The sequence below is a fragment of the Hemiscyllium ocellatum genome, chromosome 34 (assembly GCF_020745735.1).
Source record: "Hemiscyllium ocellatum isolate sHemOce1 chromosome 34, sHemOce1.pat.X.cur, whole genome shotgun sequence".
NCBI lineage: Eukaryota > Metazoa > Chordata > Chondrichthyes > Orectolobiformes > Hemiscylliidae > Hemiscyllium > Hemiscyllium ocellatum.
Window position 1 is genome coordinate 14,238,787 of NC_083434.1, and position 288,358 is coordinate 14,527,144.

The following is a 288,358-nucleotide window of genomic DNA, read 5'->3' on the forward strand; positions in this document are numbered from 1 at the left end:
ATGGTGGCACGGTGGTTAGCACTGTTGCCTCACAGTGCCAGAGGTCTGGGTTCAATTCCTGCCTCAGGTGACTGACTGTGTGGAGTTTGCACATTCTCCTTGTGTCTGCGTGGGTTTCCTCTGGGTGCTCTGGTTTCCTCCCACAGTCCAAAAATGCGCAGGTTAGGTGGATTGGCCGTGCTAAATTGCCTGTAGTGTTAGGTGAAGGGGTAAAAATGTTGGGCAATGGGTTTGGGTGGATTGCGCTTTGGTGGGTCAGTGCGGACTTGTTGGGCCGAAGGGCCTGTTTCCACACTAAGTATTCTAATCTAACTCACTTGCTCAGCCTTGATCAAGAGTAGAACAAATGGCACTGGGTGAGCAATACATTATGTGTAAATAGGAGGAAGAGAGTGAGCTAGAATTGGCTTTGAGCAGTGATCTTTGGATAACAGAGGACAGCCACTGCCATGCAAACCTTGTCCTGCTGTCCTGAGCTGCCTTTCTTTGCTTTCTTAGGCTTTCCTCTACCAACATCTGCTGGCCAGGTGACACCAGTAGCCTCACATCTCTCTCAGGACCCTTACTAAATTCAAGTCTCTCAGTATCAGTGACAGTAACGATTGATGTCAGTGGTTGAGCAGCTCACTAGACATAGCTATTGCTTAAAAGGGCTGACAATTGCAACCATTAGTACATCCCTGTGTGCTAATGCCAACTGCACCCAGGCACATCACCAACCATTCTGCTTAGCCCTTACCTCCTGATTGAAAATGTAAAGCTATTGCTCCAACACCTCTTATTGTAATGAGCTCAGTAATCAACTAATTAGGAATGTGCAATTTTCCAGCTCATCCTGCCACCCTCCTTTTGAAAAAAAACTTGCTGCATTTAAGAGGCATCAGGATCCACTAACACCACCCAAGAATGCAGTTTCAATGCATGTCTGTCGCAGACCTCGCTGTCATTGGTGGTTGAAAATCCAGCTCAGCAGATTTGTTTTCGGGTTAAATGAAAGAAACAGCAGGTTTGTTTTAGTGTTCTAGTCAACAGCAAGAGCACACTTGTGTCACGTTAAAGTGAATAGAAACAGTAGGTTTGTTGATTTGCTTTATTTTTATATACATTCTCAACATTCCCTACCACCGGAAAGAACCAATCTCAATCTGATATTTTAAATGTCTCAAATGAATCATCTCTTCCATTATCACAGCAATAAAAGCCATGTTGTATTGCTTGTCCTCATAATTTAACCTGATCCCCCTCTGGTATCTCTGGTATCATTTTGCAATTTCCTGATTTGAGGCATCTTTGATAACTGCGTCCCGAGTAGAATAGTTTCATTTGGAATCTGGTGTCAGGCATGTGAATGACATGGGTTGCCTAGTGGAGTTAGTCTTGAATAATTAGTGCCTTGCTGCTGGGCATATTGGTTTGAGAGAAGCAGTTGCTATTGGTTTGCCTTTCTTGCCACTGGATTCGGAGGATTTTATCAAGATACCACTGATGGAATTTCTCCAGTGTTTAAAGGAGCTTGCCATAGCTAGTTCAAACCTCTAAAGTAGTTAGGAGCAAGCAGATCACTGCTGTATACCAAACCATGACCTTAGCTTTGAGTGTGAGATCCAGATCCTCAAGTGCTCTTTTTCCTCAATCAGCATATTGAGAATAATCCCGGTGTTTGTTTCAAAGAAACACTTTCTCATATGTGTCAGAGAAGGAGTCAACAAAGGTCTGGAACTATTTCTAAGTACGTGAACATACCCAAAGAACAAGATATTATAATTACACATTGTTGTATAGCAAAGCATATAAATTGACATAAAGGGGCTCTTGTGGCACAGTAGTGTTCCTACTTCTGAGTCAGGAGGCCAGTTCAAGTCCTACTAGCTCCAGATATGTATTACAACATCTCTGAACAAGTTGATTTAAATATAAATATGTGTGTAGATTGATATAAACACAAAATCTTTCAGGGAGGTTAGCAACTAGTTTGTGTCCTGATAGATCAACTGCCATACTGATAGATTTCAGCTATCTGAAATTACAATTTACCAGCAGGAAGCATTGATAAATTGCTTGCTTTTTTTTATTTAGGATTTGGTTAATAGAAATTATAGCCCATGATAATTTGGATTGCGAAGCTTAAACAACACAGAATAACTGTTTAAATAACTTATTTGCTGAATTATACTATTTGAATTCTGTGAGAGTCGAGTTTTGAAAACCATTTAAAACCATTTGGAAATCACAGGGAACAGGTGTAGGTCTTCGAGCCTGCTGCACCATTCAGTGTGACCATGACCTATCTGAATTAATTATCTTTAATTAATACCTTTGTCCCATATTCCTGATGACATAAATCTATCAAATTCAGCTTTGAACCTTGCAATTGATCGAGATTCAATTGCCATTTGCAGAGAAGAGTTCTGACCTTCTACCATGCTTTGTGAAGTGAAATAAAGACAAATTGACATGAATATTGATTCACACTTTTTTATCTGCCACATTCAGCACCCAAGGAAATCATTTAGTGTTCTGAAAATCTTGGACACTGCTGAGTTAGGATCACACCAATTATTCTCTTCAGACTTTACAAGAACTAAATGCAAAGGATACTAATATGTAGTTAAAGGTCACAGCTCCCATCTATACTCAAAACTTGCCTGTAGCTAGCAATCCAGCTGTGGAATGCCACAGAACTAGATTCTTCAATTTTGGATTGCAAAGTCCCTTAACCAATACCTAATTTGTTTTAATTTGTAGAAATGGCATCATGAAGTCAACTTCTTCTCAAAGAGACTACAAGCCCCTTTGTCTTTTGATGGGAATTGTTGTACTTGGGCATGCTGGAGGATTAGAGATTGTCGTGTTACCCTGACCCTCATGAGTTAGCAATGCTCCCCTTCACAAAATTAAAGCATATTGGATTCAATATATTGAACATCATTGGTTTACGTGGACCTTTGTTGGACATAAGGGAGAGCTTAAAGTTGAAGATGAACATTGCAATTACAAAGACACTTGCACAGTGCTGCCACTGTCGCTGATAGAGTCACAGAGACGTACAGCATGGAAACAGGCCCTTCAGTCCAACTTATCCATGCTGACCAGATATCCTAACCTAATCTAGTCCCATTTGCCAGCACTTGGCCCATATCCCTCTAAACCCTGCCAATTCATATCCCCATCCAGATGCCTTTTAAATGCTGTAATTGAATCAGCCTCCACCACTTCTTCTCGCAGCTCATTTCATACGTGCATCACCTTCTGTGTGAAAAAGTTGCCCCATACGTCTCTTTTATATCAGCCAAGAAATCTCTATAGTTTGGATACGCATTAGACTGAAACTTACCAAATTACCATCTCACCTGATTTTCCCAAATTTCTCATCATAGTCCACATGGATCAAAGGCTGTGAACATTCTGTGCTCTGAGGTTCTCACAAATTGCTATTATGTCTCTTCTAAACCCTTGAAATTGAAATCTCTCATTTGACTCTGACTCACAAAACAATAAAACTTATTTAGGAGAATCAACTATAATGACAGAGTTGAGGAGTAAAGGACCAAGGACCTCCATTTTGAATAGTGTATCCCAGGACCCCTTATGAAGTATTAAAGTGCACTTTTAATAATCAGTGCAATGGCTTCTTTGTTATCATTGATACTGTAGAATTGGACCTGCAATAGAAATGAGGCAATTCCTACAATGTCATTTACTGAACGTAACTCTAATTTCACAAAGCCTTATGCCAACAACACATATGTATATCGATCACGATTACAGATATAATGGATTATAAAATTCAGAATTTTAATAATGGATGAAAAAGTCTGAAATGCAATATTAGACAAGAATATATAACATAAGTTTAGAAAGTTAATCAGGAATTTTGCTTGATACTTTACAGGAAATGAACCAGCTTATTGACCTTGTATGGGATAATACCTGGCTGAACCAAATTTGATAGGTTAGATGATCTTTTTCCTTTCCATAATTTTTAAACTTCGTTATCTTCAATCCTTTTTCACACTTTAGACACATTTATAGATGTGGTAAGGTGCAGAAGGAGACTATTTGGCTCATTGTGTCTACATTGGTTCTCTAACCATTCAACTTACAGACCAACTACTGCCTTTTCACCATAATCCTGCACAGTGTTTCTATTTAACTAATTATCCAATGCCTTTAAAATCGAATCTATCTGCATCATACTGCTAACTATTCATTACCCTAACTACTGTGTGAAAAAAGGTTTATCGTCAACTCAAAATTCCTTTTTTAACAAAACACTTTAAAACTGCTCTCTTTGGTCCTCTTACCCATTTAAAATTGGGAACAGAATCTCCCTATGCACTCTGGTCAGATCCCTCTGGATTTTTAAAACTTCCTTCAAACCTCCTCCTTGCTTTCTGCTCTCCAAGGAAAAGAATTCCAACTTTTTAAATCTTTCCTCATAACTGAAATTTCTCATGCCTGGCACAATTCTCGCAAACCTCCTCCGTCTTCTCCCAAATGTGTTCACATCCTCATTAGATGGATTGGCCATGCTAAATTGTTTGTCGTGTTCAGGGATGCACAGGCTAGGTGGATTAGTCATGGTACATGTGGGGTGATGGGGAAAAGGTAGGGGGGCTAGGTTTGTGTCGGATGTTCTCTGGAGGGTTAGTGCAGGCTTGAAAGACTGAATGGCCTCTTTCCACACTGTAATGATTTTATTCTATGATCCTGCCAATAATATGGAATTCAGAACTTTACACAATATCCCTGTTAGCGTCTAGCCAATGTCTTATACAAGTTCCCACTTTTCTTGAAGGTGATCACTCAGGGGATACCTATCCATTGGAGGAAAGCCCTACACTCTCATGTTGGAAGACTTCGGGAAATCACAGCTGAGTCCATTTGGTTTACATCTGACATCCAGCCTTGCTATCAATTTAGCAGTTCTTAAGGCATTGCAACCAAGAGGAATAATCCTGGATGTCCTTTCTGGACACATTTTCTGGATACTGGATACATTTGAGGTATCTCAATGAGTTAACTTCCACTAGATTAGAAATGAAACTTAAGATCTTTATGATTGGTGGGGTTCAATGTTACAATATTGTGTACTCAACACTGGAAAATCAGAAATCCTGTTGCTTTCTTATAGTTGGATGGAGAAGTATAGTCACCTATTAGACTAGGTGGTATCTTTATCGTTTCATTCAGTTGGTTTTTGCCTCTGGCTTAGAAAGTTGTGGATTAAAACCTTACCCAGAGTCTAAGCATATGCTTCCTATTCTAGAAGCATCTGTGCAGTTCTTTTGGTTTTTATTTTGCTTCCTCTTCTGTTTTGGAGATAAAAGGGCACTGCATTTATGCATTTTTTTCATTTAGATCATTCAGATGAAATGATAAAGCAAAATCCCATCTGCCCATTTCTGTGGTGTGTAGTACAGTTGGCATGTTAACAATCTCATGATAAAATGTTCTGTATAAAAAACAGCAGGGAGTTCACCTGGTGTCCTAACCTCCACAGCCAAGCCATAAAGTAAGTTCATTTATGTCATTGCCATTTGGAGGATATTCTTGTGTGCAAGATGCGATGTGTATTGATTTCTATTACAACATTTCTTCAAAGTAATTCAGACCACACAAAAACAATTTCAGAATGTGATAGGATAAATACAAGTGTACTTTCTCCAGATCCATGAATAATTATTAGAGAGAGAGAGAGAGACCAATCAACAATTGCTGAATGCAAAGGAATGTGTTATTTTACTTTTTAATCATACCTAATCTCAAACTTCTGTACAACATTCTCCAGGAGAGTAGAAATTATCCACTGAGGGTGAAAATGAAGTTAATGACAATGCTCTGATATCATTATGAAATGTAATGTTATGGATCCAATTTCTTTGTGATCTTACAAATACCAATGAAGTTGACATACAATTACAGCAGTTGTAGAGCCACAAAATATGTTTTCTTTTAAATCACATTATGTGGGATTATTTCAAACAATAGTAAAATTGTAATAGAAATGAAACTTTGAAAGGGTCACATATCTTCATTAAAAACCTGATAACAATGTATTGTATAAAATAATATGTTTTTCAAACCATAAGATTCAATAACATTGGTGTTATTTCAGTTTATATTCTTAAACCGTGCCCCCCCCCCAAATTTTGCATGATGGCTTTATCTATTAAAGATACTATGTTAGGATTTGACTAATGAAATAACCCACAGATATTGTATTGTAACACTCAAACATAATCTTAAAGGCAGCTTCAATAACTGGTAAATATGTAAGAAACAGATGAAATTGCTTTGCCTATCAAGGATTAAGATTCAGGCTACTCATATGACTTACATGTAAATATACTTGCTGTTGTGCTGTTTTTCTGCACATTATATAATTGGTCTCAGCATTCCTGCTATGCAGGAAGGTTTCCAGTGGTTTTGCTTCCCAGTGTCTAGCTTGGAACCTGGCAGTTTGATGGATTAGGTTTTATGTGTCTGGTGATATTCAAAGTTTAAAATCATATGTCATGTATGGCCAATTGGTAATGTATCTCAGTGTTCTAGTGTCTATAGAATCCCTGTGTGCGTTGCCATCAGAAATCAAGATTGGGGGTGATGCTCAAAGACAGTGGAAGAATGCAAAGTCAGCAGAGATAGGGATGCACAGTCATGTATATGTTTGGGTTGGGGTGGGGATGGGCTGCTGAATGCAATCATAGGCTAAATTATACATCATTCTGGTTAGCAATTGTTCACTGTGAAGCAAGGACAAATGACAGTTTTGAATACTATAGCATTTTATAGATGTTAGAAGGGTCTCAAATAGCTTCATATACAATGAATTGCATTGAAACACAGTTACCATGGTTGTGGAGGCAAACACAAGCTGCCACTTTATGAAAACACAATCCAATAAGTATCAATGAAACAACTCACTATTGTTTTTCGTTCAGTACAAAGACGAGTAACTGATTCAGCCCAACCAATATGCACTGCTGTTGTGTTAGCAAAGGTAACTCCATATTCTTTAATATACTTATTTTCCAAGCTAGCAGTGGGTGAATATTGGCAGAAGAACTGAGTAAGCCCTTCTTTGAAAAGCTCCAAATGAATCTTCCATATCCACTAGAACCACAAGATAATCAGAGAGAGCAACTTTAACGTCTATTCATAGGACATTGTTTCCAGCAGTCGTTTCTTGTGAAGCCAAGGTGACGTTGACTCTTGAACAAAATCTTGTGTTCCAGACATAATAATGCTCTCAAAAAGCCTGTTGTACTTCAATAAGTACATTGCCTGTACTGAATTAAACACACAGAGCAAACTCACATTGCATTGGATTAAAATCAAAGGGCATTTTTGTACAAGTTTCCACTGAAACAGGAACTACTTATGGTATGAGCATGAACATGGACATCCATATATTTTAATATGGACATCTGGAAGCAATATTAATGCCAATTCCATGTTTATTTAATTGCTTGCACTTATGTTTATGTCCAATGTGGTATTTGCACAGTTACACTCTGGTTTTATGGGTACTTACACTCTTGTTTGCATATTTGTATTCAGTTTATATGCTTAATTACACTTGTGTTTCAACCTGTGTTTATACGGTCTCATTATTCTACTTATTCTGATTATTGATGCTTGGGTTATGTTGATTATTTATATTTTTGTTTGCTGTTTGTACTGCTGTGTGGAGAATCATTTATTCCTGTGTTCACTTGATTTATATCCATGCTTCTATCATCATTTATGCTCATCTTTCAAGCTTGTCAGGTATTGCCAACAGCACCAGAGATTTACAGTGCTGTTGCTTCACAGTTACCGTTGCTTCAGAGGATTGCTCTTGGTGTATTGTTCTGATTACAAATAGCAGTGGCAGTGGGAATCTCACGGTCAATTACTTTGTACAAGAAGCACATGTCATTATTAGTGAAGTACTAAAAAAAATTGATTTTATCAATCATGGCTCATGAGTGACTTCATGATGCTGTTGTAAATAACTGTTTATTTATGGACTCTGCTACCTTGACGACAGTTACTTGGAGAGGTAGTTGACCTTTGACAATTGTTATGAGTATAGTTCCAATCCATGATTAAATAACTGAATAAGAATCCCCTGAGACATGAATTTGCAAAATCAGTAAACCACTTGAGAACTGATTTTATTAAGTAAACAATTGTAACATCTTTGTTGCCAGATAACCTACTTCGGTCTTTTCTGTTACCAACTCAAGTGTATCCCAATTCATTTCTATTGCTTCAATCAAATAATGGGAACACTCCCTGCTGTAGCCACAGAATCTATCCCCTCCTGGATACTGTCTGAGTCTGATCCAGAACATTTGCAATCTTGGCACACTATCTGAACTGGTCTTCTCCACCACTAGCAAATATTTAGTTCCAAAAGCATCACATTGCTTTTATGTGCCTCTGCTGCAGATCATTTGCTGCTAGAAGTTTCATCTAGGTAAGTGTCACGACTGGATTTAACTATTTCTATTCTGGATTAGTGGTGCTGGAAGAGCACAGCAGTCCAGGCAGCATCCAAGGAGCAGCAAAATCATGTTTCGGGCAAAAGCCCTTCATCAGGAATTTCTATGTTCCCTTATCTGGCTGCCCACCACTCCCCTCAAAACAATATGCTGCTACTCATGCCTCAACTTGTTCCAAATCCCATTCACACACTGTCACCTCGGCATTTTGGCTCCCAATTCTGCAGTATAATAGTTTTAAAATTCTCATGTTTAGTTCCTGGTGATACCTCTCCCATATTCTGTAAATGCCATGTTCAGATTTTCATTTCTTGACTCCGTGCTTTCAGCTGCCTGGACCTAAATGCTGGAGTTTTCTACTCATACCACTCCCCACACCATCTTAAGGATGCTCCTTAAAACTTATCAAACTCCAGTCCATCCCTCTGACTGTTAACTGAAAGTTTTGGTCACCAGCCCTAGTGCCTGTCTGCTTCAGTTTCAAATGTTGAGTTCTTTTCATTCACTCATTGGATGTGAGCATCAGTCACAAGGCAGCCTTTGTTGGTCATCCCTAACTGAGGGGTAGTCCTCGACGAGCAGCTGAAATCCATATGGTTTAAATATATCCACAGGGCTGTTATAGGGAGTTCCAGGATTTTGACCCATTGAGACTGAAGGAAGAGCAATATTGTTCCAAATCATAATGATATGCGACTTGGAGAGGTACTTGTAAATGCTGGTAAATCCATGCACCTGCTGCATTGGTTCTTCTAGGTGGTAGAGGATTCAGGTCTTACAGATGATCCCTAAGGAGGCTTGGTGAGTTGTTGCATTGCATCTTGTAGGCAGTACACATTGCTTTGTCATAATCTGTGAACATATCTGATTCTGACATTGTGATGGAGGGAAGGTGATTGACAAAGCAATTGGAGATCGTTCTACCTGGAATACAACCCTGAGAAACTTCTGTAGTGATGTTCTATGGTTCCTGATGAAGGGCTTTTGCCTGAAACATTGATTTTCCTGCTCCTCGGATGCTGCCTGACCTGCTGTGCTTTTCCAGCACCACTCTCATCTCTGACCTCAAACAACCAGAGCCAGCTTCCTTTGTGCTAGCTATGACTCCAAACTGCAGAAAGTTTCTCCCTGATTTTCATTGACTCCAGTTTTGCTAGAGCTCCTTTGATGTAACTTTTAGTCAAATACTGCCTTGTTGTTAAGGACAGTTACTCTCACTTCCCCTTTTAAGTTCAACTCTTTTGTTCATGTTTAGACCAAAGCTGTAATGAAGTCTTGAACTGAGTGGTTCTGGCAGAACCCAAATTGAGCATCACTGACCACATTATTGCTGTCTGAAAGCACTGTTGATAACTTCTTTCATCATTTTACTGATGATTGAGAGGAAACTGATGGGGTAGAAATTGACTGGATTGGATTGGTTCTGCTTTTCGTGGGAAGACATACCTGGGCAATTTTCCACATTGCCAAGTAAATGCCAGTGTTGTAACTGTATTGGAAGACGTTGGAGATGTTTTCAGTGCTCTGGTCCATGTTTTTTTGTAGACCACAGCCTTTGTAATATACCGTGCCTTCAATTGTATCTTGATGTGATGTGGAGTGAATGAATTGGCTGAAGATTGGCATTTGTGATGCTAGGAACCTTAGCTGAGGTAGAAAAGAATCATCCAATGAACACTTTCGGCTGAAGATTCTTGCATATGCTTCAGCCGTATCTTTTCCACTGATACCATGGGCGATATTAAGGATGGGAATATTTGTGGAGCACTCTCCCCCAATAAGTTGTTTAATCACCCGCCACAACTCAGTACTAGATGTGATAGCACTGAGGAGCTTAGATCTGATTGGGGGGTTGTGTGGATCATTAGTCCGGTCTATTAGTTGCTGTTTTGACAAGTAGACTTGTTGCTTCAGCAGGTTGACATCTTGTGAATTCTACGTTACCTGCGTCTCAAACTAACCTTAATTACACTCCTGTGAAATATACAAAATCCTGTGGGTGTCCTGTATCCTTCAAGCGTTTTACTTAGGGATCAAAGTAAGTAAATGTTATCAAAGGTGCGATATAAATGCAATTTGTTCTTAACGTCGGACTGATTTACTGACACAAAAGATTGACATTGCTGTTTGTATCTGTCCACTGCATGACCCAACGGTACCGAAAGGAAAGTTGTTAACAAACTTGGGTTTACCTGCTGTGACTGTGAAAGCATCATATATTCGTAGTCTTGGCTCTATCAGTCCAGAATGAAATGTTTACTAAACCTTCACCATCCTTATCGCCTGTTATATTCACTTAAAACAAAACCTGTTAGCACTCTGTTCGCGTGATGATGCTGTAAATCCTAAAAAGAAACGAGCGACTGTTCAATCGGGTTCTGGGTTTAATTTCAATGGAATCCTGTCTATTTAAGGGAATTTTCTTTGAGGCTGCTATTGAGTAGCCGAAAAGTACACGCTGATGTGCCCTGGGTTCGAGTGCCCAGCCTGCTTTCTCTCTGACGAGATACCGTAATCTGCTCATCTCTTCAGATCTGCTTGATTGGCAGTGCAGATGTACCCTAGCTGGGACTCCTTGTTCATGCCTCACTGATAGAGATTGGTGTTGAGATGTCCCCTTTGCTGTCGTTCGAAAACCCATCAGTTTCCCCCCCCGCCTTTTCTCTGTGAAATGCCTCGCTGCAATCTCGTCCCCGCCCCCCGCCTCCAATCCAAACCAGGTAACAGGCATCTCATCCAAGCTTCTTCCTTTGAGGAATGCCTTTCTTCCGCCGGTGATGTCCCAGCGACAGAACGCTCACCCCCAATCAGGCCAGCGTTCATACCCAGCCCAAGGGTGTGCTCAGACCGTCGCCCCATAAGTCAGGGCAAAAAAAACCGATTTGTTGTCAAGGCTTCCACATTTTTTTGTCAAAAGCAAGGCATAAAAAATACCCAAGGCCCGCCTAAAAGCAGCAGCCCAACCCCTCACTCAACAAGTACCAACGAGCTACTGATTTGTGGATTTGAGCTGGGGTGTATACATGTATTTGCAGATGTTTGTGTGTTCGTGTGTTGAATTGTATTTGGTCTGTGTATGTGTATGGGGGGGTGGTGGTGCTCTGTGCTTTGAGGGTTCATTTATTGTCGGATGTCACTGGCTCGTCCATCCCTCATTTCCCAGAAGGCAAGTAAGAGTCAGCCACATTGTTGTGGGTAGGCCAGACCAGGTGAGAACAGCAGATTTCCTTCTCTAAAGGACATTAGCGAACCAAGTCGATCTCTCCTACAATTGGCAATGATTACCCGGCTGCCGTTAGACTCGCGTTTTATTGCCACCATGAAGGGATTCAAATCCACATCCCCAGAAAGTAACCCCAGTGTTGGATTACAAATTTAGTGGGAGGAAAGTGAGGACTGCAGAGGTCCAGAGTCCAGAGAGTGGTGCTGGAAAAGTACAGCAGGTCAGGCAGCATCCGAGGGGCAGGAGAATTTCGGGCGTAAGTCCTTCATCAGGAATTTCAGCACCACACTCTGGACCTCTTACAAATGTAGTGGCCTTGTCACTATGCCACCCGCTCCCTGAATGTTGGATGGCGTTTTCGGTCTGGGTGTATGTGCTGGGTCTGTGTTCGTGTAGAGGTCTCTGTGTATCTGATGTTTGATTAGACTGGATTCCCTACAGTGTGGAAACAGGCCCTTCGGCCCAACCAGTCCACACCGACCCTCCGAGAAACCTACCGAGACCCATTTCCCTCCAACTAATGCACCTAACACGATGGGCAATTTAGCATGTGTTGTGTTGTGATCGCTCTTGTGTGCGTGTGTACATGTTTGGGACTGCATTTGTGTTGGGGTTTGTGAGCTTTGGGAGTGTGTTGGGTTTGTAATTGTGTTGGGGGGGGTGAATGTATGTTGGAATCTGCCATTGTGTTGGGGTGTTCGGTTGTTGGGGGGTGTATGCTTGGATCGGGGTGTTGTTCACGTTTTGCCGGTCTCTTGGTGTGGGGAGGACTCTCGGATGCTGAAAAGTTGGAGCTGACAGTGCTTGTGTGAGGAAAGAGTGCGTGAGCGCGTCAGCACCAAAGTTAAACACAAAAGCCTTTTACGCAGGGGCGAGAGGAGTTTCCTTTGTTCTAGACAGAGAAGCTTGGAAGAGATCAGAGAGAATTAACCCTCAGACACGCAGCACTTCGGAGATTATCGATGGGCTGGCAGTATTGGGATGCAGGTAATGGCCATTCCCTGTGCCTTTAGGGTAAGTTTTTATTCCTTCGAAAGAGACAGCTGTCCGTGACAGTGTAAAGAAAAGATGATTTTACAAACCGCGCTAGACAGCGCGAAAGTTGATGGAATGGCCTCTTAAATCTCGTGGTTGCAATCCGTTTATTGTCACAATTAAATTTTATTTGTCCTGGTTGCAGGCGAGTCGCAACAAAGCATTTTGTTTAATAAAAAAAGCGTAAATATTAGGCGCATTGGATTTTCAAATATTTACAGCGGGCAAGCAACAGGTAGGAGTTGAGTGGCGAATTGCAGCCTCCTTTGTAGCGGCTGATACTGAACTCGGAAAAGGCCTGTCTTTGTTCTCAGTTTGGATTCATCACCCTCAACAAACTCTCCACTCGCCTGAGAATAGAACGACGGCTCTCAATAATTCCATACTCTGACTCCATCGAACATGGCTGGGCATTACAATCCTCTCCCAGCAAAGATCAAGGTGTTAAAGGGGTTTTTTTTTGGGGGGGGAGGAGGTGCGGAGGTGGGTTCATGTTATGAAATCAATAAGAAATTGCCTTTTTCTTTCGCTGCTGATCATCGCTGGGCGCTGCAGGAAGGAGTTATTGACAGTTTCGTTTCTTTTTAGGTTGAAAATATCGTTTGCGCGGGGCAGGGTAAACTGCAAAGTGGGGGGGGGGGGGGGGGAAGAGAGAGAAGAAAAAACCTGGCAATCTAAGTCAAATCGAACTTGTAAAAACAACTATTTGATCGCGACCACTTGGGATCTACAGTGTGTTTTACAGTAGTTACCAGACACCGTGTATCACGGAGTAAATGAAATATCACACCATTCCCGGGCTCCTTGTCCCTTTTGCTGGGTTCCCAATTATCCCATCGCCAGGTCTGCTGCTTTTGGAGGAAAATACACGATTGCGCAGGTTTGGAACTCAGGGCTGCGAAAGTTGCATCGTTTTCCTTGGAGCAACAGTTAATCTGCCAGGTTGGCAACCAGGAAAAATCCATCTCTCAATACAGCTTCTCGATTCCAGATGTTTTTTTTAAAAAAAGATGAAGAGATTTTATCTAGAATAGCATTCCATTCTATTCCACATTCTCGGCGGACCTCAAGTGACGGTAAGCAAATGTACAGTATAATAGTTATCGTTCAGATCCAAGCATCTCTTTTGGATCATTGTTAAACATTTGAAGTGTAGAAATCGCCCAGCATAAATCTAGACATGGCAAGTTCTTTGTTTCAGGTTATAGGGGGAACTATCCCTTCCTGAACTCACATCTCTATCAGTCTTTGTCTATCCCTCCCTTGCTCTTTCTCTTTGTCCCCCGTGTGTGGCTCTTTATTTTTGGACGAAGACCCATCCGAATAGTTTTGCTCTTTGTATGAGAAGAATACTTCGTCTTTCACTTCGAGTACAAATGAAATTTTGAACTTGCCCAAAATCTGCCTGACGCAACAGAAAAGGTATTGCATGACTTTGAGTAGCAATTTTGAATTAACAAAATACTTTAAAGGTGCTTTCCAATGCGGTTAAATCACTCGAGACAGTACAAGTGTTCTGTTGTCATTTTTCTCAGACTATCCCGAGATACTTAACCTTGCTGTTAATTACATGACACATGAGAAATATATCCAAATTGTATGTTAGATTTTGGATTTGGTTGACATCGCCGGAATTAAAACAATAGACCATGGTCCCTGTACTGACTCGAGACAGATACCTCAGAATTTCACAATATATTCTTAACGAGTAGGTAACAAGTGAGAGTTAATTGGATTTGGGGAAAGTCATCTATCATTCATTTCCTGTCTAAAATTTGAACCTTCTTTACTTTCATCGATTCTAAACAGTGAGTTCAGCCACTCCCTATTCTTTTGTTGCCCAAGGACTCCTCGAGAGAGGACCATTGTTTGGTACTGCATGTCTCCAGTTAATAATTCATAGATTTTTTTCTGTAGTCAGTTTAATTTAAGCAGTTTAAACTAATATTTCTTTTCAGCTACCCTTTCACATTGCTACCCTGAATTATTTTTTATAGAATAAATTTCTTAAAACTGACGCCACCACAAAAAGTTCAATAAAAAAAACATGTTGTAAAATGCATAATGTATTTAAAAAAGCACTACATTTGTTAAGGTAATGGATTCAATTTTTGTATTATTACTGAAGAGGCGTAAAACGAAGATTTATTTGGAGAATATATTTAGGCTGTTCCAAGTAAAACAAAACCAATTACACAATTTCACGGACCATCCTGTTCAATTACTCATCTCAAACTATACTTCAATTGATTTACTTTGCTGTCTTTTTTACAGTCACATTTTGGCTTGACTGCAGGATACTTTTACTTTTTACAGGGCTTTTTCCACCCCTTTGCAAAAAAAGTTCTGATATTTGAATATTCTACATAGAGAAATAGTTTGGATTGAAACAGGGTCCAGATCTGATTCCTTCAACACGTTAACAATAGTTAAAACCATGTATTAAATAGTAAATGTGATTACATTGAACCTGGTAAATAGAAGTAAAGTGATTTTTTAAAAAATGTGAGACAAAGTGAGTTAGGATGCCATCCTATGCTCTACAAGGACTTTTAGGTAGAAGTTACATTTATCTTTAGATATCTTGGTGCAGTGATTTCAAAACAGAGATCATGTATAAATACATGTTTCTTACATTTTTTCCCTTTTTTTCTTTTATATTTGTTTATTCTTTGTTTGTTATCTGTGTCCTTTCCCATCTTATGTTGCTTTCAATCATAAATCAATGTACTGTTCTCAATCTACTGATGGAAGCTTTAGTTGCTAACTACAATAACGTCATGTAGTACAATATTGAGGCTTGGAGTGGGTGAGGGATGTAAATGGAATGAGTGTCTTGGAGAATGCTGGTGTGCATGGAAGCCAACATGTATGACGTACAAATTCTCACACAAAAGAGCCAACAATTATTAATTTAAGGTTGTGCTAAGATTAATAAAGATATGAACTATTCCTGAAGGGGCTCCATCTCATTGGCCAAGTAACAGTATTTTCTCAAAACCAAACCAAGTAGTTGAGTAATTCTCTGAATATAATGCTTAGCCTTGATAAAACTTTCCCAATTCTTTGCAGCAACTATCATAAAATGAATTGAAATTGAACAGAAGTTGTAAGTTGCTCTTCTGTTGAAATCATGACCAATATTGAATTATATACACAGCATTCTTTTGACTCATCCCAATTCATTCACTGGGAACAGACCCTCCATGCTCTGTTTACAATATCTAGCTGTTTCTTGTCCATTTCCAGAGAACACACTGTATTTATGTAATTAGCTTCAGTAACAAACATTTGAACTGAGCTTTGGCTTTCTCGCACTCCTGAAGTCTCGGTACCTAAAATCTTATCGCTTTCTAATTACATTTGTACTTTCTCGATTTATTTTGGTTACCCACTAGTGACTGTGATGCTTGGTCAATACAAAGTTAGCAATGAAATATTTTTTAGGGGATTTGGGATATTTATTTCATTGAGCCTGTTCCACTTTGAGGCAGATTAAAATGAAGTCAAAATGTTGCAGGAATTATACAATTTTTCACCTGTTAACCACGTATTTTCTCTTTCAAAGGAAGAGTTCACCAGAATATACCAAGATGGAGAATTAATGTGGATTATTACAACTTCTAAGAGCCAAATATCAATGGATTTATGTTCTCTACCTGTACAGTTGTAGACTCGCAAGCTGATGGAGGAGTTTGGAGATATTATTATGAAGGGTTCATCATTTAAATCTTGGGAACAACAGTTAATTCATGTGAGGACAAACAAAGGATATAAGCTAAATTGATCTCTATGGAATTTAATTTTACAAATTGGATTGCTTGTGAAGATGATGGCATTTGGATAATTCTACTATCAAGATTCAGAATGAATTCCAGGTATGTTAATGCATTGCTTCATATATTGCAATGTCTGCAAAGGACAATCTATCTTCTTTTATGGCTTCTCCTTTGTAAAGATTTTCTCTGTTTGAGATGAACCATGGTGAAGTAAACAATCTAGCCAGAATTCAGAGGCAGAATGAAACTACACAGGTAAATAATAACGAGACCCCAGTTCTGCTCAGTGAATGATAATAATACAATGTATGTAGTTTGTGGACTTTCAAAAGGCATTTCATGAAGTGTCACAGAACAAGCTTGTGAACAAAATAAGAGCTCATGTAGTGAAAGGGACAGCAGCAGCATGTATATAAAAAAAATTGACTGACAGGGAACAGAATTATGAAAAACAGTTTGCATTTGGTCCAGTGGAAGGTTTGCCATTGGGTTTCTGAAGAAGTGATGTTGGGATCCCTGCATTTCTTGATAAATTTGTTATCTTGACATGTGTATACAGGGCACAATTTTAAAATTTGCAGATTATATTAAACTAACAAACATTATGAATAGTGTTCAACTTCAAAAAGCCATGGGTTGGTGGAATGAGTAGACAAGTGGCAAATGAAATTTGATGCAAGGAAGTGTGTAGTGATTTATTTTGGTAGGAAGAACGAGGAGAGACAACATAAAATAATGAGTAGAATTTTAAAAGATGTATAGGTGCAGATGGATCTGGGGGTGTATGAGCATACATTTATGAAACTGAGAAGCAATTAATAAAGCTCCTGGGATCTAGGGATTTGTGCACAGAGTATAGAGTACAAAAAGTAAAGAATTTCTGAGAACCCTGTACAAAACATCAATTCAACCTCAACTGGAGAGTGGGGACCTTTGGGGACAAAACCTGAGGAAGAATTTGAGGGGATTAGAGAGGATGCAGAAAAGATTCATGTGAATCATTCCAGGGATAAGAAACTTTATTATGGTGGTTTGCTTGGAGAAACTGGAACTTCTCGCCATAGAGAAAGTTAAAAGGAAATTTGCTAGAAGTATTCTATCAATCATCTGGTGTGTGAATAGAATGGATGGGGAGAAGCAGTTTCCATTGGTGCAAAACTTGAGAACCAGCATGCAACAATATAAAGTGATGAACAACAGAAACAGCACGAGCATGAGCAAAATAATTTTAAAGTAGCAAGTTGTTAGGATATGGATTGCAGTGCCTGAGAGTGTGCTGCAGGTAGATTCAGCAGAGGTATGTCTAAAAAAAAACTATTGTATAATTATCTGAAAGCAAAGATTTTGTTGGACTATGGTAAATAGGCACGAGAGTGATACTAAGTGGTTTATTCTTGCAGCAAGCCAGGATGAACTTGACAGACTCAATGGTTTTGTTTTTCTATGCTGTAATGATTCTATGACTTATGATTCAGTATGCTGAGGCTTTCTGAAATGTTTGTCCGAAACTGATATGTGCATTTTATGGGCATGTTGGTAAAGTGTGGTGGTTATTATGTACTAATTAAAGAACTGTTAGCTTGGTAGTTTACACCTGATAATAGCATGAGAAGCTGTGTTTAAATAAACTTGCCCTTCCTTTGCTTCATGAAGTTTTGCATTTGACACCATTTATGTTAGATATTTGCTGGTCTTTGCATGTTCTGTGACTGTCATAGCAAACCTTATGCAGGAGATATATATTCTCCTATATATTGGATGAATCAGCAATGAGCTGTGCACCATTTGACAGTGTATCCTCGGCAAGTGGAAGTAGATGTACTTGCCTCAAGATAAAGCAAGTTGTATGATCGGTGGTAAGATTGGTTGCTATTGCAACATCATGCAATTGCAACATTTCTGAAGTCCTAAAACTAAATTACTTTCATTGATAGCATATTTATTCTCTTTGTTACTTTGCAAAAAAGAAATCACTTTCTTTTTGTTAAATGACCAAGGATCTTTTCTCAAGTTTAGAAGCCCTGACAGAATGGATCTGTTTATGGAAGCAAAATATTAATGACCTCAACCATCTGCTGCAACAACTCCCAAAAGATCAAACTTCAAACATACATTGTATCTGCCTCTAACAATGTTTTAGGTACATATATCACACCTCCCATTGTTAAGCATTGAAGGTATATCAGTGAATGAATATTTTTTCCTAAAACTAAATCGAACTCATAAGACATGAAAAGCAAGAAAGATGAAAAATTTAAGGCTGCTGAGAAAGGGGAGGCTTTTGGACCCAAACGGAATTGCTTAATTCACTGTTAGTTACTGTATTACATCCTGGGGCCATGAATCTATCTAGTTAATTATGTTATGCATGTATATCTGTGACATTTGATTGGTAAATATCATAAAGAAGTGAGATGTATTTCACAATAGGTTGCTAATGATACGAGATTTTGAGAAAGCAAGATGGTAACTGAAAGCATTTTTATAAGAAATTGTGTTATTTTGGTAGCTTGCTACTTTATTGGTTACAATATGCTTGTATGTTAGTAAATATTTTACCTGCATGGTAATATTACAGGAAAACATACTTTTCAGATACAGCAGTTGTACTTCGTTGCTTATTTAAGATTCATACTTGAGCCAATCAAGAAAATAATATATGGTGGATTTTACATAAATTGAAGTAATAGTGATGTGGGCTGTATCCAGAACTTTGTTAAATAGATTTACTTGATATGTTTGCATGAGATTCGTTGTAGTCGAGAGTGTGGTGCTGGAAAAGCCAGCAGGTCAGGCAACATCTGAGGAGCAGGAGAATTGACATTTCAGACATAAATTCCTCATCAGGATTCATACTTGAGCCCTCCTGATGAAGGGCTTATTCCTGAAACGTCAATTCTCCTGCTCCTCGGATGCTGCCTGACCTGTAATGCTTTTCCAGCACCACACTCTCGATTTTAATCTCCAGCATCTGCAGTCCTCCCTTTCTCTTATGAGATACATTGTAACCTCATTACAGTTTCACCAAAAATCTGTTATAATTTTTTGATATATAATCTGAATACAGTATTCAAATAACTTGACCTGAAAAATGTAACAATATATTTTTCTGCTTAGGCTTTCAAATTTGCTCCTTGAGTTTTTCAGTTACGTAACTTCAATTTTTAAAAATACATGATTTTCAGCTAAAGTATACATGTGCATTTACACACACACTAGTTCAGTGCATTTACTAGTACTGAAAACCACCAAGCAGGAATCCCACAGGAATTTAATTGACTCATAAAAAAGTATTTATGCCACTGTTCCCTTATTTCTTTTCAGTTGATGTATAGGTAGAAAGAAGGTTGCACAGTCATCATGAAGAAGTTAAACACTGCTGAATCTATTTGTGTTAGAGGAGATGGGAAAACAGGCAGAACTTTGAGCTTATGACATCAGCCACAAACGATGTGATTGTGATATGTTTCTGTTAAATCGATAGCAGCCAATCAGAGACAATAGGAAGAGGTTTTCACAATGACAGTGTTTCTTTCAAAAATAGTAAATTAAGATGTTTCTTGCAGTTATGTTCACCCCAAGTTCTTTCAGCAACAATTTATTTTGCCCAAATCTTGTTTTCTCCATTTCTGATTACTAATCGTGATTTTAAGATTATTCACTGCACCCATAATGAACTTACTGTAAAAAGCAATGCAACAGTTAAAACTGATTATGTGGATTATATATTATGAAATAAAATGAATAGCTTATAATTTTCATGTGCCATTCTTGAATTTTACATGATGTAACAAAGCTGATCTTTTGTGGAACACCAATCAGGATTTTGCTTTTGCCTCAATACTGAAATGGCTGATAAGAAAGCCACAAATGGCTGGAATTCACTCCCCACATCTCTGTGTCTTTCTATCTCACTGTCCTCTTCCTTAAAACCTGACTTTTTGGTCAAGTTTTGATCATCTGACTTAATATGTTATTTTTTATTCATTCAGATGATGTGGGAGATTCTGGCTGGGCCAGCACTGACTGCCCATCTTTAACTGCCTGTGGGAATGTGGTTATAAACTGCCATGTTGAATTATTGCAGTCCATTTTGAGTTGGTAAACCTACATTGCTGTTAGCGAGGGAGTTCCAGTACTTGCACCCAGTAACAGTCAATGGATAGCCAAGTCAAAATGGTGTGCATTCAGCATTCCTTATCTGTTTGGTGTCATATTTTGTTTTGGAATGCTTGTGTGAAGTACATTGGAGAATTTAATTCTGTTGAAAGCTCTTTATATAAATATATTGCTGTGATAATTTTAAAAAATGATAAAGAGGAGAAAGCTGGGCTTATTTGAAATCTCAGTAAGCTTTGAAATAACTAGCTAGAACGTGGGTCAGATTTGATTCTTCTCTGTGTGAGGCAAATTGATCTCAGCTAGAATAGTGGCAGAAAGTTAGGAATATTTCTGCTGACTTCTATCCCTGGAATAGGAAAGGGAAAATCAATCAATGCTCCCACTCCTGATTGCTTTTCAGTGAACCCCCTGATTAAAGTGATGTATGTGGATGTCAAATGGGGATATAGTTGTAGTTTTGGTCTTGTGGTTGAACAATCTGCTGACTAGATTGAATACAGATAATAATGACTATGATGGAAATTATACGACTGTCCTGGCTCCTCATCTATAAATAAAATGATAAGTCTAACATTTGTTTGGGAAGAAAGTGTGCATTAATATATTTTTTTAAGATGGCATTTATTCTACAAAAAAAACTTCTTGATTTTCATGCACCGTCCCCAGAAAAATAAAGCTTCTCAACATGAAATATGAATGGCGGAAGACAAAAAGTTTTTTTCTATAAAAATATCCTTAGTGTTAATTTATGAAGAATAGTAGAACATTTGGTATTTCATTGCTCAGGTTACAAAAACACAATTATGTGGTGCCCATTACCATCAATTTCTTGGTTGTATAGGCAGCAAGAAGGTTGCACATTTAAAAAAAACGTTCTGAATTGAAATATTTGGGTATTAAACAGTTCTTAATCAAAATCAGGTCAAACATTGTGTTGAAAAATGTGGTGCTGGAAAAACACAGCAGGCCAGGCAGCATCCGAAGAGCAGGAGAATCGACGTTTCGGGCATAAGCCCTTCTTCAGGAAAACATTGTGTTTATAGATTACAGAAACTCGTAAAAGTAATGGGGTATTTTGTTTCTTATTCAATTTTCCCACTTCAGGCAAGCATTAGTAAAAGATATATATTTTAGGACCAAAAACATGTAACAAAAGTATGAGTGATGAATCTTCCAGTAAAAGCTGAGTGATGTCCCTGTCACTCCATGCCCACCTTAATTTCAAAACTGAGGTCTATTGTTATCGCCAGTCACCTGTAATAAAAGTCTCAATAACTGGCTGCATTCCTGCTATTAGAATGTGGTGATTGAGTCCAACTTGACAATGGACTAACTTGAATGATGAAGGACATTGTTGAGATATATGAGGGTGGCTCCTGTAAAAGTAATTTCTTCATGTCTTCTGCAATAGGTTATCTATGCCCATCTGTACAGTGTGGCAGTAGGCTGCTTTTTGTAGTTTTCTTTAAACAGCGTTTTATGCCGAATAATCTGAAATCATCAATATACCTTGGCCTAAAACTTTAAACTGTGAAAAATTGAAAGTTGGATCAGCTACCCATCACATGCCACTTCAATTTTTTATTTCTGCAGAAGTCAGTAGATCTCTGGAGAGATATACAGTCAGCAACTGATCCATTATTATTCAATGTCAAAATAAATCACTGCAAGTTTTATCTGCATTAAAAACTAGAGCTAGAGAGATGCTGATGAAATGCATTACCTTGTCCCCTGGTAACCTTTGGAACAAGTTTCCCATGCCACATTTCTCTCTTCTTCTTCTGGATTCATTCACTCCTTGCGAGGATGCAGACTTATACATCACTTTGTCTCTTCGTCCTTTTCCAAATGGACTCTAATCATTTGTGTCACATTGAAGTGAGCTTTTCAATGTATTCAAGGTAAACCTGTTGACTGCATCCTCAATTTAAGCCCACACATGCGCATTTCACACAGGAATCACCAGATAGTGATTAGAACACAAACCTTGGCCATAGTTCTTCATTTCCCACCAAGGGCACTGAACTCAATTTGACACCAAGTTTGTAAAGATCCATTCATTTGGGACTGAGCTGATTTCAGATTTGGATGCTGGGCTCATCTACACAACTGGTTAAGCCCATTGAACCATTAGGTGAGTTGAACTTTAGTGAAATAATTTTAGTTAATTGTTAACTGGAAGCAAAGTCGATTGCTCTAAATTATATTCACCCAGGATGTATTCCTATGCAGTGCAGGAATTGAAAGACTACTTGACATTTTCTCCTGCTCCATCATGCAGGAGTTAAGCAATTTATCTTTGTGCTCAAAATCTGTAAAACACATGAAGACGTTGTATCCTGCTCAGTGTTAAAAATGGGCTGAATAAAACTTGTCAGGATGTGAGTAGTGGATGATTTGGATTGGGTAGCATTGTTAGAAGCAGATGCTGAACTGGAACTCATCAGATATTAAACCTGCATCAATTTTGGTTTAGTGTGCTAAATGTGTTCAGAGCAATTAAATTTGTCACCATTTCTACATTTTTATATTTTGTTCAAATGACTGCAAGCTATTTCCTTTCCAAGATTAGCTTCAGAATACAGGCTTTTGAATTACACTCAATTACTTATTTAGTATGAATACTTAACCAGGGCAAAATCCTTGGGCTTTTGAAGCATATGTTGAAAGAGTCTCTGCAGTTACCATATAGAAATTAAACTGAACAGAGACCAAGAAGAGGATGGGGTATAATAGAGACATCAAACATGGTGGGCTGCTATAAATGTTAACATCTTGAACAATTTAGTGCAGATTCATTGGCTGAATTATTGTACAACGGTTAACGTAAAAGTACTTCAGTGGTGTAAAGCATATATTGAAACAGTACCTGTTTTATTATTTAGTATGAAGGATTTGTGATTATGCTATGATAGCATGATTTTCCCTGTGGAAAGCAATTTTTTGGATTGCCCAATCCTTAAGGTCATGAGGTGCGGAGATAACTTCACCCCCAATACCCTCCCCTGCTCTACTGCACAGTCTGCAAAACATTCAACAACCAGTGCTGTTATGGCATTTGACTATTGCGTTGGATGTGCTTCAAGATGATCCTTTATATCAGAATTCTTCATCTCTGCTCTGAAGCAGAGTTGGAAAATCAATCCAAGGCCATGTTTGAGCTATCTGAGAACATGTCTGATATCGGACAGTGCACTAATGATGACAGCAGTATGTTATAGTGGTGTAGAATGAAAGTGTTACTGAAATATGTGCAACTGATAGAATGCTATATGAAGTGCTGTGCTTCATTATATGATTCTGACAATACAATATTTAAGCATAAGTTAACAAAGTGGGAGTTAGTGCAGTAGAAAGTAAGTCTAAAGAGATAATGAAAAGTAAGCAGATGGTAGATGAGTTGAACAGTTATTTTACATTGGCCTTCACTACAGTGCAGTGATCTCCAAGCTTTTCAACCACAAGGTCACTTTATGTGTAACCCATGATCTACCTTGAAAATGAATAGTATAAAGTTTACTTTTAGTGGTGTATAAATATAAAACCAAGTACATATAGTTATTCATTTTGTCTTCTCAAGTCTCAATGTGAAACCTGTGACTGCACATTATCAGCCAGTGTTTTGAAGTAGGGTTTAGTTTCAGTTGCTAGTCGGTGAGGTGGGCAGGAAACATGGACTTGGACTTACCTTCGTTTAAGAGAATGCTATCTCAAAGATGTGTGGAATCAAAGTAAGCTTTCACTTTAAAAGCACAGGATAATAGGAGCTGGAATTTTTCTCTGTTTACAAGTCTCCAAAAATCTTTTTGTCTTGATCTGGACTTTTCTGCGGTGAGTAGTCTGTCTTCCGGTGTCTGTCCACCATCTACAAGGCAGTATGTGGAATAGTTTCCACTGTACAGGATGAGTGCAGCCCGAGTCCATCTGGGATATAGCAGCCTGTTTGATTGAAACCCTATCCATCACTTTCAGTGTCCAGTCTTAGTGTTTGGAACTATGAAATCCCAATGTGTATATTTCCAGTGAAGATAAATTTGTGGAGATAGCAGTAGAGAACATCAAGAAGATTTGTTTGTCTGCTTTATTTCAGGAGAATTTGAGCATTGGATGATGTCCATTAAGACATCTTAGGAAATTCTTAATGTAGGTGTGGATTCAAACTGAGTAAATAAGTCTTCTATATTCTTTAATTTTCAATATACTCTGTGGGAATTTAGAATAGTGGGAATGTCAGTTAGGGCAGTTGAATGTTCCTCCTGCAGAATGTGGGAGGTAAGGGTCACAACTAGTGTCGCTGCTGACTGCATCTGTGGGAAGTGCACCCAACTCCAGCTCCTTGAAAACCACATTAGGAACTGGAGCTGGAGCTGAATGAACTTCGGATCATTCAGGAGGCGGAGGGGGTTAGAGAGAGGAGTTACAAGGAGGTAGTCACACCTCAGATTCAAGAAAAAGGTAGATAGATTACAGTCAGGGGACAGAAAGGGAACCAAAAGACAGTGCAGGGATTCCCCATTCAGCTCAATAGCAAGTACACCATTTGGGATACTGTTGTAGGGGACGACTTACCAGGGATAAGCCATGGTGGAAGCCAGAGTCTATCCCTGTTGCTCAGTAAGGAAGGGGAGAGAGGAGCAAAACATTTGTCACTGGGGACTCCACAGGACAGGAGACAGATGGAAGATTCTGTGGGAATGAGAGAGACTCACGATTGATGTGTTGCCTCCCAGGTGCCAGGGTCCGTGATGTCACGGATCATGTTTTCAAGATCCTTGAGGGGGAGGGGTAGCAGCCTCGAGTCGTGGTCCGCATAGGCATCAATGACATAAGTAGGAAAAGGATGTAAGGCAGAAATTCAGGGTGGAAGCTTGGAGCTTAAACAAACAGAGTTGTTATCTCAGGTTTGTTGCCAGTACCACGTGCTAGTGAGGTGAGGAATAGGGAGAGAGAGGAATTGAACATGTGGCTACAAGGATGGTGCAGAATGGAGGGTTTTGGATACCTGGATAATTCGGGCTCATTCTGGGGTAGGACATCTATAAACAGGATAGTCTATACCTAAACCAGAGGGGTACCAATATCCTGGTGGGGAGAGGGGGGAGAGATTTGCTAATGCTCTTCAGGAGAGTTTAAACTAATTCATCAGGGGAATGGAAATCTAAATTGTAGTTCCAGTGTACAGGAGGTTGAGAGTAGTGAGGTCAGAAATATGGTTTCAAGATCACCAGACTGCACCGGCAAGCAGGAAAATGGTTTGAAGTATGTCTACTTCAATGTCAGGAGCATCCAGAATAAGGTGGGTGAACCTACAGCTGGGACATTGATGTTGGAGCCATTTTGGAGACATGGATAGAGCAGGGACAGGAATGGGTGTTGCAGGTTCTGGGATTTAGATGTTTCAGTAAGAACAGAGAAGATAGTAAAAGAGGGGGAGGTGTGGCATTGTTAGTCAAGGACAGCACTATGTTGGCAGAAAGGACATTTGAGGACATATCTACTGAGATAGTATGGGTTGAGGTTAGAAACAGGAAAGGAGAGGTCAACCTGTTGGGAGTTTTCTATTGGCCTCTGAATAGTTCCAGAGATGTAGAGGAAAGGATAGCAAAGATGATTCTGGATAGGAGTTGTAATGGGGGACTTTAACTTTCCAAATATTGACTGGAAATACTTTAGTGTGAGTACTTTAGATGGGTCAGTTTTTGTCCAATGTGTGCAGGAGGGTTTCCTGACTAAGTATGTAAACAGGTCCACAAGAGGTGAAGCCACATTAGATTTGGTACTGGGTAATGAACCCGGCCAACTGTTAGATGGTAGGTGAGAATTTTGGTGATAGTGACGGTAATTCGTTTATGTTTACTTTAGTGTTGGAAAACGATAGGTATAAACAGGAGGGCAAGAGTTATAACTGGGGAAAAGACAATTACGATGATATTAGACAAGACTTAGGATATATAGGATGGGGAAAGAAACTGCAGGGGATGGGCACAATTGAAATGTGGAACTTATTCAAGAAATAGCAATGGCATGTCCTTGATAAGTATGTACCTGTCAAGCACAGAGGAAGTGGTCAAGTGAGGGAGCCATGGTTTACTAAGCAAGTTGAATCTCTTGTTAAGAGGAAGAAGAAGACTTATGTTAGGATGAAGTGTGAAGGCTCAGTTAGGGTGCTTAAGAGTTACAAGCTAGCCAGGAAAGACCTAAACAGATAACTAAGAAGAGCTAGGAGAGGTCATGAGAAGTCATTGGCAGATAGAATCAAGGAAAACCCTAAAACTTTCTATATGTTTATCAGGAATACAATAATGACTAGAGTAAGGTTAGGGCTGATCAAGGACAGTATTGGGAAGTTGTGCGTGGAGTCTGAGGAGATAGGAGAAGCACTAATTGAATATTTTTCATCAGTATTCACAGGTTGATAGGGTTGTTAAGAAGGCACACAGCTTTTATTGGTAGAGGGTCTGAGTTTCGGAGCCACAAGGTCATGTTGCAGCTGTACAAAGCTCTGGTGCGGCCACACTTGGAGTATTGCATACAGTTCCGGTCACTGCATTATAGGAAGGATGTGGAAGCCTTGGAAATGATTCAGAGGCAATTTACCAGACTGTTGTCTGATATGGAGGAAAGGTCTGATGAAGAAAGGCTGAGGGACTTGAGGCTGTTTTCATTAGAGCGAAGAAGGTTGTGATGACTTAATTGAGACATATAAGATAATCAGTGGGTTAGATAGGGTGAAAAGTGAGTGCCTGTTTCCTCGGATGATGATGGCAAGCACCTGGGGACATAGCTTTAAATTGAAGGGTGATAGATATAGGACAGATGTCAGAGGTGGTTTCTTTACTCGGAGAGTAGTAGGGGCATGGAACTGCCTGCAACTGTAGTAGATTCACCAACGTCCAGGGCATTTAAATGGGCAGTGGATAAACATATGGATGAAAATGGAATAATGTTGGTGAGATGGGGTTCAGATTGGTTCCACAGGTCAGCACAACATTGAGGGCCGAAGGGCCTGTACTGTGCTGCAATGTTCTATCTGATGAAATTTGGGAGCAAATCCACAAAATGAAGGAATGGATTTAAGACCAGCATAATAATTTGTTCCAACACTTATAATCCCTGAAATTGCCTGTTGAATTCCTCTGCTAACTTCCTTAAAAGTGCACGTAAATTTTTTAGATTGATCCTTTCTTCTTTGATCTTGATTTTGATTTTTTTTCTCTAGTGTTTTCCCCAGACTAGGGAAATATTGCAGCATTTTATATTTTTAATTGGGAGGACTACAGACTCAGCTGCATTTTGAATGCATTCCGCACACTGATCATATATTCCAAGGATCTGTCCTTTCCCCACAGTTCAACTCATTCAGTTTTAAGGTTATGTCTGTAAGGAATGTGATGAAGAGCAACCGCGCATTTCTGACAGTTAACTGTGCATTTCATTCCTTCATTCCAGAATAAAAAAAAGACAATTTCAGGTATCAGGATTAAAAAAAAACTTTGAAATATCTTCACTCAATTTAATCACCTCACATCAGCATAGAGAATTAGTTCACCATAATTTGGAGATGCTGGTGTTGGATTGGGGTGTACACAGTTAAAAATCACACAACACCAGGTTAAAGACCAACAGGTTTAATTGGAAGCACACTAGCTTTCGGAGCGACGCTCCTTCATACATTTTTCAATGTATAATTTCAGTTACATCACACTGCAAATTTTTGCTATAAATTCTGTGTTACGATCGAGCCCTCCACAATGACCTGATGAAGGAGCGTCGCTCCAAAAGCTAGTGTGCTTCCAATTAAACCTGTTGGTCGATAACCTGGTGTTGTGTGATTGTTCACCGTAGGCAGCATCAAGTTCATCCATTAAGGATTCAAACAAACAGCGCTGAAATGCTCTTGCTTGAATTGAGATTTTAATCTTAACATCAGCTGTCATCATATGAGAAATATCCCTAACTTTACTCACTAATGTTTTATTGTGGATTATACAAGGGCAATTGACAAATGAGAGGAAATGGTGATTATTTTTGCAAAATGTAACAAAGCCCCCATTTACATCCAGCATGGCTGGTGCACCATCAGTTGTGATGGAAACCAATCTCCATTTACAGTTACTCACCCTCCACCCGAATCATTATCTACTCCTTTGTCTGTCCAACTGTTCTCTCTCTTTGGGCTCTTTATCCCCCACCTATTGTTTCCTCCTTACCCCCTCCCCCACCCTATCGTCTCCATTTAAACGGACATTTTCCTAGCTACCATCAGTTCTGAGGAATGTCACTGGAATCCAAAATGCAAACTCTGATTTCTCTTCACAGAAACTGCTGGACCTGCTGAACTTTTCCAGCAACTTCTGTTTTCATTTAAGATTTATAAGGGACTGAAGGGGCAACCTTTTCAGGCAGAGGCTAGTGCTTGTATGGAATGAGCTGGCAGAGAAAGTGGTGGAGGCTGGTACAGTTACAACATTTTAAAGGCATCTGGATGGGTACATGAATAGGAAGGATTTAGAGGGATATGGACCAAGTGCTGGTAAATGGGACTAGATTAATTTAAGATATCTGGTTGACCTGGACGATTTGGACCAAAGATTGTTTTTCCTGTGCTGTTGATCTCTATGACTCTAACTTATCCAATTTGTTATAATTCTGAAAAGAAATATTATGTGCTGTGCATAAAGGCATTTGGTAAGGTGCCACATCATATTTTATTGTGGAAAATAGGAGTTGGTGGTGCAGTCGGTAGCACATTGGCACAGGTGGTAGCTTGCTAACTAACAGGAAACAGAGAGTAGCCATAAAGAGGCAATTTCTTGGTTGTCAAGATGTAATGAGAGATCTGTCATAGGGCTCAGCACTGAGGCCTCAACATTGTATCATTTACATAAGCATCTTAGATGAAAGTATGCTCACCAAATTTGTATATGACACTAATATCGATAAGATAATATATCATGAAGAGGATATAAAGAACCTACAAAGTGATAGACAAGTTAACCGAATAGCGAAGATATGATAAATGGTATATAATCTTGGAAGATGTGAAATAGTTTAATTTGGCAGGGAGAATAGAAAAAGAAGCAATATTTACATTGTGGGATTGCAGAGGGATCTGGGTATCCTGGTGCATGAATCATGAAAAGGTTAGTGTGCAGGGAAAACAAGAAATTATGAAAGCTGGTAAAATGTTAGTTTTATTGCAATGTGAATTACAAAAGTAGGGAGGCTATGCTTCAGTGAAATAGGTCAGAAATCACATGACACCAGATTATAGTCCAACAGCTTTATTTGAAATCACAAGCTTTCAGAGCAGAGCCCCTTCATCAGGCTCTGAAAGCTTGCGATTTCAAATAAACCTGACTTTGTCCACCCCAGTCCAACACCAGTACTTCCACATCAGTGAAGCAGGGCCTAAATAGAGGTGAGACCACACCTGGAGTACTGTACTGTTTACAGTAATTTTTTTCTTATTTAAGGAAAGATGTAAATACATTGGAAGCACTTTAGGGCAGACTTGTAGTCTAATACCTGGAATGGGTAGGTTGTCTTAAGAAGTGTGGTCAGGTTAGAATTATTTTTGATGCAGTTTAGTTGAAGAAGTGATCGCATAACTGAAAATATAAGATTCTGCAGGATCATGGCAGGGTGAATGTGGAAAAGATGTTTCCCTTTGTACGATAATCTAGAACTATGGGTTGTTGTTAATAATGGGTCATACATTGTGTGCAGTTCTGATCACTCTTCTATAGGAATGATATTATTAAATTGGAGAGGGTCGGAAAAGACCTACACGGATGTTACTGAGACTTGAGGATTTGAGTTATAAGGAGAGGCTGGATAAGTGGGACATTTTGCTGGCGTGTATGAGGTTGAGGGGTGACCTGATGGAGGTGTATAAAATCGTGAGAGATATAGGTGAGGTAAATTTCAAAGGTCTTTTTCCTAGAGTAGGAGAGTACAAAACTAGAGGACATGTTTTTAAGGTTGAGGAGAATGATTTAAAGAAGACCAGACAGTGGATGGTTCGTATGTGGAAAGAACAGCTAGAGGAATTAGTAGATGCAGGTACAGTAACAACGTTTAAAAGCCATTTGGACAGGTAGATGAATAGGAAGGTTTTAGAGGTCAAGAGTGCAGTGATCAGAATATGTATGTGAATGGATTTGCAACAGGTCTTCAAGAGATAGCTTGATGTGTTCTTGCATATGGATCAACATCTCTGTCCATTTCATTGTGGAGTGCTAGGGCGATTTATTTAAGTACACAGTCCTTTGCGCATGTATGTAATCATTACAGGGGTCAACTTGATTTGGCAAGTATAGGGACTTTGCTTAGAGAGAACCTTGATATAGAGCCATCTAGAATTGTAGACATTTGTTGGATGACTGAAGCTACAGGCTGTACTTGTGAGCATTGTGAGCATTGCATGAATCATATACTTACGCAGTGTAGGGAGAAGATATCTGTAATGGTAGAATTTTCCGTGTGAAAGGTGTTATGAAGCAGAGATTGACCCCCTCTGAGAACTGACACCAAAACGCCCCATAATCTCTAAAAAGGGTGTGAAAAGTAGTGCAACCTACGTTTCAGCAACTTCTCACAGTTAAATAAAATAAATCCCTGACACTCACTTTAAAATCAACAGGTAAAAATTTATCTAACTCCAGCAGTGAACAAATTAACTAAACTATTGATAAACTGAATAAATCTCTTCTAACTGCTAACTATTCCCAAAAAAGCATGATTCTAATGGTACTCCCTTCCAATAAGGACAAGTCTCACTCATGAGGATGTGTCAATATTCTTTACAATAGGATTGGCCCTATGTTGTGAAAACCATCAGACTTAAATTTAATAGGTTTTGGTATCAAAGCACCTAGCTCAAGTTGATCAGCTAAATTCAAAAGCCCATCGTCTTAGTTAAAAAAAAATCTGCTGCTTGGTCTGCTAACTCTCCAGTTTTTTGATACAAATGTAACAATTCAGCTGCTCTCTGTGTACTTGCAAACTTTTAAGCTGCTGCTCGCAGACATCTATTTTAAAGCTCTAAACACAGAAAAATCACATTATCTTTTAAAGGGCCCACACAATGCACCCCCCCTCCCAACAGTTTGCAAGCACCAAATTCTGACTCCCTGCCTCCAAATCTGCAAGTGCTCTACTCAACTTCACAGCAAATACGTGCTGTGTAAGATGCAAATCCTGGCCACAGACAATCTTGACCATGTCATTGGTAAATAGAGATTGATCACAGACATCTCTGTGAACTAGAAGTAATTACAGGTGACCTTAAAGTATCAACTGCAGGCCACAATTCGCAAAGGTAATTCAAGTTCTCATTAGTTGCACAATGATTTGGAGCTGATTACCTCTCACCTTCATCTGTAAGCATTTAACAACCTGATCTTAAATGCAATGCTGCCTTTCTTGGGTGATGACTTGGGAACACAAGGTTTCAATAATCCTACCATGTGTACAATCTCTTACTGTATTCACATGACATACTTGTTCCAAATATATTGGATTCAGGTCCTTATTTCAAAGATCCCTCCAGAGGCATTCCATGGCCCTCCATATCGGAATCTCCATCTCCCACTGTATTGAGGACGATGTTAAACTGTCATTTGTGTGTGATGCAAATACAGACTGCTCACATTACTAAGGACCTGTTCTGTTTCTCATACTTCCCACACAGCTTCATTGGAACCATGAGCAATGGATCCAGTCACAACAGAGACCATTTATGCTGTGGGAGATGTATATTGAAATCATAGAGAGACTGTGGAAGAACAAATATGCCAGCAAGCCTAGGAACAATAAGAGCCCCCAGCAGCTGCTTAACAGTCTTCACAAGAAGAAGTCACAGCCAAAGGCCCCCTGAGGATGTACAGTTTTTCATCTTCAATACCATTTCCTCCTGATGATTGGGGCTCTGACTGAGCATGTCCTGGGATTCTGTCGCAAAACTGCATTGTCTCGTGCAGTGGGGCTCACAAACTGAAGGGTGAGTGGCCATCCTATCTCAGTGGACATCAAAGTGACAGCTGTGCCATATTTTTATTCAACTCCTGCTCCCAAGGAGCTACTGGGATGTCGGTGAGATCTTTCAATCCATAACACACAAATGTATCAATGCTGTTACTGATACAATTTGTGACAGATCACATCACTTCACCTTGTTTGCTCATGACAAGATCAGTGACGCAACCTCGGCAGCATGTTTGCCAACATAATAGGTTTCCCCCAGGTACAGGCATGGCAGACTGTACACACAGTATAGGCGAAAGTGACTACTGCAGATGCTGGAGATTAGAGTCAAGAGTGTGGTGCTGGAAGAGCACAGCAGGTCAGGCAGCATCCGAGGAGCAGGAAAATCGATGTTTCAGGCTAAAGCCCACAGCATGTTGAGGGCACCATATCACAACTAAATCAATTCCATAAATGGAGAACACATCTTTTCAATCTATGTAGGAGCCACCTTTTGATCATTGGTACCACATTTTAAATGTCTATGCCAAATACCCTGGAAGCTGCCACGATGCCTTTACCCTTCATAACTTTGAGGTTCCTACTTTTTTCAAGGGCCAATACCATTGCATGGACGGTTACTAGGAAATATAGGCTACCTTCTGCAACTTTGGTTGATGCCTCCATTACACAGCCCCCTGAACATAGCTGAGTACTGATATAATACAGTCTACTCTTTTGCCACAGTCAGTGTGGAGCACATGGTAGTCCTGTTGAAGATGAGGTTTCAATGCTTGTGGTCTAATAACAGCTGACATTATCAACAGTTTGATGCTCCCACATTGGACAAAAACAAGATGTTATGCTCTACTGGTTTGAGGGAAAGAGCAACATTCCTTCAGACAGAACTCTAACATGGAATGGATTTAAGGGCAGGTAGACTGTGGCTTCATTCCTGCAACTGTGGTTGCAATGATAGTCAATCAGACAGGTGATGATGGAAAGAGACAACACATTAACTAGTAAAGTGGGGGATGGGACCCAGGGAGATAGTGAGGAAAGAAATCAAACTGAGGGGTACAGCACAAAAGTGAGTCAAACAGTCAGGACAGGCAGGGACAAGGACTAATAAATTAAACTGCATTTATTTCAATGCGAGAGGCCTAACAGGGAAGGCAGATGAACTCAGGGCATGGTTAGGAACATGGGACAGGGAAGGCAGATGAACTCAGGGCATGGTTAGGAACATGGGACTGGGATATCATAGCAATTACAGAAACATGGCTCAGGGATGGCCAGGACTGGCAGCTTAATGTTCCAGGATACAAATGCTACAGGAAGGATAGAAAGGGAGGCAAGAGAGGAGGGGGAGTGGCATTTTTGATAAGGTATAGCATTATAACTGTGCTGAGGGAGGATATTCCCAGAAATACATCCAGGGAAGTTATTTGGGTGGAACTGAGAAATAAGAAAGGGATGATCATCTTATTGGGATTGTATTATGGTCAGAGGGAAATTGAGAAACAAACTTGTCAGGAGATCTCAGCTATCTGTAAGAATAATAGGGTAGTTATGGAAGGAGATTTTAACTTTCCAAACATTGACTGGGACTGCCATAGTGTTAAAGGTTTAGATGGAGAGGAATTTCTTAAGTGCGTACAAGACAATTTTCTGATTCAGTATGTGGATGTACCTACTAGAGAAGGCACAAAACTTGACCTACTCTTGGGAAATAAGGCAGGGCAGGTGACTGAGGTGTCTGTGGGGGAGCACTTTGGAGCCAACGACCATAATTCTATTCGTTTTAAAATCGTGATGGAAAAGGATAGACCAAAGTTGAAGTTCTAAATTGGAGAAAGGCTAATTTTGATGGTATTAGGCAAGAACTTTCGAAAGCTGATTGGAGGCAGATGTTTGCAGGTAAAGGGACGGCTGGAAAATGGGAAGCCTTCAGAAATGAGATAGCAAGATTCCAGAAAAAGTATATTCCTGTCAGGGTGAAAGGGAAGGCTTGTAGGTATAGGGAATGCTGGATGACTAAAGAAATTGAGGGTTTGGTTAAGAAAAAGAAGGAAGCATATGTCAGGTATAGACAGGATAGATGAGTGAATCCTTAGTATAAAGAAAGTAGAAGAAAAGTTATGAGGGAAATCAGGAGGGCAAAACGGGGACATGGGATAGCTTTGGCAAATAGAATTAAGGAGAATCCAAAGGGGTTTTACAAATATATTAGGGACAAAAGGGTAACTAGGGAGAGAATAGGGCCCCTCAAAGATCAATAAGGCGGCCTTTGTGTGGAGCTACAGAAAATAGGGGAGATACTAAATGAATATTTTGCATCAGTATTTACTGTGGAAAAGGATATGGAAGATATAGACTGGAGGGAAATAGATGGTGACATCTTGCAAAATGTCCAGATTACAGAGGAGGAAGTGCTGGCTGTCTTGAAACGGTTAAAAGTGGATAAATCCCCAAGACCTGATCAGGTGTACCCGAGAACTCTGTGGGAAGTTAGAGAAGTGATTGTTGGGCCCCTTGCTGAGATACTGATATCATCAATAGTCACAGGTGAGGTGCCAGAAGACTGGAGGTTGGCTAACGTGGTGCCACTGTTTCAAAAGGGTGGTGGTGAGCAAGCTGTTGGAGGGAATCCTGAGGGACAGGATGTACATGTATTTGGAAAGGCAAGGACTGATTCAGGATAGTCAACATGACTTTGTGCGTGGGAAATCATGTCTCACAAACTTGATTGAGTTTTTTGAAGAAGTAACACTGAAGATTGATAAGGGCAGAGCAGTAGGTGTGATCTATATGGACTTCAGTAAGATGTTCGACAAGGTTCCCCATGGGAGACTGATTAGCAAGGTTATATCTCATGGAATACAGAGAGAGCTAGCCATTTGGATACAGAACAGGAACAAAAGGTAGAAGACAGAGGGTGGTGGTGGAGGGTTGTTTTTCAGACTGGAGGCCTGTGACCAGTGGAGTGTCACAAGAATTGGTGCTGGGCCCTCTACTTTTTGTCATTTATATAAATGATTTGGATATGAGCATAAGAGGTGCAGTTAGTAAGTTTGCTGATGACACCAAAATTGGAGGTGTTATGGACAGCGAAGAGGGTTACCTCAGATTATAACAGGATCTGGACCACATGAGCCAATGGGCTGAGAAGTGGCAGAAGGAGATTAATTCAGATAAATGGGAGGTGCTGCATTTTGTGAAAGCAAATCTAAGCAGGACTTATACACTTAATGGTAAGGTCCTAGGGAGTGTTGCTGAACAAAGAGATCTTGGAGTGCAGGTTCATAGCTCCTTGAAAGTAGAGTCGCAGGTAGATAGGATAGTGAAGAAGGCCTTTGGTATGCTTTCCTTTATTGGTCAGATTATTGAGTACAGGAGTTGGGAGGTCATGTTGCGACTGTACAGGACATTGGTTAGGCCACTGTTGGAATATTGCGTGCAATTCTGGTCTCCTTCCTATCGGAAAGATGTTATGAAACTTGAAAGGGTTCAGAAAAGATTTGCAAGGATGTTGGAGGATCTGAGCTACAGGGAGAGGCTAAACAGGCTGTAGCTGTTTTCTCTGGAGCGTTGGAGGCTGAGGGGTGACTTTATAGAGGTTTACAAAATTATGAAGGGCATGGATAGGATAAATAGGCAAAGTCTTTTCCCTGGGGTCGGGGAGTCCAGAACTAGAGGGCACAGGTTTAGGGATGAGAGGGGAAACATATAAAAGAGACCTAAGGGGCAACTTTTTCACGCAGAGGGGTGTATGTGTATGGAATGAGCTGCCAGACGATGTGGTAGAGGCTGGTACAATTGCAACATTTAAGAGGCATTTGGATGGGTATATGAATAGGAAGGGTTTGGAGGGATATGGGCCGGGTGCTGACAGGTGGGACTAGATTGGGTTGGGATATCTGGTCGGCATGGTCGGGTTGGACTGAAGGATCTGTTTCCGTGCTGTACATCTCTAGGACTCTATGACTCTATTTATGATTGTGAGATTCTGGTTCCAATCACGTCTCAGCTGTGCTGTCTATTTGCCCTCAGAAGCTTTTTTTTCTCATTTCCCTTTCACTTTCTGTCCAGGGAAGGACTGTTTCTGCTTGCCAGTGTTTGACCTGATATATAGCTAGGCTTTAATGTGGCACTGGTTGTAGGAATCTCAGGTAGTCCTGGCAGCGGCAGGACTGGTAACCACATGTTAGCACAAGAATGGTGCTGTAGGGACGTGATGCATATGAAATGTAGTGAGCTGTGAAGATTGCACCAGTAAAGCCATCGACAGAAAGCGTGACTGAAACTCCATGCAACCATTATTTTGGAAAAATTCTAACCATAGCATCAGAGAATTGCTTTGTTTGTTTTAAATGTTGAAGTATTTATAAACTGTCAGAACAAAGGCAGACTGATAATTGCCTTTCAGTTTATGCCATAATTCACTTACTTGCCCAGGTTTTGACCTCTTTGCTGTTCAAAATGGGGTGGGCAGGGCACAGCTTCTGGGTACAAGTTGTTCTCCCATAATATGCATTTTGTGAACGCAATTTGGCTGTAACCCAATTGGTGAATTGGGGAACAATATTTTTAAATCTCCTGTTGGCTGTCACACCATTCCATTCCCGGTTACCTTCAGCCCACTCTCGGGGTTTACTTTGGGTCAACAAAAGCGGTTGGATGGCGGGACAATTTTTTTTTCTGACCTTATTGTTGATGTTTTCGAGGACGTTTTAAGAAATTATTGCAGGAGAAAAGATTTGGATTTCAAGATTCTCCTCATTCTGAACAATGCACCAAGCCATCCTGCCACCATTGGTGAGCTTTCTGAAAACATCAAAGTGCTATTTCTACCTCCGAGCACAAACTCTCTCATTTCAACCCATGGACCAGAGCCAATGGCAGCTTTTAAAACTTATTATTTAAGCTGTACATTCAAGAAGCTGACTCCAGCTACTGAGGGAGATAATGAGGACAGTGTTCTTCAATTTTGGAAGAGCTTTAACATTAAGAATGTTATTGACATCATTGTGGAGGCCTGGGGTGATGTTAGGAAGGACTGCTTGCATAGAGTTTGGCAGAAGCTGCTCCCAGATTTTCTTCATGATTTTAAAGGCATTGAACCATCAGAGGAGCTTCCAGCGATCAGACAACATTGTGTCACTCTTACCAAGCTGTTTGGATTTGAAGAAGTGGGAGAACGATCTACAACAACTTGCTGCTGTGAGGGAAGTTGAAGCTTGAGATGAAGATGAAGAACTCCAGGATGCAGCCCTTTGAGAACTCTCCACTTCTCTTTTGTCTTCAATCCTGAGGGAAGTTGAGAAACTGTTAGAAGGCAATGGAGACCTTGGAGTGCAAGTTCATAGCTCCTTGAAAGTGGAGTTGCAGGTAGATAGGATAGTGAAGAAGGTGTTGATATGCTTTCCTTTATTGGTCAGAGTATTGAGTACAGGAGTTGGGAGGTTATGTTGCGACTGTACAGGACATTGGTTAGATCACTGTTGGAATATTGCATGCAATTCTGGTCTCCATCCTATCAGAAAGATGTTATGAAACTTGAAAGGGTTCAGGAAAGATTTACAAAGATGTTGCCAGGGTTGGAGGATTTGAGCTATAGGGAGAGGCTGAACATGCTGGGGCTGTTTTCCCTGGAGGGTCAGAGGTTGAGGGGTGACCTTATAGAGTATTACAAAATTATGAGGGACATGGATAGGATAAATAGACAAAGTCTTTTCCCTGGGGTGGGGGAGTCCAGAACTAGTGGGAATTGGTTTAGGGTGAGAGGGGAAAGATATAAAAGAGACCTAAGGGACAACGTTTTCACATAGAGGGTGGTACGTGTATGGAATAAGTTGTCAGAGGAAGTGGTGAGGCTGGTACAACTGCAACACTTAAGAGGCATTTGGATGGGTATATGAATAGGAAGGGTTTGGAGGTATATGGGCTGGGCGCTGGCAGGTGGGACGAGATTGGGTTGGGATATCTGGTTGACATGGATGGGTTGGACCAAAGGGTCTGTTTCCATGCTGTACATCTCTATGACTCTATGACTACAATGCAGAATGCAGCAGGATAGCAGTTCATGGCATAAAGTTGGATCTGATACCCTATGAACAGCTTCTTCATGAAAGAAAAAGATGGCAAAGCAGCAAAAACTAGATGTCCTTTTTTAGTCCAACTCCCAAGAAACAGTCTGAGAACAATGAGCCACAGCCACTCACTTCTGGGCTAAATATTTGCTTTCATCATAACCCTGTACTCAGAACTATACCTGAGAGTAATGATGATTCTGATGATGACCCTCAGTCCCTGTCTTAATACAATACTGTAACTCATCAAACTCAGAAACCCCTTAAAGTAATAGATTTAATGTGTTATTTCATTAAAATATATGATTTTAACATTCACTTTGATTGTGCTATTGTTTGTGTTAGGCTAACTATTGTTTTTGTTTTGATTTTTACTGATATTCTTGGTGGTCTGCTCCTAACACTGTTTTTCCCATAGGCCCCATTACTTCTGGTGCGTGATTTTGTACAACACGAGGTCACTCGGGAATGCAATTGTTGTGTTATAAGAGAACAGACTGAAATAGAAGTGGAGGGGGATCCTTTCCTCTGCTCAGAGTATCACAGATATCAGCAACTGAGATGCAAAAATGCTTTATTTGAGACGACGTTTGAGGCTCAGGTTGAAGTTTTGGATGTAGGTTTGCTTGCTTGAAGGTTCATTTCCACACACTTCATTTCCCTACTAGGTAACATCTTCAGTGGGCCTCAGGTGAAGCACTGCTGAAAATTCCTGCTTTCTATTCATTTACTTTAATTTATTTATTTAAATAAAAACGTACAAAGGAAACAACCAATGAAATGCAATTAAACATATTGATCAGAAAGGAAAGAAAATAATATGGGCAATAATTGGTCACTTCTGTGATCAGCAGAAGTAAAATGAATTGAGACAACGTCTTATTATTGGAATAAATGTGAACTCATTCAGATTTACAGATATCTGTTACACATGCAGAGGTAATGGTAGAAAAGAAGACTATAAAAATAAGTTAGCAATGAAGTGAATCACTATTCAGAATGATAAATGTTTGTATAAAATAACCATCAGACAAAGAGCAATACACTGTTTCTCTGAATCCATGTCATTATGATTGCACGTTCTGCTAATATAGATCATCTTCTACGCTGAGATTCAATAATAGACTAAACATTAAATATAGTAATTGTGTCTGAGTGAATGTCATCAGTTATTCCGCTCAGTGATCACAGGATTTGCAGGAGACTAAAGCTGTCTCTGCTGGTAGCAGCAACACTTTTTTATATTCTTGCACTATTGAATATGTCAAAAATCAGCAAGCTAGAAATTTAAAACTGTATGCCAGTGAGTTATTAGAATACAGCACAGTTGGAGATGCCAGCAATTTTTAACTTTAATCCTTGTCATCAATGCACCTTCAAAGCTGATAATGGTTGGTATGAAAGTGTAATGAATACATTTTCTTGTATTTTAAAGAAACTATGTGAAATTAAATTTGATGTGGAATTTATCGCTGCTGTGAAATGCCTGCACAGCTTGCTTTCATTCAAGATTTTCTGAGCCTCAACTGTAGATAACTGCTACTTGCAGGTCACATAAATCATTCTCGCAGAGAGAAAAAAAATTGCACCTGTGTTCAAGAGTGCAATACACTGTTGGTTTTCAGGTAATTTATAAAATAGGAATCATTCTAGCTAGGAATCATGCCTCCCTCAAATACTCCAGAATCTGTGGTGTCACACATTCCTAGCAGCTTCTTATCTTCTGTTAAATATGGACAGTGTTGTTTGGATAATGCTGCAAATGACTTTTAGTTTATAATAGCTTAGAACAGTACTATGGTTAACAGCACAATTAAAACATTCAGAATTACACTGCAATTAAAAAAGTATGAAAATCATTGCCCGTTACAAACAGAGCTTATTACACATTATATTGTGTAAACCTTGCCTAGAAAGGAGTGCTTTGGATTATTTAGGTGGCTTTATGTACTTATTGATGCACACGGGTATGGTGTGACATCAGTATTGAAAAAGGATAGAGGCTTATCCACTTTTAATTATTTACAGAACAACTCTGGAACAAGTGTCCAATCTTGGGTTGATACAATGAAGCACAACACCTCATGTTAGAATAATTAACCCAACAATTCATGTTGAAATATTGCACTGAAATACAAGCGTTCATGTTATAACACTACTGGAATATAACACCACATAGTGTAATAATGTACTGAAATACAATTCATGTTGGAGCTTGACACCTCATACTGGAATAATGTTCTAGAACACAGCATCTAGTACTAGAATGGTGTTCTGGAACAAAGCATCTCATACTGGAATAATGTATTGAACACAACACCTTGATGTTGGATTACTGTATTGAAACTCAACACTCCATACTGAAATTCTGTATTGTACTGGAACACAATGCCTCACACTGGAATAATATATTGAAACCCAGTATATCACAACAATATACTGGAACACAACATCTTATATTGGAACACTGTAGTGGAACACAACATTTCATACTGAAAAACTGTATTAGAACGCAGTTTCTCATAATGAAATACAGTATTGGAACAATCACAGAATATAATACTGTACTAGAACAGAACCCTCATGTTGTAATACTGTACTGGAACTCAACACACCATACTGGAATATTGCACTAGGATACAATACCCTATACTGGAATAATGTTCTGAAACCTGGCATATCATAGTGGAATACTGTACTGGAACACAACACCTCATAATGGAGTATTGAATTGGAACACAACACCTCATACTAGAATAATATGCTGGAATACACCTCATATTGGAACACTGCACTGGAGCACAGCATTTCATACTGGAGTGGTTGCTGGAACACACCTCATTTTAGAATAATGTTCTGGAAATGGCATCTCATATTGGAGTGGTACTAGAAGACAACATCTCATGCTGGAATAGTACTCTGGATTGGGACAGCACATACAAGCTGGACAAACCATATTTGCAATGATGTTGTGCAGGAGATGTTCATAATGTTGAGGACCCAATGAAAGACCCAAATGCGAGGTCTTGCACTTTGGCAAAATGAATAAAAGCATAGACTACTTTCTAAACGGTGAGAAAATTTGTAAAGCCAAAGTACAAAGGGATCTGGGAGTGCTAGTCGAGGATTCTCTAAAGGTAAACATGCAGGTTGAGTCCGTGATTAAGAAAACGAATGCAATGTTGTCACTTATCTCAAGAGGGTTGGATTATAAAAGCACCGTTGTGCTATTGAGACTTTATAAAGCTCTGGTTAGGCCCCATTTGGAGTACTGTGTCCAGTTTTGGTCCCCACACCTCAGGAAGGACATACTGGCACTGGAACGTGTCCAGCGGAGATTCACACGATGATCCTTGGAATGGTTGGTCTAACATATGAGGAACGGCTGAGGATCCTGGGATTGTATTCATTGGAGTTTAGAAGATTAAGGGGAGACTTAATAGAAACTTACAAGATAATACATGGCTTGGAAAGTGTGGACGCTAGGAAACTTTTTCCGTTAGGCGAGGAGACTAGGATCCGTGGACACAGCCTTAAAATTAGAGGAGGTCGATTCAGAACAGAAATGCGGATACATTTCTTCAGCCAGAGAGTGGTGGGCCTGTGGAATTCATTGCCGCAGAGTGCAGTGGAGGCCGGGATGCTAAATGCCTTCAAGGCAGAGATTGATAGATTCTTGACGTCACGAGGAATTAAGGGCTACGGGGAGAATGTGGGTAAGTGGAGTTGAAATGCCCATCAGCCATGATTGAATGGCAGAGTGGACTCGATGGGCCGAATGGCCTTACTTCCACTCCTATGTCTTATGGTCTTATGGTCTTCTGGAACTGATAATTTTGAGTCTAGTATTCTGAAATGAACAATTATAACTTCCAGTAAAAGGTTTTCTAAATAAAAGTGATCATAATATGATAAAGGTTTGGCGCTCTGTGAGTAATGGTAAAAATGTTGGTGGGCATGGAGAAAAGAACTATAGTGATACAAAAGACCAGGCTGGGAAGACTGGAAGAAAAAGAAAGGAACACTCATCTTTTCACGGTGAGTGTCACCACCACAAGGCACAATTACAGTAACAAAGTCAAGAACAACCAACTTAATATCAGAAATATCATAAAGCAGATTTAAGGGAATAAAAAGGTGTTTTAAAAGCTTTAGAAGACAGAGGAAGATAGAAAATTCCTAAGACAGTGAAAAGGTGATGCACAATTTAGACCATGGATTCAGCTTGAAAGTTTGTGAATGCGGTAACAACAATGTATTTCAAAATTTAAGCAAAGGGACATACATTGTGTGTTAGGCAATGGAATGTAGGAGAGCATTCAGCAGGCCTATGAAGAAACTGGAAACCTCCATCTTGGCTGCAGAAAGTAGGAAAACCTGCATTTTATCCAGAGAATGTGGAATCCACCATTTTGATTACAACAAAAGGAAGAAATTCCAAAACTTTGGTTTAGTAGTCTCCCATTAGCAGCGTAGTGCAAGGACCAGTAATTGGATTTCAGATATTGACAGTCTATATCAGTGATTTAGATAAGGAGACTGAGTATAGGTTTACTAACAAAACTTAGGTGAGAACGAAAATGACAAGGAGGATGTAAAGAGGCTATTGGGGGAAAAAACAGATTAAATGAGAGGGTAACAAATGGCAATGGAATACAACATGGTGAAGTGTGAAATTATCAGCTTTTGGTTGGAAGAATAATAAAATATAAATAATAGAATAAGCAGAATATGTTTGTGAATGGTAATAGACTGTGAAATGTTTGCATTCAGAGGGATCTGAGTCTGGATATTGTTACATATGTATTGCGGAAATGTAACAGGTAGGCACAGCAAAAATTTGGGAAAGCAAATGTTAGGTTTAGGTTTTGTTGCAAAGTGAATGGTATACAAAAGTAAGGATGAGGAAGCATCCAAGGAGCAGGAGAATCGACAATTCATCACGAAGAGCCTATATCCAAAACATCAATTCTCCTGCTCGTCTGATACTGCCTGTTGTGCTTATCCAGCACCACATTCTTGACTCTGATCTCTAGCATCTGCAGTCCTCACTTTCTCCTACAAAAGTAAGGATGCCTTAATGTGATTTGCAGGAAATTAGAAAAGCCTGCAGAGTGAGCACTTTTGATAATACCCAAGAAAACATACACTTGCTATATAAGGAATTCCCGAGACTGGTTGCTAGGTTGATGGTATTATGTGGAGTGACTGAATAGATTAGGTCTAAATTCCTTACAGACAATAAGGACTACAGATGCTGGAAGTCACAGACAATAGATGTGAAGTTGGAAACGCACAGCAGGTAAGGCAGCATCCAAGGAGCAAAAAAGCTAATATTTTGGGCTGAAACCTTCCGACAGGACTGGGGAGGAGGAGGGGAGCTTGCAAGTAAATAGAAGGAAGGAATGGGGCTGGGGGGGCAGGGTAGATGGGATGGTGATAGGTGAATGTAGTTAGGAAGCTATTGTACTTGGTCAGTGGCAAGGGTGGAGCTAATAGGTGAGTAGGAAGTTGGACAGGTTAGGTCAGGTCAGGAAGGAGGAGGCAGGGTGGGGCTAAACTTGGGATATGGCTAGGGGAGGAGGGACTTTGAAGCTGGTGAAGTTTATGTTAAGTTCATTGGGATGTAAGCTCCCCAGGTGAAATATCAGGTTTTGTTCCTTCAGTTTCCATTTGGCCTCTGACCATGGAGGAGGCCAAGGATGAACTTGTCATCAGGGGAGTGAGAGGAGGAATTAAAATGGATGGCAACCAGAAGGTCAAGTTGGTTATTGGGTGCAGAATGCAGATGCTCTGGGAACTGGTTCCCAAGACTGTGTTTGGTCTCCCCAGTGTAGAGGACACCACATCAAGAGCAACAGATACAATTGATCAGGTTGCATGAAGTGCAGGCGAATGTCTGTCAGATTGGAGGGAGTATTTGGGACCTTGGACAGAGGTGAAAGGGGTGGTGCAGGGGCAGGTGTTACACCTCCTGCAGTTATAGGGAAAGGTACCGGGTGTGATGGAGAAGTTGGCGGGGAGTGTAGAGTTGATGAAGGAGTTGCGGATGAGACGTTGAGACCAGTTCAAGGAGCATCTGTATTCTGCACGCACTAACCAACCTGACCTTCTTGTTGCCATTTCCCCCACACACCCTCCCCCCCACCACCACCCCCCAGCTACATGTCCATCCTTGGCCTCCTCCACTGTCAGACTGAAGCCAAACAGAAACTAGAGGAACATCACCTGATATTTCACCTGGGCAGCTTACAGCCCAATTGCCTCAATATTGACTTCACCAGCTTCAAACTCCCTCCTCTCCTAGCCTTATCCCATGTCTAGCCCTATCCCTCGTCCTCGCCTCCTTGACCTGCCCATCTTTTTATTCACCTATCTACTCCATTCTTCTCACTGATCAATCACAATAACCCCATACCTGCTACCACCTACCTTTCTCACAAGTTCCAATCCTACCCCTTTATCTACTTCCAGGCTGCCCTCCCCCACCCCAGGCCTAATGAAGACTTTTGGCCCGAAATGTTGACTTCCCTGCTTTTCAGATGCTGTCTGACCTGCTGTGCTCTTCCAGCTTCACGTGCATTGACTCTAAATTCCTTGGAGTTTGAAAGGTTGAGAAAGGGTCTCATTGAATCACATACAACACGCTTAAGGGGCTTCACACAGTGAACGCTGAGAAAATATTTTTTTGACTGGAAATCCAGAACACAGGTCACTGTCAGATTTTGGTCAATTGGAATACAGTCGATGAGCAATTTCTTCTTTGAAAGAGGTGTGAATGCTTGGAATTCTCTAACTGAGTAATTTGCCAATGCTCAAATATTGAAACTGAAAGAACTGTGGATGCGATAAATCAGAAACAAAAGCAGACATTGCTGGAAAAGCTCAGCAAGTCTGGCAGCATCTGTGAAGTGAAATCAGAATTAACATTTTTGGGTCCGGTGACCCTTGGAGTCTTTCCAGTTCTGAGGAAGGGTCACCGGACCTGAAACGTTAACTCTGATTTCTCTTCACAGATATTGCCAGACCTGCTGATCTTCTCAAATATTGAGTATATTTAAATTAAAGGTCAGCAGACTTTGAGCCTCTAAGCAAATTAAGGGATATGAGGATGATGTGTGATTGTGGAGCTTAGGTGGAAAATCAGCCATGATTTTGTTGAATGATGGAACAGATTGGAAGGCCTAATTTTGCTTTAATTCCTCTATGTTCATACATTAAATTGGAATCTTTTATTGAAGTGCTGGAGTTGCCTTGAAATGATTCACACTGTGGCAAACACACGGTAACATGGGGCAGATTTGAAACCTACACAAAGACTTTTGGGTGCCTTCATCACTGCATTGCTATGAAGAATGCAAGGAATATTTCTGGGCCATTACGAATATTGAAATGTGATGCCACCTTTTTGTGTATGAGAATGCACAAGACACTTTGTTGTAATTTTCTTTATAGAGTGACTGTGGTGAAATCTTTCCTCCAAAGTGAACATTTCACTTTGTTCTATTATTGGCAACAATAAAGTTCAATGAAGAAATAATTCGACGCTAGTCCATGGCTTGCTGTGCTCTTAAAGCGTGTTTAATTTTGGATAATTATTCTAAACCAGCAACACTTACACTATTTACCTTATTGTCCTTGTAGTGAGACATGAACCCACAATCTTGTTACTAAGATGCAAAGATGCGATTTCTGAGCCACACTTAACAGCTGGGCTGTAGCAGAGACAGAGGAAGGAGGATTGGTCAGACAGAGACAGGGATGGGGGTGAAGAGACAGGCAGGTCGTTGCACTTGGATCTGTAATCTAGTGGTGACTTGGATACTGAGTGTGTGCTACATTGTCAGAGATGTTGCCTTTCAGATTAGATAGCTACATTTTTAAATAGATGTGAAAGCACTTGGCATTAATTAAAAAAAAGACAGATGTTATCTTACTGACCAACTGAATATCGCTAAAACAAAGGAGTTAGTTAGCTTAGCTGGCTGGATGGCTATGCTGTGATGTAGAGTAACACCAAAGGTATGGCTTCAATTCCCACTCTGGCTGAGATTTCTATGAAGGACTCTTCTTAACTTCTCCACTCACTTGAGGCATGACAACCCTCAGGTTAAACCACTTCTAGTCATCACTCTGTGGGGGAGGGGCGCAGGGAGTAGCCCTCCCACCTGGTAAGACTATGGCAGTTTTACCTTCTACCTAAAACAGATTGAGTATAATATTTATTTGCGTGAATGGGAAATGATGAATTGCAGTTAATTTGCACACCTCTAAATATCCATTTTCATGAAGTTACTCCTTCCACATAGCTTTGTGTGGTGTACGTACACCCCAATACCTGCAGCAGTTCATGAAATCAGATTACCACCATCTTCTTCAGGGCAATTGGAGATGTGCAATAAATGCTGGCCAAACCAGCAACACTCACATAATGAATGAGCAGGAAAGTATCAGTGGAAGAAAAACATTGGTTGTAAAATTAAATTGGCTGATGGTTCACAATCAGTCATTTTGTGCTACTGATTTCCACTCAATTTAAGTAATTTATCTCTTTTTCTGCTTGTGGGACCATGCAATGTGCAAATCAACTGTTGTATTTCTCCACAACAATGCAAAAGGAAATCACTGAACAGTGAAACCATTTAGGACCTTCTGAATTAATATATTATTCAAATACAACTTCTTTCAGGTCTCGCTTTAGTTGATTCTGGAGCAACATTCTGAGAGATCATCTTTTAGTTCTTTAGTTCTGATCTTCCACGTGGTATTGTCTCAGAAAAACATTATGATACCTTTGCTTGCTAAGAATTTAATACGCACGGAATAAAGGGTAGGAAAACCGAAGAAAACATCTATTATTAAATTTTCTTTTATTTATTTTGACACTTTAATTTAACATGACACACAGATTAAAATATCTCTTCTGCTAAACTAGAACTGAGACTGATCAATATTGTCAGATTCCTGCTTCATAAGCATTTGATGTGAAAGTTAAACATGTGCATGATTTTGCTTAAGCCAGCACCTACTCCAAGTATGCCATGGGGTTCTGCCAAATTTATGCTGATACTGGCACTTTTGTACAGCAATCAGGTACTTTTTTTGTATCTCTGTATCATGTACATGTACTGAATATAAACCAAATGCGTTTGCTAAGCTTTAGGAACATTTCACAATGTTGCAAAGAGCTGCATTTTTCTCTGCAATTATATAGATTTTTTTTACAGTATCGAATCAAGTCATTTGGTTCAACATGTTGCTGCCAATATTTATGGTCCCCATTAGCCTAGCTTACTTTGTCTCAATCTATCAATACATCTGTTGGGAAAGGAAATGGTCCCGAAAGGATTACTGTTGGAGGTAGTAAGCTCAACCCAATCCAATGATGTCAGAAAGGCTTGGCTGGGGATAAGGCAGACCATCTTAGACTCTTGTGCAGTGAGGACCTAAATCAACAGGTCTCTTCATAATCTCAGTAACAATGTCAGTCTTACTAACGTATCATGCAATAACGACATCTTGTTTAAGACAAGAGCCTCTACCCGTTAAGAATCTCTAGAGATTGTGCCTCTACTACTGGAAAATAAAAAGGTCTTGGACTCAGTCAAGGAAGGAGAAAAGTGGAATGATGTAGCATCCTTCTACAGTCAAGTAGAACATGCTGATCAACGATGAACACCATTGCTTCATACCTGAAGTACAATGATGAAAATATCCATTGCACCCACTAGAAGAAATTTCTGTAAGTTTGCAGCTTCAAAGACTTTACCACTATAAGAATTCCACAGACAGTACACAGCTGCAAGCTCTTGAATAACAAGCAGCTTATGGAAATAGCACCAAAAACTGCTTTCGAAGTTAAAATCTTTACTTCAGATCTTGTTAGAAGCTCAGAAAGACAGTGTGCGCTTGAAAGAACTTAAAGATTAGTCTCTTCTGCCAGTTAGAAATTCCATTTGGAATCGAGGGCTTGTAGGAACATTCCCCATTTATGATTCAAAAAAGAGTGCAAGTGTATCTGAGGTTTGCCTGTTGAAAAAGGGGTGAAATGTAAAAGAATGGAGCACAAACTAGGTTGAGACCGATAGAAGTTAAAAGAGGACTTACAGCTCACTGTGACTGTTCCTGCCATGGTGAGATGGACACTGCAAGGCACGGCTACAAAAAAGACAATAGAAGTACTTTAAATGAAAGTTGCAGCACTTGGAACATTGCAAAGCAGAGTTAAGATGACAAAAGGGGCAATTTAAAAGTGAAAGCAGAGGAAGTCAAACAGAAGACAGTTGCAACACTTTGAGGCTTTAATAAGAATAGGAAATCCGTAATAGAAAAGTACAGCACAGAACAAGCCCTTAGGCCCACGATGTTGTGCTGAGACTTAATCCTAATGTAAAATATAGTAACTTAACCTACGCACACCTCAACTCACTGCTATCCATGTGCATGTCCAGCAGTTGCTTAAATGTCCCCAATAACTTCACTTCCACCACCACCGCTGGCAATGCATTCCATGCATTCACAACTCTCTGCATAAAGAACCTACCTCTGACATCTCCTTTACACCTTCCTCCTAATATCTTAAAGCTATGACCCCTTGTACCAGTCAATCCTGCCTTGGGGAAAAAGTCTCTGGCTATTGACTATATCTATTCCTCTCATTATTTTGTTCACTCGGATCAGGTCACCTCTCTTCCCCCTTCTCTTCAGAGAGAAAAGTCTGAGCTTATTCAATCTTTCTTCATAAGGCAAGCCCTCCAGTCTAGGCAGCATCCTGGTAAACCTCCTTTGCAACTTCTCCAAAGCCTCTGTATCTTTCCTGTAGTAGGGTGACCAGAACTGGACACAATATTCCAAGTGTGGTCTCACCAGGGACTTGTAGAACTGCAGCAAAACCTCGCGGCTTTTAAACTCGATCCCCCTGTTAATGAAAGTCAAAACACCATATGTTGTCTTAACAACCCTATCCACTTGGGTGGCACCTTTGAGGGACCTATGTACTTGCACACCCAGATCCCTCTGTGCCTTCACACTTCCAAGAATCCTGTCTTTAATCCTATATTCAGTATTTGAGTTCGACCTTCCAAAATGCATCACTTTGTATTTATCCAGGTTGAACTCCATCTGCCATTTCTCAGCTCAGCTCTGCATCCTGTCTATGTCATGCTGCAGCCTGCAGTGGCCCTCTATGCTATCGACAACCTTTGTGTCATCTGCTAACCCACCTCTCAACCTCCTCATCCAAAAACTACAAAGAGCAGAGGCCCAAGAACAGAGCCCTGCGGGACCCCACTCAAAACTGTCTTCCAGGCAGAATACTTTCCATCTACGACCACTCTCTGCCTTCTGTCAGCCAGCCAATTCTGAATCCAGATAGCCAAATCTCCCTGTATCCCATACTTCCTGATTTTATGAATGAGCCTACCATGGGGAACCCTATCAAATGCCTTGCTAAAGTCCACATACACCACATCCACTACTCGACTGTCATTGACCTGTCTTGACACCTCCTCAAAGAACTCAATAAAATTTGTGAGGTATGACCTGCCCCTCACAAAGCCATGCTGACTGCCTTTAATCATACTATGCTTTGTCAAATTGTCATAAATCATATCCCTCAGAATTCTTTCCAAAACTTTGCTGACCACATACATAAGACTGGCTGGCCTGTAATTGCCAGGGATTTCCCTATTACCCTTCTTGAAAGATGGAACAACATTCGCCTCCTTCCAATCCTCCTTTCTTGCTTCCCAGAGAAGCCTAGGATAAATCTGGTCTGGCCCTGGGGACTTATCAATCTTAATGTTTTCCAAAATTTCTAGCTCATCATCTTTATCAATCTTGATCTGGTCAAGGCTGTATCCCAGCTCCTCTAAGTTTTCATTTACAACAAGTTCCCTTTCCTCGGTGAAAACCAAAGCAAAAAACTCATTTGGGGCTTCCCCAATCTGTTCAGATTGCATGTGCAAGTTGCCTATGTTATCCCTGATCGGCCCTACCTTCTCCCTGATCATTCTCTTATTTCTCAGGTATGAGTAAAATGCCTTTGAGTTCTCCCTAACCCTTCCTGCCAAGCCTTTTTCATGCCCCTTCCTGGCTCTCCTCAGTCCATTTTGAGCTCCTTTCTGGCAAGCCTGTAATCCTCTAAAGCTGTGCTAGATTCTTGCTTCCTCCACCTTACGTAAGCTGCCTTCTTCCTTTTGACAAGACGTTCCTCTGTTCTCGTCATCCAAGGTTCCTTAATCTTACCCTTTTTTTACCTGTCTCAGAGGAACAAATTTGTGCATCACTCATAACAACTGCTCCTTAAACAGTCTCCACATGTCTGCTGTGCTCTTTCTGTGGAACAATTGCTCCCAGTCTGTACTTCCCAACTCCTGTCTGATGGGATCATAATTTCCTTTTCCCCAATTAAATAGCTTCCCTCGATAACTGTTTCTTTCCCTCTTCAAGGCTATGCTACATGTGAGGCAGTTGTGATCACTGTCACCAAAGTGCTCTCCCACCACGAGATCTGACACCTGTCCTGGCTCGTTGCCAAGCACCAAATCCAAAATGGCCTCTCCCCTCGTCGGCCTGTCTACATACTGAGTAAGGAAATCCTCCTGAACACACCTGACAAAAACGGCTCCATCCAAACCATCTGCACTGAGGAGGTTCCAATCAATATTGGGAAAGATGAAATCACCCATAACAACAACCCTGCTACATTTGCATTTTTCCAGAATCTGCCCACCTTCCTCTCGGAAAGATGTGAAACTTGAAAGGGTTCAGAAAAGATTTACAAGGATGTTGCCAGGGTTGGAGGATTTGAGCTATAGGGAGAGGCTGAACAGGATGGGGCTGTTTTCCCTGGAGTGTCAGAGGCTGAGGGGTGACCTTCTAGAGGTTTACAAAATTATGAGGGGCATGGATAGGATAAATAGACAAAGTCTTTTCCCTGGGTTGGGGGAGTCCAGAACTAGAAGGCATAGGTTTAGGGTGAGAGAAAAATATAAAAGATACCTAAGAGGTAATGTTTTCACTCCCAGAGGGTGGTATGTGTATGGAATGAGCTGTCAGAGGAAGTTGTGGAGGCTGGTACAATTGCAACGTTTAAGAGGCATTTGGATGGGTGTATGAATAGGAAGGGTTTGGAGGGATATGGGCCGGGTGCTGGCAGGTGGGACTAGATTGAGTTGGGATATCTGGTCGGCATGGACGGGTTGGACCGAAGGGTCTGTTACCATGCTGTACATCTCTATGACTCTATGACTCAATGAGATCTTCAATCTCTCTACTGCTATGAGGTGGTCTGTAGAAAACCTCCAATGCGGTGGCTGTTCCCTTGCTGTTCCTAACTTCCATCCATACTGACTCAGTAGACAAACCATCCTCAACAACCTACGTTTCTGTAGCCATGATGCACTCTCTGATTAGCAATGCTACACTCCCTCCTTTTTTCCACCCTCCCTGTTCTTTTTAAACATTCTGAACCCTGGAACATCAAGCAACCATCCCTGCCCCAGTGAAACCCACGTCTCCATTATGGCCACAACATCATAGCCCCAAGTACTGATCCACGCTCTAAGTTTGTCACTCTTATTTCGGACACTCCTTGCATTAAAGCAGACACACTTTAACAAATCCCTTTCTTTCATCGCGTGAGAAACCTTCCTGATAGATTCAGTATATCCTATCACTATCCTGTCTGCAACTGACTCTCCCCCCGCCCCAGACATATTGCTCCGATTCCCACCCCCTGCTAAACTAGTTTAAACTCTCCCAAATCACACGAGCAAATCTCCCATCCAGGACTATTGAGTCCCCTACCACTAGCACTTTTCTATTTTCATCCCCTCCCCTTCTGAGCCACAGTGTCAGGCTCAGTGCCAGAGACCTGACAACTATGGCTTTCCCCGGTAGGCTGTCCCCACCAGCAGTATCCAAAACGGTATACTTATTGCTGAGGGGAACGGCTACAGGGGATCCCTGCTCTGACCGTCGGTTCTTTTTCCTCCCCCTGACAGTAACCCAGCGGTCCTTATCCTGTGTCTGAGGAGTGACCACCTCCCTGTAATCCTCTCAATTTCCCTCTCAGCCTCCCAGATGATCCATAGTTCGTCCTCATCCAGCTCTAGTTCCCTAACTCAGTTTTTGAGGAGCTGGAGTTGGGTGCACTTTCCACAGATGTAGTCATAGAGTCATAGAGTCAGAGATGTACAGCATGGAAACAGACCCTTCGGTCCAACCTGTCCATGCCGACCAGATATCCCAACCCAATCTCGTCCCACCTGCCAGCGCCCGGCCCATATCCCTCCAAACCCTTCCTATTCATATACCCATCCAAATGCCCTTTAAATGTTGCAATTGTACAGCCTCACCACTTCCTCTGACAGCTTATTCCATACACGTACCACCCTCTGTGTGAAAACGTTGCCCCTTGGATCTCTTTTATATCTTTCCCCTCTCACCCTAAACCTATGCCTTCTAGTTCTGGACTCCACCACCTCAGGGAAAAGACTTTGCCTATTTATCCTATTCTTGCCCCTCATAATTTTGTAAACCTCTATAAGGTCACCCCTCAACCTCTGACACTCCAGGTAAAACAGCCTCAGCCTGTTCAGCCTCTCCCAATTGCTCAAATCCTCCAACCCTGGCAACATCTTTGTAAATCTTTCCTGAACCCTTTCAAGTTTCATAACATCTTTCCGATAGGAAGGAGACCAGAATTGTGTGCAATATTCCAACAGTACCCTAACCAATGTCCTGTACAGCTGCAACATGACGTCCCAACTCCTGTACTCAATAAACTGACCAATAAAGGAAAGCATACCAAATGCCTTCTTCACTATCCTATCTACCGGCGACTCCAGTTTCAAGGAGCTATGAACCTGCACTCCAAGATCTCTTTGTTCAGCAACACTCCATAGGACCTTACCATTAAGTGTATAAGTCCTGCTAAGAACTTCACATTTATCTAAATTAAACTCCATCTGCCACTTCTCAGCCCAATGGCACATCTGGTCAAGATCCTGTTGTAATCTGAGGAAATCGTCTTCGCTCTCTACTACACCTCCAATTTTGGTGTCATCTGCAAACTTACTAACTGTACCTCTTATGCTCACATCCAAATCATTTATGTAAATGACAAAAAGTAGAGGGCCCAGCACCAATTCTTGTGGCATTCCACTGGTCACAAGCCTCCAGTCTGAAAAACAACCCTCCACCACCCTCTGTCTTCTACCTTTGAGCCAGTTTTGTATCCAAATGGCTAGTTCTCCCTGTATTCCATGAGATCTAACCTTGCTAATCAGTCTCCCATGGGGAACCTTGTTGAATGCCTTACTGAAGTCCATATAGATCACATCTACTGCTCTGCCCTCATCAATCTTCTTTGTTACTTCTTCAAAAAACTCAATCAAGTTTGTGAGACATGATTTCCCACACACAAAGCCATGTTGACTATCCGTAATCAGTCCTTGCCTTTCCAAATACATGTACATTCTGTCCCTCAGGATTCCCTCCAATGACTTGCCCACCACTGAGTTCACGCTCACTGGTCTATAGTTCCCTGGCTTGTCTTTACCGCCCTTCTTAAACAGTGGCACCGCATTTGCCAACCTCCAGTCTTCCGTCACCTCACCTGTGACTATCGATGATACAAATATCTCAGCAAGAGGCCCAGAAATTACTTCTCTAGCTTCCCACAGAGTTCTCAGGTACACCTGATCAGGTCCTGGGGATTTATCCACTTTTAACCATTTCAAGACATCCAGCATTTCCTCATCTGTAACCTGGACATTTGCAAGATGTCACCATCTATTTCCCTACAGTCTATATCTTCCATATCCTTTTCCACAGTAAATACTGATGCAAAATATTCACATAGTATCTCCCCATTTTCTGTGGCTCCACACAAAGGCCGCCTTGTTGATCTTTGAGGGGCCCTATTCTCTCCCTGGTTACCCTTTTGTCCTTAATATATTTGTAAAATCCCTTTGGATTCTCCTTAATTCTATTTGCCAAAGCTATCTCGTGTCCCCTTTTTGCCCTTCTGATTTCCCTCTTAAGTATACTCCTACTTCCTTTATACTCTTCTAAGGATTCACTCGATCTATCCTGTCTATACCTTACATATGCTTCCTTCTTTTTCTTAACCAAACCCTCAATTTCTTTAGTCATCCAGCATTCCCTATACCTACCTACCAGCCTTCCCTTTCACCCTGACAGGAATATACAGTCTCTGAACTCTCATTATCTCATTTCTGAAGACTACCCATTTTCCAGCCGTCCCTTTACCTGTGAACATCTGCCTCCAATCAGCTTTCGAAAGTTCTTGCCATTACCGTCAAAATTGGCCCTTCTCCAATTTAGAACTTCAACTTTTAGATCTGGTCTATCCTTTTCCATCACGATTTTAAAATGAATAGAATTATGGTCGCTGGCCCCAAAGTGCTCCCCCACTGACACCTCAGTCACCTGCTCTGCCTTTTAGTTGACAGAGAATCTGAAATGTCTCTCCCCCTGTCACATTCTGCAGGAAGAACATGCAACTGCCCTGACATCCATATCCCGCTAATCTGAAAGCCTGCACAGAACCAAATAAAGGAAGAGAAGAAAAAAAGAGAAACCTGAAAATTTACCTAGTTTACTGACTCTTAGTAAAGTTAGAGGAGGTGGGTGGGAAGGAGGTCCTATGGAGTAGGGTCTTGGGTTTAGATTTCACCCACTTAAACTCCCCAGAAGTCCTTCGCTCCTCCCTCACACCTCTCGGCAAATGGAGACCCCAATGCCTGAACTAAGGTTTTTAAACCATTAGACTCACCTTCCCAGAAGTCCTTCGCTCCTCCCTCACACCTCTTGGCAAAATCTGTGATATACTCAGGTCTGGTGTAAAGAACTGAAGGCTGCAGGAACAGGCTTTATTTGGGGAAGTTGCGGGAAGGAATATGCACTGTGTATTAGATGGTATAAAGCAGAATTTCATCTGTCTTCCTGCAGGAAGCCTCAATTTTGCCTGCTGACAGTGAGAAACCTCCATTTTGCTCACACTCTTAAAAAATACAGTTATCCAGAATTACTATTTAGTAAAACTAAGAGCATTAAAGGAACGAAAAATAATCCAACATTGTTGTACTGTGCAGTTCAACAAACAAAATAAAACAACATTGTCAATTGCAGTAGTAATAATCCTCAAGGTATAGAGATTACAGCAGCACTGAGATTCTGAAGAATTTAAAAGGTTTAGAGTAAGACCACTAAATATCCTCATTAGGAAGAGAGAGCAGGAGGTATAATTTCAACTGCAAAATTCCATATCAAAGATGGACCAAATGATACATACCATTAGACATCTTTGAGAAAACAAGTTAAAGTACAGGATAACTAAGCTTAAATCACAAGGTGAACAAGTAAATATATTGTATTCTATTTAATAGGATGTTTAGTTGATGGACATTATAGCTCATCAAGATGAGAGAGAAAGTACAGATGCTTTTGATGAAGTTCTACAAGATTTTGAAAATACCTTTAATCCAATAACAAATACAATTTTTGAAAGAGCAAGATTTAACATAAGTTCATTTGCAAGGAAGTATATAGATAATTTAATTAATGATCTCCACAGATTAGTGGAAAATTGTGACTTTGGATCTTTGAAAGCAGCATTCATAAAACACAAAATTGTTGCCAAGGGGGCTGAGAAATAAATGGGAAAGGGTGAGGCTGGGGAGGATGGTAGAGGTAAGAGGTCAGAGCGGAGGATGGAGCAAATAGGTGGGGAGGAAGATGGACAGTTCAAGAGAGTGGTGCGAGTTGGAGAGTTGGATCTGGGATAAGGTGGGGCGAGGGAGATGAGGAAACTGGTGAAATTGACATTTGTTCCTGTGTGGTTTGAGGGTTCCAAGGCGGAAGATGAGGTGTTCTTCCTCCAGGTGTCGGGTGGTTGCGGTTTGGCAGTGGAGGAGGCCAGGACTTACATGTCCTTGGTGGAGTGAGAGGGGGAGTTAAAATATTCAGCCACAGGACAGTCGGTTTTCTTACTGCGTGCATTCTGGAGATGTTCTCTGAAACATTCCACAATTTGACATCCTGTCTCCCCAATGTAGAGGAGACCACATTGAGAGCATCTGACACAGTAGATGAGCTGTTTAGAGGTGTAAGAAAATCTCTGTTGGATGTGGAAGGATCCTTAGGGGCCTTGGATGGAGGTGAGAGGGGAGGTCTGGGCGCAAGTTTTACACCTCTTGCAGTGGCAAGGGAAGGTGTTGGGAGTGGAGGGAAGGTTGGTGGGGGCTGTGGACCTAATGATGTAAGTGTGGAGGTAGTGGTCTCTGTGGAATGCTGAAAGGGGTGGGAAATGAAATATATCTGTGATGGTGGGGTCTGACTGTAGGTGGTGGAAATGGCAGAGGATGATGCATTGATTCTAGGGATTGGTGGGGAAGGTGAGGTCCGGGGCATTCTATCCTTGTTGCAGTTGGGTTCAAGGGTGGAGGTGCGGGAATTGGAGGAGATGCGCTGGAGGGTATTGTTGATCACGTGGGAGAGGAAATTGTGGTCCTTAAAGTAGGAGGCCATCTGGGATGTTTTGGAATGGAATTGCTCCTCCTGGGAGTAGATGCAGCTAAGGCAAAGGAATTGGGAGTAAGGGGTAGCGATTTTGCAGGAGAGGGGTGAGGGCTGCAGTGTAGCCCAGTAGCTATAGGAGTCTGTGGTTATGAAGTAGATGTCTGCGTTGAGTCGGTTGCTGGAAATGGATATGGAGAGGTCCAGGAAGGGGAGGGAGGTATCTGAGATGATCCAGGTGAACTTAAGGTCAGGGTGGAATGTGTTTGTAATGTTGCTGAAATGTTCAATCTCCTCGTGGGAGCACGAGGTGGGGCTCATACACACATCAATGTAGTGGAGGAAAAGGCAGGGAATGGTGCCAGTGTGCCAATGGAAGATGGACTGTTCCACCTACATTTCCACCATCTACAGTCGGACCCCACCACCAGAGATGCACTTCCCTCTCCACCTCTTTCAGCAGAGACCATTCACTTTGCAACTCCCCTGTTAGGTCCACACCCCCCACCAACTCACCCTCCACTCCCTGCACCTTATCTTGCCACTGCAAGAGGTGTAAAACCAAACACCACACCTCCCTCCTCACCTCCATCCAAGGCCCCAAATGATCCTTCCATATGTGGCAGAGATTTTCCTGCACCTCCAAACACCTCACCTACTGTGTCCGTTGATCTCGATGAGATCTCCTCTACACTGGGGAGAAAGGACGCCAACTTGTGAAACGTTTCAGAGAACATCTTGGGATGCATGCACTAAACAATCCCACTGCCCTGTGGCCACACAATTCAACTCCCCCTCCCACTCCACGAAGGACATACAAGTCCTGGGCCTCCTCCACTGCCAAATCCTAGCCACCAGACACCTGGAGGTAGAACACCTCATCTTCTGCCTTGGGACCCTCCAACCACACATGATCAATGTCGATTTCACCAGTTCCTCACTTCCCCCCCCCCCCACCTTATCCCAGATCCAACCCTCCAACTCAGCACCACCCTCTTGAACTGTCCTACCTGTTCATCTTCCTCCCCACCTATTAGCTCCACCCTCCACTCCGACCTATCGTCTCCACCTTCATCTACCTATCGTCTACCTAGCTACCATCACCCCCAGCCCCAACCTTTCCCATTTATCTCTCAGTCCCATGGCTGTTTCGGGCATAAGCCCCCACGTTCCTGATGAAGAGCTTATGCCTGAAACATCAATTCTCCTGCTCCTCGGATGCTGCCTGACCTGCAGTGCTTTTCCAATGCACCACACTTTGACCATACTTGCCTTAATTGCACATTCCTTTGAATATAGGAGTTGGGAAGTCATGCTGAGGCTGTACAGGACATTGGCGAGGTCTATTCTGGAATATTCTTCCGTTCTGGTCGCCCAGTCATAGGGAAGATATTATTAAGCTGGAGAAGTTCAGAAGAGATTTATTAGAATGTTGCTGTGAATTGAAGGTTTGTGTTAGAAGGAGAGGCTGGATAGGTTGGGACTTTTATCAATGGAGCGGACAAGGTTGAGAGGTAACTTCATAGAATTTTATAAAAACATGTGGGGTAGAAATGGGGTTAATGATAATTGTCTTTTCCCTTGGATGGGGGATTTCAACAGTGAGAGGCACATTTTGAAGGTGAGAGGAGAAAGATTTAATAAAGACACGAGGAGCAATTTTTTTTACACAAAGGGTTATTCATATGTGGAATGAACTTCCTGAGGAAGTGGTGAATGTGGGTATGTGGGTATAATTGCAATGTTTAAAGGGCATTTGGTTAAGTACATGAGTAGAAAAGATTTGGGAGGATATGGGCCAGGAGCAGACAGGTAGGACTAGTTTAGTTTGGGGTTATGTTCGACATGGACTCATTGGACTGAAGGGTCTGTTTCTAAGCTGTATGACTCTATGATATTGATGTGATTTGGAAGCCTTGGGTAAATTCACTGTCACCGATCCTTCTTATTGGTATTGATACCAACTGGGGGAGGATGTCCACATGAAGGCTTTGACAGAAGCTAGGTTCAATCTGGTTGAACAGTAAATAGGTTTATTATGTATTACTTTATAAGCATCTACATTACATTTGAGATATATGATAGGCTCTTGTGAGGCATCAGACTCACCTTAAAACTACACATTACTGCCAACTACATTTATGTAACAACAGTTAAGAAAGACACTGAAAAACACATGTCAAAATGCATTAACACCCCTTAGGCTCTGCTCATCAGGATATAAAGGACTTCCTGGGTGGAGCTAACTTATGATGTTAGTCAGCACTAAAAATATTAACTGACTTGTACAATACACAACAGGCTGGTTGCAGAAATGATAGTGGGTTGTAGGGCTGCAAGACATTACTGAGATGGGAAAGACTTGGCAATGGACATCGGCAGGTTTTACATGGTTTGACTTAGTCTTGCTAATGTGAGCCAAGCAGGCTGTGGCTCCAGAAATGACTGTGGAGTTATGAGAAATGGTTTCAGTCAGGCTATTGCACTTTGTTTACTCTTTACAGCAGATCAGTTTCTGTGCTTAGTTGTTATCTTCTGTGCATTCCACAATGTCATCCTTCAAATAAACCAACTAAAATTTATTTACAGTGTGGACAGTTTGGTTTAAAGATATGCTGGCAGTGCATGATGTCAGTACTTTCCCAGAACTGCAGACAGTGCACTCTTAGAAATGCTTCAGCTTGGCAAAGATCTTTCCATTAACTTCAGTGTGTACTGAACACACAAATTTGCTCTCACTTTGGAAATACCAGAGTGATAAATGTAAAGTTTCCTGACTGCTTTTCTTTGAGAAACAGTGCTGATCATATTATTTTACTGCAGATTTTCCTAGAAGCAGTCTGTCTGTTGCCCAACATCGTTTTCCTTACACAGCTGAAATTGTTTAATTACTCGGACGCAATGACCTTCATCTTTCTTGGCAGCAATAGAAAAAATGTATAAATTTTGACCTTTCTTGTTTGGAAAAAAAGCTAACAGATCTCCCATGGTGCTGCAGAGAGAGTCAGCAACAACAGCAACTTGGATTTCTGAATGCAATAAAATATCCCAAAGTGTTTCACAGGAACATTATTGAGCAAACGTTGAAACTGAATTACATAAGATGGTGAGTAAAAGCTTAGGGAAAAAGGCAGGTCTAACAAAGGAGAGAGGCAGAGCAGTTGAGAAAGGAAATTCTAGCAAGTTTAATAGGTAAGAGCATGGCAGAGAATGAAGGAAGACTGATGAGTTAAACTTCATTTATTTTGATGCAAGAGGCCTTCCAGGTAAGGTAGGTGAACTCAAGGCATGTATGGGAATGTGGGACTGGGATATTACAGCTATTCCAGAAACATGACTGAAGGAAGGACAGGACTGGGGTACAGCTGTGATAGGAAAGATGAAAGGCAAGACATGAGAGATGGTGGGGTTGGCATTTTTTTAGATTAGATCCCCTACAGAATGGAAACAGGCTCTTGGGCCAACAAGTCCACACCACCCCTCCAAAGAGTGACCCATCTCCCTACCCTATATTTACCTCTGACTAATGCACCTAACACTATGAGCAATTTAGCTTGGCCAATTCACTTAACTGCACTTCTTTGGATTGTGGGAAGAAACCAGAGCACCCAAAGAAAACCCACGCAGACACAGGAAAAATGTGCAAACTCCACACAGACAGTTGCCCGAGGCGGGAATGGAACCCAGTTGCCTGTGAGGCAGCAGTGCAAACCACTGGGCTACCGTGCCTCCGTGACAAGAGAAAACATCACAGTAGTACTTAGAGATGTTATTTCTGGGGAACTGTCCAGCTAAGTGGGTGGAACGGAGAAATAAGCAGGGTGATCACTTTGATGGAGTGTACTATAGCCCCCCTCAGTAACTGGTGGGAAATTGAGGACCAAATATGTAGGGAGATCCCTGATAGCTGTAAGAATAATAGGGGATTTTAAGTTTCCGAACATAGAGTGGGACTGCCATAATGTTCAAGATTTGGATGGGGAAGAATTTGTTAAGTGTGTTCAAGAAACCTTTCTTGTATTCAAGAAGTGGCTAGATAAAGCACTTGGAGCAAATGGGATCAAAGGTTATGAGGAAAAAGCAGGATTAGGCTATTGAGTTGGATGATCATCCATGATCATGATGAATGGCGGAGCAGGTTTGAAGGGCCGAATGGCCTCCTCCTACTCCTATCTTCTACGTTTCTGTGTTGCAATCAGTATGTAGCTAGCCCTACTAGTGATAGGAGAAAGTGAGGACTACAGATGCTGGAGATTAGAGTTGAAAAATGTGGCACTTGAAAAGCACAGAAGATCAGGCAGCATCTGAGGAGCAGGAGAATTGATATTTTGGGCATAAGCCCTTCATTCCTGATGAAGGATTCGGATGCTGCCTGATCTGCTGTGTTTTTCCATCTCCACACTTTTCGGCCATACTAGAGACGGGGCAAAACTTAACCCCCTCTTGGGAAATAATGCAGGGTATGTGACTGAGGTGTTAATAGGGAAGCATTTTGGGACCAGTGATCATAATTCTATTAGTTTTAAAATAGTTATCGAAAAAGATAGACCTGGTCCACAAGTTAAAGTTCTAATTTGGGGCAAGGCCAATTTTTATGGTATTAGACAGGAACTTTCAAAAGTTGATTTGGGAAGGCTGTTTGCAGGTAAAGGGATGTCCAGCAAGTGGGAGACTTTCAAAAGTGAGATGACAAGAGTTCAGGGATAGCATGTTCCTGTTTGCATGAAGGGCAAGGCTGGGAAAACTAGATGACTAGAAAAATTGAGACTCTGTCAAGAAAAAGAAGGAGGTATGTGTCAGATATAGACAGTTGGGATCAAGTGAATCCCTTGAGGAGTATAAGGGTTCTGGGAGTACACTTAAGAGGTGAATCAGGACGGCAAAATGCAGACATGAGATAGCTTTGAAGATAAGATTAAGCAGAATCCAAAGAGATTCTACGTGTACATTAAGGGCAAAAGAGTAACAGGGGAGAGAACAGGATCCCTTAAAGATCAATGATGCTGTCTATGTGTGGGACCACAGGAGATGGATAAGATCCTAAACTAAGTATTTCGTGTCAGTATTTACTGTGGAGAAGGACATGGAAGCTAGGGAACTCAGGGAAATAAGTAGTGATATCTTGAAAAGAGTCCACATTACAGAAGAGGAGGTACTGGAGAACCTAAAATGCCCAGGACCTAATCAAATGTATCCCAGGACATTGTGGGAAGCTAGGGAAGATAGATATTTGTATCATCAACAGCCATGGGTGAGGTGCCAGAAGACTAGAGGGTGGCTAATGTGGTGCCATTAGTTAAGAAAGGCTGCGAGGAAAAGCCAAGGAACCATAGACCAATCAGCAGTGTTCAAGGTTTGTGCGAAGATTTGTAGCTCGGGTGCTCGTTGTTGTGGTTCTGTTCGCCGAGCTGGAAGTTTTTGTTGCAAACATTTCGTCCTCTGGCGAGGCGACATCATCAGTGCTTTGGAGCCTCCTGCGAAGCGCTTCTTTGCTGTTTCTTCCGGTATTTATAGTGGTCTGTCCTTGCCGCTTCCGGGTGTCAGTTTCAGCTGTCCGCTGTAGTGGTTGGTATATTGGGTCCAGGTCGATGTGTTTGTTGATGGAGTTTGTGGATGAATGCCATGCCTCTAGGAATTCCCTGGCTGTTCTCTGTCTGGCTTGCCCTATGATAGTAGTGTTTTCCCAGTCAAATTCATGTTGCTTGTTGTCTGCGTGTGTGGCTACTAGGGATAGCTGGTCGTGTCGTTTTGTGGCTAGTTGATGTTCATGTATGCGGATTGTTAGCTGTCTTCCTGTTTGTCCTATATAGTGTTTTGTGCAGTCCTTGCATGGTATTTTGTAAACTACATTAGTTTTGCTCATGTTGGGTATCGGGTCCTTTGTTCTAGTGAGTTCTTGTCTGAGCGTGGCTGTTGGTTTGTGTGCTGTTATGAGTCCTAAGGGTCGCAGTAGTCTGGCTGTCAGTTCTGAAACGCTCCTGATGTATGATAGTGTGGCTAGTCCTTTTGGTTGTGGCATGTCCTCGTTCCATGGTCTGTCTCTTAGGCATCTGTTGATAAAGTTGCGTGGGTATCCGTTTTTGGCGAATACCTTGTATAGGTGTTCCTCTTCCTCTTTTTGCAGTTCTGGTGTACTGCAGTGTGTTGTGGCCCTTTTGAATAGTGTCCTGATGCAGCTTCGTTTGTGTGTGTTGAGGTGGTTACTTTCATAGTTTAGGACTTGGTCTGTGTGTGTTGTTTTCCTGTGTACCCTTGTGGTGAATTCTCCGTTGGGTGTTCTCTGTACTATCACGTCTAGGAATGGGAGTTGGCTATCCTTTTCTTCTTCTCTCGTGAATTGGATTCCTGTGAGTGTGGCGTTGATGATCCGGTGTGTATTTTCTATTTCCGTGTTTTTGATTATTACAAACGTGTCATCGACATATCTGACCCAGAGTTTGGGTTGAATTTGTGGCAGGGCTGTTTGTTCTAACCTTTGCATAACTGCCTCTGCTATGAGTCCCGAGATTGGATGAGCAGTGTTGTTGGAGGAGAATCAGAGAGACAGGATCGATATCCATTTAGAACGGCAAGGACTGATTAAGGAGAATCAGCATGGCTTGGTGGGTGGGAAATTGTGTCTCACAAAATTGATTGAGTTTTTTGAAAAGGTGACCAAGAAGATAGATGAAGGCAGAGTGAAGAACATTGTCCATATGGACTTTAGCAAGGCCTTCAACAAAGTTCCACATGGTGGATTGGTTAGTAAGGTTAGATCACATGGATCCAGGGAAAGCTAGCCAATTGGAGACAAAACTTGTTTGATGATAGGAGACAGGAGGTGGTGGTGGAGGATTGTTGTTTGGACTGGAGACCCTGTAACCAGTAGTGCGTCACATAGATTGGTTCTGGGTCCACTGTTGTTCATCATGTATATAAAAGATTGGATGAGAATATAGGAGACATGGTTTGTAAGTGCATAGTGGACAGTGAAGAAAGTTGTCAGAGTACAAGGGTATCCTGTTCAACTTGGCCAGTAGTCTGAGGAATGGCAGATCAAGTTAAATTTAGATGAATGCATTTTGGTAAGTCAAACCAGGGGTTGCACTTACACAGTTAATGGTAGGGCTCTGGGGAGTGTTGTTGAACAGAGAGATTTAGAGTACAGGTACATGGTTCCTTGAAAGTGGCATCACAGGTAGACAGGGTGGTGAAGAAGGCATTTGACATGCTTGTCTTTAATGTTCACATCATTGAGAACAGGAGTTGAGATTCCATATTACAGCTGTGCAAGACACTGGTCAGGCCACATATGGAGTACTGCATACAATTCCAGATGCTCTGCTATAGGAAAGATGTTACTAATCTTGAAAAGATTCTAAAAAAGATTTCAAGGGTGTTATTGAGACTGGAGAGTTTGAGTTATAAGGAGAGGTTGGATAGGCTGGGACTTGCTTCCTGTATTGTCGGAGGTGGAGAGGTGACATTTTAGAAGTTGATAAAATCATGTGGGGTGAGATAATTGATTAGTCAAGGTCTTTTCCCAGTTTAGGAGTCCAAAACTCGAGGCAATAGGATTAAAGAGAGAGAGGAAAGATTTAAAAAGGGACCTTTAAAAGAACAACTTTCTCACATTGAGGGTGGTGCATATACAGAATGACCTGCTGGAGGAAATGGTAGACCCAAGTACACTTACAACATTTAAAAGACATTTGGTCAGGTACTTTGGCAGGAAAGGTTTAGAGAGTTATGGGCCAAATACAGGCGAATGGGACTAGTTCAGCTTAGAAAACTTGGTCCGCATGAACGAGAGTTGGAATGAAGGGTCTGTTTCTGTGCTGTATGACTCTATGAGCTGACAATCACTGAAGGAATTATGGAAATTGAAGCTGTGCAAGAGGCCAGAACTGGAAGAGTTCAGTGCCCATAGCAAGCTATTTTTGGAAGTTGGGTGGAGCATGTAAAATAAGAGTGGTTGTGAGCCACTGCCCTCTTACTTTCTCCCAAGTTTATCCCCTTAATATAGTAGACAGGTAAGGTGCCAGTAACTTGTTCACCCTTAGACATACTGAGGCTCTCAATAATCTTTTACAGTGACAATAAAGATTATTATTCATCTCTACTAGCCTATCAGACTGGATGGTGTAAAGCAGACAAGAGTGGCCTGTCCATTTTCTCTTGCTATTTGTTAAAATGTGATAAGAAAGGAAGGGTGCACCCTATGGGAATGGTGAATTTGTGTTAACTGGGTCATCCCTCTTAAGATCATATCCCCCCACCCTTCAAGATTCCTATCTGATCTCTAAAGCCTGTCCTTTGCCTCCCTCCTCGGGTACTGATCTCAAATGCTGAAGAATAATCATATTTAAATCAGTTTATTCACTCACTTTCCTCGCCACAGATGCCTCCAGACCTGCTTAGAATTTTTGACATTTTCTGGTTTTATTAAACATTTTAATGTTTTCTAAGAAATTCCAATGTTGATGCTTTAATAAAGTTTATCCAGTGTTGGTCCCAGCTGTAAAATATCAGAGAAAGGGGCTTCATTTCAACTTGTGGAAAGATTTATTCTGATAATTGTGCCATCTCTTATGATGATTTAGTGATTAGTGCAATACCACTGCAGTGTAACAGAATTTCCTTGAGATTGTGCTGTCAGAGCAGTAACAAACACATTAACAAATGTGTGTGTGAAATGTGACTGTAGGTGTCAATGCTGGATTCACCTTTTTAAAAATAGTCCAAGAAATGTTATACAAATACATTAATGTGTTTATTACTAATATCACTTATTTCCATGGCAAATATTGCACCATTAGTATTAACAACCTCACAGATTACATCTACACATACAACCCTTACCTTGTAAACAAACCAAGAAAGAGGTGATAGCACTCAATGTTTGCATTTCTCACTCACATAGATAACACCATTTGGCTACCCTGTCCAATTCTGGTGGTGGCAGTTTCCACATCCGGAATTTGATTCCTGAAGCTTAGCTGAGAACGAAGGAGGAACAGTGTGGTTTAATGTGTTGGAAGAAGATTAGCATGAGTTTTATTGAGCATTTTCACAAAAATGACATTTTCTGTGGGACCACAATGACTGATTTACTATGCAGCACATACCATTTGTGATTGATCTTTTGTTTGCATGATACGCACTGCAGATTGTGGTTTATAAGATGACCCAATGTATAAGGTGACCCAATTTTTCAGCAACAAAAATCATGTTTTTGCATATACTCAGTGTAAATGTTGCACCACCCACCTATTTCAGCCATGACATGCTATATTCGCATTAATAGTTAATTCCACAATTCATAATTTACTTACCGTATAGCTTGATGCAAAGGATCAAGTAGGTGACAGAGCCCATAGAGACCAGACCCCGTGTGGCAAATAATGAAGAGAAATTAGTCTGCCAACAAAACAATTGAAGTATAAAGCTGTCAAGTAATGGGTTCATTCTATTACTGCAAGAATTGCAACTGAGCATGTGTGAGAGGAGCTATGGATAGTGATGTCAGATCATATGCTACCGAATCTGTGTCAGTGAGGCTGCAGCTAAATGACCTCTCTTATCATGTCCTGTAAATAGTTACATTAATAAAGCTTGTTAAAGTTTACTCAGATCAGTGTAGATCTCACATTTCTGCAGAAACTGGTTTTAAATTAGATTAGATTAGATTACTTACAGTGTGGAAACAGGCCCTTCAGCCCAACAAGTTCACACTGACCCGCTGAAGCGCAACCCACCCATACCCCTACGTTTACCTCTTACCTAACACTACGGGCAATTTAGCATGGCCAATTCACCTGGCCCGCACATCTTTGGACTGTGGGAGGAAACCGGAGCACCCAGAGGAAACCCATGCAGACATGGGGAGAACGTGCATACTCCACACAGTCAGTCGCCTGAGGCGAGAACTGAACCCGGGTCTCTGGTGCTGTGAGACAGCAGTGCTAACCACTGTGCCACCGTGCCGCCCACAAATTAAAAGTTATAAGATTGGTAAAGCGGCAAATATCTGTACAGCAGCAAGAGAATGTGGTGTTAGTAAAAAGCTAGTACTGAAGAAGAATATACAGGTGAGACCATTGTTGCCTCTGTTCATTTACTGACCAATGTTTCAGGTCTTTGACCTGTCATCAGGACAGGAAAGAGATGTTGGTTTGGAGGAAGTCAGAAGTCACATGACACCAGGTTACAGTCCAACAGATTTCTTTGAAATCACAAGCTTTTGGAGCACTGCTGCTTTCTCAGGTGAAGTCTTCATTAGGTGAAGGAGCAGCGCTCTGAAAGCTTGTGATTTCAAAGAAATCTGTTTCTATAAATGGTGTCATGTGACTTCTGACCTTGTCCACAGTTCAACACCAGCACCTCCACATTATGGCTTGAAGTAGGTGGAGAATATATTGACCAGAGAATGTAATAACTGAGGTTTGAGGCTGCATTGTTTCCTTTTTTAAATACTCTCCTTCACTGGTCATAACAAGATTTAAATTTTTGCATGTTGATAGTAATATGAGCAACTAAATAAATCTCAGACTGTGTCGTACTCACCATTAAGAAAAAAAGTCAGCTAGGTTTCTTTAGTCAGCATGAAATAACTTTTTATTATAGAAAAAAACTTCAATCAATTTGCTGTAACCTTTGTGAAAAAACTGATTATGTCACAAGTCACCTGGGTAGCACAGTGGAAATAAAGTCCCCCTATTTCTGGGGTCATTACAAATGTTAAAGTTTTTCAATCAAAGAACACAAAATTTCACAATTTATCTGTCGGGCAGACAAAAGTTTAAAGAAACAGAGACCAGGTTACCACACTTAACAAGAAGTTTTTGTTTTACAATTACTGTAAATGGATTCTGACCACAGGTAAACAACTTTGAACTATTAACATACAAATCTAGTTAAAACTCTAACCTGCTTCCTAAAGCTCTCTGGCACACAATAAAGTTGGTGTTACGGATGAACGGGGAAAAGATGGGAAGCAGTTCAATAGCCCCAGTCCACAAGATTTGCTGAGGTATTCCTTTTTGCTTGCCAAGATTTTCTGTTTATCAATCTCACTTCACCAGGATCTTTTCACTCATTTGCTGGAAGTATTGGTACTTTAAATATCTTAGTTATTGGTGAAAGGCCACAGCTTACAGTAACTTGTGATGGAAAAAAAACTGGCTTTCTTTGGTCTTTAGATATTTTACTGGCAAGAATGATACACCATTTGCCTTTGTCTGCAGGCTGATGGCTTCTACCAGAGTCATTCACACCTACAAGTTTTTCAGCTACCCAGGCGCCAATTAGATAGTTGTTGTTATGCTGATATACTTTGTTATTCAGAGCTGAAAATGTGTTGCTGGTTAAAGCACAGAAGTTCAGGCAGCATCCAAGGACAGGAAATTCGACGTTTCGGGCAAAAGTCCTTCATCCTGATGAAGGGCTTTTGCCTGAAACGTCGAATTTCCTGTTCCTTGGATGCTGCCTGACCTGCTGCGCTTTAACCAGCAACACATTTTCAGCTCTGATCTCCAGCATCTGCAGACCTCACTTTTTACTCGTATACTTTGTTATTCACAATAGATCATAATTCTACAAGCTGCTCAGCAAACGGTTTCCGGCCAACTGTCACTTTGTACACACCCTATAGTGCTAGCCCATCTGACTAAGTCAGCGGTGTAAATATGACTTACAATGAGTTTCAGTAACCTGTTTTTTAAAAGTGCATCAATTCATCATACAATCCTTGGTTTTAAAACAGTCCTTTTTCCATTTCAGTCCACAATCAAAAATACAGAAAATGGCAAGTTATCATCTTTACAATTATCCTGTGCACACAATTCTTAGGAGAAATAGAAATGAAAATTCTGCACAGTATTTAAACTATTTTAGCCAAATAATAGTTAAACTCATGAAAAATAGAATAGTCATGGATTATCTCAAATGGTATTCTGTTCCTCAAGTTATTCTGCATGAACACAAGCTGCTGGTACTCAGGTATCTTTCTGGGACAATTATTGTTTCCTGAACTCCTTTGGTTTAGATAGTGATATAGTTTCTGAGAAATCTCTCTTCATGAACTCTCCATGTGTGGTAAAGATGACTTTTAGTGGGTCCTTCACTCACATGCTTTGCTAAGAGAGTAGTGGAATGTGGGAGGTCAAATTATCTCTCTGACAGTGTTCAAAAAATATAATTTTCTTATCAAAGGCTCAAACTGGGCCATGTGATCTCCATCTGAAAGCTCTCCAGACTAAATGATTCTGTCTGAGTCCCTTGTAGGTGCAATATTGTTGCTGCTGTTTTGCCTTGGCAAGTGTCCTTTGTTTAATAGTTCAAGGCTTATTTATTTGGATTCACATCAAGTTTTTAAAAAATAATACTGGATCACATCTCTCCAATGCAAGGATACAAGTTATAAAAGGTAAGCGAGAGGACAGATTTCATAAATTTTGGTCATATTTACAAGATTTAAGAGGTGAACTAATTAAAGTATTTAAATGTAATTAATAGTATTCTCAAGTGTAGAATCATTTCTTCTGGTGAAGGAAGCAAGAACAAGTCTGCATAATCTTAAAATTAGAACCAGGTTAATCAAGAGGGAATTCAGGAAATACTGTTTCCCACAAATGATCACGGAAATTCCAAATTTTCTTTCCTGGAGGCAGTGGACACTGAGACAATTTTTGCCAATGGTTGGAAGCAAAGTATAGATGCATAGATCAGTCACGACTTAATTAAATGATGGTTATGAGCAATATAAGTTAGCCCTGTTCTTAATACTTCACACAGAATGCCCTGCAACAAAATAAAACAACAAACTATGGCTGCTGAAGATCTGAAACAAAAACTGAAGAAGCCATTTCTCCAGTAATTTCTGTTTTTACTCCAAGCATATGCATTTTAGTTTAGTTGTAAAATGCGATTTTAGTCTAATGAAAGAGTTTGCACAAAAGGGAATGATTGTGCATAATTTTTTAAGGTCAGAAGTCACACAACACCAGGTTATAACCCAACAGGTTTCTGCTCCTTCGTCAGGCGAAGTCTGACTTCACTTGATGAACCTTTACATCAGGACTATAATTTTTCAAACAATGCCTCACAGAGGGTCTGGTAGTCCTGAACAGATTTGAATTACGTTGTTGGGCTACAAAAAGATTGTAATCATGAAAAGGAGTACATGGCTTTCACCCTTCTCCTAATATTATAAAAGACTCAAGTTCATTCCTTTCACTCAGTTAGTGAGCTCCTCTCACATATACTCTGTCTAGTGAGTAGTCTTCAGACCTAAAAGGAATTATTCTCCCGTGTAGCCCTTTTGCATCAAAGATGAGCGCTACTCATATATTTACTGTACTATTTTCTGTGGTTACATCAAAACTTGCCTTTAGTCATGAGTTGCAACACTCACAAATTATTCATGATGACTTGGAATGTTTCACTTGCTAGCCAAGTGTATAGATTTCTGTATGTAGTCACCTGTTTGGAATGTAGAAGGACCCAATATTATGCATCACACATGTTTACAATTGATAAAAAAAATCAATGGCTAAGTCAAAAAGAGGGGAGGGCCATGAATGTGCTATCATTTATGTGACATTCACACCAAAAGGTAAAACTACTCCCACACATTTTAAAAGCAACTTCTAGATTATTTTGTTTATGGAGCTGGAACTCTGTTCCCTGACTTGCAAGTTAAAGCAGTTCTATTGATATCAAGGATTTCTGCTGGAAAATGCATGTGGTCACACTCATGAGAAAAGGCAAGTTAGACCTTGTTGAAGATCTTGTAGGTGCTCACAGTTAAGTCTCACACATGAGGAGTCATCAATTGGGTGAAGGATCAGGGAGTATCCAATACTTGTGTAAGCCATACCACAGCATAACTCATTGTCTTCAGGAGTAGGTAGAGAAGAGCATCTCTCAATATTCCCCAGTATTACTAAAATTTTTTAAAAATTCAAGCAAATCTTCAAAAAAAGGAAATCTTTAACGTGAGAACATTTGAGTATGTTAATGTGCAATATTATTGCTTCAAAGAAGATTGATTTTGAAACAACGCTTAAGATGATATTTGCTCTCACAGATTGAAAATCAATTATTAACAGGGCCTTTGTTTCTTGGGAACTTTATGAGTCAAATGCTGTTCTCATGTGTTTCTCTTTACCTTATTTATTGAATAAGACCATAAGACCGTAAGACATAGGAGTGGAAGTAAGGCCATTCGGCCCATCGAGTCCACTCCGCCATTCAATCATGGCTGAAGGGCATTTCAACTCCACTTACCAGCATTCTCCCCGTAGCCCTTAATTCCTCGAGACAACAAGAATCTATCAATCTCGGCCTTGAAGACATTTAGCGTCCCGGCCTCCACTGCACTCTGTGGCAATGAATTCCACAGGCCCACCACTCTCTGGCTGAAGAAATGTCTCCGCATTTCTGTTCTGAATTGACCCCCTCTAATTCTGTGGCGATATTGTGGCGATATTGTACTAGAAATTGATGCAGTGTGAAAGATAGTCCAGGACATTCTTATAGCAACTTCCTTTCCACTGTAAGCTTGTCTGAAATGTGGTCTATACACAAAATTATCAATGTAGCTTTGCAAGCACTTTGGATTTCTGACTGGGAATTGACTGAAATGTTATTTCTGTTATCTACTGATTAAAAATATTTTCAGGCAAAATTCCTATTCTGTTTAGACCATTGGCACAAAGTTTGGAATTTGGGACAAATTCCACACCAATTGGTCAATATTGGCTGGGCAATCCCCTGTAAAAGAGTTGAAAAATCCAACTGTTGGAAAAAGGCTTTTAGATCGATATTGGCATTCTGGAAAATTCATGCTATTAAATCTAGTTTCTGTAAGCCAAGACAGCCTTGCATATCCAGATTTTGCAATTCTGCCACAAAAGTCTAGGAAAACAGATTATAATTGTGTGAACAGTTGATTGTGAATGCCAAACTCCAGCTCAGACTTAAATAAAGAGTTGTATAAAATGGTCTGTGAGAGTTTAGTTCAGTTTCACAAAATTCTGGAATGGGTAATAATAACTTCAACAAAATGTTATGTTTATATTTTCAATAAAAGTTTTTATTTAAGAAGTATTTTCTTTGGCTTTAAGTGTAAATCAAATATGATAGTGAGACGTCAAGGTTTTCCAGCTATGTTAGTGATGCAAGTGTATTGCACCACAGGCCTAGATGTGTACATTCTCACCTGTCCATACTATTATTCAGCAGGAAGATCACCTTGTACATTCTGATGTGGAGATGCCGGTGTTGGACTGGGGTGGACAAAGTTAAAAACCACGCAACACCAAGTTACTGTCCAACAGGTTTATTTGCAAGTGCAAGCTAACGACCTGACAAAAGAGCAGCACTCTGAAAGCTTGTACTTTCAATTAAACCTGTTGGACTCTAACCTGGTGTTGTGTGATTTTTAACTTTGTATATTCCAGACATTTTTATTTCCATTTACTTCTCAGGAAATCAAGAAATATACAAAATGGGTTGCTAATTTGCTAACTTCCTTTTTCGAGGAGAAAGTGAGGACTGCAGATGCTGGAGATCAGAGCTGAAAATGTGTTGCTGGAAAAGCGCAGCAGGTCAGGCAGTATCCAAAGAGCAGGAGAATCCTGCTCTTTGGATGCTGCCTGACCTGCTGCGCTTTTCCAGCAACACATTTTCAGCTAACTTCCTTTTTCCACAACCTCAGACCAAAGTTATACGATTTTCAGCATCCACAGTATTTTGCTTTTGAATCAAAATCCCCACCTTTTTGCCACTTGTTGTTATCAGGCATTTTCCATGACTGGCTATCTACTGTGAGTGCGCTAAAGGAGGGAGTTCTTTGGTGAATTTCAGAAGAATGGGCTTTGGTTAGCATTTAAATGGGGGAAGACGGAGTCTGCTTATTGAGATCACCGTCTTCAAAGAAACAACAAATTGAACAATGCTTCCTTTTTCACGTCTGGATCACAGTAGGTAGTCGCCTCACATTTCCATGTGGCAGCAAAACTCTAATAGCAATCTGTTTGAAGTAGTTAATGGCTGCTATTAGGTAAGTGGCAAGCATCCACTTTACAAGTTTACTGTATTGTATTTGCAATGTGATAAAATTAATTAGCGTTGGGAAATCAGATGCTGAGGGTACGTTTTCTGAGTGTGTTTTTGTATTGGGGTAAGAGCCTGTAGTCATCTTTTATAACCAGTTCTAATGCGCTTTTGCAATTTATACTAGTTGTCCGAGTCAAACAGAAACTCACAGACTTGTGTTGCCGTTCTGTTTTGAGATTTCATTCTTACTTAGGGCTCTGTTAAAATGTTCGAAATCAACATGTTTTGTGCATTTAAATTTAAATGGACCTACATTTCTTCCCATCTTAGAAAATTAGAAAGTTAACCATTCAGCTTGCTGTACCATGCAATTAGATCCTGGCTGGTCTCATCTGTTGCCTTGCTTCCATATCCTTTACTGAATAAACATTCATCAACCTCAAATGTTGAATGTTTCAACTGATCTCAACAGCTTTTTAAAAGACCGAGTGTAGTATTTGCCATAATTCCTGAAGAGCCTAGCTTTAATTGTAAGGTTGTTCTCCCTTGTGCTTGATTCATTCTCATGGGAAACATCGATGTTTTTAATCAATCTTTAACACAAACCTGGAGTAGCTGAGACTTTGAGTACAGAGTTTCTAGTGCTGAGGTAGGGAAATTATTGCATGACACAAGTGTTCCTCTGTGTACCAATACACTGTCAAATCTGTTAATCATCTTAGGTATCTGAATTATATGTACTAAACATCTTCTTTAATTCTATACTCAAGAGGATACTGACCTCATGTCTATTTGTTCTCTATGATGTTAAAGATCTAAATATCCAGAGACCTGCCACTTATGTAGAGTATAGTGTTGACTTGTTTTATGAGCTCTTTCCAAAGAAAGTTATGACTGCTATAGCATAAAAAATGAGCCATTCTCCACTTTGCACAACAGTATGTACCCCACTTAAAACATTCACACCATCATTAGAATTGTCCATCTTCTGGTAGTTTCCAGGAATTAAAAATTGCAATTTTAGTTTTCTTTGAATATTTTTGTTCCATGCAGAAAATACTTGGAGATAGTGAAAAACTGTTTTGATTGATAGTCAGGATTCAACCAAACAATTAACAAACAACATGTTCCTTTGCTAATCAGTGTAGGAAGATGGATGACCACAAGAGTGCATGTGTCAGGTAACTGTTGGCAGGAATGGGAGGATAAGATGAGAGGTCATTTGATGAAACCTCATGTGTACATTGAACCACAGATCCAGCATCTGCAGTTCTCACTTTCTCCTACATTGAACCACAGTGGACAATACTATCCATCATGTAAAAAAAAATCAAGTGGAATAGTAATCTTGACACTTCCTTAACAAATTGGCACATCTACATTCCCTGCTTGTCTGCTTTCTTTTTATTTCTCAGGCAGCAGCTGCAAATCCTACCACAAGATTGTTTTGTGTGGATCTGGGTATGGTGATGGTGGGCGGGAATTGTTGGGGCCAGGTGGCATTCGTGAAGGAAGTGGACCTTTAAAGTAAACTGCAGTAACCCTTTGACACTTGGCTTCATTGAAGTAAGAAATAAAACAGCATTGTTAGCAAGGTCACACATTGAGTGGCAATAAAGGCAGCTGTTCATCACTATGAGCTCCATCTCATCTGGAATATATTTCTGGAATTTGCTTTTCAAATATTATAAATACTATGGAAGGTCCAATCTAACCTTCCTTCAGGATTTGTGAAAGCTTGGAATGCATTTAATCATTTACAAGTTAAGCAAAATTCTAGCCTCCAAGTTTAAAGACCAATAGACATAGATACTGTAGACCTCAGTGTATAAATCAACCTTTGAAGCCTTCAAAAATCATTGCAAGTATGAAGGTTGACTTATCTACTTCATATAAAACATGAACTGTGGTTGTTGATGTGATTGTCCCCTTTTTGAAATGTGTCAAGATTAGAGAGGTGCTGGAAAAGCACAGCAGGTCAGGCAGTCTCTGAGGAGCAGGCAAATCGACGTTTCTGTCAAAAGCCCTTCGTCAGCCTGATGAAGGGCTTTTGCCCGAAATGTTGATTTTCCTGCTCCTTGGATGCTGCCTGACCTGCTGCGCTTTTCCAGCACCTCTCTAATCTTGGCTCTAATCTCCAGCATCTGCAATACCCACTTCTGCCCTTTTTGAAATGTGACAATGTAAGCAATGCATCACTGTTTATTGGATAAATTAATAACACAATATAACTTTTAATGAATGTGTTTTCAGCCCCACAAATGCATCCTGGATACCTGTTACAGAACGTTAATCAGATTCATTGAGTTACCTTGGCTGTTGTAATGATCTCACGGTATATTAGATATGCACTTCTAGTTTCAGAATCCTCCCTGCACAAAACACCATGTTCCTCTTCATTCATTGAATTTGATATTTCACTTTTTCTGAATTATCTGATGACAGTTTGAATGCTCATTGCATCTCGCAATTTAATGATGGAACCATGTAAAATATCAAGTGGAGCAACATGTAGAATTCCATTCTTTGTCAACATTTCTTGTCTGTCAGCCATCCAACTATTCCATTTGGTGCAAACTTGCTCCTTCAATTATTTGTCAAAGAATGTATCCAAAGGTTGGGATCTGGACTTTAGATCCCTTGGTGTTATGATTAATATGGGTGTTGTTTCTTCACAGGCACTTTTTACTTAATTGGTTATTTGGGATTTCCCCAATCCAATATTATTTATGGCATTATTTATGTAGATCATCAGAATGCCTATTCCATACTCATTGATCAATAACTTCACCCTCATCCATCTAACCACTGCCATGGACAAGGAACTTCATTTCTGGCATTTGGACATAATTTTGATTTTCTTAATTGTCCATAGAAGCTCGTATTACTGTTTATGATGTGCTGTGCTTTTCATAAGAACTGTTTTTGAACGTTTCCACTCAAAAGTTGGTTGCTGGATACATTGAAATTCATGTAAAAAGTGAGGTCTGCAGATGCTGGAGATCAGAGCTGAAAATGTGTTGCTGGTTAAAGCACAGCAGGTCAGGCAGCATCCAAGGAACAGGAAGTTCGACGTTTCGGGCCAGAGCTGCCTGACCTGCTGTGCTTTAACCAGCAACACATTTTTAGCTACATTGAAATTCATAGCCACTTCCCTGATTTGCTGATGTGGTGTAATTGGTGCTTGCATTTTTGATGATGTTTGATGATGAATGGCTGGCAGCTGGTAATTTTGATATCAAAGTCTTTTGATAGTCTCTGAGTGATCCAAGGTTTCTGTAGCAACATTAAACATTTTCATTTCTTTATATGGCTACACCAAATAATTGTTGGTCTGAACTGTTTTGCGGACTTATGTTTGCATTGTATTTCAATGATGATGTAACCATTCTGATGATTTTTGAATTACCATTGTGATACATGAGTTCAAGATCTGGCTGTTCCAAGTTCTCATGATAAATTTGGTCTTGGCTATCTTCTTCAGATGGATTAATCTTTCTTCAATTCTTGTACCAGTTTTTAACTGAACTAATTCCTGTTGCTGAGAAACAGGAAACCGAATTCAGGATATTAGCTCCCACTAACAGTACACGCAGTTTATCCAGTTGCGTATCTCATCATCGTGTGATCCACAAACTGATTTTCCACAAGCCCAATTGCCCTCAATATTCTCCCCACTTGTCAACCTTCTTGCTCCCCTGGCTAACCTTCTCTCTTCCATCACCATTCTCCCTACTTCTTGTATATTTTATATTGCAGAGATATGCAGAAGTTACCATTGACCAGAAAACTAATTGGACTAGCCATCGACAAAGAAATGTTGGAGGTTGGGAATTCTGTGGCAAGAAACTTGCTTCCTGTTCGCACAAGGCATGTAAATCACAAGTCAGGAGTGAAATGGAATACTCCACAGTTGCCTGGATTAGGGCAGCTACCATTCAAAAAACTTGACAGCATCCAGTCCAAAGCACCACACTTGATTCATACCATCCACATACATCAACATTCATTCCCTTCACTACTGAGACACAACATTAGCAATGTGTAACACGTAAAAGATGCACCGCAGCAAGTCGCTAAGGCTTCTCTGACAGCACAATTCAAACTATGATTCTACCACCTAGAATTACAAGGGCAGTGGATGCATGGGAACATAATTAGCTGCAATCCCCCCCAAACCAAAACACTAATCATACTTGAAAGTATATAATCATTCCATCACTTTTATATGATCAAACTTCTAGAACTCTCAACAGCCCAGTCAATTTCCCCACACCTGAAAAAAACTCTGCAGCAGTTCAAGACAGCAGCTCACCACTATCTTCTCAAGAACAATTAGAGATGAAAAATAAACACTGACCCAGACAATAGTGCTCACATCCCATGAACAAATTTTAAAATAGACACACCAATTTGTATTTGTATAGCAGGCATTAACTCATGTTTCTTCCAGCTCATTATTCCAGTTCTTTACATCCAGCAACTTGTATAATTTGTTTACTTTGGGCTGAAACCACACCCAAAGCGTAACCAATCAACCTCAAGGAACATCAAACTAAATAGACTTGTATGATCAAGGTTATATGGATTTATGCAAGTAAAAGCAAAAACATGATTTTTGGGGTTGGATAAATGGAGTTGTCTTCTACACCAGTTCAACTCATACTCCACAATCTCTGGTACTTTCTAGATCCATACTTTTAGTAATTTATTTATGTGGATGCCTCAATCTCATGGCTTCTCCTGAACTTCTAATTCCTCACCACAAATAATTGAAGACTGACTACTTTGTTCACTCTCCTCGATTTCAGAAGTGGGATTGTGGTTCAGGACTATCGGGGGAGCAGGATGGAAGGGTACGATGTGAGGACACTGGTGAAGGAAATGTGGAGAGGAGTGAGTGGAATGCAGAGTTTGGCAGGGAGGAGGGAGAGAGGCAAAGGGAGATATCAGGGAATGACTGAAGTGAGGATGTCAGCAAGGGAAGTGTCAGTGTTACAAGGTGGGGGGGGCGGGGGGGGGCAGGGAAGCAGTGAGATCCCTCAATAAAACTAACTTTTAAAAGCTAAAAATAATCTGAGGTTTTCAATTGTGTGGTAGTCACCAGTTCTTAAGACACTATTGAGCTGAGAAAGTGCCTGCAGTGGAAGATTCTCTAATATTACCCATGTTCTAATTGGAGTTAGTGTCTGATGCATGTAACTGTCTGTGGTGTCAGAGGTTGTGATACAGCATGTGTGTGTACAGGCACTGCTGCTCCTCAGACTGTATAAATAAACACAACCTCTTCATTAACACCAAATTCACACCTGCACACACACAACATGCGTGCTGACGGAAAAATAAACACACTGCAGTTAGGCGATAGAGTGGGGTAATATGAAAAAAATAAACAGGAGTCTCAAGACAGTTTATTCACTCTGATACCTGGTTCTGAGGGAGCTGGATCAGTGTCAAGGACTGTCCACGTATAAAAAAAAATCACTCACTGCTGCACAGATATTTGATGAGTTAGGAATGCTATGAATTTTAGCTTGGAACAAGGTTAATGCTTAATATGTTTTGGGGGAAGTTTCATTTCCCTTTGTCTTTCTCCATGAGGTGTCTCCTATGTGTGGGCATGTCTTACAGTCCTGTGTATCCCTTGTGTCCAGTTAGAAGGCAAGTAAAACATACATCTGCGTAGTGGAACATTGAGGCTGATTACTATTTTGAGTACAGCCTGTTGTGGCTGAGAAGGATATGTGGATTTATGCAAGTATAAACAAAAATATGATTTTTGGTCTTGGATAAATGGGGTTGTCTTCTACATGAGGTTGACGCATGCTCCACAATCTCTGGTACTTGCTATATCCATACTTTTAGTAATTTATTTATCTCGATGCTTTAGTCTCATGGCTTCTCCTGAGCTTCTAATTCCTCACCATTAATAAAATATTCTGGTTCTCCTGTTCAGATCTTCTTGCCGACATTGAATCTGTGGACCTACTGAAGTCTAAACCCTGCATGAATGGAAAAATGGTTCACTTTAAGCTTTTGTAAATAATGTAGAACAGAGGGATAACACATTAACTGACTGTTAAACCTTTACCCCACTTTCATTGACTTTACTGGAAATTTTGTGATTAATCATAAATTTATACCATCTTGTTACAAAGTTACCAACAAATGGGTTCAATCTTTTACTATTAGAACCAGCCTACTTCATCATAATATTGAAGAACTCATTTAGACTAACAGTGTGGTGCTACTGCTCAGTAATGCATCTTTCAGATCACATGTTATTGGAACATAGGAACAACAGAAGGCCATTCAGCCCGTCAAGCCTTTTCGATCATCCGGTTATACTAAGTTTGTTCTGAGTTTAACTCCATATACAGGCCTTTGGCCCATATTGCTTAGTGCATTGCTTAATCAAAAAGAATCTATCTCAGATTTAAATGACTAACTGTTCCAGCATCCATTGCCGTTTATGAAAGAGAATTCCCATCACCTACTACCCTTTGTATGTCAAGGTGTTTCCTCATTCTTGAATGGTCTGGTCCTGATTCCCCTAGTTCTTAAACCCCGAATGATTCAAAATAGTTTATATTTCTTTACCCTGTGATTTCCTGATAAAACATTGAAGACATCGATTGATCACCCCTTAATCTTTTAAATTCTAGAAAAAAACAGGTCTAGATTGGATAATATTTTTTTCATAACCTAACTCCTGAAGAACACATATCATTCTTGTAAACCTATGTTGTAACTTCTCCAAGGTCAATATATCCTTCCTCAGGTGTGGTGCCTAGATCTGTTCACAGTACTCCAAGCAGGGTTTCGTATAACTATGTGTTCAATTGAGTCAGTCTAGCTTCTTTTATGGATATAGAAAATTCCATGGGACTATTTTGAAAAAGAATAGGGAGTTGTATCAGCCAATAGCACTCCCTCAACCAAAATTAGGTAATCTGGTCATTAAGATGTAATCATAAAACTAGGTAATCTGGTCATTATGATGTGCTGCTGTAGGCATTTGCTATGTGCAAACTGGCTGCCTTATTTCCTGTATTGGAACAATGATTACTTAATTGGTGTAAAGTGCTTTGGCCATCCAGGGCTTGTGAAATAGATTATATAAAATGCAAGTGCTTCTTTAATCCAGGCTGATTAAAAATGCAAATTGTTCAGGGCACTCAGAACCCAACCATGATTAGATAAAGTTCTTTTCCTGTTGATTGCTAATTGTAACCCTTTTTACTTGTTTGCTTTGTGAATGGTCAATTGAATCCTGGGCTCAATAAAATTACAAATTACAAAGTCCTCAGCATTGATGTAAGTGCTTACTGATAACTTCCACTTAGCTATCAGTCTGCGGGTAGGCACTTGAAGACATTTTTCCACCTGATAGCTGGACTTTAATGGAGTTACGAATTAAATCTATTAATGACCCATTTGTTTCCTGAGATCAAAAGGATGAGCTGTTCTCAGTGCAGATTTTCTTCAAACTCTTTGCACCATTAAGCCTCCCTCTTCAATGAGTTGTTTTATTGTTCATCATCAGCCACAAGTGGATGGGCAGGACTGCAGAGTTTAAATCTAGAAGTATAATCACTTAGCCCTGTCTAATACTTGCTGCTATGCCGTTTGGCATACATGTAGTCCTGTGTTGTAAAATCACCAGGTTGACACCTCATTTTTAGCTTGAGTACAGTGCTGCTTCCAGCATGCTCTCCTGCACTCCTGAATTGAACCAGGGTTGGTCCTCTGGCTTAATGAAAATGAAAGATGGTGGAATAAGCTGGTTCACCTGGTTGCAGATTGTGTTTTGTACAACTCTGCGGCTGGTGGCTCACATTGTCTCAAGAATGCCCAGTTTTGAGTTGCTAAAATCAATCTCATTTAGCATGGTAGTAATGCCACACAGCACATTCCTTAATGTAAAGATAGAACTTCATCTCCACAAGGCTTACGATCACTCTTACTGATACTGTCATGAACAGATGCATCTGTACCAAGCAGATTGATGAATTAAGGTCAAGTGTATTTTCATTCTTGTTGGCTCTCTCATCACCTGTTCTATACAAAGTCCAGCAGCTATGACTTGGCAAACTCGGTCAGTAATGGTGTGTCCAAACCACTCTTGATGGCAGACTTTGAAGCCTCCCATCCTTTCTTAACCCTTGCCATCCTCAGTGCTCCAAGTCATTTTCAACATAGAGCATACTATTTCATCAGCAGCGTGTGTGTGTGTTGAATGTGATAATCAGCATGAGATATCCTACCCCATGTTTGACCTGATGCCATTAGACTGCATGGGGTCCAGAATCAATGTTGAGGATGCCCAAGACTCCCGACTGTATACCATTGCGTCTCCACCGCTGCTATCTTTGTCCTGTTGATGGTATATGACATTCTCAGAGATGGCAATGATGTTGTTTGTGACATTGTGTGCAAGATATGATTCTGTGAGTATGTCCATGTCAGGTAATTTTTTTTTAACTGGTCTGTGAGAAAGTTGACCTAATATTGGCACTGGTCTGCAGGTGTTAGTAAGGTGAATTTTGGAGGGTTGAGAGGACATATTTGTTCTTTGTTATTTCTGATGTCTTAGTCAATACCAGATGGTCTGTCAGGTTTCATTCCTTTGAGTCATTATCAATTCTTTTATCGTTTTAGCATTTGGAGAGATGGTTTTGCTTATACTTTGTGTATTACAATGGAAAATGTACAAGCTGATACACTTTTACTACTTAGTTTTTGCTGATAATAAATCTGACCTGTCTTGCAGGTTATAACCTAAATTTTGATAAGTTAGATCTTATTCATCCTTAAATGAAGTCTGGGGATAACAAGAAATGTCCTAACACATCCAGGAAGCTAGTATGGAACTGGAATGACCTGTCAAAATCTGATACTGCAGCTTTGATCAAAAAGCAGGAAGAAAGCATTGTCTGGAAAACCTTTTACACCAGAACAAAAAGTGCTGGAGGAACTCAGCAGGTCTGGCAGCATCTGTGGAGAGCAAAACAGGTTTTGGATCCAGAACTGAAGGAGCTCGGAAATGTGGTACTTATGCTGATGGCTGTGTGGAGGTGATTGGAATAAATGGAAATGGTGACCAGAGAGAGAAAAAAAATGAGAAGCAGTCAGGATATTTTGCCCTTTAGCAGGAGGATAATCACTGGTCAGTGTCTGCAGTGATGGAGAGCCTGGCTGTTATGTATATTACTGTGCTATTGTCTTGTGTATTCCTGATTTTCATCAATCTTCCCTTGGCAACCAGCCTTCCAACTGTCTAGGTTCTATAATTTGGAATTCTTTTCCATTGAAGGAGCATGTTAAAATCTTTGCCCAAACTTTTAGCCTTGTCCTTATATGACTTCTGTCAAATTTTGTTTAAAACTCCAGTGAAGCACCTTGAGACATTTTTACTATTCATAGAATCCCTACAGTGTGGAAACAGGCTGTTTGGCCCAACAAGTTCATACCGGCCCTCTGAAGAGTATCCCACCCAGACCCATTCCCCTACCCTATTATTTTATATTTCCCCTGATCAATGCACCTAACCTACACATGCCTGAACACTATGGGCAGGTTCACATGGCCAATTCAAACAACCTGCACATCCTTGGACTCTGGAAGGAAACTCGCACAGACTCAGACAGAATGTGCAAACTCCACATAGACAGTCGCCCAAGGACTGGAATCAAACCCAGTTCCCTGGTGCTCTGAAGTAGCAGTGCTAGTCACTGAGCCACCATGCCACCAGCTATGTTGAAGGCATTATAGAAATGCAAGCTGTGGTTTTTGTAAGATCATGGTTTTGATCACAGTGTATAATAAGAGTCCTGGACTATGCATAGGTAAAACTTAAAAATAGGACAATAATGTCTCCATAATCCGCACCCCCCCCCCCCCCCAACCACCACCACCACCATCACCACCACCACATCCCCACCAGGGAACAATTCAGTTCACAATGAGAGAATCAAAAACATAAAATTAAGAGGATGTAAAATATTTGATGTTAACATCAGACAATCAGTTACTTTCCAATGAACAACATCCAGCTAGTGCACTGGAGAAGGGTTAAGGACAATTTCCTTCACCGGAGCCCATGCCTGTAGGGGTGTAGGGTTATGGATGGCATTTTCCAAAGCAATGACACATAGACCACGCTGATTGACAGACTGCCAGCCAATGATTATTGTTGTTCTGAAAATCCCATCTCATTCACTAGCACCATTTAAGAAAGGAAATCTGCCTTCGCTTTCCTGGTCTGTCCTACATGAGCCATCAGATCCACAGCAATATGGTTGACTGCTCACTGAAATGATCAAATGGACCACTCACTAAAAAGTCTCAAATGGATGGGTGGTAGAAGGAGTTTATCTTTGCTCTAGTCGAAATGAGAAAGGTTGGAAATGCTCTGCATATCTGGCAGCAACTACATATAAAGAAAGAGATCAGCGACCCATCATCAGAACTAGTGCAGATTGTGGACTCGAAACAACAACTCTGTTTTTCTCTTCATTGATGAGATTCCTGCTGAGTTTTTCTAGCATTTTCTGTTCAGATTTCCAGGACCTGCAGTACTTTGCTCCATGCTAGGCATTATTAAGTGTGGTTACTTTCAATTTTTATCACCTAATGCAAAATGTTATTTTTCTGTTAAAACTCACTTGTATGGATTGAAATAACAAATTATTGCAGGTGTATTGGGGTTAATTTACTGGAAGGTTTTGCCACTTTTAAATTTTGAAGTGAAAACATGGGACATGTGCCAGGAGAAGGTCATTGTTGGTTCAGGTTATTCTCAATTGAATGTAGAGTTGGTGATTGCAGTGTCTGTGAGGTTCAAGTCTTTTTGCTCTCTGGATATTGCATAAAACCTGTATTAGAGCTGCTTGCATTATATGAATGTCCAGTTTTTGTGTAATGCTCTGACAAAGCTGTGGTTGTAAGTGTATTGAAACTGGAGCTTTTGCTGGGATTTAAGAATTGAAACATTGCATACAAAGTCCAAAAGTTTTGCTGCACCTGTGTGAAATGTTCAATCCCACTGTGATCCTGAACATTGAAGGATATGACGGGGAAGGCTGGTGGGTGATAATGTTGTGGGGTTAATTTCTCTGGAAAGAAGAGAAGCATAAGTGGCCTATACTCTTTCTGCTTGGTGTTGCAGCTGGGCATTCAGATGTTGCTAACTGGCTCAATCCCCATCTCTTACAATGGTCTCGCTTATTCCGAGCAACTGTCTCTATCGGGGCAATGGTCATATTGGTTTCCTGTTACTAGAGGCATTCTTTATGAAAGTCTTGTTTCCAACCATATTATTCACCCCACTACTTCTGGCAGCTCAATCATCTATTTGCAAGTCATTAAAGTGCGACCACCTTTCAATAATTCTCACAGCCTAACCATTGCTATTCAGCATGGCACACATCCCGAGATCTCCTACACATCTCCTATATTTTCAATCCTAAACCAGAGGTAAAACTGACTTGACTGTGGCATATTCCAGCCCTATTCAGCTCTCCTCTGGAGCATTTGCTCTTGCCTGGCAGGCAAGTTGTATTGACACTATTGCCTGCATATGAGGCACAGAGCAAACATCTAAATTTATATACATTACAGACAACAGCCCATTAAGAGGGACCATGTGAGCATTTGATTCCTGGAATTGCTTTTGGAAAATAAGAAGATGGACGCTTCTTTATACTTATTCAAATTGATTTTAATCCATAATGGGTAGATCATCTTTTCTGGCAGTGGAGATGTCAGTGTCATTATCAGGCCTAGACCTCATTTAACTAATGTTGGTCATCTGCTCTCCTCAAACTGGAGTTCTGATGCAGTTTGATGGATTAAAGCTCAGCTGGCAGTCAGGCTTTCTGGCAGTGACTCATGACCATGGAGTGGAGAGCCTGCTTTGGAAGCAACCCAGATTATTTTAGTGGAGCCTGGCGGAATTTTTGTATATACTTTAATTATTTATGGAATCATGGAACAGAGAAGATTATTTGATACATCATACTTTGTAAGCACTTTGATTAAATGCAATGGTTTAGAGAGTTAACTTATAAAGACAAGATGTATAAAATTGCCCTGTATTCTCTTGATAGAAGAGATTGCAGGGTGATCTAATGGAAGTGTTTACATTGTTTGAAAGGATTTCATCCATAGAAAAGGAACCTTTTGGTGAGGAATTACAAGTGATAACGAAGTAATATAGGAGGGAAATTGTGAAACATGTTGTCACATATGGTGGAGACAGTTGGAGTTTTCAAAATTGGGATCAACAGTTTGTTTTTGGATCAAGGTATTGCGATATATGATACTAAGGTATCAATGGCTTTGAGGTAGCAAACAGCCCTGAGCGAATAGAGTCGCAGAACAGCTCAAGGGTTGAGTGGGCTTCTCCTGTTTCCAAAGCATCTACTAAAACTTTCAAACTTGTCCATTCTTGAAGAACAGCTTTTTTTATCAGTGGTTAAGATCAAGTTTATTAATTAGCATAGAAGTAGTGTGGAAATTCACTTTTGAACCATTAAGAGACACTTTTCAACTATATTGACAATATAGTGACAATGAATATGTGACAATAAGTAAATAAATCAGATCAGATACATGTGACAATAAATAAATCAGATAAATTGCAGATGATGCTTTATCTTGCTTTAGCTAATCCTGTGTGTTTGCGAGATAGAAAATTTGTGCAGCTTGCTCACTGAACGCTGAGTTAGATATCATACTGGATTCCAGTGCCCTCCTCTGTGTTGTCACCACTACCTGATTCTATGTAATTAGTATGGTTGCAAAATAAAATCCTAAATTGCTTGTTTCTCACTGGCCCAGACTATTCTTTCCATAGCTGGGATATGTGATTGGTCCAAATACAAAATTAATCCCTGCTGTGCAGTGCCCTGAGCTGCAGGCTTAACATTTTAAATCTATAATTCTGTATATATTTAGAGATTAGTTTAGAGTGGCTTTTGAGTTTATCTAGATTAACTATCAATGCTTCTTCCTGGAATGCAGATTTTTCTATACATTGGGAGAGTTGAACATTTCTTTTTGGAGAAGTATATATGCAGAACAATTTAATTCAGGAAAATTGCAATACTTTTCCATTCTGGACGACTGGACTCAGAATTTCTTTGGAATTGCTCCTGCTCCACCATTGGAATTGCTACAAAGTTACAAGGGCTGAGCAGGAACAGCTCCAAAGACATTTCCAGGCAAAGTGTCAGCAATAAATCCTCTCCACGTCAGCCATAGCAAGGCAGCATGTGGAACAAAGCTCCCTCTATTTTCATCCAATAACTATTCTTAATCTCCTAACTTAAACTTTTAACCCACAGTGCACCAATGTGAGCTTTCTATTCCCCCTACTCTTCACCTTTGTGTCAATTTGCTTATTTGTGGGAAGATTGTTTTGCTGTGATGTGATTGTCCATCCACCAGCTAGTTGACATGTTGGAAAACCTTTGGCAGGAGGTTGCAGCCAGGAATCCTTGGCAATCGTCCCTTCTAACTGTGATGGCAGGTCAGGCATCAAATGGGGGCAATTGTGGGTCTGACGTGAGGCAATAGCAGCGTGGGCTGCAGGAACATAAGTTGAGGAGGCCTTCACTCAAGTGTGTCTGCAAATGGCTGCTCCTCTCCAGCCTACAAACTCCACGGACATGTACCAGTCAGGTTAAGGTAATATTCCTGTTAGAGCATTTAAACCTCACTTCCTGCTCACTGGAGAGAGGTTGCTATTTGGCCCCAGGGTCAACAAGTTCAACTTTTACCCTTTTTGTGCTGAATAAAACACATGCAAAACCAAAGTTTTAAAGGAAAAGTTGTCATTCATTTTTATTCTACTGACACCTCCGATTTCGTCTGGAAATATTCAGGAGGAGACGTGCCTTTCTTTTGGATATATCTACACCTGCCATGGTGCAAACATTGAAAAAAAAGTTCAAGCTAAGTCTGTACTCATTCCAATATAAAAGAATGAGAGACAGCCTTTTTGAAACATATAAGGTACACAGTGGACGTTACAGGGTAGACGTGGAATCTTGGTTTCCTTTGTGGGAAGTATAAACAATGACTGTAGATGCTGGAAACCAGATTCTGGATCAGTGGTGCTGGAAGAGCACAGCAGTTCAGGCAGCATCCAAGCAGCAGCGAAATCGACGTTTCGGGCAAAAGCCCTTCATCCTTTGTGAGAGGGTCAAGCACCAGAGAGCACAATCTTAGAATAAGAGCTTACATGTTTAAGACAGAATTCTTCTCAGTACAATTAATCTTTAAAATTCTTAACTGCAGAAACCTGTTGAGACTGAATTGTTACACATATTCAATACTGAGATAGATTTTTTTTAACAGCAAGGGAATTGACAGTTAAGGGAAAAGGCAGGAAAGTGGAGTTGACAATTAACAGACCAGCCATGAGTCATTGAATGGCAGAGCATACTCAATGGACTGAATGGTCTGCTCCTGTATTTTAATGTCTTACTATGGTCTTGTCAAACACTGGACAGTTCCTGTAGACTGTAATCTAAGTTGAGTTCACATGGTTTAAAGAGAAAGGTTTGCTGATGTACCATAATTTAGGATGTATAGATAATGGTGAGAATATATCGTCTCATCATTTCGTGGTGTACTTTTGGAATTCTTCCCTTATTTTCACCTTCAAACCTCTACCTCCATTGGAACCTTTCTTGCAGTCCTTTCTTTTGCCATTACTTCTGTCAACTTTGCTCTATACTAATCCTTGTCTTCTCCCTGCTGTGCTAAAAAAGATCCATTAAGCTTCAGCCTTCCTGAACTCAATAGATGTGAAGCTGAAAGAGCACAGCAGGTCAGACAGCATCTGAGGAGCAGAAAAGTCAATGTTTCAGGCCAAAATCTTTTGTCAGGACTGGGGAGAGGAGCCTAGATGTAAATGGAGAGAGGTGGGGCTGTGGAAGGGTAGGTGGGATGGTGGATAGGTGGACCCAGGTATGCGGTTTATGTGATTGGTCAGTGGGAGGGATGGAGCAGATAGGTGAGTAGGAAGGTGGACAGGTTAGATCAGGTCAGGAAGGCGAGGAGAAGGGGGTGGGCTGGATGTGGAATAAGGCTGGATGTAGAGGAATGTTGAAGCTGGTGAAGTCAATATTGAGGCCATTGGGATGTAAACCCCCCCAGGCAAACTATGAGGTGTTGTTCCTCCAGTTTCCATTTGGCCTCACTCTGACAGTGGAGGAGGCCAAGGATGGACATGTCGCTAGGGGGGTGGAGGGAGAATTAAAATGGATGGCAACAGGAAGGTTGGGTTGGTTGATATATGCAGAGTTCAGATGCTCTGAAAACAGGCTCCTGAGTCTGTGTTTTGTCTCCTCAATATTGAGGCGACCACATCGGGAGCAACAGATCCAACAGATCAGGTTGGATGAAGTGCAGGTGAATATCTGTTGGATCTGGAAGGGTTTATTTAGGGCCTTGGATGGAGGTGAGATGGGAGGTGTAGGGGCAGGTGTTGCATCTCCTGCGGTGTGGTGGAGAAGTTGGTGGGGAGTGTAGAGTTGATAAGGGAAACACGGAATAAACTGTCCCTGCAGAAAGTGGGCAGGGTGGGGAAGGAAATATCCTTTTGGTGCTGGGTCTGATTGTAGGTGGCGGAAATGTCAGAGGACAATGCATTGGATTTGGAGGTTGCTGGGGTGATGCATGAGGGATAATGGGGACTCTATTGTATTGTTTTAGGGGGGAAGGGGGATTGGGGCAGCAGTGCAGGAGATAGAGGAGATGTGGTTGAGGGCATCCTTAATTATCAGGGAGGGGAAACTATGGTCCCTAAAGTAGGAGCATATCTGGGATGTCCTGGAGTGGAATGCCTCATCCTGGGAGCAGATGTGGTGGAGACAGAGGAATTGGGAATATGAGATTGCAGTTTTGCAGAAGGGTGGGTGAGAGGAGGTGTAGCCGAGATAGCTGCGGAAATCGGTGGATTTGAAATAGAAATTAGTGGTGAGTCGGCTTCTAGAGCTTACTCCTAATGTGGTCTCCTCTATATTGGGGAGACCAAACGCAGACACGGGAATCAGTTCATGGAGCATCTGCTCTCTGCATGTATCAACTAACCCAACCTTCCAGTTGCCATCCACTTTAATTCCCCCTCCCACTTCCCTGGCAACATGTCCATCCTTGAAATCCTCTGCTGTCAAAGTGAAGCCAAATGTAAACTGGAGGGACAACACCTGATAGTTTGCCTGGGGAGCCTGCAGCCTAATGGCCTCAATATTGACTTCGCCAGCTTCAAATTCCCACCATCCCCAATCTTATCCCATGTCCCACCCTCCCCCCTCCTCACCTCCCTCCCCTGACCTTACCTGTTCAGGTTCCTACTCACTTATCCACGCCATCCATCTCACTGCCCAATGTTTCCACCTATCCACCATCCCACAAACCCTTCCCTACTTGGCCCCACCTCTCTCCCTCTATTTACTTCATGGCTCATCTCCCAAGTCCCAGTCTGGATGAAGGGTTTTGGCTCGAAACGTTAACTCTCCTGTTTCTCACATGCTGTATTTTTCTAGCTTCACATCTATTGATTCTGGTGTTCAGCATTTGCAGTTCTTACTGTCTCCAAGCCTTCTTGACGTCATGCTTTCCCATGACTTTATACTGACATTTTTCATCTTCGCCTCAACTTTATATCTAGCAGCTTTAGGCTTTTCAAACCTAACTTATGGTCATTATGTTTCTACTTCATGGTTCGTATAACTGTCTGTATATTTTTTTAAAACCTGGTGTTACCCTGCACCAAAAATCTGCGTAAGCTGCTGTTGGTTTTGGAAAAAGAAATTGAACAAAAGGTATTGCCTGTTGTTGAAACTTCTAGCTTCAATAAAAATACTGTGACCTGTGACAACAATGACTCAATTTCAAACACCTGGAACTGTTAACTCTTTCTGAGGACAACAGTCAACTCAAGCTCCAAAGAAAGAGTGAGAACTTTGAGAGAACTGTATTTGAGACTTTCTATTTATTCATGTACAATCAAAGAACAATAGAATAAAATGAAACAACTTGTTGATTTTGTTTTCTAGAAATTCTAAAAGGAAAATATCCAGCAAGTTTTCTGGCCTTGGCAGGTGTGTCTGGCAGAAAAGGAAAAGCTTGTTGCAATGTTGGTTTTCTTTCAACTTAAACAAAGATTTCAATGTATAATTTTCTTCCTTAAACAACTGTCTATTCCATTCTTCTTCATGTCCCTATCATGTCTCCTTTAGTTGACACATTTGGATCAACTTAAGAGTGATTAGAAAAAGGAACTCCTTCTTTTATACTGCACCCATCATGTAAGACTAAAGAGTTCACTCATTTACAAATGTAATGTGATGGGGTAAATTAGCATAAGAAAGCTTTGTGTTGAACTAGGAGGAATAAATACACACAACGGTTGACTCTGTTTCTTGTTACCTGTTTCATTGTAGACAGTACACTCATAATGTATGTTTGTATATTTGATTTTTTTTTGTTGATACAGTGTGGAACTTGTATATTGTATTCAAATTGTCCAGAGTATACATGGATTCTCGGTGTCAAAAATATGAAAATGATCTGGAATAGTTGTGGGAACAAGCCCGATGATTGGCCTTCACTCAACATGCTCTAACAAGTCTATTACAGAAGTCCATTGCAGTTTCAGTGAATTGCTTCAGTCTCTTTATATCCTTAATTTCTGGTGTGGGATGCTACAGAGAGTTCGGGTTGATTCTTCTCATTAATGTATTGGGAGACATTATGACAAGTACAGCCTGAGGCAACTCTAACAAGAACTGCTGGAAAACAACATTGACATTGGCTGTACAACTTACTTACTGGCAGTGGCCAGGGATTTGTTAGGGCTTGTTTGATGTTTTCCAAGGTGAAATACTGTAGGCAGATGATTTGTTGGTAAATTAGTTCTTTTAATAGGCCTTGAAATGTAATTCTTGTTTGGCCACTGCATTCATTACATGCACAACAAAACTAGATGACTGGGATGTTGCAGGGCTTAGAGGGTTTGAGCTATAGCGAGGCTGAATAGGCTGTAGCTTTTTCCGCTGGAGCCTCAGTGGCTGAGGGGTGACCTTATAGAAGTTTGTAATCATGGAGGCAAGGATCGGGTGAATAGCCAAGGTCATTTCCCCAGGATAGGGGAATCCAAAACGAGAGGACATAGGTTTAAGATGAGAGGGGAAAGATTTAAAAGGGGCCTGAGAGATAACTTTTGCACGTAGAGAGTGGTGCATGTATGGAATGAGCTGCCAGAGAAAGTATGGAAATGGGTACAATTACAGCATTTAAAAGGTAACTGGATGGCATCACGAATAGGAAGGGTTTAGAGGGACACAGGCAAAATTCTAGCAAATGGGATTAGATCAGCTTTGGATATCTGGTTGGTGAGGACGAGTTGGACCAAAGGGTCTGTTTTCATGGTGTATGACTCTTAGTCTACGACTGACACTGGAAGATGAGTTGGTTACATTGCTACCTTTCAGTCACTTTTCAGCAGAACCAAAGTAACCAACCTTTTCTATTATACTCAAACACTCAGTATTAATACTGGAGGATCATGTAAAACTTGTCAAATCTTGGTTTAGCAAGGAAATTGCTAGTAGCTGTATTTGCATTTGTATGCACTAATGCATTGAAAGAGTATGTTCAATGCTTGGTTGTATGGGAATGTGAGTACTGAACTTCATGAATGCATAACCAGACAAAATAAAGTACTAGCATAGCTAAGAGTGGCAGTACATCTATATACAAATGTTAATGTCCTTCTTGAAGTCAGGTCCACAAGTATTCAACCAAAGCTCCTTCAAAATTAACTTCAGTGGACTGGACATGGTGCCAGGATGGCCAAAACTCATCTCCCTCACCAAGTTTGTTTGCTCACCTCTCAAATGGCTTGTCTTTGAGAGCAAGACAAAGAAAATATTTCAAGGGTACTCTGAAGTTTGCTTTGAAGCTGGGCATTATGGAAATTACTGACTGAAAGGAGCTTTCTACCAGTTATTCAAAATGGTGACAACTTGTCCATCACATCAATGAAGAGGCAGAGGCAGCAGCAAGAAGGAAAGAGAATGAAACAAGCCATGCACTTGGGAATCCCACTACTTCATGGGAATTCCTGTTACATGTTTGCGAAGATTTGCAGATCAAGAATTGACTTCTTCTGTCTCATGACTTATAGCCTTAATTAAAGGGACAGATGACAACAATGACAATCTCCACTTTATCGCTTCGATCTATGGGACACCCAAATAATTCTTTATTTTCTCATCCTAGCCATTGCTCAGAGGGCCCTGTTTAATTGGGGGTAGGGTGGGGGTGGGACTTCTTATTGGATGAAAAGAAGCTCTGAGTTGGCTGTTTCAAGCATATCACAGCATTAACTGATTAATGAGTGACTCTTCAGACTCTTCAGAGTCCAAGGTATTAATGTCAAAACAAATTGTACAGCATTGTACAGTTTATCCAAATATGTATATTGACTGAATGTTGAAATACTATGCATTTATATTCCCATTTAATGACATCCAACTCGACTTGCTACCGAAGAAGGCTAGCAAATAAAATTTGACAGATGGCGCATAAGGAGATTTTAGGACAAGTGACCAAAACCCTGGTTAAGTAGGAATGTTTTAGAAAGTAACTTAAAGGAAGTAAGGTAGGAAAGATTGTCGAGGTAATGGTGGCCTGTGCAATTTCAGATCCTAGGACCTAAGCAACTAAAGGTAAAAAAAACCCGACTATGACCATAGTTAGATGATTGCATCAAAGGGGCAGAATCCTATGGGACACTGACGATGAGGTGTTGGAGGGAAATCTTGGAGTAGCGTGTGTGAAGTCTAACAAAGTCGTTCTTGACAATGGGAATAACAAGTCACATTTTCCAATAGAATTCAGGGCATTGGGATGAGATTTTAATGGAGAGCATCACAATTCCTGTTAATAGCTATTGTTGCTTGTTAGCACTCTCATGAACATTGAATCTCAACTCATTAACGTGCAGTTTCCTACTCTACCATTTGCCAGATAGAAACCAGATGCTATTGTCAGGGAAGGGTGGGTACCACAGGGAGTGGAGTATATTATTTCCCCCTCCAACTCTATTTTGATTTCATCCCTGCCCTCCATTTCAGTGTTTGATCGTGCATCATTGCCCTTTGAGAAGGGCACTGTTTGTCACTGGCTACTTGAGTGTTTCCTTCCTGGTGGTGAAGTATAAATAAAGATTTACACACTTGTTGTTTTTCATTGTGTCTGACACCTGCACACACACACACACACACACGACATGGGTGTGGGGTAAAAATAAGCACTACTGCTGTCAGACAGTAGTGTGGGGAAGGAACAGAAAAAAAACTGAGCTATCAGAGGTTAAAAAGGAAAAAAAAGGCAAAAAAAAATCTGATGCTGAGTTTCGCTGACATGAAAGTCAGAGCAGGTGCCAGCTCCAGCTCACCTCTTGTTCTTTTGGATCCCCAGCACCAACGTCTCAGGCATATTCCTTAGATATCAACTGCATGCACCCCATATCTACAGGCAATCAAAACATCCCAGCCTCTCCATACCAAAATGACACATCTTCAGTTTACTTATAGTGTGCTTCTACACTTTAATTTGCACTTTGGAGCACACTGGAAGATCTCATTGCCATGATGCTGCAAAGACACTTTGCATACTTGGACAAGCACTTGGCTCACAGATTGGACCAGGCTTCTTGCTTGCGGTCTTAGCACTCACTCATCTTACGCATACTGGGAGGTTCACTGTCACTCTGCTTTGCTTTGCTCTGCCCTACCTTTCAGCAGTGACACAAAGCCAGGGAGCTTGCATAATCTCAGCAGTCACCAGCCCAGGGGGTGAACATGTTGCTGTACATCAGCATCAGTGTTACACATGCACCATCTGCTAGCAGCAGGCACACAGCATGTGCCTTAAGCAAATAGCTGAGCCTTGAAGTCATAGGGGAGCATCAAGGTAGACACCCTTCAGTCAAGGCTTGCTAGCACAGGAAGTATTGGGCAGCCTCCAATTACAGTCCAAGGTTTTGGGCACAGTCAGACAGCAGCTTGGGGCAACAGGATCAGGATCCTTTTCTCAAAGAGGATGAGAAGCTGAACCTCAGGCACCCCATCACTGACCTTGACTCTTTCTGCTTAATTAGAGGCTGGTTTCCTCCGACTGGGGAAAAGGGAGAGATGAGCGAGATAAAAATGGGCGACACAGCTATTACTGCTGGGACAGGTGAGTAAAGATGGTAAGTATCTTGAGTGTGTGAGCAGGAGGTGCAGAGACCATGCAGGAGTATAATTTGGGGGATGGGGAGAATGCAGTTGAATGGATGAGAGCGAGTGAGGGAAGATGTTGCAGGCAATAGTGAGAATGGTAGAGCATGACCCTTGGTGAGATGTTGACCTAATAAGAGATATCAGAGAGAAGATGGTGGCACTTACCCTGGCAGAGCAAACAAAACTTCTTTTCATTCATTCAAGGAATGAGGGCATAATTGGCTAGGCCAGCATTTATTGCTATCCCAGAGGGTAATTAAGAGTCAACCGCATTGCTATGGGTCTGGAGATAAGGCTGGCAGTTTTCTCTCTAAGGGGCATTAGTCAACCAGATGGGATTTTCCTACAATCAACAGTGGAGTCATGGCCATTTGACTCTTAATTCCAGATCTTTATTGAACTCAAATTCCACCATCTGCTGTGTTGGGAATTGAATCCAGGTCTCTAGTACATTACCTGGGTCTCTGGATTGATAGTCCTGAGATAATACCACTAGGCCAATGCCTCCCTAATTAATGGGTCTTCCTTCAGATGGCTGAGTCAACTTTGACCTGGGTGGCCACCACAGACTAGGCTGGTAGGGTCTCTGTCAATGGCCTCCACTGCCTTAAATGGAGTGGATGTTCTCACCTCTGCAACTCCCTAGCCACCAGGACCTTCAAGTCCTTGATCACAAAGCCAAGTGCCAATTTCCCTTTGCTGCCAAGTATGGGGCAAATGTCATGAAAAGTGTAAGGTGGCTCCGGACTGCTAATGCTTCATTAAAAGATGACTTCAGTGCCAATGTGTTGCAGGATTTTGGGGCAGTAGCCAACTTTTCTTGCTGTTGGCGTGTGGTGAATTTAAGCTAACATCTGATGAGAGGGACACTATAAGAGCAGGATTGGGGTATGTTGTGATTCTGTTCGCCGAGCTGGGAATTTGTGTTGCAAATGTTTTGTCCCCTGTCTAGGTGACATCCTCAGTGTTTGGGAGCCTCCTGTGAAGTGCTTCAGTGATGTTTCCTCCGGCATTTATAGTGGTTTGTCTCTGCCGCTTCCAGTTGTCAGTTCCAGCTATCCTTAGCAGCCACACACGCAGATGACAAGCAACATGAATTCGACTGGGACAACACTACTATTATAGGGCAAGCCAAACAGAGAACAGCCAGGGAATTCCTAGAGGCATGGCACTCATCCACAGATTCTATCAACAAACACATCGACCTGGACCCAATATACCGGCCACACCAGCGGACAGCTGGAACTGACAACTGGAAGTGGCAGAGGCAAATCACTATAAATGCCGGAGGAAACATCACAGAAGCGCTTCACAGGAGGCTCCCAAGCACTGAGGATGTCACATAGACAGGGGACGAAACGTTTGCAACACAAATTCCCAGCTCGGCGAACAGAACCACAACAACGAGCACCCGAGCTACAAATCTTCTCCCAAACTTTGATGGATTGGGTATCGTAGTGTGACAAAAGCTTCTAGGCATCATGGAGAGAAACCATTCATGAAACTCGATGAAACTGTCACTTTGCCAGAATATCCTTTGGCTCAGCTCAGGATTTCTGTACCCACAAATAAAAGGGTAGACATTAAAAAGTAATAGGTATAGACTTGTGGTTTAACTTGTTCACCTCTGAAGAATAGATTGGAGAATCTAATACTTTCTAAAGCTTGATAAAGGAAAATTGATTGGACATAAAAGTCAGCTTTTCAAAATGATAGAGGCAAACATGCAAGGAGGAAATTGCTCTGTTTGAAACCAGAGCATTAAATTTGAATCACTTTAGAAGTATCTTTTCCATCCATCATGAGTTCAATGACTCATTCTACAATATGTTCAGAAAGGAATTGCCTTAATGGCAATATTAATGATGAACACACATCAAGCTCATTAATTCTGTATCAATCCTAATCATGCCAAGTTTTCTTCGCTTCGGAGTAACACGTAAGCAGCCACTTTGGCCTGTAATGTTTCTAATGCTATTTTTTCTCTTTTTAAAAATTATTACTCACTAAACAGAGGCACAAAAGCTCCGAGTGACTGGAATAAAAATCAGTCTTTAGGTTAATTTGTTCGCAACAGCAGCCTGTTAACAAGTTTAATCTACATAATCACTTTTCATTGTGTATGAAAGAAATTTCATTATAATAAATTGGTCACATCCAAACAATTGTGCAAAATTGCACTTTTGGCCCATTACATACTGTAAGTAATTCTCCGCGATTCTGTCACAGTCATTGTGGTATCAGGGATGGCTCAGTGTATGCACTGCTGCCTCTGTGCCAGAGCATTGTGGCTCCAAATCATACTCCGGAGACTTGTGGATAAAGTTTAGGCTGACTATCTAGAATATTACTGTTGAACTGCAAGAGCAGTTGTCTTTTGGATGAGTTATTAAGCTGAAACTTCTCTTGCCACCTCAGATGGATTTAGAAGATCTGAAACTTCTTGATCACTAGTGGAAATTGCAATTGACAGGAAAAAATGAAACTTTTAAAAAATTAATGTCTATTCCAATGCCAAATGAACATCAAAATGTCAAGCGTTGGTGGCTGATCATTTAAGTATTGATTTTATGAGCACAATATATTTCGCACAAGTTTTCGCCAATTTCCATATGGGACAGCAGGGGCAGATTCAAATCAGGAATAATTCTGACCATGCCACAAAGCTGTCCCCAGCTGCTGATCTCTGGATGCTATAGTGACTGGATAAGGAGTGGTCAGCTAACTGTCTCCCAAATGGTAGGTTGGTAATTTGAATACTGTAAATATCCCCCTAAAATCTGAGTTTCTAAACTAAAATGTAGTCAAAAGGCGCGTGGCTGACATTAATACAAGTAAATTTTGAAGAGGTTGGTATCCATTCTCTTCTCAATCCCAACATCTCTTATCACAGAGTAGGAATGTGTCCTGATGAAGGACATAAGCCTGAAACGTTGATTCTTCTGCTCCTCGGATGCTGCCTGATTGGCTGTGCTTTTTGAGCACCACACTCTTCGACTCTGATCTCCAGCATCTGCAGTCCGCACTTTCTCATGGAAACTCTATGTGTCAACCCCACTTGCTAAATTAGCACAAAAGGAGCCAATTTTTGTTTTAAATTGAACTTTTAGATACCGATAGATAATAACCTCCATGGGCACATATATTAAATGTTATACATTAAATTCATTGAAAGTGTCAATATTTATCAAAAACCAAAGCCATTTTTTTCTGTTGTTCATTCACAGATGTGAGTGCCACTGGCATTCATTGCCTGTCGCAGAACACCCAGAGAGCAATTAGGAATCAACCACATTGCTGTAGGTTTAGAGACACATGTAAGCTAGACTGGGTATTGTCAGCAGTTTCCTTCCCTAACTGATATTAGTGAACCAGGTGGGTTTTTCCAACTATGGAACTCTTAAATCCAGACTTTTATTGAAGTCAAAATCCATCAGACGCCATGGTGGGAGTCCAACCCCACAGCACTACCTGGGTCTTAAGATTAATAGTTTAGCAATAATACCACCCGGCCATTGCCTCCCTGTTAGAGATAATATGTACACATTTCCACAATTTCACTCAGTTTTCTCAAAATACAGAAAATAGTACAACTTGGTAGCAGGGGATGCACTAAATGAGTATTAAACTCTAAATAAATCACCCTACCCCTCACCTTCAGAATCAAGATACATTCTGATCGCGTTCTTGAATGTCATCATATGGCTTATCAACATCAACTTCATCAGCAATCACATTGTTACTGTCTATTATCATTCCACAAGTAATCATCTTCCATGTCATCAAGTGCATGGATACCTCTGACTTCTTCCAAGATTTCATCACCATCTCTGTTCTGATTTTATCCCAAGCTTCTAGAATCCATTTACACAGTGTTGTTGATCAGAGCCTGCCTGCTGCCTCCTGTCTTGAATTAATTCTTTTTTTCTCTCATCGTCAAGTCATTTAACTTTTTTTCGAGTTACTCCTGAAGAGCTTGTTTATAAGAATCATCCAATGGTTGATAAAGCTGGTTAGAGCACTGGAATTCATTGCAATGTCACTGTATTATGATCTATATCATCAACATAAATTTGAAAAATGTCCCAGATGAAGAGGCTTTTTATTACCTTTGCGTAAACCTCATGGTTAGAAACTTCAAACTTTTCTCAACCATGGTTTGAAGCTACAGCCATCCATCTATCCTTGGAAATGTGATAGAGCTTTTTCTTATGAATTGTATAATTGGCTTAAGCTTTGTCCTGTTGGATATACACCACAGTACAACAGGGAATTTGTTCTTTTCATGGCCAATTGCCTTCATTGATACTATTTTCTGTCCAACTTTGCTCACTACATTACTGGCTGGCAAGTCAAAAACATGGGAATTTCTCTTTTATGTTCCCGGTGCCAACCTGCGTCATTCCTTTTTCATTGTTTGATTATAAATTCTGAAATGTGATGAGCCTGTCATTAGGTTATAATGAGATGTTGCTGAAAATGTGTTGCTGGAAAAGCGCAGCAGGTCAGGCAGCATCCAAGGAACAGGAGAATCGACGTTTCAAGCATGAGCCCTTCTTCAGTCTCCTGAAGAAGGGCTTATGCCCGAAACGTCGATTCTCCTGTTCCTTTGATGCTGCCTGATCTGCTGCGCTTTTCCAGCAACACATTTTTAAGCTCTGTTTCTCAGCGATCAGCTTTACTACTTAATTAAAGTAATACACAAAAACAAAATAATGTGAGTTTAACATTAAACTGGAGCATGACTTGGTCTAATTATTCCAATCTTATCCCACTTCACCTGAATGTTATGCTTGATCTTCATTTCCTCATTTACAGTGATGTGAGTAATTGACTGATTAAAGATGAAATGAGTCTAGTCGACATTTTGTAAATTATACACACTTTATATCACTTTCTACTGATGCTTGCTCTGTCGTATTGAATCTGTTTACTATATATTTTTATCTCTCAACCCTCTCTCACAATCTCCACGCTTCAGAATGGTCAATATTTACCATGTGCCAGAACTCACCTTCTGGCCTGACCCTGAATCCTTGCTGATTCTCAATACTCGTCTCCCGCTCTGACCGTGTACACCTCCCCTGCTTGTGAAATCTGACCAGCACAACTGGCTGATCCCTCATACACTGCAGGATTGCACTTCCATCCAAAGAATACAGATGCCAAAATAGAAACAAAGGGATACAATAGTACATACGGAGAAGTGTGGCATAAAGCAGAGTGGCATAAAACATGGCATAACACAACATAAGTAAGCTACTAGTGGAGGGAAATAGATCTGCCAAAGAGAGAGGCTACTGTTTGGGAATCTGGCATGGGAGGGGAATTCTGGCAATTGAGATTGGAGTGGGGGAAGCATTTCAAAATGGAAGTTGGGCAAAGTGTGGCATTTGGAAATTGCACTGATAGGTTTGTGGGATTCTGATCTGAGAGTTTAATCAAATTTGATATCGCTGCTTTGAATCTGACATTTTATTTTAGCACTCAGAAATTATACTTTGCTTTGATTCCAATCCATTCTTTTTGTCTGAGGTCTCATTAGAAAATTCATTTAAAAAAACTCATTAAAAATCCATAAACATGTACAATATTTTAGTAATTGTTCTGTACACGTTCAGAAACAAGCTAGAAAATGTGACTTTTCTTCAAGAGAATGCTAATCAGATTTTTATCTTCGGGATTATGGTAGATCAAGGAAGTGCTGTATGAATAGTTTGGAAATTGAAAGGGCGTGATGTCTGTAGGACAACACGGTCCTGTGGCATTCTGTGAAATTGGATGCAATTTCCAAAGAAGTGCTCACAATTCATGTTGTCAACACTTAAAGATAACTCAACTTTGAGTTTCTTTTTTTAAAAAACTCGTTAAGGGCATCTACGGCTGTATTTAAGAGCACAAAGCCAAATCCAAATGAGGGGGTCCACTCTACAAATCCACATCCTCCTTGCGTAAGATGCTGTAATCCCCAACCTCCATGTCATGGAGCTTCATAAATACCATTTCCTGCCTTAATCACAGGGCCTTTCTGGTTTTAATCATTCTTTGTGTGAACAAACTGTCTTTTGAAACCAGTCCTGAATCTGCGTTTAATTCTGAAGAATAGTCATTGGACCTGAAACATTAACTCCGATTTGTCTCCACAAATGCTCCTAGACCTGTTGAGTTTATCCAGCAATTTCTGTTTGTGGTTCTGATTTCCAGCATCTGAAGTTCTTTCAGTTTTCTGCCTTCTCCTGGTTTGCATTCTGCTCGGATTTTGCCCCATCCGTGTCTGGTAGTTGATTTATAAATTTTTAAAAGATACCGTAAGTACCCTCTTCTGAAACATTTATTGCATTCATTGTCAAAGTTCCTAATTAAAGTGACAGGACTACAATCCAAACATTATGTGGATTCAAGACTATAGTTCTGAACCTTTTCCTTCCTTCCAGCTTGCAAGGACAGTGACCACAAACTACTCATTGCAATTAAACTAAAAATTGTACTTGCAGCAGGAAGGATGGGACTCTTCTTGTTCTGTGCTACCTTTCCTCCATTCCTTGCCTCTTTCTCCCCACCCTCTTTTGTGTCCCTTCTCTTTGTCTTATCAGCTCCTTTTGAGGTGTATTTTGTCCCATTGTGCGCGCAAACGTTATAGGAACTACGCAAATACATTGGAAAGCATGCAGAAGGACTTTACTAGAATGGTTCCAAGTGTGAGGATAGACTGATGAAGTCAGGACTGTTTTTCCTGGAGACAATAAGGCTGAGAGGTGATCTGATTGAGGTTTTCAAAACCACAAGTGGGTTGAACAGAATAGCTAAGGTGAAACTGTTTCTACTTGTAAAAGAAACAAAAACAAGAGGGTACAAGTTTAAAGTGATGTGCAAACAATGCAAGGGTGATGTGTGAAAAAAACATTTTCACAGAGCAGCTAGTTAGATTACAGAATGCACTGCCTGGAAGTGTGGTGGAGGCAGGTTTAATTGGACGGTTATTTGAATAGTAATGGTGTTCAGCGGTATGGGGAAATAGCAGAAGTTCGGCACTAGATAATAGAGCTGGTGCAGACATAATGGGCCCAATGGTCTCCTTTTGCACTGTTGCAATTCAATAATTCTTGTATCCTTTCCTTCCCGTACTCCCCTCCACTTTGTTTTCATTCTCTCCTTCCCCATTTTATCTCCCATCCCAACTGCAGCTGCTCCTCTTCCACCACCCTCTTCTTTCTCCTGTTAGATCCTTCCCTCCCATTTCTTCCTGTCTTCTCTCCTCCTTTTACTTCCTCTCTTTTCTCTTTCTTCCCATCTTTCCTCTCTTTCCCTCACTGCCTCTTCCTTTCTCTTCCATTCCTCTTTCTTTTCCCCTTCTTGTTCACTTTCTGTTCTTACTCTTCTTTTCCATTCTTCCACATCTTCTTCCTCCTTTTGTTTCTTCCTCCTCTTGCTATTCCTGGCTAATAGTTGGCATTCTACTTTGCAGCTGAAATCTAGCCCAGGAAACTGCACTGAAATGCCAAACCCAGGATGATTGAACTGCGCTTCCTTCCCTTTGTCATTGTGCTGTGGACTTTCTAATGTTAGAAGCTTGTGAAATGCCAGTTGCACAAATGTCCAGACAATCCAGTGTTAATGCAGTGACGATATAATTCTGTCTTCTCCTTCCAAACCTGCCCCTCTGTCTTTTCCATAGCATGATATGTGGTTTGCAAATAGTGCTGAAGATGGTTGGGCAGAAATTTTGGATTCAGAGACATGCAATGTGGTTAGTCTGTGTGGGCTGCAAACTTACATTTAAAAAAAAGGAAGGGAGGAAGAAATCATCATCTTTGACATTGAGTCATTTATTGATTGCTTTCCAAGAGCTGTTCATTAACCTTGTGAAGCCCAATAATTAAAAACCTTTGTGTTTTTCTTAAATAAAGTTAGGCAGCATTTGAGAAAGTACATCAAGTAATTCTTAGTTCTGAGGTACAGCATGTGCAGATCTTTAGTCCCTGCCAAGAATGTTTGGTGTATGTGAAATGTCTAAGTATGTCAGTCAGGCCCCAAATTCACATTTGCTTTTAGGAAAGAATTTCAGTGCCTTATCATCGTATAAAAATGGGATTTTCACTGCATCTACTGCTTCATTTAAAGCAGAGTTATTCAACAACCTTTGAGCCAAAGCTCAAAGTGCAGGCTTTGCCTAGAATCCCTAGAGTGTGGAAACAGGCCATTCAGCCCAACAAGTCCCACTGACTCTCCAAACGGCATTCCACCCAGACTCACCCCCTTTCCCTATCCTTGTTAATCTGAATTTTCCATGGCTAATCCACCTAACCTGCTCAGTTTTGGATTCTGGGAGGAAACCGGGTAACTCTGAGGGAACCCATGCAGACATGGGAGAATGTGCAAACTCCACACTGACAGTGGTCCGAGGCTGAAAATGAACCTGGGTCCCCGGTGCTGTGAGGCAGCAGTACTAACCACTGAGCCACCACGCCACTTTCTCAAGTTGCTGTCTGCTGTATCATAGAGTGAGGGGCACAAGTCTGAGCCTGTACAACTCCATAGACACTACACCCTTGATTTTTCATGGATGTAGGAATGACTGCAGGCATAAGAAAACACTTTTAAGGTGCTATGCTCAACTTCAGTGGCTAAAGGAAAGTCAGGATAATCCTGCTTAATAATAAAATTCTATTGTCGTGTGTTTCTGAAGAACAAAAATGTTCCCTGATATTTCTAACCATCTAATTAATTCATCCAGCTCAGCATCAATTTAAAAGCAAAAATTACCAACTCCAGCTTTCCCCCACATCTTTAATTCTGATAGCATGAACATCTTTTGGGGCCTCTCATTCTTGCATCAATGCATTTCATTAATACCTAAGCTCCCCATCTCATCTTTCAGAATGACCTCATGCACGTGTTAGCAGAGATTTAGGCCAATGTCAGTGTTTATTCTTCACTTGGTCCTCCCAAGCTTTGTCAAGACCTGTTCCATTCCCAATTCTGGAATGTTGCTTAGGACAAAGGAATGCAAAACCAATAAAGAGCAGAAATTAGGATGAATGTGAGCAAATTCTTGAGGTAAGAGGTGGTTATACATACTGAGCGATTATGATGAAAATGCGTGGACATTTCAGAAAATGCTGGATGCTTCAATAAGGAGGATTGAATGAATGAATTAAGATAGTCTGAACATCCTCCTTCCATCATCAATTCTTTTGTGATTTAGAATCCTGTTTCTCTTTCATGAATTTATTTATTGTCACGTGCATCTTGTTACTAAATGCAGTGAAATGTTTTGTACAGTGTCATCAGTCTTCGGCAGTATTTTAAAACACAGAAAAAATGAAATGTAGAGTGAAAAGGCAGAAAAGTGAAGCACTAAAGAAATTGTCCAACCTTAAAGTTCTCCTTGTTAAGTGCTCTTTTGTGGGCCATGGGCCTAATGGCCAACTACGAGTCGCCTTCGCCATGTCACCATCACTGGAACAAACGTCTACCCTCTTCAGCACCATCATGCCTCTACCGACACCCTCACCACTATCAATCCTCTCTGGACCTCGCCAATGCAGATGCCACCATTGTTGCACTGGTCCAACTTGACACTGCTACCGCCATGAATCTGCTTCAGCCCACCTCGCTGAAGAAACCATTGACAATGCTGCCGGGTCTTGTACTGGGCCCAAACTTGCCTCTGTCATAGCAGGCACGGGTTGCCTCTAGGGCCAGTTCAAGGATGCAGAAGTTGCTGGGAACCCAAACTCGCTTCTAACACCGTCATACGAGTCTGTCCTGCTGGGCCCACTCTTCGCTCCTGATGTTATCACTGTGATCGAGCTCTTCCAAGAGGGAAGTAAACTAAAACAGAAGAGAAATAAAAACAAGAGAAGAGAGATAAAAGAAAAGAAATAAAAAGGAAAACAGACAAAGTGGATGAGCTAAGATTAGAGTGGTGCTGGAAAAGCACAGCAGGTCAGACAGCATCCGAGGAGCAGGAAAATCGACGTTTCGGGCAAAAGCTCTTCACCAGAAATGAGGCAGGGATCCTCCGGGATGGAGAGATAATAGGAAGGGGGTGGGGCTGGGGAGAAGGTAGCCAAGAGTACAATAGTGGATGGAGGTGGGGATGGAGGTGATAGGTCGGAGAGGAGGGTGGAGCGGATAGGTGGGAAGGAAGATTGGCAGGTAGGACGGGTCATGAGGATGGTGCTGAGCTGGCAGGCCCCAGGCTCGGACGGTTGACTCCACCAACATCTCACCAGAAGTTTCATTGATTAATCTCCTTGAGCCATGATGTCTCAGATGCTGTCCTTGCTAGCATGCCATTCATTCACCAGCTCTATCTGATCCAAAACCTTGCAGTAAAGTCACTCCTTTACAAAGTTTCATGCAGATCACCCCAGTCCTTGCCAAGCATTACTAGCTCTCTGTGCTTGGCAGTTGGTGTTGACATCTCACTTTTTATTCTTGCCTCGGCCAAGTGATCTCTTCCAGCCAGGTGTGACAATCCGTGCTCTTTTCAAATCTGTTTGCTTCTCTTCCCTAGAACACTCTACACGCATGGAACATCATTTCTTGGGCACCTGAAGCACACTGGTTGTTTTATTTAACTTGCTGGGTATGGTTGAGGAGCAGGCACCCTGTCTAATGTATCTCCCACTGCCCCACCCCTCCCTGCCCCCACTTGCCTGGCAACAAAGATTGAGACCAATTGCTATGGATTTCCTGTTGCTGTAATTAACTCAGTAACCCTGAAAAGCTCAGGCATGTTCCCGGTTGGCCCACCTGGTAAAATAATGAGTATTGTCATTCACATCAACAACCTTCTCTCATGTGATGCTTTTTTACATTGTAAAACACTGTAAAATTACTTTATGGGAAGGTCAAAGTGAACCCCAGAAGGGAAACCACAACAAGTGAGCAACAGCTTGGTTAAAGAGATGGTTTTTCAGAAGCATCTAAAACCGACAGAGAAATGGAGAGCTGCAGGGAGGCAATTCTAGAAGGAAATTGGTGATGGATGAGGCTAGGATGAGAAGAATATAGAACTGAGATATTGGGAGCATCACATCCATTTATAAAAAAAAGATTTCACTGAATTAAGATTTGCTAAGTAGTTGGGTTTTATAGTCAAGATAGTGTCAAGTTCCACTGGTCCTCCCCAACGCTGTGTTAAGGTAGCTGACAAATGGTTATCTCCATAGTAGAGCAAGCTTCAGAAGCAAACCCAACTCTACCACTGGGCTGAATGGCCTGTAAACAACTGCTGATCAACTCAATCATGAATTTAGTGAGACACTGGTGCTGATATCCATGGAATGAAAGAATAAGTGTCTTCACGGGCCTGCTGCATTGGCACTCCATGCACCGCTGTCAACATTCACTCCCTCCACCACCGAGTACAGTGACAACAGTGTGTACCATCTACAAAAGACACAACAGCTACTCACTAGCTCTCCTTCACCAGCATCTTTCCAACCTGTGACCTTACCATATAGAAGGCCAAAAGCAGCAGCTGCATGCGACACTATCACCCTCCAAGTCACACACTTGGAAATATATTGCTGTTCCTTCAGTGTAACTGGGTCACAATCCTGGAACTCTCTTTCTAACAGTATTATGAATAGATCTTCATCAGTTCAAGTTTGCGTGTCCAAGAGGATGGTTCACTACCACCTTTTCAAGAGAAAATAGTGATGGGCAAGAAATTCTGGTCCTGTTAGTGATACTCTCACCCTGTGAAATAATTAAAAAATAGAGGGAAGGAAATAAATATAATCAGTGTCAGTTCCCAAACTTCAGCCACTCTTTTTAAAACATTAAGAAGCAATGTTTTAAAGCACTGGGCACAGGTCTTGATTTCCACTTTGGAGTGTTATTGGCTGGGCAGGACTTCCATCTGGCTGTCTGGCTGTATCATTAGACATCCCATTTTCCTGGATTGCTGTCAGCTAGGCAGTCAAGCAGCATGTGGGCACAAAGAATGACTCATGGTCCTAAGGAAAGGAGGATTGGGTAATGTGACATTCGAGAAACCACTCCAGCACCTGAAGGCTCCTGTCTCTGCATTCAAAGGTCAAAAGGTCCCCACAGGATGTGAATGGCTGTAATTTTGGTTGAGTGTGCCCAATACGAAAGTCTCCATTGTTGAATACTGTTTGGAGGGAAGGTCATTTTGCTCCCATGACCTGCCCTCCTATCAGATTGCACTAAGGCCATAACTGATAGTACTCTGGGGTTCTAGTGGGGTCAGAAGGAAGGAAGACAGGTCAGTACTAGACGTCAGTTAGTACTTGTATGTAATCAGCAAGGAAAGGGCAGCTACCTGGAGATTGGGGTATGAGAGTTAAGGTTATCCTTTGTGTTGGTCTGTTGTAATGCTTGTTAAAGCACTGCAGTCATTTGCCATTCCTTCTGTGGAAAGCTGCCTAGGACCATCTCCTATTCTTACCGCTTGCCATTGGTATATGTTGGAAAGACTTACAGATTGATACTCAGTGTGTTTGGCTGCATTACATGCATACCTTCCTTTGCCATCAGGTCCTCAATTGAGATTGAAACCAGAGCTTCTGGCTTCCAGATAGGGATGCTACAAAGGCCCTGCTTGACCTCCCAAAGCACTTTAAGAAACAGTTCAAAGGACACACAAAGGGTAACGAGGTGGAGAGATGTACAGAGGGAATCCCAGCGCATTGGGCGAAACAGCTGAAAGTATGGCTGCCAATGGTGGAGCAATGGCCAGGGGCCAGAATTGGAGAGCCACAGAGCTTTCAGAATTACTGAATTGGATGATTGAATGAGATTTGGTGTGAGTTAATTAGGTTAAAGGTGCTATATACATGCAAGTTGTCATAGTTGAATAGTGCCTTGGGATTATTGGCATCTGCCTTTGAGGGCTTGAGAGGCATGATAGATTTGAAAACAAGAATGAACATTTTGAGAACTAGCTCCAAAATAGGCAAAATAGTGGTTGAATTATACAGCAGAATATGCAAGACATAGGAGTCAGGATACAGTGATATGGAATATAGCAGAGCTTTGGATGACCTTAAGTTTATAGAAGGTGCAAAGTGGGAGGTCAGTAACAAAAGTATTGAAATAATGGAGTCGGAACATATCAATTATTACAACCACAAATTGCATAAAAGTTGCCATCTGAAGCTGCAGGAACTGAACCACTTTTAAATCCCTTTCTACTTTTCTTTTGTGGTGGAGTTCCCCAGGGAAAGGAGTGGGAAGTGCGGCCTCCACTGTCTTCTGGATAAAAAAAAACAGCTGGCTATTTAGCTGAATTCTAAAACTGCAGCGAATATTTCCAACCCACTGGTTAAAATCCAGGATATCAGTGCTGTGCAGCTGCATTTAAACATCTTTGTGAGGCTATTTTGTATGGTTCTCGCGTGACCTCGTGTTGTGATAGTTCTTTCTCTTCAGCTACCATCTTCCGTTCTTCAATCAGTTTTTTGACTCTGTCATTGTACTGAAACAGCTCTTATTGAAGTCACAATTGACTATCAGTATGTGAAGGTGACAAATGTAAATTATTTTTCCTTAACCTCCTTGACTTATCTGTAACTTGTGACACCACTGATCAGAGCTGAAAATGTGTTGCTGGTTAAAGCACAGCAGGTCAGGCAGCATCCAAGGAACAGGAAATTCGACATTTCGGGCCAGAGCCCTTCATCAGGAATGAGGAGAGTATGCCAGGCAGGCTAAGATAAAAGGTAGGGAGGACTTGGGAGAGGGGCAATGGAGATGTGATAGGTGGAAGGAGGTCAAGGTGAGGGTGATAGGTAGGTGGAAGAAGGTCACTGCCTGTATCAATCAATAATACAGTTTGTGTTGGCTGAAAGCTGAAATCAGTTTCTCCCAGTCCTCACTTTCTCCTGAAAGCTAAAATCATTCAGTTTGGCATGGCTCACAAAGTTGGCATGCATTGAAATCAGTGGGGGTGCGGGATAATCAAACACATTATTAGATTACTTACAGTGTGGAAACTGGCCCTTCGGCCCAACAAGTCCACACCGACCCGCAGAAGCGCAACCCACCCATACCCCTACATTGACCCCTACCTAACACTACGGGCAATTTAGCATGGCCAATTCACCTGACCCGCACATCTTTGGACTGTGGGAGGAAACTGGAGCACCCGGAGGAAACCCACACAGACACGGGGAGAACGTGCAAACTCCACACAGTCAGTCGCCTGAGTCGGGAATTGAACCCAGGTCTCAGGCGCTGTGAGACAGCAGTGCTAACCACTGTGCCATCGTGCCACCCACAAATCCCTGCATCCATTTTTCTGGGCTCTTCAATCTAGCTGACACTGTCTCCTCATATAATCCATCTCTCTTTTGCTGTCTTTCTCATGATTCTGCCTCATTATTGGTTGTCCTCTTCTCTGTCTTATTTCTGAGTACATTTCTTCCCTCTGTCTACTGTTTTCTCTTTTCGTCTCTCATTCGATATGGATGCTCTCTGCCATTCATTCTCTGTCTTATTTTTCTGTCTGTCTCTCTCTCTCTCTCTATCATCTGATCTTTAGTCATTCTCTGGCTTCTCACTCTTGAATTTTGCGGGTATGTTATTGCCCCACTGTCCCCCTGCTTCCCTTGCCAATATGGAGACAATGATGGGAAATGGAAATACAACAAGGTGGTACTGAAGGAGAATAGAGGCACACCCAAAGATTTAGGAGGATTTCTATACAAAGTTTTAATCATACTTACACAATCAGTAATCAATGTTTGGCTCTAGTGGAGCATATGAAACTCTGACATTGTTTTTCAGGGTAGGTTTTTAAAGTTTTCCCTCTGGGAGTCCATGGAATGAACCTGTACATGTTGTCAGATGCAGGATGTGGTTAAGGAAATAAGGTGTAGGAATTGGCCATTCAGCCCATTGAGTCTGCCATGCCATTCAATAGGATCACAGCTGAACAAACAATTCAATGCCTTTTATCCATCTCATGTGCAATCCTTGTATGTCTTTGGTAATCAGATGCTCCCATGAAAACGTGCTGCTACATATTGTTATGCAAATCCCGGCAAAACAAAATCTCAAGGATATACAAAAATCTTTTTCCTGTAGACTGGGTATTGAATCATACTCCAGAAGGTGACCTATACATACTGAAGAGAAATTTTTGAAGTGCTCTGAACTAACTATAATTACAAAGTCATGGGAGAGTGCTGCAAAGTGCCACGTATCCTGCTTGTACCTCGTAAAAGCTTGATTAAAATTATTGTGGAACTTGTTTTTCTAGACTCACTCCAAAACAACCCGCATTTAACCTCAGTGTAGAACAAGATAACAAATTGAGTACACTACACTGCCACTTACAGTTGAATAGGCTAATTGTTGAGGAAAGATAATTATCCTGACCTTGTGTTGTCTCTGAGCAGTACATACATTGCATATGGGCTGTGAATTTAACGCTGTCTTCCAGGGCGTGTGTGTGTTTTTAACTATGAGAAACAAAAGAGAGAAAGAAAAGTAAATTTACATACATTGTACCTTTCTTAATCTCAGAATGTCCCAAAGCATTTTACAGCCAGTGAGGTAGTTTTGAATTACAATCACTGTTTTATTAAGAAACATGGAGATTGATTTGTGGTAAGTAAAGTCAAACAACCAGCAGTGAGTAGAGAATCAATTTCATTCTAAGTATTGTTGGTTGATAGATACGTTGGTCAGGATGCTGGGGCTAACTGACCTACTCTTTCTTGAAGTAAGTGTCGTTGGAGCTTCTGTGACCCCTGATGTGACAAGCAGAGTCTTAAATACAGTCTAAGAACATTTCCATTCATATATGTTTTATGATCATTGGACATCTCAAAGTACTTTATTGACAATGAAATACTTTTTGAAGCATAGTTAATGTTGTAATGTAGGAGTTGTAGCATCCAAATTGCATACAACAAACTCACACAAACAGCTATGTGAGAATGACCAGATAAGTTGTTATTGTGACATTGATTCAGGGGTAATTATTGGCCAAGACCTTAGGGATATCTCTCATCCTTTTCTTCAAAATAGTGCTGCATAATCTTTTACATGAACTCAGGCAAGTAGATGAGGCTTCATTTTAATGTGTCACCTTGATAAGAGCATCTTTGACAGTGTAGTACTCTCAAAACTGCACCACGATGTCAACCTTGATTTTTCACTGAAACCCTGGAATGAGACTTGAATTCAGCACCTCAAGAGTCAGATTACAAAGTACTATTAACTGAAATATGATTGACATCGATCTACAGTAATAAATGAAATCTGGGTTTTTCCATTTATGAGTTAAAGAGAAGGGTTGATTTCATTATGAGTAGGATACTAGCAATGAGGAAGCCTGCAAGGTCAAATACCTGTTATGCATGTAAGTGGTCACCAGTCACATCATTTCCTGAGACAGTAATGTCCTGCACTGACTGAAGTTGCTGGCAGCCTCTGTGAGCAGCAGCATCACTTCCAAGGATGAGGTCAAGGTTGGGATTGCAGGTATCACAGCAACACTGGAGAGAGAGTTAAAAATCCCACAACACCAGGTTATAGTCCAACAGATTTATTTGGAAGTACAAGCTTTCAGATCACTGCTGCTCCTTTGTCAGGTAACGAATGAGGCAGGATCATAGGACACAGAATTTATAGTAAAAGCTCAAAGTGTCATACAACTGATGTGATGTATTGAACAAACTTAGATTGCTGTAAAGTCTTTAATTACTTAGAATGGGGATACAGATTTTGATTGATTATTACATAAATCCCAGAACTTCTTTCAAGTCACAGTCCTGAGCCAATTTAATGTTTTATCAATATAAAAAAAGGTTACATCTCAGCTCAGAGAATGCCTTAAATGTGTGAGGTTAGAGTCTGTCTGTATCCCATCGTTGAGTCTGACTGGTTCTATTTCCAAAGTAGGAAGTGACAAGTTGCCACACGGACTGACTGCCTTAAGATTATGTGCTTTTTGAACAAAATGGAATGTATCTGCAATTACAAATCTGCAAATGCAAATTCACCCCAGAGACGTGTGTGTGTGTGTGTGTGTGTGTGTGTGTGTGTGTGTGTGTGTGTGTGTGTGTGTAGGGGTTGGTGGAGAGAGAGAATGTGCATTGGGATGAGAGTGTGTGTGTGCATGTGTGTGTTTGTGAGCGTGTGTTCACAAGTGTGACAGAGTATATATCTGTGAGAGGGTGTGCATGTGAGTCTGTGTGTGTGTGAAAGAGAGTGTGTATGTAACAGGGTCTGTGTGAGTGTGATTGTGTATATGTGTGTATGTGTGCATGAGTGAGAGTGTATAGTTTGGTGGGGTGACCTGTAGGGTGACATGAACCCAAGATCCTGGCTGTGGCAATCCCCATGGGTACCAAACTTGGCTATCTGCCTCTGCTCAGAGACTCTGCATTGTTGTGTCTGCTAAAGTCTGCCTGTGAGGATGTTCACCCGAAGATCTGAGGCTGAATGTCCTTGACTGCTGAAGTGTTTCCCGACTGGGAGGGAACATCCCTGTCTGGTGATTGCTGCAGGGTGTCCATTCATCCGTTGTCATAATGTCTGCTTGGTCGCGCCAATGTACCATGTCTTAGGACATCCTTGACTGTAGTATATGAGATAGACAATGTTGGCCAAGTCACATGAGTACCTGTTGGGCAGATGGTTGGTCATGTCCCCACATGTAATGGTGGTATCCATGTCGACACTCTGACATGTCTTGCAGTGGTTACCATGATGGGGTTGTATGGTATTGTGGTTTGCCAGTTGTTTAAAGGAGAGAACTGAAAGGAAGATCTTAGTGAGATGCTTATCTTCATCAATAATGTGTTGCAGGTTGCAAAGAACACGGCATGGTTTCTCTGCTCCCGGGAAGTACTGGACAACGAAGGGTATCTATTGGTTGTATCCCATGTCTGTTTCCTGAGGAGGTCATTATGGTTTCTCACTGTCAGAACTGGCAATCGATGAGTTGAGCATCATATCTTATGAGAGCATCTTTCAGCACCTCCAGGTGTTCGTCGCGTTCCTCCTCATCTGAACAGATCCTGTGTATGCGTAAGGCTTGGTTTCTGTTCAGGCGAGGAGACTAGGACCCGTGGACACAGCCTTAGAATTAGTGGGGGTCAATTCAGAACAGAAATGCAGAGACATTTCTTCAGCCGGAGAGTGGTGGGCCTGTGGAATTCATTGCCGCAGAGTGCAGTGGAGGTCGGGACGCTAAATGTCTTCAAGGCAGAGATTGATAAATTCTTGATGTCACAAGGAATTAAGGGCTACGGGAAGAATGCTGGTAAGTGGAGTTGATATGCCCATCAGCCATGATTAAATGGCAGAGTGGACTCGATGGGCCGAATGGCATTACTTCCACTCCTATATCTTTTGCTCTTATGACCAGATCAGGGAAGACTGAGAACCTACCAACCTCAATAGGCAGGCAGTTTTATTAATTGACCACTTAAGGGCCTTAATTGGTAGTGGGACAGGAAGGTTGAACATGGACCTTCCCAGACAGAAGTGAATGTCTGATGTGGTGGGTATATCCTCATGGCTAACCTGCCTACTTATTTGCCCTTCCTAACTCCTTCTCCACCACTTCTTGAGGTGATAGAGTTATGGCCGTAAGAGATAGCACCTCTCAGTACTGCACTTGACAGTTCGTCTCACTATTGTGTTAAAGTGTTTGGAACTGAGCTTGAACCCAGCTTCTATGTCAAGAGGCTCAAACACTGCCAGCTGAGTCATGGCTGACACCTACCCAGTATCATGAATAAAGTTGAAAGCTGCTGCAAAGTTCTACAGAAAATAAGAGAACAGCTTTTGTATCATGACATTTTAGCTGAATGCAATTGGCAAAACGGTGTTTCATTGCACTTTTAGTTTTAAAATTTGATATCGGGTGCTGGTGGCTGAATCAGGTTCTTCTAACATCAATCACTTTTCATGCACATGTGCCCTGAAATCTGATATGTTCAGGGTTAATTAAAACAGACTTCCTCCAATACTGAAGGCTTTTGGCAGGTGACCCACTGTGTCTATTATTTGCTGAGGGAACCGGCTCCTTGCACAATTCGCTCCTTGGGTGGGCCATGGTTAAGAAGATGTTTTTCAAAGAAGAGGGTGGAGGGAAGAAAATAGCGTGTGTGATTGTTCTGAGTGAAGGTGAAGTCTTCATGCAGGTATGCAGGGTTTTATGAATGAAGCTGTGGTAATGAGGCACACCAAATCCCACGGAAATTAACGTTTAGGATATGTTTATGCACGTTTTGCCAAAAATTAGTGCTTTGATGGCTTTATGCTGTGGGATGTTTCTTTTTGATTTGCAAGCCTCAGTTTCCTGTCTTTATATGCACATGTGCATGAAAAAATCTATGTAATAGTTCTACTGCTTGCAGGAATATTTATTTTATTAATAGAAAACATTAGTGGTAGATGTTCAGGCTAGGGCTTGCAGGTGAGTAGAATGGGGGAGGAATCTAAAAGGGATCATTCTACATTAAGATGGTGGGTGGCATGGAGAGATCTCACCGAGGGTGGCACGGAATGCACTTATGGGTGGATAGGAAATGAAAACTTCAGCAAGAAATGGTTGGTGTTCACAGTCAATTATATTTGCCCAGACACCAAAATCATTAATTATTATTATTCAGACCCTGTTATTATTTTTGTAACATCCTCTGGCTTTTAAGTGAGTGTTTGGGAAAAGCTTTAGTCTTACACACAAGTTGCCATTCTCAGAATCGAATTATTCCAGAAAATATTTTAAACATAAAATACTGATCGATTGTTATCACAAAATTGCAAAATTGCTTTGGTACAGAAGGAGGCCATTTGGCCCGTCGTCTTGCACCAGCTCACTGAATACTTTACCTTAGTGTCATCCTCCTGCCCTTTCCTAGAATCCTGCACCTTATTTTCTTTTAAATAAATTTCTAATGCCCTCTTCAATGTTGAACCAATTGAACCAGACTCCACTACACATCAATGCATTCCAAACCCTAACTGCTTCATGTGCAAAAAAGTTTTAGCACATCTGACATTGACTTCTTTTGCAAAACATTAAAACTATGACCCCTGGTTCTGAATCCACTTATGAGTGGGAACAGTTTCCCCCTATCTACTCTGACCAGACTCATCATGATTTTGAAATCCTTTTCCTCAGTTGTCTTCTCTCCAAGGAAACCTGTTCCAACTCCTCAATCTTTCCTCATAACTGAAGCTTCTCATCCCTGGAACCATTCTTGTAAGTAGTTTCTGCACTTTCTCTTATGCATCCACATCCTTTCCAAATGCAGTCCCCAGAACTGTACACAATACTCTAGTTAACGTTTCACCACTATCTGTTCTAGTTTCAAATAACCTCCTGGTGTTGTCCTCTGTGCTCCTATTAGTGAAATCTAGAGTTTTAGTAACAGCTCACTCTACCTGTCCTGCCACCTGTAATTACTTATGAATATAGGACTCCCTTTGGTTCTACAAATGTTTATAATAATACCCTTTAGTTATACATCTCTGCACATTCTTGGCATCAAACTGTATCACTTCATAATCTCTGTATTGCATATCACTCGCCACTTAACTGCCCAGTCCACTAACCTGTCAATGTCCTGATAAATTTCTATGTTGTACTCCTCACCGTTTACAATTCTCCCAACTTTTGCATCATCCGCAAATATTGAAATCGTCCCCTGTACCTCATTAATTTGGAAGCTTTTGGAGCGCTGCTTCTATGTCAGGTAGTTAGTGGGGCAGGACCATAAGACACAGAAATTATAGTAAAAGATCAAAGCATTGAACAAGACTTCTTTGCCACACAGGACCTCCAACCAGCACTATACACCAGATATATTGACAACATTTTCTTCCTCTGGACACATAGAGAGGAGTCACTGAAACAAATACACAGTGATATCAACATGTTTCATCTGACCATCAAATTTATCATGGATTACTCTTTAGAATCAGTCTCATTTGTGGAATCACGCATCTCCATCAAGGACAAATACCTCAGTCTCTCACTCTACTGCAAGCTCACAGATACCCTCACGATGCTGCACTTCTCTATCTTCCACCCTGAACATATTAAAACAGCCATCCCCTACGGATAAGTCTTAACATACTCAGCATCTGTTTGGATGAGGTGAAATGCAATGGGCACTTGAAGGTGCTGAAAGACGCCCTCATAAGAATGGGATACGATGCTCAATTAATTGATCACTATTTCTGACATGCCACAGCGAGAAACAGGAGACAGACACAGAATACAAATGATAGGATACCCTTCATTGTCCAATACTTCCTGGGAGCGGCAAAACTATGCCATGTTCTTCGCAGACTGCAACACATTATCGATGAGGAGGAACACCTCACCAAGATCTTCACTGCACCTCCACTTCTCACCTTTAAACAACTGCCAAACCTTAAATAGACCATTGCGAACAACAAACTGCCCAGCCTTCAGGACAACAAAGATCACAACACCGTACAACCCTGTCATGGCAGTGACATGGATACACCATTACATGTGGGGACACCATCCACCATGTGCGTGGCACATGCTCATGTGACTTGGCCAACATTGTCTATCTCATATACTGCATGCAAAGATGCCCTGAGGCATGGTACATTGGCAAAATCAAGCAGATGCTACGATAACGGATAAATGGACACTGTGCAACAATCGCCAGACAGGGATGTTCCCTCCCAGTAGAGGAACCCTTCAGTGGTCAAGGACATTCAGCCTCAGATCTTTGGGTGACTGTCCTTCAAGGCGAACTTCAGGACATGCAACAACGCAGAGTCTTCGAGCAGAGGCTGACAGCCATGTTTGGTACCCATGAGGATGGCCTCAACTGGGATCTTGGATTCATGTTACACTACAGGTGACCCCACTATACTATGCACACACCTACACACAGAGTCTTACAGCCAATCACACTCACACAGACCCTCTCTCATGCACATGCTCTCTCTCAGATACGCACATACACACACACACTCACATTCATGCACACTCCTTCTCACAGGCATATACTCCGTCAAACTCGTGCATACACACACACAGTCACACACACACACAGTCACGCACACACACTCTCTCCCTCTCTCACATGCATGCATACACGCACGTGCACAAACAGAAGTCTATGGGGTGAATTTGCATTTGCAGATTTGTATTTGCAGATACATTCTATGTTGTTCAAAAAGCACACAATCTATAGGCAATCAGTCCATGTGACAACTTATCGATGCCTACTTTGGAAATAAAATGAGTTGGACACAACGTTGGGATGCAGACAGATGCTAACCTTACATCTTTAATACATTGTCTGAGCTGAGGTATCAACTTGTTTTTATAAAACCATAAGTTATCTTGGGAGTGTGACTTGAAAGAAGTTCTGGGATTTACATATTAACGAATCGAAACCCGCATCCCCATTCTAAGTAATTAAAGACTTGATAGCAATCTAGGTTTGTTCAACATCTTGCATCCGTTTTGTGACTCTTTGATCTTTTACCATAAATTCTGTATCTCATGATCCTGCCCCGCTCCTTACCTGACACAGGAGCAGCCACGCATGGAGAGCTTGTACTTCCAAATAAACCTGTCGGACTATAACCTGGTGTTGTGTGATTTTTTAACTTTGTCCACCCCAGTCTAATACCGACACCTCCACACATAATATATAACAGGAAAATGGGGAAACTCCATGACTAACCTTCCTCCAACCTGAAAATTCTTCAATTTTATTCACCTTGAGCTTGATTTAAACAATATTATAAATAATATACAAAAAAAGCCATGTGCAAAATATGTGTAAAATTATACAATTCTACAACCTAATGGGTTGAATTTTCGTGATTACCATGCAATTTTCAACATTGGCCTCAATTCCAGGTTGAGAGTCTAGATGTGGTTGTGGCAGCATGCTGATCTTTCTTCCCAGATGCTGTCAGCAGCCTTTCAGGTTGAGGATGGTGTTCTGACCCAGAAAGCAGGAGGTCTGATAGAAGGGTGTGCCCTGCTGTGATGGATTAAGCTAGCTCTGGGAGAGATGGACACTACTGAGACAGTCTGTCAGCCACAGCTTGTGATGACTCTCTGGCCTGCTACCTGGAGGCTGCCTCTTGGTAACCACTGGGTTTCTGTCTCAGCGGGGAATCCTTTCTGTTCTCAGCAAGATCCAAGCACTGTCCCCACGTCGATCTGAAGGGGGCAATTAATCGAGCCTCATTAACTATACAGCTATATCTGTCTGCTGGGCAGAGTCTGCCTGTAGCAAAGTCACTTGGAAGTGGAAACATGTTGAAAATGTGTTGCTGGAAAAGTGCAGCAGGTCAGGCAGCATCCAAGGAATAGCAAATTTGACGTTTCGGGCATAAGCCCTTCATCAAGAAACGTGTTGGAAAGTTGACTCCCTCGTCCCACATCCAAGCCCATCTTTGTGAAACCAGGAAAATTTAGCCCATTAATATGTCAGCAGGTTCTTTTGGGAAAGAAAGATAGAAGACAGAAATTACCTTGATATAACATACATATAACAGCTGTTAAGACCTCAGGCAGTCCAAATGCCAATGAAGTAACTTGGAATGTCGCAGTGAATTCACCCCCAAAGCAACATCCCACAAACAGAAATGTGACCAAGAACTGACAATGTCTCAGCAATGTTGGTAAATATTAACCATTAAACCTGGGGCACTCTTTTGCAAAGACCTCTGAGTCTACCAGTCAAACTCTGTGACTGATTTGAACACCTAATGTAGGCTGACAATTCAATGTAACACTGACTGACTGCCACACAAGCAATGGTGTCATTATGCATATGAAACGATATTCATTCCACAACATCTCATTGGTCATCCTTATAGAAAGCTAACCTTCTCAGGTTACCTGCTCATTTTATTCCTCATTTGACCACAGCATTGCTACATTGTGACCCATTGTCAGTGCTCACAACTCTTAACCCAGTTTTGTCGAGGAACCTGCAGGAAATACATCAGAGCAATTGATTTTTTAAAAATACACAAGTAGATGCATAACATTCAAGGCTATGGGCCTAGTGTGGGTAAGTGGGACTAATGTAGGTAGCAGTATATTTTTGGTGGTATAGAATCGATGGGCCAAAGGGCCTTTTCTGTACAGAATGTTCTGTATTACAAAGCCACCACACAAATGCAGGTTGCAAAGGTCAGACTGAAAAGGTATAACCTATTTGACAATGTAAGGCTATTGAGTTCTGGTTAACAGCCTATGTAAGCCAGTCTTGCTAAGGGTATGAACAGGAGTGCAGCAAGCTGAACCAATGAACAATGAGAACATTGTCTCAAAAGACAGCTCATTGGAGAAGGGGAACCATAGGAACTGAGGGGGTGCAGTAACAGTTCAATAAAAGAAGTGAAAAAGTGTAAGAAGACCACTGGGCTAGTGTGAAGAAAAACAAAGCACGTTCTGGGAATTTATTTTTAGGAGGTTAGAATTGGGGCTGATGTGCTGCAGTGCCAGTGTCCTTGCCTCTGAGCCAAAGGCTTGGGTTCAAGTCCCATCAGTTCGAAAGATGTGTTGTAAACTAACAGATTAAAAATTTTGAGAAGGATAGAATTCAAAAGCAGGGAAGTCATAGCTAACTTGTCTAAATGACTGTTAGAACATACAGTGCACAGTACTAGTCTCCATATTATTAAACCTATATAGAGGAAAGATGTTTCCCCTTTCTGGAAGTGGTAAGAGAGGTGGTGAAAAGGGGAAATATTTGGATAAGTTGTCCCTGGAGAGATACTTGAAATAACCTCACGGAGATTGGTATCCTGTCACCAAGTCACTGTTTATTTAGAGGTGGAAAGTCCTTGACACCTGTCCAGCTCCCTTGGAGCCAGCTCTCCAGAGTGTCAGACATTCTGACACCCCTGTTCTTTTCTGTCAGCTATGGCTCCCTGATTGGACTAGGTTAACAGTCGCAATCAGGGAACTCATATTCTATGAGGTCCATCTGGCTGACCTCATTTCAATCTCTATAATACTCAACCCTTTCTAACAGCCTCATCCATTAAGAAAGGATCACTGCATTATCCATCACCAATTATGAACCTTCAGTTATCATCAAAGGTCACTGAAGGGCCTCAACTTGCCACTTCACTGATTGCCTGCCTTTCTTTGGAGAAGAAAGGTGGCTGGTATCCTGACTGGAAAACCAGGATGATTTGCCTGCCGGGTTGGAGGTGCGCCACTATTTACCCCAATCAGAGGGTACAGTTAGAGGGCAAGGAGGAGACCTCTGAAACCCACAGCCACGTCTTTCACTCTGACTGACTGTATAACATGTTGGTTAGGCCACTGGGAGAGTATTATGTGCAGCTGTGGAATCCACATGACAGGAGGGATGTAATCACACTGGAGAGGTTGCAGAGGGGATTTGTGTAAAATTATGATGGTAGACAGGGAGAAAACGTTCCCCCCTGATGTAGCGATCAATGGCCAGAAGGCATGGATTGAAATTAAGGATCAGGAGGTTTAAAGGAGATGTGAGAAAAAACATTTACCTACAGGGAGGTGTGTATCGGGAACCCACTGCTTGGAAAGGTGATAGAAGCAGAAACCTTCATAACATATTAGAAGGTGTGACATTTGTGATGCCAAGCCATGCGAGCATATAGGCCAAATGCTGGAAAACGAGATTAGAATATTTAGATTGTTGTTTGGACGTGTACAGATATGGTAGGCTGAAAAGACTTTTTCTGTGCTGAAGATGTCTATGACCCAGTTGAACTTCGGCTCACAAGAAGAAAATAAAATTGCTTATCTTCTTGCTATTGGATCCTCTGAGGACCTTTCAGATTGGTCAACCATTTCTGGTAACCTAGAGAGCAGTGCTGAAGCCTGTGATAGGCTAAATAATTAACCAGGCAAAAGTGAGGACTGCAGATGCTGGAAACCAGAGTTTAGATTAGAGTGGTGCTGGAAAAGCACAGCAGGTCAGGCAGCATCCTAGGAGCAGGAAAATTGATGTTTCGGGCAAAAGTCCTTCATCAGGAATAGAGGCAGGGAGTCTCCAGGGTGGAGAGATAAATGAGAGGGGGGTGGGGGTGGGGAGAAGGTAGCAAAGAGTACAAAAGGTGAATGGGGGTGGGAATGGAGGTGATAGGTCAGAGGGGAGGATGGAGCTGATAGGTGGGAAGGGAGATTGGCAGGTAGGGCAGGTCATGGGGACAGTGCTAAGCTGGAAGGTTGGAACTGAGGTAAGGTGGGGGGAGGGGAAATGAGGAAACTGATGAAATCCACTTCACCAGTTCGCCAGAGGACTTCACCAGTTTCCTCATTTCCCCTCCCCCCACCTTACCTCAGTTCCAACCTTCCAGCTCAGCACTGTCCTCATGACCTGTCCTACCTGCCAATCTCCCTTCCCACCTATCCACTCCACCTTCCCCTCTGACCTATCACCCCCATCCCCACCCCCATTCATCTATTGTACTCTTTGCTACCTTCTCCCCACCCTCACTGCCCCCCCCCCCCCCCCCCATTGAAGCCTTCAAAAATCATTGCAAGTATGAGGGTTGACTTATCTACTTCATATAAAACATGAACTGTGGTTGTTGATGTGGTTGTCCCCTTTTTGAAATGTGTCAAGATTAGAGAGGTGCTGGAAACGCACAGCAGATCAGGCAGTATCTGAAAATCGATGTTTCAGGCAAAAGCCCTTCGTCAGCCCTTCCTGATGAAAGGCTTTTGCCCGAAACATTGATTTTCCTGCTTCTCGGATGCTGCCTGACCTGCTGTGCTTTTCCAGCATCACTCTATTCGAAATAATTCACCAGTGCTCGTCTGTCAGACTCAATGAGATAATTGGGATGCAGTTGGAGAGTTACCTCAGCAGTGGTGGTGGCAGAATGTTAGTCACCGTGTGACGTGCTTGTGCCATACTTAATCCTAAAAGGAGGAAATTCTACCCAGAGACATTAGTGGAAGTGCAATAAAAATTTACAAGGATGATAACAAGGATGAAATGTAATGTCTGTCAGGAAAGTTTGAAGAGGCTGACGTTATTTTCTTCAGCAAAGAGAAGATTGAGAAGTGATGATACAGAGGTCTTTAAAATAGCAAAGTATTCAATAAGTAAGCATGAGAAGATATAGATGAGTCAATATCTGAAGGTCTTAAAAATGCAGTAATGAATTGAATAAGCAACTCAGCAGAAACCTTTTATATAGAGAGTGCTTTAAATGGCAATGTGCTATGACAACGAATAGTTGAGGTGAAGAGAAGTTAGCTAAACACATATGGGTATAAGAATGAGACGGTTATATTGTTAAGGTTAGATGACGTAGGATGGGAAGAGGTTTGTGTGGAGTATAAACACTAGCATAAACCTGCTGGGCTGAATACGATTGTTAATTTTATTTAATGTTTGTTTTTTTGGTTGTGTGGGTATTGTTGGCAAAGCTGCATGTACTGTCTGCCCTACAATGGTGAGAATTGAACTCTTGCAGTCTTTATGGTGGTGCTGACACTACAATGGTATCAAGTATCAAATTCCAGAAATCTAAATTAACAAGAATGAAGGAACAGAATGTTGTGTGCTTCAGAAGAAATGATGTTCCCAGAATTCTGGTACTTTTTGTGGTAGGAAATGCAGGAAATGTCTTGCAATGAAACTGCAATCTCATGATCAACTTGCCTCTCTCATGCTCGCAGTCTGTGCATGCTAGACTCTTACCACGAGCTGCACAAAAACAAATTTCCTCATGTTACTATTGTTTGTTTTGCCAGTCATCTGAAATCGGTGTCCTCTGGTTCTCAATACTTCCATCAATGGAAACATGTAGGAAATGCAGCAGCCAAACTACACACAGTAAGCTTCCATAATCAGCAACATGACAATAGCCTGATCACCTGTTTTTCTGATGAAGTTTGAGGAATACGTGTTAACCAGGATAACTGGGAGAAAACTGCTGTACAGGTTCAAAATAGTCCATCTGAGAGAGGAAACAGGATCTTAGTTCAATGCTTCATTGTCCCGGCAGCAGCTCTAACAGTACTGCCTCGGAATGTAAGTCTACATTTTCTGATCAGGTCTCTGGAATGGCACAACCTTCTGACTCAGAAGGAAATGCTACAAACTGAGCCATGATTGATATTGTGGTTGATAAACTCCACAAAGGCTACTAACCCGTCACCAAGTTGCCCTTTATGTACACAAGAACCATCATTGACACTGGTTCAGCTTCCTCAGAGCCTCCTCTCAGAGTGAACAGGATGTCTGAATCTTCTGTTTACATCTGTTAGCCAGGGCTCCCTGATTGTGCTTTTAATCTGGTCCAATCAGGGAACTCATTCTATGAGGTCCACCTGGCTGACCTCATTGCAATCACACACACTGCTTGATCAAATATCCTTAGTGTGCTAGTGCAGTGTATCCTAATAATATGATGTACTGCAGCCACTTTGTAGTGAAGATGAGGTTTGCTGGGCATGTATTGTTTGAGAGAATTGTATTTAAGTCATCATTAACTTTTACAGACTGTGTCTGAATAGCTGTAAATCTGCTTGTAATGATCCAGACGCATTCAGAAGCAACAGAAGTACACCTACTTTCAGAAAATTCAATATATATTTGTGTCAAAATATGCTGTACTTACTGCATATTTGCACACTTCTGCTACTGCCCGTGCTATTAATGTGAATGTTGGAGAAAGAGTATTGAAAATACACATAAAACACAGATTGGAATGCCAATCCAAGTGTAGCATCGAGCAGCTGACAGCAGTTTCAGTTTCAACCTGTTGCTGTAGCTAACGGCCTTTAACTTGAATCCACACCATCCTGCCTAACAGCAACACTATTTAAAGACATCAAACCATTTTCAGCTTAGTTACTGATTGATGTTTACTGGTTATTTCTGGATTGTAGAAGCGTTTGCCAATGTATTACTTTTTAAATCGTCTGAAGTGGCGGATGCTGAAGGCGATGGCTCTAAGTTCAGCTTGTAAACCAGAAGAGTTTGGGACATGTGAAAGGAGTCTGATGTCAGAAGAAGGTTCAGCTTCGAACATATGGTCACCTTCAATGGCTTCAGTTCCACTGGCAATGACCTCAAGCACAGTCTCCTTCATGATGGCTAATGTATGTGTACCTTGCCTTTAAGAGTGTTCCCCTTTAAGAACTACACATTCTGTGTCTATAAATTATTGTAATTCCTCTGGTCATTAGTCTGCTTTAGGTTTATAACTTACACAAACTCAGATCAGTTAGTTTGCTGTAATTGTGTTTCTTAACTTATAACGTGTTCCACTGTTCGAAACAAATTAACCCATGGAATGAATTAGTCCCTGATGAATGATTGATTTTTTTGACCATTATCATTAACATGTCAATCAACATGGTCTCTCCAATGGAATTAAGGACATGCAGCCATATATCTCAGCTGCTGGTTAGGGCATTCTGCTGAAGTTCTATACCATGTTGTTCTGCAAGAGAGAAGAAAGTTTATCAGTGAGGGTGCTGTAATGTTGTTAGGGTGATTCGGAATGCTAGTTTGCCTATTAATGCATCTTTTGTGCTGTTCTCAAATTCTGCTACAAGTTCTGAGATGTGATAGTGAGGCTATGAATGTTAGGTATGAATTGTGATTGATGGAGTATGTTGAGGTTATGGCATACTGAAACTGGTGGAGAGTTGCTGGTTTATGGCATTTAGAAGATGCATTCACTGACCTTGATCATTTGTGTGAAGTCATTGAACTTCTTGCAGCTTTGTACCAAGTTCAGAGGTCTAAACATCTGGCTTTGACTCCCATATCTGTTCGGTTTCAATGCATTGCGAGAATTTGTCTGGAGAACCACCTCCCCTCTGCATCTAAATAATTTCTCTCCTCCTCTGTGACAGGGTTTCCAGTGCAATGCTGGATAATTAGAGGCTACTTTCTTCAATGATGTGCTATAATTCAGCATTCTTCTTGTTCAAACTCTCATCTTGCTCCAGCAAAAATGCACCTCTCCAATAGGAGTTGATGTTTGCCTTTAAGGATCATTGGCCAGCTTGTACCAGCCTCTCCAGTTTTGCTCGGGAATGTGGCCATGCAATAGAATACTCAGCCTGGCTTCATGATTCATGGGGTGGCACAGTCTCTCGGTGGTTAACACTGCTGCTTCACAGCACTAGGGACCTGAGTTCGATTCCTGCCTCTGTGACTGTCTGTGTGGAGTTTGCACACTCACCCCATGTCTGCATGGGTTTCCACCAGGTGCTCTGGTTTCCTCCCACAATCCAATGATGTGCAGGTTAGGTGAACTGGCCATGCTGAATTGCCCATCGTGTTCAGGGATGTGTAGGCTAAGTGCATGAGTCAGGGGTAAATGTAGCGGAATGGGTCTGGATGGGATACTCTTTGGAGGGTGGGTGTGGACTTGTTGGGCCAAAGGGCCTGTTTCCACACAGTAAGGATTCTAATTTAAGCAAGTTTATGTACTATCTGCATCAGCTGCACATCAATCCTTGTGCCATTTCTTATTGAGTTTTGTGGCAGAATGCTTTTCTCCTGGCCAGTATCTATAGCCAAGTCCCCATCAGCAGAAAGACAACTTCACAAACAAACTAATCTGAAAGTATTTTACCACACGGTTTATCTAAGGATGAGACTGTTGCTACACTTTAAGGGAGGATAGGCACTGGGTGCGAGGTAAACATTTGGAGCTAATGACGATAGTGTGTTGGGGGATAAAGCAGGGCAGTAGGTTTAGTTTTGGATTGGTCTTGCAAAAAGCCAGTGCAGGTTCATTGACCAAAGTGGCCTTCTTCTGTACTGTAACGTTGTGAGCTTCTCCAGAAGGAAGTATGTCCTATGAGATCAGGAGATCCACTTTTTGGTGAATACAAGAAATACAACACCGAACTGTTTGACTGACGCAGATGTGACACTATATTTTGGAATCAAAATTACAAATAATCATCAGTAACATTAAACAGAAGGAAGAGCAGCAAAACTGATGGATTACATTGAATGCATGAAGTCTCGTAAGCAGAACCCCGCTACAAACAATAAACATATAGAAATTTTAATAATCCTTCAAATTTGGCTCACATGAGGGCATTTAACCATAAAATTGAATATTGCTGTGACAGTTCCAGTGGTTTTGACTAATTTAACCATCCGATGAAAAGTGCAATTCAGTAGAGAATAGTGAAGCCCCAGGAAACATATATGCTCACTTCATTTGAAGTTTGTCCTGAGACAAAGAAAGATCAAAAGAGCTGGTTGCACAATCCGTCAAAATTTGCCAATCATAAGTAGTTTTCTAAGATACAGAAGGAATGGTCAAAGGACAGAAAATTACGAGTCTATATTAAAAGCTTTTGACGTCTGGATGATCTGAATAAATGTTAAGCAGTTCATGACAAGCTCATTTCTCTCTTTAAAAGAAGCAGATGAGTTGTAGCTAGTTCATCTCCAAGATTCAGCATTTATCATTATCATTATTATTTATTTATTCAATAGCAGCTGCTGGAAATTGAACAAATTCATCTTATTTGGATTGGATCTTGTACTGCACGCAGTCTTTGCAGTTTAGAAATATACGTTAGATTGTTAGAGTCACAGGGTCATAGAGCTTGGAAACAGACCCTTCCCTCAAAACCTGCGCCCACACCTCTTCCCTCAAAACCTGCGCCCACACCTCTTCCCTTAAAAACCCGCGCCCACACCTCTACCCTCACCTCTATCCAAGGCCCTAAAGGAGCCTTCCACATCCATCAAAGTTTTACCTGCACATCCACTAGTATCATTTATTGTATCTGTTGCTTCCGATGCGGTCTCCTCTACATTGGGGCGACTGGGTGCCTCCTAGCTGAGCGCTTTAGGGAACATCTCTGGGACACCCATACCAATGAACCACACCACCCCGTGGCCCAACATTTCAACTCCCCCTCCCACTCTGCCGAGGACATGGAGGCCCTGGGCCTCCTTCACTGCCGCTCCCTCACCACCAGACGCCTGAAGGAAGAACGCCTCATTTTTTGCCTCGGAATACTTCAACCCAGGGCATCAATGTGGACTTCAACAGTTTCCTCATTTCTCCTTCCCCCACCTCACCCTAGTTCCAAACTTCCAGCTCAGCACTGTCGCCATGACTTGTCCGGACTTGTCCTACCTGCCTATCTCCTTTTCCACCTATCAACTCCACCCTCTCCTCCCTAACCTATCACTTTCATCCCCTCCCCCACTCACCCATTGTACTCCATGCTACTTTCTCCCCACCCCCACCCTCCTCAAGCTTATCTCTCCACGCTTCAGGCTCTCTGCCTTTATTCCTGGTGAAGGGCTTTTGCCTGAAACGTCAATTTCGCTGCTCCTTGGATGCTGCCTGAACTGCTGTGCTCTTCCAGCACCAAAATCTGGTTTCCAGCATCTGCAGTCATTGTGTTTACCCCTTCGGTCCAACCCGTCCATGCCGACTAGATATCCCAACCCAATCTAGTCCCACCTGCCAGCACCTGGCCCATATCCCTCCAAACCCTTCCTACTCATATACCCATCCAAACAGTGGTTAGCACTGCTGCCTCACAGCACCAGAGACCCGGGTTCATTTCCTGCCTCAGGCAACTGTCTGTGTGCAGTTTGCGCATTCTCCCTGTGTCCACGTGGGTTTCCTCCGGGTGCTCCGGTTTCCTCCCACAGTCCAAAAGTGCGCAGGTCAGGTGGATTGGCTGTGCTAAGTTGCCCATAGTTTTAGGTGAAGGGGTACATGTAGGGGATGGGTCTGGATGGGTTGCTTTTTGGAGGGTCAGTGTGGACTTGTTGGGCTGAAGGGCCTGTTTCCACACTGTAAGTAATGTAATTTAGATATGAATGTTGCAATTGTACCAGCCTCCACCACATCCCCTGGCAGCTCATTCCATACACGAACCACCCTCTGTGTGAAAAAAGTTGTCCCTTAGGTCTCTTTAATATCTTTCCCCTCTCACCCTAAACCAATTCCCACTAGTTCTGGACTCCCCGACCCCAGGGAAAAGACTTTGTCTATTTATCCTATCCATGTCCCTCATAATTTTGTAAATCTCTATAAGGTCACCCCTCAGCCTCCGACGCTCCAGGGAAAACAGCCCCAGCCTATTCAGCCTCTTGTTATAGCTCAAATCCTCCAACCCTGGCAACATCCTTGTAAATCTTTTCTGAACCCTTTCAAGTTTCACAACATCTTTCTGATAGGAAGGAGTCCAGAATTGCATGCAATAATCCAACAGTGGCCTAAACAATGTCCTGTACAGCCACACCATGACCTCCCAACTCCTGTACTCAATACTCTGACCAATAAAGGAAAGCATACCAAACACCTTCTTCACTATCCTATCTACCTGCGACTCCACTTTCAAGGAGCTATGAACCTGGACTGTAAGGTCTCTTTGTTTAACAACACTCCCTAGGACCTTACCATTAAGTGTATAAATCCTGCTAAGATTTGCTTTCTCAAAATGCAACACCTCGCATTTATCTGAATTAAACTCCATCTGCCATTTCTCAGCCCACTGACCCATCTGGTCCAGATCCTGTTGTAATCTGAAGTAACTCTCTTCGCTGTCCACTACATCTCCAATTTTGGTGTCATCTGCAAACTTACTAATTGTACCTTTAATGCTCGCATCCAAATCATTTATGTAAATGACAAAAAGTAGAGGACCCAGCACCGATCCTTGTGGCACTCCACTGGTCACAGGCCTCCATTCTGAAAAACAACCCTCCACCACCACCCTCTGTCTCCTACCTTTGAGCCAGTTATGTATCCAAATGGCTAGTTCTCCCTGTATTCCATGAGATCTAACCTTGCTAAGTATATTATATAAGGTGGTATACCAAGCACTTTCATGTTCACAAGCCCCTAGATCTTTCTTAAAGAATTGTGATCCCTTCCCTCAGAGCATGTCTCCTGCTGATGTTAGAGAGGACATTATTTAAACATGGTGTTCAAGTGAAAGACTTCCAGTAAACCTAAAGCAGGTGTGGCACTTATCATATGCTATATGGCCTTGTAATCCAGACTCTGTATTATGGCTCTTATCGGAGTCCTTTGTTTTCTTCTTCCCCTCCACCTGCTCTAAGCAAAATATGGAAAGACAGAAAGCACACAGCATAAAGCAGATTGCTGAGCATTGTGAGCTAAACAAAAGAAATTGAAAAAACAATGCATTAATTCCCCATCTTCTCCAGGGTCCCATAATAGCTAATTAGATTTCAAGGAACTTGTTTGATAAAATAGCCTAATCACAGTTTGCTGAATCACAGTGAATTGACTGATAACTGCAGTGTAATGACCATTGGAGTAGGGGTTGAAAACAATTATTATGTACATGTATGTGGCCTGTGTTCGAGATGAAAGCAAATTTTAAGGACTAGATTGTTGAGGAAGTGACTGTTCCCTTGAAGTGAAAATCGTGGCAAACTTTACAGCTCTCAGTGTATTACATGACAATTTCCTGTGAAAAGTTTGCAAAGTTCATCTGTTGTCTTTATTCATGAACCATTGTGAAATATTGATGTGTCTGGCAAGAGGATTGAGGGACTTCACTCATCCAATGACTTCCTGCAGCCTGACAGCTGGTAGACTGTTTCTGTTTGGGAGAAAGGCTAGAGTACATTTCAGAAAGTAAGAATGGAGGTAGGGTGAGCAAGCATGTTTAGAGTCACAGAGATGTACAGCACGGAAACAGGCCTTAGGTTCAACTCATCCATGCCGATCAGATCTCCTAAATTAAACTGGTCCCATTTGCCAGCATTTAGCCCATATCCCTTCAAACCCTTTCTATTCATATACCCATCTAGGTGCCTTTTAAATGTTGTAATTGTACCATCCTCCACCACTTCCTCTGGCAGCGCATTCCATACACACACCACCCTCTGTGTGAAAAAGTTGCCCCTTGCATCTCTTTTAAATTATTTCCCTCTCACCCTAAACCTATGTCTTCTAGTTCTGGACTCCCCACCCCAGGGAAATGACCTTATCTATTTACCCTATGCATGTCCGTCATGATTTTATAAACCTCTATATGGTCATCTCTCAGCCTCCGATGCTCCAGGGAAAATAGTTCAGCCTATTTAGCCTCTCCCTCTAGCTCAAACCCTCCAACGCTGGCATCATCCCTGTAAATCTTCACTTAACCATTTCAAGTTTCACAGCATCTTTCCTATCGGAGGGAGACCAGAATTGCACACAGTATTCCAAAAGTGGCCTAGCCAATGTTCTGTACAGCTGCAACATGACCTCCCAACGCCTATACTCAATACTCTGATCAATAAAGGAAAGTGTATCAAACGCCTTCTTCACTATCCCCTGTTTACCTGCGACTCCACTTTCAAGGAGCTGTGAACCTGCACTCAATGTCTCTTTGTTCATCAACACTTCGAAACAGCGATTTTTCTGCTGCTCGGATGCTGCCTGGCCTGCTGTGCTTTTCCAGCATCACACTCTCAACTCAACTCTCCACAGGACATTACCTTTAAGTGTATAAGTCCTGCCCTGATTTGCCTTTCCAAAGTGAAACATCTCACATTTATCTAAATTAAACTCCATCTACCACTCCTCAACCCATTGGCCCATCTGATCAAGATCCCATTGTACCCTGAGATAACCTTCACTGTCCATTACATTGTCAATTTTGGTGTCATCTACTAAATATGCCTCCGATGTACACACCCAAGTCATTTTTATAAATGACAAAAAGTAGTGGACACAGCACCAATCCTTGTGGCACTCCACAGGTCACAGGCCTCCAGTCTGAAAAGCAACCCTTTACCACCACCCCTTGTCTTCTACGTTTGAGCCAGTTCTTTATCCAAATGGCTAGTTCTCCCTGTATTCCATTAGATCTAACCTTGCTAACCAGTGTATCATGAGGAACCTTGTCGAATGCCTTACTGAAGTCCATGTAGCTCATATCCACCGCTCTGCCCAATCCGCTTCATTAGTTCTTCAAAAAACTCAGTCAAGGTACTGCTGATGATGAAAAGGGAACAGTATGAATATGCTTGGTGTGAAAAGATGGGGAAATGTAAGTTCAAATGACAACCAATGCAAGACTCTGTTTGAGAAGTAACTTTGCTGTTATATGTTGGTATGACTCACATTGATCACAGCCTTTGAACTGCTGCTTCGGAGCCAGATGGCTGTGGGTTCAAGTGCCACTCCAGTGTCTGAAGCACAAAATCTGGACACAGAATGCAGAGCAATACTGAAGGTGTGTGGGACTGGCAGAGCAGCAATCAATGGGGTGCGATGTTTACCTTCTCAAGTGGCCATACAGATTTCATAGCACTATTTCACAGAAGGGAAGAGGAATTCTCCTGATGGTTGTGCCAACATTTATCAAGAACTAATAACAAAAAAAAAGTTTGCTCATTGATTTCATTGCTGTTTATATATGATATATATATGAACTTGTTATATGCTGCACTACTTTACAGCAATGATTGCACTTCAGAAATATTTCATTGGTTGTAAAGCGATTTGGGACATTCTGAGATCATGAAATGCGCTAAATAAATGTACGCTTCTCTTTCTTTCTTCAATTTCTGAGTTGTTCCAACAGTAACTGAAGAAAATTATTGGCATTGTCCAACCACATCAGCAATATAGGAGAATTAAATTGAATTCAAACACACTCAGGTCTCCCATTCAAGTTGTGTGACAGGTGTGGCTGGTGCTTTCTACTGTATGTATTCTGACTTACAACTTGATACCATCAAGGACAAAGCAGCCCATGTGCTTGACACCACATCTACAAACATTCACTCTCACCACCATTGATGTTTAGTAGTGGCAGTGTGTACCTTAGCTCAGCACCTTCCAAACCCAACTACTTCCATGTAGGACAAGGTTACTAGATACATGGGAACACCATCATCTGCAAGTTCTGCACCAAACCATTCTGACTTGGAAATATATAGAAGCTCCTCAAAATACGAATGACCCCGTTCATGTACAAATCGGTTTATGAACAGGATTGTATGTAAAATTTTGCTTCAACGTACGTACGAAATTCAAGGTGTGAACGAAGTACGAACGCAAAAAGCCCGTGTGCGACCACGTGGTTTCATTGTTTTGCTTTGCTACATGCTTATTGAATGCAAAAGCTCTCGGGCCCCATGTGATCTCATTCAGTTCGTCTTTGGCACGTGTGCTGTAAACAGCCGTGCAAGCATTCTTACACTGTCTGAACAATGGGAAAAATTGATTCAGTTCGCAAACTTTTCGATTCGCGAACCGGGTCCTGAAATGGATGAAGTACGCAAGTCGAGGCGCTACTGTATCACCGTTCCTTCAGTCACTTGGTCAAAATCCTGGAATTTCTTCCCTAATGGCATTGTGGGTCAAAATGCAGCACATGGACTGCTGTGGTTCAAAAAGGTCGTTCGCCACTTCTCCAGGGGAACAAGGAATGGGCAATAAATGCTTGGCTGGCCGCATCCCATGATTGAATATTAAAAAACTCCATCATCTGCAGTATTTCACTTTTATATAAACACTAATGGTGCCTCAAGCATTTAGAGCTGATGGAGACGCTTTGTTCTTGTAGTCAGAAACTTAAATGGCAAGCAATTATGAGTTAAATTTATTTCAGATACATATACATTAAAATAATGAAAGAGGTCCATTGGCAGCAGTCCACAGAAATGCAGCACGCCAATCATGTGGTATGCCAGCCTCGGCAGGCATGAACTTTGAATAAAGTGCACTGCGTTTGGCATGAGATTAAAGTTAAGTCAGTATTTCCTCTGAAAGTGCAGTAGCTTTTTTTTGTAGTCAGAGTTAAAAATGATACTTTGTTGATTACTGTTTAAACCAAAACAAATTCCTCTGCATTTTTCAAAATGGATAAGGGTCCACTAAATAAAAATCTCCTTCATATTTACTGTGCAATTAAACATAAAGAACATAGCTGTAAATAAATAAATGATCTTTCAAGTAAAATATGTTGAATTTCTTCTTTTTTAATGATCCTCTTACATTTCATACTACAGATTAAATAGAAATTCAGCAAAGTGCAGATATTGTCATTTGAAAAATAATTGCCATCTACTTTGAGTAGACCAAGTCTAAAATTCTCATTTACTTTTGCAAAAATGAACTTATCCCACAATGGTTACTCAACAGCTTTCAAAAAAGGAGCCTGTCAGGGGCGAGCATTCGTGCGAATCAAGATTTTACATTTCGATGCGGTTTCCAGAATCTAAAGAGTTCAATTCCAGGGCTCCTGATAAGCAAGGAAAAGCAGCAGCAGCCTGTACTCAGGCTAGTTAGCTTCAATTTTCTCCCTGAGATAAGTCCATAATGTGGGACTAAAGAATCGTTGACTTACTAGAGCTAATTTATGTCAGCACCAACAAATAGTTGCAGTGTAACTTGTGCATGTTATGTGTGCTTCACCTAGCTGTTTAGTAGATTTGAACTTTTGAGTGAAATATGATTTTAGTGGGTTGTTAAATACATTCTGCTTGACTTTTTTTCAATTCTACTAGCTAGTTGCCCGATTGTGTTGAGAGACCAGGTCCATTTGAGGGCAAAGACTTGTTGCCATGACACTGGGAGGCTGCTATTGCCAGTTGCAACATGGTGACTGTGACCCAGTGTGAAATTGGGTGGCCCAGAAACTGGTGCAGTAACAGCTAGAGTAGGCCCCAGGTGGGGAATGCAGCTCCTGGCATTCCTGCAGTGCCCACAGGGCCACTTCTGATCTGGACACCACCGGTCAATTCCTTGATATCTGTTGAGTGGCAGGTTGTTATAAGAATGGCACTTGGTAAGAGGGAGGTAGAAATGGGTGATAGGGATACCATAGCAGTGGGATAGATGCTTAATAAGATCAGTTTGTAATATCTGATGAGAAAACTTATTGCGTTGTGTGGCAAAAGACCTTCCAAGGGACTTACCATAACCCTCACTTAGCCAAAAGAATGTAAAAGACAGTGACCAATCTAGATGCCATTCATTGGTGTCTCTGGTCTTTCTGATAACTACTTGCTTGCTAATTTAAATCTTACACAATTTTCTGTGTAACCATTGATAGGGCACATGATTTACTGCTGTAGCCCCACTTTTGTTTTATGCAGTGTTGCACTGCATGTAGCAACTATAGAATTCAAGATGTCATGCAGTACTAACTCAGTTCATCCTGACTAGAGTGTACCACAGTGTTCCCATGGTGATGCTGCCGCCTTGGATAATTCCAGCAATTTCTTTCATTGATATTTTACCAATTTCTCAAGGAAGTTGAATTTAAATTGATTTTCTGTAATTTTTGTGGATACGTTGAATTCCAGAACGGTCCTACAAAGGACTGGTTACAAAGAAAAGGAGGAAGAATAAAAATACTTGCATTTGTATAATGCACTTCATAACCTCAGGGTGTCCCAACGTGTTTCACAATCAATGAAGCACTTGCGAATTATCATCACTTGTATAATATAGGAAGTGCTGTAGCCAAAGAGAACATTGCAAAGTCCCACAAATAACAATCTGATAAAGAGTGGGTGATCTATTTTAGTGATATGAAAACAAGAAGTGCTGGAGAAACTCAGCATGTATGGCAGCATCAGTATAGAGAGAAACAAAGTTAACATTTTCAAGCCCAATCTGACTCTTCTTTAGGACTGAAGAGGTGAAAAATATTATACTGGAGAAGAAGGATGAGGAAAATCAAGTAGATCACCAGGGAACATCAGAGATTGAAGGCCACAGATGTCACAGAACAATAAGCGGAGGTATTGGTATTGATTTTGGAGAAGGGGTTTAGGTCCAGAGTAGGTGCTAATCGTGGATGTTAATAGGAGAGTAGAGAGCTCTTCTGAAAGCAAAACCATGGAAATCAGACACTCCACAGTTGGTTGGAAGTTGGGTAGGGAGTGGGTTATGGTGAATGGGGGAGAAAGGCAGGGAACAGCAAAGGATAGAGTTCATGATCAAAAGTTGTTGAGTTCAATGTTAGGTTCAGAAGCTGTAAAGCAGCCAAATGGAACATGAGATATTGTTCCTTCAGATTTTGTTAAGCTTCACTGCTGCATACTTAGGACACAAATGTGAGCATGAGAGCTGATAGTGTATTTCAATGACAAATGACTAAAAGGCTGGGGTCGTGCTCGCTGACACAATGGAGGTGTTCTGCAAAACGGTCACCCAGTCTGTGTTTGACCTCCATAATGGAGAAGAGATCTCATTGTGAGCAGTGAATGCAGTAGACTAGGATGAAAGAACAATAAGTAAATCGTTGTTTCATCTGTTTTGAGCTTTTGGGGCCTTGGATAGTGAGGAGGGTGGAAGTGACAGGACAAGTGCTATACCTTCTGGGAAGGTGCCATGAGAGGGAGGGGTGAGGTTTTGGAGGTAATAAATGAACAAGGTATTACCCAGTGAATAATCTCTTTGGAATACTGACAGGGAAAAATGCGTTTGGTTGTGGCATCTTGCTGGAGTTTGCAGAAGTAGTGGAAATTGATCCTTTTGAGTATGGATGCTCATGGCATGGAAGGTGATGACCGGGGGAATCCTATCACTGCTCTGACAAAAAGGAGAGCACTGAGCGTAGAAGTGTGGGAAATTGGTCAGGCACATGTGAGAGCCTAAAATGTGTTGCTGGAAAAGCACAGCAGGTCAGGCAGCATCCAAAGAGCTGGAGAATCGACGTTTCAGGCATGAGCCCTTCTTCAGGCTCATGCCCGAAACGTCGATTCTCCTACTCCTTGGATGCTGCCGGACTTGCTGCGTTTTTCCAGCAACACATTTTCAGCTCTGATCTCCAGCATCTGCAGTCCTCACTTTCTCCAGGCACGTGTGAGAGCCCTGTTCACCACAATGGGTGCAAAAATACTTGGTTGAAGGAGAAAAAAAGGCATAAATGAAACACTTCTGTCAAAGTTGACAGAATCAAAACAGATTGAACAGAAACAGAGAAACTGGGAGAAGAGAATGGAGTTCATAGAGAAAGCAGTGTCTGAAGAAGTGTAGATGAGGTAGCTATGTCTGTTAGAGAATTTGTAATGAATATTAATAGACAAGCTATCTCTAGAAAGGAAACAGTGAAAAGGTGAAGAATGGGGCAGAGGGCTAAGGGAGGAGGCCAAGTGAACAGGTAGCATTTGGTAAAAGGATCTGTGGAGTAACACAACACCTCTGCTAAATGATGTAGGAATTGAGGTAGACGTGGCAGTAGAAGGTTCTGGATTAGTGGTGCTGGAAGAGCACAGCAGTTCAGGCAGCATCCGAGGTGCAGTAAAATCATTGTTTCGGGCAAAAGCCCTTCATCAGGAATAAAGGCAGAGAGCCTGCAGCATGGAGAGATAAGTGAGAGGAGGGTAGGGGTGGGGAGAAAGTAGCATAGAGTACAATAAGTAAGTGGGGGAGGGGATGAAGGTGATAGGTCAGGGAGGAGGGTGGAGTGGATAGGTGGAAAAGAAGATACTGGATCAGTGGTGCTGGAAGAGCACAGCAGTTCAGGCTGCATCCAAAGTGCAGCGAAATCGACGTTTCGGGCAAAAGCCCTTCATCAGGAATAGTCACCGGGACAGTGCTGAGCTGGAAGTTTGGAACTAGGATGAGGTGGGGGAAGGGGAAATGAGGAAACTTTTGAAGTCCACATTGATGCCCTGGGGTTGAAGTGTTCCGAGGAGCAAGATGAGGCGTTCTTCCTCCAGGCGTCAGGTGGTGAGGGAGTGACAGTGAAGGAGGCCCTGGACCTCCATGTCCTCAGCAGAGTGGGAGGGGGAGTTGAAATGTTGGGCCACAGGGAGGTGTGGTTGATTGGTGCAGGTGTCCCGGAGATGTTCCCTAAAGCGCTCAGCTAGGAGGCGTCCAGTCTCTCCAATGTAGAGGAGACCGCATCGGGAGCAATGGATACAATAAATGACATTAGTGGATGTGCAGGTAAAACTTTGATGGATGAAGAAGGCTCCTTTAGGCCTTAGATGAAGAAGAGTCCAATGTTGTGTTGTCCCTGAAATTCATTGAGGGAGAGGTGTAACAGGATAAAACCGAGCCCTTTGCTGAGCACAATTCATTCATTGTGCAAGGTCAGAGGGTATAGTGAATGAGAGGTGGAGTTGGATATAGGGATTAGCTCAGAGAGAAGTGCCAGGCAGAAAGATACCCAGAGGCATGCCAACATTCATCACTTGTTGGAACTTGTGTCCATTAAAACCTGCAAGGAAGAGAAAAGGGTTCTTGTTAAGTTTTCTTGATGAGCCAAGAAGGAGAAGGAACTGGGGACCAAAAGAACATTGTATAAGGATAAGTTGATGCTGATATAGAGACAGTGAGAGAGAGAGAGAGAGAGAGAGGGGGGGGGCGGGGGTGTGGTGGTGGGGAACATATAACGACTTGATCAGGTGCACCCTAGAACACTAGAAGCTAGGGAAGTGATTTCTGGGGCACCTGTTGAGATATTCATATCAACAGCCACAGGTGAGGTGATGGAAGATTGGAGGTTGGCTAATGTGGTACCACTATTTAAGAAAGGTGGTAAGGAAAAGCCAGTGGACTGCACAGGAGTGATTCTGACATCAGTGGTGCGCCAATGTTGGAGGGGATTCTGAGGTTTAGGATTTACATGTATTTGGAAAGGCAAGGACTGATTAGGAAAAATCAATATGGCTTTGTGCGTGGGAAATCATGTCTCAGTAACTTAAGGCAGAGCAGTGGACATGATCTATATGGACTTCAGTAAAGCATTCAACAAGATTTCACACGGTAGACTGGTTAGTAATGTTAGATCACATGGAATACAGAGAGAACTAGCCATTTGGGTACAGAACTGGCTTGAAAGTAGGAAACAGAGGGTGATGGTGGAGTGTTGCTTTTCAGACTGGAGGCCTGTGACCCAGTGGTGTGCCACAATGATTGGTGCTGGGTCCATTGTTTTTTGTCATTTATTTAAATTATTTGGATGTGAACATAGGAGATATGGTTAGTAAGTTTGCAGATAACACCAAAATTGGAGGTGTAGTGGAGAGTGAAGAAGGTTACCTGAGAGTGCAACGGGATCTTGATCAGATGAGCCGATGGGTTGAGGAATGACAGATGGTGTTTAATTTAGGTAAATGTGAGGTGCTGCATTTTGGAAAAGCAAATTAGAGCAGGACTCGTACACTTAATGGTAAGGTTGGAGAGAGTGTTGCTAAACAAAGAGACCTTGGAGTGCAGGTTCATAGCTCCTTGAAAGTGGAGTCACAGGTAGATAGAATAGTGAAGAAATTGTTTGGTTTATTGGTCAGAGCATTGAGTATAGGAGTTGGGAGGTCATGTTGCAGCTGTACAGGATATTGGTTAGGCCACTTTTGGAATACTGCATTCAATTCTGGTTCCCCTCTAATAGAAGGATGTTGTGAAACTTGAAAGGATTCAGAAAATATTTATAAGGATATTGTCAGGGTTGAAGAGTTTGAGCTGTAGGGAAAGGTGGATTAGGCTGGGGCTATTTTCCCTGGAGTGTCAAAGGCTGAGGGGTGACCTTATAGAAGTTTATAAAATTATGAGGGGCATGGATAGGATAAATAGACAAGGTCTTTTCCCCAGGCTATTTGAATCCAAAACTAGAGGGCATAGTTTTAAGGTGTGAGTGGAATAATTTAAAATGGATCTAACAGGCAACTTTTTCACACAGAGGGTGGTGCATGTATAGAATAATCTGCCAGAGGAAGTGATGGAGGCTAGTACAATTACATAATTTTTAAAGGCATCTGAATAGGTATATTAATAGGAAGGGTTTACAGGGATATAGGTCAAGTGCTGGCAGATGGGAATAGATTAATTTAGGTTATCTAGCGGGCATGGGCGAGTTGGACTGAAGGTCTGTTCCGTGCTCTACATCTCTGTGACTCATTGTGTCTGTGCACGGCACTGAGTTCAGATCTCAGGAAAAACTCCATCTTTGATTTAATTATGTAGTCTCCTTTCAAAAGACTAATTTAAAATGATTGATCTACTTGACATTTCTCTTTGACAGTCTGGATTGTGGATTAGTGGGAAGACTTTGTATGGTGATGGCACAAAATGCCTTTCCTCCCACTGATGACCCAAGCTCAATCATTGGGGCTGTTGCTGCACATTGGTGTTGAAGTTTGACGAGAGCTGATAGCTATCTGAGGAACTTTGTCTGTCTTGGAGATACTTGTTATCCTCATGGACCCGAGACATAATGATAGAAAATCTATTGGAGTTAATGTAATGTCAGTTGGAGTCAGGGCCAGTCACTGTATAGGGAGGTGTGGCTATGAAAGTGATTTGTTTTAGTGATGGTGGACGAGAGAACTAGCAGTCAATATACTGGCTGAACTCTCCTTTTCATCTTCAAAATAGTGGCCTGAGATCTTTCACTTCCACTTGGGAGGGCAGTTAAGGCCCCAGTCTAGCATCTCTTCTGAAAAGCCCCTGACAGTACAACACTCTCTAAGTACTAACCTTGATCATCAGCTTAGAGTCCTTACTCACTGAGGGGCTTGAGGGCGAAGGAATGATTTTCACTGTTTCCTATTGATATATGCAACAAGCACTTGCAGTGGATAGCAGAAGTTGAAATCTTTCCCCTTACACATAGTGTTTCTCTGCCCAGTGAACACATTCATACTCCAGACTAACAATAGAGAGATTTGTATAAGATTGCTTTGTATAGACTGTTTGTAATTTGTCAATTTGTATCACAAGGGCCCTGGCCAATTTGGCTCAAATTCTAGAGATGGGAAGAAGCCAGTGTCTGAAACTACCTACAACTGTCAACTTGTGAACTGTATCAACTTTCATTATGGAAGCTCACTGTTCAACCCTTTGCCCATTGTATCATTTCTTCTGTAATTCATTAAACCAGGTTACGCTGTCTCATTTGAGCTTCTCGTCTGTGCATATTCCTCCCTGCCTCCCCTATGCAGTTATAACTTTGGGTTTTAGGCTTTGCTCAATATGATGGCATTGGCATCTGAAAATGAGACCCTGTTGTGGATCTGTGGGGATTTCAGGTTGCGATCTTGGTTTTAACATCGTGTACAAATTCCAGTGCATTAATTCCTGTATGTCTACAGCACATGTTGCAAAACTGCACATTCTCAGTCCACTGTTCACTGTCCATCATAATCCAATAGGCTATGGCCTGTAATTTTGCCATCGGAATATTCCTGATCTTTTATCCTAAATTTGACACAAGATTTCAGGACAAACCTCTGTTATCAAACATATGTATTGATATTTCCTCAGTTGTAGATTTGGAGCCTTTTTTTTGTCTATGTTTGCCTCAATTTTCCAAACAGACCAGTTAAAATCTTCAGTAAGATTAACAGTGTTGATATCCCCAATCTTCATCTTGGAGTAATTCAGAGGCAGGCTTCCTGTTGGCTCAGAAAGGGTCAGTTCTATTCTAACTTCAGCTAAACTGCAGTGTGTAGCAGCAACCCAAATGATTGAATTTGGGTCATCAGTGGGATTAAAGGCATGCTGTGCCATCACCATGGAAGGGTCAGTCTTCCCACTAATCCACAATCCAGATTGTCAAAGAGAAAAGTCAATGAGGTCAATCCTTTTCAGGGATAACCATATTAGTCTTTTGAAGAGAGGCTGCATAATTAAATCAAAGATGGAGGTTTTTCAATTGTAGTGTCCAGCATTATTCACATATTTCTGTCATTAATAGTCATACACCTTTTGGATGAAGACTATTTGAAATCACAGACTGATAAATTTTAATTTTAAGGCACTATATATGATACGATTACCTGGTTGTGTAGCAAAATTATATTTCAGCTGACAATTTAACATTCTAGTCTGTAATCAATTGACCATTTGTCATTTGGTTGATAGTGGAGGAAAAAGATTGATGGAATCTGCGAGTTAATCAAAAAAATTCAGTCTGCTGCAGGCCAGAACAGTTTATTCATGGTTATGATCTCATGGCGTTGTGCCATCTCAGTCTAAATAACCAACTGGTGCCAACATTTGCAGAATGGTGCCTTTTCATCTGAACTAAATTGCTTTTATTTCCTTTTTGTAAATGAATTGCACTTGTGTGATTATCGTTGCAACATCTTCATGGCATCTTTGGAGAGGAAGGCTCACTATCATTATCTGGATTGAGTGAGGCAGCCTTGCTTCAGTTGCTGGCTCTAGGCAGGTCACTTATTTTTCCTCATGATCATTCAAACATGTTGTATAAACACAGGCTTCAGGTGCTGTGTATAACACAGTGGCCAGATACCAGTTAGCATGTCGTGAGTTTGCAAAGAGCTGTGCATGGTGAAACCAAATAGATACCAAATAGATAGAATCTGGCCTGTTCTCTGTGAAGCAGCTTGGACTATTTTTTGACATCAAAGCCTCTGTGACAATGTAGCTGTTGTTCTTATTTGCAGCTTGCCCTCTCTAAATTTGCACCAACGTGAAACCAACTCTAGAGAAGCAACAAAGTACCGTACAGAATCTCCCAGTTTAACTGTAAGTACTGATGTAAAAAATTGAGTCTCATCTGACTATTACAATCTACATGAACAGAATATAAGGGTGGAGGGAGCATTTCCCATTCTCTACAGACATGAATTCATTTTCATCTTCCATTTCAAATCTGTTCCTGACTTACCCCTTCCCGTCTTTTTAATCTCCTCCAACTCTCCAATTCCTGAGGCATGTGCCTGTGCTCCCTACTATTCCAGCCCCTACTGCATGCCTGATTTTCTCCAGTCTGCCATTGATGACCAACCCTGCACCATTTTCCCTCCCTGAATTCTCTCCTACTTGAAGAAAACATTCTTGTCCAACTTTCCTCAGATTCCATTGTGAGAATTGCTGACACATTTTGATTGAGGGCACTTCTATGGTGCCTCAGAATCCTTCACTGAAATAAAGATACCTTAGTCATGTATCTGATGATTGTTGTTGGTTAGGTATTGTAACCACATAGCAGGGACCAAACTGGCAGACAGTAATAATTGTTCGCAATTCTACTCCTTTTCTGAGTAGCATCTTTGATCATTTAAGGATTGCCAAACCGTGACCTTGTTATGGGACCCCCCCCCCCAAAACAAAATGCTCACCATGACTAAAACAGGGATTGAAGCCCCTGGTGTTAGAATTAACCACAGGGTAATCGGCCAGTCAACTGCCTGAAATGATCTTGTGCCCTATCTTGTGTACTCACTGGAAAATTGCTGACATACTATTGTCTGATATTTAGCTCATTTTTTTGAGACATTGTAAGAATGCCTGTAGGCAAGTTGTAGAACCCTTATTTCCATATGCTATGGGACACACTGGCAATTTTAATCGATGCTTGAGAGTGAGCGTTTCTAGCTAGAAATTATGTGTGGACATAGGATATTAATATATTTTATGTCTGTATGTTTCCTGTTTATATCTGAGTACTTCCTGTTTATAACGGAGTGCTTCCCATTTATATACATCCTGTCTACAAAAACAACTTCCTGTTGACCGATTTTGGCTACAGTTCTATCAATTTTGCTCTGACCAGTTCTGGAAAGGAGCTGCAGTTTAAACCTCTTCAGTTTTGCCTTTTTTTTTAGAAATATTTCATCTATTTTTCTAATTAATCACTTCAGAGATGTTATTACACACCTCTGGAGCAGGTGGGACTTGAACTTGGGCCTCTTGTTGCACCAGAAGAGGGCTCAAGCCAACTCTAACCAACTGCAATTTATTTCCCAAATTGTCATGAGTGTTGCTGTTTAATTGCAAGTAATAAGCATTTTGTAACAATAAAGATACAAACTTTGAAATGGGGCTGAATTACACCTGTATTACTCATTAATACTTAGCACGCTCCAACTGAACATGAAACCTGGACTTGATTCCCAAGTGTAATGCCATGTGAATCAACTTGCATATTTAATGTGCTTATAACTTGCCAAATAGGACATATTTCAAACAGATCCAGCAACTCAAAACTAGGTGTTTTTGAGGCATTGTGGGCTATCAGCAGCAGAATTGTTTTTGACCATAATCTGTGAAATAACTCCACAGAGACTAGTATCCTATCTCCAAGTCACCCTTTATTTACATGTGCATAGTTCTTGACCCTGGTTTGGCTTCCTCAGAGCCAGCTCTCAGAGTGAACAGAATCTCTGAAATTCCAGTTTATATTTGTCCCTAATTGTACCACGTTAACCATCCCAATCAGGGAAATCATATTCTATGAGGTCTAACTGTGCAACCTCATTACAGTCAGTACAACCTGTAATCTCATGACCCAGAATATTCCCTACTCTACCATCACCACCAAACTGAGAGATCAGCCCTAGTTTATTGAAGAACACAGGAAGACATGCTAGAGGTAGCACCAGGCACACCTAAAAGTGAGGTGTCAACCTGCCAACAGCAGCGGCGACCTGTCACAATTAGAGCTAAGCAAAACCATAACTAATGGATTCAAGCATCTGTGGTCCTGTCACCCCAAGTCATGAATGATGCTGGACTATACAATAACAATCAGGAGATGGAGTCTCCACAACTGTTCTCCATCCCCAATGATGGGAACCTGGGACATCAATGCAAACATTTGCAGCAATCTTCAGCCAGAAGTGCTGATCTATCTTAGTGTCACATCACAGTTACCAATCTTCAACCAATTTGATTCACACCACAAGATGTCAGGAAATGGCTGAAGACACTGGATACTGCAACATTCTGACAATGGTACCGAAGACATCCTCCAGAAGTAGCTACACCGATGCAGCTACAACACCCAATTACGTGGAGAATTGCCCAGGTATGACCTGAATAGAAAGTGGTCAGTTGCTGCCCTATTAAACTTTTACGTTCATGTGAATAGCAAGAGGGCCTTAGGCAATATGTCTGGCTGCAGTATTTGAGTGTCAGTTTTGATTTTTGTCCATGGTATTCAAGTTTTGAAGTGAATGGGAATTAATTCAAAACCTTGCGACTCAATTGGAAAGAGTGCAACTAACTGAGCAATGGCTAACTCTCAAGATAGAACGTTTTAAGAAATAAATCTATTTACATTCAATTTGCATATGCAAATTAAGTTGAGGAGATGTCAGAATTTGAACATGTACATTGCATAAGGGAAACTGAATTATGTAACAGGTTATACTTGGAGGCTAGAATGATGAATTGTGCTAATTACCTGTACTTTCCATATGTAAATCAGGTTAATTAGAATACCATGGCATTATAACTGAAATTGTAAATTGAACAGAACTTGGAGGATATAATTATACTTTTACCTATTAATGTATTTAGTTAATTGGATATAATTTAGGTGTACAGATTGGGTTAATTACACAAAGTGTTCCCTCTGTAATTTAAAGATGATAAATGCTGTTCAGCATAAAGGTCTTGTGGCTTGGTGTGGCAGTATTAGATAAACCCATATACTCTGACATTTGTGGGAAAAATTTCTTGCTTTTTACCGTTGATATATTGCCAGTAATATCAACTGAAAGGCTGAACTGGTAGATGCAACGCTGTTATGGAGGAGTACTTGCTTTGCTGGTCTGGATGAGGCAGCTGCATGATATCTTGTTTACGTGTAGGTAATCAAAAGATACACACAAGAGAACACAAACTTTATTTTTCAGGAAGGTGGGTGGAGAGGATCCATGAAAAGATTCAGTAACTTAAATTTGTCATCCAGAGGCGATTGCTCAATGCTGTGCCACAAAGCCTCCTTTCTTAATGCTTATTTTGAATTTGCTTAGCTTGTTCTAATCTCCTGGAGCCATCCCAGGATGTAACTGCAGTAGATTGTAAGCGTATTGCTGTCACCGATAGACTGTGGTGCAACCATACAGGAATGCACTCCTCCTTCCTGCAGCTACTGTGAGCAGAAACCTTACAAATAGGAAACAGAGCCTGATGTACTGCTATAACCTTGGAAAAAGTACACTGGCTACAGTACTGTGATTCCATCCACCCACTCTCAACATTATCCACTTCGACAAGGGTGGAATTGAGCAGAACTTCCGCCTCCTGTTGCTACATCGGCCCTTTCCTGTTAAACAGAAAAGGCTGCCCTTGTTCTCATTAAGCTCTGCTTTTACTGTTCCCCTGAACTCCACATTCTTCCTGCTTCATCACTGCTCATTTCAAGTCCAACCATACTGCTTTAACTCATTCATTCCCAGCACCTCAGAACAATGGAAAACCTCTCTTTATTTTAGCTCCAACCTCAGCACACTGGGAGTCCTGCACTGTCTCCTGACCAGCAGGAGCAATAAGGTAAGAGGAGTCAGCAGTTGAGGCCCAGGCAGGATTTAAAACTTTTTCCCAATTTTGGATACCTTCCCCCGCCGATGAAACTACCCTGTGATGTTATTACACACCTTTGGAGTAGGTGGGACTTGAATCAAGGCCTCCTTGAGAGGTAAGGTGCTACCACTGTATGCACAAAACCTATTGCTCCAATTTATGTTCCTTGTTGGCCCCTTGTTTGCTGAACTGAAAACGTGTTGCTGGTTAAAGCACAGCAGGTTAGGCAGCATCCAAGGAATAGGAAATTCGACGTTTTGCACCAGAGCCCTTCATCAGGAATGAGGAGAGGGTGCCAGGCAGGCTAAGATAAAAGGTAGGGAGGAGGGAACTGGGGGAGGGGCGATGGAGATGTGATAGGTGGAAAGAGGTCAAGGTGAGGGTGATAGGCCGGAGTGGGGTGGGGGCGGAGAGGTCAGGAAGAAGATTGCAGGTTAGGAGGGCGGTGCTGAGTTCAAGGGAATCGACTGAGACAAGGGGGGGGAGGGGAAATGAGGAAACTGGAGAAATCGGAGTTCATCCCTTGTGGCTGGAGGGTTCCCAGGCGGAAGATGAGGCGCTCTTCCTCCAACCGTCGTGTTGTTATGTTCTGGCGATGGAGGAGTCCAAGGACCTGCATGTCTTCGGTGGAGTGGGAGGGAGAGTTAAAGTGTTGAGCCACGGGGTGGTTGGGTTGGTTGGTCCGGGCGTCCCAGAGGTGTTCCCTGAAGCGTTCTGCAAGTAGGCGGCCTGTCTCCCCAATATTGAGGAGGCCACATCGGGTGCAGCGGATACAATAGATGATGTGTGTGGAGGTGCAGGTGAATTTGTGGCGGATATGGAAGGATCCCTTGGGGCCTTGGAGAGAAGTAAGGGAGTAGGTGTGGGCGCAAGTTTTGCATTTCCTGCGGTTGCAGGGGAAGGTGCCGGGAGTGGAGGTTGGGTTGGTGGGGGGTGTGGACCTGACAAGGGAGTCACGAAGGGAGTGGTCTTTGCGGAACACTGATAGGGGAGGGGAGGGAAATATATCCCTGGTGGTGAGGTCCGTTTGGAGTTGGCGGAAATGACGGCGGATGATACGCTGTATACGGAGGTTGGTGGGGTGGTAGGTGAGAACCAGTGGGGTTCTGTCTTGGTGGTGGTTGGAGGGGTGGGGCTCAAGGGCGGAGGAGCGGGAAGTGGAGGAGATGCGGTGGAGGGCATCGTCGATCACGTCTGGGGGGAATCTGCGGTCCTTGAAAAAGGAGGCCATCTGGGCTGTACGGTATTGGAACTGGTCCTCCTGGGAGCAGATGCGGCGGAGACGAAGGAATTGGGAATATGGGATGGAGTTTTTACAGGGGGCAGGGTGGGAGGAGGTGTAGTCCAGGTAGCTGTGGGAGTCAGTCGGTTTATAGTAGATGTCTGTGTTGAGTCGGTCGCCCGAGATAGAAATAGAAAGGTCTAGGAAGGGGAGGGAGGAGTCTGAGACAGTCCAGGTACAGACATCTACTATAAACCGACTGACTCCCAAAGCTACCTGGACTACACTTCCTCCCACCCTGACCCCTGTAAAAAGTCCATCCCATATTCCCAATTCCTTCGTCTCCGCCGCATCTGCTCCCAGAAGGACCAGTTCCAATACCGTACAGCCCAGATGGCCTCCTTCTTCAAGGACCGCAGATTCCCCCCAGACGTGATCGACGATGCCCTCCATCACATCTCCTCCACTTCCCGCTCCTCCGCCCTTGAGCCCCGCCCCTCCAACCGCCACCAAGACAGAACCCCACTGGTTCTCACCTACCACCCCACCAACCTCCGTATACAGCGTATCATCCGCCGTCATTTCCGCCAACTCCAAACGGACCCCACCACCAGGGATATATTTCCCTCCCCTCCCCTATCAGTGTTCCGCAAAGACCACTCCCTTCGTGACTCCTTCGTCAGGTCCACACCCCCCACCAACCCAACCTCCACTCCCAGCACCTTCCCCTGCAACCGCAGGAAATACAAAACTTGCGCCCACACCTCCTCCCTTACTTCTCTCCAAGGCCCCAAGGGATCCTTCCATATCCACCACAAATTCACCTGCACCTCCACACACATCATCTATTGCATCCGCTGCACGCGATGTGGCCTCCTCAATATTGGGGAGACAGGCCGCCTACTTGCAGAACGCTTCAGGGAACACCTCTGGGACACCCGAACCAACCAACCCAACCACCCCGTGGCTCAACACTTTAACTCTCCCTCCCACTCCACCAAAGACATGCAGGTCCTTGGACTCCTCCATCGCCAGAACATAACAACACGACGGTTGGAGGAAGAGCGCCTCATCTTCCGCCTGGGAACCCTCTAGCCACAAGGGATGAACTCGGATTTCTCCAGTTTCCTCATTTCCCCTACCCCCACCTTGTCTCAGTCGATTCCCTTGAACTCAGCACCGCCCTCCTAACCTGCAATCCTCTTCCTGACCTCTCCGCCCCCACCCCACTCCGGCCTATCACCCTCACCTTGACCTCCTTCCACCTATCACAACTTCATCGCCCCTCCCCCAAGTCCCTCCTCCCTACCTTTTATCTTAGCCTGCCTGGCACACTCTCCTCATTCCTGATGAAGGGCTCTGGCCCGAAACGTCGAATTTCCTGCTCCTTGGATGCTGCCTGACCTGCTGTGCTTTAACCAGCAACACATTTTCAGCTCTGATCTCCAGCATCTGCAGACCTCACTTTTTACCCTTGTTTACTGAATTCTATTTTTAATATGGACGATGTGAAGTGATAATTGCTTTCACTAAGGCAAGTCTAGAAGTGTCTATTGCAAGATGTTTTGCTGCGTTTGTAATCAATGGGAGGTGGGTGAAAGTACCACATGAAATAAAGTGTTTGGTTAGAAAATTCCACAGGGCCAGAAAGTTGACTAGAGCCCCAGATGAGATGAGATAATGGTTGATTGCAGATACTGACTCCAGTTCCCAAGAATCTCTTTGGCCTCCGAAAACAGCAACTGGAGGAAGAACGTCATTTGTTAATGCTGCCACTAATGACTGGCATCACTGATACCATCAAACAGCACCATGTAGGCGCACAGATAACAGTCAGCAGACTAAAATGAAACAGAGAATTGTGGATGCTGAAGATCTGAAGTAAACAGAAACAGAAATTACTGGAGAAATGCAGCAAGTCTTGATGCATCCGTTGAGTTAATACTTCAAGTGATATTTCTTCATAGCTCGAAGCAGCTAGGAAAAGGTGCTATTTATGCTGATGACTGAGGGTGGAGGACTAGTGAATGGAGAGATGGAATCAGACTGAGAGAAAAAATGGAAGGCATGCAAAGGGATTGTTGATAGTAAGCCAGGAAAGAAGAGAAGCTAGATAGCTGATAACTGAGTGGAAAGGTTTGATGAATATGAGTTGGCTGTGCTGAAAGCAGTCCATATTGTGACAGGACCAGTGGTCATGGAGGTAGGTAATGGACATGAAAGTAGGTGGTCATGCTCTGAAATTGTTAGACTCGATGTTGTGAGGTACAGCCTTCAGGTAAAGCCAGCACATTATTGGCCCTTAAAGGAAATCAATGTAAATCTGCATAGCGCAATGAGGGGAAAAGATGCTACACAAATGAATATTTCAGTTTTATGCAGTTTTGTTTGAAAAACTCAAAACAATTACCGAAGACAATGTTCTCACGGTCTATGTATGTACCCCTACAGATATACGTTCCCTATGAATTCCTTGCTTTTACCGGTTTCAGTTTCCATATTGTGAAGATTGGGTGTGCCTTTAGTTTTTATTTGGATGGGAAGGGTGGGCCTCATTTAAAGTTAAACAAAGTTCCTGGATGGCTTTTTGTAATCAGTACACTCGATCAGCAGACAGGATCAAGTACCTTTTTGTTGGAGCCTACAGCCTGTGAGATCAGCACCCAACAATCATAGGGAGAATGGGTCACAAAGATAATTAGGGAGGGCTGGTGCATTCATCAAGGTGCATAGAGTCATAGAGATGTACAGCTCCTTTGGTCCAACCCATCTATACCGACCAGATAGTAGGGAAGGCCCAAGGTTTCCTTGAAAGTGGTCTTCCGACCCATGTGGAATTCAAGGAGAAGAATAAGTTTGAAACTCATCTGTTTTGCTCCCTTCATGGCCCTTTTCACAGTCAGCAACTAGAATTGAGCTTCCATTGGCTTCCAATAGATAATGCATTGCAACACTGATAATATTGTTAGGCGGTGACCTGTTCATCTGAAATCAGTCTGAAATGATCAACCTTGTTATAATGTGGTTGTAAGTTTGCAGAAGGGAGGCCTGGCTTTGATTTTTCCCTTCAGTAGACCTCCCTTGCCATTCTGAGAGGTAAAGGGAAAATGTGAAACATAAGGCTCCCATAAGGTGTTCTGGGACCTGAAGAACTAATGACACGGGGGCTTTAAAAGGTCAGTTTGCCTTATTTCCTAGAGTTGTGTAAAAAGTCTCGGATGCAAGAATATTCTGTGGCATGAGCAGCAGCACATAGTGTTTAAACAAAATTCTAGAAAACAACTGTTGACATGACATTTTATGACAAAGCACTTTTAAAATTTAGTTGAGGATGCTTCCTTTTACATTATTGCACTGCCTGGAAATGAGGTGGAGTAAAATTCAATTGAGGCATTCACAAGGGCATTGGTTGATTATTTGGTTAAACAATAGTGTGCGATGGTATGGTGATGTCCATGCGTTGAGCCATGCAGGCATGATGGGTCAAATGGCCTCCTTGCGCACTGTAACAATTTTGTAATTCTGTGACTTCCTCTACAAGTTTAACAGACAATCTTAAATGTTTGCTGATATTGAGCTGATTATGTTGTGAAAGATGTACAGCTGATGGCATTGTTGAATAAAGACTGAGCACATATTGGTTATGATGACAGGTTGGATCCTCAAAATATTACTTTTAGCCCTTAGTTCCACAATGTATATTTTTTTTAAAAAGAGCACTGTCACTGTGAGAAAATAACTGCACGTGGAAGAAGAAAATTCCATAAAAGAGCAATAGGATGTAATGCCAATAAGTATCAAATAAACCTCAAATAGGCTGAACTATGATCTCTTGTGACTACAAAGATAATGAGGAGCTGATGACCCCCTGAAGATGCATTTCATGCTTTTCCTTTTCAAGAATGTACAAGCATGTAGTTGAAAAGAGAGTTTTATCTCTGCTGAATGGTACATGTGCAAGTGGGGCTGAACATTCTCATGCATTTGAGTATTAATGTGCTGTGAAAATCACAGTTACAGAACTATCCCTAGTCATTCTGAGTGCCAATCATTCCAGTTAAAAATGAAATACAACAGCAAAACGACTCCCTTAGACTTGAACGCTGAATTTCAATCAAAGTCAAAAAAACATAAGCACTATAGAATGCCATTCATCCACAAAACTATGGATTGTGAAACCAGCTATTCACCTACCAGTGTCAGTACTGTAGGTAATCTCCACTGCAATAGCCAAATCTACAACCATCTGCTCTTTATGAACAGTAGAGAAACTGATCCATATACCTGCTTTTATAGTTTTTATCTTTTTGTACTCACCTGATATCTAATCTGAGCATGTGTGTTGCATTAATAATCCTTCTCACATTTAGTAATTAAGAAACTCATTCTTTATTAACTCCAGCCCTGGCTAAATTTGCACTGTTTGGTATGTTTAAATTCATTTGGGTCAGGGAGAAAGATGCTAACTAGGTAAGCAATCCTTTTTAAATTAACTTCATTGTGACCAAATGAGATGGTATGTTGATAAAGAAGGGGAACCAGTTCATCCCCCTTCAACCGGTAGGCTAACGGTTTGGAGTCTCCTGTCTGGAACTGTAATGAATTGCGGAACCAATCCTGGGATCTGGTCTTAACAGTAAAGAGGCAGTAAACAGTCAATATATGATGTTAATATTAGATGGAAGAGATCTTCATTCTGTTCATAAGCCTACTAAGAAGGAAAAGATCTGTGTCATACTCTTTGTACTTCAATATTTGCATTGGATCCATTTAATAGTGTGGAATTCCATGTTGGTGTCCATCTGCAAATGTATATATTTTTCTCTTTCGAAGTCTCACCGTCTTCCCATGTTTGTTCTCCCCGTGTCTGCACAGGTTTCCGCTGGGTGTTCTGGTTTCCTCCCACTGTCCAAAGATGTGCAGGTTAGGTGGATTGGCCATGCTAAATTGCCCGTAGTGTCCAGGAACGGGCAGACTAGGTGGATTAGCCATGGGAAATACAGGGTTAGTGTAGGGGTTTGGGTCTGGGTTGGATGCTCTTTGGAGGGTTGGCGTAGACTCAGTGGGCTGAATGACCCCTTTCTGCATTAGAGGGATTCAATGATTCTTAATTTCCATTCAGGGTCTCTTGACAACATTGCCTTCTTCCTTTCAATTTTTTGTTGCATTCCTCTCTCCTCTGCTGTTCAGTTCAACACGTTGATCAGCAGAGAAAGGGTGGAAGAGTTTTGTTTAAAGTCACTCTTCAGAGGAATAGCAATGATCTTATAGTGAGCTTAACTATGGTTTAAAACATCCTTTTAAAACTCCACCCATGTGAAGTGTTCAAATGAGTGTTACTCAAAGTTAGTCTTGAGTGTTAATCTTGAGTGTTACACAAAGCCTCAGAGTTTGCAAATTGAATTTTATGGTTTGACTGACAAGTTCTGTTTGTGACACCATGTGTATGTGTATGTGTGTGTGTGTATATGTGTCTCTGTGTGTGTGTCTGTGTGAGTGTGTGTGTGTGTGTGTGTGTATGTGTGTGTGTGTATATGTGTATGTGTGGCGTATGTGTGTGAATGTGTGTGTGTCTGTGTGTGTGTGTCTGTGTGTGTGGTGTGTGTGTCGTGTGTGTTTGTCTGTATGTGTGTGTATGTGTTGTGTGTGTGTGTTTGTGTCTGTGTGTGTGTGCATCTGTGTGGTATGTGTGTGGTATGTGTGTCTGTGTGTGTGTGTGGTCTGTGTGTATGTGTGTGTGTCTGTGTGTGTGGTGTGTGTGCATGTGTGGTGTATGTGTGTGAATGTGTGTGTGTATGTGTGTGTGTGTGTCTGTCTGTGTGCGTGGTGTGTGTGTCTGTATGTGTGTGTGTCTGTGTGTGTGTCTGTGTGTGTCTGTGCATGTGTGTGTGTGTCTGTGTGTGTGTCTGTGTGTGTGGTGTGTGTGTGTATGTGTGTGTGTCTGTGTGCGTGTGGTGTGTGTGTCTGTGTGTGTGTCTATGTGTGTGTATGTGTGTGTGTGTCTGTGTGTGTGGTGCGTGTGTGTGTCTGTGTGTGTATTTGTGTGTGGTGTGTGTGTATGTGTGTGGTGTGCGTGCTTTTGTCTGTGTGGTGTGTGCGTGTCTGTGTGCGTGTGTCTGTGTGTGTGGTGTGTGTGTGGTGTGTGTTTGTATGTGTGTGTTTATGTGTCTGTGTGTCTGTGTGTGTGTGGTGTGTATGTGTGTGGTATGTGTGTATGTGTGTGTGTGTCTGTGTGTGTCTGTGTGGTGTGTGTGAGTATGTGTGTGTATGTGTATGGTGTGTGTGTCTGTCTGTGTGAGTGTGTATGTATGTGTGTGTGGTGTGTGTGTCTGTGTGTGTATTTGTGTGTGGTGTGTGTGTATGTGTGTGGTGTGCGTGCTTTTGTCTGTGTGGTGTGTGCGTGTCTGTGTGCGTGTGTCTGTGTGTGTGGTGTGTGTTTGTATGTGTGTGTTTATGTGTCTGTGTGTCTGTGTGTGTGTGGTGTGTATGTGTGTGGTATGTGTGTATGTGTGTGTGTGGTGTGTGTGTATGTGTGTGTGTGTGTGCGTGTGTATGTGTGTGTATGTGTGTATGTCTGTGTGTGTGTGGTGTGGTGTGTGTGTATGTGTGCCTGTGTGTGTGGTGTGTGTGTCTCTGTGTGTGTGTGAGTGTGTATGTGTGTCTGTGTGTATATGTATGTGTGATGTGTGTGTGGTGTGTGTGTGTCTGTGTATATATGTCTGTGTTTGTGTGTGTGTGTGTGTGTAGTGTGTGTGTGTCTGTGTGTGGTGTGTGTATGTGTGTGTGTGTCTGTGTGTGTCTGTGTGGTGTGTGTGAGTATGTGTGTGCATGTGTATGGTGTGTGTGTCTGTCTGTGTGAGTGTGTATGTATGTGTGTGTGGTGTGTGTGTCTGTGTGTGTGGTGTGTATGTGGTGCGTGTGTGTGTTTGTGTGTGTGTGGTGTGTGTGTGTGGTGTGTGTGTCTGTGTGTGTGTGTATGTCTGTGTGTGTGTATGTGTGTGGTGTGTGTGTGTGTGTGAGAGTGTGTGTGTGGCGTGTGTGTCTGTGTGTGTGTGTGTGAATGTGTATGTGTGTCTGTGTCTGTGTGTGTGTGTGTGTGTGAATGTGTATGTGTGTCTGTGTCTGTGTGTATATATGTGTGTGATGTGTGTGTGGTGTGTGTGTGTGTGTCTGTGTGTATATGTCTGTGTTTGTGTGTGTGTGTGGTGTGTGTGTGTCTGTGTGTGTATGTGTGTGGTGTGTGTGTGTGTGTGTGTGGCGTGTGTGTCTCTGTGTGTGTGTGAGTGTGTATGTGTGTCTGTGTGTATATGTATGTGTGATGTGTGTGTGGTGTGTGTGTGTGTCTGTGTATATATGTCTGTGTTTGTGTGTGTCTGTGTGTGTGTAGTGTGTGTGTGTCTGTGTGTGTGTCTAGTGTGTGTGTGTCTGTGTGTGGTGTGTGTATGTGTGTGTGTGTCTGTGTGGTGTGTGTGTGTGTGTGAGTGTGTGTGTGGCGTGTGTGTCTGTGTGTGTGTGAGTGTGTGTGTGGCGTGTGTGTCTCTGTGTGTGTGTCTGTGTGTGTATGTGTGTGGTGTGTGTGTGTGGTGTGTGTGTGTCTGTGTGTGTATGTGTGTGTGTCTGTGTGTGTCTGTGTGGTGTGTGTGTGTGTGAGTGTGTGTGTGGCGTGTGTGTCTGTGTGTGTGTGTGTGTGGCGTGTGTGTCTCTGTGTGTGTATCTGTGTGTGTATGTGTGTGGTGTGTGTGTGGTGTGTGTGTGTCTGTGTGTGTATGTGTGTGTGTCTGTGTGTATATGTCTGTGTTTGTGTGTGTCTGTGTGTGTGTGGTGTGTGTGTCTCTGTGTGTGTCTGTGTGGTGTGTGTGTGTGTGTGAGTGTGTGTGTGGCATGTGTGTGAGTGTGTGTGTGGCGTGTGTGTCTCTGTGTGTGTGTCTGTGTGTGTATGTGTGTGGTGTGTGTGTGTGGTGTGTGTGTGTATGTGTGTGTGTCTGTGTGTGTCTGTGTGGTGTGTGTGTGTGAGTGTGTGTGTGGCGTGTGTGTCTGTGTTTGTGTGTGTGTGTGAGTGTGTGTGTGGCGTGTGTGTCTCTGTGTGTGTGTATGTGTGTGGTGTGTGTGTGTGGTGTGTGTATGTGTGTGTCTGTGTGTGTATGTCTGTGTCTGTGTGTGTCTGTGTGTGTGTGAGTGTGTGTCTGTTGTGTGTGTGTGTCTGTGTGTCTGTGTAGTGTGTGTGTGTGTCTGTGTGTGTGTGTCTGTGTGTGTGTCTGTGTAGTGTGTGTGTGTGTGTCTGTGTGTGTGTGTGTGTGTCTGTGTGTGTGTGTGTCTGTGTAGTGTGTGTGTGTCTGTGTGTGTGTGTGTGTGTGTCTGTGTGTGTGTGTGTCTGTATGTGTGTGTCTGTGTGTGTGTGTGTGTGTCTGTGTAGTGTGTGTGTGTCTGTGTGTGTGTGTCTGTGTGTGTGTCTGTGTGTGTGTGTGTGTGTGTCCGTGTAGTGTGTGTGTGTGCGTGTGTGTGTGTGTGTGTCTGTGTGTGTGTGTGTGTGTGTGTGTGTGTGTGTGTGTGTGTGTGTGGGGTGAGCTCACATGGCCTATGGACACAGTCGCTCTGTATACGTAGTCACGAGGCATTCCTTTACCACTGGCTGCAGCTGTAGTTACAACTGAAAGATTTAATATGTGACAAGAATCAAGCCACTAAAAAGTGTGAGCATTGTAAATTGTTCTCACTTTTAAAAAAGCCAGTTTTATTTCTGACTAGCTGATGTTTATCATGTTGATTTCATATCACTTAATTTGCTGGACAATATTACCGTTGTTTGCCATAGCTATCTCAACGAAAAGTTCTCTGTGATTTCTTGTATACATGGGCAGGGAGACGGTCCCCCTATTGAGAAGACAGGAAAGCCAAAAGACCTGCAGATTTATTAATGGTGAGATGTCATGTTGATTTACTACTGTGGAGGCAATGGAAAGAGAACAGTATATTGGATTGTTAATGGATTGCTTCAGCAGGCAGTCAGTTGCCTCCATCTATGCTGTACACATCAATTACTCTATATCAATATGATTGCCAGACAATAGCCCTTTAAGACTGAATCTAGTTCCTGCCTCATTTCCAACTTCTTTATAAACATTCATTCTGGGCTTTCCAACATTTATTACTGATTTTTAGTTGCTCTCAAAGCAAGTAACAAGTCCACCAATGCCTAGCTTCAGCCAAGTGATTGATTCCCATTGAGTACTGGGACTAGCTGGGGCACCCTGGGAATAATTTTCCCATCTGCCTCTGTGTTCCCAAGAAAGTTAACTTGAAACTTTTATTGGTATCTCTAGTACTTGCACTATAAAGCTGGCAGGTCATTTTAAAACTCACCTTAGATATAGATGCAACAAGAAAGGCAAACATTTAATGCCCATCTTTGCTGCTTTTTGTTATTTATATAAATGATTTGGATATGAAAATAGGAAGTATGGTTAGTAAGTTTTTAGATGATACCAAAATTGGTGGTAGTAGATGGTGAGGAAGATTACCTCAGAGTACAACAGGACCTTGATCAGATGGGCCAAGGGGTGGCAGATGGAGTTTAGTTTAGATAAATGTGATGTGTTGCATTTTGAAAAGGTAAATCAGGTCAGGACTTACAAACTTAATTGTAAGGTTCTGGGGAGTGTTGCTGAACAAAGAGTCCTTGGAGTGCAGGTTCATATTTTGTTGCAAGTGGAGTTGCAGATAGATAGGATAGTGAAGAAGGTGTTTGGTCCACTTGCCTTTATTGGTCAGTGCATTGAGTATAGAAGTTGGGAGGTCATGTTGTGGCTGTAGAAGGCATTGGTTAGGCCATTTTTGAAATTCTACATTCAGTTCTGGTCTCCCTGCCATAGAAAAGATGTTGTGAAACTGGAAAAGGATCAGTAAAAATTTACAAGAATGTTTCCAGGGTTGAATGGTTTGAGCAGGGACAGGATGAATAGACTGGCGGCCATTTTCCCTGGAGGCTGAGGGGTGAACTTATAGAAGATTTTTTTTAATCATGAGGGGCATGGATAACTTGAATAATGAAGGTTTTTTTTTCTCCAGGGTGAGGAAGTCCAAGACAAGAGGGCATAGGTTTAAGGTGAGAGGGGTAAGATTTAAAAGGGACCTAAGGGGTAACCTTTTCACACAGAGGGTGGTACATGTGTGGAATGAACTGCCAGAGGGAGTGGTGGAGGCTGGTACAATTATAACATTTAAAAAGCATCTGAATGGGTATATGACTAGGAAGGGTTCAGAGACATGTGGACCACATGCTGGCAAATGGTACCAAATTAATTTAAGATATCTGGTCAGCATGGATGAGTTGGACCAAAGGGTCTGTTTCCATTCTGTTAATGTCTATGACTCATATGGAGAAGGTGGTTTCTCCTGGTGTGATTAGGTAGGGAATTCCTACCTAATTCCAAGATCTTGACTCAGTGACCAAAAAGAGCCATAATATTATTCCAGGATAAGATGTTGTGTGTCCAGGAGGTGCTGACGTTGCATTGTACCTGCTGCCCTTGTCTTTGACATGCTGGAGGCCATCGTTCTAGAATGCAATAGGTCATGGCAAGTGCCTCATTCCATGATCAGTGTTATTCTGGTATTGAAACCATGACAAGGACACATATGTGGTTATTTGACATGGGGGACAAAGGAGGTGAGGACATGACTGTTAGCGGCAAGCTGAATCTTTCCCTTAACTAGCATCTGAATACAATCACTTCCTCACACATTGTCTATCCTCCTAATCCAGAACAGCTGAAAAATTAGTGCTTATATTATGACCCAGCTAGTACAGGATTGATGGAAGATTGAATTTGAGGCCCACATTTTTGTGAGGTTCAGCATTATAGATAACAGAGCATTTATGCACTGAGCTTAGGTCATGCCCTCTATGTTCCTATAAACAGCAAACTTGTTTTTCATTTCCTGATAGTCCAAAACTGTTAATGAAAATAAAAGAGAAGATGGTATGTGACATACAAAAAAAAGTCTGTGTTATTGGCAGAAAAATAACTTTAAAAGATCCAATTGCTATGAATATTCAAATCAAACTTCAAAAACAACGTAATTCTGTCAAAAAATGCTCATAAACATTTAAAACCTGGCGAGAGAAGACATGATCCATTTATTAAACATAATGCTTAAATTCTTCCTTTTGTAAAAACATTTCTCTGGTGAGGGTACTATTTTGTTTAAAATATTTTCCCATTTTATGTAATAATCTAATAGCCTAGTTAATTTTGTTGTAAAAATAGAATTGACAACCCAGACTGGTGTTTGTCACTCTGCCAGGCTGCTCTTGTGTTATCTAATACCTAGAAGCCACCATATTACACTGTGAAAGAGTGTAGCCCAATACTCACTCAACAACTTCAGGTCAAACTGAAGTTTTTGAAGTTTCATCAAAATATTTAACAAAAACCTCCCCAGACTATTTTTATTCCAAGAAAACAAGGACAATGGAAATGAAAATCAGGAAGTGGTGTATAATAGACACTGGATCTATATTGCCCATCTTACACTAGCCCAAAGCTGAACTGGCTCCCAGCAAAACTGTACCTCAGGTACTGTTTGAGAAATGTTTATTGAAGGGACATCCCAGACAAAAGAAACAGCTTCAGGAGCTTTGACAGGATCCTCCACAGCAATCTATCATTAGAAGCTGATGTTGGTGAACTAGTGACTGCTGCATGAATTGCATGAGCATCAGACGAATGTTTGTGTTTGTTTGTTTGTGAGCGTGTGCATTGGCAGTTAAACAGAAGAAGTCTTATTTCGGCGTGTTGGTGGTCATCCTGCACTCAACTGTTCAAATATCTCTGGCTAAGTATTTCAAATGCTGAGACCTCCTGGATTTCAATGGGTCTCAGCCAAGAGTAGCTGGCACCTTGTCATCGTCATATGTGACAAAACTCTGTTAACCCATTTTATACATTGCTGTTTGCTGTTGTGCTTGGAGAAGAAACCTCCGATTGTGAGATACTTTTTTTTGCTGAGTTAGAAGTTATCTTTTTGCAAACATGTAAATGATTCAACACTGATAGTTTCTTCCAATGGCTCAATTTGCAAATGTTTTTGTGAGACGTCACACAAAGCCGTTCAAATGGATAAGGTCCAGGACGTGGAGATTGCTGAATTCAACTTGTTAGTGGGAGGTTGTGCTCAAATTGGCTTCAGCCTCACTGTCCTCTTGGCTAAGGAGCAGTCAGATTGTTCAGGGTTCCCGCTCTTTGATGTCTTGTGGGAAAGTTTGACCTGAGGTTGTTGAGTGAGTATTGGGCTACACTCTTTCACAGTGTAATCATCCTCTGGTATCGGTAAGTTCCAGCAGGAGGGGAGATTGCTGGAACTTGTTCCACCAGGAGCTTGTACCAACTGTGAAGAGGGCAACAGCATAAAGGCAGGGTGAAGGTATTGGCGGGGGGTGGGGGGGGTGGGGGGGGTGGTTGGAGTGAGAAAGGGGTTTCAAAATAAATTTGTTCTAGTTGGACATGAAAGGATAGAATTCTGTGTATTCAATAAAAGCTACTGGAACCTGAAAATGAACATTTTTAGACTTTATAATAGCTTAGGATCAATAGCTGCAGTTTTGGCCCTGATCCAAAAAGGAACAATGTCACAACCTCATGCAGTAATTGTTTACAGAAGTAATTATGATTAACAAGAGATTCCTAAAAGTTTTTTTTTCCATTACTAACAGATGGTGTAGAACTCAAGGCCAGCATGTTTGGTTTGGAAGGCATTTTGATAGACATACTCAAAATTTTAATTTTTTTCCATGTATCACACACGTTTGTTTATGGTACCAATCTAGCTCCAGTTACTGCCACTCAGAATACAATGCACATTAAATACGTTTAATGTAATTCATATTGTAACACTTGTGTGGTCCCTGGACTGTGGGAACTAAGTTAAATGCTTATGGGGGTCATAGAAAAATGGTGATGTCACCAAATAGTATGCTGCTGGCTCCAAACCTTAAAGGCAAAGTTACTTGAAGGACAATGATTCACTAAACAATTATTTATTGGATTATTCAAGGAATTTATTTATTTATTGGATTATTCAAGAAAAAAAATAGTATGCCCATTCAGCAATTCTTCCCAATTCTTAGCTTATACTACACACTGGTTTATATAGTAGACTCTACGTATTCATTAGACCTAAATAAAATACATAGACTTGAGAGGTAGCAGCTGTGTGTGAATAGGTAGACCACCTTTGACAGTAGTGCAAATGGATGGCTAATTTTACATTCCTTTTACAAACCTTTCCAGGTTTATATCTGAGCAGCAAATTTAAAATATACCCAAGGATTATGAGAATTGTTCTAAAATTGACAACTTTATTTCATTTTTTAAAGGTACTTTAGCCATAATCTTCATTAATATTTATAAAATGGAAGGAAAATACAGGTTCAATACTGTTTATTAAAAATGCTTGCATGATTTTTGTGGAGAAGGGATATATGTTAACAGATATATTTGTTGTCTATTAGAAAATATCATGTTGTCTGCTTTTTGATAAAACATTTTAGCTTGTTTATCCTTGCTTGGTTGTTGTAGGAATATTTTTGAAAAAGTGCTGACTGTTTGTTTTCTGGTATAATCACATTCATTTCAGTGAAGCTGGCATTTTGGGTTAGTCTACATCTGCATCTGCCATTTCTGACAAAGTACATTCCTTCGCTCAGTATGCCATTCTACAAATCTGTTGGAGTGTTTTCTCAGTGTTTGCTTGTACCCCGTTAAAGTAAATGAAAACATTCAGAATGTCTCAGTTCGGTGTTCGTATTTTCAGGCTCGTAATTAAGCTTGAAGGATGAAACTTTCAGATCTAATCTTAATTCCCGGCATCCTGAAATGAACAAAATATTTTGAGGAGTACTGTCCCATTCCACCAAACGTGTATTATGTTTGCCTTTCTCCACATTGGTACATTTGGTTCCATTTCACTCGTATTCAGTCACCTATGATTTAATATCAATTGAATTGTAATGGATGTCACTTCAGTGAGCTGAATAGAACCATTCTATAGTCTACAACAATGACTTAGTTCCTATTTAGCATTGCTATTCTTATCTAGGTCTTTTTATAATTCCATGCATGACAAGAACAAATATATATAGTATGGTATAGACAGAAAATATGATATGCATGGACATGTGAATTGCATGGGCATGTGTACAGTATAGTAAGGACAGCCAAATGACATGGCATGGACAGTATTCTATATAGTATTGTGATATAGTGTAGGTGGGTTCATGATCCGGTGAGAACAGGACTTGAAATGGACAGTTATAAAGTAGGGCAAATATAGTTGCACACATTGGTGTAGACAGGTTAAAAGTGGCATGGGCAGGTGTATGATAAGTCTAAGTGACAAAGAGTACACAATCTACCTGTTCATTTTCCTATCATCAGGTTGGCAAATATTTGCATTAGAGTCGAGGGTATGGTGCTGGAAGAGCAGAGCAGATCAGGCAGCAACCAAGGAGCAGGAGAATCAACGTTTCGGGCAAAAGCTCTTCTGAAGGGATTATGCCTGAAACATCGATTCTCCTGCGCCTCAGATGCTGCCTGACCTGATGTGCTCTTCCAGCACCACACTCTCGACTCTAATGTCCAGGAACTGCAGTCCTCACTTCTGCCTGACAGTTGGGATTAGTCATACTTCATTCTTTGCAGGTGCTGCAATGGATATTTCCGCGATTCAGATGTGTCAGATATTTTAATTTCAACAACCAACTTAATTTTTATCATGATAGTGTTAGGTTATTAGAATAGCTGTTCCATTGGAATAGCAACAAGGTTGTACAGGAATAGTTAAAACTCAAGTATTTAATGCCATGAGGGAGAATGAATTGAACTTTAGCAGAAAATGGAAAATGTGTCTGAGTGGACTCTCGCCAGGACAGCAGAGGAAATAGAAAAAATATATAGGGGGTCAGTTGAGGTCTGAAAGGAGAACTGTAAAACCTGTGTGAACTCCTCTGTTCATTCATACTGCACATCTGGCTTGTCTGCTCTGATTTTTCTCCTGTCAAAAATGATAAGCGGTTTCATGAAGGAATTCCTGTGTAATTATTTTGAGCTACTGAGGCAGGAACAAAGCAGAGGGTTCATTTTGAAGACTGTTTGAAAGAGTTTAATATAATTATCAATGAAATTGAGTTTGCTCTTAGTTGGAATTGACTATACATTTGTCTTAATTTTGTTGAAATGACTTCACAGAGGCCGGTTTCTTGTCACCAAGTCACCCTTTATTTATACATGGAGGGTCCTTGACACTGATCCGGCTTCCTCAGCTCTCGGAGTGAATACAACTTCTGACACTCCTGTTTATATCTGTCAGCCAGGACTCCCTGATTGGACCAGGTTAACAGCCCAAAACAGGAATCTCACATTCTATGATGTCCATCTGGCTGACCTCATTACAATCACTGCACTGTATGCTAAAGTGTGTCCCATTATTGTCTGATAGTTTCTAAATTGGTTGCCATGAAAGAATGAATAAGCTCACCTCCCTAAGCAAACACATTCAGCCATTTATTGTTCCTGGCTATTTATTGAAACTCCTGGCAATCTCCATGCGCTTAAACTGCATGTACAGAAATGTTGGCTTTGCAGTCATATAAGACACTGGCTGTCCTTACTTCCCTCTGTGGGAAATGAGAATGTAAGTTTTCAATATTGACAAAAAAGCTGCAGGCCAAGCAGACTAATAACCAAAAAGGAAACTCTGCAAATACTGGACATGTGACATAAGAACAAAATACAGATAAATGGTGGCAGGTTAGCTTCCAAGTATCACATGCAAGCCAGCTGAGAGAAAACTCTTAAACGTTGACTCACAACTTCAGAGACAGTTAAAATAGCTTCAAACAAAATTGACAACTTTCAATCAAAACAAATAGTTCTGAATGGAGGCTTATTATTTTGGCCTCCTGTGGTGAAAGAAAGTCTCATGCATCCTATCACACAGAACATTTCCCAGCATTTGATGGATCACACTCAATCTGCTTTCTGATCCTTTAACTGCTGTTCTTGCCCCCATCTTCTCAAGTCAGACAATGACATTGTAAAGACGGAGGCCATTTGACTCATCGTGCCTGTGCTGGCTCTTCGGCAGAAGAATCCAATTAGTTCACCACCCCTGTTTTTTTCCCACAACCCTGTCATTCTTATCCCTTCAAATCTTTGTCAGATTCCCTTTTTCAAAGTTACTCTGAATCTGCTTTCTATGCATCACTCCTTCACCTGGTGCATTCCAGATCACTACAAAATGATATTGCCTTCTTAGCACATTTTATTTTGCCAATTAGCTTAAATCTTGGTCCATTTAGTTTATATTGGATTGCAAATATCAAGTTACTACCATATCCACATTCTCCAGTCAGTTATTGAAGTCTTCACCTCTTTGGCTAAGTTTTGTATCAATTAAGTTGTCTCCATGAATTGGGTATTTGTCTTTGAGATGGGAAACAGAAGCTGGAATGATTTTAGTATCAAAACTTGCCTCTGGTGAGAAACTGAGTTTTAGATTTCCTTGGAGAATGAGCCTTTAATTGATTTGGAAATGGGTTTCAAATGCAATCAAAGATGGCGAGGTGGGAATGGAGGCAATTTTCAAGTGAAAGTGATTATCGTTGAGGCTGCTCATTGCCCTGATGGAGAAAATCTGTGACATGGCCTGCACCTGCACAATAGGGACCTGAAGGGACACAGGGAAGCCAGAGACCTGGACACAGGAAGGTGAGGAATCCTTCCTCTCCCTGTTGATGGTCAAGAAACATATAACTTAGGAGCAGGAGTAGGCCATTCAACCCTTCAAGGTAACTCCATCATTCAGTATATTCATGCCTGACCTTTTATCTTAATGCCATATTCCCATTTTCTCCCCATACCCATCGATACCTTTAAAATGTAAAAGTTCATCTATCTCTTTCTTAAATATATTCAGTGACTTGGCCTCCACATCCTTCAGTGGTAAAGAATACCATAGATTCTCTTTGAGTGAAGAAATCTTTCCTCAATCTCGTCCTCAAAGATCTATCTTATATCCTGAGACTGTGTCTTTTCTGTCTCCAGCTAGAGAAAACATCTTCCGTGCATTGAATCTGTCTCACTCTGTTAGAATATTTTACCTTTCAATCAGAAGAACCTTTATCATTCTTCTCAAGTCTGGTAAGTCCTGGCCCAAGTAAAGCAATCTCTCCTCATACTGCCATCCAGAGTACTATCCTCATGAACCTCTGCCTCACTCCCTCCATGTGGGAGTGAGACCAAAATTGCACATAATACTTCAGGTGTTGTCTCACCAAAGCTCTGTATGACTGCAATAAGGCATTCTGACTTCAAGCTCAAATTCTCTTGCAATATACCATTTGTCATCCTAATTGCTGTCTATGTACTTTCATTGACAGGTATACAAGGATACCCAGGTGTCTTTGTACATCAACACTTCCCAATATTAATGAGTTTTGAGAAGATTTATACATCTGGAAATGAACCTTTCAGCTCAGCAAGCAAACCTACATCCAAAACTTCCCAATATATTGCAATTTAAATAATACCCTTTTCTGTTGCTCACACTAAAATGTAAAACTGCATATTTAGTCACATTGTCCTGCAACTGCTATGAGTTTGCCCACTTGGTCAACTTGTCTGAATCACATTGAAACCTCCATATACCCTCTTAACAACTCACAACCATACTCTATTATGTGTCATCAGCAAGCTTGTAAATGCTGTATTTGGTTCCTTCATCCAGATTATTTCTACATCTATATGTTTGAATAGCTGAGTCCCAAGTACTGATCCTTGCAAAATTCCATGTGTCACTGCCTGCCAGTCATAAAAAGAGCCATTTGTTCACACTCTCCATTTCCTCTCTGCTACCCAATTAACATAGAACATGGAATCCCTATAGTGTGGAAACAGGCCATTTGGCCCAACCAGTGCACATTGACTGTCTGAAGAGTATCCTTCCCAGACCTATCCCCTTAACCTATAACCCTACATTTCCCATGGCTAATGCACTTAACCTACACATCCTTGAACACTATGGGCAATTTAGTCTGGCCAGTTCACCCAACTTGCACATCTTTGGACTGTAGGAGGAAACTTGCATACCTGGAGGAATTCTTGATCTATCCCAATAATTTTGTCTTATATTTATATTTTTGCTTGTAGATCCTGTGCTTAGTTTTTCCTTCATGACTGTCATCCCTCCCTTTTAGCATCAAGATGCCTTCCTCTGTCCTTCCTGTGCAGCCTACCACCCCTCCAAAGACCTTGGTTTCTCACAGTACAACCCCATTTCTAGTTGCAACCCTTCCTGGCGCTCAGGTAGAGTCCAAATAGATGTTCGCCAATGCTTGTTGGGTGGCAGCACCATGAATTGGCAACATAGTTATTAATAGGCTCCTTTCTTGACCAATGATCATTGGCTGCAACTTGAACTTCAATGGTATAAGCCCTTAGAACTTTGAAAAACATTTTTACTTACTTTTAATGCTCTTCTTGCCTCATGATCTGTCCCAGACATGGTCCTCCACACTTCACCAATTCGAGTCATAGAGTCAAAGAGCACAGAAACAGACCCTTCGGTCCAACTCGTCCATGCTGACCAGATATCCCAACCCAATTTAAATCCACCTGCCAGCTCATATCCCTCCAAACTCTTCCTATTCATATACCCATCCAAATGCCTTTTAAAAGTTGCAATCATACTAGCCTCCACTACTTCATCTGGCAGCTCATCCCATAGGCGTACCACCTACTGCGTGAAAAAGTTGCCTCTTAGGTCTCCTTTATATACTTTCCCTCTAACCTAAACCCACACTGTAAGTAATCTAATCTAATCTAATCTAATCTATGCCCTCTAGTTCTGGATTCCCCCACCCCAGGGAAGAGACTTTGTCTATTTGTCCTATCCATGCCCTTCATGATTTTTAAACCTCTATAAGGTCACCCCTCAGCCTCTGAGGCTCCAAGGAAAACAACCCCAGCCTGTTCAGTCTCTCCCTATAGCTCAAATCCTCCAACCCTGGCAACATCCTTGTAAATCCTTTCTGAAACCTTTCAAGTTTCCCAACATCCTTCCGATAGGAAGAAGACCAGATTTCTGTGCAATATTCAATCCAATGACAAGACAGACAGCTTGCTAACATGTGCATGCTCTGGGAACATTTGAAAAGTTATTGGAAGACAGGCTTTTATTAAGCCGGCAATGATGCTAACTGAGCTCATAACTGGTGCAGGAGAACCGGGAGGTTGATACTCTCAGGCATCGGGATATTGTGAAGGACAATTTATTTTATTGGCCTGCCTTTTTTCTCAGTCTAACTGGGGCCAGGAAAATACAAACTTTTGTCAAATTTTCCGTATGTGTTATCTCTGTATTATAAATGAAAGGTTTTGTTCTGTTACTTTCTTTTCACCTGGTAGATTTTTGTACAATGCCATTTATAGAGCTGTAATGTTAGCACCATGTCTCCATTTGAATTTTAAAAGCTTCAAGAAGCATTCAACATTGCTACACCTTCTGAGAAAGGATGGGTTGATTTGATTGTCTCATAGATTTGCAAAACATCAAAGCAGGAAGTTTCCTTCCCTGAAGCCAGTCTTCTGCATTGATTTGATCCTGGAAATGAAGTATACGTGCAGTAAAATATATGCTTGTGTGTTCGATAATTTCACCCATGAAGCTTTTGCCAAATTCTAGCCTGGCCTGGACAATGTCTTTGTTCAGTGAAGTGGTGGGTGTGTGAAATTGTTCACTTGGGTTGTGAAAAACATCCAGCTGTATGATAGTGGACATAGAGAGCAGTGGGACTGAAGAGATAGAAAGAGAACCCCTTTTATACTGTTGCTGGCAGTGATGAAAGTGCTCTGGGGTTTGAATTAATCATGTCACACAAATGTATTTGAACAGTTCTTTTCCAGAAATACATTGTTATAGTTATGTTAAACAGGCAGTGCTGATAGTAAAGCAATATCTTTGATTTCACCTCTTATTGGTCCTGTGAAATATACTTCAGAATATGTTAACTAACTGCTTCAAAGCCACCTCAGCTATCACTAGGGTTTCAGCTTGATTCTTCGTATATGGATATGAAAGGTTTATATTGTTTATGTATATGAAAGGTTTATATTGATTGAGTACCATAAGCACTGCCCACTTGAGATGATGCCATGAAGACCAGAAGGGAAAGCAATGAAGGATCTTCAAGGAGATAGTCCTAAGACCAGATCCTCCTAACAGTCTCTGTAATAATATTTATTATATCCTTGTAACATGTGAAAAGTTGCAGAGATATAATAAATGATGTACAGGCTCTTCTGGTTGGATCAGGAACTGGCTATCCTGATCCATAATCGACCATGGAGATGCTTGAAAATTATACTCCTCAAACACATTGGTGACAACAACCCTGTTGTTGATTTTAATCCTCAGTATAGTCTGAATAAGTTCATCCATTCAGGTTCACTGAACTGAAAACAGAGTGTGCTCACCTGTTCTGTCCAGCCTTCACTGCATTTTCATTGCAAATATGGCAAGGAAATCTGAAATGTAGCTATCTCCATCTCAGTCTCTGGGGATTTGCTTGGCCAATAAACAACATTGTTTAGAGTCACTTGATTCACCGACTTAATTACAACTTTTTTTTGTGGAAGTTCTCACTGACAAAACGCATGGTGGAGGTTGGAAAGGAAAACAAGATTAAACACTTCGTTATTTTAAGAAAGAGAAAGAAATCTGAATGGCTTTGGAATGGACTGGTTACAGTGGATGGAAAAAGTGATCAAATTTAAATTGCCATTAAAATAGGACAGAGAGAGATTGGCAAGAACTGAACATGCAGGGAGTTGGAACATTATATGTTCATCCTTTCTATTTCGTTATCTATTATTCATATTTCTAAACTCCAATCTTCTGAGAGTTAAACCTCAAATATTGTGTTACTCTGTTACTCTATCTTGCACACTCTGAATTTCCTTTTGTCTAACATTGACAGATATTCCTTCAACTATCTGAGACTTATAACTCTAGAATTTCCTTCCTGGCCTCTGAATCGATATCTCTCTTTCCCCAGTGGAAATGGCCATTTCATAATTGACCCCCTTGTGTGTTATGTAGGTTGAGTCAATCAGGGGTGCCATGATTATTTCTCATTGATCAGATTTTACTTATTCATTAAAATTTATATCTCTGTTTTATGGTTGTTGAATATGAAGCATTTCCAAAGAAAACGCATATTTTACCACTTCCATTTCAGTGGAAATGAACAGTTTCTTGTCCAGCCCCCACTTACCTCCAAATGAACTGGCATTCTTTGAAACCTCGCCCCAGTAACTGTTCTCCCATTTCTAAGGGCAGCATGACACTGTCCAGTAAGCTGTTGCACATCCTGAATTCCAACTATATATCCGTTGCACCATTACATACTACACAATCCTTACCCAGCTGATTCCCCATACTCAGTGACTTCCCAAAACACACTGTTCTGTACTCTGATGCATAATTTCTAAATGAGACTATAACTGCCAGGAGCCCGCAGTGATCTGACGAGATACATGCTAAAGTATGTGAAGTGCTGTATGCCCTTGATCTGTCCTTCTGTACCACTGAAGCAGCGCCCTCTGCCAACACTGTGCAACTTTGACTCAGTTAATAGATGAAAATCTGGCCAATCTGGGATTAGTGCCCAAGCTAAATGCTGCACCGGAGAATTCACTTCCCTATCGTCCTCGTAGGATTCGAATTGTGCATCTAGTGGTGAATATCTGCTGGCCCATTTCTAGTAATCAGCCTCTCCCATAGGACAGAGTGTTATCCATATGCTGAAATCGGCTGCTTTTTCATCATTTTGCATTGATTATTATAACTGTGAGAGACCTCATCTTAGCAGTCGTCCTCCCCTGCTTAAAGTCATAAAATTATCATATATCTTCTCAAAATTGCACTTCAAAAAGATCAACAGACTGTGAATGTAAAATGGAATGTGCTGTCTGCATTATGTAAGTCTTAAAACAGAGACACAAATGCTGTCTAGAAATAAGTACATATTTCTGGAGACTGTTTGACCAGCCAGACTCTCACAGGGACATCTGAAATCCCCTCATCTGTGAAACCATAAGTATGTTTACAGATATATAATGGTCACTACAAGTGGTTCTCAGGATCAAACTGTTTATCTGTAAGTCTGAAACGTAATGAAATCCTAGCGAACGCCAGCTAGTCATTTGATTTAAAATGTTACAATGCTGTAATGAGCCGAGGTGGTTAAAACCTGGACAGAGTTGAATAACTTCTGTTGGTTTTCCCTATTTTGTTGTTCGCTTGTTCTAATTGTTTTCACGTCATGACAGTGAGACAGAGCTCTGTGGGAAGTAATATCTCAGCAGCAGATTAATTTAAGTCTGTAAGATCCAATTTCTTAAAAATTCAAATAGGCTAGAGGATCTTGGACGCTGTTTTTCAATTAGTTTAAAATATTTGGAAGTCAATTCTATTATTGCCCATAGCCTGTTACAATATTGAATGCACTGCCTGAAGGGGCAGTTGAAGGAAATTTAGTGACAACTCTCAAAATTGAACTGGATATCTTTGAAAAAAAAGAAAATTGCAGGAGAATTAGAAAGAGCAAACTAGGCCTAATGGTTTCTTCTAATCTGACTAATTGTATAATATGTCAATGTAGCTCATTGTTATAAGCATTGACTTTTATTTCTTTCTCTGCTGTGTATCTATTTAGCTTCCCCATTAACATTATTCACCTCAATAACTCTGTACACTCCCTTTATGTTACACTGGAGCATCAGCCTAGATTGTGTACTTGCGTTACTGGAGCGGAACTTGACCTGTAAAGGTAAAGTCACTACAGTCGCACTGGAAGAGAGAGTCAAGTGATAGTAGTTTTAGCTGAGGGTCCCCATGCCTCAGGTGAGGGGAGTGGTCGAGAAGGGAAGTCCTTCATGTAATCTTAGTCAGTGCATGAACTGAACCCACGCTATTGGCATCATTCTGCATTACACACCAGCTATCCAAACAACTAAGCTAACTGACCCCCTACTAAGGCAAAAATGCTGGAAATCTGAAACAAGTGTGGAATGAGCTGCCAGAGGAAGTGGTGGAGGCTGGTACAATTGCAATATTTAAAAGGCACCTGGATGGGTATATGAATAGGAAGGGTTTGGAGGGATATGTGCTGGGTGCTGGCAGGCGGGACTAGATTGGGTTGGGATATCTGGTTGGCATGGGCAGGTTGGACACAAGGGTCTGTTTCTATGCTCTACATCTGTATGACTTTATGACTCTAAGTAGTGAGAATGCTACAGAAACGTAGCAGGTTAGGCAATAATGTGGACAAAGAAACAGATTTAATGTTTCTAATCTGGTATGACTTCCTCAGAACTGAAGAAGTCATACTGGACTCAAAACGTTAACCAGCTGAGTTTCTCCAGTGTTCTGGTGTTTGTTTCAACTATAATCCTTTGACTCAGAGGCACATTTACTCCTGCTGAACCACGTGTGCTGGTGGATTTGGGAATTATTAGAGCTTATGTAAATGGGAGATGAAAGTTGAAACCTTATTGAGGCAAAATAATGCCATAGAGTCGTAGAGATGTACAGCATGGAAACAGACCCTTCGGTTCAACCTGTCCATGCCAAACAGATGTCCCAACCAAATCTAGTCCCACCTGCCAGCACGCGGCCCATATCCATTCAAGCCCTTCCTATTCATACACCCATCCAGATGCCTTTTAAATGATTGAAACTTACAGAATACTGAGAGGCCTGGATAGAGTGAACATTGAGACAATGTTTTCACAAATGGGAGAGACGAGGACCCAAGGACACAGGCTCAGGGTAAAGGGGTGACCTTGTCATGGATCAGGCCTGACCCTCTCAAAACATTTCAAGAAGGTAGTCCAGACCCTAACTTTAATAGTTGCTTTATACATGGAGTTCAATGCAGCTAAATGTGAGATGATGCACTTTGGGAAGAATAACAGGAAGGCAGAGTATTGGGTCAATGGAAAGATTCTTGGTAGTGTGGATGTGCAGAGGGATCTTGGAGTCCATGTGCATATATCCCTGAAAGTTGGCGGATAGTGCTGTGAAGAAGGCATATGGTGTGTTAGGCTTCATTGGTAGCAGGATTGAGTTCTGGAACTGCAATATCATGCTGCAACTATACAAAACACTGGTGTGGCCACACTTGGAATATTGTGAACAGTTCTGGTTGCCCCATTACAGAAAGGATGTGGAAGCATTGGAAAAGGTGCAGAGGAGATTTACCAGGATGTTGCCTGGTCTGGAGGGAAGGTCTTTTGAGGGAAGGCTGAGAGACTTGGGTCTGTTCTCATTGGAAAGAAGAAGGCTAAGGGGGGATTTGATAGAGACATACAAGATGACCAGAGGATTAGATAGGGTGGACAGTGAAAGACTTTTTCCGAGGATGATGATGTCAGCTTGTACAAGGGGGCATAATTATAAATTGAGGGGTGATAGATTTAAGACAAATGTCAGAGGAAAGTTCTTTACGCAGAGAGTGGTAAGGGCGTGGAATGCCCTACCTTCTAATGTAGTCAATTCAGCCACATTAGGGAGATTTAAAGAATCTTTGGATAAGCACATGGATGATGATGTGATAGATTAGGGGGAAGAGCTTAGATTAGTTCACAGGTCGGCGCAACATCGAGGGCCGAAGAGCATGTATTGTTCTGCGTTGTATTGTTCTATGTTCTATAAGGTGGATATTCCAGGAGTGATGCAGCTGGTCAAACCACTCAGTTTTAAACAAAATGGAATTTAGTTGCACATGGACAAAAGAAATATGAACTTAGAATAACACAACTATATGAAAAACAAAACAACTCTATCACAACTTAATGATGCTGTTCCAAATACTTTCGCAAAAAAATGGTAAAATCAAACCCAGGTTCTGATCGAAGAGATATTGGAGGGAGAGAGAGAGAGGGAGAGAGAGAGAGAGAGAGAGAGAGCGAGAGAGAGAATATCAGCCTGGAGCTGTTTCTTTGACCATCAGCTTCAAAAACAAAAAAGCTTGCTAAAACCAAACCAAACCAAACCCTGACCTGGGAGAACTGACCACTCCCCTTTCATTGTACAAGTGCTTAAAAAAAAACACTTAAAAACTGATTCAAGTAGGTAAACCCAGATATATTGGTACCTCTGCCTTTACAACCCCTCTGAGAAAAAAGACAAGGAAAACATAACCTTCTTAAAGGAGCAGCATCATCATATCCTTTAGAACTGAGATGAAGAGGAATTTCTTCAGCCAGAGGGTGGTTAATCGGTGGAATTTATTGCTTCATAGGTCTATGCAGGCCAAGTGTATTGAGTGTATTTAATACAGAGATAGATGGGTTCTTGATTGGTAAGGTGATCAACCTGCTGTGCTTTGACCAGCAACACATTTGCAGCTGTGATCTCCAGCATCTGCAGACCTCATTTTTTACTACAAGGTGATCAAAGGTTACAGGGAGAAGGTGGGAGAATGGGGTTGAGAAATCTATCAGCTATTATCGAATGACAGCACAGAGTTGATAGGCCAAATGGCCTAATTCTGCTCATATATCTTATGATATTACCTTATGGCCTTAAACATGCCTCATTGTAGACACACTTCAATCAATGGTAGTGCTGTATCACCTTAGTTTTGTTCCTCAACCCCAATAATGCTTCTTCCTAAATTGTTAATGATCATATAAGATTGGAGTATTACTGTACTTAAAATTAAAGACAAAATATATTACTTCAAAATTGCATATTTGTGTCTTGATCTCTTATCTGTTCAATTTTGCTTTGCTCGAAGATAGCACTCATTCTTGAAATAGCTTGAGTAAATGCTGGCTGTACTCAACATATCAGACTGTATCCCTTCCAGAAAGAAATAAAATTAACCCTCACTTGTGACTTTTCGCAGCATGTTATATCTGGTGTTGACTTCCTGGAAGTGACACAATTATTTCTTTGTCACTTTGTTGAAAACATCCTACTTATTTAGAAAGAAGTGCATCTCTGACTTGCAAAAGAACAATTAATAAGAGATTTGTTAGCCTAGTAATTAAAACAACATACTTCAGTGGAAACAACTATTAAAATTTGTATTTTGCAGGCAATTAAATTAAGTGCACGGAACACTACTGTAGATGGCTTATTTCACCTCCAACAAGCACTACAGATCATTTTCTGGCTTTGAAATTACTCTGTTTGATAATCACACACAAATGATTAACATTTTCTTATCTATCATTTCAGCAGAAGCATTGACCTTGAACAATTCTGCTAAAATATCAGGCCAAAGAATTTAATTTGAAGATGTTAAAAATTCATTGCTATCCCATGAAGTATCATTTATAGACCCAAGTGTTTGTGACTTAATATAGCATTTGAGTTGGTTTGTTCTACTCCTAGTTAACACTGCACATGTCAGTTGTCACAGTGGAAGTTGTAATAGATCCTTCTTCCCATCTAGAATGAATACAATATGTGGCACTGGGTGTAATGTATTGAACATGTTGTATCAGCAGCTTGTAGCTGGCTGGCTGGCTGGCTGGCAGAAAAGGGTATTTGAATGGCAGGATGTCACATCGAGGGACTTGTGGGATAAGTCATTACAGGCTGGTGGTGGTAATAGTAAATAGTTAGGAGGGTTTGGATGTGATTGGGAGGTTGGAGGAGGAGACCAGTAATTGGTCAAGGCCTCAGGTTCTACGACCCCTATGATACTGGAAATGAATTGAAACACTTACCTCTTCATGATCCATGACCTCTATCCAGACAAACCCAGCAAGGGTGGCAAAACTGTTAGCACCTATACCCTTAGGCTTCCATCAAATCTAAAATATTAAATTCCACTTTATTCTCTATTTGTTTATTTAGTATGGGGTTAACTGTCCTGCCCATGATAGAAAGGCAACTAAGTCTGAGGAGGTATGTGACTACTCGCCCACTTGTTTTCCATCGGTATGTTGCTAACAAAGTAAGGGATGATCAGCACAGAGGCAACATTGACATGGGATGGAGACAGATAGTGATGAGAGTATTGCTTTTTTCAAGGCAAGAATGTCTTTAAACACATGATTGTGCAAATGGTATGACTCAGTGTATGGGTTGATTCAATTGAGAATTCATGTGGATGAAAGTTTGTCAGTTTAAGAAGTCCAACATGGTTGCTAGTTTATTATGATAAACCACAGGTTTCATTGATCACCCCAGGAAGGAATTTCCTTTCCGGTACACATTCTGAAGAGCAATGCAAGCTCAGTTGGCTGGACAGCAGGTTTGTGTTGCAATGATGCCAACTGCGTGGGTTCAATCCCTACTCCTGCATATGCTGAAGGATATCATGAACAGTGTAGGGATTCTATGTTTCGAGGATTTTTCTATGAAGAACACTCCTTCATCTTAAGTCATCTCTCTCTCTAATAAGAGAGCACTGCTTTGGTCTGGTTGGGATTTACTTTGATAGCTGTCAAGATGAGACCAGCATGGATCAATAGGTTTGAATGAAGTGGGATATTAAAAACCAATCCTGAGATTCAAACTCCGTTTCTCAGGTCTCAGTACCTCACGTTTACAATTTGATTTATCTTTGGACATCTGTGAGTTGCTTCATAGACCTGTGTCCAAATTCAAAATGATTTTGACACGTCTGGAGATTTTAAATAGATCTGATCTGGGAAGGCTTTTCTTAGAAAACTTAAGTGACATTTTAAATCTGTCTTCCCATTAAACTTGATCTTGCTGACTGTCTCTCTCTCTCTCAAGCTTCAACATAATTAGATTTTTAAATTTGTATTTGGGATTTATCTTGCTGCTTTGTGACTCTAGAGAAATATCACACTGACAAAAACCTAAACGAAAATACTAAGGAGTTACTTAGGTTTTGAATGGCTGACTTTGAAGGCTTGAGGGCTTATGATTTGCTCTTGAACTTCCCTGATCTCAGGCATTGTGAGCCATTTAAATCTGGCATAATCTTATCATTATTTATTTTGAACCAACCTATTCCAGGATAAAGATACACATTTGATTAGCAGCTCACCAACCTGTGTACCCCACAACTGCTGGAAGCTCTGTGGTTTCTGAAGCCCCACATCTTTTACTGCACCTCCCAAATCTATCAACTCTATCATCAGAAAAGACTAGGGAAGCCAGTGAATAGGAATGAGTGTTTCTTCATTTTCAGTTCATCAACAGGAGACTTGGTTTCATGCTTACAATTAGTAAAATCAAGCACATCTCATTCAATATATTACCATGTAATTGTTGTTCAGCTCTAAGTGATACTATACTCAGGAAAGGGTGCTTTGCAAACTATTTTTATTTGGTGAGGCAAAATAACACAGAAAAAGTTTTTTTATGCAGTGTTGATGTGTTGATATATATTAATACGATTATTCCATTACCTTGGCAATTCCCCCCCCCCACCCCCACCCCCACCCCCACAACTTCTGCAGTAAACTTTTGCCAAATGATTTTTTGTGAGGGCTGTGCACCTTGAGGATAATGTGTGATAAATATTAGCACTTTCTTTATTGGCACAGACAGCTCTCCAGTTGGCCGATGTACTGCAGCCATGTGGTGGGGTCCTGATCTTGTGTGTGTTCTCAGTGGGAGGTGCCACGCAAAGGCCTGACAGTTTCCCGCGAGGAAAGGGGCGTGGGGAAACAAAATCTGTTCCTTGTTGGAGAGAGTGTCTACTGCAGGGGTGGTGCAGATTGCAATCAGACATTTGTCAGTATGAGATGACTTCATCCGGACAACTGAAAGTGCCGAGGCAGTAAATAGTGGAGATGGAAAAATAGTAGAGTCATTGTACATATTTTGTTTTTTTTTCTTATCTTTAAGTGAAAGCATCTTCTAAATACAATTAGTTCATATAATTGAAAATGAATTCTGCAAAGCATAACATTTGGAAAATGGAGTAATGGATAAATGTTATCACTGTGGAGATAGAGTGAAAATCTGTGTGGTCTGTTTCAGCACTGCCAATGTGACACAGTAATATAAGTGTTCTTGTTGCCCAGGCTTTAAAGAAAAAAAATGTCATGTTTCTCCGTGTTTATGTGTGTCATTTAATGAAACCCATAGCAGGGATAATATTTCCAGCATTCTTCATGGAGGTCTGTGTGACATAATGATTTCCACTCATGAGGCTGGCCACATCACTGTAGTGGAAGTAACAATCAGATCAGACAGACCTCCATGAAATATTTTTCCTTATTAAGATTGTATTGCTGTTCAAACTGATGAAAGGATACCTATCAAAAATTGATTGATAATTATTAACAACTTGCCATAATAAAGCACTTGAAACTTAACATCTCTAGGTACTTTGCGAGAAACATAACAAGCAAAATTTGACACTGAGCCAGTAAGGCAATGTGAGGACATGCGGCCAAAGGCTGGTGAAAGAGTTAAGCTTTAAGGAGCATTTTCAAAACTGAGAGAGAGAGGGAGAGAGAGAGAGAGAAAAGTGGAGAGGTTTAGGGAATGAACATCTGAAATTGGAGCTGAGGCAGTTGAAGACATGGCTGTAAATGGAGGAGTGATTACAATCTAGGATGTGCAAAAAGCCAGTATAGCAAGAATGTAGAGATGGTTGCAGGGACATAGGACATTACTGAGGTGGAAAGGATGAGGCAACAGAGTGATCTGAAAATAAGGAAAGGAATTTTAAGACTGAACTATTGCTGGATTGAGACTCAATGTAAGTCAGGAGATATAGCGGTGATGGGTGAATGGGACCTTGCGTGAATAATTATACACATTTTAAAAAGCTTTAAACTCCTTTATTACTTGAGAGAGCTAATGATGCTTAAATAACAGTAGATATATGATGTATATGGATAAGACTTGGTCTGTTCCACTGTTTAATGTAACAAAGATCCGAATAATTTGTTCACTGTAGTGTTAAACATGCTGCCAGAGAAAATTGCTGAAGACAGAGTATATTCCCCAAGGACTGGAGACACAATGACTTGATTAGTTGCCTTGAACTACTCTATTGCACCGCTTGATGGTGAGGTTCAGGATATTGCCAGTCAACCTGGAGATGCTCAATAATCAGGAGCCAGAGAATGTTCACAGCACAGAAACTGCTCTTAAATCCAAGCCTTCTTCAGTAGGACACTCTAGACTTCTCAGCCAGGCAGCATCAAGACTGGTTTGATATGAATGACTAGGAGGTTCAGGAACTAGCTATTAACTTACAAGCACAAGGTGTTCATGAACTGGAAGCACCACTAAGACCTGAGGAGAAGGCTCTAATCAGTCTGCAACTTGAATACTGTGAACAGTTTTTGTCTCTTATTCTAAAGGTATTCTGTCATTGGGGGCTGTCCAGAGAAGGTTTGCTAGACTGCTGCTGGTATGGAGAGATTTTCTTATGAGGAGAGGTTGAGTCGGTTGGGTTTGTGCTCACTGGAATTTAGAAGAATAGGAGGAAGCCTTATTAAAACAGAAGATGCTTGGAGGGCTTAACAGAGAGATTACAGCAAAGAAGGTTACCTCAGAGTACAATAGGATCTTGATCAGATGGGTCAATGGGCTGAGTGGCAGATGGAGTTTAATTTAGACAAATGTAAGGTGCTGCATTTTGGAAAGGCAAATCAGGGCAGGACTTATACACTGAATAGTCAGGTCCTGGGGAGTAGTGCTGAACAAAGAGACCTTGGAGTGCAGGTTCATAGTTCCTTGCAAGTAGAGACACAGGTAGTTGGATAGTGAAGAAGGTGTTTGGTATGCTTTCCTTTATTGTTCAGAACATTGAGTATAGGGGTTAGGAGGTCATGTTGCAGCTGTACAGGACATTGGTGAGGCCATTTTTGGAATATTATGTGCAATTCTGGTCTCTGTCCTATTGGAAGGATGCTGTGAAGGTATCAGAAAAGATTGATAAGGATGTTGCTAGGGTTGGAGAATTTGAGCTACAGTGAGAAGCTGAATAGGCTAGGGCTGTTTTCCCTGGAGCATTGGAGGATATGGGGTGACCATATAGTGGCTTATAAAATCATGAGGGCACGGATCAGGTAAATAGACAAGACCTTTTCCCTGGGGTGGGGGAGTCCAGAACTAGAGGGCATAGGTTTAGGGTGAGAGGAGAAAAATTTAAAAGGGACCTAAGAGGCAACTTGTTCATACAGAGGGTAGTATCTGTATGGAATGAGCTGCCAGAGTAAGTGGTGGAGGCTGGTGCAATTGCAATATTTAAGAAGCATTTGGATGGGTATATGTATAGTGAGGATTCAGAGGGATGGGGCTAAGTGGTACTAAATGAGACTAGATTAGGTCAGGATATATGGTCAGCATGGACGAGTTGGACTGAAAGGTCTGTTTCTGTGCTGTACATCTCTATGTAGAGAGGTTGTTTCCACTTATGGGAGGTCTAGGACCAGAGAGCATAATCTCTAAGTAAGGAGTTGCTCATTTAAGGCAGAGATGAGGAGGAATATTTTTCTTTCAGGGAGTAGTGAATTTGTTGAATTCTTTGCCACAGAGAGCTGGCAAGATTGGGGTGTTAAGTACATTCAAGCCTGAGACAGACTGTTAATCAGTAAGGGATAAGGCAAGAAAATGGAATTGAGGATTATCAGATCAGCTAATATCTTGAATGGCAGTGGTTATTGATTGGGCCAAATGATCTTCCTCTACCATCTTATGGTCTTATGGCTCTATTCAAATTGGACATTTCAGACTAAAAAGGTCTTACCTGCAATATCTGATCTGAACTAATCTCAGATTATAGTAGTGTTTGGATGTATTCCTGGCTATCCCACGACATAATCTCTTTCCTCTGACTTCCATGCCTCCATACTCTGCTCATTGGTACCCCTGATATACAACTTCCATAGCTAAGTGGAATGCAGTTAGACTTTTCAATACCTGGTTGGGTGATTCCTCCATTCCAGGAGAGGTCTGGTGAGTTTGAAATGCTCATTGCTTTACATTTCCGACAAAACACCTCAGATTGTATAATGTAAAGGATTTTCTCTCATTATTGCAATTCATCGACATCTTCTGGAGATGGGTGAATGTGAGGGAGGCTTGCATAGAGTTAGACCTGAGTTACTATGCCATCAATTTGTCTACATGTTGCTGCATGAATTATATCTGAAGACAGAGCTTATTACTTGCTTCTTCAGGTGGAACTGCTTCCCAGCCAAAAAGCAGCTTTAAGAGATAAGGAGAACGTTCTAGTTAAAGACGAATGCAATTCTGATGGCAAATATTGTTGATGAATGTTATCCTGTTTCCGTGTCGCGGATACTTTTGCCTAAGGCCAAGAAGAACTTTTGCTAAAACAGCAAAAAACACTTGGCAGAGATTTACTAGGTTTTCACATTCGAGTTGTACGGGAGCCAAATACACTGAGAAAAGTCTTGGGATGTGGATACAATCCAAGGGGATCCCCCTGGCGAATGTCCATTGTACTATTTATTTGAGTAAGTTGATCAGTTTATTGGAGCCATTCAGTAAAACTTAATGATATTGAGGTAGGCTTTTCAGTGAGAAAAATCTAGAAGTACATGATGCATAATGATAGAGCAATCTTTACCTGTTCTTTCAAACTTGAAACCTCTTGCATTCTTCCATTGTCATTCTTGTCCCAAAGTTGGAAGTCTGATACAGTTTACTTTCGAAACTTAACTTCATAGTTTTGGGGTAAAGTTTGGAGATGATTAGTAGTTGTGCCCAATTAGAAAGGCAGAAAGACCTTAAATTGCAGTCCTACCTAAAATCTACAAACTTTGTATGGTGAAACAGTGTGAGAGCAAAGCTGACCCACATGGAGTGGTGGGATTGTGGGGTGGCTTGGTTCCACAGTGATTCCAACTCAGACGCACATTGCCAAGTTCCATTTGCTTTATAGTGTCTAATTACCAAATGCTACAGTCAATTGTAATGGGCCTTACGCCACATTGTATCTCTAAAGGCACTAAATAAATGCAAGCTGTTGTTGCAGCTATGCTGAAGTAATATTGATCTTTGGCAGTGGGCCAAACTAGGAGCAGCAAACCGATAGTTCATTTTACACATGTTCGAAAATGCAGCAAGAATTGTCATGTTCCATTTGAATTCCATTTGAATCTGTTTTTAACTCTACGTAAGTTTACACTGTCCACATGGATGAGAATTGTGCTTGGTTTGGTGTGGTGTGAGACTGCTAGAAGCATCCAACATTACTGAGGCATGCCTTGCTCATCCACCTCCTTGAACTGCTCATATGAAGCCAGAATTGTGGTATCAATTCTATTGTATAACAGGGGAATTAGTCGTGTATTACAAATTAGTCACTGCTGACTGCCAAGATAGAATCCTATGAAATGAATAACAACAGCAAATCTGTTTTCAAGCATTCATACATATATCATGCATGAGCTTTATCAGAAGCAAAACATGAATTTATCATGCCGTAGTTACATGCCGCCTTTCTTAGTCCTTTTCATTCATTCTTGGTCATTTTCAATAGTCCGAATGATCAAGCTTGATTCTAGGAGGAATGTTTTCTGTCACCTCAAATGTAAGGATATGTGCTTACCCTCTTCAGAACTATTTCAGGATAAGGGAAAGTGCAGCTAACACATTTGTTGATGTAATTCCTTGACAGGTGCAGCATTTCATTGTTAAAGCTGGAAAGGATGCGCTGCGCTACGAGGTTAACCAGACAAGATGTAAATTAATGACTAGAGTTGCAATGCTCCTACTAGGAACCTTCGTGTGTGTCTGCTATAGGAGAACATGGTTTCGCTTTGGGACCAGAAATGTTCAAAGGCTGTGTGGTGCCATAGATTGATAGTTATATTCCAGATTGGAATATTACAAAAGACAATGGCTAATATGTATGCCCACCTCTCCTAAATTGTGAAATTAAGTGGAGCTCTCTAATTGTATGGATAGTATGGCAGGATCCAAAGGTTATGTAGTGTTTAGCAGTCTTAATTAGAGAAATAATTTTAAAAATTGTTTCTCTATGCATTGCAGCTCAGAGGGAATGAATTATCCTCAATGGCTTCGTTTACAGTGAGTTGGATGTATATCTAACAAGAACTGAAGACAAGAATGCTATAGCATGTAATATGCAGCGTATTAATGTGCTGCCAAGTTGGAACATCAGCCCTTTAAGTTCATAAAGTATAATTGTCAAATATACACAGCTTCTGGCCAACCAAGGTTTAACTTTTAATTGGTGAGGGATCTTTGCAAATTTAAAAAAATTGGTTAATATCGGGCTCCAGGTAAAAAAAAACCAACAATGATGCTGGAATTATATTTTTACATCTGAGACAAAATGTGGTGTCAGACATGGGGTGAATATGTCTAAGGTGCAAGCTTTTTTCTTTTTTTTTTACATATATAATTCTTCCACAGCTAAGTCTAAATTCAAATCAAATGTGCACAGCTGCAATATCCCCCCGAACCATAAAATGTATAGGAAGGCCAGTTCCACCTAGCGTTGGGAGGACTAGGTGCAAAACTATGTGCAAAAACATTCTAATAAGTGCATGGTATTCTGATAGGCTGGCCAGTCCAATCACCAGTCAACTTGGTCCAAAGTTCTTAACATCAACCACTTCCTTTAGTAACGGCATCACTGACCTAACGTCTGATAAGAATGGCTTTTGTGTAATTACAAATGTTGTGTGGTATGTGTGAACAGCCAATTTCATTTCTACTGCATGATAATGTCTCACTTTCCTCATCAAAATTAAGGGAAAAAGTAAACTCACTGTAGTCTTACCCAACCATAGAGCAGTTCTCTCTCGTTAGAGAGGGAGAGCTGGTGGCAGTTTACCCTGAAGGACACCACACCTAAGAAGAGGGGAAATGTTGAGAAGGTGAAACTTTCATGGTAACCTCAGCTTGTGCAAGAATTGAACCCATGCTGTTAGCATCACTCTGTGTCACAAACCAGCCACCCAGGCAACTGACCCCCAGAGTTGTGAAACAAGTCACTCTAGAATGTGGGTGGCGTGGTGGCACAGTGGTTAGCACTGCTGCCTCACAGCGCCAGACACCCGGGTTCAATTCCCGCCTCAGGCAACTGACTGTGTGGAGTTTGCACGTTCTCCCCGTGTCTGCGTGGGTTTCCTCCCACAGTCCAAAGATGTGTGGGTCAGGTGAATTGGCCATGCTAAATTGCCTGTAGTGATAGGTAAGGGATAAATGTATGGGTAGGGTTGCGCATCGGTGTGGACTTGTTGGGCCGAAGGGCCTGTTTCCACACTGTAAGTTATCTAATCAGAATCTAAGTTTCTTGCTCAAGCATTGCTGACATACACTTGCTTATGGTTTTGCAGCTGGTGGGAGGCATTGAGAAGTCTTCATTCCTTGCTTCTGTTTTGTTTGAATATCATCCTTAATTTGTAAAATGCAGTAAAACCTATTACATGATTATTCCTAATAAATTAATGGTAATTGTTTGGCTTTAAAGTTTTATGTATTTTGGATTGAAAGGAATTTTTGTAGCATTATTCTAATTGACTACTGAGTTGCATTTGGATATTTTAAGGTTGTTTCTTCAAGGCTAAGTTTACGGTACTATTTGCAAATATTGTTGCTAATAATGTAATCCAGAGTTGCTCGCTATCTCTTTTTGTGCAAATGGTCTCACCACTGGATGGGGAACAAATTCCTCATTGCACAAAGCATTAATGGCGGTTGAAAAAAGGCATAGATGAAGCAATCTGTTACTGTACCAAGAAGACACTTTAAATAATGTGTTAGAAACAAATGTGTGGTATAACATTGCATAGCTTGTAAGCACAATTAATCTGACTTGTAAATGGTAAACGTAAAACATAAGGCATTTAACAATAAGTCTAACTTGTATGGAATTAAATATTTCAGATACTTGAGGAAAACCCTCAAATTTAACAGTGCAAAGCACTGAGGGGAGTCCACATCTGCCAGGTACTCTTGTCTGTTGAATCAAGCAAGTTTACTGTTTGCATTTATAAAGCAGTACCATGACCTCAGGATGTCTTAAAGTGTTTTATAGGTAAAGAATAACTTTTGAAGTAAAGTTACTTTACTTCATTCTTATGGGCGGCACGGTGGCACAGTGGTTAGTACTGCTGCCTCACAGCGCCTGAGACCCAGGTTCAATTCCCGACTCAGGTAACTGACTGTGTGGAGTTTGCACGTTCTCCCTGTGTCTGCGTGTGTTTCCTCCGGATGCTCCGGTTTCCTCCCACAGTCCAAAGATGTGCGGGTCAGGTGAATTGGTCATGCTAAATTGCCCATAATGTTATGTAAGGGTATGGGTGGGTTGCGCTTCGGCAGGTCGGTGTGGACTTGTTGGGCCGAAGGGCCTGTTTCCACACTGTAAGTAATCTAATCTAATGTGAGAAACAAAACAGCTACATTGGGCACACTAATTTCCCACAAACCATATAACCTTTTTTGATTAATCAATGTTGCTTGAAGGGTTAATGTTAGCGAGAATACTGGGGAAAATGTCATTCTCTTCAATAGTGCCATGAAAACTTGTCCATTCACCTGCGAGGTCAGAATGAACCTAAGTTTAGTGTGTCATTGAAAAAGGCATCTCTACTTCTGCTGCACTGGTGTTTCAAAATCAATTTTACCCACCACCTCCTGACTCAGAAACAGGAGTAATACCAATCAAGCCACAGCTAACACAGAGAATAACCATAACATGATATTGGTGAGCAGTGGATTCTTGGATACATTAAATACTTTATAAAATAAAGAAATTGAATGATATTGTGAGTTGGTGGGTGCCCCCCATTCTCATCCTATTCAAAAATATCCAAATGACCTTGGACACACCACTGATGTAAAATGTTTCAACGTCTCCACAGGATATCCAAAGTCCAAGATAGGTTGTTGAGTATCTAGACATTTTCAAATCCACTGATTGGATTTCCTTTAAGGACAATTTTGTACTAATTGTGGTTTCATTTGTAACTTCCTGTTTATGTCTGATTTCTCTTGTGCTTGTTTTTTTTTAAAGTGAAATGGTCATTTTGCATGTGTAAAATTATACTGTGGAGCTACAGAAGAAAAGCAAATTTCAATCGACTGTCTAATTGTAACATATAATTAGTAATTAACTACGACGCCCCTGTGGGGAACGGCCTGTCTGTGCTTATGAAGATTACATAATGCAAAGCCCAGCGAATGTGAAATTTGACTTAATTTTGCATTAGACTCAAATTCCAATGAATATGACGGATTAAGGATAAATGCCTGGATGTGAAGCTTTCTGAATTCTTTGTCCAAAATCTGACACTAAGTGTATGTCTGCCACTATATGTCAACGACAGAGGGACTGAAAGTCTAAGGGGGTGGATGGAGTACTGATCAAGTGGACTCCTTTATTCTCTATAATGTGATGTTTCTTGACTGTTGTTGAAGCTACATTAATCCAGGCAAGTGAAGAGAATTTCATCACGTTCCTGACTTGGGTCTTGTAGGCTTTTTGAGTAACAGGAGGTATGTTACAGTATAATTCCTAGCCTCTGATCAACTTTTGTAAGCATCAACCCTCTTGTCATGATGCAAAATTGTCCTCCAACATCCTGATTTCCAACTCCCTGGGGATACTGCAGATAACCTTGCAGGATAAGCGTGTGCAGTTCTACGGACTAGATGGCTTGACCTTGGACTACACTTTGACTACCTTGAAGAAGTTCTCCTCCTCTTGATTTCAACCTTACTGCGAAGCCTCTTCCAAAGATGCCTACCATGAAGAAGTTCTCCTCCTCTCCCTTACTTTATCCCAGTCCCAAGCCTCCAACTTGGCACCAGCCTCTTGACCTGTCCATTGTCTTTCCCATCTATCCGCTCCACCCTCTTCTCTTAGCTATCACTTCTCCCCTACCTACACCTACCTATCGCATTCTCAGCGATAGCCCCACCCCCTCACATTTATCTTCCAGCCCCTCCCACGAGCCTCATTCCTGATGAAAGGCTTATGCCTGAAACGTCGATTCTCCTGCTCCTTGAATGCTGCCTGACCTGCTGTGCTTTTCAGGCACTACACTTTCGTCTCTGATCTCCAGCATCTGCAGTTCTCACTTTCTCCATGGGCAGCAGCAGTCAGGAATGACTGGCTGACTGGCAACAGCAACAAGATCTGTGGAAGTATGAATGCTGCCATGCTGAGGGAGGAAAGCAGATTTGTGTTCCATTCTCTTATGGCTCTGCCTTAGTAATATTAGTGATCTGCTGGTATCTATAGCTATAATGGCAATGGTATGGGCCTGCATAGTACCAAGTGTGTAAATGATTAGAGTCCGTTGTTGTGGTTCTGTTCGCCGAGCTGGAAGTTTTTGCTGCAAACGTTTCGTTCCCTGGCTAGGGAACATCATCAGTGCTATTGGAGCCTCCTGTGAAGCGCTGCTTTGATGTTTCTTCCGGTATTTATAATGGTTTGTTCTTGCCGCTTCCGGGTGTCAGTTTCAGCTGTAGTAGTTTGTATATGGGGTCCAGGTCGATGTGTCTGTTGATGGATGTTCTTGCCGTTTCCGGGTGTCAGTTTCAGCTGTAGTGGTTTGTATATGGGGTCCAGGTCTATGTGTCTGTTAATGGAGTTTGTGGATGAATGCCATGCCTCTAAGAATTCCCTGGCTGTTCTCTGTCTGGCTTGTCCTATGATGGTAGTGTTTTCCCAGTCAAATTCATGTTCCTGGTTGTCTGAGTGTATGGCTACTACGGATAGCTGGTCGTGTCGTTTTGTGGCTAGCTGATGTTCATGGATGCGGATTGTTAGCTGTCTTCCTGTTTGTCCTATATAGTGTTTTGTGCAGTCCTTGCATGGTATTTTGTAGACTACGTTAGTTTGGCTCGTGCTGGCTATTGGGACCTTTGTTCTAGTGAGTTGTTGTCTGAGTGTGGAAGTTGGCTTGTGTGCTGTTATGAGTCCTAAGGGTCGCAGTAGTCTGGCTGTCAGTTCTGAGATGCTCCTGATGTATGGTAGTGTGGCTGGTCCTTTTGGTTGTGGCATGTCCTCGTTCCGTGGTCTATCTCTTAGGCATCTGGTGATAACGTTGCGTGGGTATCCGTTTTTGGCGAATACCTTGTATAGGTGTTCCTCTTCCTCTTTTCGCAGTTCTGGTGTACTGCAGTGTGTTGTGGCTCTTTTGAATAGTGTCCTGATGCAGCTTCGTTTGTGTGTGTTGGGGTGGTTACTTTCATAGTATAAATACCACTATAAATACCGGAAGAAACATCAAAGCAGCGCTTCACAGGAGGCTCCAATAGCACTGATGATGTTCCCTAGCCAGGGAACGAAACGTTTGCAGCAAAAACTTCCAGCTCGGCGAACAGAACCACAACAACGGACACCCGAGCTACAAATCTTCAACCAGACTTTTGATTAGAGTCCATATACACAGATTGTGAAGGTACTGGATCAGTGGTGCTGGAAGAGCACAGCAGTTCAGGCAGCATCCAAAGTGCAGCGAAATTGACGTTTCGGGCAAAAACCCTTCATCAGGAATAAGGCTAGACAGCCTGAAGCGTGGAGAGATAAGCTAGAGGAGGGTGGGGTTGGGGAGAAAGTAGCATAGAATACAATAGGTGAGTGGGGGAGGAGATGAAGATGATAGGTCAGGGAGGAGAGGGTGGAGTGGATAGGTGGAAAAGAAGATAAGCAGGTAGGACAGGTTCGGACAAGTCATGGGGACAGTGCTGAGCTGGAAGTTTGGAACTAGGGTGAGGTGGGGGAAGGGGAAATGAGGAAACTGTTGAAGTCCACATTGATGCCCTGGGGTTGAAGTGTTCCGAAGTGGAAGATGAGGCGTTCTTCCTCCAGGCGTCTGATGGTGAGGGAGCGGCGGTGAAGGAGGCCCAGGACTTCCATGTCCTTGGCAGAATGGGAGGGGGAGTTGAAATGTTGAGCCACGGGGTGGTGTGGTTGATTGGTGTGGGTGTCCCGGAGATGTTCCCTAAAGCGCTCTGCTAGGAGGCGCCCAGTCTCCCCAATGTAGAGGAGACCGCATCGGGAGCAACGGATACAATAAATGATATTATTGGATGTGCAGGTAAAACTTTAATGCATGTGGAAGGCTCCTTTAGGGCCTTGGATAGAGGTGAGAGAGGAGGTGTGGGGCAAGGCACCTTCCCCTGCCACCGCAGGAACTGTAAAACTGTAAATCTGTAAAAATATCTTTTCCTTCAGCATTGTGATCCCGTTCCATTATCAGGCCTTAACAGACTTGCAGCTGATCCTCTTTTCATTAAATAATAGCAAATTTGGATGCATATCCCTATAGCTGAAAGAAAGGATGCTTGGTGTAGACCTTTCCAATGTCCAAGTTCTCACTGATGATAAGATTTTGCATGCAGTGAGTAGCAGCATGAAATACATCACACCCCTTCACCATGAAACCAAATGTTTAGGAAATTGGATAGCAGCACCCTGGAATTAGATTCAGATTGCAATAGAATCTGCATGCTAAACTAAAACAGGGCCACCCTGAGTAGTAGATGCCGCAAGTGGAGCACAGAGAATGAAATACGACTGACTGTGGCCACAAATGAGGTACAAAATATTTGGCACTCACACAGCTTTATGCATCCCCTGAAGGGACAAACAAAAGACATTGTTTGCCTGAATATTCAAGCTTGTATTATTGTCATGAAGAGAGGTTTATCTGTAGAATGTACCTGAACCACTCTGGATCAACATTACATTTTCATGAATAATTCAGGCCACCTTTAGTTTGACTGTCTTCCAAAATATTTTCTCATCCTGATCCGATCTGTTTAACAACACTGGAGTCTTCTTGAAGTATGTTCTTGGATTTGGAATTGCTATGCTGAAAATGTGTTGCTGGAAAAGCACAGCAGGTCAGGCAGCATCCAAGGAACAGGAAATTCGACGTTTCGGGCATAAGCCCTTCACCTGCTGCGCTTTTCCAGCAACACATTTTCAGCTCTGATCTCCAGCATCTGCAGACCTCCCTTTGGAATTGTTATGACCTGGTGTGTCGTTGTTGTTTAGCTCTGGGTTTTGCAGACCCTTAATTTGTGCGAGTTGTGAGAAGGTACAGCTAATAGAGGCTGGATCTTTATTCTTCCATCTCAGTAATGCCTACACAAGCAGCTTTATCTCAGGCTGTTGAATCATAGTTCCTGCAGTTCATTCTCTATCAAGATGGAAGGAATACTTCATGCAACGGTATCAATTCACTGAACAATGCTACTCATTATCTATTAATTTTGACTTTTAATCAGTGACAGTTGCAATTCTATAACCTAATTTTGCAGGTAGTTCTTCTATAATGCGCTGGTTGCATTCTTGTGTAACCCTACGTTATAGAAAAATCATGCTTTAGAAACAGCACTTAAAGTGTTGGCGATGTAATCATGTTATACCCAACACATGTTTTAAAAGTTTGCACTTTAGAAACAATGTCCTCAAATCATCAATTGCATTATAAAGAATTAGCCTGAACTAAGCACACATTACAGCAAACGATCTGTATTCTATACTTCAAAAACTCCCTACCACTGTTATCCTGAGCATTCTAGTGTTCTAGTGCTTAGGGGCGAGGAAGTGCATAGGAAGAAACTGTTCCCACTTGTAAACAGATTGAGAACCAGAGGGCTCAGTTTCAAAATGTTTTATCAAAGAAGTAAATATGAAGTGAGAATTTTTTTCACACAGTGAGTAGTTAGGGTACGGAATGTACTGCTTGGAAATGTAATAAAGACAGGTTTAATCCAGACATTCAAGAGAGTATGAGATGCTTATTTAAATGGAAACATTGTGCAGGATTACAGAGAAAAGACATGTTAAAATGCTCAGGATACTGGCGTGGACACGATGGGCTGAATGATTGAATTCTGCACTGGAACAATGCTGTGACTGATTCTCCCTTGCTCACTTTCTGCTCCTATCCATTGTGCACTTTTCATCAATTATGAGCACGCTTCTGGGTGTTGAGTAGGAATCACAATGTTAACAAAAGCACCCCGAGGTGATGTTTTTCTTTGTTATGCCCCTTTATGGAAATGCATTGCCTCAGTCTAGGCCCTCCACCTGAAAGGTTGTCTGAGATGAAAAACCATCTAGAGGGATCAAACCTACGCTGGGCAGCACCATCTTATTCAGAGCAGAAATAACAGCACCAGACTGTGCCAATTATAATCTGAGCATTCGTACTAAACACATTTCATTAGGAATTCTGAGGTAGTAACTAATTGATTACATATGTGGGCTGCTTTAATCATGAGTCACTGTAAGGTATGTTTATTACAAAGAACAGAAATCAATATTGTCCAGACACACTGTTGATGTGCATGATATTGATGTGACAGAAATGGTGCAGGATTATGAAGCTGGCTTGTCAAGCTAGAGAGACTCCCTCAACTGGATTTAAGGAAAGTCATGTGGCCGAAAAGACTTTGAATCCAATATGAAACATTCTTGCTGATATTGTGTGATATTTCTAGTGTGCTTGATGCATATGTAAAGATATTTCTACAGGGTAAAGATAACACAAGTGTACTTCTGTTAATTGTCCTGAAAGAACTGAACCATAGAAAATTACTTAGAAGCAAAATCATGGGTTCAAGGGACAAAAGTGATCTTTAAAGAGGCTGGGAGCAATGAATGAGCTACTTTGTCCACTGATATGCTGTTAAATGGGGCCATGGAATATGGTATAACATTTCAATTGCTTCATTCAGAGCCACGATGGCCAAACTGGATGAGGGGATCAAGACAGCGCCAGGAGTCAAGAGACATTTACGACAAATTTACTCCAGTATCAGGCACAGTATTGATCATAACATAGACAAGAATGAACACTTCAACAAAAGAGCAAAGGAAGAGTGCATGTGATCTGTCTCTATTGGTCTCCCATAAAACTTATTTTGTTTGGCCTCAGAGGTCAACAGACTGACATGCTACCAAATGAGCTAGGAGTGAAGGCATTTGGTATGCTTTCCTTCATTGGTCAGAGCATCGAGTACAGCAGTTGGGAGATTATGTGGCTGTACAGGACATTGGTTAGGCCACTTTTGGAGTATTGTGTGTAATTCTGGTTCCCTCCTATCAGAAGGATGTTGCGAAACTTGACAGGGTTCAGAAAAGATTTACAAGGGTTTTGCCAGGGTTGGAGGATTTGAGCTACAGGGAGAGGCTGAATAGGGTGGGGTTGTTTCTCTGGAACATCGGAGATTGAGGGGTGACCTTACAGAGGTTTATAATATCATGGGCATGGGTATGATAAATAGGCAAAGTCTTCTTCCTGGGTTGGGGAGTCCAAAACTAGAGGGCATAGGTTTAGGATGAGAGGGGAAAAATTTAGAAGGGACCTAACGGGCAACTTTTTCATGCAGCGGTGGGTGCGCATAAGGAATAAGCTGCCAGAGGAAGTGGTGGAGATAAAAAAAACTGCAGATGCTGGAATCCAAAATAGGCAGGCAGGATGCCAGAAGAACACAGCAAGCCAGGCAGCATCAGGAGGTGGAGAACTCAATGTTTCGGGTGTAACCCTTCTTCAGGACTGGGGGTGGGTGTGGGGGGAACTGCAAATAAAGGGGGTGGCGGGGGCAAGTGAAGACCTGGTTGGTCAATGTGAGGAATGAATCTGGTAGGTGGGGCAGGGAGGTGTGGAATGGGGGTGTGGGGTTTCTGGGAAGGGAAGGGAGGTTATTTGAAAATTAGAGAACTCAATGTTGTGTCCTCCAGGCTGTAGGCTGCCCGGGCAGAAGGTGAGGTGTTCTTCCACTTCCAATTTACGTTTTGCTTCATTGTGGCAATGAGAAGATTCCTCTACATGGGGGAGACCAAATGTAAACTTAGGGAACGGCTCGCTGAGCATCACAGCCGGGCCCACAGGGGCGGATCAGAGCTCCCAGTCACTGTCCATTTTAATGTCCCTTCCCACTCCCTTTCTGACATGACCATACTTAGCCTCCTCCATTGCCACAACGAACCAAACTGCAAATTGGCGGAACAACACCTCATCTTCCACCTGTCCAGCCTAAAGCCCAGAGGAGACATCATTGAGTTCTCCAGTTTCAAATAACCTCCCTTTCCTCCTCCTGACTCCCTACTCAGCCCCACCCCCTCCCTTCCACCCCTCCCAGCCACCAACCAGATTCATTCCTCCCATTGACCAACCAGGTCGTACCCTCTATCTGCCTTCACCTATCCCCACTTCGCCATCCTGCCCCTGCCACTCCCATTATCTGCAGCTCCACTTACACCTCCCGTCCTGAAGAAGGTTACAGCTGAAACATTGACTTCTCCACCTCCTGATGCTGCTTGGCTTGCTGTGTTCTTCCAGCCTCCTGCTTGTCTAGCAGAGGAAGTGGTGGAGGCTGGTACATTTCGAACATTTAAAAGGCATCTGGATGGGTACATAAATAGGCCAAGTGCTGGCAAATGGGATAAGATTGTTTTAAGATATCTGGTCTGTATGGATGTGTTGGACTGCAGGTTCTGTTTCCATGCTGTACACCTCCAGGATTCTATGACCCTAGCCTCAGTCATGCAAATCAAGTATATTTGTGGCTGACTTTTGTCTAAAGCAGGAAGGAAAGAGGAGGTCACTGTAACTGACCCCAAGCCCCAGACTGTGACAAGCAGAATCCATTCAGCAGCCATGTTCTTCTTGCATTTCAGTGCCACTTCCCACCATTCATTCCCTCACCCCAAACTAGGGAAATGTGGACATTTGCATCTGAAGAGAGGGCAGAATTAGGTTTAGGTGAGTTACTTGCTGTAGTTGAATTGCCTGGTGACATTCATCACAGCGAATGATCTCCTGGGACTATTGTGACTCTTGGAAAACTGTAAAGTTTGCACAGATTACCTTCTGACAGAAAAGGAGAGATGCATATTCGAAATGGTTTGTACAAATACCTGTTGAAGGAGTAGCGCTCTGAAAGCTAATACTTCCAAATAACCCTGTTGGACTATAACTTGGTGTTGTGTGATTTTTATATTTGAAATGGGGATGGGTAAGTAAATGAGGATTATTAATAGTTATAAATGTTTCACAGATGAATAGATTATTAAGCCATCATGTTGACCAAGCACAGTTCGATACAATCCATTTTACCTGGATTCCTTTACAACAGCAACTTAATGAAAATATCCTCTTTAATTGCTGTTTGTTGAGTGAAATGTAGATGCAGGCCCCTGCTAGGGCAGTCTTAAAAAAAAACCATGTCCAGGTATTTTTCACTTAAGAGCCAAAGCAGTTCATCTGTCATCTGGAGTTAAATTGCTGTAACACTGCAGTCTGTTTTGACACTGATTAAGCCTCTCTCACAGAACGATTGAATAGCAGAGCACAAACATGATAACCAGATGCTTGTCTGGGGCCTCTTGTAATTTACTGTTCCAGACTGCACTTTAAAATCTGGTGGTGTAACGAGACCTTAAAAATAACTGGATAGGTAATGCCAAGCATTCAAAAGTACTCTGTCACTTATGACCTGTGACTATCATTTTGCTAAAACAGCAGTGGATTTTTTTGCAATAATGCTTTTATAAATCTTTGATGGAAGAAGTGCACTAGGATGTTGCAAAATTTATTAATATGAGCATTTGCACCAAATCAATCATCACAGGCCATTTTGAGTCTTGACTAAGTTTTGAACAGGTTCCGCCTTTTTGAGGTGAACAGATATTCTACTATTGACCTTTTGGTTGGTAAAGATGACAGCAACTGCTGAAAATGTGTTGCTGGAAAAGCGCAGCAGGTCAGGCAGCACCCAAGGAACAGGAGAATCGACGTTTCAGGCATAAGCCCTTCTTCAGATGACAGCAATCTGAGCTGAGAAACATTTCTGTTACCAATCAAAAATAGCTACAAATTTTAAATTAATGTAAATATTTAAATAAAATAGATCTGTCCTGTTTATGTGAAGATCGGTCTTGTGTTTGTATGACTCTCTCTTCATTGCTTCTTTTTGTCTGAACTTTGTTTGTTCCTGGTGGAGGTTTCTTCCTTCATTCTTTCTCCAAGTATCCGTCACCATGGGCAAGCAATCTTTTTCTGGGGGCAGATAGGTAAGGAAGAGGTCTGTTCAAATTTGGTCAAGTTTTCAGCATAAACTGGCCTACAGAGTTGGTGGTATTGGTGCAGCAGGAAACACCTCCAGCAGGATGGCCTGCAGCCCATATTAGGTGGAAATTCTTGCTAAGTCCCCAGTCATTGCCTCTGGAAAATGAGCAAGGGGTATGTCATAGCTGGGAAACAAGGACAATGTTATGTTTCTTTTTCTTAAGAATCCCTGCAGTGTGGAAGCAGGCCATTTAGCTCATCGAATCCACACTGACCCTCAGTGGAGCATCATCCCCCTTACCTTAGCTCTGCCCTTGCATTTCCCATGGCTAATCAATCTAGTCTGCGTATCCCTGGACATTATGAAGCAATTTAGCATGGTCAATTCACCTAACCTATGCATCTTTGGACTGTGGGAGGAAACCTGAGCACCCTGAGGAAACCCATGCAAACATGAGGAGAATGTGCAAGCTCCACACAGACAGTGGCCTGAGGCTGGAATGAAACCTGGATCCCTGGTACTGTGAGGCAGCAGTGCTAACCACTGAGCGACTGTGCTGTCCCATGTATGTATGCCTCCATGCTTGCAGGGCTTGAACACCCTGCCCCTTATATTTGAAGTCTTGTAATGAAGAAAGACTTGAGATACTGGGATGACTCCAATTTCCAATTCCAGCAGAAAAAAGGACTAAAAGGGAAGTTAATTGAGCTTTTAAAGCAGGAGAATTTTAATATGATCTGGCACACATCGACGTATTGTCAAAATACATAAGTGTGTTGAGTGCATACACGTGAATGGACAGTGACCGTTTTGTGATCCATGACTGATACTCCTTGTGTTCATTAAATTTTGCAAACCTTCTGTTTTTTTTTTCCATCTGAGGCACTGTTTCCTTCTAGATTCCTGTGTTGATGCAGATAAATACCAGCTCTTTAAATTTGTCCATAAAAAGCTTAATGTGGTTGTAAGCACACAGGCAAGCCAGGCTGAAACCAGATCTTTATCTGAAAAGTGCAGTTAACTTTTGGCTAGCAGGAGAGAAAATAATTTGCTGTAGCCTCATGCCATCGATGCAAAGTCACATGCATTGTTAAAGAGGCCCTGCCTTGACGTTGGTTTGCTTTAATGAGCTGCTTTTTTTAGATTGGGAAAGGAATTGAACCAGAAGAAACCTGCAGTCATTTTTTTTGTCAAAAGGATCTCCTAAGTGATGGGTCGTAACCTTTGTTCCAAAATGAACAACAGTTTGCTAAACATGCTTTCGTAGACCTGGTGCCATTTAAAAGCAGAGTCTTGGCGCCCAAGTCCTATTTATAAATGAAGTCACTTTATAGCCATACAATCGATTTTGACAGGCTGTTGAGGTTTTACCATGGTTTTTTTTTAAACAAAGAGTGCCATGTAATTGCAAAAGGCATTTGGCCAGTGTGGGTGTAGGATCAGAGCTGGGAGATTGTATTTGGGAGGGAAGCTGAAGTATTAACAAAACCACTAAAACACATTGAGTCAGTCGTGGTCTATCTGCAAGATGAATGGACTCCCGTCCTCCCGGTTAAGACCAGCAGGAACTCCTCCTTTATATGGTCTGTAATGCTGATCTTTTGACTTTACCTCTTCATTTTTCTAAATTATATCTGAGATTTTGAACCAGGTCTCTTTAGATGGTGCTAGAAGTGGTGATTTTGTACACTTTTTGCTGTACTCATGTATCCCTGTACCAAAAACAACAAATACTGGACATATATCACTGTACTTGAGTATATAGAGTCATAAAGATGTACAGCACAGAAACAGACCCTTCAGCCCAACTTGTCCATGCTGACCAGATATCCTAAATTAATCTAGTTCCATTTGCCAGCACTTGGCCCATATCCGCCTAAACCCTCCCTATTTATATACCCATCCAGATGCCTTTTAAATGTTGCAATTGTACTAGCCTCTACCACTTCCTCTGGCAACTTGTTCCATACACGCACCCGCCTCTCCTTCAGTCACTTTTATATCTTTCCCCTCTCACCCTAAACCTATGCCCTCTTGTTCTGGACTCCTGCACCCCAAAGAAAACACTTTGTCTATTTACCCGAAATATGCCCCTCATGATTTTATAAACCTCTATGAGGGCACCCCTCAGCCTTCGACACTCCAGGGAAAACAGCCCCAGCCCATTCAGCCTCTCCCTATAGCTCAAATCATCCAACCCTAGCAACATCCTTGCAAATCTTTTCTGAACCCTTTCAAGTTTCGCAAAATCCTTCCAATAGGAGGGAGAGTAGAATTGCACGCAATATTCCAAAAGTGGCCTTACCAATGTCCTGTACAGCTGCAACATGACCTCCCAACTCCTGTACTCAATGCTCTGACCAATAAAGGCCTTCTTCACTATCCTATCTAACTGCAATTTTACTTTCAAGGAACTATGAACCTGCACTCCAAGGTCTCTTTGTTCAGCACCTCCCAGGACCTGACTATTCAGTGTGTAAGTCCTGCTCTGATTTGCTTTTCCAAAATGCAGCAACTCACATTTACCTAACTTAAACTCCATCTGCCAATCCCCAGTCCATTTGCCCAACTGATCAAGATTCCGTTGCACTCTGAGGTAACCTTCACTGTTCACTACACCTCCAAATTTTGTGTCATCTTCAAACTTACTAACTATAACTCCTATGTTCACATCCAAATCATTTATATAAATGACAAAAAGTAGTGGACCCAGTACCAATCCTTGTGGCACTCCACAGGACACAGGCCTCCAGTCTGAAAAGCAACCCTCCACCACCACCCTCTGTCTTCTATCTTCGAGCCAGTTCTTTATGTAAAGGGCTAGTTCTCCCTGTATTCTATGAGATCTAACCTTGCTAACCAGTATCCCATGGGGAATCTTGTTGAATGCTTTACTGAAGTCCATATTGATCACTCCTACTGCTCTGCCCTCATCAATCCTCTTTGCTTTTTCTTAAAAAAAACTCTTATCATGTTTGTGAGACATGATTTCCCACATACAAAGCCTTTCTGACTATCTTTAATCAGTCCTTGTTGTTCCAAATACATGGAAATCCTGTTACTCAGGATTCCCTCCAGCAACATGGCCATCCCCGATGTCAAGCTCACCCAGTCTATAGTTCCCTGGCTTTTCCTTACCACATTTCTTAAATAGTAACACCACATTAGCCGACCTCCAATCTTTCAGCACCTCACCTGTGACTATTGATGATACAAATATCTCAGCAAGGGGCCCAGCAATCACTTCTCTATCTTCCCACAGAGCTCTAGGGTACACCTGATCAGGTCTTGGGGATTTATCTACTTTTATGCGTTCCAGGGCATCCATCACCTCCTCCTCTGTAATATGGACATTTTTCAAGATGTCACCATCTATTTTACCACATTCTATGTCTTCCATCTCTTTCTCCACAGTAAACACTGATGCAAAATACTCGATTCGGAACGATAGGAACCCATCTCCTGTGGTTCCATGCATAGGCTGCCTTGCCCTTCATGCTGGGCTTCCACTATTGAAAGAAAGATATTTTAGGAGGAGAAATAAAAACAGAAGTGTGCCTGGGATAATATAAACATTAATATTATTAACTTACATCTGCCCTAAGTATATTGCCTTTTCATACAAGCTGAAGTCTGCAATATAACATTAGATACTTTTTGCGAAGATGATATTTGCAATGATTGCATGTCCAGTATTGCAAATGCCATTGTTCAAGCCATTGTAATTGCTGATGCATTATCTTTCCTTTAACTGTCTTTTCATGCCTCGAGGACAGAATTCGGCTAGAAAGAGTTGTGGTCAGTTGGTCTAAGACATTGGGCAAAGTGTTATGGTGGCCTGTAAGGACTTAATACAACCAACACACTGATGTGTGGGAAATAATTTAGCATATTTAAGTTGATTTATTTCCCTTTTATGTTCCTCAAGTGATTTTGACAATATCTAGTCCTATTGTTTCTGATTGCTCTGTTTCCAACCCACAAGGTTATGCTCAATTAAGTCACTCAGACATGTCTACCGCCATTCCTTTGGAACTCTCTTTAATGAGGGAAGGAGATTTGTGTCGGTCAATAATTGCAAAAGTGCCTAGGCAGCATACCCAGACAAGGTGGAACACTGACTCTCACATGGTCAAAATCAAGATGGCGGCCCTGAGAAATGTGCTTCTCCTTGCTGTGTTTCACTTAGTCAGTGCTTTGTATGCAAGCTCTTCCACTGAACTTCTCTCTCCTTCACTGAACTCCACCCACCCCCAGCCATCCCAGTACTTTTGCTTTTGCTATTCATGCCAACTCTGTAAGGTAAAGAGGTGCCAAAGGCCACCTCCTACATCTGGTTCATCCTTTATTTTGTATCTGAACTGGTTAAGGCTCCAAAGAGCTGAAAATTTCCTTCTCCAAGCTGTGAAATGAAATATGATACAAAATTGCAGAGGTTTGTTCTGGTCAAGTTCATAAACACACTTAGTAACATAATTTATTCACTCAGACCATTTATATCTGAAACAAGCATTTCATAATTATTCCACACATTCTGTGCATACATTACAATGTACCTTCCTACACTGCAAAGGACATAAAACAGAAACAGGCCGTATGGCCCAACCAGTGAATGTGTGTTGATGCTCCATTCCAGCTTCTTCCCAATGATCAGTTTATCCCTCCTATGAATATTAAACATTCTTTTAATGTATCTATGCTGCTCTTCTCAGTTACACTGTGTGGTAGCATCATATCTGTTGCAGCTGAAATGGGGCTGAAAAATGTGTTGCTGGAAAAGCGCAGCAGGTCAGGCAGCATCCAAGGAACAGGAGAATCGATGTTTCGGGCATAAGCCCTTCTGAAATGGGGGCAAGGATAATCTGAGGTTGTAAAAGGCAGCACATAAATGCAAGTATTTCTTGGGAATGAACATGTTCCTTTCCTCCTACCAGCCGTACTTTACCTTGTAGATCAAGTACTGGCTCAGCAACCATTATTTTGAACCAAGAGTTCATATTTAAGAATATATTGGGATGGTTTCCAACTCCATTGGGAAATGAAAATGTGGTCAGGAAAGAAAAAACAACAGGGCCTATCTATCTTTGAATTTGTAAGTAAATAAGTTTTTTTTACAACATATTGACCACGTGAAGGGCTTCACTTTTTTAAGGAGGAGTGCCTTTTTTTTCCTGTATGAACATTTTTTAAATTATATATGACAGCTCTATTAAATGGTTATTAAATTTCAAAGAAATACTGAGGTCTGCCTGTCATGGATGTTGAAAGAAGGGCTAAGGAGGAACATAGAACATAGGCTTACATGGGAAAAAGAGAAGAGAATGGAAGAACCATGTGAGGACAAGAAGAGGGCATTGGGGTATGAAACAGAATTGGGTGGCATGGGGATATGAGATAGCATGGTATATGCGGGGCATGAAAGAGGAATGTGTATGAGAAACCATTAGGTGTGTGTGAGAGAGAGAGCATAGAGGTAGCAGAGGCCTATGATGGAGCATTGGATGTGTAGGGGCTATCGAAGTAATATGAGTGTCCTTGTGATATGTGTGGGCATGGTCAAGCCATGAGGGTTGAGAGGACAAGGAGGGAAAATGAGGTGTATGAAGAAGCATGGGGGCATGAGGATATGAGAGGAATGGAAGTATGAAAAGGCATGGGTACATGAGGGGACATTGTCATGCGAAGTGAGCTAGGGGCTGAGTCGTGATGAGACAAGGGGTGAAGTTAGGAAGCACATGAGCCATGCTAGAAATCTGGGCTGTTGCTTCAATGTACCAAAGAAGACTTTTCAACCATCCTACCTTGATACCCACGTGCCTCTGGGGCTGCCTCAGGAATGAGGAAGCAGAACCCTGTTCATGAGACAGTAACATGAGGGATATGGGCAGCTGGGTAAGGTGGCAGCTTCCAGTTTCCAAACTTGGCCTGACTTGAATTCCACATGAAAATCCAGTGTTCATTGTTTTTTTCTGAATGAAACTAAATATTTATACATGGATTCCTAGTCCCTTTGCTTTCTTGGTACAATACTTATTAAATGGAAAAGAATTTTCAAAAAAATTGATCTGTGCAACTTAAACATGGGTTTTCACTACATAGGGTTGTAAGTAAACTTTTTCTCATTAACCAAGAGTGATATTTGACTTTGAAACTCTGTGTATGCTGATGAAACAGCACTTTCATTCTGTATCCTTTGATTGATTTGATTATGAAGACTTAAAAGGGAAAGTTGAAAACAAGAACTGTATCAGAAGTCGTTAGCACCAAGGAAAGTTTCAAAATGACCGACTTATTAGAGTAAACCTTGACATTTTCCTTGCCCTCAAGTATTGAAGTAAGCTCTTGTTTGTTTTTATATTAAATTAAGATTGTGAAGGCATGTTTGATGCAAAATGTCATCGTGTATACTCCCAGTAAGTGGCACGTTTCATTAAATTCAAGCAATTTTCCTTTTGTTGTCTATTAATTGTTCTCGCAATTATATGGAACAAGTGTGGTAGGAAAACCAGACAGCTTTACCATTACTGGGGCTCTTACATGAAGCAGACAAGGGGAAAGCAACTCATTTCATTTTCTTGGTGTGGAGAGAAATCATGCTTTGTGGAAGGTAATTCTGTATTTTAGTGAAATTCTGAAAGTCTGTTTGTCTGTCTTCATTTGTACTCATTTATGCATAAGGTCATAGCCTGTACTTGGTGTGCTTTTTTTATTGAGCAGAACTAATTGCTTGCTTATATTCAGTGGAGGTATCATTTCTTTGGCATCTGAAACTTCTGCCATGAACTAGGAAAGCGGTGGGAGATATTCCCTTCATAATTACAGATGCTACGGCCGACAGGCTGCTTTCTCAGTGACAAATTCCTCTTTCATTCATTTGGTAATGAAGAAACTGCCCTATTTTGCCAAAAAAATTACATTTTTGTTGAATTTTGTGCAGGGTTTCTCTCTGTGTGATTTTTCACACAATCATCCTGAACTTGCCCAAGTTCTTAAGGTGCCCATTTCAACTGATGCTAGCCTGATTCTCCACTCACCATAGTCAGAACAACTTACCACTGCCTGCAAGATCCCAGCATATACTGACATCTCTGGCACTGTCACCATACTGAGAATGCTGTTGCCACAGCCACAGAACACTGTTGGGTCTGGATCTGCTTTGCCCAGTTCCAGTGTTTTGCCCTGGGCATGGCTGAAACAGGGAAAATGACACTTCACTTTGTGTAGAGGAACATAGAGATCCTGATGGATTGGCTGATATAGAGGAGGTCCATCCTTTTCCCAGATGACTGCCAGAGGAGGCCACTCAGGTTATTGTGGCACCCACGGTCTGGTGAAATGCCCAGCAGTGAAGGGAGAATGTCCGTTTCCTTTCCCACTCTCCCAGGTAAGTGCCACCATTTACCATCTGCTACCTTACAATCATATTACCTCTGTCACCTTACCCAGCTTCCACTATGGCACATGCATTATAACTTCCATTGTCACAGGCAATCTTCCTCACTCAGTCCACCCTAATGGAGAGCTAGGTCCAGCAGTCTCAGATTCTGCTTGGTATACACACTGACCTGCACATTGTGCAATTGGTGTTCAATTCCAATACCAAAATGACAGGTAGATGACAGATCCTGAACTCAATCTAGCTACCCTTTGATCCAAAGGAGAGAGGGCAGTGCCAGTCAGTGTTCAGTGTAGGAGGAACCATGTGTCAACAGTACATCCTCCTGCATGACCAATTTCCGTAATGTTCTATCATCTTTATATATTGCATTCACCACCCTCCAACTCTTGTAATCCCCTCTGCTGCCAGCACTCAGACTCCAATCCCTACAATTAAGATCCCCAGTCTTCCTCCTAAAGCAATGGCTCCTGATCATCTCCCCTTGTCTTTTCATGGATGGATCCTTAAGACTAACTGTGGCCAACCCCCTTGAACGAGTTTGTCAGACAATGCTGAATGATGAGTGACCAGACCCCTCGCTGCTATCTGGACAGCTCCCCGACTGACTTTCTGTGACTTCCCAGACTGGTTGCTCTGGGCCTACAAGTCTGAGACATGGCTGTTTGCTTGCAGCACATTTGATGTATTTGCTGCATACGTGGTTAACTCTTGATGGACGTGATTGATGTAGCACAATTGCTGTAGAGCAACATGTTCGCCCTCTTGACTGATGACTGCTAGCAACTGTGACAAGCTACTGGCTTTGTGCCTGTGCTAAAAGCCAAGACAAGGTTAGTGTGAGCATTTAAAGTATAGCTAAAGAGGCAAATCACTAAAAGGCAAGGCAAGGAAGGAATGTTGTGAATATCCAGATAGGTGCTAAGCGAGTGAGTGCTGTGAGAGCAAGCAAGCAGCCACACAGTGGAGTTTTGTTCAGTCTGAGTGGGCTGCCTGAAGCATTGCTGCAGTATTACAGTGTCCCTTTGCACTTGGGAGTGATCCCAAGTGCAACGGGACACTGTAGAAATGGACTGTCAATGGATTGGAGCTGTGTAATGATGATGGCATGTGTTGGATGCTAGTGTCCATGAATGTGGGTTACGTATAGTCACTGCTTATGCATCGTACCCTGAGATGTTAGTGCCAGGAGTCCAAGATGAAGGCCCAGAGGATCAAACAGTGAGCTGGAATGGCCAGGTACCCACTTTAACTTCCATGTCAGGAATGTGTGGCATTTCCAGGGTGGCAGTGTAGAAGAGTGAATATTAACGAGATGAGATTAAGTAATAACAAAGGGGAGAATGAATAATTAACCATGTTAATAGTCCTCTCACTACTCACTAGCTAGAATTGTGTCTCGATGCCTGGAATTTAGTTGGTAAGTGCGACTTGCTGCTTTCGATGTTGCAAAAGCCATCACTCCAATTTATACTGGATTCTTCCTAATTTCTCATCATTGCCCAGCTCTTTCAGGGCCTGGGACAATTCTGCTGAATGCCGTTTTCAAGTCTGATCGGAAATTCAGGACAGGTGGTTTTCCCAAAAGGATGGTGAAAGTGTAGAATAGGTGTAACAGAGAATAGTTAAGGTAAAAAGTGAGGTCTGCAGATGCTGGTCTGATAATTGCTGATAAGGCTGCATTTCTTGCACTTCCCTAGTTACCCTGACTCGGCTGTGTGGCACTGGTGTTTCTGGTGAGGGAGATTTCCCCTTGAACTGTTGTGGTCCGAAAGGTGTTGATGCACTCACACTGATATTCAGTAGGAAACTGTGTGTTATTGGCAGAGTGACAATGAAGAAATGATGATACATGTCCATGTCAGGATGGTGTGTGATTTGGAAGGCAGTTTGGTGAATATAGTTTTCCTGTGGCATATTTTTTCTCGCTTCCTTCTTGAATGCATAGCCTAAATCCAAGCTTCAGAGCCAACTCTGTTATGAAGAGGAATGAGGAGGAAACTTCACTTTTATTTCAGAGTCAGTTCAAATTCTAAATCCTTACAATCATTGGGAAGCTAAACTTCATTGCAGTTCCATCAAATCTATAGTAGAAATGCTTTTTGATTCCGCCCTTTTCTCCAATGGGTTGGATGGATTGGTTGTCTGTAATAGGTATTGTCATCTTGTGCTGAGTTTATATCAGAGCTGGGCTTAAGATATATTCTGTGTTTGTGAAGAGTTTGTTAAAAACCTGAGTAATTAATGTGTCTCAGCCATAAAGATTGGGTAAAATAGACTTAGTGTTTCAACATTTTATTCAAATATTCAAAACTAGCTTGGTGAGTCATTGCTGTTTGTGATGAAGCTGCAGATTGAGGAGCTCATTGAATCTCACTGTCCAAGCTGACGCTTGAGAACTGGCCACTTAAGCCCTGAAGGCCTGACAATTGTGGAACTCCACTCTATTATTTCACCAAAGAAAAACTTAGGGCAGAGTGACAGTGAAGGAAGAAAGAAAACTTCTCACAAGTTTCTCACTGTTATTAATTAATCATCTGGTCCTGATCAATTTCAATGTTTTCAATGTGTTTTCTTTAGAGTGACAAGAAAAGGTATATTGTCTCCTGGTAGTAGCAGTTAATCATATTGCTGGTATCTTATCCAATGGCAATCATGTCTCACCGTATGCTAATTATCTCAGTTTAATGACTGACAGTAGAGTTACAAGAATATTTAAGAAATTTCATTAGGAGGTGGTTAGACCAGGAAATGTCATAGTTGATGAATCTGTTCAGGTTTATGATACCATGCCTGTTTGTACAGTGAATTAAGCTTTCAAGAGGTAATCCTATAACGATAAGAGGTTCCAATCTCCATGCATTAATTAGACATTGAGATTAATTTGGTTCTATGCAGTTCCCGGTTGCATTGTCTGATTAGAAGCTTCAATTGCTTGTGTCCTCCCTGACCTCCTTGGAATCTGTTAAGTTTGAAACTTGGTCATTAGCTGAACAGTAATCAGTCATGTAAGTATCCAGGCAGGATGTGCATGTCAGTTAAGCAGACAAAATTAGGCCATGCCAAACATTTATCATTAAAGGGCAGATAGCCTGCCAGTTTCAACAGTCCTGCATTAAACTCTCAGCTCAAGCTGAATGTAGGTCTTGACTGATATTAATATTTATGTTGTACAAGCAAGGATTTTGGCAGCCCCTACTGCTGGGAAGATCAAAACAAGGAAGGATGGTGAGATCTCGTGTGGAGCATATCTATGCAATGAATCTGTTGGGCCAAAGAGCCTTTTGCTGTGCTGTAAACGCAATGTAATTACTATGCCTTTGTGGTCTTTGTAATTAAGGTTATCAATGGATAGCAGTTCCTGATGTCCTTGCAGACAAAACTGGACATTGTTGTCAAAGCTAGGGTGTGCCGCTGAAGTGCCAAGGTGCACTGTTCCAGTCCTTGTTAATATATTCCACCGTCTAATGGTAGAACTAGCTGTACCCATCCACTGGATCTGCAGTCAAGATTTCTGTAAACAAAATGTTAGGGCCTGTATAACTAGGAGTCAGTAAGTTTTTAATGGCATGCTAAATGATAATTGCTTTTAAACAATCTCTTTGACAATGAAAATTTACATTTATAAATGTGGAGTTTCACTGCTTCAGAAAGTAGATTTAAGAAAAAAAATTAAAATAATTGTTTCATTGTTCTGTCTTGAAAAGTCATCTGTGTTTCTTTCTCTATTATTCTTTCTGTTCATGATTTAACTTAATTTACAATTCTGGCTTCTGCATGGCTGAGTAAGGATTCTTCAGTTTAATTGGTTTAAGAGCCTTGCAGTTTCTTGCATTGGAAAGAGATGCCAAAGATTCATTACCCAGGGCAGAAAAGTTTTGGATTAGAGGAAACCAATACATGGCAACCTGTGAGCATTCTCAGCAGCTGTCAGTGAGGTGCTTTTTCCTTTGTTGCTATCAACAGAATTTGAACCAATATAATGTAAGTTGTTTTTATGGCGTGTTTGTAAAGCAGGGAAAACTCCATTCTAAGAAAAAAACTATTAGGAGGGGAAAGAGTAGATTTCCAGTCAGGGCAAAGAGACAAGAAACATCACCAACTGCATGTTAAAAGCTACTCTGACTTGGAAGGATATTGACCATTCCTTTAATGTCATTGGGTCAAACTCCTGGAACTCACTCCCTAATGGCAATTTTTGTCTATCTCCAGCACATGGACTGTTGTTCAAGAAGACAGCTCACCATCACCTTCTTAAGGGCAACAATAGACAAGCAATAAATACTGACTCAGCCAATGATACCCCTGTTGTATGAATGAATCAAAATAGAGAGTTGGAGAGAGTAAGCAGGGGAATTCCAGAGTTTAGGAACTAGACAGGTGAATGCATATCTGCAACGTTATCGTGAAAACTTCAGGGAATGTTCAAAAGGCCAGAATCGGAGGAACACAGAGTTGTTGGAAGGTTGTAAAGCTGTGAAAGTTTGTACATCCGTGAAATAGATTTAAATGGGAAGAGGAGAATTTTAAATGATCAGCTTTGGACATTTGGGGGCACACTTACTGATGAATGGGGCTCGGTGAAAAACAGATAATGATCAGTTGAAATTCCAATGATATGAAGTTTACGGAGGCAGGCAGACAAGAGGTCAAGTCAGGGGAGTTTTGGAATAGTCAAGTATGTAAATCACAAAGACATAAATTTGGCAACAAGTGGAGCTGAAACAAGGCCAGAGGCATGATGTTCTGGTCACCAGCCCAGTTCAGGACTGAATAGGAATTGATTCTGAGGTTTAAACTGTGTGGATGCAGCTGAGGTACTGGCTCACCAGGGAGATGAAATTATTGGTAAGAGTATAGTATCTGTGGCAGGAAATGAAACCAATAACATCAATCTTTTCAATGTTACAAATTACAGTTCATCGAGCTTTAAAATCAAAGAAAATAAAGGTGAAGGAGATTTTGGGAAAAGTGGTGGAAAGTTATAGGTAGCTTTTTGCAAGGTTTGTGAAGGTTTGTATAAGTAGCTTTTAACTGTGTTCTTGCAGAAGCTGGCAAATATCTGTCTTGTCACTCAACTATCAGATGAGGCAACTGTTGGATAAGGTAAGGGTTGCGAAGGGGTTAATATTTACATTCTACCAATGACACACAGTCTGTGGGTGGAGGCAAGGAATTTTACTCTTCCTTTCAGATGGAGCAGATGTGTCTGTACTAGCTCCTTAAGGTCCTAGTCGTTATGTCTGACCAATATAATTGTACGTACTATTGTGCAATAAACCATCTTGTTGTCCAAAACTGGTATCTGTTTTGTAAATACTCTACAGTGGTGCATCCTCTAGCTCTAATCACTAGATAGCCCGAGATAAAGCAAATGAGGATTAGTGACAATAAGCCATGCCTGCAGAACTACAGACACAAAATCCCAGGAGTGGTAATCTGGGAAAGTACCGCAATAACCAGACAAAGAGGATGAGATTTTGTATGATTGGATTAATAGTCATCCATCCACTGCCATTTGTATGTAACCCACAGCAGGGTCTGGCTCACTTTGTGCAAGAAACTTGAAAGCTTGAGGCTTTTTAAAATTCATTTGTGGGACAGTGGGCATCACTGACTGCCCAGCATTTATTGCCTGTTCCTAGTTGCCCTTGAGAAGGTGGTGGTGAGCTGCCTTCTTGAACCGCTGCAGTCCATGTGCTGCAGGTTGACTACAATGCAGTTAGGGATGGAATTCCAGGATTTTGATCCAGTGACAGTGAAAGAACGGTGATATATTTCTAAGTCAGGATGCTAGAGGAGAATTAGCAGGTGATGGTGTTCTCATGTACTTGCTGCCCTTATCCTTCTAGATGGAAGTGGTTGTGGGTTTGAAGTGTGCTGAGGATCTAGAATTGCCTCTGCAGGGGTTCAACTCCATGGGCGGGAGAGGAATACTCCTTTGTGGGCCATCTTCATTCAATGGATACATGCTTCTCATCAGAACTTCACTTCCCCCTCAATCCTCCCTCTAAGCCTCTGGGTCCTAGTTCCCCATGCCTTTCGCTAAGACTCCTGAGCCCAGATTCACTCAGGTTCTTCAGTGTAATAGGATTGTCTCTAAACCCATCAGTGGAGCTGCTGAGTGGCAGTCCTCTATTGGGTTGGACAGCTTTCTAAGATAGAGGTGGAAATCTTGCTGACTGCAATTATCACTGTTCCTTATGATAACTCGCTGTGGGATAGCCATTGGGTTCATAGACAGTCTCCTTCCCTCACCACAACATGTTAGTAAGGGGTGACAGGGCATCCTTTAAGTTTCAGGTTCAACCTAATCAGAATTGTTCTTTTGCCATTTTTTTGCAAAGGCCCTTACTATGATTCTTTGTCTTTTAACTTCTATGTTCATCAATCTCCACTGACTCTCCATTTAACATTGCAAATATGCCTGTATCTTATGTAAATTCTTAAACTGCCTTGCTCGTTCACTTTGCAATTTATTTCTGTCCTGTCTGTCTCCTCTGGGTTTTGGAATGCTGTGCCACCCAACTTCCACAAATGACCATCTTCCTTTCCCCATCTCGTTGCCTATCTCATTTAGAAATTCCTGTCCTCTATGTGTAGCTTTAATGTTCCATCAAAAGACACTTAACATTTGCACTTGGTTACTAACTCTAATTTCATCTTCCAGATTGTTCCTGTTTGGGTTTGATCAGCAATGGTGGAACCTCATGATCTTGGATCAAACGGAAAATGGCTGATCCCCAGCAAAAACCCTTCAAACAAGTAAAGCAGATAATCAGCAGGATAGCTGTTCAAACAAACTCGGGATCTCACCAACTTCAGTGAGTCAACAGTCAAGATGGAGAAACTTCACAAACCAAACCACGAGATGGTCTGCAATTAACAGTTACAATTACACATTTACTGTCTTCTTTAAATGTTATGACCTGGCTAAGGTTTTAACCACAGCACATATAAATGACCAAACTGGAATTATGGTAAAAATTTCAAGATTTCCTGTAGACCTAATGGCTCCAAGTTTCCTAATTTTGAACATCTGGCCTGTTGTAGACCTCGAGCAATTGTAGGTTTGTGATACGTACAGCACATTGAAAAACATCGCATGTGCAGTATTCTATACAGGCATTTTGACCAGTTTGTTACTCTGAAACACATTTATTCAGGTAGTCTTACTGTATAAGACTTAGTTTATTAAAACACTCGCAAGGTAAAGAAACAACTTTTATACAACAAAATAAGTTAACTTCTTCTCAAACTAGGCTGACAGCCTGAAAAACACAGATACTACCTCTCCTGGTGAACTCAATTGGGCTGCTGGATTCAATTCACTGAAATCCAATAACAGATGTGCTCAGGGTCTGGTATGAAGGTGGGTCTGACATGGAGTCTTCATTGGCCAAGTCTTCACTGAGTGAATGGCTGCCAGGTGTCCCCTCTTACCCCCCCATTCTGAGTCCTGGAATGTTTTCTGGCTTCAGCCAATGAGGTCACAGGTCAGGGGGTCTCAGCACTTGAAGAAGTTAGGCCAGGTCATCCCAGTCCCTTTCCAAGATATGATTAATCTACGGTACTAAGGACTCTGGCCAAAGCAGTAAAAAACACAAACATAATGTTCTGGCTGAGTACCTCTTAATGTGTTTTGGGTCATAACGACTCTCTCAGTGTTGAGGTTGAGGACCTCAGTTCAGTATTCCGGACAGGTCTGGGCTGGTCCTTGTTGGCTTTTGACTTGTGGTAACCTTGGCTTCTTTACATTCCATCAGGCCTTGCCTGCAGATAGTGTTTAGTCAATTTTATATTGAGCCCAGTTGCTTAGGCCAGTGGTCAAAGGTAGAATTGTAAAAACTGATTTTCAGCTGTTCCAATGCAGAATATGGGGGAAAAAAACATCTTATGGGTGAAATTCCATTTCAAGATAAGCTTCTGATTAGATCATCCAGCTGAATGGCACAGACAGTATCTGTAGTGATAGATACAATGGCTGCAAAAGGCTGGATTGTGACATTCTCCCTAAAAACATGATAGCTGTTGCAATATAAATGAATGACAATCACTGAGCTCAGATCTACAATTTCTCAATCCAGGCATTTTGAAATAGAAAGTGTTCCACAAATGTTTATCGGAAGGTAGGAATATTGGAACATAGGACTTCTAAGCAGGAGGAGGCCTTTTGGCCCTTTCAAGCTGGTTCTCCCATTCTATAAGATCATGTTTGATCAGGTTGAGGTCTTAACTGCACTTACCTGTCAACCTCCATAACTTGTGACTCCCTTGTCCATCAAAAATCTACTCAACTCTGCTTGAAAATTATTCACTGAACTTGCCTTACTCCTTTCAAGGTAAGAGAATTCCACGTACTAATCAACCTATGAGAGAAATCATTTAAATTCATGTTTGTCCTAAAAGAGAGACCTATTGTTCTTAAGGCACATTCCTTAGTGTTTGTCTTCCCCACATGAAGAACCATCCGTCCCGTACCCATCGTACCAAGTCCACTTGGGAACTTGTAAGCTTCAATAAGATCAGCTCTCAATCTTCTAAAATCCAAAGGGTACTGCCCAATCCTTTCGACTGCTTTTTCGCTTTAAAACCAAGGAATGAATCATTTGAAGTGTTTCTAATGCAATTTTATCTTTTTTCATATTAGGTCGAAACTGTAAATGGCAGCCCAGATGTGATCTCCCTCAAACCCTGTATGTCTGCAGCAAGTGTTCCTACTTTTATATTCAATTCCCCTTGTAATAAAGTCCAGGAGATGGAACGATATTGCAGAATGTTATCAAGATAGAATTGCATAGAATGTTCAGTACAGAAACCGATGATGTTGGTCAATGTTGGTATCTATGCTTCATGCAATCCCCTACTTTCTCTTAACCATGGGATCATCATTTCTGTTCTCTACTCCATTAAATATACTTCCAGCTGCCTTTAAATGCATCTATACCTTTCACCTTACCTAATACCTATGTTAGCAAGTTGTATAGTATAACTATTCTCTGGTTAAGGAAGTTACTCACAAATTCTGTATTGAAGTAATTGATGGCTATAATGGAAGATCACAGATTGTCAGTTGTATAGAACACATAGGGCTTACTCAGATATCTGAATGAGGGCTGTTTAGTGAGAAATCCATCTATTATAATGGGAAAAATCCTCATTGCTGTCACTATCAAAGACACGGGGCGGCATGGTGCCTCTGCGATTAGCCCTGCTGCCTCACAGCACCAAGGACCCAGATTCGATTCCAGGCTCAGGTGACTGTCTGTGTGGAATTTGCACATTCTCCCTGTGTCTGGTGGATTTCCTCAGGGTGCTCCAGTTTCCTCCCACAATCCAAAGATGAGCAGGTTAGGCGAATTGGACATGCTAAATTGCCCATAATGTTCAGGGATGTGTAGGTTAGGGGCATTAGTCAGGGGGAAATGTAGAGTAAAAGGGTAGGGCAATAGGTCTGGGTGGGTTACTCTTTGGATGGTCGGTGTGGACTATCTGGGCGAAATGGCCTGTTTCCACAATGTAGGGATTCTATGACTCTATGACATGGTGTGACTAAATCATCTGGGATACCTTGGCAAAATTCAAGCCACCAATCCTTCTTAGTGGTACTAGTCTACGTTACTGCTACCATATGGAGAAGGATGACACAATCTCTTTGCAGAATTCAGACTTAAACTTGATAAACAGGAAAGATTTATTAAATGGCACTAATTACTGAGTTACATTATATCTAAGATAAATGATAACCTCTTGTGAGACATTAGGCTCAACTTTTGTACAAGTACACATTACTGTTAGCTACATGGGCTTAGCACTAGCACAATTCAAATCAAACAATGGACACTCTCTAAATACATTGGTAGCAACTTTGGTCTGGACAGTGGTTAGTTCCTCTCAGGTACTGCCCTTCTTTTCTATAAAGGCAAAATACAGCAGATGCTGGAGATTTGAAATAAACACAGGCGTCACTGGAGAAACTCAGTGGATCTGGCAACATCTATGGAGACTTAAATAGAGTTAATATTTCAAGTCTGGTATGACTCTTCATCAGAATAGAATAAGAGCCCTATTATTCTGCAACTGTGTCTTCTAGTTCTAGTTCTTAGCTTCCCCACAAGAGGAATGATCTTCCAAATATCCGCCCAAACATGTCTGCTTGGAAATAAGGATAGCTCTCATTCTTCTAAATTACAACAGGTATAGGCCCGATTTTTGCAACCTTCAGAAGATAAGCTGGTCCTTATGGGCAGACCTTTTTTTCATGATATCAGTTAATCCTTTCAGATGCTAATTGCCTTGTATACCCATACTTTCTCTATGCAAAGAAACCTACTTTGTTGACACTGTGTCTTACAAAAACTATTGACTGTAGGTTTTGCTTCTTGCAGATGGACTTGTAGCAGAAGTACTCAGAAATCCAAGCTCCGCTGCACCTTTTTGTACATTTATAGACAACTGTTTTCCAAGTCACCAGCAAAAGAAAAATTGAACCAATTGGGCAGGGTGTTTGACAGCTAGAAATGAAAACCACAGCTGTGTTTCTGTTTTCTATTATTAGATACAATTCCAAAGATGGCATTTTCATTTTCGTGGGACTTGAGATTTTTCCATTTTGATATGTTATGCACTTTCAAGAGGCACATGCAAGCTGTCAGTTAGTGTTAGAGCTGCTATTTTGCCTATTTGCTGCAGTGAAGAGCTTTCATTAGTATTTAAATTCTTTGATGAAGCTCTCTTCCTCCCTCTACAAGGATTTCAGTGAGTCTCTCTCTCACTGCACCCCCCAGGTCATCTCCTCTGCACAGAAGCTCTTCAGCCACGTTCTCAAACAGACTCGCTACCACAGCCACATCTCCTTCCTCAGCACCTGCCTAAGGAACCGACTGATCCCACACGGACTCCGAACTACATTCCAACCAACAAAATTTGGACCCAACCAGGACAACCTGTACCTACAACAAATCCGAAGCCTCCAGCAACAGACCTCCCTCCGGATCCTCCGCTCCACCCTTGCAGCCATGCGACAACTACACGACGGCTGGAGGAGGAGCGCCTCATCTTCCGCCTGGGAACCCTCCAACCACAAGGTATGAATTCAGATTTCTCCAGCTTCCTCATTTCCCCTCCCCCCACCTTGTCTCAGTCGGTTCCCTCAACTCAGCACCGCCCTCCTAACCTGCAATCCTCTTCCTGACCTCTCCGCCCCCACCCCACTCCGGCCTATCACCCTCACCTTGACCTCCTTCCACCTATCCCACCTCCATCGCCCCTCCCCCTAGTCCCTCCTCCCTACCTTTTATCTCAGCCGGCTTGGCTCTCTCTCTCTTATTCCTGATGAAGGGCTTATGCTCGAAACGTCGAATTCTCTATTCCTGAGATGCTGCCTAACCTGCTGTGCTTTGACCAGCAACACATTTGCAGCTGTGATCTCCAGCATCTGCAGACCTCATTTTTTACTTTAAATTCTTTGAAATGTGTTCATTGATTTAATGCGTATTATTGGTGCTTGTACTTTCATGACAAACTAATTAATTAAGTAGAGAATTTCTTGTGGTATTTTACAACTCTGAGTAACACAGGGATGGAGATAATAATTAGCAGGTCTGACAGTTAAATCTTTCAAAGCCAGCAGTTGCAAATTAGGGGGAAAAAAATCAACATTTAAGCAGTCTCTTCAGGCAGTATTACTCTGTCAGAAAGCTGTGTAATGGATTACTTTCTCTTCTAATCCCTTCCAGCACTGTCTTGAAAAGATAGCTATCTATTAAAACTCTTATGTCTGAGCACACTTCTCATCATCTTTCATTGATATAAATTCTGCATTTATTATAGGAATCACTAAAGTCAACTTCTAACGTTGCCCTTTCTCCAGTAAAGAAGCTGCAAAATCACCATTGAGATGAGCATATAATTATATCGGGATAAGTAATTCTCTTAGATATTATTTCAATTTATAATCAATGTAAAAATAAGGAGCCAAAAACGTAGAACCCACAGTAAAGGCTATTTCGCTCAACTGAACTAAGCTGAATTCCTTCCATTCTACTTTATTGTACCCTCTCTCACAATCATTTTCTTCCATCATGTGTAAGCCTTCCCAGCATCAGTGCTATCTACTCCAATCATTCCAAATGGCGTGAATTCCATATCTTCACCTCTTATTTTCTAAAAGGATTCCATGTATTTTTTTTTATTCGAGGTTGGTGCCTATCTTGAAATTATGTCCTGTTATTGTGTTCCCCCATAAGCAGAAGCTATTTATCCTCATCTAGTCTGATGCAACCCTTCATTATTATAAGGGCCTCTGTCAAGCTTCTGCTTAGCTTCACGAGAAAGATTTACCACTTTATGTATGCATGCTTCTCTGGGAAATTGCTCAGAATAGTCTAGTTGTAAATCATTTATGTTCATTTTGCAGCCTGCCAGTCTTTGCTCAACGGTAAAGATTTGACTTGAGTCAGAAAGATGTGGATTCAGATTCCACTTTGGAAATCGGCCTTTCACTTCAGTAGTCAAACTGTGGAAGACTGCTGCCTTTCAGGTGAGACACGAACTTTGAAACCTGATTTCATGTCTCTTAATGGCTGTAAGAAATGCACAACAGAGAAAGGGAGTTCTGTACTGATTAACCATTATTCCTCAATCAACATTATTAAACAGTAGAATATATGATCGCTGGTTTATTACTGTTTGCTGGATTTAGCTGTGTGTAAATTAGCTATTGCATTTCTTTATGTGAAGCGACTGCACTTGATTTTTTTGTTGTTGTAAAGTGATTAGAGATACCCCAAACTTGTGAAAGATGACAAGTTTTTGTTACTTTATACCTGATTAATACATCTTTTCTAATCACTAACTGTTCTGTGATAGACCTTCTGTTCAAAAAACAGGCATCAAAAATACAGCTTAAACTGATTTATCATATTGCCAGATCTAGTCGATCACAATCAAAATTTGATCCAACATAGCTCCTGAAAAATACATTAGTCCATTAAAATTAATTCCAAAACACAGGAATTACATATGGATCTGAATGAGCAAAATTTAAATTTGAAAAATGAGGTCATGGGCAGTGGACAACATCCTGAAGTTACTAGTGACCAGAAACTAAATTGGACTATCCATATAGATACAGTGGCTACAAGAGTAGGTCAGAGACTAGGAGTCCTGCAGTGAATAACTGTCCTCCTGACTCCCCAAGCTGCGACAATCTTCAAAAACAAGTCAGGAATGTTATGGAATTCTCCCCACTTGCTTGAATAGGTGCAGCTCTAATAACATTCAAGAAATTTAATATCAACCAGGACTAAGCAGCCCATTTCATTGGCATCACAACCACAAGCAATTATTCCCTGAACTGCCAATACATAGTTGGTAGCAATATGTGCCATCTACAAGATGCACTGCAGAAATTTACCATTGTTTCTTCCAAACTTATGACCATCCAGAAGAGTAAACACCATAGATACATGGGAGACCCACTATATGCAAGTTCCTCTGCACTATCTCACAATGCTGACTTGGAAATACATTGTCATTCCTTCTGTGTCATTGGTTCAAAATTCTGGAATTCTTTTCCTGACTACATTATGGGTGCACCTACGCCAGATGCACTGCAATGGTTCAAATTCTCAAGGGGAGGCAGGGATGGGCTATTAATGTTGGCCCAGTCAGCTTCACCCATATCCCATAAATGACTTTGTTTAATCTAGAGTTGAGTCTGTTCTAGACTGATTAAATAAATCTATCTTAATCTATACAGTAAGACATTCAATATAGATTAGATTTTTTAGATTACTTACAGTGTGGAAACAGGCCCTTCGGCCCAACAAGTCCACACCGACCCGCCGAAGCGCAACCCACCCATACCCCTACATATACCCCTTACCTAACACTACGGGCAATTTAGCATGGCCAATTCACCTGACCCGCACATCTTTGGACTGTGGGAGGAAACCGGAGCACCCGGAGGAAACCCACGCAGACACGGGGAGAATGTGCAAACTCCACACAGTCAGTCGCCTGAGGTGGGAATTGAACCCAGGTCCCTGGCGCTGTGAGGCAGCAGTGCTAACCACTGTGCCACCGTGCCGCCATATAAAATGAGAAGCTTCAAGCTATTTTGGTTGTGCAGGACATAACACTTCTCACAAATCAGCATAAATTAAAAAATATAAAAGACTGCATCATTTATAATTCCAAACCTCATCGTCAGTCTTGCTGTGATATATTATGAAGGGGGGATGATATCTCATTCAATATGAGTGAAAGCAATGTTTTTCATTTTATGCTAATATACATGATGTTTACAAATCATCTTTCAAAGGTAAACCTGCATGTGATTTAATTGGCAGCTCAGTAATTACTGCCAAATCTTTGGGCTCTGACACCATTCCAGCAATAGTACTGAAGACTTGTGCTTCAGAATTAGCCAGACCCTGAGAGAGGCATTCCAGTACAGACAGCTGCAACACTGGCTTCTGCCTGACAATGTGGAAGATTGCCCAGATATGTCCTATATACAAAAAAACAGGGCAAATCCAACCATCCATTGAGTTCTGGAACCCTACAATTTACTCCAAATCAATTGTCCAATTACAGTCAATATAATTATAGTAACTAAAATATCACTGTTGGTGTGATATTGTCTGAGTGGTCCTATATGTTAGCCCTAGCAACATAAACTATAAAGTCTGGATTCTTGTTACAACTGATATCTTGGAGGTTAACTAACTGTTTACACTGCTATAATATCAGACTTACTCATAGCCAGGCTTCTGTACATAATGAATACATTTACTACTGTTACTGTTATAAATGCTGCTACTGAAGTTGAAGGGAGCCCCTTTACACTGGACTATCACATGTCTGGATGACATCTAGTTGTCTTGAAGTTACACTGCTTGTCTGGTGTGGCATCCCCCTTTCTGCCCTAACAATCTTTTCCCGTTAAACTTGTACGATGATGCATTGAAATATATTGTCACCGCACCTTGGTAGATGTACAGCACAATTAGACATAGTTTTATATAGTAGCTTCACTCTGTGAAGTTGGCTCCTGTTGTGGATAGATATGTATCGTTTTTCATAGATATGGGGTGCCTGAAGACTGGAGGTTGGGTAATGTGATGCAACTATTTAAGAAAGATTGTAAAGAAAAGCCAAAGAAGTATAGATCCGTGAGCCTGACATTATTGGTGGGCAAGTTGTTGGAGGGAATCCTAAGGGACAGGATTTATATGCATTTGGAAAGGCAAGGACTGATTAGGGATAGTCAGCATGGCACTGTGCATGGGAATCATATCTCACAAACTTGATTGAGTTTTTTGCAGAAGTAATGAAGAGGATTGATGAGGGCAGAGGTGATTGATGAGGTAGACATGATTTATATAGACTTCAGTAAGGCGTTCAACAAGGTTTCCCAAAGGGATACTGGTTAGTAAGGTTAGATCACATGAAATACAGGGAGAACTAGCCATTTGGATATAGAATTGATTCGAAGGTAGAAGACAGAGGGTGGTGGTGGAGGGTTGCTTTTCAGACTGGAGGCCTGTGAGCAATGCATGCCACAAGGGTCAGTGCTAGGTCCATTGCTTTTCATCACTCATTTAAATGATTTGAATGTGAACGTAGGAGGTATAGCCAGTAAGTTTGCAGATGCCGCCAAAATTGGAAGTGTAGTGGACAGCAAAGGAGGTTACTTCAGAGTACAATGGGATCTTGATCAGATAGTCCGATGGGCTGAAGATTGGCATATGGAGTTTAATTTAGATAAGGTGCTGCATTTTGAAAAGGTGAATCAGAACTGGACCTATATACTTAGTGATAAGGTCTGGGGAGTGTTGCTGAACAAAGAGACCTTGGACTGCAGGTTTATAGTTCCTTGAAAGTGGAATTGCAGGTAGTGAGGATAGTGAAGAAGGTGTTTAGTATGCTTCTTTTTATTAGACAGAACATTGAGTGTAGGGGTCTGGAGGTCATGTTGTAGCTGTACAGGATATTGGTGAGGCCACTTTTGGAATATTGTGTGCAGTTCTGGTCTCCTTCCCAGCGGAAGGATTTTGTAAAACTCGAACGGGTTCAGAAAAGATTGATAAGGATGTTGCCACTGTTAGAGGATTTGAGTGATAGGGAGAGGTTGAATAGCCTGCGGCTGTTTTCCCTGGAGTATCTGAGGCTGAGGGGTGACCATATACCTGTAGTGGTTTATAAAATCATGAGGGACATTGATATGTTCAATAGACAAAGTCTTTTCCCTGGGGTGGGGGAGTCCAGAACTAGAGGGCATAGATTTAGGTTGAGAGGAGAAAAGTTTAAAGGGGACCTAAGGGGCAACGTTTTCACACAGAGGGTGGTACGTGTATGGAATGAACTGCCAGAAGAAGTGGTGGAGGCTGATACAATTACAACATTTAAAAGGCATCTGGATGGGGATCTGAATGGGAAGGGTTTAGAGGGATATGGGTCAAGTGCTGGCAAATGGGACAAGGTTGAATTAAGATATGTGGTCAGCATGGACGAGTTGGACTGGAGGATCTGTTTCCGTGCTGTATATCTCTATAACTCTGTATGTGTTTTTTTTCTGACATTAACATAATACTTTCAATATTGAGTTGTCATCCTTTGTGAAGAGTGTTTGATTACATGTCATTTGGATATATTTCTTCATTACAACATCACATGATCTAGATTAGACACGTAGTATCCTTCCACAAATCAATGTGTTTATATAACAATATTGAACTCTTATACATTGTTTTGGTTCAAGCTGGGATAACTCTCTGCATGCTCTTGTCTCATTGTCTGCCTACTTTCTAAAATGTGCCATGGCCCTGCATTTGGGTGATGAGAGTGTAGGGGAAAAGAACTGCATGGATCCACCTTCCAAACATGAGAGCTGCCCATGAGTGTAGATTGTTGCCAAAAGGGCTAGTACACAGATTTAACATAGCTCTCTGAGTGTCTTGACATGTGACTTAATTTTGCAGTATGAACAGTGTATCCTGTGTAACTATCGGAGTGAGGATAGAGTCAAAGAGGCAATATCGTGGATCACCCAGTGCCTGCACTGTCTTACTAAAGCACTACAGGCTGTTTGTCAGACACAATTTGCTAAGCAATACTAAACAGACTGAGTGTTAAAGTGTCAACAACTCTCATACTTACATTATTGATTTGTCAGACAAAAGAGAATTCAGTGAAGTAGTCAGTCACCAGTATATCTGTGAAAACTGGAGCAATAGCCATGTCACTGTAGTTGTCGAAGTCATGGAGATGAACTTGTGAAAGGCTTTTAGAAGATCATTCTCAATGGCTTGTTGTTGGTTTGAACAATGACATGGTTTGAAGTAGTTATCTATGAAACCGATGCGATACAAAAACTCGAGCAAGGGATTCTCTTGTTATGGACCAGACCAAAATCCCCTCAAATGTATTAAGGAGAAAGCCTGGTTCCTAGCTTTTACCCTAATTAAAAGCAAATGTAAAGCACTGTGTTCCAGATGAGGTTTTAATGGTCACACTACAGAGGAACCTCGATTGTCCGAAAATCAATTATCTGAATTTCGGATTATCCGAGGAAGATCTCAAGGTCCCATAAGAACATTACGTCAAAGAGGTGTTACCAACACTGGTGCAACGATCACATCTTTTGTTTATAATGATTAAAAGTGAACTTGGCTTACTGAAATGTTGCCGAGAACAGTCCTGGACATTAATGGGAGCCCTGGCACCATCTCTAAATGACTGACCACCCTCCCTCTCTCCAGATGAAGACAGACAGAATGACAGTCTATGCAAATTCAGAGCACTGAATATTCTCAAATAAAGATTCCAGATAACCTCTCCAACATTGTCCTGTACAGGGCAGAGTGGAAAGTTATCAAAAAGTTGCAGTAACAAGGTATGTGTGTGCGTGTGTGTGTGTGTGCGTGTGCGTGTGGCTATGTGTGTGGGGCTACGTGTATGGGGCTATGTGTGTGCGTGGTTACGTGTGTGTGTGTGTGTGTGTGTGTGTGTGTGTGTGTGTGTGTGTGTGTGTGTGTGTGTGTGTGTGTGTGAAGAGATAAGAAGGATCTGGCCACTTCACTTCACCCGCTGGCTGGAAACGTGGAGAGTTGAAAGCACACAGGGTGAGTGGGGTGCTTTCATTTCATGCTTAACTCATCCTCTAGAGTTGATTGAGGATGTAACTAGCAGAATTGATCAGGACTTCAGCTCTGATTGGATGCTGACTGACCTGCTGAGATCACCAGCATTGGTTGTTTTCTCTTCGGGAGACCTAATGGATGTGGTGTATTTGAATGTCAAGGAGGCTTTGACTTTACGAGGCTGGTGGACAAATTGAAAGCACGCTTGGTTGGGGGCAATGTACTGGTATGGATTGAGAATTTGTTGATAGATGGGAAGCAGAAAGTGGAAAGAAATTGGCCTTTATCTGGGTGGCAGGCAGTGACTAGTAGGGTACTGCAGGAACCAGTACTTAGGCCCCAACAATTCATGAAATATATAACGATTTTGAAGGGGTCAACTTTGTTCAGTTGGCATGACTGGTTGGTTTATGAGACAGTGAGACACCAACAGTATGGGTTCAGTTCCTATGAATGCTTGATATTACCATGAATGACTCTCCCTCTCAACCTCTCCCCTTGCCTGAGGCATGTGACCCTCCAGTTAAATCGCCATCAGGTTAAATCACCATCAGTCATCTCTCTATATTCAGAGAGTAGCCCTATGGTCTGGTATGACTTTGGTTACATGATAACAAATGATTTGGGTGGGTTGACCAAATGCAATATTTCCAAATTTGCTTATGGCTGAAAACTAGATGGAATTGCAGTTTGAGAGGAGGATATAAGAAGGCTTCACTGTGATTTGGCAAGTTGAATATGTTGGCAAACGGATGGCAGATGTAGTATAAATGAGAAGTCGTACACTTCAATATGAAAACAGAAAGGCAGAATATTTTTTAAGTTGTAGTACATTGGAAAAATATGGATGTACAATGGGATCAGGGTGTCCTTGCAGACTGGTCACTGAAAGTAGACAGGGTAAAAACAAGGACTGCAGAGGCTGGAAACCAGATTCTTAATTAGAGTGGTGCTGGAAAAGCACAGCAGTTCAGGCAGCATCCGAGGAGCAGGAAAATCAATGTTTGGGGCAAAAGCCCTTCATCACTGAAAGTGATGACAGACATGTGCAGCAAGTAATTAGGGAGACAAGTGGTACGTCAACCGTTTTACAAGAGGATTTGAGTACAGAAGTAGGGAGGCCTTACTAAGTTGTACAGGGACTTGATAAGACTACACCTAGAGTATTTTATGCAGTTTGGTCTCACTGTGTTGATGGGATATACTTGCCACAGAGAAAGTGGTGCAGAGGTTCACTAGGCAGATACTGGAGTTGGCAGGACTGTTGTGTGAGGTGAAATTGGTTTGAGTGGGTCTGTATTTGCTAAACTTTAGAAGGATAAAAATGGATCTGACTCAAATGTATACAATTCTAACAAGGCTGGCAGACTAGATGCAGGGAGGATGTTTTCCCTGATGAGAGTATGGAACCAGGAGTCACTATATGGGGTGGGCCATATAGAATTGAGATGAGGAAACATTTTTTTTTACTCAGAAGGTGGGCAACCTATAGGATTTGCTAGCACCGAAGGCTGTGGAGGCCGGGTCTCCGAGCATATTCAAGGAAGGGGTTGACAATTTGTTTGGAAATTATTTGCATCAAGGGCGATGGAGAGAAAGTGGGAATATGGCATTGAGAGAAATGATTATATTGAAAGAATTGAAGGAATGCGTTGTGCCTGAGAATTGCTGCCTGCCAGTTGCAAAGGCTATTTTGGTTTACAAAGGAGTTAACTGCAAGGATAGCTGTTTAGTCTCATTGGAAACTATCCTGCTTCTCCTTGTGATGATATAAATAGTTCTGAGCCTCGTCCATAATTCTGTCAGTGTTCACTTCCAAAATGAGTTTTGTTTAACTTTTGTGAACACTGCTGAGCTAAAGCAGGCCAACACGCCATGGGAATTAAAATGAGAATTAGGTCTCTTGTCCCATGTACTCACATGAGGGCATTGAAAAGTTTACAAAGTCACCACCTACGGTGCCATCTTGGGTACAAAGGTACCAAGAAAACTAAAGAAATAAAAATTTCAGCATTGTAGTCCTTCAATTACAATCCATCTCAGGAACAAGGTACCTCGGTACAAAACCTTAGGATTAAATTAGCTGAGAAAAGGAAAAGTAAAGAAAAAAAAGGTTCAGCATTACAGTCTCTCAGTGCCAAGCCTCATCTCCAGGCCACGTTTGGACCTCACCTCCTGGCCACACCAGGACCTCACCTCCAGACTAAACCGGGACCTCACCTCCAGACCAAACCAGGACCTCACCTCCAGGCCAAACCGGGACCTCGCCTCCAAGCCACGCTGGGACCTCACCTCCAGGCCAAGCTGCGAACTCACCTTCAGGTCACGCTGGGACCTCGCCTCCAGGCCACATTTGGACCTCACCTCTAGGTCACATTGGGACCTCATCTCCAGGCACGCTGGGACCTCACCTCCAAGCCACGCTGGGGCCTCACCTCTAGGTCACACTGGGACCTCATCTCCAGGCCAAGCTGGGACCTCGCCTCAATGCCACACTTGGACCTCACCTCCAGGCCATGCTGAGACCTCACCTCCAGGCCACACTTGGACCTCACCTCCAGTCCATTCTGGGACCTTGCCTCCAGGCCACAATGGGACCTCACCTCTAGGTCATGCTGGGACCTCGCCTCCAGGTCACACTGGGACCTCATCTTCAGGCCACGCCAATACCTCACCTCCAGGCCACACCCAGACCTCACCCTCAGGCCAAGATGCAAACTCACCTCCAGGCCACACCAGGACCTCACCTCCAGGCCACACCAGGATCTCACCTCCAAGCCAGACTGGGACCTGACCTCCAGACCAAACTGGGACCTCACCTCCAGGCCATGCTGGGACCTCACCTCCAGGCCACACCCGGAACTCAACTCCAGGTCATACCCAGACTTCACCTCCAGGCCACGCTGAGACCTCACCTTCAGGCCACGCTGGGACCTCACCTCCAGACCATATCGGGACCTCCCCTCCAGGCCTAACCGGCATCTCACCTAGAAGGCCAGACTGGGACATCACCTCCACGCCATGCTGGGGCCTCACCTCCAGGCCACGTTGGGACCTCACCTCCAGGCCACACCGATTTCACCTCCAGGCCACACTGGGACCTCACCTTCGGGCCACACTGAGACCTCACCTCCAGGCCACACTGAAACCTTACCTCCAGGCCATCCTGGGACCTCACCTCCAGGCCATGTTGTGACCTCGCCTCCAGGCCACACCAATACCTCACCTCCAGGCAACACCCAGAACCCACCTCCAGGCCACGCTGGGACTTCACCTCCAGGCCACACCGGGACCGCACCTCCAGGCCATGCTGGGGCCTTGCCTCCAGGCCATACTGGGACCTCACTGCCAGGCTACACTGGAACTCACCGTCAGTCCATACTGGGGCCTCACCTCCAGGCCATGCTGGGACTTACCGCTAGGCCATGCTGGGACTTACCGCTAGGCCATGCTGCTTCAGGAAGGAGGGATTCCGGTTTCTGGATAACTGGGGTTCTTTCTGGGGAAGGTGGGACCTCTATAAACAGGATGGTCTACACTTGAACCTGAGGGGCACCAGTATCCTTGGGGGGAATGTTTGCTAGTGCTCTTGGGGGGGGCGGGGGGGGCGGGGGGGGGGTTTACACTAACTCTGCAGGGGCATGGGAACCTAGACTGTAGCTTTAGGGAGCAGGACCTGGAATGTAGGGAGGTTAGGAAAAGGGCATCAATCTCAAAGGAGGGTACCTGTAAACAGGAAAGTGGCTTGAAGTGTGTATACTTCAATGCAAGAAGTATATGAAATAAGGTAAGTGAACTTGCAGCGTGGGTTGGTACCTGGGATTTCGGTGTTGTGGCTATTATGGAGACACGGGTAGAACAGGGACAGGATTGGCTGTTGCAGCTTCCAGGGTTTAAATGTTTTAGTAGGGTCAGAGGTGGGGGTAAAAGAGGGGGAGGTGTGGCATTGCTTGTCAAAGATAGTATTACAGCAGTGGAAAGGACAATGGATGAAGACTCGCCATCTGAGGTAGTTTGGGCTGAGGTTAGGAATAGGAAAGGTGAGGTCACCCTGTTAGGAGTTTTCTACAGGCCTCCTAATAGTCCTAGAGACGTAGAAGAAAGGATTGCGAGGATGATTCAGGAGAAGAATGAAAGTAATAGGGTGGTTGTTATGGGGGACTTTAACTTTCCAGATATAATGGGGTGAGACACAACTTAGGATGCGTGGCTTGGAAAAGTAGGCTTCAAGGGAAAGGCACAATTGATATGTGGACCTTGTTCAAGGAGCAACTATTGAGTGTCCTTGATAAGTATGTACCTGTCAGGCAGGGAGGAAAGGGTCGTGTGAGGGAGCTGCGTTTAATAAGGAATTGGAATCCCTTGTTAAAGGGAAGGGGGCGGCCTATGTAAAGATGAGGTGTGAAGGTTCAATTGGGGCAATTGAGAGTTATAAGGTAGCCAGGAAGGATCTGAAGAGAGAGCTAAGAGAAGCAAGGAGGGGACATGAAAAGTCCTCAGTTGGTAGGATTAGGGAAAACCCAAAGGCTTTCTATAAGTATGTCAGGAATAAAAGAATGACTAGGGTAGGAATAGGTCCAGTCAAGGATGGGAAGTTGCATGTGGAGGATGAAGAGATTGGGGAGACACTGAATGAATACTTTTCGTCAGTATTCACTCAGGAACAGGACATTGTTGCCAATGTGAATATTGAGTCACAATTAATTAGAATGGATGGCTTTGAGGTATGTAGGGAAGAGGTGTTGGAAATTCTGGAAAGGGTGAAAATAGATAAGTCCCCTGGGCCTGATGGCATTTATCCTAGGATTCTCTGGGAAGCAAGGGAGGAGATTGCAGAGCCATTGACCTTGATTTTTATGTCCTCGTTGTCTACAGGAATAGTGCCAGAAGACTGGAGGATAGCAAATGTGGTTCCCTTGTTCAAGAAGGGGAGAAGGGATAACCCTAGTAACTATAGGCCAGTGAGTCTCACTTCTGTTGTGGGCAAAGTCTTAGAGAGAATTGTAAAGGATAGGATTTATGAACATCTGGATAGGAATAATGTGAGCTGAAAATGTGTTGCTGGAATCCTGATGAAGGGCTTATGCCCGAAACGTCGAATTTCCTGTTCCTTGGATGCTGCCTGACCTGCTGCGCTTTTCCAGCAACACATTTTCAGCTCTGATACTCCAGCATCTGCAGACCTCACTTTCTCCTTTAGGAATAATGTGATCAAGGATAGTCAGCATGGTTTTGTAAAGGGCAGGTCGTGCCTCACAAACCTTATTGAATTCTTTGAGAAGGTGACTAAGGAGGTAGACGAGGGTAAAGTGGTAGATGTGGTGTATATGGATTTTAGTAAGGCGTTTGATAAGGTTCCCCATGGTAGGCTACTGCAACAAATACGGAGGTATGGAATTGAGGGTGAGTTGGAGGGTTGGATTAGGAATTGGCTGGCTGGAAGAAGACAGAGGGTAGTAGTTGACGGTAAAGGTTCACCTTGGAGTGCAGTTACTAGCGGTGTTCGCAAGGATCTGTTTTGGGACCATTGCTGTTTGTCATTTTTATAAATGACCTGGAGGAGGGGCTAGAAGGTTGGGTGAGCAAGTTTGCGGATGATACGAAAGTCGGTGGAGTTGTTGACCGTGAGGAAGGATGTGGCAGGTTACAGTGGGATATAGATAAGCTGCAGAGCTGGGCAGAAAGGTGGCAAATGGAGTTTAATGTAGGTAAGTGTGAGGTGATTCACTTTGGTAAGAGTAGCAAGAAGATGGGGTACTGGGCTAATGGTCGGATACTTGGTAGTGTGGATGAGCAGAGGGATCTTGGTGTCCATGTACACAGATCTCTGAAAGTTGCCATTCAGGTAAATAGTGCTGTGAAGAAGGCATATGGCGTACTGGCTTTTATTGGTAAAGGAATTGAGTTCCGGAGTCCTGAGGTCATGTTGCAGTTGTATAAGACTCTGGTGTGACCGCATCTGGAGTATTGTGTGCAGTTTTGGTCGGCATACTATAGGAAGGATGTGGAGGCACTGGAACGGATGCAGAGGAGATTTACCAGGATGTTGCCTGGTATGGTAGGAAGATCTTACGAGGAAAGGCTGAGGCACTTGGGGCTGTTTTCATTGGAGAAAAGAAAGTTTAGGGGTGACTTGATAGAGGTGTACAAGATGATTAGGGGTTTAGATAGGGTTGACCATGAGAATCTTTTTCCACGTATGGAGTCAGCTATTACGAGGGGGCATAGCTTTAAATTAAGGGGTGGTAGGTATAGGACAGATGTTGGGGTAGATTCTTTACTCAGCGAGTCATGAGTTCATGGAATGCCCTGCCAGTAGCAGTGGTGGACTCTCCCTCCTTGTGGGCATTTAAACAGGCATTGGATAGGCATATGGAGGATAGTGGGCTAGTGTAGGTTAGGTGGGCTTGGATCGGCGCAACATTGAGGGCCAAAGGGCCTGTACTGCGCTGTATTTTTCTATGTTTTATGTTCTATGACTCATCGCCAGGCCACACTGGGATCTCACCTCCAGGCCACGCCAATACCTCACCTCCAGGCCACACTAGGACCTCACCTCCAGGCCACACTGGGACCACACCTTCATGACCCATCAAATCCCAGCTGTTGGCCTCTTGCAGCCCTACTCCAGTCACCATGCTCTACTGCCCTCATAAGCTCACTGACCTTGTGAGTTCAGGTTCTGGGCCTACTGAAGCTAGGAGTCCTCAATCCTGCTGCCTTCATGAAGAATCATGTGAGACCCAGCTTTTCATATAGTTAAAGGAAACAAGCAAGGATAATCTTTGAAACTATCATTGCTTTCATGAAACAGCGAGTAACATTTTCAATTCTCTTTGTTCTCATTAAAATATACTGCCTGGGAGCTGGCTGTTATGTTGATTGAATGGCTCTAGAATGAATATTTATACAAATAAATGAAAGTGAGAGTTAATGCTCACAGTTTTAAGGCCAGCATCCTTGAATTTCCATTGTCAATGCCAATAATTTATAATAGTATCAAGTGAGTGGAAGCCATGAAGCCATTCAAAATGCATTTTATATTGGAGCATTTGGGTGGTCTAGATCCTGAAGAAGAATTAGAGGAAATGGCAATCTCCTGCATAAATGTACTGCCCCAATGACCTTGTTATGTTGTCTGTCAGAAAATTGTCATTTGCCCCTTTCTGTTGTAAAATACTGAATGACAAGACTTATCCAACTATAGCATAGGGCTATGCTGCTCAGTAATGCAATGAATTCTTTTCCCTTCTCAATTGAACCATTGGGCTGGTGACTTATCCACCACATCAGTTGAAATAAGCAGCATAACTCATCCTGATTTGTCTTCCACTGACCGTGGGAGTATTCCCATAAGCTTCCACTCTTTGGCTTCTTGGGAACCACAAAGACTGATGGATGATGACAAGTGTTATCGTACAGTGACTTGCATCTAATTCCTTTTGTCTTGCTTGAGGCAGGAATAATTCTTGCTGAACAATTCAAAATGGAAATATAATGGTGAATGGCCAATGCTAAATGATAGTGTGGTTAGAATCTTACAGGGATCTGAGCAACACAGGCTATTGCAAAATATTTGGCAGAATCAGGTAACAAGTGGTTAATTATTACATAGAGAATCAAATCTAAGCTGAGAATCTGGAAAATGGGATGACTTATTGTTCAGGGCAAAAATAGTCTTCCCATTCGGTGTCAGTTAGCTCAGTTGGTTGGGTGGCTGGCTTGTGATATAATGTGGGTTCAATTCCTCTGACTGAAATCACAATGAAGGTTCCATCTTCTCAACCTTGCCTCTCGCCTACAGCTCAGCAACCCTCAAGTTAAACCCACCGCCAGTTATTTCTCTCTAACAAGAAAGTGAGACTATGATGACATTGCCTATTCCTCCCATTGTATAGAGACTGGGAACACTATACTTCATGGCTAATGAAAGGATTTGGGTCTTGTCCAGAATACTTAGAAGGCTCAAGGATGAACACATAGTGAATATTTGAGAAGGTTTTAATAAAAACATCCATTTCTGAACTAACCACAGAACCGAATATTGGATGTAGGTTTGCTCGCTGAGTTGGAAGATCCGTTTTCAGACATTTTATCACCATACTAGGTAACATCTTCAGTGAGCCTCCGTATGAAGTATTGATGGGTGTAGCCTGCTTTCTGTGTATATGTTTGGGTTTCCTCGGCTTGGTGACATTATTTCCTCTGGTGATGTCATTTCCTGTTTTTTTCTCAGGGGTGGTAAATGGGATCCAAATCAACGTGTTTGTTGGTAGAGTTCCGGTTGGAATGCCATGCTTCTAGGAATTCTCATGAGTATCTCTGTTTGACTTGTCCGAGGATGGATGTATTGTCCCAATCGATGTAGTGTCCTTCCTCATCCATATGTAAGGATACTCGTGAGAGTGAGTCATGTCGTATTTTTTTGGTTAGTTGATGTTCATGTACCCTGGTGGCTAGTTTTCTGCCTGTTTGTGCAATGCGGTGTTTGTTACGGTTCTTGCAAAGTATTTTGTAAATGACATTAGTTTTGCTTGTTGTCTGTATAGAGTCTTTCAAGTTCATTAGCTGCTGTTTTAATGTGTTGGTGGGTTGTAAACCCAAACATATAAATAGAAAGCAGGAATTATCAACAGTGCTTCACCCGGAGGCCCACTGAAGATGTTACCTAGTAGGGTGCTGAAACGTCTGGAAATGAACCTTCCAGCTCAGTGAGCAAACCTACATCCAGAACCTCAACTTGAGCTACAAATCTTCTCAAAAGTCACTAGCAGAATATTATCAATTTGTCATGTGTAAGGAGACAGGATTAATTCATGATCACATAGTAAAGTATCCTCTGTTGGGTGAGAGTGATCATGATGTGAAAGAATTCCATATTCTGTTTGAGGGTGAGAAATGTGGATTTGAAATAGCTTAAACCTACATTAGGTGATTACAAAGGAATGGGGACAGAGTTGATTAAAATGCAATGAGAGAAAAGATCAAATGGTAAGACAGTGGAGAGGCAGTGGTAGATACTTCAGGAGATATTTCATAACTCTCGGTGAAGATAAATTTAATTGACAATGAAAGACACTTCAAGACAACGTCACCACTCATGGATGACTAAGGAAGTTAAGAATGGTATCAAACTAAAAGAAAATATTTACAAAGCTGCAAAGAATAGTGGTAGGTCAGAAAAAAAGTTAGAAACCAAAATATAAAACAGACAATAAATGCTTTTAGATTAGATTATCTATAGTATCAAAAAGGGCCTTCGGCCCAACAAGTCCACACCAACCCTCCGAAGGGTAACCCACCAAGACTCATTCCCCTGCCCTATATTCACCCCTGACTAATGCACCTATCACTATGGGCAATTTAGCATGGCCAATTCACCCGACCTTTGGATTGTGGGAGGAAACCCAAGCAGATATGGGGAGAACGTGCAAACTCCACACAGACAGTCGCCCAAGGCAGGAATCAAATCCAGGTCACTGGCGCTGTGATGCAGCAGTACTAACCACTGAGCTACCATGCTACCTCCTTGTAAGCCTTTTAAAGATATATAGAGTCATAGTCATAGAGATGTGCAGCATGGAAACAATCCCTTCAGTTGCTGACCAGATACCCTAAATTAATCTAGTCCCATTTCCCAGCACTTGGCCCATATCCATCTAAACCCTTCCTATTCATCTACCCATCCAGATGCCTTTTAACTGTTGTCACTGTACGAGCCTCCATCATTTCCCCTGGCAGCTTGTTCCACCCTCTATATGAAAATATTACTCCTTAGGTCCCTTTTAAATCTTTCCCCTCTTACCCTGAACCAATGCCCTCTAGTTTTGGACTTCCCAAAGGAAAAGACTCTGGTTGTTCACCCTGTTCATGCCCCTCATGATTTTATAAACTTCTGCAAGGTCACCCCTTCGCCTTTTGTGCTCTGGGGAAAACAGCCCCAGCCTATTCAGCCTCTCCCAATAGCTCAAACCCTTCAATCCTGGAAACATCCTTGTAAATCTTTGCTGAACCCTTTCAAGTTTCACAACATCCTTCCAATAGCAGAGAGATCAGAATTGAACGCAATATTCCAGAAGTGGCTTAACCAATGTCCTGTACAATCATAACATGACCTCTCAACTCCTAGACTCAATGCTCTGACCAGTGAAGGCAAGCATACCAAAAACCTCCTTCACTATCCTGTCTATCTGGGACTCCATTTTTAAGGAGCTGCAAACCTGCCATCCAAGATCACTTTGTTTGGAGAACCTTACCATTAAATGTATAAGTCCTGCCCTGAATTGTCTATCCAGAATGCAGCACCTTGTATTTATCTAAATTAAACTCAATCTGCTACTCTTTGTCTGATCTGATCAAGGTCTCCATCGTACTGTGAGGTAACCTTCTTCACTGACCTCTACAGCTCCAATTTTGGTGTCATCTGCAAACCTACTAACCCTACCTCATATATTCACATCCAAATCATTGATATAAATGACAAAAAGCAGTGGGTTCAGCATAAGTGGATCCTTGTGTTGGCCTCAGGCCTCCAGTCTGAAAAGAAAAAGGGAACAAACAGCTAAAATAAGGCTTTGTCTTTTAAAGGACAAGTCTAGGAATTAATAATGGGAAAGAAGTAAATACAAGATACTTAGATATAAAATGCTTGCTCAATATTCACAATGAAAGGGACTAAAAGCATTTCAGCATTCCAAAACTTCCTAGATTCTGAAAAGCATCTTACAGATTAGAAACCTCCAAATGAGACACCACTATTCAAGAAAAGAGAGAGAGAGAGAAAGCAAGAAAATATAGGCTAGTTAACCTAACGACTATCTTTGAGAAAATACTGTAATGCATTATTAAGGAGATATTAGAAAGATGTTTAGAAAATCACGATATAATATAGAGTTTGAGTTATAAGAGGAGGCTGGATGTGCTAGGATTCATTTCACTGGAGCATAGGAGGTTGAGGTTTATAAAGGTTTATAAAATCATAAAGGGTAGAGATAAGGTGAATGGGAGGTGTCTTTTCCATGGGGATTAGTTTCAAGATTAAGGGGCATATTTTTAAGGTGAGAAAAAAAAGATTTAAAGAAAGACATAGGGGCAATTATTTTACGCAGACAGTGGTTTGTGTCTGGAATGAACTACCAGAGGAAGTGGTGGATGTGGCAACAGTTACAATGTTTAAAGGACATTTGGATAAGTACATGAATAAGAAATGTTTGGAGGGATGTGGACTAAACACAGACAGGTGGGACTAGTTTAGTTTGAGATAGCATTCGGCATGGAGTGGTTGGACCAAAGGATCTGTTTCCATGCTGAATGACTCTATGACTCCATGAAAATCAGGCAGAGTCAACGATAATTTTGGGAAAAGGAATTATGTTTGAAAAATGTTGTTCTTTGACAATATAAGATGCAAGGTGTAATGTATTTGGAAATCCAAAATCTACTGTACACATAAGTGCTCATTTTATTAGAGCTGATATATTAGCATGCATGGAGAATGGCCTGACTAACTGGCAACAGGGATTTGGGATAAATGAGATATCTTCAGATTGACATGCTATAACTAGTGGAGTGCTGCAGTACCTAGTGTTGGGATATAAACTGTTCACAATCTATGGTAATAACTGATGAAGAGACTGATTGTTCTGTAGCCAAATTTGCTGATAGTCAGGAAAACAAGTTGTGAGGAGGATACAAAGAATCTATGAAAGGATATGGATTTTTTAAGTGAAGAGGAAAGTGAAGTGGAGTATGATGTGAAAAAATGAGAGATTGCTCACTTTGGCTGGCTGAATAGAAAAGCAAATAGATCAAGACTACAGAATGTTGCAGAATAGAGGAATTTAGGTACCCTTGAAAATGAATCATAAAAAATTAGCAAGTTGGTATTGTAAATAATTAGGAAGGTAAGTGGAATGTGGGCCTATGTTGCAAGGAGGTAGAGTCTGAAAGTAGGTATGTCTTGCTATAGCGATATGGAGTATTTGTGTGACTGAAGATTGAGTACTGTGTACAATTTCACTCAGCCTACTTAAGGAGGGATATGGTTGCAGTTCAGATACGTTTTATTTGGCTGATTCCTGCAATGAATGAGTTATTTTATGAGGAAAGGTTGAGCAAGTTTGCTGTATACTTATTGAAGATTGATCTTATTGAAACATATAAAATCCTAAAGGGGGTTGATAGATAAATGCTGAGAGGATGTTTCTCTTTGAGGGGGGGGGGGGGGTCTAGCTGTAGGAATCACATCTTAAAAATAAGCATTTTCTAATTTAGTACAGCGAAGAGAAATATCGTGACGCAGAAGATCACAAAGTGTCATCCAAAGACAGCAATGATAGTTAGGTCATTGAACATGTTCAAGGTTGAGTAAGACAGATTATTGATTGATGAGTGTTTGGTTACAAGTTCAGGTAATGGGGTGGGCAGGCAGGAAAATGGAATTGAAGTCACATTGTCCATGATCTCATAGATTGGCATGTTTGATGGGTAAATTGCCTCCTCTTGCTCCGATTTCCTGTGGTCTTATTACCTCTATTATTAAATGAAAATACTAACAGTAATGCTTCTGAGTTATTGTGCTGAGCCAGTTTTTATATTAAAGCTGCTTTCTCTGCTTCAGATCACATGAAAAGGTAAAATCAGGCTCATGCACTTCAACTTGGCCTCTGAAGAAAATGTGTTCTCACTGAAAGAATGGCAGGATAAAGGGGTAAAGGATCTGTCACTAAATTCCTGTTGTGATTGTGTGGTATCACCTCCCGAGCTCCAGCCTACACAGCCACCCTCCATACCTTTTATAGTTGATTGGTGCTAGCATTTACACTTGGCCCTGCTGGGTCTGTGGTAATGTGTTGGTGACACATGGTGTCTGATTTTGTCACCCTCCCTTAAACTTAGTAAAACTGCAATGTAAGTATTGCAATTCGACTTAGTTTGAATTGCATTACTTTGAAAATTGCTTCCTGCCTTGAAAGTTGTCAGGTTTGCCTGTTCCGTGTCTAACCAGCCCATTATTGATTCCCTCAAGTCCACCAATTTTCACGTTTTGCATTGGAGAACTGACTCATCTGGCTTTATTTCACAGGCTCTGACCACGCTTTGAAACCTCCCTGTAAGGGACCAATTTCGATATGGATGTCTAGACAGTAAACAGCAGGAGCCTTTTAGATCACCTGGCACTTCACAGAGAAGACTGATCCTGGTTTCACCTCTTATTTACTCTCCATCAACAATCAATGGAGAGCCATCAAGGAAAGGAATCCTGATTGTCTTGCTCCAACCCCAGCAAGTTGCAGTGCAGGCAATCCATTCACAAACATAGGACATGGATGGAAACAAGGTAAGCTCCTCTTCAGCACTTTAATTCAACCTACTTGTGGGATGTGACCATTGCAGGTGAGGCCACTATTTGTCCTTTGTCTCTAATTGCCCTTCAAAAGGTAGTGGTGAGCTAGGTTTTGGACTGCTGCAGTCAAGATTAGAGTGGTGCTGGAAAAGCATAGCAGGTTAGGCAGCATCTGAGGAGCAGGAAAATCAATATTTCAAGCAAAAGCCCTTCATCAGCCCTTCCTGATGAAGGGCTTTTGCCCAATATATCGATTTTCCTGCTCCTCAGATGCTGCCTGACCTGCTGTGCTTTTCCAGCACCACTCTAATGTTGACTCTCATCTCCAGCATCGCAGTACCCACTTCTGCCTTGAACCGCTACAGTCTTTATGATGTAGAAAGGGAGTTCCAGGTTGTTGATGCAGCAGCAGTGAGGGAGTGGTGATATAATTCCAAGTCAGAATGAATGGAGTGTGGCTTGCTGGGATTTTTTAAGTGCTATGTTCCTAAGGATCCATAACCCTTAATTGTCTCTGTGTCAGAGGTCACAGGGTTAGAAGGAGCATTAGCTAATTGCTATAGTGCATCTTTCAGTTAGGAACGTATGAGTTAGGGGCGGGAGAAGGTCATTTGGCTCATTAAGTCTACTCTGCCATTCAATAGAATTATGGCTGATCTGACTGTGACCTCAGCCCCACCTTCATGATAACCTCTGATACCCTTTGACTGCTTTGATAATAAGGAATATAATTATCTTTGCCTTAAACATATTCAATGATCCTGTCTCCACCACTCCCTAAAGAGAGTTCCACAGACTAAATGAAAGTAAATAAATCTCTTAATTAAAGTCAAAAAAAATCACACGATACTGAGTTATAGTCCCAATAGGTTTATTTGAAACCATAAAGTTTTGGAGCCCCCATTCCTTTCTCAGGCAGGAACGAGGGGGCTCTGAAATCTTGTGGTTTCAAATAAATCTGTTGGACTATAACCTGGTATTGTATGGTTTTTGACTTTGTCCACCCCACCCTGTCCAAATCAGCACCTCCACATCATGGTTCTTCCTTTAAGTTATTGCTGAATCTTACTCCTATTTTTTATGTTTTCTTTTCTGATGGAAATGCTCACAATAAAGTTTGATTTTTTTGAACCAAGGCTCTTTGTAATTTTAAGTTGCTTTTTAAAAACCTTTCGGATCACATGGACAATAAGGCTCTTGTACCTGAATTTAGTCGGTGAACAACATTTCTACAACAAATCCCTTCATTTTTCAACTGCATTCCCTGGATTTTGTCTTTCCCACACATTGGGAACCATCCTCTCAGCGTATGTCCATTCGTGTTTTCTGAGCATCTTGTATGTTTCCATGAGATCAACCTCTCATTCTTTGAAACTCCAAGGGATACATGAACAACCATTCCTTATAAAATAACCCCTTCATCCCAGGGATCAGTTGATTGAGGCATCTCAGAACTACTTATAATACAAGAATGTCCTTTCTTATATGAGGAGAACAGAACTGCACATAGTTCTCTAGATGTGGTCTCAGCAATGTTCTGTACAACTGTGGAAAAAGGTCTGTATTTTTATATCCCATTTCCCAGCCACAAGGAAGTGTTGAGAATGTCAAATTACAACCAATTGTGCCTTTATTTCAAAAATAGAATCGATTTAGTGCCAAAAGAAAAGCTAATCAGCCTGGAGAAATCAGTAGCTGCTAATGGAGGCTATTTGTAGCTGACAGTGCATTGTTAGTGGTAGCAGCCCATGTGATGACAAGGTCTGGTGGGTGGGATTTAGGGTGTCGACATGGGCGAAGGTGCTCAGGCCTTAAAATAATTGAACTCAATATTGAGTCCTGACTGCAGGGTCCCAAATGGAAAATGAGGTGCTGTTCTTCAAGCTTACACGGAGCTCCACTGGAAGGAAGTGAAGACTGCAGATGCTGAGGATCAATGTGGAGAGTGAGGTGCAGGAAAAACACAGCTGGTCAGGCAGCACCCGAGGAGCAGGAGAGTTGACGTTTCGGACATGAGCCTGATGAAGGGTTTATGCCCGAACTGTCGACTCTCTGGGTCCTCGGGCGCTGCCTGACCAGCTGTGCTTTTCCAGCACCACACTGAGCATCATTGGAGCAATGCAGCAAGCCCCACACAAAGATGTTGGCCAGGGAACAGGTTGGTTTTGTTGAAATAGCAGGTAGTGGGGAAGCACAGGGTCATTTTTGCAGACAGAATGCAGGTGTTCTGCAAAGCGGTCACCCAGTCTGTGCTTCCTTTCCCTAATGTAGAGGGCATCCCATTGTGAGCAGCAAATACAGTCGACTAGACTGAGTGGTGTAGATAATTCGCTGTTTCACCTGGAGGGTGTTTCTGGAGCCTGGGATTGTGAGGAAGGTGGAAGTAAATGGTTTACAACTTCTGTGGTTGCATGGGAAGATGCCGTGAAGGTGTGAGGTCTTGGAACTGAAGGAGGAGTGGATCAGAGTGTTCATAAGGGAACAGCCCTGCTCAAGGCTGACAAGGGACTGGAAAGGTAAGATGTGTCTGATGGTGGCATCCCTGTTGGAGGTGGCAGAAACGGTCGCTAGTGATCCTTTGGATGTGGATATTGGTCGGATGGTAGATGAGGACCAGGGGACCTTACTGCTGTCAAAGGAGGGAAGAGAAGGGGTGAAAGCTAAAGTGCAGGAGATGGGTCAGACATGGCTGAGGGCCCTATGAACCATAGTGCTAGGAATGCTTGGTGGACATTAAAGAGACTCCTTTGTAGAACCTGGCATCATTGGAACAGATGTGACGGAGACGGAGAAATGAGAGAATGGAATAAAATCTTTAAAGGAAGCAGAGTGTGAGGATATGTAGTCAAGGTAACTGTGATTAATTAAGTGTCAGGAATGATTTGGTGAATATGACGAGGTCATCAGCCATGATCCTACTGAATGGTGGAGCAGGTTCGAGGGGCTGAATGGCTGACTCTTCTCCCTATTTCTGATTGTCTTATGATCTGTAAACCAGCTGTCCCAATGATGAAACAAGTGTGAAAATATTATTAAAATGGAGTTTGCAGAGCTCATTGGGTAGCTTGTGCCTTTATTTTCATCCCTAAACTGATGTGGGGTGGTCTGTCCAGTTTTATTCTTGTTTGAGTTTTCTGTAGTGGGTAACTGAGTGACTGCTAGGACATTCAATTAAGCACATTGCTACGGGTCTAAATTAGTGTAAAAAGGGTCAGTGGCACAGAGGTAGTCTCCCTGCCTCTGGTCTGGTAAGGCCTAGGTTAAAGTCCCATCTACTCCAGAGGTATGTCTCTAACATCTATGAATGAGTAAAATATCAAGTGAACCGGATGAGGATAGCTGATTTCCCAGCCTAATGGGCATTAGTGTTCCTGGTATGTTACTACAAACTTCAGTTATGTCATTGGCTACCATTACTAAAATGAGCATTTCAGTCCAGATTTAGTCATTAGCTGAATTGAAATTCCACCAACTCATGTGACACCATTTGAACTCTTGTCTCAGAAGTTTCATCCACGCCTCTGAAATGTTGGCCTATTAACATTACCATGGGGCTACTATTCCCATTTCACATTGCATAGTACATTCATCCACTAAACCCTAGGGCATTATTATTAATTTACATCTACATTTTTTAAAAAAGCGCCAAGATCTTTGACATCTGAGCAGCTGCATATCCTTGCCATAGAACTAATTACACGTACTTCAGAATTACGTGATTTGTTAGACAAGTGGGCCAGATTGTCTGAATTTGTTAGCATCATTAACAGCCATTTTAATTTATTTTAATTTGACAGCATTATGTACGATGCAAGAGGCAGAACAACGTGAAGTCAAATGGAAGTGTGTTCCTGTGGATGTTGAAAATATGAGCAGCAAACCATTGGATCCCAGGAACATGTTAGCAATGTTAACTCACTGAAGAACAGCTAAACATCCTAATCTGACATTTTGAAAGCTTTAGATCCAGGAACTGCAAATTCTGAATTGTCATGTCTTATATGTGTATGTTGAGTAATGCAATATTAGCCTATATGACATGTAATTCTGTGCTTATGAGTTGGTACTCTGAAAATAAATGTTGAATGATTGACATGATTGTTGGTCATTTGTGGAAATTCTTAAAATGCAAATGCAGGAAAGAAAAATGCCAGGCATTTTAGCTTTATCTTCTCCTTGACCCTTATGCTACTCACTCATCCTTTATGGACATTTTCCAACGTATGTCTCATGAGATTTATTGGTTTGTTTGAGCTCTGTGACACAGTTTGATAACCCTGCAGAATCGATTCATAGTTGCTTTCCTATCAGTTCTGCCTGAAAACAGTCCTAGAGATTATGAACCAAAATCTGGATATGCACCTTTATTGAGGGGAGAAAAGGGCCTTGCATTTTTATTTATTTACATTAAATCTACTGCTGCAAACAGAAACCCAGCAATTAAATGTGCATGAAGCAAACTTCCACAAACAGCTAAGTGATTTGTTTGAGAAATACATATTTTCTGGACACCCTATACTGTTCCCCCCTAATCCTCTCTGAGATACTACCATGGGAATTTTTTACATTCTCCCATGTTGGAAGGTATAGCCTTGGTTTAACATCTGAACCAGAAGATTGCACTGCCTGTAGTCCAATATTCCCTCAGTACTAATGCCAAAGCAAAACACAGTGAATGCTGGGAACTTGATACAACAACATGCTGGAAATGCACAGACAGGATCTGTGGAGAGAAATAGTGTTGACACTTCAGAGCAAGATTATTTCCTTCATACTGTAAGCATAACTTTTATGCTGGAGAGCCATATAACTCAGAGGCAAGTGTGCTACCAACCAAATGTTACTAGGGATGAGAGACTTCACTTATACAGAGTCACTAGACAAAGTGGGGTTGTTCACCTAAGAGCAGAGTATGTTCAGGATGATTTAATAGAGGTGTTCAGATAGTGAGAGAATAATATATTTCTGACATACGATTTACTAATCAGAGGACAAAGTTAAATTCATGAGCAGAAAAGTAAAAGAGAGATTAGGAGTTTTTTTGTGTAGTACGTTGTTATGCTCTCTTGTGCACTGTCTAAAAGGATGATGGAAGCAGATTCAATTGTAACTAATAAAAGGGATTTGGATATGTACTTGGAGGGTCAAAATTTGCAAGACTTTGGGAAAAGAGAATTGGAAAGGAATAATTTACTCAGCTCTTTTAAAGAACAAAGGAAAGATGTTTGACGCATGTTTCTATTCAGTTTTCTTTCCCATCATACCCGGATTGATATTTCCCAGACTTCCCTATGACATAAGGGTTCATTATACTTGAAAAGCTATTGCATCACTGATCAGCTGATTCAGTTATGTCAAGGATCAAACCACTGTGTGGCTCAACATCACAATTTTGAATAAGAGCAAGGGACTTTTCTCTTATCCTACAGCATATGCTTCAGCCAACATCCACACCACACTTCTGTGCCTTTACCAACCAAATTTGGTAACTCAGTAAACAAATGATCTGCTAATTACCACATTGTTATTTGTGAAAGTCCTTTAATTGGCTGCAACATTTCCTGTATCAAGATGGTGACTTCACTTCCGAGAAACATGTCACAGATTGTAAAGTGTTTTGGAATGTCCTGAATGGGGTTTCTCCTATCAATCTGACAATATTCCACCAGCTGAAGGTTTGTTCTTTATGAAATCTCACTTTATTAGGTGACATGTTTTTATATAAAGACTAGTGCCGTGTGACTAAAAATCCAAAGGCTTGGACTAATAATCTAGAGAATTTGAGCTAAATTTCACCATCGCATTTTGAGAATTTGAATTCAAATAAAAACAACTTTGCAGATTAAAAAAAACTGCTCCCAATAGAAAGGGGAATGTTGAGCTGTCACCTTGTTGCATTTATGTCTATCAGGAAAAGATATCTGTATCCTTGCTGAGACACGCAGTGTGTACATCTGGATCCACATCAATATGATTATCCCCTAAAGTGGAGATATTGGTGTAGTTGTAATATCACTGGATGAAAAAGCCAGAGGTCGAGGCCGATGCTTTAGTCAGGTGGAGGTGTCACTAGTTCAAAGCATCATTTATTAAAGATCTGGAATTGAAAGCTATTCTCTGCAATGGCGATCATCAAACTATCAATGGTTGTTGTTAAAAACTCAACTGGTTCACTAATGTCCTGCTAGCAAAGGAATTGTGCCATCCTTCTCAGATTGGTGCATGTGAATCCAACTGATGTGGTTAACTCATATTTGCCCTTTAAAATAGTAAACCATTCAGTTCACAGGGCAACAGATGGTGGTTTTGCCAGTGATGCTCGCATCCCATGAAAAAAATGAAGACTTAAATAACTTCTGAAATAACAGAGGACAACAATAGTATGATAGTAAACCTTGTTCTTGCCAACAGTGATTATGTCTGAAAATGTGTTGCTGGAAAAGCGCAGCAGGTCAGGCAGCATCCAAGGAGCAGCAGAATCGATGTTTCGGGCATGAGCCCTTCTTCAGGAATGAGGAAAGTGTGCCAAGCAGGCTAAGATAAAAGGTAGGGAGGAGGGACTTGGGGGAGGGGTGTTGGAAATGCGATTGGTGGAAGGAGGTTAAGTTGAGGGTGATAGGCTGGAAGTGGGGGTAGGGGGGGCAGAGAGGTCAGGAAGAAGATTGCAGGTTAGGAAGGTGGTGCTGAGTTCGAGAGTTGGGGCTGAGACAAGGTGGGGGGGAGGGGAAATGAGGAAACTGGAGAAATCTGAGTTCATCCCTTGTATTTTGAGGATTTAACCAGCACTTCTCCATGCTGAGTGACAAGAACAGAGAATATACTTCGGGGAATCCAACACCCATCACCGAGTGACTTAGTTGCGCCATGACTGACTGAGTTGGCCAAGTTCTAAAGGACATAGATGCTAGACTCTGCCTACAAGAGGTGGTAAAGTAATAAACAAGAGAGTAAAACATATTAAACCACCTCCTCAACCAAACCATCTATCGCAGATACATCTGTTGGAACGAGCACTACACAGCCTTTGACTTTGCAGGATATCCACCTCAATCAGGTTGGGTGGCATTGCTGCTATGCTGAACGGGATAGGTTTTCAACAGATGTACCGGCTCAAAACTGGGCATTCATGTGCAGCTGTGGGCCACCAGCTCAGCAAGATTGTATTCAACCAAAATCTATGACCTCATGATTTGGTATATTCCCATTCTACCATTTCCACCAAGCCAAGGGATCAAGCCTGCTTCAGTGAAGAATGCAGTACCAGTCATACCTAAAAATTAGGCGACAATCTACTGAAGCTGCAACCAAGGACTACTTGTGTGCCAAGCAGCATAAGCAGCATGCGACAGACAGATCCAAGTGATCTCACAACCAGCCACGAGGGCAGCACAGTGGCTCAGTGGTCAGCACTGCTGTCTCACAGCACCGAGGGTCTGGGTTCAATTCCTGGTTTGGGCAACTGTGTGGAGTTTGCCTCTTCTCTCCATGTCTTTGTGGGTTTCCTCCGGGTGCTCCAGTTTCCTTCCACAGTCCAAGGATGTGAAGGTTAAGTGGATTGGCATTGAGAATTACAGGGATAGAGTAGGGAGTGGTGGATCTGGGTGGGATGCTCTTTGGAGGGTCGTTATGGACTTGATAGCCTGACTGGCCTGTTCCTGTAATGTAGGGTTCTGTGATTCAATGGATCAGATCTAAGCTCAGCAGTCCTGCCATATCAAATCATGAAAGCTTATGGATAATTAAAGAACAGGAGAAGGGAATGCTCCACAAATATTTCCATCCTGAATGAAAGGGACACCCAGAGTATTTCTATCGTTCTGCAGGTAACTTTGTGCAAAAGCAAAAGCTGAAGCATTTGCAAGCATTCAGTCATACAAGCTGAGTGGATGATCCATATGTGAAGCGAAAAAAGATTAGTGAAGATAAAAGCAGGTCCCTTACAATCACAGAGTCATAGAGACATTGAGATGTACAGCATGGAAACAGACTCTTTGGTCCAGCCCATCCATGCTGACCAGATATCCCAACCCAATCTAGTCCCACCTGCCAGCACCCGGCCCATATCCCTCCAAACCTTTCCCATTCATATACCCATCCAGATGCCTCTTAAATGTTGCAATTGTACCAGCCTCCACCACTTCCTCTGGCAGCTCATTCCATACACATACCACCCTCTTTGTGAAAAAGATGCCCTTTAGATCTCTTTTATATCTTTCCTCTCTCACCCTAAACCTATGCCCTCTAGTTCTGGACTCCCCGATCCCAGGGAAAAGACCTATCCTAATTACCCTATCCATGCCCCTCATAATTTTGTAAACCTCTATAAGGTCACTCCACAGCCTCGGACACTCCAGGGAAAACAGCCCCAGCCTGCTCAGCCTCTCCTTATAGCTCAAATCCTCCAACCCTGGCAACATCCTTGTAAATCTTTTCTGAACCCTTTCAAGTTTCACAACATCTTTCCGATAGGAAGGAGACCAGAATTGCACACAATATTCTGACAGTGGCCTAACCAGTGTCCTGTACAGCCACAACATGACCTCCCAACTCCTGTACTCAATACTCTAACCAATAAAGGAAAGCATACCAAACACAGCCTTCACTATCCTATCTAATAAGGGAAGTTATAAAGGGGAGCAAAGATATGCTAGAGTCCTAGACCAATTATTTACATATTTTGGTTTTGTCTTCACAAAGAAAATCTCAAATAATATTCCAAAAATGTTCAGGAACAGGGGGTCTATTTTCAAATCTATTCATCATATACTTTCTATTGTTGGTTCATAAAAATCACTTGGACAAATAGGCATCTCAATCTTCATTTCCACAAATACTGAAAGTTTATGTCAAATATTTGCAGATGAGATAGCATCATAGAATTTACTGGCAGATCATCTCCCTGAACAAAGCATCCTCTTGCCTGAGTTCAACATTAACTTGTCATGATTAGATTCCAGATTTATCCACCAGAACGGGGCTGTGATCAGTTTGTGCTCTTTGGTCGCGCTTTCAAATTATGAAGTTTGTAAATATTGAATTGTAAGGGAAATGTTGATTATGATTACACATCAGTTGGAAGCTTCTATTTTGAAAAGGAATGTTTCTGCCTCTTTTTATTAGGAGAAAGAAAGGTGACATGCTGTCAGGATCTGAACCCTGACCTATGAGGGGATTACTCAGCTGCAGAGCATCGGAACCTGTAACATACTTCCACCAGCTGCTTAAATGGCTAATCATACAGTTTCTAATTCAAAGATGCTCTCAAGACTTGAAACAGAGAGACCTTCACAGATGCAATCAATACATCTTGCTTTCATTTGGCCTTACTGAATTCCATTACTGTGATATTGGTACTGCAATGACAGTCTGGTCAGAGTTGGGGTTAGTGTGACTTTAACATCTGCAACTGATTGCACATACTTGAAAATGAATTTTAAATTATCTTCAGTCTTCCTGGTTTAGAGAGAGGAGAACACAAGATGCCTGCTCTAACACTGAGCACATGACCTCTGCTGTCTGTTGCTTTTCTTGCTTCAATAAAGCAATGCTGGGAATGCCTACCATAGTTGAATAGCCTGTCGGCACACATGATCTGACTCCAATGAGGATTGCTAATATATACAGGGTTGCTGTGCTGCATGAGGCATTGTCAGAAAATGGTTAGGAGGATAAAGAAATAAAAGCCCGGATTTTCAAATGGTCAAATAGTCCTTTCTGCAGCACAGGCAAGGGGTTGTACAATCAGCTTCTGCAGAATCTCTGATCTAGCAGATTCCAAAGGAATTCCCCAGGAAATTGAAGATTGCTCTGGGAATTCCCCTAGGCTTTAAATTCTCTTTGAAAATAGGAGAATTCAGAGGGTTTCACTCCACACTGACCTTCCAACTACACCTCTCTATGTCCACATACATCCTTTGAGTACTAATATGACACACTCCCACTTTCCCAAGGATCTGAGCCACCTCTCCCTGTCTCTAGGACATGACACCCTCTTTTGTGCAGGACCCCAAAGTACCATGTCTCTGTCTGGGATTATACACCCATTCTTGCCCCTGGACTTACCTCCCCTTCCCCCAGGATCTGATATCTTCCCTCTTTCTCCCCTGGACCTGACCCCTATCCCACTCCAGCCCATCTGGGACTGACATAGCCTCATTCCTGGCAGCTGATACATTGCCATAATCCGCACAGGAGCTGACAGCTTCTCCAAACCCCCTGCCCAACCTGACCCATCTGAAGCACTTCTTTTCTTAATGTTGCCCCTTCCCACTTTGTGCTATGGCATCACCTCCATGTGATATCCTACCCTCCTGGCACTTTACTCAACTAGAACCCTATCTTACCTACCCACCAAGCACCCCACCCCCATCCACATGGTACCCTACCCTCCTGGCACCCTTCCCATATGGTAACCTGGCACATTACCCACATTGCCTCCAACTCTTCTTATTGATATGACAAAGATTGCTACTACTACTGGTGTGATTTGACTTTCTCAACAATCCTGCACTACAAGGGACTTGTCAGACTTAAAGTACTCTCTTATTGCTTGTTTGATGACCACTTCTCTGCAAACTTCTCTGAGATATTCTCAACCGGCAGGGAATCTGTGACAGAAAGTGATGGCACTCACCCCTCACCCTTGTATTTGTTAACCTCATTGACTCCCAGTCTGTGATTTAAAAATTCTCATCGCTGTGTTTAAACTCCTCCTGTTGTCACCCTTTCTTAGCTTTGTCACTCCTCCAGCCCCGTAACCTCCCAAAACCTCTGTGTTTCTCCAATTCTAGAATCTTCTGCATTCTTGATTTACACTCCTCCGTGACTGCTGGCTGTGCCTTCAGGCATCTCGAGAATAAATCTGGAATGTTTGTCTCTCTCTCTCTCTCTCTCTCTCTCTCTCTCTCTCTCTGTAAATCATCCTAGATTCCCATCATAACTTCACTGCTTCTCCACTGTGTTTTTCTCTCTGTTGTTGCTTCTTGAGCTTAGCAAGTTTTTTTCATCAAATGTCCTAATGTTGCCTCATGTGGCTTTGGGTGTTTTGGGATGATTCACTTTTGTAAAGGTGCTTTACAAGTACAATTTTTTAAATTGTTGTTCTTGCATAACTTCCAAAATAAAATAAAAATCAACTGACTCTTATTGGATCGGATAGCAACATTCAGCCAGTGCATTCCTTTGCATTCTATTTGCTCCCTCTTCCTTGTTTCGAGTTTCATGTTTTATGGTTAGTTTGACCTAAATGGAATTAAACATATTACTTGAGGCTTGTAGACTCATCTCTCCCTGGCACAACCAGTCATTATTTCCATTGTAACTCTCTTGCAATAAATACCTTTGGGTTTCTTGAAGCATGATTTAGATTATTAACATATTGCATAACAGCTCTTTACCAGAAGGAGAGAACGAAAACACTGAGATTTGTATTGCATCTTTCACAAGCTCAGAATGGCTCCAAACACTTTAAGGCTAACTAAATTCTTCTGAAGAGTAGTCATGGTATAATATAGGAAACCTAGTAGGCAAACTCACCAGCAAAAGGACTCTCAAACATTAATAAGATAATTTTCAGACAATGCGTCTCAGCATTGGTGGTTGAGGAATAACCAGGATGCTGAGGGTATCTTCCCTTAGATATAGCATTCTCAGTTGTCATAAAGTCTGACGTGAGATCTTCACATACTGCCATGATGCTATATTGTTGCAGGCAAGGTGAATAGGCAAACAATAGACAATAGGTGCAGGAGTAGGCCATTCTACTCACCTTTGCAGGTGGTGCAAATGACCTGTGTCATCATCAGGTGCCACAATTTTAGCTTATAGTTTTTATTGACTCAAAGGATATGGGCTTTGCTGGTTGGTCAGCATTAGTTTCCTGTGCCTAGTTGGCCTTGGGAAGGTGGTGATGAGCTGCCTTGAACCTCAGTCCATGTTCTGGAGTTTGACTCACGATACTTTTAAGAAAGCAAATTCCAGGATTTTGACCCAGTGACACTCAAGGAACTTATATATATTTCCAAGTCAGGATGGTGAGTGGCTTGGAGGGGAACTTACAAATGATGATGTTCCCATTATCTTCTGCCTTTGTGATTTACTGAACTAACCAACCTTGCACTCCTTTCTGTCTATTTTTGAAACAAATACTGTGGGATTTTTTACATCATGTCAGAGTGTTGATTGAATTTTGAGATAACATAATTGGCTTAGCACTGGTGAGACCACACAGGGAGTATTGTCTTGCAGTTCTGGTCCCTTTGCCTAAGGAAACATATAGAGAGAGTACTGCAGATGTTCACTGGACTGATTTCCTGAGATGATGGTTCTATGAGGAGGATCACTGACAAGACTGACAGAACCTGTATGTATGAAAGGCAATCTCAGAGAACGTACAAAATTCTGAAAGAGATACATGGAGTAAATACAGAAGGTATGTTTCCTTTCCTATGGGGACGTAGTTGACATAGTATCGGAATGAAAGGCAGCTCATTTAGGACTGAGATAAGGAAGAATTTCTTCACTCAGAGAGTGGTGAATCTTTAGAGTTGTCTACCCCAGAGAGTTGTGTGAGCTCAGTCATTAAGATCAAGAGAGATTGAAGACTTCTATTTAGTATTGCCATCAAAGAAAATGTAAGTTGTGAGGGAATATGATGTTCAGATCAATGATCAGCCAAGAATCGCAAACCAAGGGCTGAACAGCTTACTCCTGCTCCGATATTCCTAACAAGGAGATGATTGCTACAATAGTGCAGCAACACTACCTGTGTGTCACTGGAAAGAGGATTAATGTACTGCACCAAATCATGGCTAACATTGAGACATTAAGGTGTGGGTTACTTTATTTTCATTGAACAGATTTATGCTCTACTTCTGAACACCAAGACATAGTTTACATTGAAACATTAAAAATAGGAGTAAGGAACCCTTAATAGGAGACTACAATGGTGGCAACCATCCCACATTTCTGGTCGCAGTGACAGGATCTCTACTGACCCAGAAAACCACCTGCTAGCTTTTCAACAGACTACCAATGCTAGTTCTGCTTCTGATTGTCTGAGTGTCCAAAATCTCTATCTACTTGCAGTACTTAAAGCCAGCTTAGGGGAGATAATTGTGGCTGGAGTAAGTACTGGCAGTGTTGTGTGAGTTGAACTTGAGCTGGCAAAGCCTTACTGACGGTGGACTGGAGCTGAATGAGGCAGAAAGGAAGAGGAAGCTCTGGAGTTCTCAGGTGCACATTGAAAGGGTGTTAGAAAAGAATACTCTCGACAACTTTTTGTCTTTTTATTTGCTCTTATTTTGTTTGCCATTACCTTTCAAAGTGGAACTAAAGATGGGCATTAAATTCTAGCCAGCTAGCGATGCTCACATCCCATAAGCGAAAAAAAAGTGCCAGTTGTGGAGATGTATGCCTTGAAAGTAGTGCTGAGGACCTGGATGCAGTGGTGCAAGAAGTTTAATGATGTCACTTGTGTGGTCTAAGACAATGAATCCATCTTCAAGTATCAATATTTTATGTATAGTTACCCTGCCTTCAGTTCATTGCAGCCCCATCATTTATCAACAATCTCTATCACCCAGGAATCATTGTTAACATATCGAGCATGCTTAAGTTTTGCTTCATCACATTCTTGCATCTCTCAGCACATTGTAAACTTTACATCTACATGTCTCAGCTTATAGACACAGTCAGCTATTCAACCACATGGGATTAGATTTTCAATCCAAGGTAGAGAACTTGATAACTGGATCATTTGCAGTCCTGACCCTGCACTGTCTCTGAGTATCCATGTGACGTTATTTTCATAATCAAAGTTCTTATTGGACAACCAGGGGTAAACCTGTTGTCCAATTTGTGATAGTGGATGCTACCCGGAGACAGGACTGGCTCTGGGCTATAACAGTTGTGGATGGTAGCCATGACTGAACTTGATGTTGCCTTGCAGATTGGGGCAGGCATACGCTATGCAAATGGTCAGTCATAAACTGGATCCATTCTACAGACGTGATGGTTGCTTTGTGCTCCTTTATCTTCTCAGTTAGAGTTCTTCTGTCTTTTCAAAGGTTTAAATTAGAAGTGACAATCCATTATACTTCTGACAGCTATGCTCCAGACCATTCTCTCTTCTCAGAGATGGCCTGTCACTTTCCTGTTCATTAAAAAAGCTCTTCAAGGAGCTTAATGGGCCGTTAATTGGAAGTGAGCAAGTTGCTGGCTCCCTGACCTCTTCACCACCTCTCACAACCTTGCTCCCATCCCCTCATCATACCAACTGCATTTATTTTGATAACTGCGTTGCAGAAGCATTGGATGACTGATGCATATTCTGGCCGCACAGTTTTCTTAGCGTGCCTGTACCTTACTTTGCTTCATGGATGCAGTGGGCTTTTCAGGGTGGGTTGAAAATGCAGAACGGAATGCAGAATGCAGTGTTACAGTCACAGAGAAGGTGCAGAGAGAGAGAGATCAACATGAACATTTGAGAGATTCATTCAAAAATCTGAGGAGTGCTGCCCCCTTCCTCCAGCAGAAGAAGCCACAACATTAGACCCTGCCAACCAGTCTGTAGGTGCCACCCAGGATAGTGCAACCTCAGCTTGTGGAGCACTACACAATAATGGTTCAGGAAGGCCATTGCCTTTCTCTGCTGCGTCAGAGTAAGTTCTTTTTTTTTGTCTTTGCTCACTCCAAATCTGCTCCTGCACCCATCTCCCACTAAAGCTCATACTCTAGCTCTCTTACTGTTGCATTCAACATCTTCCCTCATTTGCTCTCACACACCTAATTTCCCCTAGATAATTCACTCTGTGCCTCCAACCCACTCATTTGGGACACCTCACCACCTTTTTCTCACTGGCACCAGCACTAACAGCTATATCGCCACTTTCACCTCACTCAATCCCTTCTTTCATTTCATTGCAGTAGAAAGCAGTCCTGGTAGGTCTCAAATACAGCTGGTGGAGCGCTCAACATTTGGCTCCACACCCATTATGCAGAGAGTATCTATACAATTGACCACCCTGATGGTGATGTTGATGGTGACCTGGATGACTGACTGTATGGGAACCCTCTGACTGATAGCAGCAGGATCTCCTGGAGTTGACTGAGAAGTATGCAACCTTTCACTTCGGGATCTGGCCAATTTCTTGATGCTCATGTAGCGTGTTTGCCATCTAGGCCATGGGCACATGAAGTAGGAGTGTCATTGAGACAGCAAACTATCCACCCTCTGAACTGGTGACTGCAGACAACCATAGTGAGCTGCCTGGTTTTCTATCTGAACTGAAAGTCAAGGTGAGAGGGAAGTACTGTGAAGCTTTAAGCTGTGGCTGAGAAGGCAAAATGGGAAGGCAAGCAGGCAGAATCCAGGTAGGTGCAAATGGGCAAGGCACCTTGAGATACTCCCCAGTCAAATCCATGAGCCAGGTGCCTGTCCTTCTGCATAAAGTGTCCTTATAGCAATATTACAACAAGTTACCTCAGTGCTCCAAATCACAGCAGTAAAGTGTTGTCAAGCTGACTGTAAGTGGAGTTGCTAGGTACCAGTTCAGACTTTCATGTTGGGAATTCCTGGCATCCAGTTTCTATCCTGCAGGTGAGAGGGCTGGAATCTGCATACTAATGAGGCATGACTACATAGTAATGTGGATAATTATAAGTAATCATCTCCATTAATAACGTCTCACTGCTCACTAGTGAGAAGCTTTCCTGCACATTCCGGATTCTGTTGAAAAATGGGACTTACAGTCTTGCTTTCGAGAAGACATCTTGCCCAATTTTCCCAAATTTTCCACATCATTAGAACCTGGGAATATTCTACCCAGCATCAAAAAGCACTTCTATATTGTGAGGAAGTGAAAATTCAGACTATTCTTGCTCAAAAGGCTGTGTCGGTTAAAAATTTTAAAACTGATGTCGCAGATTTTTAAAAAAAATAATGATAGCACAAGGTATTAAACTCAAGTGCAAAGCCAGAGTTAAGACAGAAATGAGTCAAAACTGAATTGAGTGGCAGAACAGGATTGAAGGATTGAATGAGCTACTCTTTATGTTTCTAACTGAGGGACAGATTTCAGATCCTCAGTGAGACCAATACCTGTTCTTTGCAGATGGGGCTTCCCATACTTCTGCATCATTGTGGTCCATTGGGAGCTGTGAAATTTAAAATGAGTTTATTCAAATATAAAATGTTCATTATGATCATTTGAAGTATTTTCACAAGTTGTCTTTCCTTCTGTACTTCAACAACTTGCCTGTAGTGTTAGGTAAGGGGTAAATGTAGGGGTATAGGTGGGTTGCGCTTCGGCGGGTCGGTGTGGACTTGTTGGGCCGAAGGGCCTGTTTCCACACTAAGTAATCTAACTTGTAATCTTGCGAGACATGTTTGTCTTCTCCTCCCAGTAATGCTGGTGCAATAGAAATCAGCAGCTTGCTCTCTGTTCTATGGAACCTACACCCTGGTACACTGAAAAAGTGATTCTGATCCACTCGCGGCTTGCAAAGGCTGCATTTAAAATATGCCTGATTTGCATCCTCTTGAAATGAATGGGAAGTAGAACCTTGTAAATTACTGTGTGTTTTGGCTCATACACACCAGCAACAGACCAAAGCCACATTCTGGGATGTTTCCAGGCAGCGGGAGCTGAAGCCAAGCAGCACTGTCATGGAGATCGCCCTGAAAACGATGCTCAGGGCTTTGAACTTCACACTGCCCGTTGCCAGGCTTTACAGTTCTGCAAAAAAAAATCCAGCATTTTAAGTAGCTTTAAAAGAGGCATCAGGTTCCTGTTCAAAGGAAAGTGGTGAGAGTTGCAGGCTCGCCTGTGTACAATGGACAAGGAGCAATATTGCCAAAACATATTTACTCTTTGGCTTTCAATTGCAGCAAAGAATAATGGCAATTATTCACTGTATTTACAGGCGAATTCAGATATCTGGCTTGTTATAATTTCAGAACAGTGTTCAGATTTCGTCAAAATCTCTATCCTCCTTAGTTCAGTGACCTTTCCAGTCTCTCCAAGCCTCCAAGAACACAGTGTTCCTATAATTATGCCCTCATGTACAGCTCCGAATTCCTTCACTTCTCCACTGACAGCAATGTCTTCAATGGTCCAAGCCTTAAACCTCTGAATCCTCTTCCTAAATGTAACCACCTCTCTGTCCCCTTTCCTTTTATAATGCTCCTTAAAATTGACCTCCTTGACCGAGCTTTGGACCACATTTTGATACATGTGTAACACCATGATACCGTTTGTTTGATTATACTCCTGTGAAGGTGCTGTATAATTACACGTCACGCAGGAAGGGATGTGAGAGCTATGCAAACCTCCAGTCCCTCTTAGATTTCTTTGAAACAAAGAAAGGACGTATATTCTATAGACTTTTCAGGACTTCCATTTCCAAAATGCTTTTTGCCAATGAATTTTGAAAAGGAGACATTCTTGGAGCCTAAGGAAACGCAATCTGTTTTAAGCAATCACAAACAGAATGAGCCACATGATGACAATTTCCTTTCATGATGCCAACTGAGGGATGACCATCTGTTCCAAATATGCCATGGCATCTTTTCCCAGGTACCTGAGAAGGCCTTTGAAAAGGCATTTTTCAAACGATGGCACCTAAGTTAGTAAAGCACAGCCTCAACCAATTTGAAAGGCCAGTCTGGTTTATTTGCCCAAGTGTCTAGCATGGGACTTTAACTCCAACTTTTGACTCAGGTTGTGTGTGCTATCACAGCAAAACAACTCAAACACAACTTCTCTTTTAACAGTTTATACTATGAGAAGTACAGTATTTTCGTAATGGGGTAGGTTAATAGTGGAATTTCTGAAGTAAATTGAAGAATTGGAATTGGAAAATGGACCATTCATGGGAACATTCTACCAACATTTTTCCCACCAAATTGACCTGTCTAGAAGTGTTATGGTACATTTCTTGAGCTGGTGAGACTTGAACCCAAGGCTTTACTAATGTAGATGCAGGGAAACTACCGTTGCACTACAAACAATCCTCCATAGATCAACTGCTATAGTTGTAATTCAAATAACGAGATGAATCCATGACAGTAAAGAGCTGATTCCATCACTCCCAGGTTTAACTTCCATTGAATTTTGTGCTTTATGCTGGCATTTGTAATTGCTCTTGTCAAAGTAGGAATCTTTCCATTTCGAGGCAACACAAATTGTTATTTTCTGTCATTTTCTGGTTGAGTGCTTGCTCCAGCTTATTCTACAGAACGGCGAAGCACCGGAGAATACCTCAGTGCAAACTGTTTAATGGAATAGTGAGCGGCTGTATTGTACAAACTGGAAATTTGCTCTTCAATAGCTCTTGTTGATGAAACTCATTTTGAGTACAGCTCCCCTGTTAAACTTACCTTGGATCACTTCAACTGCCAAATTTGAAGAGATATTTAAGATGTGCCTAGGAGAATCCCACTTGGGCTTTCTTGATGGCTAATTTAAATCCTTGATGGTATCTTTGGGAAATTCCAAGCACAGATCAGTACATGGTCTTGACATTTATGAGTTGGAACTTTGATGTCTGCACTTCTTATTACAGAAGAATATATTGCTTATTTAGGTACATAATTCTGGCTTACAATCAATGGCAGTTGGCAAGTTGTGTCAATGGTTCACCTCTTAAATTTTTTTAAACTTATTTTTGGGATCTGGCAAAGCCAACATTTATTTTCAACCCCTATTGGTGCTTGAGATGTTACTTAAGTCCCACTCCAGAGTTTTATAATCTGGGCTGATACTTGAGGATAGTATTGAGGAAATCCTATTGGAAGTGCCAGCATTCAAATGAAATGTTAACTCAAGATGGCCTTAGTGGCATTATTGATGCTCTGTTAATCCAGGCAGCCAGATGATGTTCTTGGGACGTGGATTCGAAACCTATGATGGTAGTTGGTGGAATTTGAATTAAATAGAAATAAAAATTTTGAATCAAAAGCCTAATAATGATCATGAATCCATTGCCAATTGTTGGAAAATCCCATCTGGGTCACAAATGAGCTTTTGGGAAGGAAGCTGCCATCCTTACCTGGTCTGGTCTACATGTGACTCCAGACCCACAGCAATATGGCTGACTCTTTAATTCCCTCTGGACAATAAATGCTGGCCGAGCCAATTATGCCCTCATCCTGTGAATGAATAAATAAAACAAAGTAAGCATCCCATGGAACTGTTCAAAGAAGAACAGAATTCTCTTCTGTTGTTTTACTGTTACCTATCTCTTAATCAATCCCACATGAAAACAGATCAAGTCATAACTCTTATAGAATCTTCAGCGTACAAGTGATCAACTCAGCTTCAAATCCATGACCTCTACTAGCTAGAAAGACAAAGGCAGCAGAAATATAGGAACTGTACTGCCCTGCGGGGAGAGATGGTGGTGTAGTGGTCATATTACTAAACAGATGACTGGGCTAATGCTTCAGAGACAAGAGTTCAATTAAGTTTTATGAATTAACAATTCTAAATCATTGATCGTTGTAAAAATATCTTATCTGATTTAGGAATGAAACCTGCAATGCATCCTGACCTAAACATCTTTATAAGTGACTGCAGCCCCTTGGATTTGATATTGACTCTTAACTGCACTTTAAAATTGCCTGTTATGGAAACTTGGAAAAGATAACAATTGCTGGCCTTTCCAGTAACACTGACATGCTATGAAAGAATAAAATAAAATTGCAAAGTCCCCTCCAAGTCACATACTATTCCAACTTAGTACTAAATTGCTGTTCTTTCACTGTCATTGGGTCAAAATCCTGGAACACTATTCCTGACAGTGTTGAAGGTTTCCACACACCATGGAATACAATGGCTCAAGAAGGCAGATCACCATCACTTTCTTTAAGGCTAATTGTAAATGGGCAAAAAAATGCTGGTCCAGCCAGCAAAGCTCACATTGCAGTCCAAAGTTTCAAATATTTCAAAATGTTAGCTCTGCTTTCTCCCCACAGATTCTGCCAGACCTGCTGGGTTTCTCCAGAAATGTCTGTTTTTGCTTTAAAAAGCCTAAATTAATTTTCAAGTTTTCCTAAATGGCGATAGTTATTGCTCTTCGAAAACAAATCAGCTGACTGACAAATGTGAGAGGTTATATCACTTCCCATAACTCTAGTCCCCATTCCTGCACAAATGAATTACACCTCTCCACCCATTCATTCTCTATATTTCAGACAGAACTAATAATAAGTCAGAATTCATCTACTCAATTTAAGTTTATTCAAGACAATATCAATAAAGGGAAAGTATGTGGTCAACGTTGGTTCCTTTAAGCTGCACAGACTAAGATGCTCTTGTGCTTACAGCTCATTTGATGCAGCTTTCTTAGTGGATGCCTGATTTAATGCAATAATAACTGGATTTGCACTGGGAGAGGAGCAGCATGGTCCAAGGTCACCATGCACAAAAGTACAGCATAGCCCATTGTACAAAAACATGTCGTACATGATTCTAAAGAATTGTCGATAAAGATTACGTTTTTGTTCAATTTTTGTTTTATCACCAAGTAACACAGGTTTAAATAGCAGATACTTTATAAGATCAGGGCTGGTTATATATTTATCATACCAGTTGTCTGACCTTGCAACACACAGAAAGAACAAACTTGCGTTAATGCAGAACATATCAAATCTCCAGGATGTCCAAAAACACCTCACAGTTAACAGAGGACTTATGAAATGTAGCTATTGTTGTAGTGTAGGAAACACAGCAGACAATTTGCTCTGCTCAAGGATTCCCAACAGCACTGGGAAAAATGATCAGATAATGTAATAGTTTTACAACTGGAGTATTTTGTTTTTGTAAATATTCATTGTGACACTGCGTGAATGTCCTAATCTTCTTTGAATTGTGCCAGTGGATCTCTTACATCCAAAAACACTTGCAACTGGGTTCCTGGATCAACCGCTTAATCTGAGAGATGGCATTTCTAACTGTGCAATTCAGCCTGGGTCATGTCTTGAAACCTGAGCACATTTGGTCTGATTCAATGTACAGCCTGGAATGACTGAGCCAAGTTAGCACCCAGGAGCAATCATGTCATTAGCTGTTCTGTGGGTATATGCAAGTAAAGGTGCATGGTGGCATTCTGTTCCTGCAAGTAGTTTTTCAAATTCTGGACAGGGTGCACCATTACACAGAGGCTTTTGGCATCATTGAGAACGGTATGACATGTGAATAGACTGTGCTGTAGGATGATCAGCTCTGATTGAACTTAATCCTGGAGGAAATGTCATATGACCACCTGCCACCAACTTCCTCTAGTCATTGGTCATCCAATAAGCCGTAGTCACAGCGCACTGCAATTTTGAACCAATTAGAAATTAGCAACCAAGTAGTTTATAACTGTCAGTCTAACATCCTTTTTCTCTCGTGTTTAAGATTTTTAAGCCTACTTGATGTAAGGTTTCAAAATTCAGAAATAAAGTCGCAGTACAGTTTAAAATAAATCCTGTTTGAATGTCAGCTTCTAGCAAGCAATGTTTGCCCCAGTTGTTGACTTCCAATAATTTGAATTTGCCTGGAGATGCTGAGCAGATGTTTAATACTTGTGCTGACGAGATGCAATTTCTGGGAAGCAACCTATTTAAGTTCCATGCACCCACTTTCTCTGAGAAATCCAATGGTCTGGCAAGCACACAGCGACAGGTGTTTGGTTGGCTCAGACACCGACAGGGCGGGTGCATAGATTCCTGAATGTATTCCCAGATGTCTTTGCTGGAATGGGATTTGTCCTGTACCCATATAGGGGGGAAGTCAGCCACTTTTCCCTCCTGCCCCTCTCTCCTGCAAGAGCTGGTGTTGCTCTGTTTGATCTCACATCCTCTTCCCATTCCTCCTGCAGACAAAGGGGGGGGGGGCAAATTGCCAATGACTAAGTACTCCTTTTGTCCTGGTTACTCCAATAAAATGAGATGGAGTAGCATGGCACTTGCCAGTTTACATAAAATTATCAGTTAATTTGCAGAATAGATTATTCTCAATTTTTGGCAAGGTCTCAATAAATGATTCCTGATAAAGGGCTTATGCTCGATTCTCCTGCTCCTTGGATGTTGCCTGACCTGCTGTGCTGTTCCAGTACCACACTCTTTGACTCTGATGGCCAGCATCTGCAGTCCTCACTTTCTCCTAAGGTCTTAACAAAGTATCTCAGAAAGTCTCCTTGCGTTCCTCAAAATTCTTCAATCTGCAATTGGCAAGTTAGTATAAAAGTTGACAAAATTCTCAACAGCAAATTATTTACTCCTAGTTAGCAACTCACTGAGTAGGTATTTACTAATCAATCTGCTAAAAGGATGTTATTATACACTCTGAAGAAAATAAGATTTGAACCTCAGTTTTGCCTAGCTCTAACGTATGGACACTACCCCTGTACCACAAGAATCCCAATTTAAACATTGCGATTGTGTTACTTATGTGGAAACTTATGGTATGTAAGCTGTTACCTTTCTTCAACACCACAGCAGCTGTCAATATTTTCCATCAAACTGCTGAGAGATATGCCTTGATCAAGTGGTTATCCACCAAATTATTGTGTGATGTCATTAGTAAGTTTAACAGACAATTCAAATAGCAATCAACTTTGTAACAATCTCCTGCTCAGCCTTTAACAAGTACAAGCTGCAATAAATAGCTGCTTTTCATTTACTCTGGAGCCTTCACTTTATTATTTGTAGAATATTTTAGGGCTGGGAGTAAAAGGCTGTTTGACTGGGAAGGGTGCTTGGATGTGGGGATTGTGCAGTCACAAAAACACACTTCAACTATCCCTTCTCTGCTTCCTGTCACTCTGCCAATTCTGGATCCAATTAGCCAGAATTCCTTGAATCTCACGGGCTCTTACCTTCGCTATCAGTCACCAGTATGTAACTTTATCAAGAGTATTGCCGAAGTCTCAAGTAGACTGTATTAAATGCATTTGCCTCAGCTACAAACATGGCTAAGTCTTTGAAAAATTCAATTATGTTGGTCAGAAATGACCTCCTCTTAAGAAAATCATGCTATTAAGAAAAGCTGTTTTTAATTAATCTCTGCTTCGCCAAGTGCAGATGAATTCTGTCCATTCGAATTGCTTCCAGTAATTTCCCACATCTGACTGGCCTGTAGCTTCCTGGTTTATCTCTTCCTCCCTTCTTGACTTATGGTGCCACATTGGCAGTCCTTTACCCTCGGGCATCTCTCCTGTAGCCAGAGAGGAACTGAGGATTATTGTTAGCACCCCTGATGTTTCCTTCCCTGCCTCACTCAACAGCTTGGGATATATTTCATTGCGTGCTAGATATTTATCTACTTTTAAGCCTGCAGTCTACTCAAACCCTCCTCTCTCTCTATACTAATTTATTTAAGTATTTCACAATCCTCTCCCTGATTTCTATGGGCACATTATCCCTCTCACTAGTGAGTGCTGACACAAAGCATTCATTTAGACCCTACCTATGTCCTCTACCTCCTTGCATAAATTATCACTGTGGTCCTTAGTGGGTCCTACTCTTTCCCTAGAAATATATAATGTACCTGGAAAATTACTTAGATTTTCCTTTATCTTTGTTGTCATTATTTTTGCCCCACCCTTTTGCTTTCCTAATATTGTTTTAAAATTTCCCCTTGCAAATGTTCATCAGATCCCTACAGTGCAGGAACAGGCAATTTGGCCCATCAAGTCTACACTGATCCTTTGAAGAGCATCCCACCGAAACCCACGCCTACCTCCTATCTCTGCAACCCTGCATTTCCCATGTCTAATCCGCTTCAAGTTGGGGAAGCTGAAATCTCCTATTATTATTATTAATTATTTTTGCACTTCTCTGAAATTTGTCAAACCCAACACCCTCTTTTCTATTTCTCTCGCACAGTTGGGGGACCTATAGCACACTCATGTTCAAGTACTTCATTACAGTGGGAGACAGCACTGAATGAACTGCCAGCGATACCTGTGAGCTTTGAGCTGTCAAGGCTTTACAGATAGATACATTTTCATGAGGTGAAATCAATGTTATCTAACTGGAATCATCTCCAAACCAAGCTGTCTAAATCGGGTAATTGTTTTCAGGTGTGCAGTCATGTGTCAGGCCACAATATCTGCTCAGCATTTTGACCCATTTATGAATCGAGGCTGCACAAGATAAACTTGCTGATAATTTGACAAATTCCCTTCTGTGGAAGTGCAATAATAAACTCAAGCAGTTTAAACATCCTTTGTTCACAGCCAGAACTTGGTGTTGAAATTGGAGCTTTCCAACACTGGTGAAATATTAAAAAGAAACTTCAGCAGAACAATTTAGAAAGCACAATACTAGAACTTGCCTATAATCCTGTGAGAATCTGTAGCTGTTACCAGTTTGAAGTTAATCTTCTCTAAATAAGTGTTGTGTGGAAGCTACATTTGTATAATTTCATAACAAAATCTTTTGAAGTGTTTAAAAAAAGCATTTGGCATGCTTGCCTTCAGTGCTCAGTCCTTTGGGAAGTCATGTTGAGGATGATAAACGTCTTCTGGAATACTGCGGCCAGTTCTAGTCCCCCAGTTATAGGAAGTATTTTACTATACTGGAGAGAGTTCAGGAGAGATATACCAGGATGTTGTTGAGTATGGAAGGTTTGAGTTATAAACAAAGCCTGGATAGGCTGGGACTTTTTCACTGGAGCATAGAAGGTTGAGCTTGGACTGGTTAGACCAAAAGGTCTGTTTCTGTGCTGTGTGACTCTCTGTTGTTACCCGAACTTATGCAAGTCAGAGTCAATGTCAAACATAAGTCTCACTATAAATGAAGCTTGTATTCCTTTAAATTTAGATGATTAAACAATGATTTCAGTGAGGTGCTAAAGACCATTAAAGGATTTGAAAGGGTGACAGGAGAAAGAAAAGAAATTCCCTCTGGAAGGAACACCAGAATCTTGGGTATACTACAAAATTAGGGCTAGGATCTACAAAGTGTTGTCACATAGGGTTAGAGGAACCTGGAGCTATTTCCCCTAAAGAACAGTTAATCCCAGGTCAATCATTAATTTTGAAACTGAGATCGATAAAGTTTTTTTTAAGGTGAGGCTGTTAAAAGATGTGGAATCAAGGTATTAGACATAGTAATGCTGCAGATAAGCTGTGATCTGATCCAGTGCTAATGGAGCAGGCTTGAGTGGTTGAAGCCTACTCCAGTTACTGTGGGAAGGCGGCAGTTTTAACTGAAAATAAATAGACATATTTCATCAGATAGTGAGGTGGTTGAAAGTTTTTCAAAATGTCTGCTTCCCAACACATGCCTATCTCAAACTCATCCACTTCCTGTTTTATGTAGCTGGAAGCCTGGTGGGCAGCCTAAGAATGTGGGTCACAACTTTAAGTTTGATATTGAGACTTTGAGCTTCTTTGGGGCTTTAACTGTTGTTGATTGGGTTTCCTGAAAGGCGTGGAACCCAACAGCTTCTTCAAGATGAGAAATTGGTGAACTCCAGCTGAGTGCCTTCACTCTTGCACTGGAATTCAAGCACATTCCCAAAGACCTTCCATAGCTGGGTCCTCACTGATGGTTATCCTTTGAGACCTTTGACCCCATCGCAATGCCATTCCCTTCCCCACCTCTCATTGCATCAAGTCCTGATCATTTATCCAACATTCCCACTTGCCTCCCCCTCCCCAAAGCAATGCTTAAGTCCACTCCCCACTACGCTTCTTGAATCAAACTGTAATGCAATCCAATGTTTTGGTTTTAAGTGTCAATAGGTTTTCAGCTTTGTTATAATATTAGTCAGTTAATTAGCAGTCCATCAGATGACAATTTGAAATGAGGCACAAATTTGGAATCTGTCACGTTCATTGTCTGGGTGGTAGCAGTCCCATTTGAAGACTAAAATGGTGCCTAATGTATGCATGCACAATTGTACAAATACTGCAGGATGCTGTCTTGGTAAAGGACACACAAGAAGCATCCTTTAGCCTTAGCACAAACAGGCAATTGTCAATTTGCATATGTGAATAAAAGACCTCATGCCTATGTTGGTACTTGACTGATTGATATTTTTATTTATTGTCACATGTACTGGAGTACAGTGAAAAGTTTTGTTTACAAGTAGTGCAGGGAAATCATAGTAAGCAAGGATATACAGATCAAAAAGACTTAGACAGAAGCATACAGGTAACCGTGCTCTTTGAGGCTAGAGAGTCCATTCATCAGTGTAATAGCGGCTGGGAAGAAGCTGTTCTCAAACCTGCTGGTGCTCTGGTTCAGCCTTCTGCATCTTCTGCCTGAAAGAAGAGGTTGTAGGAAATCATTACCAGGGTGTGATGGGTCTTTGATGATATTGGCAGTCTTTCTGCTGCAGCTAGTCACGTAAATGGAGTCTATAGATGAAAGCGTGGCTTCCACAATGGTCTGAGCTGTGCACACCACCTTCTGTAGTTTCTTGCGGTCCTGTTGCTGTACCGTTATGCACCCGGACAGTATGCTTTCAATGGTGTATCCGTAGAAGTTGGGTGAGGGACATGCCAAATTTCCTGAACTGCCTGAGGAAGAAGAGACATTGTTGCACCTTCCTGACTGTCACATCTACATGGGAGGTTCAGGACAGGTTGTAGGTTATCCTCACTCCGAGGAACTTGATGTTGTCTACCCTCTCAACCTCCATTCCATTGATGTAGATGGGGGCATGTTCTCCTCCTTTCTTTCTGAAGACAATGATTCGTTAAGAAAAGGAAGGAGGCATATGTCAGGTATAGACAGGATAGATTGAGTGTATCCTTAGAAGAGTATAAAGGAAGTAGGAGTATACTTAAGAGGGAAATCGAGAATCCATAGGGTTTTTACAAATATATTAAGGACAAAAGGGTAACTAGGGAGAGAATAGGGCCCTTCAAAGATCAGCAAGGCGGCCTTTTTGTGGAGCCACAGAAAATGAGGGAGATTCTAAATGAATGTTTTGCATCAGTATTTACTGTGGAAAAGGATATGGAAGATATAAACTGTAGGGAAATAGATGGTGACATCTTGCAAAATGGCCGGATTACAGAGGAGGATGTGCTGGATGTCTTGAAATGGTTAAAGGTGGATAAATCCTCAGGATCTGATCAGGTGTACCCGAGAACTCTGTGGGAAGCTAGAAAAGTGATTGCTGGGCCTCTTGCTGAGATATTTGTATCATCGATAGTCACAGGTGAGGTGCCAGAAGACTGGAGGTTGGCAAACGTGGTGCCACTGTTTAAGAAGGGCGGTAAAGACAAGCCAGGGAACTATAGACCGGTGAGCCTGACCTCGGAGGTGGGCAAGTTGTTGGAGGGAATCCTGAGGGACAGGATGTACATGCATTTGGAAAGGCAAGGACTGATTCGGGATAGTCAACATGGCTTTCTGCATGGGAAATCATATCTGATAAACTTGGTTGAGTTTTTTAAAGAAGTAACAAAGAAGATTGATGAGGGCAGAGCAGTAGATGTGATCTATATGGACTTCAATTCGACAAGGTTCCCCATGGGAGACTGATTAGCAAGGTTAGATATCATGGAATACTGGGAGAACTAGCCATTTGGATACAGAACTGGCTCAAAGGTAGAAGACAGAGGGTGGTTGTGGAGGGTTGTTTTTCAGACTGGAGGCCTGTGACCAGTGGTGTGCCACAATGTTCGATGCTGAGTCCTCTACCTTTTGTCATTTACATAGATGATTTGGATGCGAGCATAAGAGGTACAGTTAGTAAGTTTGCAGATGACACCAAAATTGGAGGTGTAGTGGACAGCGAAGAGGGTTGCCTCAGATTACAACAGGATCTTGACCAGATGGGCCAATGGGCTGAGAAGTGGCAGATGGAGTTTAATTCAGATAAATGCGAGGTGCTGCATTTTGGGGAAGCAAATCTTAGCAGGACTTATACACTTAATGGTAAGGTGCTAGGGAGTGTTGCTGAACAAAGAGACCTTGGAGTCCAGGTTCATAGCTCCTTGAAAGTGGAATTACAGGTAGATAGGATAGTGAAGAAGGCATTTGGTATGCTTTCTTTATTGGTCAGAGTATTGAGTACAGGAGTTGGGAAGTCATGTTGTGGCTGTACAGGACATTGGTTAGGCCACTGTTGGAATATTGCATGCAATTCTGGACTCCTTCCTATCAGAAAGATATTGTGAAACTTGAAAGGGTTCAGAATAGATTTACAAGGATGTTGCCAGGATTGGAGAATCTGAGCTACAGGGAGAGGCTGAACAGGCTGGGGCTGTTTTCCCTGAAGTGTCGGAGGCTGAGGGGTGACCTTATAGAGGTTTACAGAATTATGAGGGGCATGGATAGGATAAATAGGCAAAGTCTTTTCTCTGGGGTCGGGGAGTCCAGAGCTAGAGGCCATAGGTTTAAGGTGAAAGGGGAAAGATATAAAAGAGACCTAAGGGGCAACTTTTTCACACAGAGGGTGATGCGTGTATGGAATGAGCTGCCAGAGGATGTGGTGGAGGCTCGTACAATTGCAAAATTTAAGAAGATTTGGATGGGTATATGAATAGGAACGGTTTGGAGGGATATGGGCCGAATGCTGGCAAGCGGGACTAGATTGGGTTGGGATATCTGGTCGGCATGGATGGGTTGGACCGAAGGGTCTGTTTCCATGCTGTACATCTCTATGACTCTATGACTCTATCAGTTCTTTCGTTTTGTCAACATTGAGACAGAGGCTGTACTCATTGCATCCTGTCACCAAGGCCTCTATTTCGCTTCTGTAATTTGACTCATTGTTATTAGATATCCATTCTACTATGGTGGCATTGTCAGTGAACATGTAGATGGTGTTCATTTGCAATTTGGCAATGCACTTGTGGGTATGCAGGGAGTACAGTAGGGGACTGAGGGTGCATTTTTGTCAGAGGGGCTCCAGTATTGAGTGCTATTGTGGAGTAGGTGCAGTTACTTAACTTCACTGATTGGGGTTTGTGTGTCAGAAACCTGAGGATGACTGCTGCTCCACTAGTTTGTATTGAGCAGCCATTACCAGTGTTGGTTATCCGTCAGAAAACTGATGCTAAACCCTGCGTTTGTCAAAAATAGACACAAATTCACCATAATCTCCGTTATTTCCAGATCTGAGATCTCAAAGCTTGTTCCTGATGCCAGCTCCAAGCCCTTGTAACTCACCCAATGTATCCACAGCTCATCCTTCTCACAAATGTATCCTGAACTCTACTCCCAAGACCAGCTTTCTTATGATTCAATCCCCAGATGTGCTCCTGACACTTAAACAAATTTCCTGAGGCCTGTGTTTTATTTTGATCCATTCCAAGAAACAGACCAAACTCCCCAATTCCAAACCCAGGCACTGTAATCTTCCTGTAAATGGTAGATAGCATTTCCTAATACACAGTACTGTACCTGAAGCCTGTGATTTTTCGACCTGACCCCTCACTGACCTTAAGTTGTGAGTTCTAAAACCCAGCTGTACTGGGCTTTCTAGGAAACAACACTCTCGGAATGGAGCCCTAATTTCTGGGGCCCTCGAGTTTCCAGTTTAGGAGAAACAATAATTCTCTGAACTATATCCTTCTCAGGTAGAAAGTGGTTGCATTTATTTAACACCTCTCGCCACCTCAGGATGTTTTAAAGCCCTTTACAGTAAGTGAAGTTCTGTTGGAGCTTTGTCAATATTGTAACTTGGTAAGTACTGAGCCAACTTGCACACAGCAAAGTGGAACTATAATATCTTGAAATGCAGACTGAAATGATCCTGTCAATGCTAACAGGATTCAGTCCAGCCATTCAATTTGTGCATGACCACATCTAGTTAGAATGTTGGATCTTACAGCTCCTTTAAGCTGTTGCTTCAAATAATGGTGTACAATGAATATGCACACATGGGGTCTTTCTTCAACAAACCTCAGTGAGCAATGTGATGCGACTATGTAGTTTCATGTGTTTACAGGTTTGTTCAGAAATGGTCTTTAAAGTTAGGAAACCTGGGCTGTAATTCAAGCTTCCGAAAGAGAACTGTGCTCTCTGTTTTCTTCACTGGTTCATTCATGATGATGATGAAATAAGTTGTTGTAGGTTTAAACCATTTCCTACTGGAGAAGTTGAGAAGTTTCAACAGGAAACTTACATGAATTTGACTCCTGATGGTCACAGCTGTAAGAACAAAACAACACGAAAAGTATTAAGGCAAAGGAATTTTAACTATCCTAATATCAACTGGAATCCGTTCAATGTTTAAGATATCGAGGGCACAGAATTTTAAAAATAAATTCAGGACTATTTTTGCCTGTGCGCATTAAGACCAATAAATAAATGAACACTTTTGAATTGTATTTAGGTAATGAAGCTGGGCAAATGGAAGATAAATCACTGGGCAAACACATTAGTGGCACTGAACAGAATTCAACTAAATGTGGAGTTGTTATGAAACTAGACTAAGATATACCAAGAGTAAATGTTTTGCTTGAAGGTAAGTCTATGTCAGAGCAATGAATGATATTTCAGGAGGAAATAATGGAAGTTCACAACAAATATGTTTCCATAAAGATACAGGGTGGGATTCCCATATCCAGTCCATCGCTGGAATAGGATATGGCAAAATTAAAGTTTATCCCAAATACCAAAACTTCAGGAAGCCTAAAACAGGGAAGAAAGTGTCAGGATGAAATTATAAAGGAAATTAGGAAAGCAAAAAGAGGATATGAAAACAGTAAAATCAAGGCAAATTGGAAAATGTTTTCCAATAAGTGCAATGCAAAAGGATGAATAAGGAATGAGTAGGCAAATTAGACACTATAAGGTTAGCTTGTGTTTGAGGTTTGATAATTTATACATTGTTCTTAATGAATGCTCTACATTTACTTTTGGGGATGAGTTTATCTCAGCTGGTTAAAGGGTTGGTTAACAAAGCAGTGTGATGCCAACGACGTGGTTTCAATTCCCAATTTGGCTGAGGTTGCCATGAAGGACGGTCTCTTTCAACCCCTCCTTTCACCTGAGATGTGGTGGCCCTTAGGTTAAATCACCACCAGTCACCTCTCTCTAATGAGAGAGCAGCCCTGTGCTCTGGTATGACTATGGCGACCTGGCATTTACTTTCGTAAAAGAGAGAAAGAAACAGATAAATAAAACAAAGAACTGTGGATGCTGGATGGAACAAACAAAAGAGAAATTTCTGACAAGTGATGTTCTTAACTCTGTTTTTCTCTCCACAGACCTGCTGAGTTTCTCCAGCAATTTCTATTTTTGTCTGTTAAAAAGAAACCGATGTTGTGGCTGAGGAGGAGTATGAAATATTAGATGGGAAAGACAGATTTGACTAACAAACATAAAGGTCTTTAGTATAATTGAAAATGGATAATTTGTCACACCCAGATGAAATGTATCCCAGACTGCTTAGTGAATAAATAATAAAGCCCTGACCATCAATCTACAATTGCCTCTAAGAGCAGGCCTGGTGGTAGAGGAATAAGGAGCTTGGTACCGATGTATGGTTGCTTAAAAAAGAAAGAAATGGATAGCCTGAGTAATTCCATACACAGGCCAGCCAGCCCAGCATTGGTAGTGGGCAATTATTGGGGAAAATCCTGTAAGACAGTATAAATGATATAGAAAGGCAGGGGTTAATCCTGAACAGTCAGCGTGATTTTGATAAGGGAAGGTCATGTGTGATCAGCCATTGTGTGTTTGGGCTCAGCAAGGTATTTATATTTGATGAAGCAATACTAAAGTAAACTTATTACAGCTACTGGTATCTGCATAAACCACAGTGACAGACACTTCAGTGATGGGCTAATACTAAGCTAATCAGGTTCTATCAATGTGTCCTGCTTCAGGTGACCTCTGCTAGGATGGAGCCTGGGACATTTGGACCCTTGGGCTGCATGCTATGATACAGCAATGATATCATGAGCATGTCTTTTAAAGATATACAGCATATTAGATGTGAAATGGAACACAGCAATGTCAGACAAACTTGCTTGATGTTTTTGACAAGGTATATTGATTAAGGTATCCCATTTGATGTAATCTACATGGATTTTGGCAGGGTTTTTGACAAGGCCCCATGTGGCAAACTGGCTATAAAGTTAGTAAAAGCTCCTGGGACCCAAGATTAATTCAGTGACACAAAGCAAAATGATAGTAGTCTCCATGAATTTTTCTAACTGGAAGGCTGTTACTTAGGGATTCAATATTGGGTCCCTTGCAGCTTGTGGTCTGTAGCTATGATTTAGACAGAAATATAAGAGGCATAGTTGAGAAGTCTGGAAATGATAGGAAACTTAATCCTTTTTTTTAGTCTCATAAAAAAAGTGGAAAATGGAATTTATTTTAGAGAAATGTGTGCTGATGCAGTTGAGGTCAAACAAATACACTGTAAATGGTTGATACTGAGAAATGTGGAGGACCTTGCAATCAGGTCCACAGATCCTGAAGGACAGGTAGATAATATGGTCAAGAAGACAAATGGGATACATTCCTTTATTGATTGGGTCGCAGAATATCAGAGCAAAGCTTATGCTGTAAATACGTAAAACACAGATTAGATCACAACTAGAATATTTCATATCGTTACTGTATTACAGTTAGAATACAATCACAATAATGTACAGCAACTCTGCAATATGTGAATTGTGTAAATTGCTGCTCTTGGATTTGGGATGAACTGAAACCATCCCAGATCACCACACCTACATGGCAACTGCATTTTAACTTTGCTTTAGTTATAGGTACTACATTGCTTTCACAGCTTCTACTTCGGTCCAATAAAAAAACAAACAGTACTGTATCCTAAGTCTCTAATTAACAAAACACCATCACTTTCAAATACTAAAGAGTAAACTTTATAGTCATTAGTTCTAAATACCTGGAGGTTGTCACCTCATAAAATAAAGAGATTATTCAAATCCTAGGGCATGTGTAGATGCTGATGATGTTATTAACACTGTTAATTGCTTCCAATTCCTGCTTTATGTCAATGATATACATGGAGGTAGATAGTGAAGGTTCTAGCTATGATAATCAGCATGAATGTAAGGGAAATGTGATGTCACTCACCAGGGATATTAAGCCAAAAATGGGCGATGTTTATCTGTGAAATTTCAAGACTTGGTTGGCCTCTTTTATAGAGAAAACTATACTCACTCTGAGGACACATACTTTGTCAGGATCGATCAGCTTAATATTTAACACAATGGCAGTAAAGACTGTGTATTTCCTGCACTTCCTATTCTTCTTACATTTATACGAACGGAAATCTTGCATCTGTGTCTTTTGTAATGCTACATGAATGAGCAAAGGTCCAAAAGGCATCAATGATGCACCTCGTTATGTGGGTGTGCTTTCTGCTTTTGTGTGCTAGTTTGCTTCTCATTTACAGCCTACGCTGTTGTCTAGCAGCAATGCAAAACTGAGAGTCAAATGTGTGAGTTCCTCCTTGTCAGTTCTAAGCCACTCCACCAGCAAGACCTCACAGAAACAAGGTCCCTCTTGGCCCAGGCTAGGGTTTAAGGGGAACTTAGAGGAGTTTTGCCTTTAGACATGCAGTGTGCGTAGGTCTATCAGTATGTAGATGAGGCCTGGCACTTATTAACCAAATTCCCAGGTGTGAATGAATAACTGTGCTGCCCTGTGGGTACTTTTGGAGAGCACATGGTTAAGGCAATACACTCTGACAAAAAAAGTCTGTCGTGGAGTCCATAGATAGCTTCTGTAGATAATTGCCCAGCAACACCTGCAACTAAACTGGTGCTCAGTATAGTGTTTTATATTCCTTTGGATTCAACTGTAGAAGTTGAAGGGAGGATCCTGATATCTGGTAGCTGAGGGTCTCCATAAATGTAGATCAAGTTTGCATTCTGGATAGGCCACCCCAGTATCACTGCACAGTGCTAACAAGCCTTGACAGATAGGGTGAACACAACGTTAACCAATAAAGCACAAACCATCACCTGTCGAGAAGGAAGACTGCCATTTGTGAAAGAGCCATCCTTTACCAACTGGATCTTAATTACCAGGAGCTAATGATTTTTGAGGAGATTTGTAACTCAGGTCGATGATAAGTCTGTAGGTTAGCTCGCTGAGCTTGAAGGTTTGTTTTCAGACATTTCATCACCATAGAATCATAGAGTCATAGAGATGTACAGCACGGAAACAGACCCTTCAGTCCAACTTGTCCATGCCGACCAGATATCCCAACCTAATCTAGTCCCACCTGCCAGCCCCCAGCCCATATCCTTCCAAACCCTTTCTATTCAAATACCCATCCAGATGCCTCTTAAATGTTGCAATTGTACCAGTCTCCACCACTTCCTCTGGCAGCTCATTCCATACATATACTAGATAACAATCATTGACTTAAAATCTAAGCCATAGCTATTAATTTAATCTGGGGCAGTGTTTGTAGAGGAATAAGACGGTGTTATTTTCTGGGTCTGTAGATTGTGAAGGAGCAAAAATGGCCTTTGCAGCGATATGTACTTCTTGTCAGATGTGGGAGTTTAAAGAGAGTTTAAGGGTTACTGTGGAATATATATCTGCCATAAATGCTGTTGGATGTGAATCTTATCAGATCAAGTGGATCGGTTGGAGAGACAGATAAAAGCGATGAGGATTTGCAACAGCAACAGTATGTGAGGAATGGCAGTTATAGGAAGGGGTGAAAGTCTCAGATACAGTCACATAAATGGGTTATCTCCAGGAAGGGTAAGAGAGGTCAGCACCTAGGACAGGAGTTTTTTGTGGATATATCCATTTCAAACAGTTATGTTGTTTTGGAAAATGTGGGGGATGATGGATTCTCAGGGGAACATAGCACAAGCAGCCAAGTTTCTGGTATGGAGACTGGCTCTAATGCAATGAGGGGTATGTCAGCTTCCAAGAGATCAATTGTGTTAGGGGATTCTGTAGTCCGAGGTACAGACAGATGTTTCTGTGGCCAGCAGAGTAAAAGCAGAATGGTGTGTTGTTTCCCTCGTGCCTGGATCAAGGATGTCTCAGAGAGGGTGCAGAATGTTCTCACGGGGGAAGAGGGGCCAGCAAGAGGTCATTGTCCACATTGGAACCAATGATATAGGAAGGGAAAAGGTTAAGATTCTGAAGGGAGATTACAGAGAGTTAGGAAGAAATTTAAAAAGGAGGACCTCAAGGATAGTAATATCTGGATTACTCCAAGTGCATGCATGGCTGAGGAGCTGGTATATGGGAGAAGGATTCACACTTTTGGATAATTGGAATCTCTTTTGGGGTAGAAGTGACCTGTATAAGAAGGACGAGTTGGACCTAAAATGGAAGGGGACTAATATACTGGGAGGGAAATTTGCTAGAACTGCTTGGGATGATTTAAACTAGTAAGGTAGGGGTGGGGGGGGGGTGGGATTCAGGGAGATAGTGAGGAAAGAGATCAATCTGAGACGGGTACAGTTGAGAACAGAAGTGAATCAAACAGTCAGGGCAGGCAGGGACAAGGTAGGACTAATAAATTAAACTGCATTTATTTCAATGCAAGGGGCCTAACAGAGAAGGCAGATGAACTCAGGGCATGGTTAGGAACATGGGACTGGGATATCATAGCAATTACAGAAACATGGCTCAAAGATGGGCAGGACTGACAGTTTAATGTTCCAGGATACAAATGTTATAGGAAGGACAGAAAGGGAGGCAAGAAAGGGATAGCATTACAGCTGTGCTGAGGGAGGATATTCCCGGAAATACATCCAGGGAGGTTATTTGGGTGGAACTGAGAAATAAGAAAGGGATGATTACCTTATTGGGATTGTATTATAGACCCCCCAATAATCAGAGGGAAATTGAGAAACAAACTTGTAAGGAGATCTCAGCTATCTGTAAGAATAATAGGGTAGTTATGGTAGGGGATTTTAACTTTCCAAACATCGACTGGGACTGCCATAGTGTTAAAGATTTAGATGGAGAGGAATTTCTTAAGTGCGTACAAGACAGTTTTCTGATTCAGAATGTGGATGTACCTACTAGAGAAGGTGCAAAACTTGACCTACTCTTGGGAAATAAGGCAGGACAGGTGACTGAGGTGTCAGTGGGGGAGCACTTTGGGGCCAGTGACCAATAATTCTATTCGTTTTAAAATAGTGATGGAAAAGGATAGACAAGATCTAAAAGTTGAAGTTCTAAATTGGAGAAAGGCCAATTTTGACGGTATTAGGCAAGAACTTTCAGAGGCAGATGTTGGCAGGCAAAGGGTCGGCTGGAAAATGGGAAGCCTTCAGAAATAAGATAACGAGAGTCCAGAGAAAGTATACTCCTGTTAGGGTGAAAGGAAAGACTGGTAGGTATAGAGAATGCTGGATGACTAAAGAAGTTGAGGGTTTGGTTAAGAAAAAGAAGGAAGCATATGTCAGGTATAGACAGGATAGATCGAGGGAATCCTTAGAAGAGTATAAAGGCAGTAGGAGTATACTTAAGAGGGAAATCAGGAGGGCAAAACGGGGACATGAGATAGCTTTGGCAAATAGAATTAAGGAGAATCCATAGGGTTTTTACAAATATATTAATGACAAAAGGGTAACTAGGGAGAGAATAGGGCCCCTCATAGATCAGCAAGGCGGCCTTTGTGTGTAGCCACAGAAAATGGGGGAGATACTAAATGAATATTTTGCATCAGTATTTACTGTGGAAAAGGATATGGAAGATATAAACTGTACAGAAATAGATGGTGACATCTTGCAAAACGTCCAGATTACAGAGGAGGATGTGCTGAATTTCTTGAAATGATTAAAGGTGGATAAATCCCCAGGACCTGATCAGGTGTACCCAAGAACTCTGTGGGAAGCTAGAGAAGTGATTGCTGGGCCTTTTGCTGAGATATTTGTATCATCGATAGTCACAGTTGAGGTGCCGGAAGACTGGAGGTTGGCAAACGTGGTGCCATTGTTTAAGAAGGGCGGTAAAGAGAAGCCAGGGAACTATAGCCCGGTGGGCCTGACCTCGGTGGTGGGCAAGTTGTTGGAGGGAATCCTGAGGGACAGGATGTACATGCATTTGGAAAGGCAAGGACTGATTCGGGATAGTCAACATGGCTTTGTGCGTGGGAAATCATGTCTCACAAACTTGATTGAGTTTATTAAAGAAGTAACAAAGAAGATTGATGAGGGCAGAGCAGTAGATGTGATCTACATTGACTTCAGTTAGATGTTCGACAAGGTTCCCATGGGAGACTGATTAGCAAGGTTAGATCTCATGGAATACAGGTAGAACTAGCCATTTGGATACAGAACTGGCTCAAACGTAGAAGAGAGAGGGTGGTAGTGGAGGGTTGTTTTTCAGACTGGAAGCCTGTGACCAGTGGAGTGCCACAAGGTTTAGGTGCTGGGTCCTCTACTCTTTGTCATTTACATAAGAGCATAAGAGGCACAGTTAGTAAGTTTGCAGATGATACCAAAATTGGAGGTATAGTGGACAGCGAAGAGGGTTACTTCAGATTACAACAGGATCTTGACCAGATGGGGCAATGGGCTGAGAAGTGGCAGATGGAGTTTAATTCAGATAAATGCGAGGTGCTGCATTTTGGGGACGCAAATCATAGCAGGACTTAATAACTTAATGGTAAGGCCCTAGGGAATGTTGCTGAACAAAGAGACCTTGGAGTCCAGGTTAATAGCTCCTTGAAAGTGGAGTCGCAGGTAGATAGGATAGTGAAGAAGGCGTTTGGTATGCTTTCCTTTATTGGTCAGAGTATTGAGTACAGGAGTTGGGAGGTCATGTTGCGGGTGTACAGGACATTGGTTAGGCCACTGTTGGAATATTGTGTACAATTCTGGTCTCCTTGCTATCAGAAAGATGTTGTGAAATTTAAAAGGGTTCAGAAAAGATTTACAAGGATGTTGCCAGGGTTGGAGGATTTGAGCTATAGGGAGAGGCTGAATAAGCTGGGGCTGTTTTCCCTGGAGTGTCGGAGGCTGAGGGGTGACCTTATAGAGGTTTACAGAATTATGAAGGGCATGGATAGGATAAATAGATAAAGTGTTTTCCCTAGGGTGGGGGAGTCCAGAACTAGAGGGCATAGGTTTAGGGTGAGAAGGGAAAGATATAAAAGAGACCTAAGGGGCAACTTTTTCACACAGAGGGTGGTACAGTATGGAATGAGCTGCCAGAAGATGTGGTAGAGGCTGATACAATGGCAACATTTAAGAGGCATTTGGATGGGTGTATGAATAGGAAGGGTTTGGAGGAATATGGGCCGGATGCTGGCAGGTGGGACTAGATTGGGTTGGGATATCTGGTCGGCGTGGACAGGTTGGACCGAAGGGTCTGTTTCCATGCTGTACATCTCTCTGACTCTATGAGAGTCTCTGGTGAAACGCTGGTGGTATGTCCCGCCTCTCTATTTATAGGTCTTAGTTTCTTAAGGTGGGTGATGTCATTTCTGTTTTTTTTTAAGGGAAGGTCGATATGATCTAAATTGATAGGTTTATTGATGGAGTTCTGGTTAGTATGCCATGCCTCTAAAATGTTATGGTAATGAAACGTCTGAAAAAAAACCTTCAAGCCAGCGAGCTTCCTTCCAGACTTCACAGGAGCCAATTTAATATCTAAAACAAGCAACTTGGAACCAATCAAATCTCAGAATCCTGACTGATTGTGGAACATTTTTCGAACAGGATCATTACTGATTGTTTTACACTTGACCGTAAAGCCCTAAAAGTAACAAATTCTGAGAGGGTCATCAAACCAGGACAAAAATAGCACAAGCATATCTCTAAACTTTCCTATTTCATCTATGCTGCAAGAAATCTCCATGCAGTGTTAATACATTTTCCAGTTAGGGCTACCAACCAACCCTCTTGTATTGCCCTCAGGCCTCAATGCATTAAAAGCTACTCGCTTGGAGGCTGTTGTGAGCAACTACAGGGACAAAGTCTCATAAAATTACAATAAAATATTTTCTTTTCTTTGAACTTCTTCATTTATTAGTTATAAAAGTATTATGGATAAGGAATATAAAGTGGAATCTTATTGGGGTCTGAGAGTTGGCGACTATGGCAAGATATGTGGCAAAATGAAACAGTCTAAGAGACCAACCCAATGTTGGGAGCATCTCGCTCCATCTCAAATGCCTTGAAAATGATAGTTAATAGCCTTCTGAAGTCGGCATTCTCATTGCTTATAAAAACTTTTAGTTCAGTGTCATCTGCAAACACTGAAATGATGTCCTGGGCATATCTATTAAACAGAAAGTGGTCTGAATCCTGTAGAAATACACATTATGACTATCCCCAGTTTGAAGAACCACTGTTCACTATTTCATTCTGTTTCCTGACCGCGGCCAATTTTATACCCAAACTGTCCCTTTAACCAATATTTCTGACAAGTATATAATGTGGCAACATATCGAGTGTCATAGCCTACATACACTTCCACCATACTGATCTCATGAAGTCTCTTTGCTACTCCATTAAAAAAAAGGCTAATCGAACATAATTTGCTCTTGACCAATCAATGTTTTCATTTATTAACCAGAAGAGATACTCTGTGTGGTTGAATAATATTTAGAACGTGTATATACTATCTTCAATACAACAAAACTTTGCAAGGTACAATATACAGGGTATAAGTGCATATTCAGACAAAAACTGGCATCATACTAAATGAGGAGGAGATATTCAAGGAGGTGTCTAAGAGGCTGGATTGAAGATATGTATTTTATGGAGCATCTTGAAGAAGGAAAAAGTAAGGAAGTGGAAAGGTTTAGGGAGGGAATGAACCTAGGCAGCAGACAGAATAGTTGCAAAAGAAGGTGAAGAGGAATTGGTGACATATAAGAGGCCAGAGTAATAGACTTCTTGGAGGATTTAAAGATTGTAGGAAATTACAGAGACAACAAGAATGAGAGCTAGAGTACGATTTGAATGTCAGAATGGCAATTTATGACTTGAAGTGTTGGATGGATGAGTTGGTCGGAGAACAAAGAGTAATAAGTGAAGGGGAATTGTTGTGAGTTAAGATACAAGCAACATACTATCTCTGACATAGGAAGATGGTTGTGGTTGTTGCACATCAGTCATCTCAGCTCCAGGATACCTCTGCAGGAGTTCCTCAGGGTACTGTCCTAGGCCCAACCACCTTCAGATGCTTCATCAATGACATTCTCTCCATCATAAGGTCAGAATTGGAGGTGTTCACCAATGATTTCACAATGCATCATTCATGACTCCTCCAATACTGAAACAGTCCATGTCCAAATGCAACAAGAGCTGAACAATATCCAGGTTTGTGCTGACAAGTGGTAAGCAACATTCGCACCAGACGAATGTCAGGCTCTGACCATCACCAAGAAGAGACAATCTAACCACCGCCCTTGACAGTTAATGGTGTTACCATCACCGAATCCGCCACTGTAAACATTCTGGCAGTTCAACACATAAATGCAGTGGATATAAGAGTCGGTCAGAGGAATACTGTGGTGAATAACTCACCGCTTGATTCTCCAAAGTCTGCCAACCACCTACAAGCACAACTCAGAAGTGTGATGGAATACTCCCCACTTGCCTGTATAAGTGAAGCCCCAACAACACTCAAGAAGCTTGACATCATCCAGGACAAAGCAGTTTGCTTGATTGGTACTACATCCACAAGTATTCACTCCCTCCACCACCATAGCTCAGTAACAGCTCTCACCAAAGAGCCTCAGACAGCATCTTCCAAACCCACAATCACTTCCAGCTTGAAGGATAAGTGCAACTGATATAAGGGGACACCACCAGCTTCAAGTTCCCCTCCAAACCACTCACCATTCTGATTTTGAAATATATTGCCATTGTTTTCACTGTAGTTGGGTCAAAATCCTGGAATTCCCTCCTTAATGACATTGTGGGCCAACCCACAGCACGTGGACTGCAGCGGTTCAAGAAGGCAGCTCACTATCACCATCTCAGGGGCAACTAGGAACAGGCAATAAATGCTGGGCAGTTGGCAACATCCATGTCCCACAAATGCATAAATTTTTTAAAAGCTAAGAGTTAGTAGAGATAAAGGAACTCTCCAAAACAATAGACTGTCCACATTAACTAAACTGTTGGGTAGGCCAATTCTTTCTCAACCAATCTGGAGTTGAAATAATTGCAGTCCATTAATCGCTTACTTCGGGGCCTCAGTTAGTGTCAGGTCAGAAGATGGAGCCTGGGTCTTCTTGCCTGACTTAGTTTGAGTGGAGGTGGGAAGGTGGTGAAGTTCTGCTCTGACTCCATCTCAAATTATTAAGATCCATTCTTGGCTTCAGACCAGCCATCTCCGGGCCGAGAAGGGTTTGCCTAGAATTTGACATCAGCCCATGTATATCGAGAATGGTTTAAGATAAAAAATAAAAAATAACTTACATTTATGAAGCGTCTTCAACACTGTAAAACAAGCCAAGGTGATTTATAAAAGAGGAACAAGTAAGGACTGCAGATGCTGGAGTACCAGAGTTGAAAAATGTAGTGCTGGAAAAACACAGCAGGCCAAGCAGCATCCGAGGAGCAGGAGAATCAACGTTTTGGACATAAGCCCTTCTTCAGGAAATTCCCGAAACGTCGATTCTCCTGCTCCTCAGATGCTGCCTGGCTTACTGTGTTTTTCCAGCACCACATTTTTCAAGGTGATTTATAAAACTGATTATCAGGTAACGATGAAGGAGTGGGGGATATTGATGAGGGTTAAGGTGCAGGTGACTCACTGGCTATGATTGGTTGGATATGAATGGAATCAGTTGAGGGCAGTTCCACTCAGATGGAAGATGAAAGAGTTATGTATGAGGATGATCAACTGGTCAACTGAGTTGAAGGCTATACGTCATGAGAGATTGGGATGGATAGCTCACTGTAGTTACAAGTTATCTTTGATAGCATTGCTTCAGGGCGGGGACTGGTGTGGAAACTGGGTTGGAGGAGTTCAAATATGGTGTTGTAAGAAGGATGGGATTTGGAACTGAGAGCACACTTGAGGTCTTAGGAGAGGGAAGGGAAATCGTATGTGGGATAGTGGCATGCAATGATGGATAGGCCTGGGTTATTTGAGGAGGATGGTGTTAATGCCAGAATTGAAGAGAAGGACACAGTAACTATGCAAAGGAAACCATTAACACTACCAGTAACATGGAGGAGAATGAGGCAATTTGGTGAGATCAGGACCATGTGTACATTAAGTGGATCTCATCAGCAAAGTGAGCTCAGAAAGGACATGAAAGGATGTAGAAGAGAAAGTGTGAGTTCATAGCCACACCAAGAAAACTTCTCCGAAGTTTGACTTGGTAGGCTGGAGAAGAGAGGGAAGCAGTAGAGGCAGCTGAATTGATAACCTCTGTCTTCATGACAATGAGCTCTCCATGCTTGTTGTTAGAGGGAGGATGGAGGAGACGTGAGCAGAGTACGGCAGTTTAAGAAGATGGTGCAAAGTGGGGAAAGGAAGTTAATATTTATTTTGGCCCGTCTGTAAGCAATAACCCTTTGGTGATTTACTAAAAAAAGGCTTCTGCCTCTAGATGCATGGACTAGCATGGATCAGTGGAATAGGGCAGTAGGAAGAGGAAATTGAACAAATTAAAAAATGACCATGAGCTTAAATGTGAAAACCACCTGACTCTAGCTGGTCCACTATCTTTCAGTGGTAGTGTATAAGGAGATGTGGGTGTCCAAACTGTGGGCTGTGAACCACATGTGCCACCAGGCTCTGACAATCTGGCATTCAAAGGCTGGGTTTCTTAGTCACACTGAGATTCTGTTACTCCACAAACTATGGTACTCAGTCTGAAATTTTGTGTGTCTGATGGTTTTGAATAAGCTGTTTTGAGTCTCTGTTTCTCAGCAGTTGAATACACCCTAAATGACTAGGGCTTCGTTTGTGTCAGCAATTTGAGATTCATGCAAATTAATGAGAGTTAAAGTGTAAATGTGGTCCTTGGGGCTCCTTAGCCCTCATCAATATCGCTCACAAAGGCAAAACATTTGGACTCCCCTGTGCTGTGGAGTTCGTTACAACCCCAGTGTGCTGTTCTGGAAAGATCTAACTGTTTCAGCAGCTATAAAATTCCACTCGAAGCGTCCTGGTAAACACTTCTGAGCATAATCAGCTCGCATTTTTGCTTTGGATATCTGTTGGCAAGTTTCTTCAAAGCGAAGGTCTAGGATGAATGTACATATGCAGCCAGAGATAACTCGAAAAATTCTCAATCTAACGAGTTTTTCAAATCAATCATTTGTTGGAATGTTCTTCACAGGAAGAGATTCCTACCTCGCTAAACCTTGTGATCTGCACAACTATTCTTAACTGCTGCTTAAGGCCAGATGGAATGATTAATTACTTACATCTGAATAAAGCATTAACTGGGAGAGCAGTACGGATGATGAAACAGTACTGAATTACTTCAAAGGAAAGTAATTTCACTAACTTTTCCAAGGTACAGCTTACTCATTAATTGCAAGCAATTTATTTCAAACTTCCTAAAATTCTTTCCCCTTTAATTGACCTGCGGTCTTGTTCTCCCCATATTTTTATTGTCTTTCTTAAGCAATTACATTGCAAAAGCATTGGGAATCCTGAAGTTTAATTGTAACATGGCTATTGAGGACAGCCCCGATAGACAAGATGCTATTTTCCATCTGGTCACCTTTCTATGTATTTCTAAATGATCTAATCGTTCCAACCTTGGCACAAAAATCCTCCCCGTTTGTACGTCCAACTGCTTTTGGTAAATCAGTGTTTTAAAGTAATTTTCAGGATCTACAGGTCCCTGTCAAGGCTTTCATTTATTGTCCACCCCCAACCTCATTGAGAAAGTAGTGAATGGCCTTCTTGATGCAGTAGTAGTTTTGGTACAACTGAGTGCTTGCTCAGCCACTTCACATGAATAGTCAAGAGATATCCACATTGATATAGACTGGAGTCACATCTAGGCCAGATCAGATTTCTTACCTAAGATATATTAGTGAACCAGTTGTGCTATTACAACTATCTAACAGCTCCCATTTCCTGACAATGTCATTTACTTTTTTCATTTCGAAGTTTTAAAAATATCAAGTTTGCATTCTCGAACAGCCTCGGGGAGGTTTGAACTCATGAATTGGAATCTTATCGACAATGTTTCCTTTCACGGGCCAGGACTATTTCTGGATCTTGACCATGCTTTGTGGATGTGTCTGTCAATCAGTGTTTTCTAAAGGGAAGCAAACAGTTAATGCTCTGCCTCAGCTTTTCACATCAATTAGGGATGGCCATGGAGTGTGTGGCAAACAGAAACTGGAAGTTGAGTGGACGGATTGGCAGGCACCTGCCAGTCATAATGTTAAAGACATTCAGAGCCATTGTAGTGACTGTGAGGAATGTAAAGGAGGAAATAATTGGGATCATAGGACAGTAACATAACCATAAGATTCAATCACCCATCTTACGGGATATAGTTTCCTGAGACTGGACCAAGACGGCCAGCAGCACTGATGATGCAGGCATGGCCGGATGCATCCATCCATATTTTCATATGGAGGATTAGATTTAGTGCCTCAAACAATTCACCAATCACCTGAGGTCTGGGAGGTGAGTGCCATTCACACCATGTATGATGGACTGGCAAGCTCAAATTGTCTCGGTGCACCAATATCGTATCTAACCAACTCTGAAACTTGTGTGCCTTGGTCCATTCCACGTCCAATGTATGTGGCTGCACTATTTATGAAAGAATAGCACTATGACATTATTAATCTTAGCAATGTTGGATGTCACAATAGCTTCTCTGTTGCAGATGGGATGTTTGAAATCATTACAGCCACGTTGCTCACTTTGCAGGGAAATATACACACACAGAATGCTTGGAAGAAACAGAGCTGGACTGACCTGATCCCAATGCAAGTAAAGCTCCAGGGAATGAGTGTCAGCAGAATTGCAGTTGGGAATGCCAGTAAAGTGTATACACATGACAGTTGAATTATCTCATGTTTGGTACCAGTTAACGCATATGTGTTGAACTGTGCATATGTGCATTGATGTCATGTTGCTGCACACTGTAAGAGAAAGATACAGGGAATTGTGATCTTCATGAACGTTTGTTCTTGCTACAGTGCACAGGGAAGGACAGGAGGCTCTGGATAAGAGAATAGAGATGTCAGAAGATGAACAGCCCTCTGAGGATATACTGTCACTTGAATCCAGTGCACATACCACCAACACAAATGGGCCCATGATTGGGAGTAGAGTGTTGGCACAAGGTGAGGATCCTATCATATATGATTAGGTGGAGACAGGAATGGGAGCTGTGGATCACAACTCCTGAAAGGCACAGACCAATATCAGCCATGTACAGCTTCCAGAGATACAGAGCCTCAGTGAATCACCGACAATGCATGATTTAATGGAACATAGGTGTTTGTTATATCATCAAACAGAATTCCATGAGGCTGCACGTGCTTTTGGGAAGAAGTTGGAGGGATCCATTCTTGTGCTGCCATTTCTCAGCTGAAAGACCATAGAAGTACCTCTACTGAAAGGATGACCACTCTCATACAGATATTTTTCACTTCTCAATCAACTTGTTCAAGTGTTATTACACACCTCTGGAGTAGGTGGGGCATGAACCTCCTGAGCCTCCTGGTTCAGAGGTTGGAACACTATCCCTACACCACAAGACGGCCATGTTCATATATGCTCATGGATGCAGGAGCTGCAAAATGATGTCAATGATGTAGCTACCATGCTTGGAATCACTGACAGTTCCATTGCAGATTTGGCAGAGAAGTGTTGCCAAGTGTTTTCCCATTCTTGGTTAACAAGTATGCCCTGAATTGTGGCCAACCCATGGTGGGGCTCTCTCTAAAGCATCCTGTAGTCATTACCACTCGTGAGTTCCTCTGATAGAGGTACATGCACTGTATCCTGTTCCCATGGCAAAACTCCTACACAGATGCAGACACAACACTGATTCCCAGCGAATGGCCAGTCATACTTACCTCCTTCACTGGAGCAGGGACATTGGTTGCTTCTCTGTCTGCCTCAGCCACCAGGGGCACACCATGGTAACTTTAACAGAATAAAACTATTCAAGTTTTCTAGCACAATGGTTATCACTTGGGTGACATCCTGCCACCAAAGGGTAAACATTATGTGCTACAATAAGTTATTGTTTGCTCATCCTTTTCATTGTCCTCCTCCTCAGAAGATGTAAAGAGCTCATAGTCTTCATATGAATCCAGTTCCTCACCTCTCCACACTACAATGTTGTACAAAGTACAGTGAGTGATGCCTGTGATGGCTTGTATTGGATAAAAACTAACTGGAAACAGGTCTTTAGGAGACTAATTGCTTGCTTAATGCTTGTCCACCAGAACCAGCTTCTGTCATTAAGTACTGCTTTGCTGTCATGATTTGTGCCTTGTCACCCAGGAACTACCCATGAAGGTTATAATGCAAGGGTGGACAGCCCAGGCAGCTGAGCCTGTGAGTCATGGCACTGCCCAGGAACCTTTCAAATTATTGCCTGGATGGTTTGCAATGAAGCAAATGAGCTACATGTTGAGGGAGTTGAAGATTTGGCATCTCACTGGCTACATGGTGCATCTGAGACCCCCAGTATCTGAAGAAATCCTGCATTTGAGTCAAAGCATTTAAAAGCAACATATCAGGCACTTACATGAGGTTGGCACTAAGGCTCATTGTAAGATTCCACAGAAGCGTGTCACTGATGTCTGAAAGGAGTGGAGTTTTAGAAACTCAGCGTAACTGTGACCTTCACTGCCATGGGCACTAGATGTCCACTGCACTGTAGGGCATGAGGCTTTCCTGAAAAGTTGGGCATATGTCTGTGACCTCCCGCTTCACAATGTGCAGCCTTCTGTAGCACTGCTACTTCAAGAAGTCAGGAAAGTTGACTCTTGGCTGAAAGTCCCATCAGCGAAGGGTGTGTGTGCCCCCTACACCTTGGCTAACTGGCTTACTGAATGCTAAGGCCTGCAATTATTGAATGTGCTACTTGCCATACTCCTCCTTTTTCTTGGATTCAGCTGACCATTAACCAATTGGGTCCTATGTTGCTTGTGCCCTTCATGATGATGCTATCTCAGCCTAGTTGGCCTGCCAGATTATTGCTGGCATGAAATTTTAAGTTCATCCTTTAAATTCCTCCTGGCAACATCTGCCTTGTCAACCCTCCTGCTCCTTCCTGCAAGGTTTCTGCCTTTGCAGTTGATATTTTTTAGATTACTTACAGTGTGGAAACAGGCCCTTTAGCCCAACAGGTCCACACCGACCCACCGAAGTGCAACCCACCCAAACCCATTCCCCCTTCACCTAACACTACGGGCAATTTAACATGGCCAATCCACCTAACCTGCACATTTTTGGGCTGTGGGAGGAAACTGGAGCACCCAGAGGAAACCCACGTAGACACAGGGAGAATGTGCAAACTCCACACAGTCAGTCAGTCACCTGAGCGGGAATTGAACCCAGGTCTCTGGCGCTGTGAGGCAACAGTGTGAACCACTGTGCCACCATGCCGCCCAGGCTGCAGTATAGAAGAGCAACTTCCAGCCATGTAGCTGCCTCAGCTGAGCTGCCGAGGTGCTGACACAACGAGGGAGCCATGTGCTGTCCATCGGCTTTCATCTCAGTGGCTTTCTCCTGGGCAATCGCAGCCTACTTGTGTCTAATTGGCTACTCACCACTGTCAGGCCTGTGCTATTTGATGAGATCAGTCAGAGCCAGGACAATTGCACACATGACCCCGGAACTACTTTCCAAACGTCCTCACTCTGTGCACAGCTGATAATATTCCACCCATTTTCTCTGGATTCAATCCCAGGCCTCTGGATAACTTGACCAGGTTGGGGTAAATCCAGCTTTTAGTGCAATTAGCAGGGATAGACTATAATCTTTATTAGGTTGAGAATTATCAATGCAAATAGAAACAAACACAAGTTTTTAGCAAAGATCGTTTTGCAACACAAATCTAACACAGTGACATTTGGTGCTTTTCATTTCTCAGTAGAATACTTTGTTCTATAACCTAGTCGTCTGGAATTTGAATGATATGGCCAGCGCAAGAGAGGATGATGCTAGGAACTAGGGAGTAAACTGTCAGAGATGAGCTCTTCACTGAGACTGATGCATGGATATAATGGAGTGCCACTTGACTGTTGATTTAACTGACTGATAACTGGATTTATGCACTGGCACTCTTGTGGTTGCTGAGCATTAATTGCAGATGACATGTGGCATTTGTCACATTCCATCATGCAGTACCTGTTCTACCTTCCGTGCTCACAGCCCTGGGAGTGCTTGAAATGCTTGAGTTTCTCTCTAACTAGCAAATGCTATAAGTATTCGGCAGATTGTGTAGATACTGATATTTCGGGTACTGAACCATCCGCAGATGCTGCAAAACTGTTGAGTTTCTCCAGCACTTTCCGTTTTTATTCAATATTTTAAGTTGATAGTCCTGCCTCAGAACAAACTGATCTGAAACTTTAACTCTTGCCCCTCTCTCTCTCTATACAGCGGATCTGTTAGAAGTTTCCAGCATTTTCTTTTCTTCAGTTCAGATTTTCAGATCTTTTCTTAAGTTCATAGCAAGTTGCTTTGGTGTCTCTCTGAGCTAGAGTGTTTCTTGCGTTCAGCTTTGTATCTGTTTACCTATCCTTGGATGGAATGACCCACTGACCACTTATTAATGTGCAGTAGAAATCGAATAACGCTAGCATTAGAGAAATACTTTTGAAACAGAATGCTGTTAGGGTAGCTTAGTGTTTAGAAAAGGAAAGCTTTTACAGGCATTTCTAAAGTAAAAGGTTAAAAATTCTGGAGGATAATTAACTGTCAAATAAGAAGACTCACTGATATGTTGGAGACTACTGCGTTTGCTATTTTAGCACCATTATGCAAGAACACGCTGTAGCGATTTGAATAAAATGCATCAAATTAAAGCAGTTACTCTGTATATTCATTTGCTGTGAAATAAAACAATTTAATGATTCACCCATAGTCAAATTATTTACTCATTCACTCTGCAGAGATTAAAGAAGTACAGATGAGATGGTGGTGGTAATGACATTAGATTATTAAATTAGAGGATTCTTGGTCTGGAATTCAAATCCATACAATGGCAGCTGATGAAATTTAAAACCAGTTTATAAATGCATAACGTATCTTAACTGCCCTCTGAAATAGCTTGACAAACCACTCTATTGTATTGAACATGTTGGACTGCGGTAGCTCAAAAGAGTCAGGGGTAATTTGGTATAGGCAATAAGCATTGACCTCACTAATTCTGTTCATGTCCCACAAAAGGATTAATAAAAATAAGCAAAAAAGTAAAATACATGGGGTCGAGGTTGAAACCACCATAGTGCAAGTAGATTTAAGGCAATGTGAGTTAATTCTGATAAATGTAGGACCCCACATGGAATTGGTTAATGTCGATCTACCTGACTTAGCACAATTGGTGACAGAGGAGAAATGGCAGCGGTCGAAGAAAATGGCTAAGAAAAGATTTTTTTCTCATCCAAGTATTTGTATTGGAGAAGAGGAGGGCCTTTGAAGATAAGAGGAAAAGCATTGGAATCAAGACAAAGAGGAAATGCAAAAGTAAGAAAATAAATCGGTGTGGTGTGAAACCCAACATTCAAATAGCTGCAGTTTATTCCAATTGCAAAATTCACTTACTTTTTTTCAAATTGAAAACTATCCCCCAGTGCAGTTGAGCTACATGTTTCTCTACCTGATCAAGAGTACATGTATGCTATTGACCTTCTAGTTAGCTTTCAGCTGGCACCAAATAAAAAATAACCAAGTTGTTCTCCCACTGTTGGTTAGCAGTAAATGACAGGTATGCCCTAAGGATGCCCTAAGGAAGGTATGCAATGGTGCTATTGAAACACCAACAGAAATTGCTTGAAAAACCAACAGGTCTGGCAGCATCTGTGGAGTGAAAACAGAGTTAATGTTTCCAGTCCAATGAAGTAAGGTCACTGGACACGAAATGTTAATTCTGCTTTCTCTCCACCGATGCTGCTAGACCTGCTGAGTTTTTTTCCCAGCAATTTCTGCTTTTGTTTCTGATTTCCAGCATCTGCAGCTCTTTGTTTTTTTCATTTGGTGCCAATTGAAAGCTAACCAGAAGGAGAACAATGTTATGTGCTCTTGATCAGGTTGAGAAACAAATATTAGCAGCAATTGCAGTGAGGGAAGTTTGTTCAATTTGAAATGAAGTAAGTGAATTTTGCAATTGGAATAAGCTGCATCTATTTGAATGTGGCTTTTTCATACTGCAGCTAGTTCTGGGGTGCATTGATTCATGCAAAATGAAGAATAGAGAAAGCTTTGGTACTGAATTTGAATCAAATCCAGACTGGATGAAAGACTCCTCGATATTTTAACTGCTGTCTCAATACAGATCTATCCCACAGTATGAAACTGCACATCGCTTCACATACTCTCAGAGAGACCATACGTATGGCGATTGGGAAACATTGCAATTTCACTTGAAAGAATATAAGTTGTGTTTTCCTGAGAATGGGGTTCCTGATGAAGGGCTTATGCTCGAAACGTCGAATTCTCTATTCCTGAGATGCTGCCTAACCTGCTGTGCTTTGACCAGCAACACATTTGCAGCTGTGATCTCCAGCATCTGCAGACCTCATTTTTTACTCAATGGGGTTTAGGCACATACACTAGTTTAGACTAGAGATTTGGAGTTTTACTTATTGAACTAAATCTTGTACCGCACCCAAAAATGCTTGAGGTATTGAATGCATCACGTGTTCCATTACCCACAACCATGACAACCTTTACATGAAAAAGGTTGACCCAGTTCACTTGACCCAGTTTGGGAGTGCTTCGAAATTAACTTCTGACTTGATCTCTTTTTAGATTCAAAATCTTTCATCTTGTGAAGTAAAGGTATCAGTTCAGCACAATTGGAAACAAAGGTTGGCGACAAGGTATTAGTGATATTTTAAAAGCTCTTTTCATGGGACGTGGGTGTCACTGGCTAGGCCAATGTTTATTGCCCTTTATAAGATTCTCTTCAGCTTAATGTAGGGAATGTTCAGCTCAGTGGAGAACTGCTCATGATCTGCCTGGTTTGATTAGGAAGTCAGAGCCAATTTTCTTCTGAGCAATGGCTTGAATAAGCCTTAAAAAGCTTTTCAAAAGGGAATTTTTTTCTCTCATTTGAGACTTGACCTTAAAGACAATGGGCCATCATTGTAGATCAATTTGACTTTGAAACATTATGTTCTGGGGTTCAAATTAAGCAACATGCATGACAAACAACACAAACAACTTGCCATCAACAGGGCTGGTTTGTGTTGCCATGAGGTTGTGGCTTTGGAATCTTTGTTTTTCTGGTATTTTGAGTCTTATCTCGCTCTCCTGCCATTTATCTCTCGTAGATTTTGTCAACTCTTTTAGTAAGACTACTGTACAGGTCGTTCTGCATGTTTCGTCAGCATGAATTTTCTTTAACACAATTGATGTATTGTGACCATTGTTTGGATAATGGGAATTTTCTACTGAAGAGGTATAGCGATTTTCTATTAGCGATTGTTGACAGCGTGATTTTCTATAGCGCGAAGTTGCAAAGGAACACAGCTGCCACGTTATAACAGAACAACCTGTGTGTGATACAGGCATCTGGAAATACAACTCTCACTAGTACAGTCTACTTTATCCTTTATTTGCAGTCTCATGTACATGATTGCTGATATCACTGTTATGGTTGTTTTAGTCAACCTGTTTGGATACCTCTGGTACATGAGGGACTTGATGTCCCTTCGGCCCAACAAGTCCACACCAACCCTTCGAAGAGCAACCACCCAGACCCATTCCCCTACATTTACCCCTTCACCTAAAACTATGGGCAATTTAGCATGGCCAATTCACCTAAACTGTGTACCTTTGGACTGTGGGAGGAAACTGGAGCACCCGGAAGAAACCCACGCAGACACGGGAGAATGTGCAAACTCCACACAGACAGTTGCCCGAGGCGGGAATTGAACCCAGGTCTCTGGCACTGTGAAGCAGCAATGCTAACCACTGTGCCACCGTGCCACCCAGAGTCTAGACCTTCTGGTCTCAGAGGCAATTGGTCACCCATCTGAGTACTAACCAGGCCTAAATCTGCTTTGTTTCCGAGATCAGATGCTTTCAGACTAATGTGGCCTGTCACTTTTTTATCATATCACCATCTCATTGTCACATCCATTCTCAATATATGACAAAAGCTAAGGGATCCTGTAATTAGTGGATCAGACTTAAGCTCTGCAGTTCTGCTGTGAACAGTGAGCAATTGGTCAACGGTCCAACAGAGACGGCTCCACAAATGCATGCATTGTCAATGATGAGATTGCCCAGCACATCAATGCAAAAGATTGGGCTGAAATATTTGAAACAATATTCTGCCAGCTCTTCCAGCCATGTGGATGATCCATCTCAGTCTCCTCCTCAGGTCCTCGGGATCATTGATGTTAATCTTCACTGAATTCAATTCACTTCACATGAGATCAAGAGACATCTTCCTTTATAAGCCCCATACATTTAATAATCATTTATTAAATTCTAGCCATTTATAATATCAAAAGCATTGTCTAAAACATTGCATTGCTGTATGATTGGTCCATGGTAAGCACATGATGTTCAGTTTGGTCCAATCATACGCCAAAGCTAAAAATAAAACCATCTCCCCAACAAATTTCACCTTCAGCTACTTTAACAAGAAAAATGTAACCAAAATAAAATGATTAATTATTCTGTTCTGCCATGTGAAGTCCAGTTCAGCTTTTACTCTTCGATTCTATTGACTCTTTTATATCTACAGAAAAAGCCATATGGAGCCTAGATTTAATTTATCATCAATCTATGCCTCCCCTGCTTGTGCAGGTTAGATCAGCGCTTGCCAAAGTAGAGGTCCGGACCCGAGGTTGAAATTTTTGGGTTGCGAACTCCGAGGCAGCAATGGACACTATGGAGCTATGACCAATTTGTAACAGCTGTACATCTGCTTTAATATGCATTGGCTGCCTCAGCTCTCACTGAGGGGGGACCGCAAACATTTTCAAACCTTAACAAGAGGTCAAAGAGAGATCTGGATTATTAGAGCTCAGGTTGAATTTTCCCTTAAAAAAACTTTCTTAATCAGGGACTTGTGCGCTATTACTAAATTAACAGACATTTAATTGTCAAAAATCAACTCTTTGTATTATATAAGTGTGGCACAGCCTCCTGCATCAGTTCTAACTAGGCCTGTGAACTACCTTCATTTGTTTATCTGGGGAGAGCAACAAAACTCTTCACTTTGGTCTGTTGATCTTTGAACTTTGAACCATGATCCATGGAAAGGGCATGCATCCCCCTGTGCAAGCTGGGGCCAGATAGAGATACATTGATTACTTCCTTAGTCTTCAGTAGTTTGACAACTCCAGATGTGATCATAAACATTTACATATGGAACATGGCGGATATTGAATCCTTGCTCATTTTACATTTCCAGATGTTAAGGACATCATAAATGGTTGCATCTGCCACTTTGAGGATATTGGATGTTGGTTTTGATTGTATCATTACGTGACCGAGGAGGATGTTGCAACCATGACTTATAAGTCATTTTAGCCTTCTTTAGTAATTCCTTTGAGGATTATAACTGGCTGTGTTCATTGCTTAACTAGAACCATTAAAAATGTGTTGCTGCAGTCCTGGGCACCAACATGAAGATCAAAAATAATAAAAACGAAATAACTCCATATAGGTTTCAGTAATACAGACTGCGTGAATTAAAAGCATGCAGGCTGCAGAATGAGGAGGTATTGAGGGTGAGAAGTATTTGCATGATTCCAAGGCCTGGATTTTTATAAAGTTCTGCGATGTTGAAAGTAAGATTTGTTACAAAGGCTCCTACACACAATTACTTTCCAATGATTAAATTCCCAACAGCGTGGAAACCAAACAAGCCCACACCGACCCTCTGAAGAGTAACACCCAGACCCATTTCACTCTAACCAATCCACCTAACACTATGGGCAATTTAGCATGGCCAATTCACCTGACCTGCATATCTTTGGACATGGGAGGAAACAGGAGCACCCAGAGGAAACCCACACAGACACAGGGAGAATGTACAAACTCCACACAGACAGTCACCCAAGGCAGGAATCGAACCTGGGACCTTGGTGCTGTCAGGCAGCAGTGCTAACCACTGAGCCTCAATGACTTGCTCTTTATGCTCCTCACTGAAGCATTTGAGGGTGGAGTGCTGAGTGCTGGCATCTACCCACTGCCACTCAAGCCATCTCAAATTGTATAGGGTTGATAATGAAGGTATTGGGTGCCTTCATATAGCAAATGAACGATGGATTAAGGGCGCCATCCCATTACTGCTACTGTTTTACTCACTGCAGGGTAGGTCTATGCCATACAGGAAGTCTGGCAGCTTCACCAGCTCAGGCTGGTGTTGGACAAGGTAGGGGTGCCCACCTTTGTAGGTCCCCTAAGCTCAGTGGCAGCAATCTTCTAAACATCATCCTATTGCATCTCCCTCTTCTGCTGCCCATCCCTATCTCATCCTCACAAATCCGGATCCCCCACAACACTAGCACCACTCCCCACCTCCTGTCACCCACGCAACCTGCCCACCCAACCCTCCCCTCCATGCCACCACCTCAGCCAGCATGGCCCTGTATGTCAGATCTACCTTGAATCTGAGCTCCTATACTTCCAGATTCCAGGAATGGTCATAACTGCAGAATTGCAGAGCCTCAGATTGGCCAACAACTCTCTGAGATGCGACTTCCTCCTGAGACAAAGAGTGGAAATTTCACATGAAAGAAATTCAAACTGCTCCCAGCACTAAATTGCTGAAGGTGCTTCAGCAACTTTTGAGAAGCATCCCAATGCTTTATTGATTTCATTGTGACCCCGTGCCTTCAATAAATGTTCAGTGATCACAACAAAATCCTTTTGCCATTTCCATGTTTGCCAGTGGACAACTAGTCACCGTGCAAATGATTCATGTGTCTTGTTCCAACATGTATTGCCAAACATTTGCCCACCATTTGAATCCATATGGCAGATCCCTTTGAATGCTAGCCACCTGTTCACATTGCTTGAAGCCATCAGCAAGTTTTATGATCTGACAAGAAATGCCCTCCTTCACATTATTTATGAAGAGTGTGAACAGCAGGGAACTGTGAACAGATCCCTGCAGAATTCCAGTAATCATCTTGTCCCATACAGCGCCTCATCCATTTATCATCACCTGCTTTACATTTCTAAGCCAGTAAGCTAATTTGGCATTCATTTTATGACTAAAATAATACATTTATGTAAGACATTTCCCCAGTAGTGCTGTAGCAATCCTGCTCAATAAGTTTTAATTTATGAAATTATTCCACATGGAACCAAGGCAAGGTAATGCCGTGTTGATTTGTATTCCAGTTTCTGTCTGTTCTCTTATCAGGATGGATGTCATCATTGCTGCTGTCTGCTCTCTATCTGGAGAATATGAAATGTCAATACAAAGCCATCGTCAGTGCAAACTCAGAGAGTGGTTCAGAATGCTGCTTCAATTACAGGGGAGCTGCCTAGGTGGGAGAAAACACCCAGTCAATCAGTGGAGCATTGACAGACCACCAGTTTATCTTTTCTCTTTGTAATGTTTAGTTATCATTGTGACCATTGGACTTCTCTAGGTAGCACTTTATGAGCCCCTTGTGTGTTTCTTTCTTGGCTTGTTGTGTCTGTGTTCTATTCTGTTGGAAGTAATTGAGCTGGGATTTGACTGGATACTGGACACCGAACACAAACGTCAACTCGAGTTGAAGGTAACTTCATCCCAGAGAGGAATAGCTGAGGAGAATTCCTATCTTGGTGGGCAGGGAACCAAATTTTACCTAAATGGGGGGAGGTTTGCATGTGTTTTTTGACCTTGCTGTGAGTGTTTTATAAAGCAAAATGTATTGCTAACCTGCTGAGCTCTTCCAGAATTTGATTTCTTTTTTATTCTGTAACGTGATTTGTTTGGGTGAGAAGTAATTTGTGAGACATGAAAAGTTGCAAATGCTTGCTTTGATTTCAGGCAACCTTTTCTAAGAATTGCATGCGTTGAACTGTAGCATTGCAAATGGCATGGTCTCGTGAGGAGTAAAAGTCAAGATAACACACAGGTTCAATCAGAATGGCAGGCAACATAATAAAATTAGCCTCTGTGTCAATTTTTTCTCCCTGATCATTGCCCAATAACCTTGCAGCGACGAGTAAGCGCACGTGCATAGAGTGTCCTTAACTGTAATGGCTTCATGAAGGGAAACCCGACTAGATATTTGCCTCTTTAGACTTACTCAAACAGAATGGCGACATCTGAGTCCAGAGGGCTTCAGTAATTGAACCTGAGCATGTGTTAATGCTTCCCAGCAGAGGAGGAAAAATGGTGGAGGAGAGGAAAGGAATGGACTTGGACTGCAACACTCGCACGGAAAAGAAAAGGAATTAACTTTAATTTCTTTTGTTTATTATTTGAAATCTCCAATAAAAATTAAAGAAGTGAGAACCAATAAAGTAATAACTGACCTTCAGTCATGATTTGGAGTTGCCAGCGTTGGACTGGGGTGGACAAAGTTAAAAATCACACCAGTTATATAACCTGGGGTTGTGTGATTTTTAACTTTGTCCACCCCAATCCACCACTGGGGTTGTATAACCTGGCGTTGTGTGATCTTTAACTTTGACCTTCAGTGATAGAGTGGATGGCTGACAGAAGTTCATATGTATCATAAAACACATTAAAGGCCACTGAAATTGGAATGTACAAAAACTAAGTTCCTCTGACGAGTTTAGGTTGTACTCAGCATGAAATTGCAGGACATTAAAGCCATTCAATTATGATTCAGATAGCTGAGTCCTCTTTTCATAAAATGACTGGCACAACATAGACAGCAGCTTTGAGATTTTAAATCTTTGACTTGCGTCCACAGTTGCGGGATCATTGTGTATAAATAACAGCTAATGCCATCAGCCTCATTATTATTTTGGCATTTAGTCACGTCCCAGTGATTTGGATGCAATCTTTTGACAAAACTCTTTTGAGTTTAAAGGTCAAACCTGATCATTAACTCTCTCTATTCAACTGATCTATTCCTGGCAGGTTCATCTTTTTGCCTCCAACCTCGCTGTCTCCACACTGTCACTGTTGGTCAATTGTTGGAGTGCACCTAAACACAGTGATTGGAAAGTGTACACTTGCTATTACCAACTTGGGTGACTATCAACCAAGCAGCACTTTCGAGAAGATTCAGATGTAATGCATTAAAGTGCTCAAAATACCTTTTTTTGGGGAGTTCTCACAATGTTTTCTCCCAAGTCACTCACAGCAGAGATTAGATTAGATTAAATTACTTACAGTGTGGAAACAGGCCCTTTGGCCCAACAAGTCCACACCGACCCGCCGAAGCGCAACCCACCCATA

The 288,358-nt window shown here is 41.7% G+C and overlaps 1 long non-coding RNA gene across 10 annotated transcripts; it reads left to right on the forward strand.

Annotated features, from left to right (window-relative positions):
• The first annotated feature begins 12,600 nt into the window (after positions 1-12,600).
• Positions 12,601-235,018, forward strand: LOC132832234 (uncharacterized). 10 transcript variants are annotated; one of them, XR_009646912.1, is made up of 9 exons: positions 12,601-12,729; positions 16,319-16,628; positions 140,928-141,009; positions 206,140-206,343; positions 208,120-208,165; positions 210,221-210,556; positions 211,888-212,010; positions 230,703-230,957; positions 234,761-235,018. It is a non-coding gene; the product is annotated as an uncharacterized LOC132832234 (long non-coding RNA). The 10 variants fall into 10 exon arrangements; XR_009646911.1 differs by having other exon boundaries at positions 210,257-210,556; XR_009646907.1 differs by having other exon boundaries at positions 206,140-206,293.
• The last annotated feature ends 53,340 nt before the right edge of the window (positions 235,019-288,358 follow it).